Source organism: Vombatus ursinus, unplaced genomic scaffold (assembly GCF_900497805.2).
Source record: "Vombatus ursinus unplaced genomic scaffold, bare-nosed wombat genome assembly UNPS02014839.1, whole genome shotgun sequence".
NCBI classification, from domain to species: domain Eukaryota; kingdom Metazoa; phylum Chordata; class Mammalia; order Diprotodontia; family Vombatidae; genus Vombatus; species Vombatus ursinus.
Genome location: NW_020954617.1, coordinates 5661317 through 5881505, shown reverse-complemented (window position 1 = coordinate 5881505; position 220189 = coordinate 5661317). Strand labels below are relative to the sequence as shown.

At 39.8% G+C, this 220189-nt stretch overlaps 2 protein-coding genes and 1 pseudogene across 5 annotated transcripts; 1 reads left to right on the top strand and 2 right to left on the bottom strand.

Annotated features, from left to right (window-relative positions):
• Nucleotides 1-44472: 44472 nt before the first annotated feature.
• On the top strand, nt 44473-162945 carry TNPO3 (transportin 3). Its single transcript, XM_027840142.1, has 23 exons — nt 44473-44971; nt 69441-69641; nt 90252-90325; nt 91209-91365; nt 104323-104466; nt 117321-117496; nt 118269-118407; nt 121305-121451; nt 125370-125477; nt 127731-127822; nt 130321-130460; nt 133667-133858; nt 138554-138645; nt 139271-139347; nt 141290-141350; nt 142134-142274; nt 143707-143823; nt 146527-146621; nt 148762-148918; nt 152130-152297; nt 154291-154403; nt 160526-160617; nt 161746-162945. The coding sequence occupies exons 1-22, from the start codon at nt 44852-44854 to the stop codon at nt 160584-160586; spliced, it is 2772 nt and encodes a 923-aa protein (XP_027695943.1). The 5' UTR covers nt 44473-44851; the 3' UTR covers nt 160587-160617; nt 161746-162945.
• Nucleotides 110444-111489, bottom strand: LOC114026449 (annotated as a pseudogene).
• Nucleotides 162946-166391: 3446 nt separating the features above from the next.
• Nucleotides 166392-193915, bottom strand: IRF5 (interferon regulatory factor 5). Of its 4 annotated transcripts, none has more exons than XM_027840181.1 (9): nt 193898-193915; nt 174147-174350; nt 172831-173020; nt 171876-171916; nt 169633-169666; nt 169204-169473; nt 168225-168614; nt 167907-168025; nt 166392-167304 (listed from the first exon to the last, which is right to left on the bottom strand). In XM_027840181.1, the coding sequence occupies exons 2-9, from the start codon at nt 174333-174335 to the stop codon at nt 167056-167058; spliced, it is 1482 nt and encodes a 493-aa protein (XP_027695982.1). In that variant the 5' UTR covers nt 174336-174350; nt 193898-193915; the 3' UTR covers nt 166392-167055. The 4 variants fall into 4 exon arrangements, with proteins under 4 accessions (XP_027695982.1, XP_027695980.1, XP_027695981.1 ...); XM_027840179.1 differs by lacking the exon at nt 193898-193915 and adding an exon at nt 189318-189526; XM_027840180.1 differs by lacking the exon at nt 193898-193915 and adding an exon at nt 187489-187592.
• Nucleotides 193916-220189: the final 26274 nt, after the last annotated feature.

Sequence of the window (220189 nt, the reverse complement as noted above, 5' to 3'; positions counted from 1 at the left end):
TTCAGATGAAGAAATTAAAGCTGTCTATAGTCATATGAAAAAATGCTCCAAATCACTATTGATTAGAGAAATGCAAATCAAAACAGCTCTGAGGTACCACATCACATCTATCAGATTGGCTAACATGATAAAACAGGAAAATGATAATTGTGTGGAATGTTTTTGAGTCCCCTCACCATCCTGGTCATGCTCCATATTGCCAATGTCTTTAATAAAACGTGGTGCTCAGAAATGAGGAGTGTTCTCCAGATTTGGTCTAACCAGGGCAGATTACAGCAGGACTATTACTCCCCTCATTTTGGATGCCCTCAGTGAAGTCTAAAATTGTATGACTGTTTAAAATAACAATAGCTGGCCTTTACAGAGGGTTGTATAGTTTTACCAAAAAAGGGCCACTAGGTGGCGCAGTGAATAGAGTGCTGCGCCTGTAGTCAGAAAACTCATCTTCCTGAATTCTAGTCTGGCCTCAGACACTTACCAGCAGTGTGATCCTGGGCAAGTCACTTAACCCTATTTGCCTCAGTTTCCTCACATGTAAAATGAGCTAGAGAAGGAAATGGCAAACCACTCCAGTATTTTTACCAAGAAAACTATTAATGGGGTCAAGAAGAGTTGGACACAACTGAAAAATGACTAAAAAAATAGTTTTCAAAAGACTTAGATGCAAAATTGGAAGACAGTATAGTAGAAATGAAAAGAGTACTGGATTTGGAGTTAGAGAATTTGAGTTCAAATACCAACTCCACCATATTACTTGTGTGACCTTGGGCAAAGGATGTAAGCTCTCTGGGCCTCAGTTTCCTTGTCTGTAAAATAAGGAGTCAGACTAAATAATGTTGAAATTCTCTTCCAGACCTAAATCTGTGATTTCATTTGATCACTACCAAACCAGAGTAAGATAAGTATTGTTGTGCCTTTTTTTTACAAATGATGAAATTGAGCAGTTCAGGGAAGCTAAGTGACTTTCCCCAAGGTCATAGACCTCATAAATTATGGAGCTGGGATTTGAAACCAGGTTTTCTAACTCCAAATCCAGTACCCTTCATACTATGTCACTTAGACCAAATCACATAGGCAATTAAGTTCAGGCTAGAACCCAGATGTCTTGACTTCCACTCTAGTAATCTTTCCAATATCTAAAGCGTCTATGTGTTATTATTACTTGTACCTGTAATTCTTTGAATTTGTATTGACTTTTTACTCAGCTAAAACCTTAAAGTATCCCTCAACCTGTACAATTGGGTTTTTTTTTTTTTAAGTGAGGCAATTGGAGTTAAATGACTTGCCCAGAGTCACATAGCTAGGAAGTATTATACGTCTGAGGTCGGATTTGAACTCAGGTCCTCCTGACTCCAGGGCCGGTGCTGTATCCACTGTGCCACCTAGCTGCCCCTACAGTTGGATTTTTAAGCCTTAATTTCATTTTATTGGATGAAGAGCCATCATTCTACCCTGTCATCCACATGAAGGTCATAATAGGTCATAGAAAGTCATAGATTCAATGACATATAATGTTCATGAGGCAAGTACCCCTATCTCACTCACATCACACATAGACCACTAGAGTTGGAGGAAACTTTCAGAGGTACTAAAAGCACAACCCTCTCACTTTACAAGTGAAGAAATTTGCCCCTTTTCACATAGCTAATTTAGCTAGGTTGGCACCAGAATCCAAGTTTCCATATTCCTGGTACAGGATCCTTTCCAATACATATGTCTCAGTATGTAAATGTTGTATATGTGCTATCATGATTTGCACCTACCCATATTTTGTGTAATATACAGGATTCACATTTTACTCATTCAATTCCTATCACACCCAGGCACAAGCAGACAGAAGAGCACTCATATTCTGTATTTCTCACATAGTGAAGATGAATGAATAATTGTTAAAAGGACTGAACACAGGACTCATAATCAGAAGATCTGACTCCAATCCCCAGCTTTGTACTCACTGTGTAATCTTAGGCAAGTCGTTTATATTTGCCCAACCAGGTCAAAAACGAAGGCACAGGTTTTCAAAGTGACCTGCCTAGTGGGGCCATGAAAGGGCTGAGATCACAACCCAGAGAAAATCAATCAGATCAAGAAAGAAAGATTAAATTGCTTGCTGAGGGCACGGAAAAACTGATTTCCTTTCAGGAGAAGCACCAGGGCAGATAAGGATAATAATAGCTTCCATTTATATAGTGTTTTATGGCCACAAAGTGCTTTCACATACTGAATCATAGAATTTCCAAGTTGGAAAGGACCGCAGAGGCATCTAGTCCAATTTATCTATGCCTAAAAAAGAATACCCTGTAGAACCCACCCAAGAAGTGGTCATCCAGCCTTTACTTGAAGACCTCAAGTGAAGGGTAACCCACTCCTCACTGAGGCAACCCATTCCACTTTGGGAAAGCCGCAATTGTTAGGAAATGTTTCTCTTTGTTATAGGTCAAGAAACTGAGGCCCAGAGAAGTTGAAGGATTTGCTCAAAGTTGTATAGGTAGTAATAATAACTTCTGTTTATTGAATGGCTTAAGATTTTCAAAGCACTTTCCTCTCAACAACCCTATACAAAGATTTGTATCCCCATTTTATGGATGGGAAAACAGGTTTAGAAAGAATCACTCAAAATCCTAGAGCTAGTGTGAGAACCAGTCAGATGAGAACCTAGGCTAAGGTTCATGCCAGTACACTACTCTACTACACTTGGCTGGATGGTTCTTCATAACTCTGAACCCAGGTAGAACTCATTAATACCAATGGGGTTGGGGGAAAACAGGTGGAGGCAGCTGTGAGGATCAGGCTTCTGGGGTTCAAGGACAATAAGGTGGGATTTTTTCACTTATAATATTTACTTTTAACCTTCAGAAATTCATAAAACAGTTGTCCACACTGATTTAGTAGATTGTGACCCCAGGGATAATCCGAGTTTGAACAATGGACTTCTTTTTTGCCTACTTTTCCCAGCAGATTTTTTCCCCACTCCTGTAGCTAGGTATCCTCCTTTTTCATCACTAGGCCTCTTCCCCACAGACTTTTTTGCACTTGCAAACTTCTTAGAATCATGGGAACATCAAAATTAAAAGGGATCATATCTAGTTCACCTCAGTTCAGTTCAACAAGCATGAATTAAACACCTGCTGGGTACAGAACACTTTACTAAGGCTAGGGTGGAGGGAGGGGGAAGGTGGGGAGTGTGTGTGTAGATGTAAGACTTACATAGGACATAGTCCTTGCCCTCAACATGGATCTTGCCAACTAGTAATGGGATATGGCAAATGCACAAATAGCTATAACACAAAATCATCCATGATAAACATATAGGGTAGATTCTTCTGCGAAGTCTAAGCATTTTGGGAAAGGTCAATTAAATAATAAATATTGGTTTAATTGAGTAAAAATTTAATTGAAAAAAACTGAGGAAAATCAAGGAAGACATCAGAGATGATGCGGCACTTTCTTGGCCTTTTAAAGGGGGAGCACTATTTCAGCGGTATGGTAGAAAAGCATTTCAGGCAGAGGAAGCTTGAGCAGAGGCACAGAGCTAAGTTGGCATTAAATGTGGGCAAGGGTTGGTAAGAAAGCCAGTTTCACTAAAGCATATAGAATAATATGTGCAGGGTACTAATATGACACAAAGCTGTAAGGGTAGGGTGGCCCCAAATAATAGAAGGTTTTGATACGTTAGAGGTCGTCCAACCTTCTTAGTCTTAATTCTCTTCTCCTTTTTTTCTTTGCTTCAACAGACTTCTTTGTGGTGTGAGCTTTTTGTTATTTTTAATCTTTGAGTCTACCATTCTTAGACTGACACAGAATCTTATTTCACCCAACCAGTCTTGGCTTAGGGGTTCACTGTTACCAGAAGTCTCAACATCTTCACTGGATTTTTCTTGAATACTCTATGGTAAGTTTTTTTTCTTTTCTTTTCTTTTTTGTATGTTTGGATGAAAAAAATTTTTTTTTCAATACACAAAAATTTCTTTTCTCTCTCTACAGCCTTCCCCCTCCTGAAAGAATACAAAAGAAAAACAAAACCCTTGCATCAAACATGCATGGTCAAGAAACACAAATCCCCACATTGGCTGTGTCCAAAAATGTATGTCTTATGGGTTCATCTTTCTGTCAGGAGGGGAATAGCATTCTTCCTTATCAGAACTCTGGAACTGTGGTTGTTTATTTATTTATTTATTTATTATCAGAATTTTTAAGTCATTCAAAGTTATTTATTTTTAGAATGTTGTTGTTATTCTATAAATTGTTTTCCTGGTTCTGCTCACTACATTCTGTATCAGTTCATGCATCTCCCCCCACATGCCTCTGAAACCATCAGGTTGAGCAGAGCACAGCAGGCTCTCCAGATCTCTAGGCTTTTCAAAGTCCCTGTACTGGGTATCTAATGGATACACAGCATAGTATCCTTATGCTCTGTCCCACACACGTCATTCAGCTCATGAAAATGTGTCACGTGCCAATAAATAGTAAGTCTCAAAGGGTTCAGTATTCTTGCATTAAGCAAAATATTTCCAGGGTTGTTTCTAAAGGCCCTGGATTGTCTTCATTATAGATGGTAGAGGGTCCCTTACACTGGATCCAGTAATGGTTCCTCATTTCTCCCTTACAAGCTCATGGAAGTTGTGGAACACAGGTGCTTTTAAGGTTATTCCATTCTGTAGGGTTTTTTTTTATGAAGCAAAAAGTACTTCCTTGATCTTCCTGTATTTCCCTTCCTAAGTATTTTCTATCTCTAGAGGAAGTTTTAGGACTTCCTCAATTTAGTGACCTTTAGACATGACTGTGGTAAGGCAGAGACAGCGAGAGCTGAGTAGATGTCAAAGTGTTGCTACTCTGTGTTTATTCTCCGGTGCCAAGGGCAGCGTGCTTTGATGGAAGCAAACCTGCAGTCTTCATGACACCTATTTTCAAAAGAATGTTGACCACCAGAGCGGTGAGTCCCACCATGAGGCACATGGAAGTAGTGGTGACCATCCTATGGAGCATCTGTAGGAAAGGTCCTGTGCTCTGTCCCGTTTTGGTGGGACACACTCTCTGTCCTCTTGCTAAGGGCATGCATGGCCAATGGCTCCTGGGCCCTCTTCTCTTTTCCTTCTACACTATTTTACTTGGTGATCTCATCAATTCCCGTGGACTCAATGATCATCTTTATGCTAATAGTTCTCAAATGTCCTTATCCAGTCCTAGGACTCTCCTCTGACCTCCAGTTTTGCATCTCCAACTGTCTATTAGACATCTCAAACTGGATGTCTTGTAGATATTTTAAACTCAACACTTCCAAAACCAAATTAATTATTTTTTCCTCTAAATTTTCCCCTCTTCCTAACTTCCTTATAACTGTTGAGGTTACCACCATCCTGCCAGTCACCCAGGCTCACAATCTAGGTGTCATTCTTGACTTCTCAACTCTCTCTCACACTCCACCCCCCATAGTCAATCTGTTGCCAAGGTCTGTCCATTTTATCTTGGTAGCATCTTATGAAACCCCTTCTCTCCTGTGATATTATCACCACTCTGGTGTAGGCCTTCATCATCTCATACCTGGACTTTTGCAATATCTTGCTGATTGTTCTTCCTACCTGAAGTCTCTCTCCACTGTAGGCCATCTACCATTGGTAGTCAAATTGATTTTGGTAAAGCTCGGTTCTGACAGCATGAGTACCCTACCCAATAAGCTCCAGTGGCTACCTATCATCTCTGGAATCAAATATAAAGTTTTCTGTTTGGTATTCAAAGTCCTCCATAAGCCGCTCTCCCTTCTTCTACCCCTGCTCCCTGCCCCATTCACCCACTGCCAATTGATCCAGTAATGCTGGCCTCCTTGCTGTTCCTCAGACAAGAAACTCCATCTCCCCCCTCCCAACATTTTCACTGGCTGTCTCCCAGGCCTGGAACGCTCTCCTTCCCCAATTCTAACTCTGAGCTCCCCTTCTTCTTTCAAGTCCTAGCTAAAATCCAGCTTTCTACAGGGAGCCTTTCCTGATCTGCCTTAATTCAAGTGCCTTCCCTCTGTTGATTATTTCCAATTTATCCTATATGTAACTTGTTTGTATATGGTTCTTTGCATGATGTCTCCCTCATTAGACTGTGAGCTCCTTGAGGGCAAGGAATATCTTCTGCCTTTCTTTGTATCTCTAGCACTTAATATAGTACCAACCACATATGAAACCCTTAACAAATACTTATTGACTGATTGATGGTTCCTTATAGGTCCCTTTGACTGAGGGGCCCAGTGCTGAAGGACTTGCATTTTGTGATGTGAAGCAAACCATTACTGGTCCCCAGGACTGGGATATGTATAAAAGAGGATTGGCTACTGAGCTAGGACAATCACACTGTACACTTTAAAAGAAGAGGACAGTCTCTCTGTTTCTCTCTTCTTTTGATTGTCTCCCTTTTGATTCTGCCAGTTCTCCCTTGGACTTCCCGTCAGGGAGGGAAGGAGATTTCTGTCTCTACTCCCACCCCTCCCAGCAGCTATCATGGTAGCAGTGAGAACATATGCTTGTTTATGTGACCTTGAGACTGAACTTCAAGTTCCAGACTGCCTCTTCTGGTTTGTGTTTCTTTCCTTTAGTACTGGTGACCAAACAACACTCCTGAGAAGTGGAAACTTCTAGCCTTGATAGAGACGTGCTGTACATATATTTCCCCTCCTTAGAACACGAGTTCTTTGAGGGCAGAAACAGTTTTTACTTTTTCTTCTGATTGTTTGAGGTGGCACTTTGTTCATATATAGCATATTTTGACCACACCAATCTGTGCAAAACTGTTAGGCCATCGGCCTTACTTCACCTTGCACATGACACATTCCTGATGCTTAGCACAGTACCTGACAAGTAATTAGTGCTTAATAAAGGCTTGTGGATTGATTGGTAGAGGACATAAATAGTTCTCCTATACCTGATGTCTACTATTTGATATATTGAGCAACTTTTCTACAAAGGACTCTATTAATCCCTTTTTGGGGGAGCCCCTGGAGACAAGACATACTTCATATTTGTTTAAGAGATTTCCCCTAGAATCCCAAAGTGGTGTGACATAGTGAGCCAGATTCGTGAGAAAAGGCCTGATCTGTATTCTTTGAGTAGTCAGGCTTCCCTAGGACTAAGTCAAGTCTGACTGAGTCAAGAAGGTGACACAGGGTGTCGTACCCCGGTGTGATGACTAGCTAATACACCATGTGAAATGTGAAACAAGACTGACTGCCTAGTGGTTTTACACAGAGTAGTGTGCTCAAAACACGCTCTATTTGGACAACATACCACCATCTCAAACACAACCAGAATGTTGGCTTTGGGTGGAGGAAGATATAAATACTTCCTTCATCCAGGAATACACTGAAATAAAAGATGGTCATATAAATAAAAGATGGACAAATAAAAGAGGACACATGGCCAGCAGCAGAACGCTCTGGTCACGCTGTCCTTTCCCTGGCAGCTTTTCCAGGAAAAAGCAATGAAAGCTGTTTAATTTGATTCTACAGCTCGCTGAAAGAAGGTTGTCCTGAATGTCACTGGGGAGTTAGGCAATGCCTGCTGCCAGTGTAACAATGGCCACTGTCTCTAGGACCCGTTAGTCAAACCTGTACCACAGGGCAGTAAGAAGGCAGCACAGTGTAGATATGAAGAATGAGTAACAAAGAGGTCCAAAGTCAAATGACTGCAATTCCAGTCTTAGCTCCACTGGTACTTTATAAGTGACCTTGGACAAGTCAGTTTATTTCTCTGAACCTCAGTTTCCACCATTTTTTAAATATGATGTATGAACTAGATGACCTGTATCATTCTTGATGCAGGAAGGAATGGAAACTTCTGAAAAAGAGAAATGCTAGAGACGATGGAACACCTCTAATTCACTAGGGCAAACCTCGAGCAACCCACTTAACCTTTCTGAGTCTCATCTTCTGCACCTCTAAAATGGCAATAATACTATCAGCATCACCCACCTCACAGGGTTTACTAGGATGAGGATCAAATAACAAAAGATGTGAAAATACTTTGTAATATAAAGCGCTATAAAAATGTGTTAATTATTACAGCAGACTTCTTTATTCCAAGAGGAGATATGAGTAGGGGAGTGAATTGTAATTGTATTGAGCTCATTAGGAAGAAAATTAATGCTAGGCCCTAGGATTGGGGACAAGGATACTTGAGCAATCCCTAGAGATCAGGAAGCAGGGACTGAGATTTCTTTTCCTTCAAATTAAAAATCTTTTCATGAAGAGGCTACTCCAACCCTTAGACATAAGTGATAATATCTAGCATTTATATAATACCTACTATGTGTCAGGCACTGTGCTAAGCACTTTCTCATTTGATCCTCACAACAACCCTGGAAGGTAGGTATTATTATTATCCCCATTTTATAGTTGAGGAACCAGCACAAACAGAGGTTATGTGATTTGCCCAAGGTCATAGCAAGTAAATGTCTGAGGACCAATCTGGATTCAGGTCTTCCTCATTGTAAGCTCAGAACTCTACCATTTTTCCACTTAGTATAGCTACCTTTGAGCAAGTGGTCAAAGGATAGGAACAGTTTTCAAAAGAAGAATTGCAAACTATAAATGACCATGCAAAAACATGCTTAAAATCACTACTAGTGTAAGAGAAATGGAAACTAAAATAACTCAAGGTCTCATTTCATACCCTGAAAACTGGCAAAGATGATAAAAAGCAAACAAGAAGAGACAGTGTTAGGGAGGTTATGGAACAACTGATTCACTGCTAATAGAACCATGAAGAGATCCAATTGGTCTGGAATTATAATAACAATACCTAGCATTTATATGGTACTTTAAGGTTTGCAGAGCACTTTGTAGATGTGATTTCACTAGAATGAATTATGCAAGAAAAGGAGCTGACTTATCCATATCCTTTGACCCAGTGATCTCACTATTGAGCATATAGGGGTAGGCACTGGAAATGTGACTTCAATGATAGATGGAACTCCTGAGTGTTTAATTTCTGCAGATCAGTACCCTTTTTGCAACTTTATAGTCTTAGAGAATTACCTAGAACATGGAGAGGCAAACTGAGTAATTTGCCCACGGTCACATAGCCAGGATCTGTCAGAGAGCCAGACTTGAACCCAGGGTTTCCTGGCTAGCTGTCTATCTACTATTTTTTGATGCCTCTCACTGGTCATATATCCCAAGGCCGTCAAAGGCGGAAACAAAGGTCTGTTATATACCAATTTCTTCATGATCGATCATTTAATAAACATTCATTAAACACTTTCTGTGTATCAGGAACTGTGCTAAATGCTAAAGATAGAAAGAAAAAGTTAAAATAGTCCCTACTCTTACTCTGAGGAATGACATTCTAATGGGAGAGTCACTGGGTACATAGTGAATTATGTATAAGATATATACAAAGTAGATATGAAGTGATCTTGGAGGTGAAGGCAGTAGCTTCTGGGAAGACTAGGGAAGGCTTCTTGCAGAAAGTGGTATTTGAGCTGAATCTTAAAAGAAACTGGGGAGTCTAAGAGGTAGAAGTGAGAAGGGAGAGTATTCCGGGTATGTGGAAGAAGCTGGTGCAAAGTTAGAGATTAAAGGTGGGGCATCATGTTTTAGGAATGGCAAGTAGATCAGTAAGGCTCTGCCATACCATGTAGAAAAGAGATTAATGTGTAGGAAAAATGAAGAGGTAGGAAGAGATCAGGTTGTCAAGAGCTTTCTGTGCCAAACATTTGATCCTAGAGGTAATTGAGGGCCACTGAAGTTTATTGAATAGAGAGATGCCATGAAAAATCACTTTGGATCTGGCCTCAGACCAAACACTTGACACTTACTAGCTGTGTGACCCTGGGCAAGTCACTTAACCCCAATTGACTTAAAAAAAATCACTTTGGCAATTGAGTAGAGGATAAATTGGAGTGGGGAGAAACTTGAGTCAGCTTGACCAACTAGGAAGCTGTTGTAGTAATCCAGGTGATGAAGGTCTGAACCAAGCCTGTCACTTTGGGAGTACAGAGAAGGGGACATATATGAGAGATGGAAATTGAAATGACAAGATATGGCAAGTGATTGGATATGTGGGTTAAGTAAAAGTGAAGAGTCAAGGACGATGCAGAAATTGCAAACCTGGGGGACTGGGAAGAGATAGTGCCCTTGATAGTAATGGGTGAGTTCAGAGGAAAGTAGTGGGGAGATAATGAGTTCTGTTTTGAACATGTTGAGTTTGAAGTGCTTATGGGATATTCAGTTTGAAAATTCTAATAGTTCATCATATGGGACTGGAACTCAGGAGAGAGACTATAGTTGGATATATAGATCTGGGAATCATCTGCAGAGAGATGATAATTGAACACAGAGGAGCTGATGAAATCACTAACTGAGAGAGTACAGAGAGAAAAGAGATGAAGGTCCAGGGCAGAAGTTTGAGGTACACCTACTGTGATCGGGCAAGATACAGGAAAGGAAACTGAGGAGTGGTCAGACAGGTAGGAAGAGAATGAAGAAAGTAGCACCCTTGTTCATAGAACTTGAAGCAAAGTAGATGTCCATCCATTGGTGAATGCTAGAAAAACCATGATATATGAATGTAATGGAATATTATTGTGCAGAATATTATTGACGCCAAGATCATCCACTGAATTTTCTCTTGCCAGTGGACTTTGATGACTCTGGAAAAGAGAGGCTGATGATTTTGTGCAACTCTGCCTCAAATCCAATTCATGCATAAGTCAAGACTTCACTCTGTGATGTTATTGGTCCTTTTCGAAATGAAGGATAAGCAACATTTCACTGTAAGAAATGGTGAATCTGAGGAATTCAGAGAAACATGGGAAGATTTTTATAAACTGATACTTAGTAAAATAAGAAGAAACAAAAAGAACAATGTAAATAAAAAAAAACTCTAAAAGAAATCTGAGCTCTGAGTAAAGGAAAAATCAATGATGGTCTTAGAGAACAGATAATGAAACATATCTCTTTCCTCAAAACAGAAGGATGGAAGACTACTAGGGCAGAATGTGGTATACATTGTGTTTTTGCTTAATTATTGTTTTTTGTTTGTTACAAGAGAGGATTGTTTGGAGATGGTAAAAGGTGATTTACAGAAATAACTGTGAGGTAAAGACAACAGACATCAGTAAAATGTATTTTTAAATAAAAAGAGGAAGTTTGAGTTTCTATAGATCAGCAGATGCATATACTAGGGAATGGTAGAGGATCACTACTTAGATGCCTCTCAGTTGAAGGCCTGCCATGTGTTCAGAATGATCTAGTACTAGGCATTACGGGAGAAATAAAAGTTGTGTGAGACACAGTTACTATTCACAAGGAGCTCTAGATCTAGTTGGGGACAGAAGAGAAACACACAGGAAACAGTAATACATATGGTTCAAACTATCAGTATTACCTCATATTCATCAGATTAGCTAAACTGACAAAAGGAAAATGACAAATGCTAGAAGGGTTGTGGAAAAACATCTACTTTAATGCACTGTTGGTGGAGCTGTGAACTAGTCCGACTATTCTGTGGAGCAATTTGAAACTATTCCCCAAAAGCTATTAAACTGCATACTCTTTGACCTAATGATGCTACTACTAAATTTATACCCCAAAGAGATCAGAAGAAGAGGAAAAGGACCCACATGTGCAAAAAACCTTTATGGCAATTCTTTTTGTGGTAGCAGAGAATTAGAAAATGAGGGATGTCCATCAAATGGGGAAAGGCTGAATTAATTACGGTATATAAATGTAATGGAATACAATTGTGCTGTAAGAAACGATGAAGGTATGGTTTCAGAAAATCCTGGGAAGACTTGTTTGAACTGACACAAAGTGAAATGAGCACAACCAGGAGAAGACGTTATACAATAACAGCAATATTGTAAGGATAATCAACTTTGAAAAACTTGAGAAATCTTATCAACACAATGAACAACCACAATTCCAAAGGACTTGTGATGAAACATGCTATCCACCTCCCAAAAGAAAACTGATGAACTTAAGAGCAGAGATTGAAGCCTATTTTCTTTCACTTTTTCTTCTCTTCCTCTTTCTCTTCTTTTCTTTCTTCCTTTCTTCCTTCTTCCTTCTTCCTTCCCACTCTCCATTCCTTTCTCTTTCTTTTTTTTTTTTTGAATGTAGCTAATTCAGGGATTTGTTCTTCTTGACTACACATATCTGTAATGAGTTTTTTCTTGTTTTTTTTTTTCCCCTTGTCTTTTCAATAGGGAGGTTTGGGGAAGAAGGGAGGAAGAGAATTCGGAATTGAAAATAAAATAACAATGAATTTTTTAAGCTATCAGTTTAGAAAGACTTAAAGAAGGGAGAACAGGGAGAGCAGGTTGAACTAGAAGAAGTGAAACTTGATCTGGGCCTTGCAGAATGATTAGATAAACAGCAAATGCTATATAGTATATAATATATCATAGAAGTGAGTTTGGAAGCTTAGAAAAGAAATGTAAAGGGGCAGCTAGGTGGCTCAGTGGATAGAGTACGGGTCCTGGATTCAGGAGGACCTGAGTTCAAATCTGGCCTCAGACACATAACACTTACTAGCTGTGTGACCCTGGGCAAGTCACTTAACCCCATTGCCTAGTCAAAAAAAAAAAAAAAAGAAATGTAAAGTGATAAGCTCTTGTCATGAAAGTAAAAAGAAAAAATTAGAGAAGTGTAGTGCCTGAAGTTACGTTCAAGTTCCTAGAACCACTAACCATGAGCATCATTTTCCACTGAATGTCTCACAGAATCACAGAAGTTGAGCCTCAAGTGATCTCAGCAGCCTCCTAGTAAAACCCACACACCAAAGAAATCCCCATTCTAACTTATCCTACCAGTCAGTATCCAGCTTCTACTTGAAAACCTCCAAAGAAGGGGAACCAACCACTTCTTGGGATAACCCACTATACTTTTAGACAGCTTTATTGGTTAGGAAATTTTTTTCTGACATTAAACTTAAATTTGCCTCTTTGAAACTTCTACTCATCACTCCTTGTTCTGCAATCTGGAGCCAAATAGAATAAATCTAATCTCTCGGCCATATGGTAGCCATTCAAAATGTTAATGCAGTTATCATACCTCTCCCAAGTCTTATTTTCTTTAGGTTAAATATACCCAGTTTCTTTGACTGATCTTCATGGACCCAAGGCCCTTCACCATTCTGGGTGTCCTCCTTTGCACACTCTCCAGCTTATCAACCTCCTTCTCAAGCTATGACACCCAGAACTGAAGGGAGTACTTCAGATGAAGTCTGAGCAGGGCAGAGTATAATTGGACTATATATCATTTACCTCTTCCTGGAAGCTGTGTCACTCTTAATGCAGTTCAAGATCACATTATCTTTTTTTGGCTGCCACCTCACACTGATGATTCATATTGAGCTTACATTTCATTAAAAATCCCAGATCTTTATGAGAATGACTGCTATCTATCCAAGTCTTCCCTGTTTTCTACTTGTGAATGTGACTTTTTTGTACCCAAGTACAAGAATTTACATTTATCCCTATTGCATTTCATGTTATTTGATTATACCCAATGCTCTATCCTGTCAAGATCTTTTTGGATCTTGATTCTGTCATCTAGTGTCCATCTCAATTTTGTGCCATCTGCAAATTTTATAGGCATACCACCTATGCCTTTATCCAAATAAGTAATAAAAATGTTAAACAGCTCAGAGCCAAGTACATGTCCCTGGGGCACTCACTCTACTGCCAACCTTTTGCCATGTTGATATTGAATCATTAACAACTTCTCTTTGAATCTAGCCATCCAATTAGATTTCAATCCATCTAATTGTATTAATCTAATCCATATCTCTCTTTCTGTTCCACAAGAATAATATGAGATGTTTCAACAAAAGCTTTGCTAAAATCTAGATAAATTACACCCACAACACTCCCCTTATTTATTAATTTAGTAATCCTGTCAAAAAAGGAAATGAGATCGGTCTGGCATGAATTGTTCCTGATGAAGCTGGTTCTTTGTAAGGAAAGATAAAGAGAGAGTAGGGAGAGAGAAAGACAAAGACAGAGAGTGATGGAGTGTGATGGAGAGAGAGAGAGAAAGAGGGAGAGACAGAGACACAGAGAGAGACAGAGAGACAGAGACAGAGAAACAGAGAGAGATCCACAGATATTTGGATAATTAAAGTCCCTCAACACTATTATATCATGCGTCTGTGGCAGGTTTATAATGTTTCCCAAACTATTGATCTATTTATTTCCCCCCCCAGATGATCTATATTCCAATGACATCACTTCTATTTCTTCCTCCATTAACTTTCACCCAAATACTTCAAACTTTTTTTGACCTAGCCAGAATTAAATATGTCACATCATAGTCAGAAAAAAGACATTTACTTAAATTTACTTAAAATATGAAAGGTAAATAAAAAAGAATTAAAATAAATAGCAGATATTCTCACCATTAGCTCCCCAAAACTGTTTCATCTAACCCTCTAGGTCTGGGAGGATGGGAGTCCTTTGGCCCATCTTTCCATGTTTTCTTATCAACACAGTGCTGCAAACTGGATAATAGACATTGTGAATTGACTGGCCCATTAGATGAACTCTGTAGCCTCAAATATGGAAGGTACCCTGTCTTGGCATGGTAGCACTTCACAAAGCTGTGTTTTGTTCTCTTGGGACCCAGGGGGTTAATGCTGCCACTTCTATGACTGCTAGCACATTCTGATTCATGTATCTTTGATGAGAAATTCCTCCTGCCACTAGTATCAACACTAGCAGGTTGCATCTGAGGGGAAATGCATCATACCACCAGCTCTGGCATGAACTAGGCTCAGTTCCTCATGTTCTTTTCATTCTCCCTGTCTCTGTTATTTTTTTCTCACTTGTTTGCCTGCTGGGCCTCTCTCTGTCTCTCTTTGCCTCTGTCTCCCTCTGTCTCTCTATCTCTCTCTGTCTCTATCTCTGTCTGTCTGTCTGTCTGTCTCTCCCTCTCCCTCCCTCCTTCTTATAAGAATTCCTCCCAAGCACTTCTAAATTTCTCCCACTATGAACACTAGTTTTTTCATGCTGCACTGTATGTGGAATTGTCCCAATTAAATCACAGATTTCCTGTGTATCCAGTGTGATTTTTTCAGGGACCATAATTTTTATTATTATTATTATGGAGGATGTAAAAGAAATATGTCCATGTGCAACATAAGGCATTACTAAAATCTTATAATATATCATGCTGCTTTTTCTATAGAAACAAAACAATCACAACATTTAGGCTTCAATTGGAAATTAGTCAGTACCAATTTAGGGCCCTGAAGAATTTTCTGTTACTGATATCAACTATATTGCCTGGCTAGATGCAAAAACACTTGTCCATGTATGAGGAAACTCATATGGTATGTGTAACTTTGCCTGTTTAGCATAAGCATTAGCACTATGTCTGGACTCCTTTACATTACCTTTTTACATTACCATTACCTTTAAATTAATTCTTTTTTTTGTGTGAGGCAATCAGGGTTAAGTGACTTGCCCAGGGTCACACAGCTAGTGTGCCCCCCTTTACATTAATTCTTGTTAAAGGGGTCCAAGGCCCACTCCCCAGGGAGTAGGCATTTTCTGTTTATTATAGAAAGAAATTGTAGAAAACTATTATGATAGAAAACAGAATTATAGACAATGTAGATCAACTAGAAAAACTAGCTTGGCAAAGAACTAAATTATTGAAAAAATTAGAAAATATGCAACAATTTTAGGATTACTCTTCCAAAAAAAATAGAAAACAAAAGAACTTGAAAACTGTATTCCAGGTAATTGTTTAAGAAAACTTTCCAGAATTAACAAAACAAGCTACAATATACAAGTAGGAAGAGTTCACAGGACTCCGATGAGAAAAGCCATGAGATTTAATTTCTCTAGACACAGTATGGTTAAATTCCAACATTATAAAGACAAAGAAAAAAATTCTGCAAGCTACAACAGCACAGAGAGAAAGGGCCAAGGAATGACAATCAGGATCGCAGTTGACTTCTCAAGGAAGATAAATGATGATCCAAGAAACTGAAATATAACATATGCAAAATTAGGATGAAATCAGCAATGAACCCAGAATTATCTACCCAGCAAAACTTGGTATATCCTATGAAGGGATAGATGGATATTCAAGAAACATTTCGATTCTTAAAAGTTTAAAGACATATATACTTCAAAGAATAACCATCTAGTCTCAAAACAAACAAAACACAAGTACTTAAATCATTTGTACTTCTTGTGTCAAACAAACAAGTTGCTACCAAAATGTGAGAACCTTTATAATGGCTTTAACCACTGAGTGTTTCAGAAGAGTTTCAGAGAAACAGAGAAAATGGGGAGAAAGAAGAGGGAGAAGAGATGGTGAAGGATAATCTCATGTAAAGCTCCCATCTTTGATAAATGAGACATTCAAGTTAAAGAAAGCTATATGACTATCACTTTAAAACAAAAAAATACGTTTAGAGTGATATTGTTAAGTTTGGGTTAGTAACGGAAATACAAATGAGGAAGTTTGCATTTCCTTCTGAAAACTGAACAAAAATATATGTTTTTAAAGAATGGAGTCCGAGTTAAGGTAGTGATATGAAAGGCTACAGAGGAGCCCAGTTCTCCCATATATATTCCAGTAAAGCTTTAAAAGGAGAATCAGGGGGCAGCTAGGTGGTACAGTAGATAGAGCTTCGGCCTTGGAGTCAGGAGGACCTGAGTTCAAATCCAGCCTCAGACACTTGACACTTACTAGCTGCACAAGTCACTTAACCCCAATTGCCTCACCAAAAAAACAAACAAACAAAAAAAGGGGAAATCGGTTCAAATAATCACCAAGAAACCCAAACAGAAATAAGAGTAAGCTCCTTCATTCTGCCTCCCTCCTTAAAGTGGCACAAAGATAAAGCCAGAAACATAAGGGCTCTGGAACAGGGTTTCAGCAGGAAAACTAGCACAAATTTAAGTGAAAAAGCCAGAAGGTAGCCAGCACTTGGACCAGAGATATTCCAGGAGCATCCAGAAGCCTTCAGTGTTCTCTTCTGAGGGGCAGAAATCCTAAATGGTTCTGATAGAGGAGATCAGATATGGGGTCACAATTCTATAGCGCTTTAACCTTAGATATGAGGCCGAGTCCTGACAGCACTCTGAATGAACATGGTCTAAAGAGGCCTGAAGACTACTACACTTTAACCACAGAAGATTCAAGGATATCTGAGGTCTGCCCGTGCTCGGAACACAGAGATACGAGTAAACAGAAGATGCTGAACACTAGGAAAAATACTATGGACAAAGAGGCAGTAAGAGGTAAATTTAAAAAAAGAGAGAGTAACTCTATGATAAGCACAAGCAAAGTCTCAGGGGAAAAATGGATTGGGAGAAGAAAAAATGGAATAAGAGCTCTGGAGGAAAAAAAAGGGAAGGATATTAAAATAGCTTAGAATAGAACGTGAAATATCTTATTCAAGTAGTAGACTCTTTAAAAATCAGAACGGAACAAACAGAACTCAATGCTTCCAGAAGAGAATATGAAATATTAGAACAAAATAAAAAAATTGAAAAAAAATAGAAGAAATGTAAGGTATATACTATCAAAAACCACTGTCTTGGAAATAGGTCAAGAAGAGATTATCTAAAACTCCCTGACAATCCCTACCAAAACCCCCCACTGGATACCTATTTCAAGGAATCATAAAAAAACACTGCTCAAATTTGGAAGTATGCCCAAAGGGCTACAAAACTATGCATACCCTTTTATCCAGCAATACTACTACTAGGTCTGTATCCCAAAGAGATCATAGAAAAGGAAAAAGGACCCACATGTACAAAAAATATTTATAGCAGCTCTTTTTGTGGTGGCAAAAAATTGGAAATTGAGGGAATGCCCATCAATTGGGAATGGCTGAACAAGTTGTGGTATATGAATGTAATGGAATACTGTTGTTCCATAAGATGATGAGCAGGCAGATATCAGAAAAACCTGGAAAGACTTGCATGAACTGATGCTGAGTGAAGTGAGCAGAACCAGGATAACACTGTACACAGTAACTACAACACTGTGTGATGACCAACTTTGAAAGACTTAACTCTTCTCAGCATTGCAATGATCCAAGTCAAGACAATTCCAAAAGACTCATGATGGAAAATGCTATCCATACCCAGAGAAAGAACAATGGAGTCTGAATGTAAATTGAAGCATACTATTTTCTTTTTTGTTTGTTTTTTTTTTTTTCTTTCTCATGGTTTTTCTCTTTTGTTCTGGTTCTTCTATCACAACATGACTAATGTGAAAATATGTTTAAGATGATTGTACATGTCTGGCCTATATGAGGATGCATGGTGTCTTTTGGAAGAGGTGGGGAAGGAAGAAAATTAACAACTCAAAATCTTATAAAAGCAAATGTTGAAAACTAAAAACAAATAAATAAAAAAAAATTTTAAAAAAAGAACATTGCTCAGATCTCTTAGATCCAGAGGGCAAGTAAAAATAGAAAGAATCCACTGATCATCCCCCAAAAAGAAATCACAAAATAAAAAGTGCCAGGAATTTCATAACCAAAATATAGAGCTTCCAGGTCAAAAAAAAAAATACTATAAGTAGCCAGAAAGAAAGAGGTCAAGTAACAAGGAATCACAAGAATTTGACAGAGACTGCTATAAAAGAGAAAAAAATCTTAGAATATTCTATTCCAAAAAACAAGAGATAAAAATTTAGAACCACAGATTATACAACTTGCAAGACTGAGCATAATCCTGCTGGGGGAAAATAGACCTTTAATGCAATAGAAGATTTTTAAACATTCCTAGTAAAAAGACTAGAGCTGAGTAGAAACTTTGAAATGCAGGTCACAGAAACCAAGAGATTGGAAAGGTAAGTACATTTGAGAAATTGGAAAGGGATAAACTATGATTAAATGCTTACATTTAATAGGGGAAGAAGAAATAAGTGTTCTTTCAAAACTAGCGTCTTCAAGGATCACAGAGAGAGTTAAATAGGAAAGAGAGCCTGGGGATGGTTTTGTTCTGTCTTAATGGCTTTAAAGGGGCAGATAAAAGGAAGGGAAAGGGAATACGCTAGGGTAAAATGAGGAAAAAAAGGGAGGTTAGAACTTACTATTTCTCATAATTGGAATATGGGAAAAAAAGAGCATACAAACATGGAAGAAAGGGTGGAGGGAACAGGCAGCACATGAACCTCCCTCTTATCTGAACAAGACAAAGAAGGTTTGAACACACAGAGTTAGGTGTAGAAACATATGAAATACAACAGTGAAATATCAATAAACAGAGAGAGGAGAGGGGGGCATTTATAAGAGAGGGTAAAGTCATGGAGGTAATATTCACCACAAAACAGAGTTCAGCTTAAAAGAATGAACTGTACGGGGGAATTAAAAGGAAAGAAAAAAAGGTTAGAAACCAGTAATTAAGATCTGGTCAAGGGGAAAAAGTGGAAGGACAATAGATTACAAGCAAAGTGCTTTAATTATAGGTCAATATTTGTCATATTTCATGTAGGTCATATTTGTCATACAGGTCAATACAGCTCATATTTCCACTCTTTCATCATCTAGTTGTAAAGAGGTGGGGCAAAAAAGGGAGTAATATAAGAGAATATGATGGAGGGAAATACACAATTAACAATTGTAACCATGAAGGTTAATGGTATGAACTCACCAATAAAAAGGAATAGTGTAGTAGAAGAGAAAACTGAATCCATCACCATGTTATTTACAAGAAACACACTGAAACATATATACACACATATACATATATGTATATATAGTATACACAGTTAAAATGAGAAGCTATAGTCGAATTTATTGTGCTTCGGGTAAACTTAAAAAAAAAGCAGGGATTGCAATCATTATCTCAGACAAGGCAACAGTGAAAACATACATGTTTCAAAGAGGGAAATTGCATTATACATAAAGGCACCATAAATAATCAAACAACATAAATATTGTATACTTACATATTTAGGCATTCAGATGGTACAGTAGATAGAGCACTGGGCTTGGAATCAGGAAGACTCATCTTCATGAATTCAAATCCAGCCTCAGATACTTAGTACCTGTGTGACCCTGAGCAATTAATTCACTTAACCCTATTCTATTCCTCATCTGTAAAATGAACTGGAGAAGGATATGGCAAACCACTCCAGTATCTTTGCCAAATGAGGTCATGAAGAGTCAGACAAGACTGAAATGACTCAACAACAACAACAAAACATATACATATTAATTGGATTCTAGAATGCTATATTAAAAAATAGTTAGATTCAATGTCATTTGGTATATATATATGTATGCTAGAATACAATTATAGTTTCGTTAGCTTTTTCTTCCTATAATTCAATTAAGTTTTTAAAGTAGTTAGGTTCTATGTAATTTTGTATTTATATTTGTACATATACATATATACACATATATACATATGTGTGTATATATAGATATATACACACATTATATGTATGTATATATGCATATTTTATACACATATATGTGTGTATACACACATATTTATATATACCAAATGGTATAGAATCTAGCTACTTTAAAAAATTAATTGAATGACATGGAGAAATACATAACAAAACCATAATTGTTGGGGACTTTAGGGTGGGCCAGTTATTGTTGTTATTGTTTTGCCTTTCATTCTCAAAGAGGACCATGACATCCATCGGGAAGGTGATGACATGACTTGCAAATGAATTGGATTTAAGTAAGGGAGGATGTACAAAGTCACCAGTTTCACTTTCTCCTCCAAAGCCAGTAGCAAAATATAGATCAAGGTGACTGGACATAGTCCCCAGACCATTTAGACCCAGACAAATCTAACAAAACGATAACCAAGAAAGAGGTTGAAGTCCTGAACAAAATTTTAGGAAATTTAGAGATGATAGATATTTGGCAGTTATTGAGTGAGAATAAAAAGGAGAGTAGATATTTCACTGATGCTCATTGAACTTTCACATAAATTTACATATACAGGGGCATAAAAACCTCATAAACAAATTCAGAAAAGCAGACATATTAAACACACCCTTACTAACTATAGCACAATAAAATTATATTCAACAAACATCCATTGAAGAAAGGATTCAAACTTAAAAGACACTAAATAGATTAATCCTAGAAAATTGGTAGGTCAAAGAATAAATCATACAAATAATAGATACCTTTATCAAAGAAAATTACAATATACCAAAACCTTTTGGATGCAGCCAAAGCAATTGTATTTTAAAATGCTTTCATCAATAAAAGAGAGAAACAAGAAATCAGTGAGTTGGATATCTAACAAAAAAACATAAAACAGCAACAAACATTTTTAAACCCCATCCAAATACAAAAATAGAAGTTCCAGAAACCAAAGAAGAGATTAACACAATTTAAAGGAAAAATAATTTGAACTAACAAAATTTGCGGCTGAAATTTTTTCAAAGTCTAATAAAACAGATAAACCACTATCTATTATGATTTTTAAAAGAGAGGAGAATCAAATTACCAATATAAAAATTATTCAGGAGAAATCACAACAAATTAAGGGGAAATCATTAGAAATATTTTGCCCTATTACATGGCTACAAAACTGTTAACATAAATGAAATTGATAAATGTTCACAAAATATAAAATACCTAGATTAGCAGATCAAGAAAAAATAATGAAAATAACTTAATCTTAGAATGATATATTGACCAAGCTATAAATACCCCCTAAAACAACCAACCAACCAAACAAACAAACCCTAGGGCCATATGTATTTACAAGTGAATTGTACCAAACTATCAGATAATAATTCATTTCAATATTACAAAAACTATTTGCAAAAATAAAAATGAAGAGATGCTACCAAATATTTCTACCATTATGAAACAAATATCATCTTGATACCTAATCCAGAAAGAAACAAAACTGAGAAAGGTATGTAGACCAATACCCTTGAATAGTGACAAAAAAATTAAAGAAAAAAATTAGCAAAGAAGCTATAGAAAAAGTTTCAGTGATTACACACTATTATAAAGTTAAATTTATACCAGGAATCTGGAGTCAGCACTATATTAGGAAAACCATAGAGAAAATGTAACATATTAGAAACAAAAATCTTATCAGTAGGTGCTAAAAAAGGTTTTTGACCAAGTACACCCTCCATCTCTTTTTTTTTGTTTGTTTTTTTGTTTTTTAACTAGGCAATGGGGTTAAGTGACTTGCCCAGGGTCACACAGCTAGTAAGTGTTATGTGTCTGAGGCCAGATTTGAACTCAGTTTCTCCTGACTCCAGGGCCGGTGTTCTATCCACTGAGCCACCTAGCTGCCCCTCCATCTCTTTTAAAAACAAAACAAAATATTAAAAATTAGCATAGAAATACATGGACCATTCCTTAATATGGTAAGTAGTATCTATCTAAAATCAAGAGCTCAGAATCATATGTAATTGGGAGAAAATTAAAGTCATTTCCAATAAGATCAAGAGTAAAGCAAAGGTGTCCATTATCACCACTATAATTTGATATAATGCTAGAGATACTAGCTATAGCAATAATATGCACAAAAGAAATTGATGGAATATGCATAGACAAAGAAATTTTAAAAATATCATTTTTGAAATTTTTTGAAATCCAGTTTTATTTTATTTTTAATTCCAATTTTATCCTGTTTCCTTTCCCTCTGCACTCACTGAGAATGGAAGAAAAACAAAACCCATTCCAAATATGTATAGTCATGTAAAACAAATTTCCTCATTAGCCATGGGAAGGAAGGACGGAAAGTAGGAAGAGGAGAAAATATGCTTCAATTTGTACTCTGAGTACTTTAGCTCTCTATGTTGAGTTGTATGGCATGTTTTGTCATGTGTCCTTTCCAATTGTGGTTGCTCAATTTTTTGATTAGAATTAGTCCCAAGTTGATCATCTCTCCAATATTGATGAATCTGTATAAATTGCTCTCCTGATTCTGCTTACTTTAGTTCATCCAAGTCTTCCTAGGATTTTCTGAAACCATCCCCTTTATCATTCTTTATAGCACAACAGAATTAAGAGAAACAATTAAATAACCAATTATTGGGGAGATCCAGGGTTTTTCCCTTCCTATCTCCCTATTTTCTACTAGGTCAAGTCAGCATCAATTATTGTTGATAATGAGATTGGATTAATTTTCTCCTCAATCTTGTTCAGACCCCACCCAAGTGGGGAAGCCCATTGTGCTCTACTCAGGCTTGGGTGGGGGAGGTGGGTGTAGATTCTTTGTCTAGATTGTCTGAGGCTGGGAGTGGTTTGGGAAGCAAGAGTAACCAGTCACTTCCCCAGCCCCTCCTTAGAATAGACTCACCTCTCATTAAAATATTCATTCTTCTCATTAATTCTTAACCAATTAGAGTTGATTACTACTCTCAGGAACAACTACTCTTCCAAGTGAATATAAGCATTGAGTGGGTTCCATGAGGAGTCTTTGGCATTTAAGAGTGCCACTGACCCCTTTAATTAATTATCTGCTAGCAATAATTAACAAAACAATTAATTACTCTGAAACTATGTCTCTTGAATTTTTTATATGTCACAGTATTCCATCACATTCATATACTAAATCTTGTTCAGCCATTCCCCAAATGATGGACATCCCCTCAGTTTCCAATGCTTTGCCACCACAAAAAGAGCTGCTAGAAATATTTTGTACAAATAGGTTCTTTTCCTCTTTCTTTGATCTCTTTGTGGTATATCTAGTAGTGGTATGGCTATATTTATTGTTGTTCAGTCATATCTGACTCTTTGTAACCCCATTTGGGGTTTTCTTGACAAAAATAACTAGAGTGGTTTGCCATTTCCTTCTCCAGCTCATTTGACAGATGAGGAAACTGAGGCAAACAGCGTTAAGTGATTTGCCAAGGGCTACATACCTAGTATATGACTGAGGCTAAAAGTTCTCATTCTGATTGATATGGGCAATCAGTGACCAGGTCTCTGCCAGAAAAGGAAAACTAAGACAGACAGGGTCAGGATCACATGGCCATCAAGTATCTGAGGCTGGATTTGAATTTAAGTCTTCCCAGCTCCAGGCCAATTGTTCAATCCACTGCACCCAGTTGTTGTTAGTATTGTTCAGATGTGTCCAACTCTTGGTGACTCTATTTGGGGTTCTCTTGGCAAAGATACTGGAGTGATTTACCATTTCCTTCTGCTCATTTTACAGTTGATGAATTGAGGCAAATAGGATTAAATGACTTGCCCAGGGTCACACAACTACTAAGTGTCTGAGGTCACATTTGAACTCAGGTCATCATGACTCCAGGGCCATTGTTCTATCTACTGCAGCACGACCTGCCCAAGTCAAATGGTATAAACTTTTAATGACACATTTATATAACCCCAGGATCTGACATACGATAAGTACTTCAGAAATATTTATTGAATTGATTGGCAGGTATGATGGCTCTAAGACAGTTTTGCAAGGCACCTGACCAAGGTTTAGAGATAGAGTATTTTGGGTTTTCTTTTGCCACACAAACCAAATAGGTCTATAGAACTTAGGAAGTAATTTAAACCTCTTGGTAACTTGTCCAAATCTAACCAATAATGGAGAATGTGGTAAGATATGATCTTGAAAACACTTAAGCTTTTGCATAATTTGCTGCTTTTGCAGTTCTTTTGTTCTTTCTCTTGTAGAGTGAGAACAGGAGCAGAGAATTACTTAGGAGGGAGGAAAGAAAAAGGTAAGAGTAGAAAGAGTCAAGATCCTCCTCTAGACTTTATTTTCATTTAAAAAATTTTTTCCTCCCAGGAATCTTAAGAGAAGTAGATCTATTCCCTGAGTGTTTTCTGGAGGAGCAACCCAGACCATAAAATACCTCCTACCACAGTTTTGCTCTTTGCCACAGGAGGGCAGTAAACTCCACACTGAGGACTCAACTGGCAATTACTGGAGCCCATTAGAAGCTGCTGCAGTTTGGAGGGATGCCCGTTTCCCTCAGGACAAACGGAAGACCTGACCCTTGAATTGCTTTGCATTTGCAAACTTCTCCTCCTCCTAACCTTTCTCTGACTGTCAAGCAGCAGCTGGTAAACAAGAAGCAGAGGGGTTTGATTTCTTGGTGGGAGTAGGTAAACCCAGGCAGAGGCAGATGCTTTGTGCCTGACTCACCTTTTGTTTTGTTCTATCTGAGAACTAGGGAGGTTAGAAAGTTTAGGTCAGTTGACAGTTTACAAAATTTATAGCTATGGGGTCTTGCCCATGTAGGTTATGTGTCCACATGGGTCTCTCTAGGTGTGACTTGCAGGGAAGTGTGAAATAGATACCTTGGTGTCTTCTCTGAGGATCCTTCTCCAAGGGAGACTGATTCTTGGTTGCAAGAGAGAAGCAGGTTGGGGCTATGAAGATAGCTGCTCTACTGTCCTCAAAGAGTGGATACTGGATTAGAACTGTCCTGTCCCTTTAAATATTGCTTGTCTAGGGGGGATAATTTTTAGCTTTAAGCTGTGCTCCTGGTTGCTATCCCTTTAATGGGGAAGGAGTGCCCCAAACTATCTATCCAAAGGCTTGACTCCCTTCTCACAAAATGTCAGTTATACAAATATTGTCATACATGGTGAATAGTAAATAAACCCATTTATCTAAGGTGACAGCAAACAGAAATCAGAGAAGTTATACAGTTAGACTATATCAGAAAACAAACCAAGTGAATGACCTCTCCCATTGGGAGAAAGATAGCTCAACCATAAAAGAGTCCCTGCTCTCACCCCAAGGGGAAATTCCAAATCTCTGTTGTGGTAAACTGGGTATAAGGAAATGATCTAGGTGCCAGTTCCCCTAAATGTCGTTATCTCCCTCCAGGGACCTCTCCCTAAAGATAGCCTAGAACGATTGAGCCCTCTTTCAATGCTGGAAGCCAGAAGAACCTAGGATCTGCCCTTTCCCAAGCTTAAACTAACTCCACCCCTTACACAAGCAGAGACCATTTCCAATGAGAGTCTTTTGCAAATATGTTTGACCGTTGGGTTATATAGAGAATAAAGGTGTATTGCATTTGCAAACAGAATGCATTCTAATATCGGGAATCCAAATCAAATATAAAAAGTAGGGCTCCTAGTTATGTCCCTGTTTAAAGGCAGGATGCCAGACATTAACTATTGGCTTTTTAAAGACTCACTTTCTCTCCCTCCATCCAGAGGTAGCTAGATGGCACAATGGATAAAATTCTGGGTCTAGAGTCAAGGAGACCTGAATTCAAATGTGGCCTCATATAGCTGTGTGATCCTGGGCAAGTTACTTAGCTTCTGTCTGCCTCAGTTTCCTCAAGTGTAAAATGGGGATAATAATAGTGCCTATCTCAGAAGGTTGTTATGAGGATCAAATGAAATAATATCTGTACTTAGCACAGTACATAGTTGGGACTTTTATCCCCTTCCCAGTATAAATATCCCCTGGTTCTCCTTTGATGCTCTGATAATCATGTTCTATCACTTGGTCTCCTCAGAGATTCTTCAGTTCTTTTAGACCTTCTTCCCCCCAACCTTGTACTCTATAAAGATTTTACTTCACAGGTCTCAGGGCCATACTTCCCTTGGTCCTCTACAATTCTAATATAGTTTGTGTAACAGTGAATAAAAAGAAAAAAAAAGGATAACATATAGGAGAGACCAGCAGTTAGAGGCTTGCTTAGAGACTTGCTTCTGTGATTCAGAGAAATTACCGCTTATTACTCATTTTTGAAATTGGGCGTAAACCCCAAGAGGCATCTCAGGTAATTGAGCTCATTTTCAATTTAGGGTGATTTTTTGTTTTGTTTTGTTTTGTTTTTGATCCTGATGGGATGTCTGATTTCATCAGGAAAGGGAGCTCACTTCCTTAATTAATACAGATAGGCAAACTATCTGTTACTTAGTTATAGAGAGTTATCTGAATCATTCAGAGGTTAAGAAAGTTTCCCATGGTCACCCAGCCAGGATGTGGCAGCTCAGGTCTTCCTGACTCCAAGGCCGGTCTCCTACCAACTCTACTTGGCTGCTTCAGGGTAATAATAAGTCAAAATACTGACAAAAACTGAGTTTGCTATTTGTAGTAGAAGTGGCCCTCTAACTGCTGGTCTCTCCTAAAAATATAATATGTTTCGTGTCATCCTTATTTTTTCTTTTTATTCACTGTTGCACAAACATACTGGGAAGCCTGGAGGTGGTGATGGTGAATTGTCTTTAAGGGAGAAAAGGATAACGACTCAGGAGCAGGATTATCAAACCAGAGTAACAAATAGATAACTGTACACTTACAATGTTTACAGCATCTGTTAAGTGTAGCCCGGGGGTCCAGTGATGTCCTGGATACTGTATAGAGAATTATTTTTTCTAATACTGTAACAATGGAAATCCCTTGTAGCCTACAATTTGATGATTGATTAGCCCAATGAGAATGTCCTTAAAAAAATTAATGAGTGAAATACAGCAAGATCCTGAAATGTCTTCTGAAATAAATTAAATTATCTTTATTATGGCTTTTAAAAGCCTGGGCTGGCAGAATTCAAGCTCTGGAAATTAGAGAGACTCCACATATGGTCCCAGCAAGAGAGTTATGTCTACTTTCTCTGGACTGATTTTGTTTATTACAGAGAGGCTTATCACTAATATGTTGGCCACTAGTTGATGAATTATTTGGCATGGCAATCCATGAGTTAAAGAAGAATACAAAATGGCCCTCGGTCCAGTGGTAGATAAGGTGCTATCATTATTGAGTAGTTTCAGTCAGTTCTGATTCTTTGTGACCCAATTTGGGGTTTTCTTGGTAAAGATACTGGAGTGGTTTGCTATTTCGCTCTCCAGCTCATTTTACAGATGAGGAAACTGAGACAAACAGGATGAAATGACTTTCCAAAGGTCACACAGCCAGTAAGTATCTGAGGCTGGATTTGAACTCAGGTCCTCCTGACTCCAGGGCCAGTGCTCTATCTACTGTGCCACCTAGCTGCCCTAGATAAGGTGCTAGAGGATGGTAATGATTTTATATTTTTAGGTCACTTATAAATTATAAATATATATAAATATAAGTGTATAGTTCTATTTTTTATTAAATTTAATTTTTTTCAATTATCGAACATTTTTTCCTCTCTCTTTCCCTACCCTCCCCCCCATCCGTGGGGAAAAGAAAAAGAAAACCCTTGTAACAAATATGCATAGTTAAGAAAAAAAACCCTTCCATATTGGTCATGTCCAAAAATGTGTCTCACTCTTCATATTTAGCTCATCATCTCTCTATTAGGAGGTGGGTAACTTTCTTCATCATTAGTCATCAGGAATAATGTCCAATAACTGCATTGATCAGTTCTTCAAGTCTTTCAAAATTGTTAATTTTTATTTTGTTATTATAAGCTAAATTGTTCTGGTTCTGCTCATTTACTATATTAATTCTTACAAATCTTCCACCGTTGGTGCTCTAAATGAGAAATGTTTGTCCAATGGCCAGAGGGTTGCTGTATTATTGGAAGATGTGAACAGCATCAATATAGACATTCTTACTATAAATGAAACCAAGGGTCATAAGGAAGTAGCAGCTACATGGAAAGATAGCTCACAGGCTAAATTGGGAGGGTCAAATAAAAGAGTTGGCAGAGTTAGTTGCAAGTGCCAAAGGTGACAAGAAACATCAGTTCATGGGATACTTGGTGATCTCACCATATAGTGCTCATGAAAACTATAAGCAAAGTTACCATCATGAAGATACTTACAGTTTATGTGTGAACTATGTGCTGCAGAAGATAAAGATGTAGGTAAGGTTTACAAAAAACTTAATAAGACTCCCTCAGCAAATCAAATCAACATATACTTTGATGGAATTTATTAAGTGCCTAATATGTTCCAGGCATTGAGCTAAGTGCTGGAAATACAAAGAGAGGCAAAATATAGTCCCTGTCCTCAAAGAGCTTACAATCTAATGGAGGAGAAATATCTACAAATAAGTTATATATAGGATAAAGAGGAAATAATTAACAAAGGGAAGACACTACAATCAAGAGGGGCTGGGAAAGGCTTCCTGTAGCAGGTGGGATTTTAGTTGGGACTGAGGAATCCAGGCAAGTCAGTAAGCAGAGGCGAGGACGGACAACATTCCAGGCATGGGGGACAGCTAGAGAAAATGCCCAGAGCTGAGAAAAATGGAGTGTTTTGTTCATGAAACAACTGGGAGGCCAGTGTCACTAGAGCACGAGTGGGGAGTAAGGTATAATATGCCTAGAAAGGAAGATCAGGGCTAGGTTATGAAAGGCTTTGAGTGCCAGAGTACATATAATTACAATAGTTCCAACTGGATTATTTCAAACAAGGTATTGATACCAGAGGTAAAGATATCAATCTCAATTATTACAATTTCCTACAAAAGTTTGACTGATATAAAATAAGGAGGACAAAAGAACACAAAACCTTCAAACACTTGACTGCCCTGCCAAGTGGAGAGACTTGGCATTCAAGAATAACAACAATGCATAGTGAAAGAAATTATTACTAATAACCAATGATTTGGGGAGATTCAGAGTTCCCCCTTTTTTCTGAAGTCCTTATTTCAAAAGCTCAGTCTCTGAAGATTGAATTAACTTTACTCTCAGTCATGGTAAGACCCCACCCAACATTACAAGGAATCTTATCTAAGGTGAATGAATTCCTGCCTATTGTGTTCCACTTAAGCAAGTTTGGGTGGAGATAGATCCTTTGTCTAGATTACCCAAGGCTGGGAGTGGTCTGGGTGTAGAGATAGTCTCTCTGTCCAAGAGAGACATGATGTCACTTTCCTAGCTCTTCATTAATGAGCCTACTTCTCATTGTAATATTCATTTTCTCATTAATTATTAACCAATCAGAGTTAATTGCCACCCTCTGGACTATCCATTTTTCTTGTCTTTTCTTTTTTTTCTTTAAGGCAATTGGGGTTAATTGACTTGCCCAGGGTCACACAGCTAGTAAGTGTCAAGTGTTTAGTCTGAGGCCAGATTTGAACTCAGGTCCTCCTGACTTCAGGGCCAGTGCTCTATCTACTGTGCCATGTAGCTGCCCCTGGCATACCCATTTTTACAAGAGCATATAAGTGTGAACCTGCTGCCATGAGTCTTTGGTATTCGAGAGTGACCTCTTTTATTAATAAAATGCTAGCAACTATCAGTAATAAAATGATTAATTACCCAGAAATTATGTCTCTCAAATTTTTTAAACATCATAATAATAAAATCTCATTTGTAAAACGTTATAGAGACTGGCAGAAGATTATGAACATTATAACCTCATAATAAAAGGAAAAAGCAATGGAAAGCAAAAACAAATCTGCTGAAAGTTTGGTCTAAGATACGACTAAGCCAGAGCATTCCAAAACCCTTTATAGATCAAATCAGAAGGAGCACCAAATAAATAAATAAACAAAAAGATGGAAACTGGAATAAATTTGTTAGCATTTCTTAATAATTTATTTTCCTCATTTGTTATAGTGGAATGATTTTAGTTAGATTCTAATACCTCAAACTCATATGGAAATAGGCCTTAAGAAGATGAATTTGAAAAAAGCAGCTGGATCAGATCAATTACACAAAGAAAAAAATTCTGTGCTGGAGATTACACAATTTGAAAGCCTTAAGGTATCATTTTACAAGATATTTCCTTGAGGGAAAGACAACAAGAAGGGGTGAACTGGCCCAGAAAAGAAATAGAAACAGAAACAGAAATAGAGGAAGGACAAGGAGAAGGTGAAGGAGGAGGAGGAGAAGGAGGAAGTGGAGGAGCAGAAGGAGGAAAAAGGAGGAGAAAGAAGAATTGGGATCTGGTGCATTGCAGAGCACCTGGTATGGCATCTCAATGTGGAGAACCTGGGAAACCTGCTTCCAGGAAAATCATGATATGGAAGGGAAATACCTTGGCAAGGTATTAGTAATATGTAGACATTCTATAATTGTCTCCAGTTGTCTAACCATGTATTGAAGAGGAGGCCCTTTGATTGGCTGCAGAAGCATTCCAAAAGGACTGTCAGCTTCAGTTATTGTTTCTTTGCCTCATTCTGTTCTAAGCGATCCGTGTGACTCTTTCATTCATGATGTCCAGTGAAGGGAGGGGGCCATCTCCAGTTATCCTGATCTATAGCTTGTCACTGGACACAGATGGCTCCAGAGAAGAAAATGAGGCTGGTGACTTTGCACATTCCTTTCTCACATGTATCCAATTTACTTGCAAGTCATGGCATCATCTTCCTGGTGCCATGGTACTCTTTGAGAATGAAAGACAAACAACAACTAGTGAAGGTAATAAAGCCTATGACCTTGAGAGTTTCCAAAGGTCAGGAAAACAAGCCACAGGAACCAGGGAGTTACAGTCTAGATCAAGTGTTGCAACCCAAACAGTAATGATACCCAGAGGAACAAAAATGGCTCTTTGGGAGGATCTTTGGGTGTTCCCCTCCTCCCCTCCCCACCCAGCATCTGTCAGAAGTTGAGAAGTCTTCTGGCTGAGATGCTGCCTTTGGACATGAACTTGATAGGACCAATGCTGTGTAGAAACTGGGCTAGGTTGATCCTACTTCCCCTCCACCCTCCTAGAGGCTGAACTGGCTAGGAAAGAGTATGCTCCAGAGATGTTAGGGGAAACGTTGATATATTGATTCTGGCTACGTGTTAAAAGTAAATATCCTTCTGTTAAAGATATTTGATGTTAAGTGGTTGAGATGTTACTAATAAATAGCTCCCTAACAGCGTGAGGGACTATAGGTTGTGGGGACTTGAGTCTATAGCAAAAGTGGAAAAAGCCACCACAAGCCCCTCAGGATACCCTCGAACACTGAGGAGAAACACTATAACAGGCCTGACTCTGGAAAAGTGGGCCAGAGCATACTCACTACAGGAATACCCTGGTAGAGTCTCTTCAGGGATGCTAGGTGACATAGTGGGTAGAGTGCTAGGCCTGGAGTAAGGAAGACCTGAGTCCAAATCTAACCTCAGACACTAACTAGCTGTGTGACCCTGAACAAGTCACTTAACCCTGTTTGCCTCAGTTTCTTCATCTGTAAAATGAGATGAAGAAGGAAATGGCAAATCAATCCAGTATCGCTGCCAAGAAAACCCCAAATGGAGTCATGTCTGGTTCTCTGCTTTACAGGCTCAAGAATATTTTTTCATTAGTCCACCCATAGAATATCAGAATCTGAGGAACTGATTTACACTGAGCCATCTCACAAGCTCACAAGCTCACAAGCTCACAGGAGACTTATTTCATAAACCATATGGTAATTGATCAGTTTATCATGGGAGATTTAGACAAGATGATCTCTAGGGTTTTTTCTAATCCTAGGATCCTATTAATGATTATAAAACCTGACGTTACAGAGATTTGCTTCAGTGCAGGAAGTTTCTACCCTGGGAGCTCCTTAAAATGATGATATCACAGGCCTAGACCAAAAAAAAAAAAAAGGTACATCCAAGGAGAGATTTCTAAAGGAAGAGCAACTGGGTTGGAAAGGGAGTGAACATCAGGCCTAAAGATTAAATGGGGAGTCATCAGTGCTCAGATAAGAATTGAAAATCTGTTAGCAAGTAAGCTCCTTCTATGCTACTTTCTTTCTCTTGTCCCTTTGTTTCTTTGTGTTGGCTCTTTCTTTAAAACAAAACTACTTGTTTTCATGTCTAGAGAAGCCCAACATTTGATATATTATGTCTTTCTCCATCCCCAAATCCATACTAGATCAAATCAGAGCAACTGATCCAGCACTGCTTAGAAAAATCAGCCTTCTTTTGACTGCTGAGTCACTCTCCTAAATTTAATCTTCTTTGGTCTCTTCATTACTGCCTAGATCTATTCAGTCACTCTGTACTAAGCCTCTGCAGCCTAGTGAATCATTATGTCAAGGTCTTTTCTGACTAGATATCACTATCTGGTATAGCACATTTTGTTTCTTTCCAACAGAGCTGGAAAACAAACTTATGCATCATTTCTTGGTCCTCTCCTGACTCAGGGTCAGCAATACCTGTGAATTCCCATTCTTTACTGTGTAACTTATTCCTTCTTCCAGACAGTTCAACTATGTTCTGATTTAGTAGATTTTCCTTCCCTGGCTCAACGGCTACCCATTACTTTCTTTGTAAAAATAAAAATTAAAAATTCTTTCTCAATAAATGAAAGTCCACCTCATCTCCCTCCCATCTCCCTTTCCCTGGAGAAAGTAAGAAAAATAAAAGTCCTGTTACAAGTATGTATGGTCAAGCAAGACAGATTCAGATAAGCCATGTCCAACAAAAAAATAAAAATAAGCCTCAATCTGCACTCTGAGGCCATTACCTCAGGAATTAGATGGCATGTTTCATCATGAGTCCTCTGGAACAATGTTTGATCCTTGAGTTGATCACAGCTCCTAAACCTTTCAAAATTGTTTTTGTTTATGATGTCAATGTCATTATGTAAATTATTCTCCTGGTTCTGCTCATTTCATTCTGCATGAGTCACTCAGTCAATAAATATTTATCAGGTGCCTACTATATGCCAAGCACTGCGCTAATCAATAGGCATTGGTCTATACAAGTGTTCCCAGGTTTCTCTGAAACCATCCATTCTATCATTTCTTACAGCATGTTATCATTCCATCATATACATACACCATAACTTATTTAGCCATTCCCCAATTAATGAGTCCAGTTCTTTGCCACTGTGAAGAGATGCTATACATATTTTTGTAAATATAGATCATTGCCCTCTTTCTTTGATCCTTTTGAGATATCCATTACTTTCATCATGTAGTATCTGCTCATAGATACTCTCCCAAATCCCACTTTTGCTGACTCATCAGGTGCCCAGTGTTTTACTACTTGTTTCTCCAGAGTCTAGGGATAGATCTGAGGGGTTGAGAGTGTTAGTCTTTCTAATGTTAGCTCAGGAAGCCCCAACCAGTGTTCTCTACTTCTCCCCATGAATATTAGTTGATATCAATTATTCAGCCAGACTTAATTAACTTTTAAAAAGGGTATGACCCCGGGCATGTCACTTAACTTTGTTTGCCTCAGTTCCTCATCTGTAAAATGAGATGGAGACAGAAATGGCAAATACTCCAGTATCTCTGCCAAGAAAACCCCAAATGGGGTCACAAAGAGTCAGACATGGCTGAAATGACTCAATAACAAAATTTACTAAGATAATATTGTAAGAACAGTTGATGAAAAATATGTGCCCCAAAAAGTCTTTGGCACACTCTTCTATAAATACATACAGAGTCTAGGGGGAAATAGACTTGAGCTTTAGAGAGTGCATGTGGCAAAGAGCTAACTCACAGCTCCTGACTGTTGGAAGTTCTTTTCTCCCCTTTGTGGGAGTACTAATGTTTTCCTTGGTCATTTTGTTTCTTTATTTCTGGGCTCCAAGGATCCTTAAATCTTCCTTTTGCCATCACATTCCAATCTATTCTTGTCTCTTGATGCACATTGCCATCAGTTTCTCCTGTTCTGGGGATGTTGCTAAGGATGCTGGTGAAAAAGTTCAAATCCTTGGACTCTTCAAAATTCATAAAGTTCTCTTTATAATGGGGTGCTTGAGTGCTTGTGTTTGGTGCTTGTGCTTGTACCCCAATTTCTCCCTAGTCTCAGAAACACTGTCTCTGACAATTTCTCCCCAGCCCAAGGACATTGTGCCTAGCAACTACTCATGAGTGCGCCCCAGCAAGACCCTTATCTCTCTCCCTGGTGCAGCTACACAAAGCTGGGTGAGAGAGTGCTGGGCTGCTCAGGCCCCAGCCCTAAGATCATGTCTCTGGAAGCCTCCCAATTCCTTAGTAAGCTTCTGTCTTGTGAGAAAACTTTCCCTTGTTGCAGAGCATTCTCTAATCAGGACAGAGAGAGAGGGGTATCTTGTCTGGCCCAAGGAGTTTTGTCCCTGGCTGGCTAAGGGACTCTTCCTCCTGCCAGATTCCTAAGATACATGCCTCTGACATCTCCCTCCCTGTCTGGTATACTCCCTACACTTTCCCATCCATAACTCCCAAAGACACCTGGACCTTTAGATTACCTACTCAGTATCCCTGGCATTCCTTTCCCATGCCCTTTTCCATACAAACCCTAGCTCCATCCTCAGTCTCTCGAAGGTTCCTTAAGAATCCTTGCCTGCTGAAAAGCATAACAATAAACTTTTTGTCAACTTGACTTAAAGAATGCTTGAGTTTGTGAATTCATTCTAGGTGACCCTGTCCTGTACTGCAGTCTTTGAGGGGTTTCAACCTCTCAGACCGCAACACTTAGATCAAAGGAGAAGAAATCATGGCTCAGGGTGAAATGTTCTTCTCATCTCAATAGCTCTTTTTCAGGAATTTGGCTGGAACTCCTCTCTCCTGGATCACCACTTGCTCAAATATTTTAGGTTCTGAACTAGCTCTTGGCTTTAGATAAGCCATCTAGTATGTGTCTAAGTCTCTCAACCATTTGGAGTAGACCCTCATCAGTTTCACTCTACAATGGTTTGTAAGGTTTTTTCATTCAAATATTCAAATATTTCAGGTGATTCTGTGAACTTGGATGGGGGGAAACCCATCTTTATTGCAATATAATTAGTTTCTTTTATAATCTTATGTATTTTATTTTATTTATTTTAAAAAATTGTCTAAAGACTCTAGAGGTTTCATTAGACTGCCAATGGGGTCCATACCAGAACCCTTGGTATAAAATCTTTGATTCATTAATTAAATGTGTCAGGCTTTTGTTCACACCTCTGATTGAGTCAATCCAGATGTATCCTCATCTAATAAAAGTATCAGGGTTGCAGCATCTTATTATTTACTTTAGGTGGGATAGATTATTTGACTGACTCCTTACTCCCACTCTAACATTTGTTTACTCCCACCTCCAGCTTCTTATCCTCTAATCCAAATACAACATTGTGGTCTTGATCCCATAAATTTGATTTTGTTTTTTAGGGAAATTTTAAAAGAAGCTAGGCAAAGAAAAGGCAAAGGGAGATTTGTCCCTAGGCATTGGTTTGATTGATTGGTTGATTCAGGGCCCACTGTATTAAGATTAGGACTCTTACATCTTCTCTTCAGGGTTCTCAAGTACCTTGAGGTTATCTCTTTTCTCTATTATTGGGCTGAACCCTCTGTAGCTATATTCCCCTCAGTTTTTAGGGGGACAGTTAAAGCTTTCCAGTTCCATTTGTCCGTTTACCATTGGGTCGTTTTTATAAAAGGATATTTGCTTCAAAAATACAGTTATAACTAGGTACAAATATTTTCTCCAACATCTTGGAGACGTAATTCCCTCTACACTACCTTTTTTTGGGGGGGAGAGTGGGAAGTATTAGGCTCACAACTTAGCTTAGTGCCTGCATAACATTGGCCCCACCAAGTTCCCTTCCAAAGCTAGCATCACTGCTAGTTTCTGCTGGGCTGGAGTTCTAGACCTATGCTACTCAGGCATTGATGTTGATCTGGCTGTAACACCCTGGATTCTGGATTTCTTAGATCCCTGTGGTTCATGTTCCAGACCCAAATGGGAGACTCCATTCCCTGGATATACAGTGGAAAAGAATGAAGGAAAAAGCTAGCAAGCAAGGCCCTTTTCTCAAGGGTCATATGGCCTCTGGAATCATCTCAATCCTGCAGATGACTGCAGAAACCAAGGCCAGTGCCAACTCAAGCTCTTAAAAGCACTGGTGGGAAAAAAAATTCATTTGGGGCAGCTAGGTAGCACAGTGGATAGAGCACTGGTCCTGGAAACAGGAGGACCTGAGTTCAAATCCAGTCTCAGACACATAACACTCACTAGCTGTGTGACTCTGGGCAAGTCATTTAACACCAATTGCCTCGACAAAAAAAAAAAACCCAAAAAACAAAAACAAAAAGAAGCACTGGTGTGTCCAACCATCATCAAGTGAGAGGTCAGTTGGAATCAGTTCCAGAATGTGCCCTAATCTTCTTGATTCTCATGTAAGTAGTTCCTTCATGTCCTCCACATAGTTGAGGTCATTTTAGGAACCTAATGGGGTCTGCTCATTTACCAGACCCCTCTTACATTCATGAACACCAAATGTGGTTTCAATGGGTGTTGGGCTTGGGTTTGTCTGCTCATTTACCAGACCCCTCTTACATTCATGAACACCAAATGTGGTTTCAATGGGTTTTTGGGCTTTGGGTTTTAGAAGAAGGGTTTTGTAGCTATAAAATGTCTTTCAGAGAATGAAACTCCAAATACATAGGGATAAACAACAAAGTCTTTCAAGGTTGTATGAGTAGGCAGAAGTGTGGCAGACAAGTCTCAATGTGGTCAAGGGGGAAGTAATCTAACAATTTTAGAATAATGGCTTTGATGAGTTGTGACACAGAAACAGTCACTGTGAACTGTTTCCTTGGACCATCATTTAAGAGCCACAATATTGAAAGAACTTAGGATCATAGCGCTAGAACAGTTCTTTACATTTTTCGTGGGCCACCTGAAATCGCAGGTTTTTCAGGCCTGGGTTAGAAGAATATCCAGGGACCATCTACCAACCCCTTCTCTTTATAGGTGAATAATCCAAGGCTCAAAGAGAAGTTGCTTACTTGTCCAAGGTCACACGGGAGAGCTTAGATTTGAATAAAGGTCTCAGACTCCAAAACTATGGTACATACAGCTCTTGTTGCTTCACTTCAAGCAATACTCAAACTGGAGAAGGTATCCTAGAGAAACTGATGAAGAAGCTTCTGTATGAAGACAGTTTAAAAAATTATGAGTCTACTGTTGTCTTTATCTGGAAAGACAAAGGCTGAGAAGGGTTTCAATTTAAGTTTATAAGCACCAGACATAGAGACTCAACAGATTTATTCATCAAATCCTAGAATCCTAGAACTAAGAAGTAAATATCAATTTGCTCTGAACAAGCAAAAGAAAGTTAACATATTGCTACAAGTAAAATATGATGTTAAAGAGAGATGGGAGGAAAAAGATAAACTGGAAAGAAAGGCTGAGACCAGGCCTGGTGGCAACATACTGGTAAGATTATCTCAAGATAAAGTTCTGGTCCACAGCTTTCCAGGCTCAGGAACATGTTATTCATTATTCTACAGAAAATCAGGCTTCAAGAAACCAATTTATACTAACCAAACTCACAGGAGAATGATTTACAAACCATTTGATAATATATTAATTTACTTCGAAAGATTTAGACTAGATGGTTGCTAAGGTACCTTCTTCTTCTAAGATTCTACGCATGTAACTGAATATAGAGAAATTTATGATTTACTCAACTGCATTTAATGAATGACTGAATGAACATTCATTAAGCACTTGTTATGTGAGGCACTGTATGAGGCACAGTGTTTTTACGTCCACGAAAATACTACAGTGACAAAAGGATGATTTTCTTTTTATAAGAGTTTAGAAAAAGAAGAGACTAAGAGTGAGAATTTGTCTATGTATTTACAATACTCTGTGTTTGAAGAAAGTTCTCTAATCCTAGTGACAAGCATTGGATTATTTAAGCAGAACTACCAGCTCCCTTTGCTCCTTCACATAGCTGCCAAAGTGGTATTGTCAATACACAGATCTGACCAAGTCACTCCCATTCTCAAAAAACTGCCATGGCTCTTTATTACTTCTAGGAACAATTATAAACTCCTCTGCTTGACCTATTAAGGTCTGTTACAACCTGGCTCCAATATATTTTTATCAGGGTTATTATGTTATTATATTATATTTCCCTTCATGCACTCTACAATCCAAACTGGTTGATTGCCATCCAGGCCAACCAAATCTGAAAGTTGGCCTAAGTATCTTTTAAGGAAAAACTAGACTAACTTGCATGAAGGGAGGAGTTAGGATATTGTTCCTACTACAGAGGACATTGAGAAAGTTGACATTTGAGCTGAGTCTTGAGGGAAGCCATGGATTCTAAGAGCCAGAGGTAAGAAGGGACAACCAGTTTGAAGGCACAGAGATGGGAGATGGAGAATGTATGTGAAACAGCAAGCAGGACAGTATGGCTAGACCACAGAGTGTGTGGAAGGAAGCAATGTGTGAGAAGACTGGAAAGGTAGGAAGGGGTCAGGTTGTGAAGAAATTTAACTCCCAAAAGAGGCATTTATATTTGATCCCAGAGATACCAGGAAGCCACTGGAGTTTATTTATTTTTTTTGGTAATGAATATGGTGACTTTATTGATGGTATTCAATATAGGACTCTATGCTTTCCCCCTCTACTAGAGGGGTGCTTTGAGCCAACAATGTGACTGGGGCACATGATCCCCAATACAGGGAGAGGGGTTCAGTATGTAGACTCCCCAGTGGAGCAACTCCTTTTTAGGACTGGGGATGAAGATCCATGGATTTCCACTCTGGTCACCAGGTACCCATTATCTGTTGACTCCAACCTTCACTGTCTTGTCTCTGGGATGCAGCTATAGCAGTGGATCCTGGCACTGAGCTTGGGAGAAGAGCTGAGAGCCACTGGAATTTATTTAGTAGAGGGGTGACATGGTCAGACCTGAACTTAAGGAAAATCACTTTGGCAGCTATGTAGATAGAGGATGAATTGGATTAGGGAGATATTTGAGTCAGGGAGAACAATTAGGAGACTATTGTAATACTCCAGGTGAGAGATAACAAGTGCCTTAAACTAGGATGGTGGCTGTGTGAATTGGGAGTAGATAGATACAGAAATGTTTGGGAGCCAAAAACGACAAAATTTTTAGGTTGAGTAAGAGGATGACATTGGGGTTGTGAACCTGGGTGGTAGGAAGGATAGTGGTAGTCTTGACAGTAATATGAAAGTGCAGAAGAAGGGTGGTTTGGGGGGAACTACAGTAAATTCTGTTTTTCTGATATACTGAATTTGTCATGAGACATTCCATTTAAAATGTCCAGTAGATAGTTGGTGAAGCAGGACTAAAGCTTATGAGAAAGACTAAGGCTAGTTATATAGATCTGGAAGTCATATACAGATTTTCTTGCACTGCTCATATTTTTTTCCCCTAAATTTTCCTTGATCTCTCTTATTTGATTTTTAAAGACCTTTTTAAGTTCTTCCAAGAACTCTTTTTGGGCTTGTGATCATTTGATATTTTTCATTGAAAAGGGAGTGGCTTTATTTTTAAGCTCCACTATCTTCCTCTGAATAGGAATCCAGATCTTCTCTATCCCCGTAGTAGCTACCTATGGTTTGGTTCTTTCTCCTTTGCTTGCTCATTTTTATTTTATTTTTATCAGTTATTATTATAATCAAGTTCTAGTCCCCAGGTGTGGGGAATGATGCCTCAGGTCCTCCTTGCTGTTATTTTCTTAGTTCTGTCCCAGGGCCCACCTTGGGCACTCCTCTCCACCCCTAGGCCATGGCCAGGGCCCCCCAGCCATGCTGTCTGACAAACACTCTTGCTCCCTGTGGTCCCTCTGGTGGCTGTGAACTTTAACTGTCCTCTCTGCCCTGGAACTGAAACCAGGGATGATGCTCTCCTGCAAGTGCCCACAGACAACAGGGTCCCCACACCTCTGCTACTGTACTCACTAGGTGTGTGCTAGCTCCTTCTCCCTGACAGTTGCAACCCAGGACCATATCTGGTCAGCACAGCTGTGCTTGGCATCCCTTGACAGTGGAAGGTCCTTCAATCTTTTCCTACTCAGCCTTCTGACCCCCACATTGTCCGTGAAGCTGACAATGTGGGACTTGTTGATTCTGGAGTTGACCTGGAAGTGTTTGCACTTCACTCAGGCCAAATCTCCACCCGTGGAGGTCGGTTTCTCCTGGGGTCTTCTCAAGTTGTCTTAGGAGGACAACTGCTTTACTTTTACTTTTGTTTATTTCTGTTTATAGGTTTTTTTTTTTGTGGAGGAAATTTGGAGAGTCAAAAGTTTTCTGTCCTACTCTGCCATCTTCCCAGAATCCTCTCCCTCACATGCACAGATATAATCATTGAACTCATGTGAATTGATGAGATCAAGTGAGAGAGTAGAGTAAAAAATGGGAGTAGGATAGTCTTGGAAGACATTCACAGCTAGTGAGTGTGATATGAATGAAGAGCCAATAAAGGACTCAGAGGAGTGGTCAGAGAGGCAGAGAGAGAACCAAGAGAAGGTTTTGACCAAAAAACCCAAAACAAACCCTAACAGAAGAGAGTATCCAGGTTGCCTTTATGTGTGTGTGTGTGTGGGGGGGGGCAACACTAACCAATGCTACGGTGAGGTCAAGAGGGATAAAGACTGAGAAAAGGCAATTTAGTTGACCAGTTATGAGGTTGTTGGTAACTTTAGAGAAAGTAATTTCAGTTGAATGATGAATTTGGAAGCTAGATTAGAGGAAAGGAAGTGGAGGCACTAAGGATAGACAGCCTTTTTAAGTTTAGCTCAGAAGAGGAGAGATACAGGATGATAACTAGCAAAGATATTAAGACCTAGTGCAGGTTTTTGAAGGATGGGAAAGACTTCGGAATGTTTGTAGGTAGCATAGAAGGGACTATTAGAAACAGATACATATCTAAATGCCTTCTGGCCATCTTTACTTGAAGATACAACAAATATAAATACAAAACACTTTTACTAAACTTTTACTTCATGTAGAGCACTATGCTAGGTGTTGCAGGTGATAAAAATTTTAGATAAGCCATGGTCCCTCCATTTAAAGAGGTATAAAAAGTAAGGGTATAAAATACCAATACAAAGTTAAAATGTAAAATATTAGAGAATTATTGAACCAAGCATAATGTGAGGTCAGAGGGAGAAAGTCATTACCAACAGGAGGGCTCAGCAAAAGATTGCCTAGAGAATTCTTAACAAAACTTTAAACTCAATAGACTCTCCCTCCTGACCTTATTTCTATGTGATGACTAGGACAGAGAACCTAGTCACCTAGACTCAAAATTTGTCATAACTCTTTGCTTTCTCAAAACCAATTAATCAGAATTCCATTGGTTCTTCTACAATATTTCCTATACCTGTTTTTTACTGCACTACCTTTGGACTTCTCTGACTGACTTCTCTACTATACCCTAGGAAGCTCATACTTGGGCTAACCTCATCATCTTGTAAGATGTCATTAGCCTTGACATTCCCCTTCATCACTGTCCTCTGCCTCTCTGACTGGAGGGTGGGGCCATGAATTCCAAACCTCCTTTTAAGGAGAGACCTTAGCCCAGATAGCTCATTTCTCACCTGGCTGCAGTAGCTTGAGATTTCCCTGATTGACTTCTCTACCACACCTCCACATTGGATAGCTCCCCCGAAACCCGGATAGCTCCCTCCACCCCATTCAGCTTCCTTTTGTGTGTCATCTTCCTCATTAGATTTTAAGCTTCCTGAAGGTAGAGACTTTACTTTTCCACATTTGTTTCCCCAGCTCTTAGCACAGTGCCTGGCTTAATGTGTATTGACTATTGACTTTACTTTCCATCCCCACTAACATTCTAGTTTTTCCTCATCTTAGCCTGCATTATTGTATCGCCTCATAACGAACCTTCATTCTTCTAATCTTTCCCCTGCTCCAATCCATCCTTTACATTACCACTAGATTTATCTTCCTGGAGAACTTCACCATTTTTAATAGAGTTCTTCTATCTGAAATAACTTCTAGCATTTATAGGGCACTTCAAGGTTTGCAAAGCGCTTTCCGTCTTATCTCATTTGACCTTCACAACAACCTGTGAGGTGAATGCTATTATCTTCATTTTACAGGGGAAGCTGAGGCTGATGAAGTTGAAGTGACTTGCCCAGGGGCACAGAGCTAGTATCTGAGGCAGGGTTTGAATTAAGGTCTTCTAGACTCCAAGCCCATTGTTCTATCCACAACACCACCTTTATGTGGGCCATTCTCCAGCAGACTTAGGAGTATCTTTGGCAAGTCACTTGTCTTCTTGTTCTATACTTTGATACTGATACTTAAAGGATTGTTGAAAAGTTATTTCTGAGGTTGCATTTATCGTAGTCTTGTATAATAATAGAGAATTCTCTCTGGAATCACTTTTTAAAAAATAAATAATTGGCATCCATGACAAAATCTTACATTGTCTATTACTTCTGTCAGCTGTGATTGAAGATGGAGGTCTGGTGTAGAAAATATGCAAAAAGCTGCTGTTCCCTTTTCATGTTTTTTATTCCTAGTAGCCTTATTGTGTGTCCATGTACCAAAGAAGGTAGAAATTCTCTTTATGCATTGTTGAGACCCTAAGCAGAACACTGCCATGTATTAAGGGGAAGATTACAAATTAATTGTTGTAGAACACACAAGCCTTGAATTTGTGGAATTTACATTCTGGTTGAAGGAAATCACAGATACACAGAACGATTATGAAGTGTTTTATCAGCCTTTACCAACTGTTAAAGTATAGGAGTGTGTAAAGAAGTCATCATAGACAGAATAGTCCTTAGAAGTTTTCCAGTCCAAATCCCTCATTTTACAGATTAGAAAACTGAGGCCTAAAGAGATTAACATTTCAGGGGTAGGAAATGGCAGTCAGATTTTGAATCCAAGTCCTGACTCCAAATCCAGGATTCTTTCCACTGAACCATACTAATGGGAATGGTACAGACTGGCTGGGTGTGTGTGTGTGTGTTTGATTTTGGAACAAGGAATGCATATTGAATGTTTCTGTGTTGAATAACAATAATAACAGCCAGCAATTACATTGCATTATCAAGGCTTGCAAGGAGCACTTTCTGTGTATTGTCTCTTTTGATCCTCACCACGATCCTGTGAGGTAGGTGCTATTATTATCTCTATTACAGAGACAGAAGACAGAAGTGAAGCTGACAGAAATGAGCTGATTTGCCCAGGATGATACAACTAGTTAAGTGTCTGAGGCCAGAACTCTGGTCTTTCTCGACTGTAAGTCCAACACTATCCTCTGCACTATCTAACTGCCCTTTCAATAGATGGAACGTCCGTCAGCTGCAGAAGATAAATAACCTAGGCAGAAATTGTGAAACGGAATGCACAGCTCCACAAAGGGCTTTGAAATGGCTGATGCATGGTGGACTCAGAGAATCCAAGCTGGAGGGAACCTGATTTGACAGGATGATGGCATTTTGAAATGGAAGGAGTCTTAGAAATCATCTAGTTCAGGGTTTTTAACCTTTTTTGTGTCACAGGGTTCCTTTGGCACTATGGTGAAGCTTATATATAGACCTTTTCTCAGAATCGTGTTTTTAGATTCATAAAATACAGAGGATTACAAAAGAAACCAAAGGTTAGTGAAAATAAAGACGTAACCATCGTGGGGGGGGAGGGGGAGAGAGTCGAGGGCTGTTCAGGCAGTAGAGGAAGTTGACCCTCGGCTCGTAAGAGAATCGATCCCGGCTCAGAGATGTAGCCCCAGGGACCACGTGGAAGCGGCGCTGCAGGGACCTCAGGGTGTAGCCAGGCTGCATCTCGCGATGTCAGGAGGAGGAAAGCCCTCCATCCAGTAGCAAAAAGAACTGGCTTCTCGGGCCCGGGCCCCGGGAATTCCCGGGGTTCCACGGGAATTCAATAGCAGAACGCAAAGCTTCCTTTCGCGCTTCTCCGGTTTCTAGCCGGGGAGGGTCACTTCCGGTACACGGGGTCCCCAAAAGGCGGGGAGCACCGTTTGCTGCGGCCCCGGCGGAAGTGCGCTAAGGCACCAGTGTCGCTGCTTCCGGTCCGGGTTGAGTGGTACTCCTGCTGCAAGGCTCTGTGGTTTGCGGGAGCCGGCTGAGGCTGGAGGATCCCAGAGCTAGAGGGGAGGAAGAGGGCGAGGTGGAGGGAACAGGCGGACTCTCAAGCTGATGCGGCGATAGCCCGATGGTGACACCGGCAACCGATCGCAGCCACAGAAGAAAGAGGGAACCCAAACGTGAGCAGGCTACTGTTTCCAGGGGGGCAGCCTGCACGGGACACCCCCCGCCCCGGTAACGGCCGAGGAGGAGGAGGAGATGGCGCCGGCCAGGGAGCGGCCGTGGCCGAGGCAGTGAGGAGGAGCGAAGCCCAAGGAGCTGGAGCCGGAGCCCCCGCGTGTGAAGAGCAGGAGCCGGCGCCATGGAAGGGACGAAGCCGAGTTTGCAACTGGTGTACCAGGCTGTGCAAGCGCTCTATCACGACCCGGACCCCAGCGGCAAGGAGCGCGCCTCGTTTTGGCTTGGGGAGCTGCAGCGATCGGTGAGCGGGGCCGACTCCCGGCCAGGGCCCGCCGCGGTGGGCGGGCGGCGGTGGCGCTGGAGAGGCCTCGGGCCAGGCCCGGACCCGGCTCGGCGGCCGAGTCCAGGTGCGGCCGCGGGGCCTCGTGCAGCCCGAGAGGAGGAGCTGCGGCTGCGGGGCGGGGCGCGGCGGCCGAGCCGCGGCTGGTGGAAGTTTCTAAAGAGAAGGGGCAGCCAGAGGCTCTGGGTCCTTTCTCGTTCAGGGTCCGATCCATTCTCTCGAGCCATCTCCTTGGCCTTGAGCCCCCTGGGAATTCAGGCCTTTACGGGTTCCCGTTCTTTAACTGCCTCTAAGGGACTCCCAGCCATGTCTCCTGGTCTCCGAATTTGAGTCCCTGTCCCACCTCCCTTCCCTGTCCAGCACGCCCACTCCACGGTGCCTTGTCCTTTCTTTCCACAACGTTTTAATTTTGCTACCTGTGACTCTTTCCCATTTAGTTTTACCCGCGCCCCGCGTCCTCATTTTCATCCATTAATATCTCTAAACATCTCTTAGCTCTTTTGGGTCTTTCCATCTGTCAATTTTGCCCTCTTTTAGTATTCCTTTGCCACCTCCTTATCACTTAACTCTGTGTTGAGACTTACTCTTTCTTCTCCACTCCCCCTCAACTTTTGCTGCACAATATCTTTTTTCTGAAATGTGGGAAAAACTTCTTAATCCTACTGACTTGAATTATAGAACTGTGAATTTTTTTTAAAACAAACGTGAAAATGCTTTGAAAATTAAAGGAAGTTTGCATTTTATTTGCTTGCCTTCTCTCAAACACAAATCCTTTTCTCACTTCTATTTACAACCCTTCTCCCCCCCCCAAAAATTATTTCTTTGCTAGAGTTTTGGTGCTCTGCCCTTTAAAGTTAACTTCTTTGAGATCTTAGTGTGTATTAGTTACATATATACTGGGCAGTCTGCAACTTTGCATTTGAAATAAGGTGGGTGATGGGTCAAGTCTTGGCTTGCCTGATTTCAAGTAATGAAAATTTTTTATAAGGTAGCTATCATTACTTGATAATCACAACACACAACCAGCTTATGTGGTCTGGAGAGTGAAAGCCTTTTTGTGGTGCTTTGTTTTACAGTTTACTAGCAGTAGTTATTTTTGTAAGATTAAAATTACCTTCATTTTTGTAGGAGGGAAATACTTGGTTTGAACAGGAAAAGTGATTTGTTAATTCAAAGAGGCTTTCTCAAGGTGTTTCCCAAGTTGTTTCAGTGGTATGTAATGAACTTCAAGTTTGCTCCTAGCACAGTTATGTTTTTATTCTCTTTGGAGGACAGAGCTTGTTTAAATCTCAGCTCTGCCACAAGACCGGTTTCAAGAAAAAACTCTTTTTCTTATTTTTTTGTAGCACGTAATTTTTCTTCTCCTCACAATCTCAGTCACCATACAGTTGTAATTCCAAGGATCTGTGCCAATTGGTCTTCTTGACACGCTCAATATGAGGCAATGGTTAGTTAATCATCTATAAGAAGTACAACTTAGATACATTTGAACACATTCTGGAATAGGATGCATTCCTTGTGTTGCATGTATCAACCATCTTTTCCTCCCCCTCCTCTGATTCTTAGAAACAGCCTGCTGCAGAGATTATTTTTCATATGACAGGCAGTTAGAATTGATATCTTGGAAATTTTCTAAAGAAAGAAAAAATTATATTTCTCTGTTTTTGGAGGCTGACTTTTATAGCAATCCCACCTAGCAGGAGCCTGTTATGTGGCCAGACTTAGTTAAACATGGTGGGAGGAAGATGTCCTAATTTAACTCAGCCAACTCAAACTCTAGGGCGAAGCATTGAATGAAAAGTCATCCCCCTTCATTGGATATATGGAATTACCTACTAAGTTGTTGAAGACAGTAATTTAAATCAAGAGGGAGGGAAGTGTATGTTATAGACAGGAAAACTATGATAGTTTTGACTGGAATAAGAGCAAATCTGGTTGCGGTACTATGCACCATCGCAGCAGATGAGCCAGGATAACCTTGGGACAATGATAATTGATTTGGCCTAGATTCTTGGGAAATTTTTTCCCCATAATAAATGAGACAGGCTGTGGCATATGTATCCTAGTACTTTTCCTCTTTGGAATTCCTGTTTCCCTGAAGTTCTTCTGAAACATCAGGGTTTTCTTTTCCTCTGCCATTTCAGTCATTGGTTTGATCTGGTGATTTATCATGAATACTAGGCATCTCTTTGGTGGTTTTAAGCTGTCAACCAACAAGCACTTATTGAGCTCCTACTATGTGACAGACGTTGTTCTTAAGGATGAAGATGTGGAGCCCATAAAAAAAGGGTCCAGTTTGCCTTCAAGGAATTTGCAGTTTTTTTGGAGAAGACAACATGTGTGCTCATAAGTTAATACAAAATACTCATGAAATAAACACAAGGCAGTGGGAACAGTATGTGTGAAGGTGAAGGCACTGGCAGCTTAAAAGGCTTCGTGTTGGAAATAGCACTTGGGCTTAGCTAAGAAATAAGCTAGAGCTGATCAGAGGCTAGGTGGAGGTGAGGAGGCATGGACAGTATGTGAAAAGGCATAGGAGTATGTGAAAAGTGATAGGAGGTGGAGTGTCATGTGTGAGAGAACAGCAAAGTGGGCTGGTTTGGGTATACTCAAGTGTGAGAAAGAAAGGAATGGAAACAGTCCAGAAAGGTAGGGTAGAACCTCCTAGCAAAGGGCTTCTAATACTCAACTTTGATTTTGGAGGTAATAATGAGCCACTGGAACTTTTTGAGCAAGAGAATGACATGATCAGACTTGTGTTTATGATTTTGGCAGCTTTAAGGAATATGGATTACAAAATGGAGAGACTTGAAGATGGGAGATAGATTAGGAGACCATTGCAATAGAACAAATGAAAGTGACAAGAGTCTGAACTAGAGTAGGGGTTTTACACATGACCAAACAAGACAGACTTGAAAATGCAAGATTTATTTAAGAGGAGGAGGAAATTTCTGCTAGTGTGCTCTCTCTTTATTGATACAAGTTTAAGAAGGTCTGAAAAAAAGCTTTGCACATATGAATGAGTCACTGCATTTCTAGTTGAATTTTTTTTTTTTTTTTTTTAGGCAATTGGGGTTAAGTGACTTGCCCAGGGTCACACAGCTAGTATGTGTCAAGTGTTTGGTCTGAGGCCAGTTTGGACTCAGGTCCTCCTGACTTCAGGGCCGGTGCTCTATCCATTGCACCACCTAGCTGCCCCCAAATTATCACTCTTCTTTTTTTATTTTTAGGCAGTTAGGGTTAAGTGACTTGCCCAGGGTCACACAGCTAGTAAGTGTTATGTGTCTGAGGCCGGATTGAACTCAAGTCCTCCTGACTTCAGGGCTGGTGCTCTATCCACTGCACCACCTAGCTGCCCCTGAATTCTTTGTAAGAACTCTAATATTTGTATTGTGCCTTTAAGGTTTGCAAAGAGCTTTATATATATTATTCTTATTTGACCCTCACAACAGTTATTCAAAATAAGTGCTGTTATTCTTCTCATTTTATAAATGAGGCAACTGACAGGTGAAGTGCCTTGTCCAAGGTCACATACCTAGTGAAGTGTCTAAGGCAGGATTTGAACCCCAGTCTTTGTGGCTCCAGGCCTTACACTCTGCACCTTACACTAAGCCTCCTAGTTGCCCCTTTGTTAAGTCCTGGCAGTGCAAACCATTGTTCTACACTCAGGCTACAAAGATATAGCAACTGGTGGCCCAGTGGATAGAGCACTGGGCCTAGAATCAGGAAAACCTGAGTTCCGGCCTCAGACATTTACTAGCTGTGTGCCCCTGGAGGAATCACTTAACCTTTTTGCCTCAGTTTCCTTATTTGTAAAATGGGGATAATATTAGCACCTATCTCCTAGGGTTGTTATGAGGATCAAATGAGATAATATTTGTAAAACTCATTTAGCACAGTGCTTGGCACATGATAGATGCTATGTAAATGCTTATTCCTATCTCCCCCTTGCAAATGTAAGCCCTTGCTTTCAAGAAATTTACAATCTGATACAGGAGGAATATATTTCTTATTGAATTGTAGCAATTTAGGCTAGTTTAAGACAGATTTAGAGCTAGATATCTGGAATTCTTTATAATAACTAATTTTTATCTATGTTATCAAGACTAGCTTCATTTTACAGGTGAGGAAAATGAGTGAAATTTAGGTAAATATTCTTTTTCATAGCTGAGGCTCTGGACACGGGGCAATGTTTTTATTGATTACTGATAAACTGCTATAGATTCCATGAATATTTTTGTATTTCTAGTCAAGAATGGATGGACATTGCTGTTCTAGACCTTCAAGTCCATCAGTCTTCCTGTCTTAAATGAAGATTATTGTTATAGCTAGTATGCCCTGTATTTGTCATTTGCATTTATTGGAAAGTAGAAAAATGAGAAGCAACTTTTGTTGTATAGTCAGTTATTGAGCTATGTAAGAGTTTAAAAAAATAACTTACACACTGTTTTGGTGATTGTGTTTCCTTGGGTTGTACTCAATACTAAGCTGTAACCAGAGGGTTACATTGACTCTACAATTGAAGAGTGACTAGTATAGTAGTCCTGTTCTTTGCTTGTTGGAGCTTTACAGCGATGTTGAAGATTTATAGACCAGTGTAGTGGAAAAATTTCTGGCTTTCAGAATCAGAATTTTTCTGCTGGATTTCAAATCAGAAGACTTGGGTTCAATTTATGACACTGCTATTTACAACCTTTGTGAGCTTGGGCAAGTCACTTGAACTCTCTAGGTACCATCTACAAAATGAGGGATGTTATCAAACTCAAATAGAAGCGAGGTCATAAACTGTATGTGAGAATTTCTGTGGGTGCTGTTGACTGAGAAAACTACATGTTAACATCCATGTTTTATTGTATTTTTATTTATTTTGTTAAATATTGCCCAATTAACATAATGAGTCAGGCTAGATGATTTCTAAGGCCCTTTCTTGCTCTAAATCTATGATCCTCTGTTCCTAATGATATAGAGTACTATTATGATTCCTTTTACTCATTTATTTAGTTTTGCTTTTTGGTGAGGCCATTGGGGTTAAGTGATTTGCCGAGGGTCACATAGCTAGTAACTGTTAAGTGTCTGAGGCTGGATTTGAACTCAGGTCCTTCTGACTCCAAGGCCAGAGTTCTGTCCACTGCGCCACCTAGCTGCCTCTCATGATTCCTCTTTCTAGGAGACATATAGTTTCTGGTTTGCATTAGTTTTAAAGCACAACCAGTAGCCTTTCTTAACCTATTTCACAAGATTTTTGAGAGGAAAGGCATTTGTAAACTGTAAAGTTTGTAATATAAAAGTTAACTATTGTTATCTGCCTTACTTTATGATTATTACACTCATTTGATCATTTTGATTACACAGGGTCTTTTATCTGAATTTTGTGTTTGAAAATTTTTAGGTTGATATGGTTTATTGCAGAGCTTTGCTCCAGTTGTTTCGATCTTTCCCTATACATCCTGTGTTTTGCTCTTTGCTTGTGGTATCAATCCTCCAAAGTATATGTGAAACCTTGGTTTTGAATGTGAATATGTAGCTTAGTGTATTAAATTATAATTCCATGATGGCCTTGCAAATTTGAAAAACTTTTGCTTGAAGTATCTTATCCTCCAGGAACCCAGCTTATTAATGAAGTCCACGTTCATAGAGTTACAGAATCATAGAATTTTAGAACAGGAAGAGATCTTAGAGATATTCTTCTGGTTTACTTGTCCAAAAATGGTTCAGTTAAATGAGGATAAGGGCTAGTGGTTAAGAAACAGACTTATATTATTCTAATTTTCTAGAAGTCCCAAAATCGGCACTCAGTTTACATAATATGGAATGAATTCAAGAAGCTATGCATTGCATATTTTAAAGCAGGATTGCTCACAGTAATTTCATGGTTTTTTTGAGTGGGTTTCGGGATATGGGTTTGGTCCAAGGCCCTTGTATTTGCCTTGAAGTGAACCCTTGAACTGCATCTCCTTGTGTGGGACACACATCTTTGGGACTGAGCCAGAACTGGATTGACATTCCCTTCCCTACTGGTTAGGGCTAATTAAGACCACAAAGTCAAGTCAACAAGTATTTATTAAGCACTTAACTGTGTGCCAGGCACTACGTGTTTTAAACCCCGTGAATACAAATAGAATTTGAAAGTCTATGTCCTCTAAGAATTTACATTCTAATGGGGGAAGACAGCACATAAAAGGGAGCTAAAAAGCTGTAGGTACCCTGGGCTGGAACTTTTGTAGAGAAAGTCTAGGAGACTCAGGAGTGCAACCTGGAGAACAAAGGAATTTTACCCAAAGGAATGTGTAGTTTTGTTGAACACTGGGGAGAGCAGTCAATCCCCTTCCTCATTCTCAGTGACTTGTTACTTTGAAATAAAGAATGGAATATGGTGGGGCTTTTATAGTTTTTTTTGAATATTATTTGGGCTTCTTTCTTTCATTTTTTTGGGGGGGAGGGGTAAGCAGTTGGTGCCAAGTGATTTGTCCAGTCACACAGCTAGTCAGTGTCAAGTGTCTGAGGTCAAATTTGAACTCGGTGCTCCTGATCCCAGGGCCAGTGCTCTATCCTCTGCACCACCTAGCTGCTCCTTTGCTTATTTCTACTTGGTTTTTATTGTCTGGCCTTTTAAGGGCTTAAACTGTTTAGAAAAACATGCTTAAGAAATCTCTTGTTTATTATTTGTGTTATTTAAAATTATGAGATTAGAATTAGACAAGATACTTTTCTTTTCAATATATTTTATACCCAGAGCAAGTAATTCTGTCTCTCTCCGTCCCATCCCTTTCTAGTTGTTATAGAAAATGCTGCCAAGATGAAAGTTGTCTGTTGTGCTTAAATGAATGAACCATTTTACTTCCAGAAAAGTTTAGTTTTCTCTACTGGGGTATATGTATTATCTGGATTTGAATCTTGCTTCTTGGGGGTCTGTTATTTTTTTTCTCTAAATTCTTTGCTTTTTCATCTTTCCTGTGATTCACTCAGTGGTGTGTATATTGTCCCTCTTCAATTTTATTGTGGTTGCTGGGTTTAAGGCTTTCTTACAATATAGATTACATTGGAACAAATACTTTTAGTCCCTCAAATTGATGTGATTAAAAAAAAATCTCCATTCACTGTCAAAAACCTTCCCCACCACCCAAAATACTGTCACTAAAAACAGTCTGTTGTGGCAGGACTGACAATTTCCTCATGAAATTACTATTGTCATGGTGGTACAGAAGTAAGGGCTAGCAAGGAAATCAACCAACTTTAAAGGATTCCCTTTTTACTTTCAGGTAAATTAAACTTGTTCTTCCTTTGCTTGTCTCTTGGGAATTGTTTTTCCTGATTTGGGAAATTTCAATTTTCCTGGCTTGAGATCGTGTTGTTACACTTAATTGAATTGAATGGGAGATATCTGGAAAATTGTCCTCTCTGAAAGTCAGTTTGTTGTTTTTCATCATCCTTTCAGTCTTTAGTAGGAATTACTAGTTCTGTAGGAGAATAGCAAGGCATACATTGTTTTATTTCACTTTGTTTTATTGTGCTTTGCTTTATGCGCTTCGAAGATAATTATGGTGGTTTTTTTTTGTTTTTGTTTTTTTTACAAATTGAAGGTTTGTGGCAACTCTGCTTCGTGCAAGTCTATTGGGGCCATTTTTCCAACAGCATGTGCTCACATCTTGTCTCTTTGTCACATTTTGGTAATTCTCACAATATTTTAAACTTTTTCATTATTATTACATCTATTATGGTGACCTGTGATAAGTGATAATTGATGTAATTGTTTGGAGGCATCGCATACTGTGCCCATATAAGACAGCAAACTTAATTAAGATAAATGTTATGTTTGTTCTGCCCCCTCCGCTCACTGGCTATTCCCGTCTATTTCCCTTTCCTTGGGCCTGAGACACAATATTGAAATTAGGCCAATTAGTAATCCTATGATGGCTTCTAAGTGTTCAGGTGAAAGGAATAGTGGCTCGATGGAACAGACCTAATTGTTGTCTTTTAAGACATTGCCGCAGCCACCCCAGCCTTCAGCAACCACTACCCTGATCAGTCAGCAGCAATCAGTATTGAGGCAAGACCCTCCTAGGGTTATGACTAGTTGAAGGCTCAGATGATGATTAGCATTTTAAAATTAGCAATAAAATATATTTTTAATTAGGATATGTACATTTTTAAAAGATATGATACTATTGCACACTTAATAGACTACAGTAGAGTCTAAATATGACTTTTATATGCACTGGGAAACAAAACTTCCTGTGAATAGCTTTATTGTGAGATTTACTTTATTTCAGTAGTCTGGAACCGAATCCACAATATCTGCCTCTATATTGATGCACATTCTTCATTCAGCAAATGAATCAGTAGTTGGAAAGTTTTTAAACTATTTAACACCTGAAACTAAAACAATTTGACAGTGTTTTATTGGATTTATTTACTTAGGAAATTTCATGTTTCCTGAGGGGTGTTTATTCCCACTCTCCCTTCTTGAATTCTCATGTGCGCATTTATCTGTTATAACTTGTGTCATCAGTTCACCCCCCATTCCCCCTCCAAGAGAATGTAAGTGAGGTTAGGGATTGTTTTTTGTTTTGTCTTATTATTGGCAGTACCTAGTACAGTGTTTTGCACATAGTAGGTACTTAATAAATACCTTTTTGGTTGGTGTTACTATACCCAGTGAAGTGTTTTAACTAATTAGGGTATGTGTGTAGGATAAAGGAGCAATATTAATCTCATTTTTGGATAGGTAATAAATCCTTGGGCTACTGTTGGATGTGTGCTTGTATTTTTGAGGGAATGATTGTGATTTCACTGGTTAGCAGTTTTAAGAGTTATTGACAGTTTCAAAGTTGTGATGAGTCATGTAACAACAGTACACTTTTTTAAAGGGGGGGAAACAATTTTTTGTATCTGTTGTGACCAATAGTAAAGGAACTTAGACTAAGACTGTTAGTGGTAGAGCTCTAGATAGCCTGCCACGTATTCTTGGGAGTAGACCACGTAAAGGCCCCTTCTCTGTTTTTGTGAAATTGAGTGATTAAATGGAAAATGTTCTCGTGTTGCAGCCCCTTTGAAATGTGAGAGCTGCAGCTTCCTCCTTTTGACTGTAAGCCCTAGGCTTCACTTGGGATGGTCCCTTCTGAAATGTGGTTTTCTCTCTCTCCCTCCCTCTCTCTCTCTCTCTCTCTCTCCCTCTCCCTCTCCCTCTCCCTGCCTTGGCGATGGAGGTTACGTGACTTGCCCAGGGTCCCACAGCTAGTCAGTGTCAAGTGTTTGGTCTGATGCCAGATTTGAACTCAGGTCCTCCTGACTTCAGGGCTGTTCCTGTATCGCCTGCGCCACCTAGCTGCCCCTTGCCACTCTCTCTTAATACTTAACCCCTTTGGCCTTCATTTTCCTCATTGTAAAAATGAACAGATAGGACTACCTGACCCAAGGTCCTTTCTAGCCCCTAATCTGTGTTTCTGTGACTAAATTTGTCCAGAAATTGGAAGTATAGTGAGGGATAGCAATCTACCATTACAACCTTACAATCCCTGGGTTAGGGCTGTTTTTGAAAACCTGTGTGGTGACTAGAAAAAAACAAATCTGTAACCTAATATATCACTCACCTGCAATATGCCTCACCCTTTAAAATTGTGAAAACAATTATCAGAGATCATGTCTTACTGGGTTTTTGTTGCCCTGTGATTTTATCAGTATAATGAACTCCCAGTGAATAAATTCCTTCTACTAGCGCATATTGGCTACTTTTTGGCAATTTATATTCCTAGTCTCAACCTGAGAGGTTGTTAAATCTGTAAGTGTAGTGAAAGGAGTTGAATCCAGGCTTTACCAATTCTGAGGGTTGTGGTCTAGTCACTATACAGTTAAATTGCCCCTGGTTTGACTGGTTGTTTACTTGGGTAACCTGTATCTTCTGCATTATCCCTGATTCCTTTGGAGGATATAATGTTTTCTTTTTCCTACTCCAAAATGATAATCCCAAAGAGAACTACTTTGGAGTATCAGGCCAAGCGGGCCACCTGAGAGATGCATAAAGTTTGGAGTCATAATCGATCCTATTCTTTCTTTGACCTCATTTTGTATCTGTCAGTCATGGAATCAAATTCTCAAAAAAGTATAGCATTGATAGCAACAGCTTTGGAGTTCATAAGGCTACAGTCCATATTTGCGTGTGTGTGTGTGTGTGTGTGTGTGTGTGTGTGTGTTTAAATTTATAACCAGAACATAGTGAATTTTAGATGATGTGAGTTTCTCAATTCTTGACTTCTTGAAAGCAATTTTGGAATTAGGCTGTAAAAAAAGAAGAAAAAAGGCTAAAATATCTGTACACTATGACTCAGATTTCACTGCTAGGAGATTTTTGACCCTAAGGAGGTCAAAGACAGAAAATAAAGTTCCATATTCACCTAATGGGGCTTTTCGTGGTAGCAAAGAACTCGAAACAAGTCGAAACCCTTAATTTGGGGAATAGCCAAGCAAATTATGGCCTGGGGATGTAATGGAATATGGAATATTACCTATCAAAGAATGAGGAATATGAAGAATTTAGGGACCATAAAAAGACTCATGTGCACGTATGGGAATTAACTGAAAACAGGAGAACAATATATACAATGATTATAACCATGTGGGTGGAGGAAAAAGATTTGGAGAGGAGACGGGATGGCAGGGAACATACTACTAAAATATCAGATCAAGCAAAGTCTTACAAGTTTACTTACCCTAGAAAATGACTTTTCATCGTTTGTTGTTGCAGAGTAGGAACTAGATGATCTCCTTCAACCTTAAATTCTAAGTTTCCTTTTATAATGTAAGCCCTTTGAGGGCAGGGCCTGTTTTTGACTTTCTGTGTAGCTCCAGTGTCTAACATGGTGCTTGGCATATAGTAAGCACATAATAAATGCTTATTGTCTTGCTGACATTCTGCATCTTTTGTTTGACTCATTGTGGTTTGTGGTTTTCAGTTTTCCAGGAGACAAAAGGCCAAGGGAAAGGATTGGGACTTGTAGGGGTAGGCTACAGTTTTTCTAGGCAGTATAAGGTGTAGACCCAAGACATAATGAAGTATCATTTTACTTAGTGGTATCAGCAACTTGTTACTTACCTGTTTGAAACTTAAAAAATTAAAATTGTCAGTGAGTGAGTGCTTGTTCTGTTTTCAGTCCTGTGCTAGGGTCTATAAATGGTGGTAGACTTCAGAGAAGAGGACATTTCACTTGTATAAAACAGTTCAAGTAAGTTCAAGTAGGATAATTGGATTCAGAACCAGTTTGTCTCGCTTGGTGATCTTTCTTGGTGACTTAATAAATAAATGCTTAGCTTTGCACAGTATAGGTGCTCAGAAAAGGTTAAATAAGCATGCATCCTTATCTTTGAATAAATCTAATGTTTTTATATTCCATTCTTCTCTGGGTTGGTCAGATGATGTTCTACCTTAACAGTTTTTATCACTCAGATATCTGAAAGATATTTGGGGCTCTTGCTATATTAACCATTGATTAAGTCTGTGAGATAGTATGCTTGTTGGGAGAAAACTTTGGCTTTTCCAAAGCTTAGAAAAACTCGCATATCCACATTGGCATGAAGTCCTATGCATATCATGTTTTATGGCTGTATTACAAGTTTTCCCTAAGTTTCCTCTAAAAGTAGATCTCAGCATTATTTCCCCAGTGATGATCATGACTATAGAATAGATTAAAGTAGACAGATTATGGAGACATTTTTTCCCTGTGGAATTAAGTTTATTTGTTGTAATATGCTTGGCTTAAGGTCTTATTCTCTCTGAACTCATCCGTATTTCCACTTTTGCTTTGAATTCAAATACAGTCAGTTCTGCTATAACTCAGCAAATGGATTCCCAAAAAGCACTGCTATATGCAAAATCTTGAAATAAAAGAGCTTGTGGGGTAAATGGGGTTAGGGATACAAGGCTCAAAAACTTAATATGTCAGTGACATATTAAAAACAGATAGGAATCTAATTTAAAAAGGTAGCATAGTTAGAGATATGTTAAATGATTAAGAAATAAATGCTATAATAAATAGTTGTGGGTGAGTGGTCTTGAACCTTACAAGTAAGTTAAGTGGCCTGGGCAGAGGACCCCTGAGTGGTTGAGACCAGTTCTTCTCAGTCCAGTGCTCCTACTTCACCAGAAGCTAAACAATAAATATAGCACTTTACCTTCACAAAAGTCCTGAAGTTTGTATAAGTGGGCATCAAAATTAGGGTTGCAGTTTGTGGTTTATTGTCAAGTGCTACAGTTTCCTGAGTTCTCTCACTGTTTTTTATAGAAGAAATCTTGTGCAGCAAACAAATGTGTTAGGCTCAAAATGTTTTATTATGTATCAATAGTGTCGAAACAAATATGTGTTCTTAAAATACTTGTTACAGCAAAACTGCATTCCAGGGTGAAGATACTTGTCTGCTGTACTTCTGGAGTAGGTGGCTTATCTGAAATGTTAAAATAATTTCTGGTAACTTATGCTTTTAAAAAAAAATGACTTATCTTTTATAGTTTACAGATATTTTATTCTCCCCCCCATTATTTACAATTTTGTTAACACATTTGAAATTATTTTAAGTCTCTTGAAAAAGACACAAAACAAGGATATTGACTTTTTAAACGTGCAAGGTATTTTTGGAAAATATATCCTTATAGTCAGAACAGTGATTCTTTTTTTTCATACTTATTCTGTATCAAGTTATGATCTGTAACATGTAGAATCACAGTTATGCAACAGTGGAATTTCTTGAATGGAATTTGCTTTGAAGCCATTCCTAAATTGACTTAAGAATTAATGATTGTTTTTCTTTTTTTCTGAGTGTCAGGCACTTCATGCGTTTGACAAATATTTATTGAGTAGCTACTATATGTGAGGCCCTGTGTTAGATGCAATTGTGGATACAAAGTTAAGGCACACAGGGGCAAAAGACTTAGATCCTGTCGTTCAACAAATTGAATTATTTTTAACCATTTTTGTTAAACTTTGTTAAGCTTTTTTATTTCACAGGTACAGAAATTTTGTAGTGAAAATAATATCTTATGTACTCTTCTGAATCAGAGAAATATTTTGTGATTTAACAATTTTGTAAAAGAACATTAAAAGCTCTCTTGCACCCTGCAATCAGTCTTGTTGACTCTCCCTGCGCAACTTGTCTACCACCTGTCCTTTCTCTCTACATTCTATTCAGGACTTATTCACATATTGCCTAGATTATTATAGTAGTCTTTTATTGGTCTTCCTGCTTCCATTCTATTCTTTCTTTAATCCTTCACACATCTGCAAGGCACAGGTCTGACCATGTGGTTCCCCAGTTCAAAAGCCTGAAGTGATAGCCTGTTTTTCTAGGGTAAAATACAAACTCCTCAGACTCTTTGGAGGTCTTCAAGTAGAGACTGGATGTTGCATTGAATCGGTGACTGAGGTCCTTTCCAACCCTCAGATTCTGTTGTAGTGATTGTTTAAACCCTCTATGACAGAGTTCTTCACCTGATTTGTTTCAGACCTTTTAGCAGTCCCACAAAGGCTGTGGGGCCCCTTCTCAGAATAAAGTTTTTAAATGCTTAATAGCAATTATTAGATTCTAATTATTTGTCTTCCCATTCTACTTCCCCTCTTCAGGATCAGAAAATTGTTTTGTTTTCAACTCTCCTCCCTGGTCTTAAACCCAACTAACACAGCCTCCCCTATCCTCTGTTTCCCTGTTAATATATTTCTTGCATCAAACTGTGTGTGCGTAGTGTGTGTATTCAACTCCTCTTCATCCATATTTAGAATACAAAGGAAACCAATTACATTGATATAGAGATCAAAATTTTTTTTTAGTTAAATTTTTTTTAAGTTCACAGGTTAACAGCCCCTCCTCTCTAATCTGCCTGCAACCTTTTTTTTTTTTTTTTTTGCTTTTTAGTGAGGCAGTCGGAGTTAGGTGACTTGCCCAGGGTCACACAATCTAGTAAGTGTCAAGTGTCTGAGGCTGGATTTGAACTCAGGTCCTCCTAACTCCAAGGCCAGAGTTCTGTCCACTGCGCCTCCTAGCTGCCCCCTGCAACCTATTTTTCCGGTCTTATTTGACATCCTTCCCTTTCATACATTTATTCCAGTGAAACTAGGTTTGATAGCGGTTCCTTGAACTTGGCCTTCTATTTCTAGGCCTTGTACACTCCATGGCTTGGCTTGATAGTTATTCTTTTTCAGCATTGGTTCAGTTGCCACTGCCTTTGTGAAGTATTTCCTAATCTCTGTTGTTGTTAGATGTGCCTCACTTCTCAGATTACCTTGTGTTCTGCTTACTTAGTTTTGCATAAAGTGTAAGTGTAATATTGCTGAGGGCAAAGACTTTTTCTTTTTCTTTCTTTTTTTTGGGGGGGGGGCTTTGTATTCCCATTGCCTGGCATAATGCTTTGCACATACCAAATTCTTATTAAATGTTTGGTAAATTGGAATGAATAGTGACTTCTGTCATAATAATTCTGACACAGTTCTATTAGATGTGTATTGAAGTAGAAAAGATTAAGAATGGTAATATTAATTTCATGAATTTATTAAATGCTCAGAATATGTCAAAGTTTGTACTTATCAAAGATGATTTTTGTTCCCAGGTGAATTTAGTTATTTAGATTAACATAGAGAAGGAAAAAAACCCCTCAATTTCCCTCTTATTAAAAAAAAAAACTAAATCTAAAGAGTACAAACTCCATGCTAAGTTTTTTAAAAAGTTATACTTGCCATTGCGTCAGATATTTGAAATTCTGTCTTTATTTTTGAAATATATTATTTACTTATTTTGTTAAATATATACCAATTACGTGTAAAAAATTTTAACAATCATTTTTTAAAATTTTGAGTTCAAAATTCTCTTCTTCCCTTTCTCCGCTTCCCATACCTTGAGAAGGTAAGCAATTTGATATCAATTATATATGTGGAGTCACTTTACTTAGTTTCTTTTTTTTAATTAATTTATTTTGATTTATCAACAGTCACTTCCATAAGCTTTTGAGTTTAAAATCCACTCCCCCCTCCCAAGATGGCACACAATCTGATATAGGCTCTACGTATATGTTCCTATTTAACATATTTTCACATTAGTCACGTTGTAAGGAAGAATTAGAACCAATAGGAGGAACCACAAGAAAGAGAAAACAAACAGAAGAAAAAAATGGCAAATGGTATGCTTCGATCTGCATTCAAACTCCGTAGTTCTTTCTCTGGATGTGGATAGTATTTTCTATCATGAGACTTTTGGAGATGTCTTAGATCCTTGCATTGCTGAGAAGGGCTAAGTCTATCAAAGTCAGTCATTGCACAATGTGGCTGTTATTGTGTGCATCATTCTCCTGGTTCTGCTCACTTCACTCAGCATCAGTCCATACAAGTTTTTCCAGGTTTTTCTGAAATTTGCCTACTCATCATTTCTTATAGCACAGTAGTATTCCGTTACATTCATGTACTGCAACTTGTTTAGCCATTCCCCAATTGATGGGCCTCCCCTCAATTTCCAATTATATTATAGCTGCTATAAATATTTTTGTACATGTGAGTCCTTTTCCCATTTTTATGATCTCTTCGGGACACAGCCCTAGAAGTGTTATTGCTGGGTCAAAGGTACTTAGTTTCTTGATGGAGAAATGTTTTTCTTCACCCTTACCTTTTTAGCCATTTTTACAGATCAAAGGTTCTCAGATTTTTTTTTCATTATTCCATATAGTTTAATGAGTTCTTTCTAAGTATTTAAAAGCACTAGCTTGTGAGCATAAATTCCATTGGGGAGAGAGAATACTAAATACAGGTACCCACAGAGCTGAGGAATCTTTTTGATTTTTGGCAGGACCTAAAAGTCCATTAATTTTTTTCTTTGTTTTTAAAATCAGCCTTGTTAACTGCTCTGTAATCTCATATTTTTGTTTTTCTGGGTCAAAAATCTTTTTGGTGCCTAGGTCTACATAGCTGCTTCTTATTGAAGTAAGCATCAGTAAGATGATTTAGAATGTTTACATCTGAAAGGCTAACCTTGGTAGAGATAGCAATGACAATATCTGATGGTTCCTTCTCAGAGTAACAGGATTGATGGTCAATGGTCCAGTCACAAGTAGCAGGCCATAGTCTGTTGTTTCAGGAAAACTACTCTGTAGCAGCCAATCAGTATCATTACGGCTTTGCCAGAAATGATACTGGTGCTCAGTCTCATAGGTTGGCCGAGAGACTTTTCTACATGACTTAATAGCTTGGGAGGTACATTTTCTTTTGAGTAATTCCTAGGCATTTTGCAAAGTTTTACCATTTGGAGTACCTCAATTCTTATCACTAATTGGTATCACCATCAACTGGCTTTGAGATAGTAGGAAGGACCTTCTCTTTCTTTTCAATCCAAGATTCTCCTGTGGTATATTGCAGATCAGGAATATCTGCCAGTCTTTCTAGGCCAAATGGGCTTCCAACTGCAGTGCTTCTTGACCACATTTTCAGCCATATTTTCTTTATTTCTTTTTTGTTTGTCTTATTTACCTGCTATCTTGTTGGAAAGAAAATATTCCCATATATGCATATATACATACATACATACATATATATATTTTATTGCTAGGGATGCTTCTGGCACATGACTGAATAAATTATACCTCTAGGTCAGAGGTTTTTTAATATGGGAGGAGGGTGAACTTAGATGGGAAAAAAAATTACATCTTTGTTTTCATTAACCTTCTACTGAAATATAGCAATTTTTTCAGTTATTTTAAAATACTACTCTTGGAAGGGAAATATAAGCTTCATCAGACTGCTAGAAGGGTCCTTGAGAGAAAAAAGGTTAAGAACTGCTGCTTTAGGTTTTTATACTTGTTCTCTTTCTTGCCTAAGACAACACAATGACATTTTTTTTGAAAAAAAGTTTTTATTCTGAACTTAAACACTAAATATCCATTTCCATATACTGCAGAAAGCATAAGATTCTGTGTGAGACCTGACCCTCCATTTTGTACTGCTTGCTTTAAAAAAAAAAGAAAGAAAGAAATCTACATGTTAATTTCAAAACTGTCCTTCTTGTCTGTATTTCCTTTTGAATTTCATTCTGTTCCTTTACAATTTTTTCCATCAGACCTCTTGTTTTTGGCATCATCTATTTTTAAACCAATACCAGATGGTTTTGATCTCTGCTGCATTATAAGATGGTTTGAGGTCTGGAAGTGCTATTCCCTCTTCCTGTCTGCTTTGTGGGGACAAACCCTACTTCATACATTTACTGTGTGATTCTGGTGGCCACATCACTTGACTGCTGTGTCTCAATTTCCTTATCTGTAGAATGGGATAATAACAGCATCCACCACACAAGGCTGTTGTGAAGATCAAATGAGATAACATATATAAAGTGCTTTCCAAACCTTAAAACATTTATAAATGCTAGATTAAAAAAAAAACCAAATAATTTCATAGAATTCTGTAAAATATCCTTTTGGTAATATCATTAAAATTGTAAATTAACTTTGGTTGTATTGTCATTTTTATTATATTGGCACAATCCAAGCAGTGACTATTATTGAAGTTATTTTGTTAATTTTGTTAATTATTTTGATCATTTAATCTATACAAGTACTTTCCATCTTTTGGATTGATTCTCAAATATTTTATGCATTGTGTAGTTTTTTGGGGTGTGATTTTCCTTTCTGTTATTTCCTCTTGGATTTTGTTATGTAGGAATGCCATTGATTTTTTTTTTTTTGGTGAGGCAGTTGGGGTTAAGTGGCTTGCCTAGGGTCATGCAGCTAAGTAAGTGTTGTGTCTGAGGCTGAATTTGAACTCAGGTCCTCCTGACTCCAAGGCTGGAGCTCTATCCACTGCACCACTTAGCTGCCCCCTATGCCATTGATTTTTGAGGGCTAATTATGTAGCCTGTGACTTTGCTAGAGCTGTTTTCTCAGTATCTTTGCAGATTCTTTAGGATGAAATCACTGTAGTTTCTCATTGTACTTCTTAACTATTATTCATTCTGCTTTGTGTATGTTAAATTGTATGTGTTTAACTAGAGATTTGCTGAAGTAGGAATGTGGCAGCTAGGAGGTCTGCTTCCTTTTGTTGCCTTGGCAAGAAGTCTGCAGAATGTTACACCTTTAAAGATTAACTAGTATTTTCTTCTTTGTTTCTTCTGACTTTTTCTTTCTTAACCCTTCTTCCCTAGCAACTTCCTTATAGTATCTTCTGACTTGCATATACTTGAAAAGTGCAAGAAGTGCCTACAGCTACTTAAGAAAATCCTAGTCTATTGGTCTTTCATACTTCTATGTACTAGTTTCACCCTAATGTTGTTTTATTTTTTGTTTATCTAACAGCTATTCTGTGTTTCGTTTTTTCCCAGGTTTAGGATAAAAGGCTTACATGTATTGTACTAGCATAATACTTTTAAGTATGTAACTCTACTTAGTCAGTGTATGTGACTCTATAAGCATATACACTCTTCTGTTATACTTACATTATTAAATTCTAATGCTAGTGGAGCCATGCAGAGCACAGAAGAGAACTCTTTTTGTCCTAGGAAATCAGACTGAAATATGATGAAGCTTTTTCTAAAAGGTGTTATTTTCTTGAATGGAAGCTACTTAGTACTACAACCAATTTTAGCAAACTTATATCATAAATGTACTCATGAAAATTGTGTATAAATTGAAATTTTTTAAGAGAATCTTATTTCCCAAAGGGGATGCATATTAGGATACTTCAGTTTGAATTGGCAGCAGTTTCTAACATTTGAATTTTCTCATCCCTAACCCCTAGCCTTTTTCTCAAGTAGTTAATATTCCTTAAACACTGATTCTTTTCTGCAGCTCTCCTAGCAGTAATACAGTCTCGTTCATCTCATTTTACAGATGTAGAAATTAAGGCCTAAAAGAGGTTGGGAGTAACCAGGATTAATACCCTAGTCTCTTGGCATCTTGCCCTATGTTATTTCTGCTGTACCATGTTGAAGTTTATAGAACTTGCCGTAAGAGAAGAAGCCTTTTATAATTTGAATGATCAACTACTAATTTTTCTGTTGGACTTTTTCTTACATGCCTCCAGAAATAGAGGTATTAGATTAGGCAGCCTCTAGAATAAGTTTCCCTCTCAGAAGGCTTGTAGCTTGAACAAAGAAATTACATATGATGGAGCAAAGAGCGTGTATATGCACTGGGAGTGGTTCATACAGAGGAGAAAGAGTCTTGCTGTAGCGAAATGGTTCAAGTAGAGTGAAATGGCCAGGAGAAGTATCATGGAGGAAGTGGGACAAACTGAGTATCTTGAAAGGATTGATTTAGATTTTGGGGTGGGGGAGAGAAGGGAATAAGAGGAAAATAATCCTGATGCTGAGAGCTAGCACTTCTTATAGTGCTTTAAGGTTTGCACAGTGCTTTGCATTATGTTAATTCATTTGATCCTCACAATCCTGTGAAGTAGGTGCTGTTGTTATTCCTACTTTACAGATAGGGAAACTGAGGTTTAAGAGATTGTACTTACCTAGGGTCACACAGCTAGTAAGTACTTTAAGGTCACATTTGAACTCTGGTCTTTCTGGCTCTGGGCAGTTAGATGGCAAGTGGATAGAGTACTGGGCCTAGAGTCAGGAAGAATCTTCTTCCTGATTTCAGTTCTCACCTCAGACACTTACTAGCTGTGTGACTCTGGGCAGATCACTTAAATTTTTTTAAAAAATAATTTATTTATTTTGAGTTTTCAGTGTTCACTTCCATAAGATTTTGAGTTTTAAATTTTATTCCACGTTCCCCTCCCCCCTCCCGACAGTGTACAATCTGGTATATAGGTTCTACAAATACATTCATGTTAGGCATATTTTCCCATTAGTCGTGATGTAAAGAACAATTAGAACTAATGGGAGGAACCATGAAAATGAAGCAATAAAACAAAACAACCAAGGAAAAGGAGAGCAAATAGTATGCTTCCATCTTCATTCAGGCTCCATATTTCTGTCTCTGGGTGTGGATAGCAATTTCCATCTTGAGTCTTTTGGAGTTATCTTAGATTCTTGCATTGCTGTGAAAAGCCAAGTCTATCAAAGTCAGTCATCCCATAATGTGGCTGTTAACTGTGTATAATGTTCTCCTGGTTCTGCTCATTTCACTCTGCATCAGTTCATGTAAGTCTTTCCAGGTTTTTTGAAGTCTGCCTGCTCATCGTATCGTATAGCACAACAGTATTTCATTACATTTATATACTACAACTTGTTCAGCCATTCTCCAATTGATGGGCATCTCCTCAATTTCCAAATTTTGGCCACCACAAAAAGAGCTGCTATAAATATTTTTGTACATGTGGGTCCTTTTCTCTTTTTTATGATCTCTTTGGGTTACAGAGCCAGAAGTGGCATTGCTGGGTCAAAGGGCACTTAATCCTTTTTGCCTCATTTTCCTTATCTGTAAAATGAACTGGAGAAGGAACTGGCAAACCACTCTAGTGTCTTTGCTAAGAAATTGCCAAAAGGACTTATGAACAGTTGGACACAACTGAAACGACTCAACATCAACAAACAACAACTTCCTGGCTCTGAATCCTACTTTGTCTTTTGTGCCACGACAAAGATATAGAAACAGCTGTAGTTTTTTTAGGTGACGGGAAGTAAACCTTTTTGGTGGAACAAAAGGTTTATGTGGGGCATAGTGAGAGATAAGGTTAGACAGGTAAGCAAAGTACCTTGGGCTATATTATAGAGAGCCTTTAGACTTTATCCTGTAGGTAATGGATTTCAAGTGGAATAATGTTCTGGTAGTGGCAGAGAGTTAATTTGATAATAATGATCTTAGGATAGATTTGTTTGAGACAGACTGAAAGAGGAAGCTGCTGTAATAATCAAGTAGTGATGAAGACCTGGATCAGGGTAGTGGCTTTGGGAATAGAATGGAAGAGAGAGATTAAAAGGATGTCATGAAGGAAATAAAAATCAATAGAAGGACTTAGTTAATTAATTAGATATAGGAGACAAGGAGTCAGTGACTACAAAGCTTTAAATTGCAGTTACTAGGAGAATATAGGTCACTTAATATTGAGATCAAGACAGAGTAGGTGTATTTTGCTTAGTTTGGGCTTAGATATTTTGATTTTGAGATGACAGTTGGTTGTCCAAGTAGAAATGTCTAGTAGACAGAGGCAGAGGACTAGAGATTAAGAATTGGGAATCATCCTCATATTTAAGTGACATTGGTAGATCGTGGATGTAGAAAGTAGTTATTAGCAAATAGAAACTTATATTAAAGTGAATATAATGCAAACTTGAACAATGTCCCAGTTGGAAAAAAAATAAAATAAAACCTGTTTAACAAACAGATATAGATACTCAAAAGGTATCTTTTTCTGCTTCTTGAGTCTTAGATAGTCTTTTTGCCTGGAGACACCTATGCAAATTAAGGTTAAAAAAGACCAAAATTTTATTTGTTGTTTATTTGTTAACTAATATAGTGAATGTGTTTTAAGTCCTTAATAATTGTTTGGGTGATGGGAGAGTCAGTGAGTGCTTAGTCTGTTTTCAGCATTGTGCTAGGGGTTCTGTAAATGGAGATAGACTTTTTCAGAGAAAGGGACATTTCAGTTGTATAGAACAGCTCAGGTGAGAGATGCTTGGATAACATGGGTTCAGAACCAGTTTGTCTTGCACAGAAGTGGAGGTAGTGCTTGGTGATCTTTCCCAGTGCTTTAATAAATGTCTTAACTTTGCACAAAATTAGATGCTCATAAATGTTGAATAAGCATGAATTCTAGTCTTTGAACCAAGGTCAAATATTGTGACTGGCTTGGGACACTGACCTTGTCTGTATTCTATCAGGCTCTCTCATAACCATCAAAAATAAGAAAGCAAGGCCAGTTCATGGTCTGTAGTGTGCTGGCTAATCAGTTGTTATGTGGTTTTTGAGTGTCGATGACATTATAGTGACCTTACATAAGTTCTTCTGAAAGATAAGTGATTTCATGAGTTCCTACATCCAAAAAACCCTCATCATATAGTAGGCAGCTGTCATAGGAATAACTTTATCCTACTCAGGCTAAATTGGTTTTGTCTTAAAAGGTATTAAAATTGGCCCTCAACACTTAATTGGTTCAGGAGACTAGGTACAAAAGCCAGCCTATGAGGAGTCAGGAGCTCCTTCCTTAGGCTTCTCACATGTTTGTGACCTGAGGACCAGCATGACCAAAGCAGAGGCAGGATGACTATGCCCAGATGATTTAATGCTGTGTCTTTGCAGAATAGCCTTTTTGTCCTATGCTAAGTAAATATCCTTTTGTTAGCTGTTAGATGATCTGTGAGTATCTTATTTCTTACTCTGCACTGCCAAATTGACCCAAGTGAAGCCTAGCCCACCATATTTTGGTGACAGTACTTTAGGATTAGATTCACATGACCTCACTGAAGTGGGAGAAGGTCAGTGGGGAAAAATGGGAGGCCGGAGTGATCAGAATTTCTGAAATAGAAGCCCATACGACCTGTGGCCCCATTGGATCTGGTGAGATTAGAAAGCAGATTGTGGTGTGCCCTGAATGGGCCTGAAAGATTATAAAAACCAAATCTGTATTCCAGGAATCTGAATTTGCTATTCGTAAGAGCAGATTCCTTAGCATATTTATAAATCTCTTTACTTTCCAGAAAAAAAGAAAAAGAAAGTAAATTATACTTGAAAGTAAATTTAACAATTAGTGACAGATATGAATATGTTCTTTCTCTTAAAAACCTGTACCCTGAAGATGATAAATGTTGTCAACTGTCATTTGTTGAATATGTACAACCTTTCAATTTGGGGGGTGAGGCAGTCCTGGACTTTCCCTAGAGCAGCAGTCCAAGGACTTTTGGGATCCCCTGATGGTCTGAGAACCCATTCAGGGGATCTATGAGGTCAAAACGATTTTTAATAATAATACTAAGATATCATTTGCCTATTAAAATACTCCTCCCTTTTCCTGCTACCTCTCTGGATGAGAGTCAGGAGCTTCTGGCTTCACATCCCCATTTAAGGAGATCTGCCAGATCTACCACATCTACCAGATCATTGTGGCCAAAACAGAGGCAGGGAGGGTGAGAAAGATTGAATCAGTTCTGTATCCTTGCTGAATAGCCTTTCCATACTATAGCTAAGTAAAATTCATTTTTATTTTTATTTTTATTTTTATTTTCTTGGTGAGGCAATCGGGGTTAAGTGACTTGCCCAAGGTCACACAGCTAGTATATGTCAAGTGTTTGGTCTGAGGCCGGATTTGAACTTCAGGGCCGGTGCTCTATCCACTGTGCCACCTAGCTGCCCCAGTAAAATTCATTTTTAAAAAATTGTTAGTTGGTCTTCATGTTTCTCATTTTGTACCAATACTGAACCTAACCACTGGCCTGAGTCTCAAGCCTGACCCTTACCACCTGGTAATGAGCTGTAATATGGCCTAAATATTAATGAAAATGTACGTAGTCAAATCACAAACCAAAGTGGTCCTCAATTCACACATAGGTGAATTTAGGTTTGACTGTATCATAGTTAAGAAGTTCGTTTGTGCTACTTGGCAGAGTCACCATATTCTTAGGTGTTGTCAGTTTATTGATTTTTGTGAGGTAGAACATTGTTACAGTGTTACTCTCAAAGTCCACAGCCTGAGCCTGCTATACATGGCACAGTATTATGATAAGGTTCTTTTGGTATTTCAATTAGTAAGTCCCTTGGTATTTCAGTAACTGAGTCCCAAGATGGGCCTGGCAAAGCAGATTTCCCTTTATAGCAAATAATGTTAGACCAAACTTCTGTTGTATGACTAAAACTAACTGGATTAGTCATCTTTAATAATTCTTTGTTTCTAAATTCCTTTTTTTAAAAATAGAAAATGACACAAATGAAATACTAAATCTATATAGAATTTTTTTTTATAAATAAACTTTCACAAATCTATAACTTTTAAAAGCTGGATAACCTGGGGACAATTTTTTTTTTTAATATCAAAGGACTTGAATGTTGGCAAATGATTAAATTTCTAAATGGGTTAGGTATTTCTTTCTGAATCTTGAATATGAAAAAATGAAATATTCAGTAATGGTACCATCATATTTTCCTAGAGTTAGTATATATTGATGGTTAGGTGGTATTTGTTAAGGCAGCTTAGTGTAATAAACATTGGACTTAGAGTGTTTTGCACTATATAATGCTAGCTGTTATTAAATAGAAATCTGAGACTGACAAGACTAGTGGTTGCTCTTATTGTATTTTCATGGCATGTGTATTGTTCTTTTGGTTGTGCTTTCTTTATATAATTTTATATTTTAATTCTTCATATTATTTTAATAACATTTTTATTCAGTTACATTTATGTATCATCATTTTGGAGATAGGCACTTTTCAGTTGATGGACAGCTACTCTATTTCCAGCTTATTGTTTTGCTATTTCAGGTAGTGCTAAGCTGTCTTTAAAAGATCTTGAGGATCTCTCTTTTTGTCTCTTCTTAGGTTCATGCATGGGAGATCTCTGATCAGTTGTTACAGATCCGGCAGGATGTGGAATCGTGCTATTTTGCAGCACAGACGATGAAAATGAAGATTCAGACGTCATTCTATGAACTCCCAACAGACTCTCATGCTTCTTTACGGGACTCATTGTTGTCACATATCCAGAACTTGAAAGACCTATCTCCTGTTATTGTAACTCAGGTAAATCTTTGTGCTTCCGTTCAGGGGAACATTTGTACAAGATGGTTTGTCAAGTTTTCATTAACCTGATGAATATTGAAAATGTTATAATCAATGTTGGTAGCAAATTAGGGGTAGCATTGATTATTGTTCTGGTCTTACTGCTCTAATATGGTATAGCAAGAATTTTTTCAGTTATTTGAACCAATAGACACTTGGGGTGGGGCAGTTATCTGATTTGTTGTTGTTATTCAGTTATTTCAGTCATGTCCTACTGTTTGTGACCCCATTTAGGCTTTCCTTGGCAAAGATACTGGAGTGATTTGCTATTTCCTTCTCCAGCTCATTTTACAGATAAGGAACTGAGGCAAACAGGGTTAAATGACTGGCCCTGAGTCCCACAGCTAGTAAGTGTCTGAAGCCAGATTTGAACTCAGGAAGATAAGTCTTCCTGACTCAAGGCCTGGCACTGTATCCACTGTGCCAGCTAGTTGCCAGTTATTTGATACTGAGCCTTAATTTTAATAAGCATCTGACTGGTTGTGCTTACATTTACAAAGTGGAGATTTATAAGAGGGAGTGCTCAGAACAGGGTACCTGTCATTTGGGGAATGACTGAACAAATTATGATTTGAATATAATGAAATATTATTGCAGCATAAGAAATGATGACTGTGATGGATTCATAGAAATTGTGAAGATGTTTATGAACTGATACAGAGTGAAGTAAGCAGGGCCAGGGAAACAATTTATGCAATGACCACAATGTTATAAAGGAAAATGATTCTGAAAGACTTCAGAGCTCTGATCAATGTGTTGACCAGACATAACAAAAGAAGGCTAATATGAAGTATGCTCATGGAGAAAAGTGATGGACTAGAGGTACCTAGTAAGGCATGTTTACAAACAGCCAATGTATTTATTTATTTTTTCTTAATTTTACTTATTGGTTACAAGGGAGGGCTTGGTGGGAGAGATTCAACAGGGAGTGATAGTGATATAAAAAAAGAAAAGAGCATCAATGAAACATTAAAAATAAACACATGGAAGAGAGTAGAAGGAACTTTAGAAAGGGTCACAGAGAAGCTGAGCATTTTTTCTGGATCATGTTAAATATAATATATACTTTTAAAAAGCTACATAATAAGTTCACAGTTTCATGTACAATCTTTTTTATTCTTTGCATATAAAAATATTCATATGTATTGATGTTTAAAGTCATAGTAAAGAGATTTAAAAAAAGACAGAGAGTATTTAGAAGGAAGAGTCAAGGTGATTGAATGTCTTTATAATGTGGAGACTTCAAACTGTTAAGTCTTTTCTCTAGTAACTTCTTTACCTCTGCTTTTAAAGGTACTGTATGAGAGAAAGAAGTACATAGGAATGGGTTGTTTTTGTGGATGTGTATTTAAACTTTTTTGTTATGAGTATGATAAGCTATTTTAACTTAGTGTAGCAGAAAGAAAACTGGCTCTGGAGTCAGGAGGCCTGGGCTCAAATTTATGTCCTTAGGCAAGTCACATAACCTCCTTATGTAGATTGATAGATGAAGCATTAATGAAGCACTTCGTATGTTCCAGAATGTTAAGCTCTGAGAATACAAGCACATGCAGCTAAAACAGCCCCTTTTGCCAAGGATCTTACATTCTAATGGGGGAATACAACACTTAAAGGAGAGCTCGAAGCAGAGTGGGTGCTGGTGGTGGTGGTGAGGATGTGTTCGCTAAGACATAGTGCGGAGATGACCAGGGAGTATTGTAGAGGCCTCTTTCTGGGCACGATAAAGCAAAAGCTCATTTATCAGAGCCTGGGAATCCAGGGGTAAAGTCTTAAGTTTGTGGGGGGAAAAGGGAGATGAGGATGATGGGCCTTAGTCTTCTCATTTGTAAAAGGTGAGGGTTGGACTAAATAGTCTCTGAGGTCCCTTTGAATCCTAATGACCTTTAGAAGGAATTCCATGGAAGATGGCAAAGTATGGACTGGGACTGTGAACATTCTCATCCACGTAACTTCAGAATACTGCCTCACATCGAACTTGTGAGCAGCAAAACCAACAGAAGGTCAGTGGAAGACAATTTTCCGGCTTAAGATAGTTTGGTAGTTTAGGAGGTCCACAGGAGAGATCTGTAACATGGAAGGAGCACCAGCGTTGGGCCTTAGAGGTGGCTACAGCAGCAGTAGCTTTGAGAGCGCTTTAAACATCAATAAATATGAACATTTCTATATGCAAAGAATAAAAAAGATTATATATGAAACTGAGAACTTGTTATGTAGCTTTTTTAAAGTGTATATTATGTTTAGCGTGATATGGAAGAAATGCTCAGCTTCTTTGTGACCCTTTCTAAACAACTTCTTTGAGAGCCTAGAGCCAGTAAAGGGGTCAGACAACTGGTCAAAAAGAGATTACAGGGGACCCTTTACTAGCCCTGGGTGCAGCTGGCACTGATGGGCAACTCTTTTGCCCATAAATAGTTCTGGATTGCAGTTCCAGGGCAGAGAGTAGCACTTGTGATCGGTTGCATGGGAGCAGAGGCCCTGGTTGCAGTTCTCGGTCCAAGAGGAGCACTAGTTACTTGCAGCTGCAGGGGTGCAGGGGCCCTTTCTGTGTAAAGAAACACTGAAAACTTGGAAACCTGTAGTACTGGCTGTAACTTGCTGACCTTTAGAACTAGTTCTAAAAACAGCAGTGTGAAAAAGGCTTGAAGCTGGGGGCAGTGCCTCCTTACCCCTAGGTGAGCAGAGCCCAATTTTAACATAAAATTCAAAGTCAAGAAATAGACTAGAAAAATGAGCAAACAAAAAAAGATATTGACCATAAAAAGCAGGGAAGACTAAGACATTAATTCAACAGATACATACAATACCTCAGAGATAAATGCTAATCGGACTCAAGACCAGCAGTAATTCCTGGAAGACTCAAAGAAAGACAGAACTCTTTAAAAAGCAGAATTGGTCAGATGGAAAAAGAGGTACAAAAGCTCACTGAAGAAAATAATTCCTTGGAGAAGATGTGGGAAAATTGGAACACTAATCCATTGAACTGAGCCACCCATTCTGGAGAGCAGTTTGGAACTATGTACAAAGGGCAATTGAGACTGTGTATACCCTTTGATCCAGCAATACCATTACTAAGTCTGTATCCCAAAGGAGTCATAAAAAAGGAAAAGGGACCCACATGTACAAAAATATTTATAGCAGTTCTTTTTTGTGGTGGCAAAGAATTGAGAATTGAGGGGATGCCTATCAGTTGAGGAATGACTGAACAAGTTGTGGTATATGAATGTAATGGAATACTATTGTGGTATAAGAACTGATGAGCAGGCAGACTTCAAAAAAACCTGGAAAGACATATATGAACTGATGCTGAGTGAAGTGAGAAGAACCAGGAGAATATTGAACACAGTAACAGCAACATTGTGTGATGGTCAACTATGATAGACTGAGCTCTTCCCAACAATACAATGATCCAAGACAATTCTGAAAGATTCATGCTGGAAAATGCCATCCACATCCAGAGAAAGAACTATGGAGTCTGCAGAATGAAGCATACTATTTTGACTTTTGTTTTTGTTTTTGTTTTTCTTTCTTGTGGTTTTTTTCCTTTTGTTCTGATTCTTCTTTCACCACATGACTAATATGGAAATATATTTAACATGATTGTGCATGTATAACCTGTATCAGATTGCTTGCTGTCTTGGGGAGAGGAGGGGGAAGGGAGGAAGAAAAATTTGGAACTCAGAATCTTACAAAAATGAATGTTGGAAACTCTTTACATGTCATTGGAAAAAAATAAAATACTATTAAGTGCAAAAAAAGAAAATAATTCCTTAAAAATTAGAATTGAGCAAGTGGAAGCATTCCATGAGATATCCTTTCATCAAGAATGCTTGAAAGTCCTCTATTTCACTGAATGACCATTTTTTTCCCCTGAAGAATTATACTCAGTTTTGCTGGGTAGGTGATTCTTGGTTGTAAATTCAATCTCCTTTGCCCTCTGGAATATTATATTCCATGCCCTGCGGTCCCTTAATGTAGAAGCAGCTAAATCTTGTGTTATCCTGATTGTGTTTCCACAATACTTGAATTGTTTCTTTCTGACTGCTTGTAATATTTTCTCCTTGACCTGGGAAGTCTGGAATTTGGCTACAATATTCCTAGGAGTTTTCCTTTGGGGATCTCTTTCATGAGGAGATCGATGGATCTTTCAATTTCTATTTTGCCCTCTGGTTCTAAAATATCAGGGCAGTTTTCCTGGATAATTTCTTTCTTTCTTTTTTTTTTTTTTGGTAAGGCAGTTGGGGTTAAGTGACTTGCCCAAGGTCACACAGCTGGTACATGTCAAGTGTTTGGTCTGAGGCTGGATTTGAACTCAGGTCCTCATGACTTCAGGGTCGGTGTTCTATTCACTGTGCCACCTCGCTGCCCCTGGATAATTTCTTGAAAGATGAAGTCTAGGCTCTTTTTTTGATCATGGCTTTCAGATAGTCCAATAATTTTTACATTCTCTCTCCTGGATCTATTTTCCAGGTCAGTTGTTTTTCCAATGAGATATTTCACATTGTTTTCTAATTTTTCATTCTTTTGGATTTGTTTTACAGTGCCTTTATTTCTCATAAAGTCACTAGCTTCCAATGGTCCATTCTAATTTTTAAGGAAGTTTTTCTTCAGTAATCTTTTGGACTTCCTTTTCCCTTTGGTCAATTTTGCTTTTTAGGGCATTCTTCTCCTCATTGGCTTTTTGGACCTCTTTTGCCATTTGGGTTAGGATATTTTTTAAGGTGTTATTTTCTTCAGTATTTTTTTGGGTCTCCTTTAGCAAGCTGTTGAGTTGTTTTTCATGATTTTCTTGCATCACTCTCAGTTTTTCCTCTACTTCTCTTACTTGCTTCTCAAAATCCCTTTTGAGCTCTTCCAAGGCCTGGGACTGATTCATATTTTTCTTGGAGGCTTTGGATGTAGGAGCTTTGGCTTTGTTGTTGTCTTCTGGTTGTATATTTTGATCTTCTTTGTCACCAAAGTAAGATAATATAGTCTGATTCTTTTTGCGCTGCTTACTCATGATCCCAGCCAATTACTTGAGTTTTAAACTCTTTGTTAAGGTAAGAGTCTGCTTCCAACGTGGAGAATGTACTGTTCCATGCTTCAGGGGTTTATACAGCTGTTTTCAGAGATACTTCTTAGGGACCTGTAAATTTTCAGTTCTTCCAAGGTGCTATGATAAGGGGCAAGGTGTTTCCTCTCCACCACCACAACAAGCTCCACCATACCAGTACTCCTCCTTGCCCCAGGACTGCCCCTCAGAACTGTGACCCAGATCCAAGCACGGGCAAAGCAAGAGATTCCTGCCTCAGCACTAGCAAAGAGATCCCTGCAATCCCCCTCTGATCAGCTACTTGGTTATCCCTCAGTCTGTGGGCCGGAAGCTCAGGAAACAGCCGTGGCCCTGGAGGCGGCTGAGACCCAGCTCCTTCTCTCACCGCAGTCACAGACTTTTCCCACTGACCTTCTAAGTTGTCTTTGGCGTTCGTGGGTTGAGAAGTCTGGAAACAGCCACAGATGCCCACGGTTCAGCCCTCTGAGGCCTGCTCCAGGTTTTCTGCGGCCTGCGTGGCCACACCTAACTGCGCTCCGCTCCCTGCCCAGCATGATATACCTTTCTGATCAATCATCCAGGCTGTCTTTGGCTGGAAATTTGTTTCACTCTGTCTTTTTGTGGATTTCTGCTGCTTTAGAATTTGTTTAGAGCCATTTTTTATAGGTATTTGGAGGGGTTTGGGGGAGAGCTCCAGAAAGTCACTGCTTTCCCTCCACCGTCTTGGCTCCGCCCCTCTCCATATGTCAAGAAGCAATAAAACAAAATCAAAAGAATATTAAAAAAAGAAGAAAATGTGATGAAATCTTTCATGGAATAAACAACTGACCTGGAATATAGATCAAAGAGAGATAATTTAAGAATTATTGGACTTCCTGAAAGCCATGATCAACAAAAGAACGTAGACTTCATATTTCAAGAAATTATGAAGGAAAACTGCCCTGATATCCTAGATCCAGAGAGTAAAATAGAAATTGAAAGAGTCCACCAATCATCTCCTGAGATCCCAAAATGAAAACTCCAAGGAGTCTGCTTCCAGTGTGGAGAATGTACTGTCCCAAGCTTCAGGGGGTTTTGTGCAGCTGTTTTCAGAGATAATTCTAGGGACCTATCAATTTTCAATTCTTCCAAGGTGGTGTGATCAAGGGTGAGGTGTTTATTCCTTTCCTGGCCTGTGCTCTGGTCTATGAGTGACCACAAGCACTGTTTTCTGCCTTGGAACTGTGAGGAGGATTCTCTGTCCACCACCACTATGAGCTCTACCATGTCAGCACTCCTCCTTGCCCCATGATTGCCACTCAGAACTGTGACCTAGATCCAAGCATGGGCAAAGCAAGAGATTCCTGCCTCAGCACCAGCAAAGAGATCCCTGCAGTCCCCCTCTGATCAGTCACTTGATTCCCCCTTGTCTGTGGCCGAGAGCTCTTGAAACAGCTGCCGTCCCAGGGCTGCGCTGGGGCTGGGGCCGAGCTTCTTTCTCACTGTGGTCTCAGACCTTTCCTACCGACCTTCTAAATTGTCTTTGGTGTTTGTGGGTTGAGAAGTTTGGAAGCTGCCACAGCTGCCTGTGATTCAGTCCTCTGAGGTCTGTTCCAGGTTCGCTGAGACCTGGTCTTTGCCTGTGTGCCCACACTGAACTGTGCTCCTCTCCCAGCCCGGCGCAATATAGCTTTCCAATCAACCATCCAGGTTGTTTTGGGCTGGAAATTTCTTACACTCTGTGGGTTCTGCTGCTCTAGAATTTGTTCAGAGCCACTTTTTACAGTATTTGGAGGGGTTTGGGGGAGAGCTCAAGCGAGTCACTGCTTTTACTCCACCATCTTTACTCTGCCCCAGAAGGAGTCTATATAGGAGGAGGGCATGGGTGTGAGTCAATTACATTGTGATGATCTTTCCCTCCTCTCCTCCCAAATGTGGGAATGAGAAAGTGGGATGCACTGGGAGAAGGGGAGAAAGGGAAAGGTAGAGAGGGGAATTTTTTTTTTAAACAGGTTGTAGTTGTTGGCATTTTTATTCATATGATAACAGTTCATCTGGTACTAAAAAAAGTCTCTAAAAATAAAAATTGTAGGAGGGAGAAAAATACGTAGTTTGTACTCCAGTTTCACAAATCAGACTTGGATGATATCAACTCTGGCTCATACTCTTTTTAATCTCTTCTTCCTTCTTTGCATTTATTAGTGGTTTTTTTTTCCCAATAAGTTAGAATTAGTTAGGCTAAATATTCTAGCTCACCTGCAAAACTTGATACCTGGTTGTTATTTCATCCTGGGCATTTTGTTAGTCATTTAGGTAAGCTCCTATCAGATTAATTATGTCTGAACTGTTGTCTGAGCACCAACATTTGCTTAAAATCCAGCACTTGACTGAATGGAAGAATGTTTAACATACCTTTACGTTAAATAGGTCCATAAAAACAGGACTCAGTAATTTTAGGAAGTCTCAGAATTGTGTGTGTGTGTGTGTGTGTGTGTCTATACACACACACACACACACATATGAGAGAATTTTTTTTCCAATTACATGTAAAGACAATTTTTAACATTCATTTAAAAATTTTTTTTGAGTTCTAGTTTGTCTCCCTCTCTCATCACCCCATTCCTAAGATGGTTAGTAATTTAATATAGATTATGCTTGTGCAAATCATGTAAAACATATTTCCATATTCACATTGTGAAAGAAGAAACAGGCCAAAAGAAAAGAACCATGAAAAAATAAAAAAAGGGAAAATAGTATGTTTCAATCTGCATTCACACTTCATCTGTTCTTTCTCTGGATACAGATAGCATTCTCAATCATGATTCTTTTGGAATTATCCTGGATCACTGAGAAGAGTTAAGTAGTTCATAGGTGATCATAGCACAATGTTGCTGTTATCGTATACAATATTTTCCTGTTTCTGCTCACTTCATTTGGCATCAGTTCATGTAAATCTTTCCAGGTTTTTCTGAAAACATCCTGCTCATCATTTCTTATGGAACAATAGCATTCCATTACATTCACCTACCACAGCTTGTTCAGCCATTCCCTAATTGATGGGGATCCCCTCAATTTCTAATTCTTTGCCACCACTCAAAGCTGCTATAAATATTTTTGTGCATATACATCCTTTCCTCCTTTTTGTGATCTCTTTGGAATACAGACCTATTGGTGGTATTGTTGAATCAAAGGGCATGCACAGTTTGATTGCTCTTAGTTCCAAATTGCTCTGCAGAATAGTTGGCTCAGTTCACAACTCCACCAACAGCGCATTAGTGTTGAATGGAGAAAATTTTCTCACCTAAAAAGAGACATGAAAGGAAGAGTATTTATAGTGGATGGGAAGATGGAGGGTGGTGGGCAATACTTAAGACTCACTCAAGAGAATTGGTTCAAAGAGGAAGAATACATATATACAGACTCAGTTGGGTATAGAAATCTATCTTACCCAATAACAAAAGAGGAGGAGAAGGAGATAAGAGATATGGGGGGGGCAGACTAAAGGAGGCAGAAATCAGAAACAAAATAGACTTTTGAGGAGGGACTGGATAAAAAGAAAGAGAGAGAGAAGGATACACAGAAGAAAATAGTGTGGAGGGAAGCACATAGTTAATAATCTTAACTGTGAATGTGAATGGGATGAGCTTACCCATAAAAAATGGAAATGGATAGCAGAATGAATTAGAAACCAGAATCCAACAATATGTAGTATAAAAGAGACACACTTGAAACAGAAAGATACAGAATTAAAATAAAGGCTAAAGCAAAATCTATTATGCTTCAACTGAAGTAAAAAAGGCAAGGGTAGCAATAATAATTTCATAGGAAAAGCAAAATTAGAACTAATTAAGAGAGATAATCAGTGAAACTACATTGTGCTAAAAGGTACCATAGACAATTAAGTAACGTTAAAAAAAATTTACGGCAAGTTTCTCTGATAAAGGCCTTATTTCTCAAATATATAGGGAACTGAGTCAAATTTACAAAAATTAGGGCCATTCTCCAATTGATAAGTAGTCCAAGGATATGAACAATTAGTTTTCGAAAGAAGAAATCAAAACTATGTATAGTCATGTGAAGAAATGCTCCAAATCACTACTGATTAGAGAAAGGCAAATCAAAACGACTAGGATACTACATCATACCTATCAGAAATGATAAATGCTAGAGGAGATGAGAGAATCAAGAGGAATACTGATGGATTGTTGATGGAGTAATGAACTGATCTAACCATTCTGGAGAACGATTTGGAATTATGCCCAAAGGGCTATAAAACTGTGTACGCCCTTTGACCCAGCAGTATCATTACTGGATATGTACACTAAAGAGCTCAAAGAAAAAGGACCTGTACGTACAAAAATATTTAATTTTTTTGTGGTGACCAAAAATTGGATATTGAGGGGATGCTTATAAGTTGTGTAATGGCTGAACAAGTTGTGGTATATGATTGAGAACAAGTACTATTGTGCTATAAGAAATGATGAGGGTGGTGGTTGCTTTTTTTTTTCTTTTTATTGTGCTTTCCAGTTTTTTTATTAATTAATTTATTTTTGAATTATCAACCATCACTTCCATAAGCTTTTGAGTTTTAAATTTTTCTCCCAGTCCCTCCCCATGACGGCGCACAATCTGATATAGGCTATACGCATACATTCCTATTAAACATATTTTCACATTAGTGATGTTGTAAGTAAGAATTAGAACCAATAGGAGGAACCACCAGAAAGAAGAAACAAAACACAACAGAAGAAAAAAAAATAGCAAATAGTATGCTTCGATCTGCATTCGAGCTCCATAGTTCTTTCTTTGGATGTGGATAGCATTTTCCATCACAAGGCCTTTGGAGGTGTCTTAGATCCTTGTATTTCTTGGAAGGGTTAAGTCTATCAATATTAGTCATCGCACAACATGGCTGTTATTGTGTATAACATTCTTTTGGTTCTGCTAATTTCACTCAGCATCAGACCATACAAGTCTTTCCAGGTTTTTCTGAAGTCAGTCTGTTCATCATTTCTTATAGCACAATAATATTCCATTACATTCATGTACCACAACTTGTTCAGCCATTCCCCAATTGATGGGCATCCTCTCAATTTCCAGTTCTTTGCCACCACAAAAAGAACTGCTATAAGTATTTTTGTACATGTGGGTCCTTTTCCCATTTGTATGAGCTCTCTGGGATATAGTCCTAGAAGTACTATTGCTGGGTCAAAGGGTATATGCGCATTTTTACAGCCTTTTGTGTGTAGTTCCAAATTGCTCTCCAAAATGGTTGGACCATTTCACAACTCAACCAACAATGCATTAGTGTTCCAGTTTTCCCACATCTTCTCCAACATTTATCATTTTCATGTTTTGTCATCTTGGCCAATCTGATAGGTATGATGTGGTACCTCAGAGTTGTTTGATTTGCATTTCTCTAATCAATAGTGATTTAGAGCATTTTTTCATATGACTATAGATGGCTTTAATTTCTTCATCTGAGAACTGCCTGTTCATATACTTTGACCATTTATCAATTGGGGAATGACTTGTATTCTTACAGATTTGACTTAATTCTCTATATATTTTAGAAATGAGGCCCTTATCAGAGAGACTGGTTGTGAAAATTCTTTTCCAATTTTCTACTTTCCTTCTAATCTTGGTTGCATTGGCTTTGTTTGTGCAAAAAGTTTTCAATTTAATGTAATCAAAGTTATTTATTTTGCTTTTTGTAATGTTCTCTATCTCCTGTTTAGTCATGAGTTCTTTTGTTCTCCACAAATCTGATAGGTAAACTATTCCTTGCCCTCCCAGTTTGCTTATAGTATCAGCCTTTATATCTAAATCATGAACCCATTTTGATTTTATTTTGGTATATCGTGTTAGATTTTGATCTATGCCTAGTTTCTGCCATACTCTTTTCCAGTTTTCCCAGTAGTTTTTTTCAAAGAGTAAGTTCTTATCCCAGAAGCTGGGGTCTTTGGGTTTATCAAGTAATAGATTACTATAGTCATTGACTACTGTGTCTTGCGTACTTAACCTTTGATCCCCCACTCTATTTCTTAGCCAGTACCAAGCAGTTTTGATGATTGCTGCTTTATAATACAATTTAAGATCTGGAAAGGCTAGGCCACCTTCCCCTGCATTTCTTTTCATTAGTTCCCTTGATATTCTGTTCTTCCAAATGAATCTTATTTTTTCTAACTCTATAAAAATAATTTTTTGGTAGTTTGATTGGTATGGCACTGAATAAGTAAATTTAGCTTAGGTGGAATTGTCATTTTCATTATATTAGCTTGACCTACCCATGAGCAACTGATGTTTTCCACTTATTTACATCTGACTTTATTTGTGGTGTTTTGTAATTGTGTTCATATAGTTCCTGGATTTGTTTTGGTAGGTAGACTCCTAAATATTTTATTATGTCTACAGTAACTTTAAATGGAATTTCCCTTTCTATCTCTTGCTGTTGGGCTTTGAGGGTAATGTATAGAAATGCCAATGATTTATGCTGGCCCTTTATCTCTTCAGTGAAGTATATAAGAAGTTATCACTGGTAATGGAGAGTGTTAAAAATACACTGGGATATTGTAGAGATTTACTTTATTTACTTAACATTTCATACATGTATTTCCATAGCTCAATAGCATAGTTATTTTAAATATTCTACAGTAATATTTTTCACATTACATTAGAATAATTTAAACCTTTTTTTTTGTTCTGAATTTAAGCACCGATATATACATAAACATTTCCATTATTTGATGTGGTATGATTTTTAGGGTTTTTTTTTGCTGGAGATTTGGAGGAACTAAGTTGCCTGTCTTTATAATTCAGGTAGCATTCCTCCCCAAGTCCCTAATATTATAGTATATTAACAACAGTGATGGTTTGGGGTAATTAACTTAGTGAGTAATCCAGGTTGTAAGTGAGGGAGAAATAATTAATACTGTCTTATAGTAGCTAAAGCAAAGTTATAATGGGAGGGAATGAATATACGGTAGGCTGCCTCTGCATAGTTCTGGGACTTTTCTCCAATACCACTTATTATCATTTTGAGAAGACAGGAAATGAATGACTGTAATGAACCAGGGCTTGTGAGGTAGGTAGCCTTTTAGGAATTGTCATATGCTGATGAATTAACTGATTGGGCTTCCTGTCCAACTTCATGTTGTAATCTGAGCATCTAGGTGGTGCAGTGGATAGAGCTCCAAGCCCAGAGTCAGGAAGACCTGAGTTCAAATGTGGCCTCAGATACTTGCTGGCTGTGTGACTCTGAGTAAGCCAGTTAACCCTGTTTGCCTAGGTTTTCTCATCTGTAAAATGGGAACAATAATAGCACCTAACTCCTAGGGTTGTTGTGAGGATCAAATGAAATGATAATTGTAAAGTGCTTAGCACAGTGCCTGTCACATGGTAAATGCTATACAAATATTAGCTGTTATTATTAGTTATTTTTATTTTTATTGACACTATTACATAGACTTCGATTCTGGCTGTTGTCATTTTTCAGTTTTTTTAAGCATATAGATATTTCCATGTGATTTAACCATTCAAACTTAGTTTTCAGTGGAAAGAGTTTTAAGATAGTTCATCTAATGGCATGATAGGTAGATTTCCCTAGTTCTGGCACTGATTCACATTGTGGTCATGATTTCCTTTTTACTGCCTCTTCTGACCGTGATGTATTATACATGTTTAAAAAGATATCCTAGTCAGTTATAGTTGATTTTCTGGGATTTCAATGCTTTTACAGAAGTGTATTAGTCAGTAAATACTAATAACAACAGGCCTTAAATCAAGCTTTACCCAAACAAAGGCTGGAGATTATGATGGTTCTGAAAGTTGGGGCAAAGGATATATTTGCAACTCAACAAGTGAAAGGGTGAGCTTTAGGCCACAATAGAAAAGGAAGGGATTGATGAGTCATTGAGTCAGTCCTTCCAAAAGCGCCCAGGTTTTATCAGGCTCTGGTCATTGCCCGTTTTGGTGTGTGAACACCTGGATTGTTCCATACAAAAGGGTACTTTTCTTCTGGTTGCTTTCCTACCTCTGTTGACATAGGCAAAGGCCTGCCAGTTAGTGAGGTTGATGTGAACGTGGAAGTGTTCCAGGTATATACAGTTACAAAAAAGAGAAGCGATGCAGACAGGAAGACAAGGCGTGATTGGAGCAGGCACAGCCTATTGCAAGAAAGGTAAAGCCCAAAACACCAGAGAGTTTATTCTCCTTTCTGTCTAGGTGCTTGCTTCCATTAGAAAATAGGCCCTTTTGATGACTTGAGGAAATGGGAATAAAGTGAGTCTGAAATCTTTTCAAATTTAGGTCATAGATTTAGATGAGGATGGGAATTTCGAAGTCAGTCCAGCTCTCTCATATTACAGATGACAAAACTGAGGACCAGAGGAATGAAATGACTTGCCCAAAGTCATCCAGGTACTTTGGATGGCAGAGTCAGGATTCAAACCAAGGTGCTCCAGCTTTTAGATCCAGTGCTTTTTCCATTTACCATACTACCTCCAAAGCATGGGGAGATGAGAGGAAATAGGGACTGGACCTGTCAGTTCCTTCTATTTTTAAAATTTGTTTCACAAACATTTCCATAATGTAATAGAATAAAAAAAGATGATTACCCATGAAACTGCAAATCTATTATGTACAACTTGCTATTCTTTTTAAATATATAATAAAGTTATCATGTAAGTTTCTTTTTTTTTCTTCCCCTTTCTCCCCCCGCCATGGTTGCCATTAGACACATATGTGTGTGTCTGTGTCTGTGTCTGTGTATATATGTATATATATGTGTATATATATGTAAAATCATTCTATATATACCTCTGTTTATCAGTTCTTTCTCTGGGATACAGAGCATCTTCTTCATAGATCCTTTGTAGTTAATTTGAGTTTTTATAATAGTGCAAATGACTTAGTTGCTCAAGTTGTTTTTAAAACAGTATTGCAGTTACTGTATACAGCATTCTCTTGGTTCTGCTCATTTTGCTCTTCATTATTTCATGCTAGTCTATCGATGTTTTTCTAAGATCATCGAGCTCATCATTTTTTATAGCACAGTAGTATTCCATTACTATCATATACCACCGCTTGTTCAACCATTCCCCAATTGATGGGCATTCCCTCAATTTCCGGTTCTTCACCACCACAAAGAGAGAGGCTATAAATATTTTAGAAGACAGAAGTTCTTTTGCTTTTTCTCTAATCATCTTTGGAAGTAGACCTAGTAGTGGTATTGCTGGGTCAAAGGGTACAGCAGTTTAATAACTCATTGGGCATAATTCCAGATTGCTCCTGGTTGGGTCAGTTCACAGTTCCACCAACAGTGAATTAGCGTACCAATTTTTCCACGTTCTCTCCAACATTTGTTGCTTTCCCCTTCAGTAATTTTAGCCAGTCTGGTAGGTGTAAAATGGTATCTCAAGCTTATTTTAATTTGCATTTCTCTAATCAATAATGATTTAGAACATTTTTTCACATGACTATAAATTGTTTTGATGTCTTCATTGGAAAACTGTCTGTTCATATCCTTTGACCATTTATCAATTGGGGAATGACTTGTATTCTTATAGATTTGCCAAAGTTTTTTGTATATTTGAGATATGAGACCTTTTTCTTAGAAACTGTCTATAAAATTTTTTTTCCCAATTAAACTATATTATAAGGCAGTAATTATCAAAATTATCTGGTACTGGCTAAGAAATAGAAAGGCAGATCAATGGAACAGAGTAGACATACAATTTATAGCTGCAAATGAATATGATAACATTGTATTTGACAAGTGTAAAGACAAGTTTTGGGAATAAGAATTCATTATTTGGTAAAAATTGTTGGGAAAATTGGAAAGCAGTTTGGCAGAAATTGGGCATAGAACAATTTTATATATATATTATATATATACCATATACCAAAATAAGGTCAAAATAGATACATAACCTAGATATAGAGATATTACAAGAGAATTTGAAGAACATGGAACATATTACCTATCAGATTTATGGATAGGCTAGCAATTTATGAATAAACAGGAGAGAGAGAGCAGTGTGAGGTGTAAAATGAATAATTTTGATCACATTAAAAAGTTTTGTAGAAATAAAACAAATGTAGTCAAGATCAGAAGGAAAGTAGAAAATTGGACTTGTCATTTCGTGGGTATAGGCAACTCCCAGGGGGAGAGACACTCTGAACCTTCTCTTCAGCTTATCATAGTAGAACTTAGAGCACTGAGTAAGTCACTTTCCCAGGATAACACAATCCATATGTGTCAGAGGTGGTTTTTAAATCCCAAGTTTTCCTCACTTCCTCACAGCTCTCTATCCACTATACTTAATTATACTAAGTAATTGAATTGGGGTACAAATCAGAAGTTTTGGATGCTTTATTTTTTTGGCAATTGGGGTTAAGTGACTTGCCTAGAGTCACACAGTTTGTGTCAGGTGTCTGATCTGAGGTCAGATTTGAATTTAGGTCCTCTTGACTCCAGGGCTGGTGCTGTATCCACTGGGCCACCGAGGTGCCCCAGATGTTTTATTTCTTTTCCATTCTTTGTACTATTATTGTGTAGTGACAGGCTGAGTTTTGTACTAGTATGTATGAAATAATTAAAAAGAATTAGAGCAGGGTCCCTAGTGCATTTGGGTATTTTCTATGGAGGTCTTAAAGATAGTCTTGGATAAGTTATAATCTGTACCCACACTGATGAAATTATGCATCAGTAGAAGTATTATTTTATTTTTCTGAGAACAGATAAGGGAGAAAAGTGGAGGGTTATATTTGAAGAGTAAAGATTCTGGTATGTTTCATTATGAACTTTCATCCAGTGAGGGCAGTTCTCACCTGAGGTAAATAGATTATGATTTAGAAGTAAAGAGGGGTTTAGGTAATTTTAGGGCAGTTCAGAATTTTCTTGGCAGTATAGGAGGAACATGAAGGATAGCAGAAAAAAGATGCATCAGGTGTATAGAGGGAGGTAATAATTTCTATAGGATATTTCTATAGGATAGAAAAATAGAACATTGTTAGAAAAATAAGATCCAAAGTTTTGAGCCGTCTCTGTCAAATCCCACTCATCAGGTGACCACGACAACCAGCAGTTTCTGGATGCTTTGTATTTTCAATGCTATCTTATCCCAAATTATAGACTACTTTATTATTGTACATATGATAACATTTAATATGAATAGAAATCATTTAATGCCATTTAGTGTGAGCAGCAGGGGAGATTCCACCTATCAATTCTTTAGTCTTTTTAGCCACCATTACAGTTGTTCCATCATGAGCCTTTTTTTTTTTTTTTTAAATTCTCTTCCCTTGAGGAGGATCTCAATCCTGGTCACAGGAGTTTGTCCCATGTGTGACCCAGGAAGTACCCCAACCACATGTATTTAGCTTCATAACCTCCTTTGAGACCCTTTTTTTCCCATGATCCTAATTTCCATCTTGACTTGAGGCAGTGAACTAATCTATATCAGTATTCTTCCCCTCACCTTTTCTTTCCTTGAAAGCTAGAAAGGGGGAAGGGAGGGAGAATTACATAGGTCTTAAATTTGGATGGCTGGAGCCTAGATCCAAAGCAAATTTCTTGAGTTCCTTCTCTAAAGCATAATTAGAGACGTAAAACTTAAAAACTTAGAGAAGTTTGTTTTGGTGTTGGGTTTTTTTTTTGTGGAGGGGTTGGGGAGGCATTAACAGTTAGAATGTGAGTGCAGACAACATGACTGTAAAAGGAAGAAGAAATCAAGAAATCACAATCTCATAGTTGGTAAGGACCTCAGACAGATCATTTGCTCCAAGGTCCCCTTCTACTCTGCAAGTGGTTGTTATTCTTTTGTTTGAAAGCTTTCAATAAAGGAGAACATAAGAGTTCCTAAAGCAGTTCGTTTGTTTCATTAGAAAGTTTTTCCCTAAACTAAGTCTAAATCTTCCTCTCTTCAATTTTCTCCCATTGTTCCCAGTTCTGCCCTCTAGGACCAAGCAGAACAAATCTAATCACCCTTCTCTTGTCTTTTCTATTGGACATAAAAACTGTCCAGTCCTTGAAGATGTTCCCTCCTAAGTCTTCAGGCTAAACCCTCTCAATGCCTTCACTTAATCCTTCCGGATCACATTCTCTAGCCTACTCTCCATCTAAGCTGGGAGTTCTGTCCTGATTTGTTAATATCTTTCTCAAAATGTGGTACCCAGAATATAATGCAGTATTCTGGAATGGTTTGATCTGTTCATAATATTTCTTTTATAACCACCTCATTCTGGTCATGATGCTTCTCAGTGTAGCCTCAGATAACCTTTTTTTTTTCTCCCGTACCATAGCACATTGTTGAATCATACTGTGCTTACAATACACTAAAATTTTCAGGGAAGAATTGTCACCTAGACATGTATCTCCCATTTGTTACTAGGGAAGTTGATCATTTTGAACTCACTATAACACTCTACATTTGTCCCTGTTAAACTTCCATTCCATCCATTGTTCAACGTTATCAAGATCTTTTGGGGTCCTCTGTCATCCAGTATGTTAGCTATCCTCTCTGCATCATGTCATCTGCAAATATGACAAGATGCCTTCTGTGCTTGGTATACTCCACATTTTTCATGCATTCATCAGTGATTACTTTTTGGTTTGGCCATTTATTCAATCAGTTCCAAATTGTCAGTGAACCCACACTTCTCCATTTTATCCACAAAGATAGCATTAGAGATTTTGTCAGGGAAGTAAGGGATTAGCTAGCTAAGACTCATGCCCAGAAATATTGTTATGCTATTTTTGAGTGAATGGTTATTCTTTCAATTAATATACTGTTCTTACCTTAAGGGCAGTTATGTCTTCTATTTGGAGGGTCCTAGAATGGAAGAAGGGTCTGAATAGCCTCAGGTTTGCGTTTCTTCTCATGTAGTCACAATGGAATATGTGTTTCAGTCCCACTTTTTAAACAAGACCTTTTCCTTCACAGTTTGCTTCTTGTTTTTAAACTATATCCAGTAATATTGCCCTATCCTTCTTTTTAGTGTATTTAAGATTGAATAAGATTTGAGATGATAGGAGCTTTGTATTTAGGAGGAGAGAAGAAACCTCCCAACACTACTAACATTTCTATGTTTAGTCAAATCTTCGTTTCTTCACTATTACTTTCAAATTGTATTTTTTAAAAAAATTTGTTGATACATTGTATTTTGACATAACCTACTCTTCATAACAAACATGCAAATAGTTCCCTTCAACAAAGTACTTTCTCTGAAAAGTCTGTTGATTAAAGCATAGGAAGATTTGGTCTAATATGATTCTAACATTGTCTGAGAGCCAGTACCTCAAAATCCCACAGACATATTCTTATGTTAGTTTTTTTTTCCCCACTAAGGTCTTCATTTTAATCTCCTTTCTTTTCCACCACAGTTCACATCTTTTCTATCTTCCCAAATGAAACATATGACAAGCAACTTTTAGCAAACAGTTTAACAGTGTTGCTCTTTTCTTTCCATTATCATAGCTAAACAGTATTTTTCAAAGGCTTCACCTTTGCTTCTCTCATCCCTCCTAAATTCTTAGTGGGTATGAGGGGACGCCTCTTCTCCTACTTGTCTTAGAGCAAGCTTAGGATTGCTTATTTATCCATCTATATATACCTATTCTGTTTTAGGCCCAGGATTTAATTCTATATAGACCACTTAGCCATCAATTAGATCTAAAATCTAACTATAGAGCCTTTTAAGTCACTTATTTCAGGTTAGACCTATGTGATATATTTCATCTTTAAATGGCCTTGTTTCAACCAAATCACTAGTTAGAAATGCCCAGTGGAAACCCAAGTAGTTGACAGTATGGTCTTATGCAATCTTTTTCTTGGGAACAAGTAGTGAATTTGATGTATTTGTAGACAGCAAATATGATATTTGTGCATGTGTCTATTTTTATGAATATACAAAGGTACTTGTTCCTTTTAGCCATTGGTTGGGGAGGGGATATCACATATTTTGGGTGTACAAATCTTGCTTCCTAATCAAAATTAATATAATAACTGATGTTTACGTGATATTTTCCAGTGTACAAAGTGCTTGAACAGTCAATCAGTCAACAAAAATTAAATGCTTACTATGTGGCAGGCATTGTGCTAAGCGCTGGAAATACAAATATAAGCAAAAAGAAAGTCCCTGCTTTCAAGGAGCTTACGTTCTAACAGAGACGATAACAAATAAAAGGAAGTTGAGGAGAGGAAGAAGGTGCCTGGCTCTGGGGCATGATGGAAAAGTCCAGAGGAGTTCAGGCTGGAGGGAAATGAAGAGGTGGCTGTCTAGGCATTCTAGGAGAAGCGGGTACTCCAGAGGTGTGAGTTTATGAGTTTCAGGGCTGAAGTGAACTTCCAGGATCACTTTGTATGCATTATCTCATTTGAACTTGGAATCAGGGCTGTAAACATTGCATTTTGCATGTATTTTTGCCTAACATTGAGGGGCCATCTTAGTAACACAAAAGATCATGGACTCAAAGCTGAAGAGTATTACTCTTAGAAATCATTCAGTTCATCCCCCTAGTTTTATAGATGAGGAAATTGAAGCCCATATTGGGGAAATGATTTGCCCAAGGTTATTATGGTAGTAAGTGGCAGAGCTAGCAGTTGAACGTAGGATGTCTGGCTCCAAATCCAGCATTCTTTTCATTGCCGCACTGTCTGTTCATTTCTGTTCTACTGCCAGAAATGTGCCTGTCACATGAAGAGACCATCTCAGGGAAAGTAAATTGTCTTTGCCTCTGAGCATTTCATGTTTTTTTCCTTTTTTAAAATTATTTTCATTATCAGTGAGATAAATATTCCTTAGTCACCAGAAGGAAAGGTAATGAGGCTGAATAAGGGCCGATTTGTTTTTTATGTGTGGAAATTAGGTAGTACAAAAATGCTTTGTTAATTGGAAAAAGATTTTGTCTTAAACACTAGATGAATGCTTTCTAGGCTGCTTTGACACAAATGAGAACTTGCAAGTCTCATCAAGCAGCTTGTTCCCCTCAGGCAGAAGCACACCTCAGAGGTAAAAATTTCTAACCTTTCAGGGAATGGGTATCACATATATCTTTTGACTCACCCAGAAATTGCTTTGACTCTTTGTAGAAGTTTTTTGTAGTAGAGTGCAAGATGACAGAAGAAAAAAGGCAATTGACAATTTTCAGTAAAGGGCAGATAAAAGTTCTGACTCTGATTATTGAGCTCTGGTCTCATTGTTGTCTATTTAACCATACAGAAAGCTTCAAGATCTTTTAAATTTTTAAAAATTAATGTTTTTTATTTTTTAAAGAAACTACTTCTTATCTTCTGGTGCCCCAACCCCGAGGGCTCCCCCCCACCCCCCACATTGTGTGGGGAGGACAGGTGCTCAGGACAGGTAGCTAACCTTTTTAATTTCTCAATTTAGAAGTCTAATATGTTCTTAACTTTTGCCCCTGAGCTTATCTGAACTTCTGTCAGATTTCTTAAAAGGAATTAAGGTCTTTGGTTTTTTGATTAGCAGTGATAGTAACCTGACATATCATGTTCAGTATCTGTGTATTTGTTTACCAAGATTCTTTTACTTTTGTTCAGCTTGCTTTAGCAATAGCAGACCTGGCATTGCAGATGCCTTCCTGGAAAGGCTGTGTGCAGACCCTGGTAGAAAAGTAAGTAACTTTTATTTAAAAATTTTATTTATATTTATTTATAATGTAAATTGATTAAGTTCACAGTGAACTGATGTTGGGGGGAAACACAGGTAATCTAAATGGAGATGTTTATTAGTAACTTCTAGAGATTCTGTTTTTTGATATTCCAGTGAAAAAGAGCAGCAGTTAATTTTGTAGACATTTCCTTGACAAAGGTAAAAGGAGGCTGATGTACTTTTTTCTATTAAACTATGATGTTTGCCCTTTTTTGAGCTTAGGGGCATCTGTTTTGTTGTTTATTTCTTTATCCATTGTCCAAAGGCCTCAGATTTCTGGCAGAGGAGGATTAATTAAGGCTTCCTTAAACTTTGTTTTTCCTTATTTCTGTCAGGGCTAGGTGGTATTCCTTGTTTGTTGCCAGAATTTTCCATGTTACTTTTTAGATTACTCCCACTAAATGGCACATAAGCAGTTCTATAAATTGTTACCAACCTATTGCAACTATGTTATTGGGAAAGTTATAGCAGTTTTGGTTTTCAATTGAGATTATTATTTTGTGGTTGAATGACTGCTATTCATAAGACATGCTCTTTTTTAGGGGGAAATTTGCTTTATATATTGCAGATGGATAGAGTCTGCTATTTTGAAGAACTTTAAGTGATAATAAAACATTAAGCATCTAATCCTGAATAATCTGAGATTTGTTTCCTTAATATTTGGCCAACTTTTTTTTTCCTGAAAACTAGAGCATGTCCTTTTTAATTTCCTCTTATTGTGGATATTAAAGCCTTTGTTGCTAGAGGTATTTTGATAGCTTTTTAAATTTCATTTATTTTCTTGTTTGTTTTCTGGCACCTTCTTTTTTTTTTTCCTGGCTTATTTTCTTCTTTTTCTCTCCAAGATATAGCAATGATGTAACTTCTTTGCCTTTTCTGCTGGAGATCCTTACGGTATTACCGGAGGAGGTACATAGTCGGTCGTTGCGCATTGGAGCTAATCGTCGCACAGAGATTATAGAAGACTTGGCTTACTACTCAAGCACAGTAGTTTCTCTGCTGGTAAGTAGGTTTGAGATGCTTACCTGCTTTCTAAGATGTTGACTTTCTTCCCCTCTGGTACCCTGGGAAACCCCCCCTCATTCCCCCCTTCCCATATAGTATTTTATATTTACAGGTTCTTTTACGTACTTTATCTCATTTGGTCTTTTGAAAAAAAATGTTTTGCTCCTATATTTTTTTTATCCCACAGTTACTTCCTCTTAAATCTCAAATATCCACCTCCACTAATAGTGCCTGCCCTATAACAGAAACAACAAAAATTAAGCAAAATTGGTACAATGACCTCATTCCCCTAACAGTATTCATCCTTCAGCATCTGTGGTCCACCTCTGCTTAGAGGAGGGAAGTATGTTTCTATATCAGCCCTCTGGAACCAGCACTGGTCATTACATTTGATCTGAATTAGGTCTTGTAATGGGGTTTTTGTTTGTTATTGCCATTGTGCACATTGTCTTCTGGGTTCCTTTTGCTTTGCTTTGTATCATTTCATCAAAGTCTTCTCATGTTTATTCAGCAGCACTTATTACGTGTCTGTTGTGGGTCAAGCTCTGGAGAGAACAGGCAAAAATAAGGCAGGCCCTGTTCTCAAGGAACTTGTATTCTTTTGGGGGAGACGACAAGTATACAGAAAAGTAAATACAACATACAGAAGTAGATTCAAAGTAATTTTCAGGGGGGAGGCTCTAGCAGTTGTAGAGGGAATTAGGATAGGCTTTTAAATAAGCCTTAGAACTGGGGAACAACCCCAATTTCTGGCTTTAAGGTTGCTATACCCTAAATCTTTGGAGTACCAGGATTCCTGGGATCTTTGGGTTGTGGTTTTACTATACTAGCAAAGCTAAACCCACAAAATAACCACATCGTTTCTGTATATAGCAGGGGTTCTGTACCTATTTTTTTGGTGTCATGGACCCTTTTGGCACTGTGGTGAAGCTTATGGACCTCTTCTAAGAATAATATTTTTAAATCCTTAAATACATAGGATTAGAAAGGAAATCAATAACATTGAAATGAAAAAAAATGTTGAATACAGACCCCATGTTAAAACCATCTGTGCTAGGAAGAGGGGTATTTTATGAGGACCATCAAAACATAGGCTGTAAGAATGTTCTTAGCCCTGGATTGAACATTTTAATGTAGAATAAATTGAAATATCTAGTCAATAGTTAGTAAACATTTATGTTTTTGTATGTGTATAAATGTATGAGACATTTATGTTTAATATTTATGCCTACTATGTGCTAGGTACTGTGCTAAGTGTTGGGCATATAGTTAATGCAAAGAAAGACAGTCCCTGCCCTCAAGGAGCATACAATCTAATGTGGCAAGATAGCACAAAAGGAAGCTTGAAAGCTTGGGCCAGGTGGAGTGGGTAGGGGAAGATATTTGAGGAGAAAGAGCATGGTGAAGTCCCAAAATAGTACACCCAGATGAGAAATGAGAAAATGTCTGAGTTGAGCTCTCTCCTTAAATGGAGGTTTGGAGATGCCAGAGCAGCTAGATTGCTCGGTGGATAGGGCACTGGAGCCTGGAGTCAGGAAGATCTGAGTTCAGATACAGTCTTAGACACTCACTAGCTGTGAATGTAAGTTCCTTGAAAGCGGGGACTTTTTTTTTTTTTAATATTTGTATTCCCAGCAATATTTTTAAAGCCTCAGACACTGGCCATGTGACACTGGGTGCGTCACTTAACCCTGTTTGCCCCAGTTTCCTCATCTGTAAAATGAGTTGGAGAAGGAAACGGCAAACCATTCCAATATCTTTGCCAAGATAACCCCATATGGGGTCACGAAGAGTCAGACACGACAGAACAACAAGGCCTGTTGACCTATGGGTTCCATTCTAGTTTTATTAAGCAAGTCATTCCTGTGGAACTTTTTACTTTAGAGTGTATTACATTGGTTTTTGCAGGGACATTTCTTTTATGGGTCCTTTTTGCTAAGTTCGTGCTTCTCTGTTTATGATTTAGTTTTGTTTCTTTAGGGATTTATATTACTGTTTCTTCAGAGCAGTGATAATTCGAATGATTTCAGTGACAGCATTAAGAAGTTATTCAGTAAAAGAAGGGGCCTTTGAATGCTTTTCTCTTCTATCTCTAATATCCTTGAGTCATTATTGTGGGGGAAGCTGGGGCATGGAGGGGGGTTGATAGAATTGGCATCAGAAGTCTATTCTAAATCAAAGTACTGTTTTGGAAAGGCACTGCATCTTGATGTGTTTAAGATGGCTGTTTTAAAAATTAAATTTAATAAAACATTTAAACTAAATACTGAGGAGTAACTACATTGATACTGGAGTCTATACAATAAAGATAGTTTATATTTTAGGACTGATTTTCATTAAGTTTTTCTTTATTTTTTTCTACTCTGTGTTGCTTTTATAGACATACCATGTAGAAAAAAATATTATATTTCCAGTGGTGCGTAACTGAGCTGTGGTTCCATCAGTAGTTTGTTTATTTTGTAGAACCTGGAAGTAAATGCCAACACAAAGCTATATTTGGTTCTAATATCTGGTCAGAAAAACATTATTAAGCGGCAGCTAGGTGGCGCAGTAGGTAGAGCACCAGCCCTGGAGTCAAGAGGACCTGAGTTCAAATCCTGCCTCAGACACTTGACACTTACTAGCTGTGTGACCCTGGGCAAGTCACTTAATCCCGATTGCCTCACCAAAAAAGAAAAAAAAGAAAAACATTTTTAAACTTGCTTTCTTTAGTGGCCTCATCTCTTTTTTATAAAATTCATAATTTCTTCTTGATCACTTTGTTTCTCTTCATCAACCGATTTCGATTGCCAAGGTTTTGCCATAATTTTCAAATCTTCAGACCAAAGAAGTTAAAACTTAAAAAAGACCTACAGGTTCTAACTCTGTACAATATCATGTTGATTGGTTCAGTCAGTGGTACTCTTATGGCCCTCTTTGAAGTCCTGTTTCATGATTAATTAGGCTTCATTGTAAAAAAATTTTCTTTAAAATTTCTAACCATATTTGAAAAAAGAAACTTACTATTTCATTGTTTTTATATATGTGTGTATGTATATATGTATATGTATAAAAAATATATCTGTAATGCATCCAAGAATTTTCACTCCTATCTTTTTGAGTGTTTATACATTACAATCCTGTTGCTTTTCAGGATAGTTTATGATCCTTTCCTCTCACAACTTTTCAGATTCTTAAATTACGTTTCATATTTTAGGATATGTCTTTGACTCTTCTCTTGCTTTTACTTTTATATTTAGTTGTTTTTCTGTTGATTCCTTCTGAAATATTTCTTGTATCCATACTTTTTCATATCTCCTGACACTGCCCTTGTAAAGAGCCCCATTGCCATCCACTGTGGCTATTGCAGTAATTTCCTGGGAGGCCTGTTCACTGCTACTTTTGGCTGCCTCTTTTATACTGCTGCCAAAAGATTCTTTCTTAATTCATAGATATGATTGTGTCACTCTTAAGCTCAGACATTTTCAGTAGTTCCTTATTGCCTGTCTAGTGCAAGCCCCTTTTGTTCTGGCTTGTAAATCCTTCCCACATCCAGTGCCAGCCTTATCTCATTACTCCCCTCCAAATGGACTATTCCACCCAAACTTACTATTTGCTCTTCTCCCCTGAAACATATTCTTTGCTATTTTTCCTCCTGCCTTTCCTTGTGCTTTTCAGTTCAGTTCAACAAATATTTATTTAGTATTCAGTGTCTGTGTACAAGGGAATATATAAATGGTGCGGAGGATACAAAGACAAAATTGAAATAGTCCTTGATTCCAAGGAGCTTCTGTTTTAGGAGGAATGGGGAACTAACCACTGGAGGAGTCAGAAAAAGCTACCTGCAGATGACACCATACCTGAGCTAAGCCTCAGAGGATAGTAACGATTCTAAGAGGTAGAGGGATGGGGGTTGGGGACAGGTTGTCTAAAGGCATCTTTGAGGTGGAAGGCTAAGTTTAGGAGTGGGTATAGGCCAATTTTGCTGGAACATAGAGTGCACAAAGGCACGTAATACAAAATGTCTGGAAAGGTAGGTGAGGGTCACAATGTGGAAAGGTTTAAATAATGGCAGACTGAGAAGTTTACGTTTTATTCTATGTGCAATAGAGAGTCACTAAAGGTCTTTGAAAAGGGGACTTACCTGTCAGACCTTTCTTTTGGGAATATTGATTTGGATGCTTGTAGAAGAGGTGATTTAGAGAGGGGAAAGACTTGAAGTAAGGAAACCACTTAGGCTTTTTCCATAGTAGGTGTGAGGTAATGAAGATTTGAATTAGGGTAGTGTCCCTGTGAGAAGAGAGAGATGGACAATCAGCAACACTTGGCAACTTAATGAATATGGGCAGAATTGAGGGAAAGTGAAAAGTGTAGGATAACTCTGAGGTTGTGAACTGGAAGGACATGCTCATTAGACAAAAAGAGAAAAGTTTGGAGCAAGATGGGACGGGGAGAACATAATAAATTATGTTTTGAATCTGTTGCATTTGAGATTCTGATAAAATATCCAGGTAAAGATGTTCAGTGTGTAGTTGTCAAACTGGCTTTCTGGAGTGGGGCAGATTTGTTTTTTTTCCTACTAGATTCTTTTTTTAGTTTAATATTTTATTTTTTTCCAATTACATGTAAAAACAATTTTTAAAATTCATCTTAAAAATTTTTGAGTTCGAAATTCTTTCCCTCCTTCCCTTTCCTCCTCTCTAATTGAGACAGCAAGCAGTTTGGAAAACATAGACCAAAAAAAACAATGCAAGAAAAATAAAGTTTAAAAAAAGTATGCTTCAATCTGTATTTAGACTCCATTGCTTTGTTCTCTGGAGGTGGATAGCATTTTTCATCATTAAGTCCTTCAGATCATTGTATTGTTGAGAAGTTCATGTGAAACATTTTCACATTAATAATGTTGTGAAAGAAAACATAGACCAAAAAAAATCCATGCAAGAAAAATAAATTTTAAATAAAGTATGCTTCAATCTGCATTTAGACTCCATTGCTTTGTTCTCTGGAGGTGGATAGCATTTTTCATCATTAAGTCCTTGAGAGGTTAAGTCATTCACAGTTAATCATTGTGTACAGTATTGCAGTTACTGTGTACAATGATTTCCTGGCTCTGCTCAGTTCACTTTGCCTCAGTTCATGTAAGTCTTTCCAGGTTTCTCTGAAACCTTCCTGTTTATCATTTCTTATAGCACAATAATATTCCATCACAATCATATACCTCAATTTGTTCAACCATTCCCCAGTTTATGGACAAACCCTGAATTTCTAATTCTTTGCCACCACAAAAAGAGCTGCTACAAATATTTTTGTACATATAGGCCCTTTTCCTTTTTCTTTGATCTCTTTGGGGTACAGACCTAGTAGTGGTATTGCTGGATTAAAGGGTGTGCATAGTTTGGTTGCCTTTCGTGTATAGTTCCAAATTGTTCTCCAGAATGGTTGGATCAATTCATAATTCCACCCAACAGTGCATTAGTGTTCTAATTTTCCCACATCCCTTCCAATATTTGTCATTTTCCTTTTCTGTCATATCAACCAATCTGTTAGGTGTGAGGTGGTACCCCAGAGTTGTTTTAATTTGCATTTCTCTAATCAATAGTGATTTAGAGCATTTTTTCATATGACTATAATAGATAGCTTTGATTTCTTCATCTGAAAACTGCCTGTTCATGTCTTTTGACCATTTATCAACTGGACAGTAATTTATATTCTTATAAATTTGATTCAGTTCCCTGTATATTTGAGAAATGAGGCCTTTATCAGAGAAACTTGCTTTAAAAATTTCCCCAGTTTTCTGCTTTCCTTCTAATCTTGGCTGCATTGGTTTTGTTTGTGCAAAATATTTTGAATTTAATGTGATCAAAATTATCCGTTTTACGTCCCATAATATTCTATCTCTTGTTTGGTCATAAATTCTTCCCTTATCCACAGATCTGACAGGTAAATACTGATTTGCTTATGGTATTACCCTTTATGTCTAAATCATGTAATCTTCTCTGCCGTCTGCTTCCATTTTATGGGTAAATTCATCCCATTCACATTCATAGTTATGATTACTGTGTATGTCGCTCTATCCTACTCCCCCCCACCGTTTATTCTTCTCTTTCCTTTCATTCTGTTTTTCCTCAAATGTGTTTTGCTTCTGACCACTGCCTCTCCCAATCTGCCCTCCTTTCTATCAACTCCTCCCCCCTCTTTTATTCCCCTCCCCTCCTACTTCCCTGTAGGGTAAGATAGATTTCTATACCCAAGTAAGTATGTATGTATCCCCTCCATTATATAAAGTCTTCCTTGCATTGACTCATCAGTACTTTCCTGGGCTGGAAAAGTGACTCACTGTGACTTTTTCTTGGCTTTCCTGTATAGAATTCAGTTTGTTGTGGAAGAGGTGGACTGGGGAGCTAAGGCAAAACTGCTGCTTCTCCTTCTGCCATTTTGATTCTACCTCTCATATTAATGTTTTTAAATAATTGAATGAAATGCTAAATTTCAGTTAGATGTTAGTGAAAGTAAAGGTAAAAAAATTTTCCGCCATCTCTGTTCATGGATCTCTTGAAACCTGTCCATTGATCTCAGGCTCAGATCCTTTGCTTTACATTGTAACCAGATGGAATCTCATAGTTTTTTTACCTTTTTTTTTTTTTGGGAGGGGGGGTTTGATATAAAAGTGCTAAGATTTAGTTAATATCTTTTTAATACTATTCCACATTTCAGTAGTGACCAAAGACCCAACTGAAATCTGTCTTACTGATAATTTTTCACTCTTAAAGTTTTTCTCCAGCAGTCCTTTAAGCCTTATTTTAAAAATAAAGTTCTGGGTAATGAAATTTTGTTGATAAAATTTTTCAGAGAGAAACTGAAAGTTGCCATATACTTTAGGAATTTAAGAGTGTTGCTGATTTATTTAATAAGATTTAGTCTATTTAAAAGTCCTGCCTTTAGATGGGGAAAATAAGAACCCTGTCCATTAATGCCCAACAGTTGGTATATATGTTAGCATTCCACTTGAAGACTTGATGCCTTGATAAAATTGAAGTGTCATAATTTATTACGTGATCCTTTCCTTCCTATTGCTTAAAAAAAAATGTACTTTGTCAGTTTTGTAGCTCATTGTGAGTGAAGTGTAAGAACAGAAGTGTAAAAACATATGGGTACTCATAAAAATAATATTTAAGCCAAGACCCCAAAAAGCTACAAAAATATGTATGCTAAAAAAGAATTTTCAGTTGCTTCTCATAGTGTAGAAAGAGCTACACTCTATAATTTTTTATCTTCTGATAATAACATGTACCTTTTATCAAAACTTTACTCAAATGTATATATCACTTTACTCAAACACATTAATCATGTAGTCAGTTCCTTTTAAAAATTGCTTTGAATTTAAGTATTTGTAGGTTGCTGATTTCAGCCAGCTTTGACTCAGAATAATGGGACAAGCACTAAAGAAGTAGGAAATTGTTTTAATTCAACTTGGCAAATTTTATTAAGCACCTGATATGTTTAAGGCACCTTAGGTTTTGGAGATATGGAAACAAACATGAAACAGTATCTACCTAAGAGACCTTACATTCTTTTGAGAAGATATACAGATAAATATAAGGTAATTTGAGAAAGGGAAAGATTACTGGGGTGATCTGTGAAGTGTTTGTGGAAGTTGGCATCTGAACTGAACCTTCAATGGATCTGTAATCAAGCATTTAAGATGCAAAGACAAAAATAGTTCCTAAACTCAAGGAGCTTACATTTTATCCGTGGAAGGAATATAAGTAAATGTGAAATACATACAAATACGAGGTAATTTTGGTGGTGAGGCATGCAGTAACAAATTAGAGATTAGGCAGGGCCTTTTGTATATGTTGAGGCTTGAACTGAGCTTTGAGGGAAGATAAAGGTTCTGAGAGACAGTGCATTTCAGGCAGTGGTTTGCACATACACACAGATAGGAAAGATGTGGAGTATCAGCTATGGGAAATAGCTAGAAGTCCAGTTTGTCTGAAACATAGAGTATTTGAAAAGGAATAATGAAAGGTAGGTGGGAACCAGTTTATGTGGGACCTTAAATACCTTGAAGATTTTGTATTTTATCCTAGACACAGTAGAGAATCCCTGAAGGCTTTTGAGCAGAGGAATTATTTGACCATAGTTATGCTATAGGAAGATTGATTTACTATGTGGAGGATAGATTGAAGATGGAAACAGTAAGAACATTTAGGAGGCTGTTGTCTTTGTCTAGGCAAGTGATGATAAGGGCCTGGACTATGGATATTTGAGTGGAGAGAAGAGCATAGATGCAAGAGGTCTATGTAGAGATGTGGAGGTAGACTAGGCAAGACTTGGCAGCTAATTGAATTTGAAAGGTAAGGCAGAAGGAAAAGTCAGGTATGACTGAAATTGCAAACCTAGGTGAATGAGAGGATGGTAGTACATCTTCAACAGAATTATCAGATTAGTTTTTGAGGGAATGTTGATGTGTTTTATTTGAGTTTCACATGCTGATAAATGCGTCTAACAGCGATTGTTGATGTGAGACTGGTAAGGGGGATGAGGTCTGGCTATATAGATCTGGCAGTCAGCTGCATTGTTATTGTTTAGTTGTGTCCAACTCTTTGTTACCCCATTTGGGGTTTTTCTTGGCAAAGATACGAGAGTGGTTTGCCGTTTCATTCTTCAGCTCATTTGACAAATGAGGAAACTGAGGCAAACAGGGTTAAGTGACTTGCCTAGGGCCACACAGCTAGTAAGCATATGAGGCTGGATTTGATCTCAGGTCCTCTTGATTCCAAGCCTGGCACTCTATCCATTGTGCCACCTACCCATGCAGTCAGCTGCATAGAAATGATCATTCAACCCATGGGCACTGGTGAAATCATTAAGAGAAGAGCCCTTTAAGGATAATCATAGGAAGTGTAGAGGAGATAAATAGGAGAACAAAGAGAAAGCTGTCTCACAGAAGCCAAGGGAGAGAAGAATAGAATTCAGGAGGAAGAAAGGTAGTCAACAGTGTCAAGAACTATAGAGATGACAAAGATGAGGACTTTAAAAAGGCCACTGGATTTAGCAGGTCCAGTCATTGGAGAGAACAGTTTCAGTAGAGTGGAGCTTTTTGAAGCTTGATTTTGATGAAGTAAAAGCAGATTTCAAAATTTCAGTAAGGTTCAGGCAGCTACAATATTAAAGAGGATAATGGGGTCTGAAGGGAGTTTAGTGTCTTTCTGAGTTTAGCAGATCTTTTATTTATACAGATGTGTAATTTTCTGAGGTGTTATGCCATTGGGGATCCTAGCTGATGATTCATAAGAATAGCATGTTTGTCTTGATATAATCCCTTTTCCTGATACCTTCTTCATATATACAAACTTTTCTGGTTAAATCCTCTTATCAATAAGTGATCATTTACTTCCCTTAGAAATTTTAAGAATACATGAGTTCTTATCTCAGCAAATCAAGAAATATAGTTACAGAATTTATCCAGTAGTGGGGGAGAGAAGATAAACAAAATGGAATAAGGTAAAAGGAAGCAGGCAGTCAGATATCTTCTGCCTTCTGTTTGAGGAAGAGGTTATTGAGAATTTAGCTGGAAAGGCTTTGGACCAGATCCACCTGAATTTGCAGGTGTGAGAAGGAGAAATTATGTATACAGTCTTCCAGATTAGTCTTGATATCTTAACTAGTCCACTAGAGAATTAAATGGCCTATTGTCATACACAGTAGAATACATTTCTGCACCCCATAGGGTTCAGTCAGATTATCATCATCTTCTTCATACTCAGCTCCATGGATCAGGAAAATTTCTTGTACCATGTTACAGGCATTCATATCCATTGCATAAAAGAATCTCTTTTAAAAGTGTAATGGTCAGAAATGTAGTTGGCTCTTTTCAGGTTTTACCTTTCAGACTGTCTTAAAGATATACTCAGTAAATATGGGATTGGAATGGCAAATGAATCACATATAAAGAGGGGAGCATAGGTTTCCTGAAATAAGGTCAGGATTCAGAGCTACATTTTAGTCATAACCTAGAGGATCTTTTCTTTACAGACTGCTGTGTAAATATTCAGGTACTTTATATGTGTTAAGTCTTTATTGTCGTAACTATTTTATGTATGTAGGTGATGGTTTTATTACTCACCAGAATTTGTTTTTATGTGTTTTTTGGGGGAAATGTTTTTGTTGATAGCTTTTGTTTTTGCATTAAATTTGTTTCTTAATATATCCTTCTCTCTTCCCCTATCCAGCCATTTTTTGTATTGATTTGAAATGAAATAGAAAAAAGCAGTTCCACAAAATCAGTACATTGAGTCTGAAGACATATGGAATAATTCTACTTATAATCCATCACCTTGGCAATGAAGGGAGACAGGTGCTTTTTCTTGAGGCCAAACTTGATCATTATCATTACCTAACATTTCATTCATGGGCTTTTTTTTTTTTAAATTTATTTTGATTTATCAATAATCACTTCCATATGCTTTTGAGTTTAAAATTTTTCTCCCCCTTCCTCCCCCCCACCCTTCCTAAGACGGTGCATAATCTGATATAGGCTATACATTTACATTCATATTAAACATATTTTCACATTAGTAATGTTGTAAGTAGAAATTAAAACCAATAGGAGGAACCATCAGAAAGAGGAAACAAAACTCAACAGAAGTGAAAAAAATTAGCAATTTGGCTTTCATAGTTCTTTCTTTGCGTATGGATAGCAATTTCCATCACAAGGCCTCTGGAAATGTCTTAGATCCTTGTATTGCCAGGAAGGGTTAAGTTTATCAATATTAGTCATCATGCAACATGGCTGTTATTGTGTACAACATTCTCTTGGTTCTTCTCACTTCACTCAGCATCAGACCATACAAGTCTTTCCAGGTTTTTCTGAAGTCAGCCTGTTCATCATTTCTTATAGCACAATAGTATTCCATCACATTCATATACCACAACTTGCTCAGCTATTCCCCAATTGATGGGTATCCTCTCAATTTCCAATTCTTTGCCACCACAAAAAGAGCTGCTATGAATATTTTTGTACATGTAGGTCCTTTTCCCATTTGTGTGATCTCTTTGGGATATAGCCCTAGAAGTACTATTGCTGGGTGAAAGGGTATGCACATTTTTATAGCCCTTTGGGCATGGTTCCAAATTGCTCTCCAAAATGGTTGGATCATTTCACAACTCCAACAATGCATTAGTGTTCCAATTTTCCCACATCTTCTCCAACATTTATCATTTTCCTGTTTTGTCATGTTGGCCATTCTGATAGTGTGATGTGGTACCTCAGAGTTGTTTTGATTCGCATTTCTCTAATCAATAGTGATTTAGAGCATTTTTTCATATGACTGTAGATGACTTTCATTTCTTCATCTGAGAACTGTCTGTTCATATCCTTTGACCATTTATCAATAGGGGAATGGCTTGTATTCTTATAAATTTGACTTAATTCTCTATATATTTTAGAAATGAGGCCTTTATCAGAGAGACTGATTGTAAAAATTCTTTCCCAGTTTTCTACCTTCCTTCTAATCTTAGTTGCATTGACTTTGTTTGTGCAAAAACTTTTCAATTTAATGTTATCAAAATTATCTATTTTGCTTTTCATAATGTTCTCTATCTCCTGTTTGGTCATAAATTCTTCTGTTCTCCATAGATCTGACAGGTAAACTATTCCTTGCTCTCCCAGTTTGCTTATAGTATCAGCCTTTATATCTAAATCATGAACCCATTTTGATTTTATTTTGGTATATGGTGTGAGATTTTGGTCTATGCCTAGTTTCTGCCATACTCTTTTCCAGTTTTCCCAGCAGTTTTTTTCAGAGAGTGGGTTCTTATCCCAGAAGCCAGGGTCTTTGAGTATCGAATAATAGATTACTATAGTCATTGACTACTGTGTCTTGCATATTTAACCTATTCCATTGATCCCCCACTCTATTTCTTAGCCAGTACCAAGCAGTTTTGATGATTGCTGCTTTATAATACAATTTAAGATCTAGAATAGCTAGGCCACCTTCCCCATTCAGGGGCTTTTTTAAAATTGTTCTTTTGCATTATGGAAGTTATTGTCTGTATTTTATCAGTTTATAAATTCTATCTCCTCATTTCTCCAAATTTTTCATATTCATCATTTCTTAGTTTAGTAATACATTTTTAAATTCATGTTCCACAATTCCTTTAGCCATTCTACAGTTAAAAGGTTTCTAGTTTTTGCTACCACAAAAAAATCCTCCTGTGAAGATATATATGGGACCTTTCTTTCTGTCCTTGACTTTCTTTGGGGTATGCCTAGCAGTAGGATCTTTGGGTGAAAGATGATGGATATTTTAGGCATTCTTCACATAGTTCAAAATTACTTTCTAGAATGGTTGAACCAATTCACAGCTCCCCTGATAGTGTATTAGTGTGCCATTCTTTATGTAATAATGTGTATGGACAGTGACTAATGATGAACTAAGTGATCTTTTCTTTCTCATCTGCTTTTATATTTATATATTTCCAGTGTTGTATTACAAAACTTCATCTGTAATAATGTATATTTTGGCGAATTGTTGATTTTTAAAGGTAAAATCTAACTTTTCTATATGAAAATTTAGAGCGTTATAATTATCAGTAACTTGAAATGTGATGAGCATTCATTTTTATTTACCTTTCTACATATATAAGATACCTAATTATGTAAAATCTAGGTGTTTAGACAAACATCACCTTAAACCAAAACTTTACTAATATTGTGAATGTGCTAACATATGAATGAAGAAGAAATATTAACCTTAATACTACTACTGGTAGTAGTTCATGACTTTTTAAGATTTGCAAAGCGCTTTTCTCACAACTGCCCTTTGTAGCAATGAAATTTATGTATTATTTGACTGGAAGATAAATATCTGCCACTTGCCTCTAACACTTGAGGTAATTCTAATTGTGGGATCAAATACAAGGCTTGGCATTATTTGATGTTTTTGTCTTCTTTCTTCATCTTTCTTTCAGATGACTTGTGTAGAAAAGGCAGGAACAGATGAGAAGATGCTCATGAAGGCCTTTCGCTGCTTAGGTAGTTGGTTTAACCTTGGTGTCCTGGACAGTAACTTCATGGCTAACAATAAATTGCTAGCTCTTCTTTTTGAAGTTTTGGTGAGTGCTGAATTTTGCTATTTGCCAAAGTTTGGTTGTATTACACTTTCACAACTTTAGTAACTGACTTATGGAGAAATAACAAAGCTTTCTGAATTCTACTTAGCATGTACTGAGAAAGCAGAAGTGGTACTTCCTTTGGTTTGCTAATGTCCCAGGGCCAGAGTTACGAACTTCTTCTCTTTCTTTATGACATCTTTAACATCCAAAGCAGGCTTTAGTTTTCAGTTAAATTGACCAAAGAAAATTGGCTTTGCAGTTAAGTGTGTAAATAAGTAATTTGCCAGTGCCGCTGAGCATTAGACATGCTGTGTAGTTACTTGTGTAGATTCATCCAGCAAGTTTAGTGAGATGATTTAGTGAGAAATTGAAGTAATGTTTTTAATGAAAGGATTTGAAGACTTTGAGGTCAGTGGGATAAGAGGTAATTTGTTTAAACATGCTTAGTCATATTTTCTTTTGGGATCAAAATAAATCTCTTTCCTTATATTCTTTTTCTGTGAACTATTGATTAGAATGGTACTTTAACTTTTAGAATTAAAAATTGAATAATCCCAAAAAAGAGAGATTGAAAGTGCCTTTGGTATTGTTTTGTTTTTCTGTCAAGGTCTTACCCATTTGAAGACATGTTGATATTTAAACTCTTTCTAGACATAATATGTCTATATCTGTATATCTATGGGTGTGGTCATACAGGAGAAGGAATATTAAACATCAATATCTTGAGTGCCAATGAAGTTAAATGGATAGGAATGGGTGAATTTAATACAGGTGATCATTACATATACTATTGTCGGCAAGGATCCTTTAGAAGAAATGGGGTAGCCCTCATAGTCAGTAAAAGGGTGAGAAAAGCAGGACTGGGGTATAATTTTAAAAATGACAGAATGATATCTGTTCATATCCAAGGTAAACCATTCAGTATCACAGTAATGCAAGTCTGTGCTTCAACCACTGATGTTGAAGAGGCCAAAATTGATCAGTTCTATGAAGACCTACAATATCTTCTATAAATAACACAACTAAAAAAATCTCATTCATCATAGGGGATTGGAATGCTAAAGTGGGAAGTCAAAAGATAATTGAGATGACAGGCAAGTTTGACCTTGGAGTACAAAATGAAGTAAGGCAATAGAATCTTTTCAAGCTAACTTTCTGGTCTTAGCAAACACTTTTTCAGCAACCCAAAAGGCAATTCTACACGTGATAGTCAATATTGAAATCAGATTGATTATATACTTTGCAGCCAAAGGTGGAGACTTCTGTATGTAGTCAGTTAAGACAAGACCTGGAACTGACTTGTGGCTCAGATCATAAGCTTCTTATTGCAAAATTTAGACTTCAAGACAATAGGGAAAACCATCAGACAGGTATAATCTAAATAACATCCCTTGTGAATATGAAATTGAAGTGAAGAATAGATTTAGATCTGGTAGATAAAGTACCTGAAGAACTATGGAGAGAGGTTTGCAGTATTGTGCAGGAGGAACAGAAAACATCCCAAAGAAAAAGAAGGCAAGAAAGCAAAATGGCCGTCTGATCAGGCTTTATACAAATAGCTGAGGAAAGAAGGAATGCAAAAAGTATAGGAGAAAATGAAAGATGTACCCAACTGAATGCAGAATTCCACAGAATAGCAAGGAGAGATAAGAAGGTTTTCTTAAATGAGCAATGCAAAGAAATAGGAGAAAACAATAGAATGAGAATGGCAAAATCTCAAGAAAATTAGAGATATCAAGCGAACATTGGATGTAAAAATAGACATGATAAAAGAAAAAAAATGGTAAGGACTTAATAGAAGCAGAAGAGATTAAGAGGAGGTGCCAAGAAATACACAAAAGAACTATCAAAGACAGATGTTAACGTTACTGATAACTACAGTAATGTGGTTAGTGATCTAGAACCAGACATCCCAGAGAATAAAGTCAAATGGGCCTTAGGAATCATTGCTGAAACTAAGGCTCGTGGAAGTGATGGAATTCCAGCTAAGCTATTTGAAATCCTAAAAGATGATGCTGTTAAAGTGCTACGCCCAATATGCCAGCAAATTTGGAAAGCTCAATGGTTACCACTGGATTGGAAAAGATCCGTTTATGTCCCAGTTCTAAAGAAGGGCAGTGCCAAGGAATGTTCAAATTACCAAACAGTTTATTTCACATGGCGGCAAGGTTTTGCTTGCGATTGTGTAAGCCAGACTTCAGCAGTATGTGAACTGAGGATCACCAGAAGAGCAAGCTGATTTTTGAAGAGGCAGAAGAACTAGTGAATAAATTACCAACATTCAGTGGATTATGAAGAAAGCAAAGGGAGTTCCAGAATCATATCTACCTCTGCTTCATTGACTACACTGAAGCCTTTGACTATGTGGATCCCAACCAAATGTGGCAGATCCTCAGAGAGATGGGTGCACCAAATCATCTTACTTGTCTCCTGAGGAACCTGTTTGTGGATCAAGAAGCAACAGAACTGAACATGGAACAAAAAGGAGTTCAACAAGGTTGTACTTTGTCACTTTATTTATTTTACTTATGTGCAGAGTACATCATGTGAAATGCCAGGCTGGACAAATCATAAACTGGAATTAAGGTTGTTGTGAAAAATATCAATAATCTCAGATATTCAGATGATACCACTCTGATGGCAGAAAGTGAAGAGGAATTAAGAAGCCTCTTGATGAAGGTGAAAGAGGAGAAGGTAAAAGCTGGCATGAAGCTTAATGTAAAAAAAAAAACAACAAAAACCTAAGATCTCAGCAACTGGTCCCCACTACTTCCTGGCTAATAGAAGGAGAGGAAATGGTAGCAGTGTCAGATTTTTATTTTCTTGGGCCCAAAGATTACTGTAGGTGACAACTGGAGCTATGAAATTAAAAGACCCTGATGTTGGGAAAGATTGAATACAAAGGGAAACAGTGGCAGAGGATGAAATGGCTAAATAATGTCATGGAAACAATGAATATGGACTTGGACAGACCTCAAGAGATAGTGGAGGTTAGAAGGACCTGGCATGTATGATCTATGCAGTCATTAAGAGTCAGACACTATTGGATGACTGAACAAGAAGAGGAAGACATGATATGTGACATAATTTATTGTGGTGGTCAAAAAAAAGGAAATACAGATGGGCAACTTCATGGTGTTTTGAAGAATGGCTTTTTAAAGATAAAAGAATACACACACATTTGTAAAAAACAAAGACTTATGTTTTGGCTTTTGTTTGTATGCTGCTTTTTATTGGTGTTGAGGGTCTAGAGAAGAAATGTGATTTAAATCAGGCAGTAGACGGACTTAGGCTTTATTTACTATATGGCTATGCATGATGCCAGTGATCATGGGAAAATTTCTGATTTCATTGTTGCTCTGCCTTACACACATCAAAATATTCACAGCAATTCTTTTTGTAGTAGCAAAGAACTAGAAACAAAGTAGATGCTCATTGATTGTGGAACAGCCAAGTAAATCGTAGTACACACATCTCATGAAGTATTACTGTGCCATCAGAAATGATGAATATAAAAACTTACATACAAACTGATAGAAAGTGAAGTAAGCAGAACTAAGAAAATAATATGTACTATGGCCCCAGTAGTGAAAATGGGAAGAAATGTAACAACACAAAGGAACTGAATGCTAAATAATGGTAAGGATCAACCTTGGCCACAGAGACTAGAGAACAAAATGCATAAGCCTCACTTTTTTGGAGAGGTGAGGGATTATTGGTGTTGAACATTGTATACATATACTATCAAACTACATCCATGTGTTTGTTAGTTGTCCTAAATGGCTTTTTTTTAACCTCTTCATATTTTATTTTTTCTTTTAGGAGGTGGATATCTGGTTGAGTAGGAGAGAAAGATTTATTTTGAACTGAAAAGGATATAAAAACAGAAGATACCAACACAGATTTTGTTAAAGTCCACCCTTCCCAAAAAAATAGTTTGAGCCAAATTATGGAAAGCTTTGAATCCTAGGCTATAATGGCATAGTAGTACATTGTGACCTTACCATTTTTTCCTTCAAGGACCTTATAATCTAATAGGGTGATAAGGTGTATATACAAATAACTAATGCAAACTAAAATATGATAAAAAGAAGATCAGTAGAGAGGGCTGTAAGAGATTTAGGGTGGATAAAGATCACTTCTAGTTGGAGAGATAGATTAAAACTTCGTGGAGGGCAGAGCCAAGATGGCAGAGTAGTTGGAAGCAATGTAGCCTAGTTCCCCTTCATAAAATTCCAAACAGATCTAGAAAATGTACCAGATTAAATCTTGATGAGGAAATCCAGGAAAAGTCACAGTGAGTCATTTGTTCATCCCAGGTCAGCGTAGGGAGGCAGACAGGTCTTCAGATACAGAGGATAGTTCAGGTGAGGAGCTTCGACTGACAGTTGGGTCAGAAATTTGCAGAGCTGAGACCAGGAAGGCAATGATCAGACTTTACCCTGGATCAGACCACTTTGGGAGCACTGAAAGCTTTCAGGTCCTTGGCCTGTGGTGTCCCTGAGATTTAGGATAACGGATCACCTAATACCACAAAAAAGCAGCAATAGGACCAGTTCAGACCTTCCCTTCAGCTCTAACACCAAATCCAAAGTTTTTAGGGAGCCTGGAAGAATGAGCAAACAAACAAACAAAAAAAGAATCCTACCATAAAGAGCTGTTGTAGTAGAAGGGGTACTGAAGACACAAATCCAGAAGGGAATGACTCTAAAACCTGTACAAGCTATGCCTCTGAGGAAAACATACTTTGGGCACAAACTCAACTGGAATTCTTGGAAGAGAAGCAGCAAGATTTTATTGTTAAAAGAGTCAGCAATGTTTTTATAATGCTTGAGGAAAAAATTTGGAAATGCTGGTCACACTGTACTGTGTCTTGGTCAGACCACATCTTTAGAATTAAGTTCAATTATAGGGACCACATTTTAGAGAGAACATTGAAAATCTGGAAAGTATCTGGAAGAGAACAACCAGAATGGGGAAGAGCCTTGAATCAGTGGCATATGAGGATATGTTGAGGGAACTTGGTGTGTATAGTCTGAAGAAGAGAAGGCTCAGGGGGTATGTGATAGCTGTCTTCAAATGTTCGAAAGGTTATAATGGCCAGGAGAAATTCAATTTGTTCTGTTGTAGGAGCATTAAATGGACAACAGTTTGCAAAATAATACAAGTTAACAGCCATCAAAGATAGTGGAATCACCAGGGTTGGAACCTAATGTCACAATCCTCAAAGGGCTTATGAGGAAGTAGAAATGACAGTAAATAACACAAAGGTGGGAAAAACAGCTGGAGTGGATCAAGTTTATGTAGAAGAGATCCATGCTGGAGGATATACAGTTGTTAGGACATTCAGGGACTGATTCATAAGGGAAGGGAAGAGACTAAAGGTACAGGAAAAGCCTTGGCCTTACTGATTTCTTTTTTTAAAAAATATATTTATATATATTTTATGTATATATTATATACTTTTTTCATGTTTCCAATACCAGCTTTACCTAAGGGTCAGGGGAAGGTGGTGGTGATATGGATGATGGAGGAACAGGCATCATCACATCTAGGGACTTAATGGGCAGTGGAGAGAGGAGAAGAAGCATTCAAACCAGGAGCATGATGGGTAATAGACAAAAGAATCAGAATTGTTGGGGGGAGGGAATTGTGGGTAATGGAGAGAAAAAATTTCAGTCAAGGGGCTCATGGGCAATGGTGGGTTAGTATTGGAACCAAAGGGTTTATGAGTAAGGAGCAGAAAAGCATCAGGATGGGGCTAGGGAGGGGTGGCAATTGCCAGTAAGGGAAAGGGGGGGTTGTGAATAACTCAGGAGTGGAGGGGCGGGGGCTTCAGAATCAGGGAGGGTGGGAAAAGGATCCACCCTAGGAGGTCATGTGTTTAACTGGGAGGGTACGGAGTGGGTAGCAGGGGTCCTGGAGAAGAGGCCAAGTGCTGAGTTCCAAGTCACTGATCTGCTAGGACCCGGCCAAGGAGTCAGGGACACCCCTCCCCCCCAAGTCTATCCTCTTTTTGAGAGGGGTTTGTTGAGCTCAGTCAGCTTAGGGGGCCCTGCCCTCCACTGTTGACAGAGCTAGCAGGGCTTGGACAGCGTAATAGTGACCATGAAGATCAGACAACCTGGAGGCAGGGGCCAAACGAAGGTGTCCCAGGCTAGGATGGCATCTGAGATGCTGGAGGACAGGCCACCAAAATCCGCAGGTCTCCCTCTGACCGGCACCCACCACAGCATCAGACCCAGGATAACTGCATAGACAACCGAAGACAGACTCAGGCTGGAAGGGACTTGAAGCTGCAGGAGCCCAGAATAGGGGCTGAAGACAGCTACCACAGACTCCAGGAGGGCCAGGTGGATTGGGAGCCGGCCCAGGGCCCTGAGATAGAAGAGACGAGCCAGGGTAAAGGCCACCATGACAAAGAGGAACCGTTCGGGTCTGATGAGGAAAATGTCCCCCAGGGCAGAGCAGAGAAGACCTACCCAGATAAATCATCCATAGAGCCCTGATGGGGCAGTGGTATGGACAAAGAGAGCCAGACAGAGGATGGGAAGGTATTTGGCCAGGGCTCTGGTCCAGCTGAGCTTATCTGAGGGCAGCCAGAAGAGGAAGTAGAGGGCACAGGAGGCAAAGAAAGGCACTAGCCTCAGGGCCAGGAGCAGAGGATCTGCTTCCCTTCCACGAGCCTCCATGTTTGTCCAGACACCACTAGAATTCTGTGACCTCAGAATCAGAGCTAGGTTGTAATCCTTACGACTTCGGGTTTGGACTGTTGGAACCATATTGGAGTATGTGTGTGTACCTTTTGACCCAAAGATTCTATTGCTAGGCATGTATCCTAAGGAGGTAAAAAATGGCAGGGGGCAGGGATTTCCCATGTAACAAATATATTTGTAATAGTACTTTTTATGTAGGCAAAAAACAAGATGAAAAACCATCTGTTTGGGCCTGGCTAAACAAATTGTGGTGGACTATTGTAATGGGATATTATAGTAGGGTAATTGACGAATGTGAAGAATTCTTTTTTTGGTGGGGGTAAGGCACTTGGGGTTAAGTGACTTTCCCAGAGTCACACAGCTAGTGAGTGTATGTGTCTGAGGCCAAATTTGAACTCAGGTCCTCCTGACTCCAGGGCCAGTGCTCTATCCACTGCGCCACCTAGCTGCCCCACTCTTATTATTTTCTTTTCTTTCTTTCTTTTTTTTTTTTTTAATGTGGGGAATTCAAAGAATTTGAAGAAATATATGAACTGATGCATAATGAAGTAAGCAGACTCAGAAAAATAGTATATACAATGACTATAACAGTATAAATGGAAAGAAAAAGAAAGATTCAATACAGTGTGATTACAATAACCAAGGATAAGAGTTGAGGAAGTGCCCACACACACTCTTTCTTTGTAGAGGTGAAGGATGGTGGGTGTGGAATATTGTAAAGACAGTGAAAAACAACTGACATGTTGATTAGTCTTACATAATTTTTTTATTTCTTGCGTACTCTTTTTTTTTATTCTTTGTTGCGTTGGATGGTTTTCTCAGTGTCATCTTCAACTCCTTACTCTTACTCATTCCACATATCCAATCTGTTGCCAGATCTTATTGATGAGGTTCACTACACTCCAAAATGATGGGATGCAAGGTTTTACCGAAAGAATTCTCTCAGGCAGTCTCCAAATCAACTAAAGGTGTTTATTCAGGGTAACATACACAAAGCAGACTCCTTTACCCCTCAAGGTAGACCCAGGCTCAAGGCAACCCCCAAAGGTAGAATGGACATACTCTCCCCTTTTGATTAAGGAAGACACCCACTAAGGGGACACCCTTCACTTAAGGAGGACACCTGGACCTTATTGATTTCAAAACAAAAAAAGACACTACCACCACAGAATTGATTAAGAAAACATCACCAGCTACCAACCTGCATGCCTACTCTTTTCCCTCCTTATGAGAATTATCTATGCACAAACTGAAGGCCATCTATGGTGAGGGCTTTCACAGATGATATTCAACAATGGACCATATCTTTATCATTTCATGATTGACTAATAATAAGTGTAGGGAGTGTAATTCCCATTTTACCTCTTTGTTGATTATGAAAAAGGATTCAACTTCATAGAACGAAATGCCAGCTTTTACAATAAGATGCGTCTTGGATGAGAGACATTTCCTTTCAAATGGATGAGAAATGTCTGTTGCTCATATTTCAACATCCATCTAAATGTGACATCCTATAGAGCTTGTCCAACAATATTTATATCTGAGGCAGACAATACATATGGAAAATGAGCTGTACCCAAAGTTAAAAAGGAGGAGAGAGGACTGGATTGTTTTTGGGATTGCAAAGTACTTTTACTGACCCAAGCTTCCCATAACAGCAAAGGCCCATCTTTTCAGTACAAGCATTTCTCTGGGGTGGCTGTCTATCAGCATTGCTTCTTCTAAAGAATTAAAGATAAGCATCACACAGAGGTCAGTAAAAAGATACATGGTGGGTATGAACAAAGTACAGCATATAAGTAGCCAGGCACTTCAAAGAAGAACAGTGGTAAAGGATATGAAAGAAAAAGGGGCTGACGGATCATCTGACTAGAGTGAGGGGAGACAGGTGGATGGCCAGAGTGCTTAATAGTGACCTTGTGATGTTAGGAGAGATTCAAGAAGCCCTCCATCATGTTGTATGGACCCTATGGAGCTGACTCTCAGGAAGACCTAGATGAGGGCCACACATGATAAACAGGCCTGGGTGACTTGTGATCACGATTGTTAGAGGTACTTCCCTGAATCAGTGAGATCACATCCATTTGAGTCAGGAAAAATTTCCTAATTATTAGAGCAATCCCAGACTCAAATAGGCTGCCTTGGGGAGTGGAGTGATACTTTTGGGGTATGTTGTCAGGGGGGGGATTCTTTTTTGGGTATAGGTTATATTAAAGCCACTTAAGAGTCCTTTCCACCTCAGAAATTACGTGAGGACAAAAAAAATGGGATATTATGCAGAGGGGGCAGCAGTGTTAAGTGAAAGGTTCAAGAAAGTGAAGAACTTCAAGTTGCAAGGCAAATTGGGGAATGAAGTAATGCAAATGGAGAGGTTAAACATGCTGAAAAGAAAGGATAAATGTAAGGGCAAATTTCCTCATGGAGTGGTTTGAAACCAATTTAGATGTAGAAATTTAAAACTAAAATTTAATTCTCTGCTGCTGTGGTTACATGACCAAAAAAATAAGGACTAGATATATTTTTCCAATCTATAGCAACTCAGAATTCCCCAACATAAGAATTATGTGCAAGAAATAAATTGCAACTGTCTCCATAGATTAAAGACACCAAAAAGTTTAATGAGATAACAGCCTGATAAATTAACAGCAGAGAAGTCTAATGCCTAATCCTCAATTCACCAAACCCCTTCCCCACCATCCTTCATGCTATGGCAGAGCAACACAATGGGACCCATGAGCTTGTGCTCTGGGATCTACTCAGCAATTTCCTTGCCACCCTTTTAGTCTTTGCCAGCATGCCTTTCCCCTATCTTCACTTTATCATTCTTTGGCAACTAGTTGCAGAACTCCCCCTCCCCCCCCCTTGGAGGAAGTGGAGGTGTTGTACTCTTCCTGAGGCAATACTCCTAAACAACTAAATAGCAGAAGTAACTGAGTCAGGGCACCAGAATGTGGTGAGAGACCTCAGAACTCCAGAGGAAGACAACACAGTTAAAAATCTTTAGTACAAGCAGATAAACCAACAGGTAAGACACTAAAGCAGGAAGAGAATTAATCTTAATTAATTCAAATACTTCTGAATAACTATTGCAAGATGAAGGAAAATGAATCAGCACCTGATTAGGCACAAGACCCTGTGGTTTCCCAGGAGAGCATGGAAACACAGCAGGATGGTCCTAAGTGGTTCATTAGAGAAATTAGAATTGTGAAAGCAGAAATAATTGGCAGAACAGAAAAACCATGGTAGCATGTCTTTTCAGAGATGTGAGAGAATGGCCAATTGGGAAGAAAGCAGAAAGCAATAATGTAAAAGAATACATAATTGCTAAACAAGCAAAATACTTGAAGACAGGATGTGCAGAGAAAACTTAAAGGATCATAAATCTCTCAGAAGAACATGAGAAGTCAGTAAACCTGAATATGACAATATAAGAAACAGTACAAGAAAACTGCCCAGAACTTCTGAACATAGAAAACAAAGTGCCAATCAGAATAATCTACAGAACTCCGAAGTGTCTGTGTTCGGGGGTGGGGCTGGGGGTCGGACCTTTATATGGCAAATTCTAGGACACGTGTTCCAATGACAAATAATAAATTCTCCAAGCGACCTGAAGAAAGATCCTCAAATATAAAGGAAAGGAAATGAAAATACTGCAAGACTATCCTGCATCCACCAGAAACTGCAGAAGGAAATGGAATAATGGAAGAAAATATAAACCTAACTCAATTTTAAATATGATTGGATTAAACAATAAAATGAAAGTGACAGATGTGGTTTTTTTTTAAAAATTTGATACTTTCAAGAAATACACTTATAAATGCAAAGACACATACAGAATAAAAATAAGAAGATAGAACAAAATTTACTATGTCCCCCATAAATCCAGAAGTAAAAACAGAAGTTGCTATGATCCTATTGGAGAAAGCAAAAAAAAAAAAAATTTTGGTTCAAAACAAACTACATTATGCTGAAAAGAGCTATAGACAGCAAACCATATCAGTATTAAATTTATATGTTCCAAATGCCTTAGCATCTGTACCCATCAAGGAAAAAAATAAGTGAATTACAAAAAGACATAGACAGCTAATGCAAGAAAGATAAACATAAGGGAAAATATAGAATTGAACAAGTTGCTGGATGAAATAGAACTTAAAAGATTTATGGTCCCTTTCTAACAGGGAAATCCCAGATAATGGTTTAAAGAACAGATCATAAAAATAATGATGATGTGAAAAGTGATAACAGTGAAGCAACATAGCAAAATTTCTGTGATGTATCTAAAGCTGGCCTCAGGAGAGGAATTATATCCCAAAAAACATTAACAGAATTGGTTAGGAGAGGATTAGTGAGCTGACTATGCATTTTTAAAAATTAGAAACCAACGAATACAAAATTAAGCACAAAAGAGGAGATAGTGAAATAAAAGGAGAAATAGATAACTTTAATTCCAATTTGTTTCTCCTAATTTTTTATGCAAGATATATAAACATTTGGTAGTGGGATGTTTGTGTGTGTGTTTTCTTTAATAGATAAGTGGTCAAAAGGTACAAAAGAATAATTCTCAAAAGAATCAAAAATTATTAATACCATATCAAAGAATGGTCCTAACCATTGAATGAACAGTAACAAGGGAAACTCAAATCAAAATAAGCCTGTGGTTTCACCTTACACCCTGCAAATTGGCAAAGATAACAAAGATGATAATGGGAAGATAAGCTCACTGGTGTGCTGTTGATGGAGCTGTGAATCAGTGCAACCATTTTGGAAAGCAGTTTGGAATTCAGCAAATAAAGTAGCTAAAATATCTGGACCCTTTGGCAGAGATTTCAGTACTAGGGATATACCTAAGAAAGTATAAGAAGAAAACCTACTCTCTTTTCCCTTCTCCCTCTGACTTCTCCACCCCCTTCCCTCCTCCCTGCCATTCACATTCACCAAAATTTTAACAGCACCTTTTGTAGTAGGAATGAACTGGAAACCAAATAACTGTCCATCAGTTGGGAAATGGCAAAACAAATTGTCTTACATGGATGTAATGAATATTACTGTGCTGTAAGAGATGAGAAATATGATTGACAAAAGGAAACATTGAAAGATTTACAGCATCTGTTACAGAATTAAGTAAACAGCTAAGAAAAAAATTTGTATAATGACTGCAGCAGTGTAAATGGAAAGGACATCAACTACAAAACAATCTAACATGATTGTTACAAAATTAAAAGCAAGCTTGGCCCCAAAGAAGAGATATGAGAAGACTCCTATTTCACTCCTTTGCAGAAGTGGGAAGTATAAGGGTGTCCAGCTTTTATACATTTTTAATATGTTTATTGGTTTTGCTGGGTTTTGGTCTTTTTTTAAATTATCTGGAGTAAGGTGGAGAGACAATGGAGAAATTTTGCTGATTTAAAAACAAAAGATCTATAAAAGTTTATAAATTATGGTTCATTATATTCTTTACTACCATTTGATTTAATGGGTAGTAGTGAATAAGCTGTTTTATTTCTGTGTCCCAGTTTGATGATGAGTCAGGTAGTTAGAACACTACCTTCAGTGTAGTAACACTGAGTATTTGGAGATGTTGAGGGATGTATAACTGAATGGTGTTCTATTTCATTCAATAATCAGATGTTTCAGTTCATTAGTTTTGTAAGGACATAATTATATACATGTTTGTGTTCTCTTCAAATCTATTGAATTTTTCATATTAACTAAAGTTTGTAATTTGTAAAGGGAAATTTGTACAAATTAACAATATTAAAGTCTTTATTACTTACTTAGGCATGCCTTCCACCCATTTTGAAAAAAAAACAATCTTTTTTATTTTGTAACATAGTGTCAATAAATTTCAGTTCAGAAATAAGTAAAGTCTGTGTCTTTCTAAACAAATCCACAATTAATTTTTTTTTTCTTAGATTTCTGTTATTTTTCTTTGTAGCAATAGTGCCATCGTGGTCATGGATATATTTGTAGAGAAGGTAATGAACCAGTTCCAAGAAATTGGTAGTTTTTTAACCTATATTTGTTTGCACAAGTTGGTAGCTCTTTGAGGGAGAAACTAAGAGTATATGCATGTTACAAAAATACATACATTTTGAGTAAAGTATTTCTCCCTTTCCCTTTTCTAATACTGTCTCCCAGCAACAGGACAAGACATCATCTAACCTGCATGAGGCAGCATCAGATTGTGTGTGCTCAGCCCTCTATGCCATTGAGAATGTAGAGACCAGTTTACCTTTGGCCCTACAACTCTTTCAAGGGGTCTTGACTTTGGAAGCAGCCTATCATATGGCTGTGGCCCGTGAAGACTTAGACAAGTGAGTTGATTGCATATGAGAAGATGGATGGAAAGTTGGTTTTACTCATACCTCTGGGTTTGTTTTATTATCCACATTTGACTCTTAGTCTATGCATTATCTATTTGAATTGTGCATATATGGACCACTGAAGACACTGTAGTGTGCCTCATTGAATCCTAAGCCTTCTAGGGCCAAGTTTCCTTATCTGTAAAATGAGAAGATTGGACTAGATAACCTTTAAGGTCCCTTATAGCTCTAGAACAGAGCTCTTTAGTTGGAAGGAAGGGCTCTGAGACGAAACTCCAGAGGACTGGGATTCATCAACCCCGGCAATACTAAGTCTTTGGAAGCTATGAAGATGGTCCATAAAATTAGAAAATAAACATGATGGTGAAATGAGACCTAGCCAGAAGAGAGGGAGAAAATACATGCTGAGAATATTATTTGTGAGAATTTTTTAAAGTCTGTGATTTTGACTGCTGTCACAAGTTGATAGTGTGGTCTGTGTGTAAAATATATGCAGAGGTGACTGGTTGAGGATATGGTATAGTAGAACATGTAGTTAATAGTTTGACTTCAGTCTGAGGGGTCTCATTTCTATTTCCTTTACATTGTTGAAGCCTGTTTCTCTTTGGTGGTGAAATATTTTTGTTCAACATCAACATAAGGAAATCTGTAACCTCAAAGTTTTTGAGTAGAAAACTTTCATTTTCAATATTTTTGTGAATTGCGTATATAAGTATCCATGTTCTGCTTTGTGACTTCGTACTTATATCCTTTTCTCCTACAGGGTTCTGAATTATTGCAGAGTTTTCACAGAACTATGTGAAACATTTCTTGAAAAAATTGTTTGTACTCCAGGCCAGGGGCTGGGTGATCTGCGAACACTGGAACTGCTCCTCATCTGTGCTGGCCATCCCCAGTATGAGGTAGGAGAATCTCAGAGCTATCAACTTTTGAGCAGCTGGCAAAGTCATCCTTTCCAAACTTCGTAGCTCCTCTAGCTGACTTTTATTAAAGTTGTGCTCAATTGCATTTATGTGTTAAAGACATTCCTTTGGTACCTCTGCCATGGTGTTCACTCAGCTTCAGAATGAGAACTGAAACAGTTCTCTAAGATACCTAAGGATACTATAGGTGTCTCCTGTGGTTGAATATTCCAGTCACCCCTTGACTGGAACTGTTTTCTTCAAGCTTAAAAGCAACTCTTTAATTGCTAAATCTCTATACAGAAAACTTCAGAATTAATATGTGCAGCCTTAATCTCTCTTCTGAATCCCAGTTCTGCTTCAGTCTAGTTGCTTAGATATCTACTAGACATCTCTACCTGCATATACTGTAGACTTCACAAACTCAGTCTGTTTGAAACAGATATTGTTATGTTTTCCCTATTGCCCCATATAGACTTCCTTATTTCTGTTGAAGGCATCACTATCATTTTACTTACCTAGGTTTTCAACCATAGAGTCATCCTTGATGTTTCCCTCTTCCTTATCCTCTGTATCCAATTATTTGCCAAATCTTATTGATTCTACCTCTACAATATCCTTCTAATATCTATACCCTTCTCCAGTCACATGGGTGCTATTCTCTTTCAAGCCACATCACCTCTTGTTTGGATTGTTATAATAGCCTCCAAATTAATATGGTGTCCTTGCTACTAAAGACTAAAACTGCACTAAGACTTTTGGGACATCCAGTATAAAATCCTAAAGGCAAAAAGGAGCCACTGAAGGTTTTGGGGGCAGAGAAGTAATATGTCACACTATGTTTTGGGAATATTACTATGATAAATTTATGGAAAGAGGAGACTGTCTGAAGCAGGGGGGCTATTACAACAGTGCAAGCAAGCAGGAGCATGACAGTTGAAATAGGATGGTAGTTGTGCAACTGGAGAGAAGGGTACGGGTATTAGAAAGATGTTGTAGAGGTAGAAACATTAAGGATAACTCTAGGGTTGAAGACATGAGTGAATGGAAGGTTAGTGAAGTTTTCAACAGAATACAATAGTTTAGGGGAGGAATAGGGAAAACAGAAGGTCTGTTTCAGATGTATGTCCAGGTAGGGATATCTAGTGGATACCTAGACTAAAGCAGGAGTGAAGTAGGATGCCCTGTATAAACTCCTCAGACTTGTCATTTAAAGCCTTTACAATTTAGTTTTTTCCTTCGTTTCTTAACTTATTTTATGTTACTCTTATTGTACTTTCACTTCCTAAGTAGAACTAGCTTGCCATCTCTTTCCCAAATTTGACATTATATTTCCTGTCTTCCTGCCTAGACCATAGTCTCTCCTGAACTCCACCTCTTTGAATCCCTGACTTCTTTAAAGCTCAGCTCCAGTGCCACTTCCTCAGGGAAGCTTTCCCTACTTGCTAGTGATTCCTCCCTCTGCAAATTATCTTGTACTTACTTATCTTTATACGTGTATCCCCTTCCTGTTTTGTTTTTACTCCTGTATGATCAGTGCTGAACACAGGGCCTTTTGTACGATAGGCCCTTAATAAATGTTTGTTGAATTGAATCTGATAAAGGAAATGATGTTAGGGAGCTCCTATGTAGAGTCTGTAGGTTTTTCCCATTCCATGATATTTTGCCTAACTTTAGAATCCCAGATCTTCTTAGAAAGCCATCTTCAGTGCTTTGTGAATAAACTACTACAATGACTTGTTTTGTTTTAACATGTGCATTCACTCTCTATATAGTGAGGATCCCAACTGGAATTTTAGGCCCAAAGTGACCTTATCTGCTGCTTTTGAGGGTGGGTGATAGATATTGCTGGAGAGTGGCTTACTTTCTAAAAAATGTATTGATAGCTTTCATTTTTTATATTTCTCATATTTTCCAATGTATTCCTGCCCTTGTATCTCCCAGAGAATAAAAAAGATTAAAAAAAAAAACCCAAATAAATTTTAGCAAGTTAATCTACACTTTGAAAAAGCCTGACATTACATTCAGTGTTCCACACTCATAGTTACACACCTCTGCACAGAAGGAAAGTGTCCTCTAATATCTCTTCTTTGGGGCTAAGCTTGGCTGTTATAATTTTACAGCATTCAGTTCCAAGTGTTTCGTTATTGTTCTTTCCATTTACGGTATTGTAGTGTTAAATTTTTTTTTCTTGGTTTTGCATCAGTTCATGTAAACCTTCCTGTGTATTCATCTTGAAATCCCAGAAGTTGTTTAATCATTACCCAATTGATGGACATCAACTTTATTAACAGTTATTTGCTACTGTAGAAAGTACTGATATGTTAGTAATGAAATCTCTAAGTCGAAAGGTGTGGACATTCTAGTCACATTTTTTTATATGATCCAATTTGCTGGGTGTGAGGTGAAACCTCAGAGTTGTTTTGATTCACATTTCTCTTATTAGTGAATTAGAGGATTCTTTCATATAGATGGTAGCTTTGAATTCTTCTTTTGAGAATTGTTTATTCTTATCCTTTGACCACTTGTCTGTTGAGAATGACTCTTGTTCTTTTTGTTCTTATATATTATGTTATATAAGTGTTATATGAATCGAGTGGATTCTTTTCTTCTGTCACTTATTTCTCTCACAACTCCTCCTTTCTCTGTGCATTCCTAATAAAATGGAGCTTTCCCACGTGAGATTTTGGAGTGTAATTGCCTTTAATAAGTTTTGTATTTATTTTAAATCTAAATGAAATTTAAAGTGGACTTATGTCATATATTGCTACTTAGAAGCCAATCACATCTTATTCTCCAAATCCCCAAGAAATGCCATGGCATCTCTCATTCTACTTATTTTCTCAAATCTACAGTATCCTAGTAACCTGCTTTCTCATTCTCTTTTTATTCAATAGGTGGTGGAGATATCGTTTAACTTTTGGTACCGACTAGGGGAGCATTTGTACAAAACAGATGATGCCGTTATTCTTAGCATTTTCAAAGCTTATATCCAGCGTTTGCTCCATGCCTTGGCTAGACACTGTCAACTGGAACCAGACCATGTAAGGCTTACCTCCTTCTATTTCCAACTCCCATTCTCTTATTTCTTTTCTTTTATGAAGTTGTGAGAGGGGCCTAGAGGGTGGAGAGCAAAGGTGATGTTATTCCTAGATGTCCTGTTACTCTACTCTTAATAAAGAGCCTGAAGAAGGTATAATAAAGGCTACTTAGCCTAGAAAAAAAGTTACTGGGCATACAAATGGATTCTAAGAATTGTTTCTTGGGGATTTTTTCAAAAACTGATACGCCAACCTCTTTGGTTGCTTGCTCTTATTTCCCTCTTGGAAATTTTTTTTCCCCTGAGACTCCTCACAATTTTCTGAAGTTAATTGTGGTTCTGCAGGGACATCTGGCTCTCATTGTAGGATCTTCAGTGCCTTGAGTATGTTATGTTTCTTTTCCTGAGTCTTAGTGGTCAGAATGGTAAATGCATGCTGTTTAAGAAATGGCTGAATCAAATCTGAGCAAATTGGACTTGAAATCTAACATTGAAACTACCTGTTCTGTTCCTTTACTTGCCCATACCTTACTTAAATTTTTTAAATGGCAGCTGAAAACCGTAGGATTTTAAAGCCAAGATAGGAACCCTAGAGTTCATCTTGTCTAATGCTTTCAGGTCAAAAACTATACAGTAAATAACTTCTTTCTAAGTTACCTAGCCAGTTAGTGTAAACTGTAACCTAGTATCCAGATCTGATTCTCAGTCTGGTTTTCCTTCTGCAACTCTATTCTCCTTTACTTAAAAGTAACTTGAGCTACCCTTTGTTCTGCCAAAGTTGTTACTCTAGATACCTCGTGAGGGCAGCATATATTAGGGCAAAAAAGGAATTATAGGTAGGAGATTATTGATTTTTCCTGTTGTTGGTTTTTTTTTGTTTGTTTTTTTGTTTTGCTTTTTTTTTTTCCCCTTGGTAACAGTTGCCTCTATGAAGGAAGAGTAAGTAGGGTTGGAAGACCTTGATCCAAGAAAGTAGGGTTTTGAGAAGGAATTTGAAAGGCTGGAGGTAGGTGACTTCAGAAACCGTAATAAAAGACAGTGTCTTACCTCTTTCAAGAGTCAGCTTAGTATAGTGGAAAGGGAGCCGGAATAGGAGTGGGCAAGTCCTAGTTTTGTCATTAACTAGTTAAGGGACAATTAAGTCACTTCATTTCTTTGGCCTGTTTTGTAAACTATTTGCAATGTTAGGGAAAGAAGTTATTCTTTTATTCTTTCTATGATACAAATATGGGATTGGATACATAAACCACGATGAGATAAAGCAGAGAAAGAAAATTATAGGTCAGTATCCCTAGTGAACATTGGCATAATTATAAATAAAATGTTAGTAAATAAGCTACAGCATCACATTAGAAAAGTTACACCAGATCCAACATAAAGAATATAAATATTATTAATCATGTTAATAATATAACTAATAAAAAATCATGTTTATTTCAATAGTGAAAAGACTTTTGACAAAATCCAACACCTGTTCTTGCTTTAAAAAAAATTAGAAAGCATAGGAATAACTAGACCTTTCCTTAATATTGTAAATATATCTGGCTAAAACCAAGAGCAAACATACATAATGGAGAAAGTTTAGGGAATAAACAGACAAAATTACTGCTTTTTAAGATGATACAGTGATTTGCTTAGAAAACACTAAAGAATCAACCAAAAATTAATTGAAATAGTAAATTTTGCAGAGTTGCTGGATATAAAACAAACACATAAATCACCAGAATTCCTGTATATTACTAGCAAAACCCAGTGGGATAAGCTAGAAGGAATGCTTCCATTCAAAATAGCTATAGAAGTTTTAAGATGTTTAGGAGTTTACTTACCAAAATACATCTAGGAACTATATGAATCCAGCTACAAAACACTCTCGGCAGAAATAATTGAAGAAATATCCAATTGCTCATGGATAGGCCAAGCCAATATAAGAAAAGTGACATTACTGCCTAAAATAATTATTCAGTATCATGCCAGTCAGACTACTAACGAATTATTTCTTAGAGTGAGAAAAATTTATATGAAGGAACAAAAGGTCAATAATCTTAAGGGTAATAATGGAGGAAAAAGTGGCAATGAAGGAGCTCTCAATAGCAGATTTCAAAGTGTACTACAGAGCAGTAATTATTAAAAAAATTTGGTATTGGGTAAACAATAGATTGATCAGTGAAATAGATTAGGTACACAATATACAGAAACAAGCAAATACAGGAATATGGTATTCCGTTAAACCCAAAGATACCAGTCACTGGGATATGGTCTCGTTGTTTAGGAGGAAAGCTGCTAAGAAAACTGTAAAACAGTTTAGCAGAATTTAGCAGACCAATATCTCACACTGTATTCCAAGATAATAGAGACATGGCTTAAGACATAAAAGGTGACATAATAAGCAGATTAGAAGAGCAAGGGAAAGATTACTTTAAAGATACATGGATAGGGGAGGATCACAGAAAATAAATAAGACAATTTTAGATTTTATAAAATTGAAAAGTTTTTGCACAAACAAAACCAAATTAAATTTAGCAGAGAAAAATAAATTTATGCAGCAATTTTCCTCAACAAAGATTTCATTTCAAAGGTGTGTGGGTATGAGTGTAACTGATTAAAACTGATAAATTTTTTTTTTTGTAACGGATTAAAATTTTTAAGAACAAGAACCATTCTCCATTTGATAAAATGTCAAAGAATACAAACAGGTAGTTTTCAAAGGAAGAACTGCAGGCTATCAATAACCATATTAAAAATGCTCTAAATCGGTAATAATTAGAGAAATACAAATTAAAACAGTGTATCCATCAGATTGGCAAAGATGACAGAAGAGGAAAATGACAAATGTTGGAGGAGAGCTTGGAAAAAAGGCACTTTATGAATTGGTATGGCCATTCTGGAAAACAATTTGGAAACATGCCCCAAAATAAACTAAACTATGGGTATACATCAACCTAATTATGCTACTACTGGGCCTATACCCTAAAGAGATTAAAGAAAAAAGATCCATTTGTAAAAATGTTTATAACAGCTCTTTCTGTAGTAGCCCCAAACTGGAAAGTAAGGAGGTGCCCACCTATTAGGGAATGGCTAAACAAATTGTGGTATATGAAATGAAATAGAATGTTATTGTGCCATAAGATATGATGAAATAGAGAGTATCAGTGGAAACTTAGAAGACTACTGTGAACTGATGTAGAATGAAGTGAGTAGAACTAGGAGAGCAATTTACACAATGACTTTACATAGAAATACAATTTTGAAATTTTTAAGTATTCTGATTAATGATAAACTATTAGTACAGAGGACTGAAGATGAATCAAACTACCCACTGCCTGCCAGAAAAACAATAGATTTAAAATCCAAATTGAAACGTGTGTTTGTACTTGGCTAATGTGAGAATTTGTTTTGCGGGACAATGTATATTTATTGTGTGGGGGCTTAAGAAATTATTTTAGAAGGGAGGGATGGTAGGAGGAAAAGGTAATAAACGATTTGAAGAAATAAAATGTATAGGTTGGAACAACTGACCCCCCTTAAGGTCTCTTTCAGCTCTAAAACTTGTGTCAGGTTATGAAGACTGATTGTTTTACAATTTGGGGTGTATCTTCAGGTTTCAAAGAACTTGTTAGTCTTACATCCTTGTCCTCTGTGTCTTGGAGGTCCTTTCCCCAAGGTTATCTCTTTCCCTATCCCTGATTCTTCATTCTCTTATCTGAAAGTTATAAACTGAAATTAGTATAGTATAGAGCTAATAGCTGTTAAGTTAGGAGGATGGGTTGTTGTGACTCTTGTTTGCCTAAAAATCTTGAAAGAACACCGACATTGGTGAGTATCTTTATATTCCAAGCTTTTACGTTATTTATAGCTTTGCTTTGATTCTTGATTTCAGAGAAATAAGAGGAAACCTCAAATTCTTCCTCTTTTGAACTTTTAGGAGGGAGTCCCTGAAGAGACTGATGATTTTGGGGAGTTTCGAATGAGGGTGTCTGACTTGGTGAAGGACTTGATCTTCCTGGTTGGATCTATGGAATGCTTCTCTCAGGTGAGTCCATTTGGATGATTTTGTTAACCTTACTGAGCTTTGGATTATGTTTGGTTGTGTCTTATGCATTTGCCTGGTCTCAATTCTTTTATCTTCAGTATTTCTTATAAACCACTTGGGGGGCTGGGTGATTTAATTTAATATTAAAGTGGAGCAGTTTCATTTGCCCAGCTGGAAAAGATATTCCTTAACTAAAAGCCAAACGTCATCTCTGATTACTGAAAGCCCTTGGAACCTCCAGGAGACTTGGCATCTAACAAATAAAAGGGGCTTACTTTCCTAATTATTTGTCTCCTTTCACTGTACCTTTGAAATTTAACTTGTGTTTTCTTCTTTTCACACTCTTCACTACTATTGATATTAGATAGTTAGCAAGTGGTCATATTGTATCCTAGACATGGTTCTTCTGAACTGGAAGATGAGTAGTAGTATTACAAGTCTCTGACAGTTGACATTTTTGCTTATGAGAAATGAATGATATACTTTTGCTCAGAGTTGTCACCTGTAACACTTATTATAAAGAATAAAGTCTTTGGATTATTGAATCAGGCTGGAATATAATTAGTTGCATAGAATTTTGCTCCAAAATTTCTTTGCATAAATATTCTAGTTTTTCTTTCTTACTGTGATAGACTATTACACTTCTTTGAGCTCAGTTTTTAATGGTTTTAATAAACACTTAGGAATCCTCTAATGCTAAATTCAGTAAAATATACCCCTTTTTAAAAAAATCACTTTCATTGAAATACATTAAATTGCTTCCAATGTACCTTTTTTTTTCTTTTTTTTTTTGGCTAGGCAGTGGGGTTAAGTGACTTGCCCAGGATCACACAGCTCGTGAGTGTTTTATGTCTGAAGTCACATTTGAACTCAGGTCTTCCTGAGTCTAGAGCCAGTGCTCTATCCACTGCGCCACCTAGTTGCCCCAATGTACTCTTAAAGAGCAATATGGTATTAAAAAATTGAAATGAGAGTTGTGAATCCTGGATTTCATTCCCTCTTCTGTTATGTTCATGATCCTGGGAAGTATTTGTTAGGCTTAAGTTTTTCCAGCTCTAGATCCTAATTCAGCATTTATCTAGTATCTCCTATGTACCAGACATTGCCCAGAGCTGGAAATAGGAATACCTTAAGGAGTCCTAGTTGAATCTAATCTGTAAAATGGGAGGGTTGGACTATCTTATCTCTTAGAGTCCCCTACAGCTCTTTAACTCCATGATACTGCTTGGATATGGTCCTTTGGTAAGTGCTTTATATAGCGTTACAGGTAGATATGATCCCTCGCCTCCAAGAATTTACATTCTAAGACAATACTGATATAGATAAACTTAACAGAATAGGATATTGAGCAAGTACATAAATAGATTTTGAGCATTTACTTTGTATGCATTTTATGTGAGTGCTTTTTATTAACCCCACCTTATGCCGTCTTGGTTTTGTCAGAATTACTTGCTGAAGAAGATGCTAATATGAGATACTGATTTTCCCATGGTATTAGAAATGTTATATTAAATAATGATTATTAATCAAATGTCTGGCGAATGATTAGATGTTATTCATCAAGTTCTGAAAAGGAGCCGTGAATAGGGTGCAGCCAGATGGCAAAGTGGATTGAGTGATGGATCTGAAGTCAGGAACTCTCATCGTCCCGAGTTCAGATCTGGTCTCATGTTTCCTAGCTGTGTGACTCCTAGTCAAGTCACTTAACCCTGTTTGCCTCAGTCCCTCATCTATAAAATGAGATGGAGAAGGAAGTGGCAAACCGCTCTAGTATCTTTGCCAAGAAAACCCCAAATGGAAAACAACAACAACAGAAAGCTATGTATAAGGGCCTGTGTTTCTACAGATATCTGTACTCTTATTATGCACCACAGTCCTTGGAAGAGATGACTAAATAGGAATAGAAGACCCCTTTGACATACTTTTCTTTCAAGTATTTCAAGACACCCATACTTTACCTTATTTATCATAACAATGTCACCATAGAGACTTAGTGGATAGGGGTATATTCATGTGTTTTATATCATATCCCAGAGTAGTAGTTTAAACATCCTAGTGAGTGAAGATGAGAAATTAAGAATAATGTTCTTATTATTAGAAGAACATTCTGATACCCACCCCCCCAAAATAGATCTGTTTGGATTCATGAACAAGAGAATTACATATATTAGGCATATTTTCATTGAGTTAATATTTTGAAAAAAGCTTTTATTTCTTTAAATGGATCTCTAATTCATCTCTCCTCTCCTTTAGTTATATTCTACTCTGAAAGAAGGCAACCCACCCTGGGAAGTGACAGAAGCGGTTCTCTTTATCATGGCCTCTATAGCCAAGAGTGTTGATCCGTGAGTATCTTTAAGCCTTTTGCAGGAACCTCTGAATGTAGGAGAAGGATAGAAATCTCATGATTTTCCTTTTACATCTGTATGTCTTCAGAAAACTCCAAAATGTCTGCATGTGTACAGCAACTCGCCATTTTCTTCTCTGCCTCTCTACCTTATATATCAGTGACTTCATCCTGAGTATCCATTCCCCCAGTAAAATTGAGCCTAATAGGCCATTCTCACCTTGCTTAGTTAAATAAAGATTATTTCCCTGCTTGTTTACTATAAATGTTGCTTTGCTTCCAAGGGTAAAATAGTAGAAAGAGAAACTATTGATTGTGTGGTAAATTGTTGAGTCTTACCTAAAAAATAGATCTAATGAGAAAGTCATAACGCTTGGTTATTGTCCTAACTCACTCACTGACTTGCTTTTATTAGTCATCCTTTCAGATTCTTAGCAATCCATCTATAAAATGAGTATAAATACCCTGTTCACTGACTCTCTGTGGTGACATTGTTAGGATGGATGAAATATAGTGTGCATGTCTTGAACTACTTTACTTGAAAGAATAATATGTCAAAGCTGCCTTATATTGAGATCAGCTATCTCTATTTGATCATCTCTTCCTAGGACTGTAGTGCATAGTGAAAGAGTACAGATATCTGTAGAAACATGGGCCCTAGGTCAGCTAGGTGGCACAGTGGATAGGGTACCGGCCTTGGAGTTAGGAGGACCTGAGTTCACATCCAGCATCAGACATATAACACTCATTAACTCTGTGACCCTGGGCAAGTCACTTAACCCCAATTGCCTCACCTAAAAGAAAAAAAGAAAGAAAAAAGAAAAGAAACATGAGCCCTTATTCATGACTACTTTTCAGAATTTGATTAATAACACCTGCAGTTTGCTGTCCATGTGGCATAATTACATATCACTTATAAAACTGGACATAAAAGTGAATGTTGTCATTTAGGAGGACTTTAAGTAGTAGGAACTTTTTTTGGTTGGTTTTTTTTTTTTTTTTTTTTTTTGGTTTTTGGGGTGGCGGTTCAAAAAGACTGACTTACGTATTTTGATCCATTTTGAAGTCTCTGTTGATAATTTTGTAGGTGAGATTTTAGTAGGATCAGTAGAGGTCATTGTTGCTGTACTTTCTCTTACTACCTGCTAAATGTTGATTTTTTGGGGGCGGGGAATAGGTGGGCGGAGCATCAAGAACTATAAGGTACTGTGGCATAGTAGGAGAAGTGCTGAATTATAGAGTTAATAGACCTGGTTTCAAATTGCTGGCTTTGGCACGTACTCATTGTTTGACTATGGGCAAGTGATTTAACTTCTTAGAGCCTCACATGGTTCATCTGTAAAATGAGGAAAACAGTACTTGTATGGCCTAATCCATAGGGTTCTTTTGGAGAAAGTGCTTTGTAAACTTCAGAGCACCATATAAATGTGAGTAGTTATGATACTAAGCTTTGTTCCCTAGGAGAGCTAGGAAGGAGAGCATTGAAAATATGGGTTTTGAATTAAATTTTTCTTACAGCTGCATCCTGATCACCTTTTGCTTCCAACTCTTACCTCTTTTTCTGCATAAAAGAATGAATTCTACAGTATTATCAGCAGGAAATGAACCTGTTCTAATTAACAGAATTGAAAAATGATAGTTTTGTGATTAAATAAACTTACTCTTTTTCAAAATTGTATTTTATTTTTTCCCAATTACATGTAAAGACAATTTTTAACATCCATTAAAAAAAAATTTTGAGTTCCAAATTTTCTCTCTTCTTCTCCCCCCCCCTTTTGTTTTCCCTCTGCCTAAGACGGTGAGCAATTTGATATGTTATATATGTACAGTCAAAAACATTTCTATATTAGTCAGATTAAATAAACTTTCTAAAAGTTTCTTTTACTTTTGGGTCTAATGTCTTCTTGTCCTCATCTTCTTGATCCAGAGAACTTTGTAATAATCAGCATACTTGAAGAGCTGGAATCATGAACTTGGCAGCAGACTGCATGGGGTACCATTATCAGAGCATTTCCATTGAATCTCCTTTCTCTTTTCTTTCCTCTTATCTGAGTCAGGAAGCAAAGGGGGACTTCTCAACCTTCTTAGCACTTAAAATTCACAGTACCAAATAGTAGGAACTCTCCCAGAGAATCTCTACTAACGAAATATTTCTGAGATAAGTTTAAAAGGGTCTTTTATCACGGATAAAACCTACATCTTCGATTTGAAGGGCCTCAATTTAGTTTTTGTGGTGGTGACTTTTTCAGTTGCTCTATTAAGAGCAAATGGAGTGAACAAGAAGAATGCTGCTCCAAGAGCAAAAACATTTTTCATTTCAGTTCTTTCTTTAGGAAGATTTAGGAAACCCTAATGTCCAGTGACAAATACTTTAGTCTAGTTGTCTCTCGATTTTGAGCAGCTCATTAGAGTTAATGGATGTTATTACTTCCTGTTGTTTGACCAGGATACCACCTCTCAACGCACTAACGGTGAACATTTCCCTTTTGTTCTCAGGGAAAATAACCCAACACTTGTGGAGGTCCTAGAAGGAGTTGTCCGTCTCCCAGAGACAGTACACACAGCTGTCCGATACACCAGCATTGAGCTAGTGGGAGAGATGAGTGAAGTGGTTGATCGAAATCCCCAATTCCTTGGTGAGTCTGAGGTCATGGGAGGCTTTCTGCTGTGTTTCTGCCTTTTGATTTTTTAAGGTGGCAGGTTCTTAGAAGGGAAAAATTGTGGTTGCCAGTGAAGTAAGTACAGTCAGTCTTCTAACCAGTTAAATGTTTACAGACTTGAAAGAGAAGATCTTTCCTGATTCTGCTCCTAAAACTACTTGAATACAAGAATTGATATTATTTTATGTTAGTGTAGAAACTGTGTTAAAATAGGCCTAGTTCAATAGCAGCTCATTTATTAAAACTAAGGAGGAGACTTATCAGTGCTAAAGAAATCCCCCATTTAAAGTATTATGTCAGGCTCTAAATAAACAAGAGTTTATTCAGAAAAAACTGATGAGTTTTGTGAGTTCTGCATTTGTTTCTCATATATTTAGACCTGATTGGGTTTTAAAGTTAAATCCAAACAATATAGAATTTTAGACTTGAAAGTGGCTTTAGAGATCATCTGGTCCCGTCCGTGTTTCATTTAAGGAAATTGAGGCCCAGAGATTTTAAGTGATTTGTCCAGGGTCATTCAGATCTTTTGCTAGTTAGTAGCAGAGCTGGGGCTAAGAACCCCAGGTTTTCAGATTCCTTTTATGTTCATAACATCAGCTCTACCCCCCTTTTTTTAATCGAATGAATATTAAACTAGAAAATGGAGTTGTTTCATCATCTCTAAGGTAATAGAGACTTTCTGTTACCTCAGTTTCTTTCTATTCTTTTAGAATTTGTTTTGGGCTTACTGAAAGTATTTATTGATGCAGTCATTAATAACCAGATATAGTGGTCCAAGCGTCTTTTGTGGACATGATCATAGAATTTGACTTTGACCCATGTGACTTTGAATATATGTTTTTCACATTTGTTTGGGATATAGAATTTCGAACTTGTGAAATCAACTGAAAACTGTTTAATTTTACAGAACCTGAAACATTGAACTTCAGTACACCGTATGTTAGATGGTAATACTAATGACAAAGTAAGATATCACAGCTCAGAGCTATTAGACATCCTAAATATCCAAACAGAAGGAGGAGGGAAGCAAAGTTCTGAGGGCCCAGTGTGTGGAGTCAAGGGACCCAGCTATACTAGCAATTACTGTGATTCAGGTGGAGTTTGGAGGCTATGGTGGAAGGGAGAGCCATAAAGTGTGGAGAAGGGAATTGTAAACTTTATAGAGATTTGGTATGCCAAGAATTCCCCAGGAGGAATAGAAAAGTATCTTCAGATTAGAAGGGACAAATAGTCTTGCTCTTGAAGAGCTTTTAGTTAGTTGACCCAAAACTTGAAACAAGGTAGAGAATAAAGATACAGAGAGGTATCAGGGCAAATGGAGAGAACATTGGCCCTGGAGTCAGAAGACTTGGGTTTGAGTTCTGACTCTATTTTTTTTTTTTTAACTAGGCAGTGGGGTTAAGTGACTTGCCCAGGGTCACACAACTAGTGTTATGTGTCTGAGGCTGGATTTGAACTCAGGTCCTCCTGAATCCAGGGCCAGTGCTGTATCCACTGCGCCACCTAGCTGCCCTGAGTTCTGGCTCTTTTGCTATATGACTATCGGCAAGTCACTTAGCCTTCCTTATTCCTCAGTGTCATCATCTATAAAATGGGAGTACTGACGCTACCTGTTTCATAGGATTGTTGAATGGAGGGTTTTTTAAACCTGAAAAAACTAAAAATGTGAGCAGCTGTTGTTATATAATCAGGTTCTATACTGTGTGGTAGAGACTGTAAATGTAGGAATTTAGAGAAAGCAAAGCTTGTTGAAGTATAGGATTCATCAGAAAACTTTCTAGGGAATCAGTAGGTTTTTAACTGCTTTGTAAAAAATGGGTAGACAGACATTGACTTGCCAGTGAAACCCGAAAAGGGCATTCTGGGCCAAGGACCATTGGCTTGAGGCATGGATGTGGGACAGAACATAGACTTAGGGGCTGGGCTGAGGAGACGACTCTGACTGTAGTAGAGATCATCCTCTTGGGGTAGAATAGTAGATGTTTTTGAATAGGTAAAGTTAGAAACAGTGGAATTTTCTTAAGTGTGGTCTGAGGAGTTTGGGTTTAATTGGAATTTGAAGGGAATTCCAGGTTATCCAGCAGAGTAGCGACATGATTTAATATGAAATTTTGGAAATATTCAAAATATAGAACATTGTGGTAGGGAGAGACCGGAGATTCTCATAGTCATCTAAGCCTATCGTGATTAAGGTCTGGGCTAGGTTGGTGGCAGTTGGAGTGCAAGAGACATTGGATCTGAGCTATCAGAACACTGTAGAACTTGACTTGGCACTCAAGCAGATTACAGGTCTGGTTGCCATCATAACTTTTCCTCATGAATTTGTCAGCCCAGGCTCAGGGGCTTTGTCTGTTAAATATACCTGGCTTTGTAAAGATGGGAAGGGGAAAATGAGATTTTTACAGAAATTCATTTTATCCGTTCTGCAAAGATACCCATACTGATCTCCCTCCCAGTAAGAAGTAAAGGGTGGTGTGGGCTTTTACAGCTTCAAGTATGGGATCATGGAAGGAGCACTACGTTGGGGGTCTTGAGATCTGGGGTCAGAACTGACCTCTGATCCTTGCACCTTTGTGGCTTTGGATGACTTGCCCTCCCTGTGTTTTAATTTTTTTTCTATAAAGTGACAGAATTAGATTAGATAACTTAAAGGTTCTTTAAGCGTTTGGTTGCTGTTGTTAGTCCTTTGCTTCTTTCCCTTCATGCTAGATGCTATGCAGGGTACTTCTCTAGGCACTATGACAAAGATGTGTTCTTTACCCTTTTAGAGTTACCATAGTGCGAACCTGTTTGGCTGTTTTTGTTTCTTCCGTGTAACTCAGTAGCCTGAAAAATGTGATTATGTGGTCTGTTATATTTATATGCTTCTTAGACAATTGCAATCTTATTATTTGAGATATTACTCAGTATAATAGTAACAATACTCAGTATAATAGTAACAGTAATTCATATTTGTACAGGGCTTTAAGGTTTACAAAGAGTTTTCCGAACAATACAACCCTGTGGAGTGGATAGTACAGTATATTACTATCTTCATTTTGCAGGTGAAAAGACTAAGACCTAAAGACGTTGTCAGAATTATAATCTCAGAGGCTGGAACAAGTAGTTATAAGTTTACTGCAAACATTCTCGTGAAGTCTGTGTCTTTTCTTAGTATTCAAGTTTCTGTCTTCTGTTATCAGACCCTGTGTTGGGTTACTTGATGAAAGTCCTGTGTGAAAAACCTCTGGCCTCTGCTGCTGCCAAAGCCATTCACAACATTTGCTCTGTCTGCCGAGACCACATGGCTCAGCACTTTAATGGACTACTGGAAATTGCCCGCTCCCTTGATTCCTTCATGCTGTCTCCAGAAGCTGCTGTAGGCTTGCTGAAAGGTATTTATCAATGCATTATTAGTAATGGAGTTTTTTTCTGAGCCATCCCTCTGGGATGGATCTCGTAACTCTTACACCACTCCTAGTATTGTAGTTGTAATGGTGGTAAAGATGGCGTATTAGCTCAAAGTGGTATATGCTATGCCTGCACATAATGTGCTTTTTGTTGCATCTATTTGTTCAGTCTTTTGTTGAATGGTTACTGTGAACCCAACGCTGATTTAAGCTATTTCAGTATAGGTAGGAGGGGAAAGGGAGTTAATGTAACACTATGAAGACAGTAACTATTCAGTTGGATTGGGAACAATAGTGAATCCACGTGGAAGAATATCGGCAATTCATAATGACATTAAAAAGGATACAGAATTGGGAAGTATATAGTAAATTGTGAGCATATCCTTCACAGTGGTCCTGTTTGTGCTTTCCTCTGAATCGCCTTCTATTTTAATGCATTTTTGAAGATGTTACAAAAGCCTTCTTTTGATTGGGGGGAGCCATTACTATTACTGCCTCCTCCCAGTCCTAATCTCCTGATGCCTCCACTCCCATTAAAAATAAAGAGAAAGAATGAGGGCAAAAAACACCCTCAAAACAAATAAGCACAGTCAAGCAGAATGAAGCCACACAGTATCCATGGCCAGAAATATATGTCTCTGTACTTTGTGTCCTTCACCTCTCTGACAGGAGGCAGTTAGGCACGCCTCATCATTGGTCCTCCGGAGATGTAGTTGGTCATTGCATTGCTTAGATCTCTCAAGTCTTCAAAGTTGTTTTTTTGTTACAATGTTGCCGCCCTTGTATCAGTTCTGGTTCTACTCACCTCGCTCTGCAACAGTTCTTACAACCCAGGATTCTCTGGCATTGTCTCTTGAATCATTTCTTGTGCCTCAATAATATTCAATTTTATTAATATACCATAATTTGTTCAGCCATTTCCCATTTGTCTAAGAAGCGATCTAAGGCAGCCCCTTAGATTTTAAGTTTTCTCCCTTTTTTAGTGCCCCTTTCAAGATGAAGTTAATTTTTCTTGTGATTATCTCCTCCCTGAATTATCCTTCCTCTTAGCTCAGCACCATCCCTATTTTTTCCTTGGTGAATCTGATGGATTTCTACACTAAAATTTTTTGTGTTTATGCATTTAACTTTCCATTGTCCCTTTCAGATAACAGTGAAGTTCCTTTGATGCCCATTACCCCTAACCCTTCCTCTACCTTTTTATGCTCTTCATGCATCCCCTTCTTTCTCCTTTCTACACTAGTGTATTCCTCTTTTTGCCCTCCTTTCTTCTCTTTCTCCTCTTCAAACCCATAGAACAAAACCAATCCACCAGGACCTCTTATTTTTCTTATTTAGTTCCCTCAGAACACTTGTTTCTTCTATTAGATTATTAACACTAAATCATCATTAGCTCCTTTCAATTGTTCAATTAAATTTTGCTTTCTAGGTTTCTCTTCACTCTTGTGTTTGTATTTCAGAGTTCCTTCTCAGCTCTGGTCTTTTCATCAGAAATGCTTGGCAATCTTCTTTTCCATTAAAGGTTCATTTCCCCCCTCCATTACATTATTATATTCAGCTTCTTAGGGTAAGTTTTTCTGGGTTGTAAGCCTGTCTCTTGCCTTTTTAGAATATTGTATTCAGAGTTCTTCTGATAAACTGCCAGCCACAGCTTATGTGATCTTGACTATAGTTATTTGGTACTTCAACCATTTGTTTCTGGATGCTTGCAAAATTCTTTTTTTCTTAGTGGAAGTTTTGGGTTTTGACCATGACATTTCTTATAAGGACTTTCCTTATTTGTGTTTCTTTCAGGCAGTGATTGGTAGAGTCTGTCTATCTTTACTTTCTGGTTTTGAGAGCTCTAGGTTGTTTTGGTATATGATTTCTTGAAATATAATGTCCAGACTTTTTAAAAAAAAAAAAAGGTGTTCAAGGAGTTTAATGATTCTTCCAATTTGTCTCTTTGATCTGTTTTCTGTGTCAATTTTTTTATATCAGATACCTTGCATTTTCCTCCATTTTTTTCAGTGTTTTGATTTTGTTCAGATTTTTCTTGCTTGTCTTGTAGAGTCATTAATTGCCGTTTGTTCCACTCTTGTTTTCAGAGATTCCATTTCTTGGGTCATGATTGCCATTCTTTCTTTAAAGCTTTTTTTCCCTCCGATTCCAGAGCTTTTATTTAACTTTTTACTCGTTTTATTTTTTTTTTCTAGGTATTTATTTACTAGAAAACCCATTTTTCCTTTTGAATAGGTACTTGCTGTACTTAATTCTTTTTTCGTAACTTTAGATTTCCAATAATTTTTGATACTGGTTGGTATTTGACTTACTCCTCTCTCCAGCTTTAGTTCTAGAACTGGGTGACTTTGTGACAGGACCAGGGCCAGGTTTCTGCCTCTCTGTTGCATGGTGGATATGGTGGTCAGCCCTGTTGGTCTCCCCCAGGGTCATCTGGATTTTTGCATGGACCACCTCCTGTATTAACACAACATCCCCCTCATTCCCCAAGAGCACTAGATCTTCTGGGCCCTTTCATGACAGAGTATTCAGGAGCTCAGAGGCCCTGGATCTGAGCTATTCCAGTCTTTGGTTCCGTTGATGCTTGCTTTGCGGGGACAAGACCCCTTTCTTATTGCCTGAAGGCTTCTGGATGACGTTTTGTGCACTTCTCGGGTTAGAAGAAGTCCTTGGGAGTTTCTCATTGAATGTCCTCATCATTTTTCAGGCTCGTGAGAACTCCATGGTTTTGCTGGATTAGGTATGTGAAAGCTGGGTGGTCTGCCTCCCCTTCTGTCAGCCATCTTCCCTCTAAATTTCACTAGTTCTCCTCTTGCTTCTGGTTGCTGAGTTGCCAACCACCCAGCTTGGGAGGGTTCAGAGCCCTACTCCCCAAGTTTTCCTCATACAGTGTTAGATTGTCAGGTATGTGGAAAGATAGTGTGTCTTGCTTCTTCATGAAATACACCTGTCTGAGCTTGCTTGAAAACTCAGCCAGCAAGTGTGTGTGAACAATGCTCTGAAGGGCTGCAAGGACTAGATTGGTTCTGATTGAAGTAGGATACCATTCAGTTACTTTCTGATCAAGCCAGGTCAAAGTATAGCATGCTTCAATACAGGCCACTGTTGACGACTATTAGAAGATTCCACAGATAATAGGGTTATTCCAGATGCCCTTGGTGTTGTCATAGAAATAATCAGCCATGACATTGGCATCATGAAGTAGGGAAACATCTTTCATAATCTGAGGTAGATTCTGTGCAGCTTAAATGAATCTTAACAGAAGAGTAGGGCATGAGTGGGAAGAGTGCTCTTACCCAAAAGGTCACAGAGCCACATATGTTCTTTCTGTTTAATGATGCCCTGCTGCAGATCTGCCACACCAGGGCAGCTGGGGATCTGTGGACCACCAGAACAAGATTGTGGGGAGCATTCCTCCTTTTTCTTTTCTTTTTAAACTCTCTTTTCTAGAATAGATAAACCTTTGTTCACCCCACTCCTTATACAGGAATGCTCCTTCCCCTTTCTTTTAGTCTTTTTGCCTTTTAAAATCTTCCCTGTCCTTCAAGGCCTAGCAAAAAGGTACTAAATCCTCCCCTTTTAAAAACTCAAAGGGGAGCAGTTAGGTGGCACAGTGGATAGAGCACCGGCCCTGGATTTAGGAGGACCTGAGCTCAAATTTGTCTCAGATACATAACACTTACTAGCTGTGTGACCCTGGGCAAGTCACTTAACCCCATTGCCTAGCCAAAAAACAAACAAACAAAAAAACAAAAAACAAAAAAACAAAAAAACCCCTCAAAGGCATTATCTTTAATGAAGCCTTTGTCTTTTCCTTTCCATAGTCAGAAATGATCTTTCCTTCTTGCAGTTTCTCTAAGCACTTGTACTATTCTTATGCTCTGAGGTGTGATTTTTGTATTAGAATTATATACGTACTGTATGGTATTACACAGAAGGGCAGCATGTCATCTCAAAGTGAAGGGGGCCTGAGTTCAAGTCCCACCTCTCAGACATACTGGCTGTGTGACTGTGGACTCTGGACATTTAACCTCTCAGTGTTTCCAGCAGCTCTTTCAGGATATAAATTGCTGAGAAAGTGCCAGCTTTTGTTGGTAGAGGAGATTTCTTCCCTGGGAGTTCACGGTGCCAGTCCTGTAGTGTTCCATATATTCATCAGTTATCCCCTCTACCAGGTTGTTAAACTCTTTGAGGAGTGAGACCATGTCTTTGTTATTTTTCTATCTCTTTTGGAGTCTGGTGCAGTGCTTGTATGTAGTAGTCACCTGATAAATGATTGAAAGTTCATTGAAAATTAATGACTGATGAACAAAGTAGCATTGGGAGTGGGCGTTTTACAGGAACTACCTGTTCAAGAGATCTTTTGAAGGAGGGAAGAAAGATACTTTCTGGAGAAGGGAGAAATATGCTGGTGGTCTTTCACTGGGTTGTTCAGAATCATAAATTTAATATTGGTAGTTGTCAATGTAAAGTCAATGGTACGTATGTTCTCCTGAGCCACGTAAAGGAAAACAAAACAGAAGGAACAAAATAATTTTCTCCATTTAGGGTAAGGACATGGACAGTTTCAACAGCTAATAGCTAGCTGTACCTCTGTTCAGCCCAGGAACTCTGGGACTTGAGTATGGTGGATGGTTTGTTTGCTTCTTCAATTTCTGTTTTTCTTTCTTTGCTCTCAAGGGACAGCCTTGGTCCTAGCCAGACTACCCTTAGAAAAAATTGCTGAATGCCTCAGTGAGCTGTGTGCAGTTCAGGTCATGGCATTGAAGAAGGTGAGTCTTTTCAGACATTGGAACATTATACATCTTCCTATTTCTGTTGTTGATACTAAAGGATCACAAGGAGACAGCTCAGGTGAAGTGGAAAGTTCCCTGAATTTAGAGTTCATGTTCTAGGCCTGCTACTTACTAGCTCTAAAACCATGGGCAAGTCATTTAACATGGGTGAGTCTTAGTTTGCTTATCTGTAAAATGGGGGTGTTATTTGTATCTCTCTTGGGGTTATGGTGATAATTAAGTGAGGCAATGTATAGGAAATGTTTTGTATTCATAAATTTTACCCAGTATTATTGTCATCATCATCATCTCAGAATAAAAAAGATGAGAGCCAAGACCACTTGCTCTTCTGCTTCAGTCACTGATCCGTAATGATGTAGCCAATTAAAACCACAGGTTGCTCAAATCATATAATGCTTTTCTCCTGTTTTCTTACTCCCTTTCCAGGTGGTGACATGCAAGTGATGGGGGCCTGTTAGCACTGATTTAAATTTGCTATACTAGATACTGTAGGAAGATTAAAAAAAGAAAGCCTTGACAGAATGTGTTTAAGGTAGTCTATTTATGATTTAGAAAGTGGGCTTGGGTATTAGCTTAAAGTTTTAACTTGTTCTCTCCTTAGCTGCTATCTCAAGAGCCCAGCAATGGCATTTCCTCAGACCCCATCGTGTTCTTAGATCGCCTGGCAGTAATATTTAGGTAAGAAGTGGGGAGGAATGTGGATGGGACACTAGACTGGCACCTGTGACTTTAGGCAAGTGTTCTTTCTCATCCTTCTGTGGCTGTATTTGACTTTGCTTGTCCATTGTTTACCCTCTCTACCTGGAAAAGGAGAAGAATTAAGCTTGCAGCCTAAAAGTGAAGCATTTTATAAAGTGTTCCTCAAAATGAAAGGTAAATCCTAAAAATCATTGCTAGCTTATCCCTTTGTCTATAGATTCTTGTAAAATTATAAGTGATTGCTTGGACACTATGGTGGACAGCATCAGAAAATCCAGATCACTTCAAGTGAAGCTTTTGGAATTGGAGGTCATTTGATCCCATGAACAAGAGAGGTAGCCTGAACAAGACAATTGAGGGAGAGTGGTGACAGTCTGTGAGGGATTTGTACAATTTTTAAGTATTCCGTGAGACCTGCATATCTTACGAAAATTATTTCATGCACCAAATAGAGTAAGTTTAGCAACTACTTGAAAGTAAATGAGGAAAAATAAAATTAAAAAAAAAATTAAATGAGGAGCTGGGCATGGTGACTTGAGTATAGTCCTTGCTTCTGGGGAGGCTAAGGCCGGTAGACCACTTGAGTTTGAGAGTTTTGAGCTGAAGTAGAGCCAGAGTTAAGCTCCTACAGGTGGAGGGCCACCAGACTGCCAGAGGAAGGGGCAAACCAGCCCAGCTTAGGAAATGAAGCAGGTCCTAGCTTCTTCAGGCCATCAGTATTGGGGTCGTCCCTATGAATGGTTGATATGCTTTTTAGCCTGGGCAAGATAGAACCTCCCAGTCTCCCCCCCAGCAGTAAAAGAATAGCTAAAGTGGAAGAATTACCCCTTTTTACTGATTTTTACCACAAAATTATTTTAGTGAATTATTAGCATTTTGATTTTATTCATTAGTTAGGAGGAACCTTAATCAGTGTTATTCTCTGAGGACCTGTTAAGCTGCAACCTTGTGTTAAGCCAGTTTAAGGAAAATCATTAATAGGTGGACATTTCTAACTTAAAGGTAAAGAAACTGAGTCTTAGTCTTTGCTTTTTTTTGTTGTTGCTTTAAAGTAAAAGGTTGTTTTCTTATAGGGTTGAAACCTTGATATACAAAGTTCATTTACTACTTTGCCTCTTTTCAGATTATTGCAGAATGGGATTTGAAAGAATAATTGAATGTGTTTTTCTTTAGGTTTACTCCTGGCTTGATATCATTTGATTTCTCTAGAATAGTGAGAAAGAGCCACACTTGACTAAAGGTCTTGATGTCTTCAAATCTTTTGATGATGGAAATGAAATAGCATTTATTTTCTTAGAGTGGGCTCAATCATCATGTTAATGTTTCTGATTACTAATCTGAGTTTAAGGGAAAGAAATTAAAAATGTTTGCAGCAGATTGCTTCCCAAAAACCAGAGGAGTCTTCTCCACAGCTAGACTGGTCACGAAGACTTGCTGCTTTTGGGAGAGGTGTGGGGAGAGGGTTAAAATCAGTGGTATGCTGGAGCCAGCTTGAACCTATGAGTCATTTATTAAATTTCAGTGTGAGCATTTACACTCCAGAAATCTGCAAACCCTACAAATCAAGTCTTAAATTATTGCTTTGTTGATTGTCTGGATTTAAGAAGGTGATGAAGAAAATGTTAATAATACAGGTTTAATTTTAAAATGTGTCTTGTACATTCCTTCCTGTCCACCTGCCCCCCAACCAGTTGTTAAACATTTACCAGCACATCCCTGGTTGGAATGGCTATTTCATTATCGGTAGGATAGTTATAGTTAATTTGGAAGGGGGGTTAAGGGAGGCATAATAAATGAAATTAATGTCTCAGCTTTCTTGTTGGTGGTAGACATCACTGAATATATGCACAAAGAGGTTTGGGGCTGTTCTCTCAGAGAAGCTGCTCCTTCTTCATTACTTTGGGTCATTGTCTCTTCCCAGACACACCAATCCTATTGTAGAAAATGGACAGACTCATCCGTGCCAAAAAGTCATACAAGAAGTAAGTGCTGCTGTGGGCCTAAGTATCTAGGTCTCCTTCACCTTCCTTTACTGAGATTCAGGTAGCTGAAATGTGACCTTGGTAGACCTGTTCCATCAAAATGGGTTGAATATTAATAAAAAAGGAGAATGAATCACCAAAGTATATACAGCATACATTTCTTAGAACAAAGGCTGAAGGGAGCTGATCCAAAAACTCAAAAGAAAAGTTGAAGTAGATTAATTTGTGCGGTCCTCAGGGCAAGCAGTCCCTCAGGAACCCCGGCTTCTCTTAGCAGTGTTTATTGATAGCTGAATGCTTTTGAGAAAGCCGCTTAATCTCCCTGTCTCAGTGGACCTGTAGATCAACAGGCATTATGTATATACTAAATATTTTTTACTATACTTTACTGTGTTTAGATAATCAGTGTGGATTCTTTTTTCCTTAAAACAATCCGTTAGTCCAAGTTCTTTCACTTTCTTGGCATTATCTTTTCCTTGGGAAGTGTGTTGATTTTTTTAATTCAGGGAGTCCAGAGGATGGGACAGTGTATGATCAGTTACAATCATCTCAGTCATACAGCATTTCTATTTAGCTGATGACTTGCTGCTCTATTTCATTTAGAAGATGGTTACATCTTAATGGGACTGATCTAATCTCTAACATGAATGTTTTTTATATCTAAAAAGCCTAGTCAGAGTCCTTTTATAAAGTAAATCAGTGAGTGTCGTATTTGGTGGGCCTCTTTAGTTCCTTGCTGCTGGCTCTTTATCTCACTCTTTCTCTTCTTCCTTTTTGGCTCAGATTTGGCCGGTTTTGTCAGAGACCCTGAACAAACACCGAGCTGATAACCGGATTGTGGAGCGATGTTGTAGATGCCTGCGTTTTGCTGTTCGATGTGTAGGTAAAGGGTCCGCAGCCCTCCTTCAGCCCCTGGTTACACAGGTGAGTTCTCAGGAAACCATTGTGAGATTATGGGAAAATGTGGGACTAACATACTAGGGGCTTGATACCTGGGTTGTCCTGGTATGAGTTAGCTTCTCTGCTTGGGCTTTAATTATCTGTAGTGTATGTTTGGTAGTGAAGACAGAAGGGGTAAATAAAGTGATATCTAACATCCCTGCTGTCAACACTGTGACAAAAATTAGAAAGCTTTATGCTGTGTGAATTTTAGGCACAGTAAATTTTTTGATGACCTAAAAGGATTGTGCTTAGTAAATGTTTTTTGACTGATTGACAAAATAGAAAGCTACTTTCACTTGACTGTTACCAACAGATGAAAAGATGCTTTATATTTTTCCTGATAATTTGAAAAGATAAATATTGATTTTTTTTGTTGTCATTAACATCTTTTGCTTCTGAATACATCTGTTCTACCTCAAAGCCATACCTTGTGAAAAAGATTATAAAAAGAAAGTAAAAGTAGTTCGGCAAAATCAATGAACACATCCACTATGTCTGATAGTATATTCAGTATTCTGTATTGTTTGTGTCATTGTGTATACTGTTTCCGTGGTTTTGCTAATTTCACTTTGCACTATTTCATATAAACCTTCCCATGTGTTTCTGAATTATTCACATTATCATTTTTTAATGGCACAGTACTATTCCATTATATTCATGTATCATCATTTATCTTTTATCCAAATTTATGGGTACTCACTTTGTTTTTCAGTTCTTTCCTATCACATAAAATATTCCCATGAATATTTTGGTGTAGATAGACCTTTAGATAGATAGACAGACAGACAGACCGACCTTTCTTCCTGTCTCTGAAGTCTGTGACTACCAGTGAATCAAAGGCTATGGACATTTTCCTCTTTTTTCAGTTTCCCAAATTGCTTTCTGGACTGGATGGACCAATTCACAGTTCCATCGACAGTGTATCAAACAGTGTACCTGTCTTGACACTTTTGATCACTTACCCATTGGGAAATGGCCCCTGGTCTTTTATATTTGTGTTACTTCCTTGTGTATCTTGGACATCAATTCTTTATTAAAAATATTTGATGCAAAATTGTTGGGGTTTTTTACCCCAGTCAGCAACTTCTTTTATCCTTTCTGCATTGATTTTTATCAAACATTTGGTTGTTGAATTTGATTCTGATTCTTTCTTATCTAGAGTGTTCAACCTATATGCTTTTCTATTTTTTAACCAGTACCAAATAGTTATAATGATTATTGTTTTTTCTATGTCTCACAATCTGATTGAAAATTTTGAGAATTTGAGATTATAAAAGCCCAGCTTTTTGAAGAAACTTATCTGCCAGCTTGGCTCCCACAAGGCTTGTGAATAAATAGACCAGGCTATCTGGGGTAGTTGTGCAGAGCCCAAGAACTTGTTGACTCTAGCTGACTACTGCTTTTCCTTGAACAGATGGTGAATGTGTACCAGGTCCATCAACACTCCTGTCTCCTGTACCTTGGTAGTATCCTGGTGGATGAGTATGGGATGGAAGAGGGTTGTCGCCAGGGCCTGCTAGACATGTTACAGGTAGGTTTATTTTTAGGAGCAGTGCTGCCTTCTGAGCCTGGGAAGCCTTGAGAAACTGACCTCGAATGTGATAATATGATACTTATGCTCTTTATCGGTTTCCCAATTCCACCACTTTTTATATGTTCCTAGGCATGTTGATTTCCAAATACAATTGAGCTAATTTTTTAAAGTCAGTAGAAATTTCCTATCTTTTCTGTGGAAGGCCATGTATAGGAGGGTATGTCTTTTTAATTAGTATGACAGGTGCTGCATTCTGATTCAGGCTCTCCAAAGATACTGTATTTGGGCATGCTGCATTTGGATGAAAGCTCCAAGTTCAAGACTGACCTTGTTTTGAATTCCCTGTTTGAGATAACCAGCTTAGTTTGCTTGGTAGCTGGAAACACTAGTTAAGATGCAGAAGAGGGACTGAGATCTGCAGCAAGTAATGGAAAAAGAAAAAAGCATCTGAGATGTTCTTTGGTTTATTCTTTGCAGTGACAGGACTTATCAACAAGTAATTCAGAGGGGCTTAACAGTATCATTCCCAGTTTTCCTGAGATAGCTTTTAATTTGAAATTGAGATTACTTCATTATTGTGATCATATAAGTTTTATTCATATGTAATAAGCATTTTTAGCAGTTTAGATTATCCATAATGTAATTTATGTCTTAGGGCATTCAGCTGACTTAGAGCTTAAAATGTTATGAGGTGTTTTTTGTTTGTTTGTTTGTTTTTGTTTTTTGGTATCTTCATCATTTCACTCAACTAAAATCAGTTTTGTCCTCCTTTCTAATTGAAAACTGTATTGTAATTTTCTGGTTGCCTGTGTCAGCTTAAGAGTTCTTTCCCTTTTCCTCTGCTTCTATTTTTTCCTTTACCTTCTTTCTCCCTTTACTTACCCTTTTTAACTTCTTTTGCCACTTTTCTTTTACTTTTCATTTCTCAGCCATACACCTCATGTCTTTCACCCTCTGGACCTGTTTCTGCCACTTTGACCAGAGATTTAGGAAGACTTAATAGTTACCAAATGGCCACATCCTGTGACCTGTTCTCAGTGCTCATCTTTCTTGGCCTTACTGAAGCATTTGAGACCATTGACCAGACTTCTCTCTTGGATACTCCCTTCTCTGTGGACTTTCCTGATACACCTCTCTAGGATTTCCTTCCAATTGGCTGACTTCTCCTTTATTAGATCATTTGTTCTGGGTCATGCTTTCTTCCTACATCTGTTTTCTCGATGATCTCATCAGCTCCCATAGGTTCAGTTGTTATCTCTATGCCGGCAACTTCCATATTTATAAATCTTGAGCTCTCATTCTGCATCACTAACTACCTATTGGTCATTTCCAACTGGATGTCCCATTGGCATCTCAAACTCAACATGTCCCCAACAGAACTTGTGAATTTACCCTTAAGCCTACCCATCTTTCCAACTCCTGCAAATGTCAGGGACACTGTTTAGGTATGCCTCCTCGGTGTCATCTTTAACTTTTCACTTGATCTCGTCAAAATGTTCTGTCAGTTGCCAAGTTTTGTCACTTCTACTTCAACAAGGTCTCTCGTATCTGTCTCCTCTTCTCCAGTCATATGCCTGCTATCCTAGTTCAGCCTTCATAACTTTTTGCCTATACGTACTATTGTAATAGCCTCCTAAGTGGTCTTCCTGCCTCCAGTCACTTTGTGCTCTGCTACTTCCTTTTCAGAGCTGCCAGAATGAAATTCCTAAAGCGTTGACCTCACTTGTGTTATTCCTCCTATTCAGGAAACTCCAGTGGTTCCCTTTTGACCCTCAAATAAAATGTCAGCTCCTTCAGCATATAACATTTTTCATGATGTGGTTCTGATTGCCTTCCCAGAATTATTGCATGTTCTGGACCCCATCACACACTGTTCCTGCCAAACTGATTTACTTGGTACTTCCTCCATGCTTAGAGCATTCCCTGTCCTCCTTTCTTTTTCCTAGAATCCTTAGTTACTTTAAAAAATTATCTGCAATGCCATCTCCTGTGGTCCTGATCTGAGCTGCTAGTGCTTCCGCAAAAGTTAACTTGTTTTTATTTTGTATATATTTTGTATTTACTTATCTGTGTACATGTTGTATATCTCCTTTTTTTTTTTTTTTTGGTGAGGCAGTTGGGGTTAAGTGACTTTCCCAGAGTCACACAGCTAGTGTGTGTTATGTGTCTGAGGCTGGATTTGAACTCAGGTCCTCCCAACTTCAGGGCCGGTGCTCTATCCACTGTGCCACCTAGGTGCCCCGTATATCTCCTCTTCTCCCCCTCTTTCCCAGATTGTAAGCTCCTTGAGGGCATGGTCTGTTTCATTTTTGTCTTTGTATCCTCAGCCTCTAACACAGTGCCTGTCACAAAGTGGGCACTTAATAAATGCTTGTTAATGAATTGACCTTTATTTATAGTTGTTTTTTTCTTTGGTATGCGGGAAAGGTGTAGGTTGTGGCTTAGACCTGTAGTTTCATTGGTGTAAGGGAACTCCTTGTCATGAAGCTCCTGCTTCCAATGCACATCAACAATTATTGTAAAACTTTTAGTCTTAGAGAATTTCCTAGGATCCTTGACCAGGATCACACAAGACAGTATGTACTAAAGAGTCGGATTTGTACCCTTGTCTTTTCAACTCTGAGACTCTCATTCTAACCATTACTTCATGCTGCTTATTTACAGATAGCCACTGCTAAAAGGATCTACCTTTCTCTTTAGGCACTATGCGTCCCTACTTTCCAGCTCCTAGAACAGCAAAATGGCCTTCAGAATCACCCTGACACTGTGGATGATCTGTTCAGACTAGCTACCAGGTAACTCTGACAAAAAAATGTTTCTCTTGTTGCTATGCATTAGCCATTGTGTGGTTTTGTTATTCAGCTCATTTCCTTACCCTTTTTACTTGGCGTTTGGAATTTTGCAAGAACAACAGCCATTAGGATAGGTAGGAGAAAATTATATGAGATTGCTTTCTTCAGCCGTAATTTACACTGAGATTGAATATTGAACATTTTACCTTTCTGTTTTCTCAAAACAGGTTATTAGAATACTGTTTATCCAGGCAATCTGTGGGATTTATCATATGGGTGTTCTGGGCTTTCTAAGATTTTGATTTTAAACTGGAAGAGATTGTCTTTTAAAGTCTTTTCTGACTGATTTTACTTAAGCTTTTCTGCTTTTGTTTATTGAGCAATATCACCTTAATTGGAGATTGACTTTGTGTTGTAGGCTGCAGTAGCCTTGTAGGAAAGAATTTTGTAATAGTATTAAGGCAAAAGAATCAGGAGTAATTGGTCTTTTGAGATTTTCTTCTCATCATCCAAAATCAATTTTGGTTTAAAAATAGAGGTTAAAACTCAGGACATGAACTTTACTCTAAAAATGTATACAACTGGGTGAGGAATATGGAATATTAAATTTATAATCATGGGATTTAATCTTAGTATCTTCATTAAAAAACATTTATCTTTTAGATTACCAGTTGCCTGTTGGACATTTCAAACTTGGATGTCCCGGGGCATCTCAGACTCAACATGTCCAAAGCATTCCTTCAAAACCTATCCCTCTTCCAAACTTTGCTATTTCTATTATTTAATTAACATTAAAGTAGAATTAATAAATTAATATTTCTATTAAAAGGCATCCCTTTTCTTTAGTCTCCCAGGCTTATAATATGAGCATTATCCTTTCCTCCTCATTCCTCACCCCACATATCCATTCAGTTGCCAAATCTTACACCCACAATATCTTACAACTGTCTCCTCCTCTCTACTCACACAGCTGCCACCTCATCATCTCCCATCTTGGTTATTGCTATGGCTTTCTAATTGTTCTTCTCTAATTGTCCTCAGGTCTTTCCCTCCACAGTGCTGTTGAAGTGATTTTTCTTAAGTGTAAATCTGATTGTGTCACTTTCCAACTCATTAAACTCCATTGTCTCCCTGTTACCTCTAGGATAAAATATAAACGGCTATTTACCTTTTACAGCTCTTCACCTGGCCCCATCCTATCTTTCTGGTCTTGTTGTATATCCTCCTCCCTGTTCCCACATTCGGCAATGCAGACAAATTAGCCTTCTTCCTGTTCCTTGCTAATGGTATGCCATTGCACTGGGCTGTTCCCTATACGTCTTTACCTCTTTATCTTTTCCCTCCTCTCAAACCATCTTGAATTTAGCTTCTCTGAATTTATTAATATTTGTTCTATAGAAACTTAGAGATGAATTCTCTTCTCCATTAGAATGTAAGCACTTTATAAGTTCAGATTATCTCATTATTTATGTTTGTATCCTTATTGCCTAGCACAGTGCATGACACACTTGTTGATTAATTGATATTAACTAGGAGAAGGGAAGAGAACAAGCATTTATATAGCACCTTCTATGTGCCGGGCACTGTGCAAAGTGCTTTACAGATACCTCATTTGATCCTCATGACAACCCTCTGGGTTAGGTGCTTTTATTATTCCAATTTTCCAGTTGAGGAAACTGAGGCAAATAGAGGGTAAATTATTTTGCCCAGGGTCACACAGCTAGGAAGTGTCTGAGGCCAGATTTGAACTCATGTCTTCCTGACTCCTGTGGTAACTTACACCACTAGCTGCCTAGGTCAAACCGTTTGAACAATTTAATGATTTTTCTTGTCATGGTTCGCCTATTCCACCAACTATATATTAGTATTGTGTGCATCAAATTTACAGGTGACACAAAACTCAAAGGGATAGCTAGCTTGTTGAATGAAAGAATCAGGATCCCAAAAATGTCAGCAAGCTGGAATACTAGTAAGTGTCTGGGGCAGGATTTGAACTCAGGTCTTCCTGACTCTAGGCCCACTGTATCACCTAATTCTGTGATAAGTCTATGCTTTTTCATTAGAGTTGGCAACAGTCTGAAGTATGAATTCGTTCTGTATATAGAATTTTTGTTCTGCATCTCACTTTTCTTTCCATCCATAGGTTTATCCAACGTAGTCCTGTCACCTTGTTGAGGAGCCAAGTGGTTATTCCTATCTTACAGTGGGCCATTGCCTCAACCACCCTTGACCACCGGGATGCCAACTGCAGTGTCATGAAGTTCCTACGAGACCTCATCCACACAGGGGTAGCCAATGATGTGAGTACCAGAAGTGTGGTCGTCTTTGCAGGGCTTGTCAGCCCCCTTTTTAAGCTGCTTGCAGGAGTGCCACAGTCTCTTGCCTGATTCTTTGCCCTTGGAGCACCATTGCACTCAGTTAATCTGGAATGGTAGATATAATATTAAATTAATCACCAAGTAATTTATCAAGGATCAGTTTTTAGCAAGGTGCTATGTTAGGCACTGTCATATTTCAAGAAATATAAGATGCTTCCTGCCTTCAAGTAGTTTGCAGTCTAGCTGAATGGAATGAATATAGAGAAGGATCCTTATAATTACATGGCATGTTAAATATCAATATATAATATGTTCTATATAACAAATGAGTTGTGTACCCAATAAGAGCTTCATTTGAATAAGAAGGAGAAAATACTTGAGTTGGGAATGGCTTCCTGGAGATAAGGTATAGATAGATAGATTCATCTGTGCTATAAATAATGGGTACCATATGGAAGGGTAGAGAAGAGAGGGGAAAGACACTCTAGTTAGGAAAAGAGGGTGAACAAAGGTTCTTATTCACAAAATAAGGGGAAGAAAAGGAGGAAGGGGAAAAAAAATGAAGTAGGCCAATTTGACTAGAGTAGAAAGATCATATAGGAGAATAGTAGACACTGGAGGGTTTTCTGAGGGTGGGGAAGATATGGACATGTTAGTAGGCAGTAGGAAAGCAAGTAGTAGACAGAAAAAGACTGAAGATAAATGAGGTATATACGATATAGGTAGGATAGAGAGATAAGATATAGAGCTAAAAAGGTAAGATTATGGTACACCTCTTATGTACAGACAAGGAAACTGAGGGCAATAGGTTTAGGTAATATGCTCCCTCGTAGTACAAATCCTATTACCTTCCCATTCTGCCACATTGCTCTTGGTCACTCCTAAGTCTATAAGGAGGGTGTAATAATTGAAAGGAAATATCTGGTCAGTAGTTGGAGATGTACCATTGGCACCTGCGTGAAAAGGTAAGGCTAATGACTTAAATTTGGAAGTTATTTTCATAGTGATGATGGATAAAATTGAAAATGAATGAGCTCTCTGAACAATCTAGAGAGGAAAAAGGACATCAGGCTGAACTTTGGATAATTCACACAGTCAGGAATTGGGAGGAAGAAAAGGAGACAGAGGAGCAGTAGTTTGAGAGGATTACTGGTATAGTATATGGCAATATTGCCGAGGGCAGAGATAATTTCAGAGAGGAAAAGGGTAGTGTCAAATGCTACAGAGAGGCTAAAGGAAAAAAAGGCTGAATAGCTCCCTTAGGATTTGATGAATAAGAGGTGTTTAGTGACTTTTATTTTTTGTGAGAGGAATTTCAGTGGAGTGGTGGGGACAGAAACCAGGTTGCAAGTGATTTAGAAATGGAAAGTGAATTAGGGGCAGTGAGAGTAGACTACTTCTTCAAGAAGTTTGAAAGGGAGAAGAGAAGTAGAAGTAAGAGCTGGAGGAACTGAAGTGGCTTTTCCCAGTTAAAGAGAGGGCAGATCCATGGGATTTGTAGCTAGAGGGAAAAAAGCCAATAGCTGTGAAGTAGGTACTATAAGCATTGTTATTCCAACTTGGCAGAGAGCATAGGTGACTTGTCCATGATCACACCTTTAATAAGTATCAGGCATGTTATTTGAATCTAAGCAATCCAGGTCTGATACCTAGTTTAGCATTTTTTCCACCATACCTAAAGTATTAAGGAGAGTGGTCATTGGTATTACATGTTGGAGAAAGGGAAAGGAAAATGAGGGTTGAGTAAAGGACTTTGGATTTATTGGTGAAGAGTCACTTAGAACTCTTGAGAATGCAGGTAAGAAAAGGCATGAAAGACAGCAGTTGGTGCATCGTGGAAAGAGCACTAGGGCATCACGTATCTCTGATATCCAAGATATATAAGGAATTATCAGAAATGTAAAAGACCAGAGGCAAAGAATCACAAACATGAAGTGTCAAAGGATATGAATCAATAATCTTTAGAATGACTGCAAATTCTTAACAACCATATGATCGATTGCAAAAATTATTAATAATTAGAAGTACAAATCAAAACAACTCTGAGGTTTCACACACTCAGCAAACTGGCAAAGGTGACAAAAGATGGAAATCGTCAATGTTAGAGGCTCTTCAGAATGATAGGCATGCTGATAGATGGAGCTGTGTATTGGTCCATCCCGTCTGGAAAGCAATTTGAAATTATGAGAAAAATGTCCATACCCTTTGATTCACTGGTAGGCATAGAACCCAAGAATATCAGAGACAGGAACAAAGGTCAGTCTGTCTGTCTGTTTCTATCTATCTACCTCTATGCCAGAATATTCATAGGAGCGCTTTATGTGGTAGCAAAGAACTGGAAACAAAGTAGGTACCTGTAAATTTGGAAAGGGGCTAGAGATAAAATGGTGATACATGAATATAATGGAATATTACTGTGCCATTAACAAAAAACAGAATATGAATAATTCAAAGACACATGGGAAGGTTTATATGAACTGGTGAAAAGTGAAGTTAACAGAACCATGAAAACAGTGTACACAGTGACCACAAACAACTTAAATGGAGAGAACGAAAAATGGCACAGGATCCTGTGTAATTGTAATGGTCAGGCATGGCCTCAGAGAAAAGTTGAGAATATGTATTTCCTTCCCTTCATTGCAGCGGGGAAGGAGTGTGATGGACTGTGTGTGGGTGTGGAATATTGCATATATGGTCAAGTATAGTGGATGTGTGGAATTTCTTCTCTCTCTTCCTCTTGCACACCCCCCCAACACACACACACAGACACACACACTCACACTCTTTCAAGGTATGATTTGTAACAAAATCAACCAAGTAGGGAGGAATGTATTTGGAAACGAAAGTGACATAAAAACAAAGGGTACCAAAAAAGATTTTACAAAACTAGAGTACTGGAATTAGAATCGCATAACCTTGATTTTCTTTCCCTTTTCTGTGAAGTGAGGGGTTTGTACTGTATTCCCTTCCAGCTTTTAATCTATCATCCTAAATCCTGTGGAGCAAGCTCCTAATAGAGATAGGAGGAGATAGAACCAAATGTATGCCTAGCGTTGGCCAGAAAGAACGTGCCTATTCTTTGGAGAAAACAGTGAAGGGAAGAAAGGATCAGTAAAGATTTTTTGAGGGAAGCGTGGAATGAGTGTTTAGTCTTTGGAGAGACTGGTTTACTGGCTCACTTGTTTTCCTCCAGCATGAAGAAGACTATGAAGTTCGGAAAGAGTTGATTGGACAGGTGATGAACCAGCTGGGACAGCAACTTGTGAGCCAATTACTACATACGTGTTGTTTCTGCCTTCCCCCGTATACCCTTCCAGATGTAGCTGAAGTACTCTGGGAGATCATGCAAGTCGACAGACCGGTAAGGAAATTCTGCAAGGGTTAAATTTTATAACTTGTTTTCAGGAGTCAAAAATTCCTAGTACTTTTTGACTCCTAGAGACCATTTTAGCTTGAAAATCAACCCTGTTTGATAGGATTTGTAAGGATGTTGCTGGGTTTAATGTTGTTAAAATTCTGGGCTCTTTAAATCATTTAAATAATTCTGACTGTGCGTATGGTACAGCCAAATGATGCTATATACTTTATGTTAATATGCTGTTAACAAATAAGAGGTTCTTCCAAACGTTGTATTTAGTTCTGCTGCTAAAATGAGTTCATTTATTGGTTGAAAATGCCTGTTTAATACCATTAATAAATGGTTACTAGTTACTGAAGAAATGCTAACTACTTAAATTAACACAGGTAATATTACTAATACAGACCCACCCAAGGAACATGTGTGCATATGTCTTCAAAAAGACAGCAAGGTCTTATACTCCATTAAAATTTTTAGTGTGTGATTTAGTGTGATTTCCAACCTTTTAAAATTAGCTTCAAGAATAGGAATAAGATTACTTGAGTTATAAGTTATGGTCGATCTATATAGTCTCAGATTAATTTTGTAGTAATGAGCTTGCTGAAATAGAGTATGGCGGAACTATTAACATATCTTGAGGTTGGCTTCAGTCAAGGGACCCTACATTTTATTGAATAAAAAAATTGGACTGCAATATAACTTGTTTGTTTTAATTTTCTCTGTGGCTGATTGTACCTTAGCACAGTGCCTGGCACATAGTAGGTACTTAATATGTGTTGATTGATACCTTAGTTCAGTCCTTGAAAAGTGGTAGTCTTTTGCCAAATGGTAGATTTCTCTAATTGTGCCCCAGTTCTTTCTCCTGAATGTATGCAGTGCTCTCTGTCTTTCCTAGGTGGCAGCATTTGGAGGAATAAACACTTAGTTTTATTCAAGTTTAGTAAGAATTTAAGCCAGATGAAAGAATATGTTAGTAGGAGAAAACATTTAAGAACAGAAAAATAGTCTTCCAGCCGGAATACTGATGTGGAGCCCTGGCTAGAATATTTTCTTTAGGATGGTAAAGCCAATCCAGAGAAAAATAATGAAAACAAGGAAACAGGTGAAGAATGAGAACTCAGAAAAAAATCTTAAGAATGATAATCTCAGGGGGCAGCTAGCTGGCCTTAGAGTCAGGAGAATCTGAGTTCAAATATGGCCTCAGAACACTTGATACTTACTAGCTGTGTGACCCTGGGCAAGTCACTTAACCCCGATTGCCTTACCAGAAAAAAAAAAAAAAGAATGATAAGGATAGCAAAGGGTGAGGGTAATTTGAACAATTTTGAGCATGTGAAAGGTGACAACCAGGTGAGTGTTCCTCTTTTCCACTGAGGATAGTACAGAAGGACATAAGCATAAATAGCAGCAAAAGTGAAATTTAGGTCAAATAAAGCAGAATTTTCAATCCCAAAGAGTAGGCAGATCCTGTAATATTATTAAGGACCACTGAGTTGTTCTAATTCTACTGTGAGGGATATCCCCTGAAGTTTTTGGGTTTCAGCCATTAGTAGGCTGTCAGAAGTTTAATTTCTGGCAGGCCCATCTGGTTTGGGCTTTTTGTTTCTCCGTCTCTCTGAATTACTTTGGATTCTTAATCTTGAGAGGTAGTTTGCTACTGATGAAAAGGTTCATCTAGTTTTTGAAAATACGAGTTGGCAGCCGCCAGCAGAAACAGAACAAACCCAGCAATGAAGACTGGTTTATAATTTGAAAGAACTCTGTTGTAAGTGTTATCTGCTACTGCTATGATGGGAAGTCTCTAGCATGCTCCTTTTAGATTGCTTCAGTTACCTGTGAAGGGTTAACATCAGGATTTGTGGACTTAAGGGATAGCTTAGGTTTCCTTTCTTTGGCTCCAGGTCTAGGTTAATAAATCCTGCTGAAGGAATCCAGTTGCTTTGGCAACCAACCACTCTTCAGTCACCTTATTTTCTTACCTCTTTTCTCAATACAGACTTTTTGTCGTTGGCTAGAGAATTCTCTGAAGGGTTTACCAAAGGAAACAACTGTTGGAGCTGTCACAGTGACGCATAAACAACTTACAGACTTCCATAAGCAGGTTACTAGGTGAGTAGAGTATTGGGGAGGTTCTAAGGAATGTGGGAGGGGGGGTATGGGCAGCACAGAACAAATATCTCTGACCCTTGTTTCATCCCTAGGAGCTAGTGGGTGTGCTCTCTGTCCTTGTGAATTCATACCATTGTATCTATTCTGGATTGACTTTTATCTGCTACATTTCGTATGCATAGAATAGAAAAGGATTACATAGTGTAATGCTTGACCTGGAAGTTCCCTTTTAAAGCTAGATCTAATAAGCATCAATAACACTTTATTATATGTTCTTCTATATTAAATAGTGGCATGGGTGAGGTAGGTGAAGTGAGCCATGTATGAATGCTTTTCTTTACATGCATGTATGGTACTAACACACCAGTAGCAGAGTTCAACAAGTGAGCTTTCTCCCATAGGTGACACACATAAATCAGGAATTCTAGGTTCATTTATAATAGATTTTCCTTGTGTCTGCCTCGTTCTATGTAATATGTTAAAGCTAAGCAGCAGAGCTTTGAAAATGGGATTTGGTATTGAATTGGCACCCTTTAGGATGTAGCACTTAAAACCCTATATTCATGTCCTGGCTGTATCATTGAACAGTCATGTTATATCACCCAAGGTATTTTCTGAGCCTTAGTCTGTATACGTGAAAAAGAATATTTTATTTATATATATATATATATATGGTTTTTTTTTTTTTACTATCTACCTTTCAGGGCTAGTGTAAGATAGTGATCTATGTAAAGCAGTTTGTAAGTGTGAAGTGTGATAAAAGCATAAGCTGTTAATATTTGTTATTATTACCTTCCTGGACAGATGATAGAATAAAAGTTAAATACCCTCTGGAGATTTGGTTTATTTTATATCACTTTTCAAAATAACTCAACCTTAGTATCTCCCCAAGTGCCCCAACAGTTTGTTTACATAATTTCTCAGTATTGTTGAGGAGGATTGCTCCATAGTCATTAAATCTCACTGCTCTAGAAATAGGTGTTGTTTCAGTTCTAGGCAAAATGATTCATGTATGCATGGCTGAGTAATAACATGTGACAGCCTTGTGTCACATTTTTCTGGAAATGGGGATTTCCCTTTCATGAGGTATTTTTGTATAGTTCTTGAAGTGGTCTTACAAAATGACTTTAATTTCCTTTTAACTATGAATTTGTCCAGTAGAACTATTACACCCATAATGTTTGTGCCTAGAGACAACAAGGGAGGGAGGGAGTAGTAGCTGGTACTTTGGCGCCTGGTTCTCTTTTGGATTTGGTCAAGTAGAAGGCAGAGTCGTGTTAGTTTATTGATGAGTTTCCTCTTTTCTCATCAAAGTAAAACTTTAGGGAAAATGTGAACTAGTGTAGTAGAAAGAATTATTTTGACCTCCATACTTTTTTCATATAGTGAAGGACCTTTTCTCTCCTTATTGCCTGTACAGTAATATCAGGCAAAAGAACCTAGATTTAGGAGATGTCAAGAATAGAAAATAATAAGTTGTCTGTGTTTTATTGAATTACACTCAGTGCTTTCTTTCATATGCAAGAATGACAAAATTGCTCACCAGGGAACGTTTCAGGTTTCCAATGTCTTTCCAGCCATAGAGACAGGGTATGAACAATGACAGTATGGAAGTCCAAGAATAAATTGATTTTAAAAATGTAGCAAACTAAATAAATCATGGTGGTAAAAGAGATGGAAATAGTGATGGGAGTCTTATTTGTTTAGATGAAAACCCTTTCAAAGTAGTAGTGTTTGAAGATTTCAGTCTAAAAGAAAGCCTCATCGAAGATGTCCAGTGCATCTTGTGGTGTGCTCATCCCCTGCCAACTCCGGAAAACCACCCCCCACAGGACAAATAAGTTGTCTTCCTTGTTAGTGCTTGTGTATGTTGATGAGATAGCAGGGTATCTCTGAAAATATTCTCTCATTGGGTCAACACAGGGCCCCTGGTTTTTACCTCCATGCTTGAAAAGTTAATTTAAAACTTGCAAAAACCCCCAGTTAATAAAATTCTTTTCTTAGTTAAAAGCAGAGATGCTTAGCCTCACTGCATTCACAGTTACACTGGCCTCTTTGCCTTTACTCACACAAGACCCTTATCTCCCAACTCAGTATATTTTATCTGGCTGTCCCTTATACCTGGAATTCCTTCCTTCCTCATCTCCATCTCCCAGCTTTTCTGGCTTGCTTCAAGTCCCAGCTAACGACTCACCTTCTACAAGAAGCCTTTCCCAAGTCCTTATAAAATCAATGCCTTCTCTCTGTTGATTTTCTTGAATTTATCCCATCTGTATCTTGTTTGGATGTAGTTGTTGAATGTTAACTCCCCCGTTAGACTGGGAGCTCCTGGAGAACAGGGACTGACTGTTTATTTAGTGGTGGTGTTGAGTGGCAGGATGTTGGCTTCTCTTTATTTCCCCAGCACTTAGCCCAGTGTGGGTACACAGTAGGTGTCTAAAAAGTGCTTGTTGACTTGATTTCACTTATGAGATCAAAAAGCAAGCTGTGCCAGGTTGCAGCTTGGACTTCCCTGGATGTTTCATTGCTAAACGAGTTTGGCAGCTCCTCCTAGAACAGCCTGTGACATGATGGTAAAGAGTGAGCAGACTGCAGAAAAAGACAGTGCTGGTGGAGTTCCGAAAGGGGACCTGGGATTATTCCTCACCTTTCACAGTTAATTGGCTTCTTTAGATTGCCTGCTGCCTTTCAGCTGCTGGCTTCATGACTCAGTTTGCCTCCTGGCTGTAGAACCAGCACCAACACGTTATAGATTTGCCATCCTACCAGAGAGAGGGTGAACCGGTTCAGTTTCATTTCAGCAAGCCCCAGCATGCTTCTGCAAGAGCACTGGCAGATCCTGGCTTTCAGAGTCAGTCAGAGCCTGCAGTGAACTCTCATCTAAAAGATCAGTTCTTCTTTCCAAAGCCCCTAAATAATCTCTCTCGGTTGACATTGACTGCTAATAACTAGAATGCTTTTCAGTGCCATTTCACATTTCTCTGTTCTCTGCTTTATTCTGTGGGCCCTCTGGCAAATTGCACAAGGATACTCAGGGCAAAGAGATGCTGTTGAATATAGGTACTGCTGACTAGGGCATACGTCTACAGGTTCTGACCCAGTTTGTAATGGGGCATATGTCCCTGTTGCCAATGCTGCATCTGCTTCCTGTCCACAAATATCATTATAGGTCAATCAGTATTGGATCCTTTCCTTGCTTAAGTTGGTCACCACCTGCTTGCTCACAAGAGCTAAGACATAGAATGCCATTCAGTAAATCTTCTCCCAGCATGCCAAGTGGAAGACAGTACTCTGACACCCCCTTTTTTAGGAGGTTATTGAAACACCGTAAAGACAAACAGATTTAGAAGACTTAAAAAATCTCATCAGCACAGTGATCCACCATGATCCACCAGGGGACTTTTGATAGTCAGTACTTCCTGATGGAATGGGGGTGTATTCAAGATGCAGAATGTGGCATACATTTGTAACTTAGACAATGTGGGGTTTTTTTTTTTTTGCTTGCTCATGCGTAATTGTTACAAGGGGGTGCTTTTTAAAAAAATTTTCTTTTGAATTGGGAGGAGTAGGAGGGACAGAAAATAAATACTTGTTAATTGAAAGAAAGTTAAATGAATAAAAGAATTAAAAGGTTGTTGACCTGGAAGTTGTGGAATGGAGACTAATAAAGATATTTGGATAGTAAGATAAGAGAATAGAATGGGATCTAAGTTTTAGAATGTCAGAAAGAGGAAACAGTATGAAAAAATTTTGTTAATTCAAATTATTTATTTATTTTTAGTTTTCAATATTCAGTTCCATAAGATTTTGAGTTTTTAAATTTTCTCCCCTCCCCAAGATGGCATGCAATCTGATAGGCTTTACTTATACATTCATATTAAGCATATTTTCACATTAGTCATGATATGTAGAAGAATTAGAACTAACGGGAGGAACCACAAGAAAGAAGAAATAAAACAACAAAAGAAAAGGAGAGCATATAGTATGCTTCCATCTGCATTCAGGCTCCATGGTTTTTTTTCTGGATGTGGATAGCATTTTTCATCATGAGTCTTTTGGAGTTGTCTTAGATCTTTGCATTGCTGAGAAGAGCTAAGTCTATCAAAGTCAGTCATCGCACAGTGTTGCTGTTATTGTGCACAATGTTCTCCTGGTTCTGCTCATTTCACTCAGCATCAGTTCATATAAGTCTTTCTAGGTTTTATGAAAAAATCTTTAGTATCAAGTTGCCAGAAGAGGTGCCAGATAGAAAAACAGCTGAGATACCTCTAGTTTCTGCTATCTCACTAACTTCTGACAACAATCATGGCAGGTATTGGGGTTTGATGGTTTTGAAATGGTCACAGACTTTATAGAAAAGTTAGCTCCCAGCAAAGAAGATTGGTGGCAGAATTGAGAGTAGAAGCAAAGAGCTAGGACTCTGGGGCTTATTCTCTATGTCTATCTGTTATTCTACACAGTTTCTCAGCAGTTTTCCTTTACTAGCATTTTGATTTCAATTTTTTCATTTTTATTTTTAAAATTTTGATTCTCTTAAAAAAAATTATCTGATGAAAGCATTACACATATAAAAAAACCTGGAGAGGCAATGATCCGCCCCCTCTCTAAAAAAGAGAGAAAAGTTGAGATTTCAGACCTTACTAAAAGTGGTAGATTGTCTCTTGCTCAGAAGTTTTAAGACCAACATAGTTTATTTGGTTTTTACTAGAGTTCATCTAATCCTAAAATTGAACTGAGAGAGAAAGAGAAGCAGAAGCAGAGAGTGTGAATACAGGGGTAGGAAGAAGCCCAGCTCTTCTGAGATTTTCCAGGGAGTCAGTTGATGACTTTTATGAAATCTAAGTTACTGTTTATTGCTGGCCTTGAACCTGGGGTGACCTAGTCCTGTGTTCTGTCACTAACCCTGATTGCCGCTTCTGGGATTGCTGAGCTCTCCCTCCTACCTGACTTGGTGGCATGTTTGAATCTGGCCTTGTTCACTCTAGTTGCTGCATAAATCCTCATTAAAATTTGTTACATCTAGAAAGGAAAGAATTTCTTGTTGAATTTCTGGGGTGGAGGAGTGGGAGGTCATTACAAGATTCTGCTATTTATTCAAATCGGAGCTTTATCATTCAAGGCTTCACATGGAGTGGGAAAATTGGAATGTAGATGCCTGAAGTATTGACTTTTTTTCTCTCTTCTATACTATTCTGTCATTCCTTATACTTTTTCCCCTTGATGGTACTTGCTCCAAGCTAGAAGGAAAACTTCTGAACATAAGACCTATGCCTGGGAGGTGTTGGCCACCTGAACTCAGTTCCAAGCATGAGGATATTCAGATTCCAAGACTTTCTTTTCTCCCTAACCTGTACTAGGTTAATTCCACCAGATTATTGAGGTTGGGCCCAGAATTGTACCCATTTTGTTCATGAACTAGGTTCATGATCTGGTGTCTCAGTCATATTTTTTTATGGCAGACATAAAAGACAGAATTTTATGGCAAACATTAAAAGACAGAATTAAGTTAATGCCTTCCCAGTCAGCTCAGTGTTGATATGCGGGCGCCCCCCACCCCCACCCCCGTGAAGCTCCGATGTCTGCTTGAGGACCATCTCCAACTTCCTCCTGCTCCTCTTGCTGCTGCTCTACATGCCCCAACTCCTCTCTCCTCCTCCCTTAGAGAGAAATCCCGAGTGGCCTGTTTAACTAGAAAATCAATGACTGATGTAGACTTTGTTTCCCGTCTGAACTTTTCTAGCCTAAATTATGCTTCTGTGAGTAGAGAATTTAGTGTAACATTAACTTAGCATAGAAAACAAGACAGAACCTCAAAAGAGTATCCTGGCTTTTTGCTTCAACAGGGGCTTTTTGCTACTTTGTACTGAGATCTTCAGCCAAAATAGAGCATCCCATAAGACATTTTTTACCTTCATCTCAACCCTTCTGGAAAACACATTCCTTATAAAACTCTCATTTAGAGGATAAACGTGAGATATGATCAGGGAGCCTTGAGGCAGAATCTCTGCCTAAGTTGGAACACTTCTCAGTCTGCACAATTTTAGCTGCTCTGTTTTCCATCTTTATTCTCCTTCTCTCTTGTCACCACTAAAACCTAAAGAACTGGCCTTTTTTCTTTCCAGTGCTGAGGAATGTAAACAAGTTTGCTGGGCCTTGAGGGACTTCACCAGGTTGTTTCGATAACTTGAGCTCCTATACTGTGCCTGTCTCCCAGGTGAGTTAAGTGTTATCCCCAGCTCTGCAGGAACCATCAGGTTGTTAGTAACCACTCAGTGGTGATAACTGGATTCCAATAAAGGCAGACACCCTCCACCACCACCCTCGGGGCTAGAGAGTGAGGGTCTGAAGAGTTTAATATATTTAGTGATCATGTAGAGCATTCTTATGACTATATGGCATTAATTGACATATACTGAAGGAAGTGTTTGTCACTTTCTTATTCTGGATTACATTCCTTCTTTGTGGGAATTGAGCCAAGCTTGGGCAACACTGAGTCCTGGACTTTCCCAGGCAAACTCTTTCTCTCTCATTCCCTTTATTAAACACACATTCAGACAAAATTATTCTTAGGAAGCTTTGTATAAAAGGTGACAAGCAGTTAAGTCTCTTTTAATCATGTATGTGTCTTATGTAGTGGATGACTGTTTTGGGCATGAAGAACTTTGGTGGGCTGGGCAGAAGTACTGCCCTAAGAATGATTTCTATTCACTCTATCAGTCTGAGTTTTGACGGTTAGCAAAATTTCCACCATAACAATTGCAAAGCAACACCCTTTGCAGCCTGCCTGCTACTGGGTTCTCCCATTCAGCTAGAGAATTCTTTGACTGGTGAATTTTCAAGCAAAGAAGGTTCAGCAGTGCAGGAGTACAGTGGTAAGGCCCCATCCAAGGCAATTTTTGTCCGTGGTACCATTTAACTTCATGTTGTTCTCTTAGCTGAAAAGAAAAAAATTGCAGTTCTTTTGTAGAGCTATAGCTTGTCTTCCTAAGGGGATGTTCTGAATGGGTAGGCAGGATTCCATGGCCTGGGAGTGACCATCCCCTGAAAGGGACATTCAGCAATTCCTCATGGATAAGGATGGTTTGTTTGTTTTTCAATTTATGTTCTTAAATGGCTTGGGCACCTCAGGTGGCATCCATTGTTAAGCACAGAATGGACATTTATTGTTTTTAAGTGATGAAGACCCTCCTGCTTCACACAGATTTAGTGATTAAACTCAGAATGGAAGCCTGAGCCAGACAGCCTAGTACAGAGAAGTTCAGGGCTGCTCTGCCTAGTGGCTGAGTTCTTTAAAAAGTTGGCTCTGCACTACTAATCAGCTATCCTCTTTGTCTTTTCCCAGGAATGTCTTTTTATTAGAAGACAGGAAAATCGAAAGCAAGAATGTGTCTCACAATCAGAACCCTTCCTTGTGGCAGAGGGACTTTCACACCCTTTCACCAGAGCTGTCACAGCAAACGGGGAGAGACTTCTGGCCTCCCAGGGCAGTCCTGTGGGGAGTTCCTGTTTATGAGTGAGAGGGCAAATCAGAGTGATTTTTTTTTTAAAGGATGGCTGCAGCGTGTCCAGCATGGTGGGAGGGAAGCTGGTTTCCTGATGGACTCATTTTTAGAAAGGGAAAAAATATTTAATAAAAAAAAAAAAAAGGAAAAGCTAAATGGAAACCTGAAGAGAAACATTTGCCTGGCAACAAAAAAACCCAGAAACACCACACTAAAAGTAGTAAACTTTCTGTGAAATGAAACAAAAACCACACAATGGAATTACTTATGGAAATGTGGGGGTTGAAATGAATTAACCAAATTGCTGCACTAGGGAAGCAGGGAAAAAAAACCCAACATCTTGGAGGCGTTTTGGTGGGGGGGAGGGATGGGGGGGTATTTTGTTTCATTTTGTTGGGGGCAGGGATCCGAGTGGAGTAAGAATTTCTCCCACCCTCCAGTTCTTCCCCCTTTAAACTTGATGTTTAGACAAGGAACAATGAGCAAAAGAGCTAGAGCTAGTCCTGACCTGTACACGTGGTTCACCAGTAAGTCAGGGGAGCATGGGAGCGTCAAAATTCAAGCCCACCCCAACTCTGGCCCCATTCAGACCCTAAGTCTATTTGCATCTGGCTCATCCAGTCGTTGTCAGCCTCGTGGAAAAGAGTCCAAAACTGGGGGAGTCATATATATATATATATTATATATATATGTATAGAAATTTTCTCTTTTTTAGGTGTTTTTTTAAAAAAATTTTTTGAGGTATTTTTTTTTCTTTTTTTTTTCCCAGATATGGGAAAGAGGAAAAGGGGGTTGAAATTTAAAGAGGTGTGTTTTACGGGGCTGACCAATAACTATTTTATTCAAAGATTTGAAAATTATTTGATGGGGGGGAGCCAAAAGCAGATCTTAACATTTCAGAGCAGTGTAGCCCTGCACAGGTGTTGGACTTGAGCGCATTGTTCCGTCTGGTGTTGTAGCCATCTCGAGAACAAACCAACAATGACAAAAAATAAACTGAAAAAAAAACAACAAAAAATAAAATAAAAATGTTCATTTGCGTTTCTCTGTCTTAACTACTACTACTATTTGATCATTTTCTTCCCCTAATTTGTTCACTCTCTGCCACCCCCCCCCCCCAAATTAGCTTTGAAAAGGTCTAGATTAATACTTTGGTCTTTTTACAGATGGAGGACAAGCTTGTGCCTAGGGTGTTGCTGCAGACTTATGATAGTTCTCTTATCTTTCTTAAGAACGTGGTCCCAATGCCCTTCAACTTTCTCCTTAAAGTCTAAAATCCTTATGTTGCATTTCTTATTTTCTTAGAGGTCTTTATGGAGGGAGGGGTACCTACAGCAACTGATAAAACACAAGTAGTTTAATGTGTAATGGCCAACATATCTGTAGTTAGGAGTGCCTGTGATTCTTAGGATCACCTTCATTTTGGAGATGGCAAGAAAGTGATGTAGTGTCAGGCAAGATAAGGTGAAAGCATCCCTGATCCGAGCCCAGGGTCACTGGAAGGAGGTGCAAGCTGGAGCACAGGCAGCACAACTTGGAGATGGCTGAGCCGTGGATGTTGCTTGCCTCTGTTTATATCCCCATCACTCAGCACGGTGCTTGGTACACTAAGCACTTAATAAATGCTTTTTCATCTTTTTTAGTAATCAGTTTCTTAATTTCCCCCTCTCAGTCTGCTAGCATTTATTATGCTCCTACTGTATACCAGGCATTTTTCAAGGATGAGGGTTGGTCTTTGGAGAAAGGCTTATGTAATCCCTTTGCATTTCTCTTATCACCTGTCATCTGACCTGTACGTCTAGTCAGTGACTACCTTCAAAGTCCGTGAGCACTGCTGTTGATGCTGGGTTATGGGGAAAACACCCCTACCCTAACCTATTTGCTAGTCTGGCATTTCTTGTGAGATGAAAATCTCTGCTTGACTCCCCAGTTTCAGCTGATAAGTATTTGGAATTATTCAAAGACATCCTGACTGAATTTCCCAGAGCTGCAGTGGCAACAACACTATCTAAAGAGCTCAATACTAACAGGCAACATGAAGGAAATTAACTGGTGAAGTGGGTCTGTCTACACTGGCCATTGTGACCCCTTTGGGAGAAATTGATGAGTGTGTCACAGCTAGGTCAGCTAACGTGCCACTGTGTTCTGCACTGTGCCCCAAGTATATGACTAGGCAACAGTGCTGATAATTGTGTGTCACTAGCAGGGACTTCATTTATGGGAACAGCACTTCTTTCTTTAATAGGCAGGAGGCTAAGTGCTGAACTTTTCTGTAGAGAAAGTTCTCTTCACTTTTTTTGTTCTTCGAAAGAAATCGCTTTAAAAAATAGACCCATCTCTGTTCTCTGACAGAGTCTTAACCCATTTTGGGGGAGTACACCCTAATTGTGCTTTAGTCTTGGACAATAGCAAGTACCTCTTGCCCAGGTGGAAGCTAGCTTTGGCATCCCAGAGGGAAAAAGATCTCCAACTTAAGATGTACCAGTGGCTTTTATGACCTTTGTTTTAGAAAGGGAAAATTTGTTTTAGAAAGGGAAAATACTAAACCAGACAAAATAGGTTCCAATTAAAATGTAAGAAAGGTTGTTTGGTTAATTTTCCAGTGAGAGGTGGGGCTGAACTATACCAGTCCAACTCTTTCTGTTGCAGTGAAGCTGAGGAGTCTTTATCTTTACGACTATGGCATATATCTACGAGCATTTGTTATGTGTGCTGGGCACAAGGGATACAAATAGAAAATTGATATGCACCCTGTTCTTAGGAAGTTTGCATTCTACTAAGGGGAGACAACATGTTCCCAGGTCAATAAATACAGAGTGTATCTAGTGTGGGTGATGGGGCATTTACAACAGGCAGGAAAGGCTGAAGGGGAAAATCATTTTGAAAAATGCGTATTAGTAATCAGAGGACCCCATTGCCCTTCCCACCACTTGTTCTCATAAATGTTAAGAAGCAAAACCCCATAACAGACATCAATGCAAGGACTAGGTGGAAATGATTGAGGAGCCATGGAAGTCTATATAGAAAGTACATAGTATAAAAAAGTCTCAGCTGCTTAATTTGCACTGTGAGCTTCTACAAATCATTCCATGTCTCTGAACATTAATATTTATAGTTTTGAAAGTAATTGTTAATACAACAGCAATGCAGTGCACACTGAGAAGATAGAAGACTAACCGAAATTAATGGGTAGTTAGGTGGCACAGTAGATAGGGTACTAGCCCTGGAATCAAGAGGATCTGAGTTCAAATCTGGCTCCAGACACTTAATAGCTGTGTGACCCTGGGCAAGTCACTTAACCCTGTTTGCCTCAGTTTCCTCATCTGTAAAATGAGATGGAGAAGGAAATGGCAAACCATTCTAGTATGTTTGCCAAGAAAACCCCAAATGGGGTCAGGGAGAGTCGGACACATCTGAAACGAGCTACAACAGAACTGAAAATAGGGTGAACTGTACATTCTTATCTATGAGAATGACAGGATATTAGAACCATTTGTGGTGAGGATTCTTTTACTAATGAAATAGGCACAATAGAATAAATATGAGCTCCCCTGCTTTCCCCACATTAGTGCTCTCTTCAGATTACCTTCAATCTAGCAATCCACCAACGAACGAGAGAAAGACAGAGTAAGGGTGCTTGCCTGGTGGATAGGAATCAGAAGAGGCCTCTTGAGGGAGACAACCCTTGAGCTGGGCCTACAAAGGACGTCCAAGTGCAAAAGTGAGAAGGGAGAGCATCTCTGGCATGGAGGATACCCCGTGCATGAGTGCAGAGTCCAGATGGAATTTGTATGAGCAACAACAGCAAATGGGCTAGCCTGGCTGGAATTTAATGTGCAGACTAGCCTAGAAAGAAAGGTTGGAGCCAGGTTGTAAAAAGATGTAAATGTCAAACAAGTATATGTTTTATCCCAAGGATAATAAGGGAGCCGTGGAAACTTTTAGACAAAGACCCGATCAGCTCATCCTCTAGCTGCATTCAGTAGCACTCAAGCAAGAGCAGAAAAGGCATAGGATTATAGCTGTGAAACAGATGAATGTCAGAAGAACAAGGAGACAAGGGATTCCAAAGAGTGGATTTGCAAGAGAGGAAAGTGAATCTAAAGCAGGGTTACAGCCTGGGAAATCGAGGAAGGCGTGCAGTGGCTCGAAGTTACAAAGGATAGAAAACAGGGTTAGGAAGGGTGGAGGTACAGGGAGAAGTAGAAAAGAGTGGAGGTGACGTCCAGAGTTGTGGAGATGGAACATCTGAGGGTGGTGAAAAGATCAACGTTGTGACCATCCCTGTGAGTGTGACTGATATGATATTACTGGGGTGGTAATTAGGTAAGGAACCCTAAGTAGTCTTTCACCAACGTTTGGTTGGAAAGCAGGACTGCTTTCAAGATCAGCCAACTGAAGCAAAACATCCTGTCCCTGGTTAACATCAGATGGGGGTGGGGTAGGATGATACTAGAAACAGGTAAGAGCAATTCAGACAAGCCGATAAATTTGTTATCTTTTAATGTCGATATGGCTTATCAGCCATAATTCACCCTCACAGCAATTTAAAATTACATTACAAAATCCCATTTCCTACTCTAGCTGTTTGCTATGCCCTCAAAAGTGGGAGTAGCTACCACCTTAAACTGTGGCTTCTTTGGGAAACAAGTGTCTTTATACGCCTGTTCTTTAGGAATAAGGAAAACAGCTGTAGATGTCGATGAGCCATCTGCTGAGATAGATCTTCCAGCCCCTGTGAGCTGCTATTGTCCTCTATTAAGGGCTGCCTGGCTGCAGCACTTTTTTTCCTTCCACTGAAAGGAAGAATTAAAAAGCATTCTTCCTATTTGGAAAGCACTGCCTTTTCCTCAAGGTCCCAGAAATCCCCTGCTCCAAGCCTTCCATATCAGGTGTTAGCTGAGTTCCTCCTAATGCAGCTTGATAAAGCTCTGGCAGCCCAAAGCAGGGCATCATCTTCTCTACAAGCTCCTGCTGGTAAGGAGAACCCAGGGACCCGCCATCCTAACCCTTCTCCCCCTGAGCACAAAGCCATCTTCAGCAGATGAGGCCTGGGCCATGCTGGCTCTAAAAGTAGCCACTGGGTCTTTGGCACACTGAGGTCAGTTCTCGTATAAAAGCTGGTGAGGGATGGGTGATGAGCAGCCGCTTCACTGATGCATGCCAACTTGGTGAATGGGCCAGGGCCCTGTGCCAGCAGGAAGGCCCTGTCCAGGAGGCACAGAGGGGACAGGCGGCAGGCGCTGCTGTAGCTGCCAAATGTGATGTAGCTCCTTAAACTGCTCTACCATTCTGTCCTTCAGGTCTGGGTTTGAGATTTGCAGCCGGATGCTGTCAGCTGACCAGGAAAGCTCCCCTGAGAACATCTCTAGTAGAAGCCGAGCTGCTACTGGCACGACCTGGAGGAGAGGGATAGGGAAGGAGATAGGAATACTTTGACTGGCTACCATCACCAACACCCACACCCCCGATGATCTTTGAAGCAAAAGTTGAGGCAGGGGAGAGAACACAGGATTCTGTGCTGCAAGAGATCTCAAGAGTGATCCAATTTGTTTATTTTACTGATGAGGAAACTGCAGCCCTATCAATCAAGAAGCATTTAGTAAGCCCTCATGTGCTAGGCCCTGTGCTAAGTACTGGGGATACAAAAAAAAAGCAAAAACATTCCCTTCCGTAGGCTACATTCTAATAAGAGAGAACACACATAAACCTGCACACCAATCAGGAGAAGATGGAGTAGATGGAGGGGAGCCTTAGACAGAAGGCACCAGCAGCTGTGGAGATTAGAAAAGGCCTCCTGGAGGAGGTGATACTTGAGCTGAGTCTTAAAGGTAGCTGGGGATCCATGAGAGGATGAGAAGGAGAACATTTTAGATATGGAAGGCATAGAGAGATGGGAGATGGAGCTTCGTGGGATTAGGCTAGTATGCCTGGAATAGAGGGAAGTAATGAGGAAGGGGTCAGGCTATGAAGTCATTGGACCTATTTGTTCAATACATACCTGCACAGTAATGAGTTTCTTCTCCTTAGGTTTTCTGTCTGGCCACTCCTCCCCAAAGCAAAAGAAAATCTCAAAGGCTGGTGGAGTTGTGGTCTGGCCCTTTTGAAATAGGATCAGCTCTGGGGTAGAGAATGGAACCAAGAGACCACAGTTAGTAAGATCCAGTCTTAAGCCTGGCACCCATCCTGCAACCCCCAGAATGGTCAGTAGGGGAGCAAACACTTGTGATGAAAGTCAGAGGACGGCACCAGATTTTAGGAGCAGATGGGGGGTTGAAAGAAACTCTAGAGAAAAGCAAAGCCAGAGAGCTGGCCTCACCATTGAGGAACTGCTCAAGACTGAAAAGCTTTGTCTTCTTCTCTCTTTGGATGGGTCGTGGCGTGGCAGAGGGTGTGGCACAAGGTCCGCTCCAGAACACTTTGCACTGGCAAAGACGAATGGCATAGAGATCCTGGCCCTGGAGTTGCAGGATGAGTCCTCGGTCCAGCACATCTAGTAACTGGTGGGTATAGAAGCGCTGCTTCTCGCTAGGGATACCCTCTGGACCAGGAAAACGCACCTGCTCCAGGCTCACCGGGCCAAAGAGTTCCACTTGCTCCTGGGTAGCCTCCAGCTGGCTGTAGAAGAGGCGGCAACCCTGGGGGTTGCTGATGGTGAGGGAATAGGGTGGCTGGCCTCGGTACTGGAACTTGATCTCCAGGTCGGTCACTGTGGAAGGGGACAACCCGACCAACCCAACACCCAAGTCCCATATGAGCTCCCACTGTGCCTTGATCCCAGCTCCCTCCACAGGTAAGATCACCTCAAGTGTGTCTTAGGCACACCCCCTCCCTCTCAACTTAGTTTTTCCTTTCCCTAATAATCTCCTTGGACCAACACTCCCAACCTCGGTCCCACACTGTGCCCCTTGATCCTTCTTAATACACAAGTGCTTAGTTCCCCCTGAGATGATTTCCAACTTAAGCAGCTTATATTCTGTAGTACATGGTTGTTTGCATGCTATCTCCTCCATTAGACTGTGAGCTCCCTGAGAGCAGGGACCATCTTCAGCTAGTGCTTAGCACAGTGCCTGTCACCGAGTAGGCATTTCACAAATGCTTACTGACCTGACTTGTTGGAGAGGATGCTCTGGCCCTCTGTTTCCAAGGACCTTGCTCACACTGATACCTAAGAGTCACATAATCTCTCAAGGGAAGAAGCCCTCATTTAGTCTAGCCACCTCGAGCTGTCTTCTATTCCTTCCTCATTTCCAGCTGCTTCTCTCAACCCTCCCCATCCCCGGCTAAGAGGTCCTTACATGGCAGCATGTGGGGATTTATGAGCAGATCGGGAGGCAGCTGTTCTGGAGGGGGAGCCAAGCTGGCAGCTAGAGGCCCAGGGTCCAAGGCTGGAAGGACTTCAGGGATCAGTTCCCCAAAAGTAGCAGAGGGGCAGGGTGCAGGGGCCAGGATGGTGGGCTCAGGAGGGGAGGGTCCCAGCCCAAGAGGTGGCTGAAGACTGGGGGCTGGCCACTTCTGTTCTTCCTTCGGCAAAGTATAGGGGACCATGGAAGGGGCAGGTTGTGGTTCTGTAGCCCCCCAAAAATAAGCAGTCATTAACTCCTCTCCCCAGGAGCCCTCCCAAGAAAACCCCAGACCCCAGTGTCTGCCACCCGCTCCAGAACTCAGACCTCCTCCCAGCCCCCCTCCCCAACCTGCCCACAGCACACCAAGCCCCCATCGCCCACCTGTGATGCTCAGAGTTGGCAACATCCTTTGTAGCTAGTGGAGAGAGAGAAGGAAAAATTAATCATTGTTATTGTGATAATAGGATACAAATGCTGAGATAATACATATGGAACACAAAGTAACCAACCCTGCCTTCAGCCTTAGGCCTGCACTAGCAGTCAGGAGACCTAGATTTGGATGCCAGATCTGTCAAGTGATCATGGGCAAATCACTCAACCTCATTTATCTAATGAGTATAATTTTATCCCACGAGATTGTTGTACACAGGAAGCCCCTTTGGAAAGGAAAAAGACCACACAAACCAGAAGCATCAGTAGGAAGAATCCTTGGAGTTAGAACAGCCCCCAAGATGGGGAATGCATCCCTCTATGAAGGAAAACCTTTAATGGCTCTACATCACCTACGAAATGAAGTGCAGACCTCTGCTAGCATTCCAAGTACTACACCACCTGGCACCAGACTCCTGTCCTAGCTTTATCTTTCATGCCTTCATGGACTCCAGCCATAGCTCAGTACTCTCCTGGGGCTGTTCTCATTCTAGCTTTGCAAATGCCTTCATAGCTTCCATGTTGCAAGCACAGAGTGTGCACAGAATTGCGCCAGGTTCTGAAGGTGATTAATTTTATTTAAGACATGGTCCCTACCTTTATGGATCGTGAGAGAGAGGGGAGGAGGGAGGTCATGGAAAATATACAGGTAATTATAATATACAGTGGCACTTTCTCTTCCCCTTCCCCTCCATTTCTCCTAATGTATGTCATGTGAGCTTTCAGGGAAAAAGAAAGGGTCATTTTCCCCCTGGGTGGGCTTTCAGAGAAAGCTTTTGGACAAGATGGCACTTGAGTTAGAATATAAACCATGAAGTTAGTGTTTCCAGCACTTAGCACAGGGCACAGCATACAGTAAGCACTTGATACACTGATGTACTGTTTGAAGGGGGCGTTTAAAGGATGAGTAGGAATTTATCAAAAGAAAAGGCATTCCAGGTATAGGGAACAGCAGAAGCAAAGGCGCTGAGGGAAGAAAGTACAGGAGACGGGGATCGGTTAAGTTTGATTGGACCACAAGATATATGGAGGGACCTACTGTGAGAAAAAGGCTGGAAAACTAAGGTGGCAGAAGAATGTGGAGGGCCTTGAATGCTAGACAAACAGCTTAAACTTTATTTACCTGGCAGGCAATTAGGAGCCACTGAAGATATTTCACAGAACAGAGGAATGAAGTCAGATTTATACGTAAGGATAGATTGGGGTCAGGATAGGGATGGACAGGCTATAAAAATGAGAAGACCTGTTAGTAGATTATTGAAACCATGGAAGCACTGGGATGTTAGTATGTAGTAGGAATGAGGAATGTAGTAGGAACGAGATGGATATAAGAGACAGAAACATAGAATCAATAGGACTCTGTAACCAGTTGGTTTTATTGTGAGACGAGGAAAAGGAAAATGCAACATCACTAAGGTTTTGGACATGAGAGACAGAAAGAACAGCAGTACCCCTGAAATAGTGAAGACAAAAAAAAAAAAGAACTGGCTCATGGAGAAAGTAATGAGACTGGCTGGGGACAAGTTAAGCCTGAGACATCAGTGGGACATCCAAGTGGAGACTGAGGTCTGTGGCTCAGAAGAGAAGTCAGGGCTGGAGATGAAACTCCTGGAGTAATCTGTATGGATAGGGGGCATGGATGGTATCTTTCCCTTCCATCAGATTTCTCACAACACTTTGCCAAGGCAATTGTCACGTTCTCCTTTATATTATAGTTATTCAGTAGCTGGGTGGCAGAGTGGAGAGAACAATGCACTTGGAGTCAGGAAAACCCGAGTTCAGGTTCCACCTTAGACACTGATTAGCTGTATGGTGCTGCACAAGTCACATAAGCTCTCTTAGAATCAATCTGCAAAATGGGGATGACAATAGCACCTACCTCATAGGGTCATTGTGTGGAACAAATGAGGTAACATGTAAAGTGCTTTGCAAATTCTGAAGCAATATAAATGCTAGCAGTTATTACTGTGGACTTGTCTTTTCTTCCTTATAGATTGTAAGTACCTTGAAAACAGGGTCTTATCCCTAATGTCCATCATGACATTTGGAAATGCCTCATGCTTAATATTTGTTGAATGTGGAATCTTGGAGAAAAGGGTGAGAGACAACTTCCTAAGAAGCACTCACATCTGCAGATGACAGAGTTTAGAGGCACCCCACTCCCCACCTCAACCTGGTTCTATTTCAGAACTCACCTCCTCATCCTCCTCATCTTCTTCTTCACCAGGCAGGGACTCTGAAGGAAAGAAAAAAGGAAAGGAGAGGGAACCTGGGCAGCATGGGAGGAAGTGATGTCCAGGAGCTCAGAAGTTCCATTGGGATGACAACCAAGCAAACTGAGACCACAGAGGAGACTGACACTACCTGACACTGCCCTAACACTGAAAACCCCAAAGAGACTGCCTCACACTAAGAGCAGACAGATGCATGCGTATCATTCAGAGTAAATCATCATGGAAGCCTGCTCCTTTTCTCTTCTCCCCAGGGAGGGTCCTGAACTTACTGCCGCATTCACAAACCACATGGCCAACCCCAGGTCAAGCAGGGTCGCCTTAGCAAGGAGCTGCATAGGAGTCAGTTCCTGGTCTGCTAGACTCCCTCATGGAGGAGGAGAATATTGTCTCTGAAGACCCCAGGAATAATCTGTCCCCTAACTGGTCTCTTGCTGTCCCAGCCTCTTCCCCCAGGAGCATCCTGTAGGTCCAATCTGAATCAAGAGATCACACCAAAACAGCCTGTAGCTGGAATGGACCCCGGAGCCAAATGTGATTCTTCTTGTACCTACCTGATGGGTCAGAGGGTCAATCATAAGTCTAGAGCTGTAACTCCCAGGTCATCCTGTCCAACCCACTCATTTTACAGATGAAGAAACTGAGGCTCAATGAGGTTAAGGGATTTGCCCATGGTCACACCGAGGCAGGATCTGAAACCCTATACTCCCTTGTACCACTTTTCATCCTCCCACACTATCTACCCGAGGAGAAAGGCAACCAGAGGCAGGCAATCAGGAACCAGGGCTGCTTCCAACCCAAAGAGGCAGATGGCAATGGATGAGGCCCGAGCTGCATCACTTGGACCATCCTCCAGAGTCCACCCCCAGATTTCATCCCTAAGGGTCTCACAGGCCCACGTGGGACAAGGGGGAAGTACCTGCAGGAGTAGGGCATGAGGCGCAGACCTCGTAGATCTTGTATGGCTGGGGTGGCATATCTCGGGGCCCATCATAAAGGAGGCGGAACTCCCGGCTCTTGTTGAGGGCACAGCGAAGGTTGGCCTTCCACTTGGCAGGATCTGCCTCATCCACGCCTTCCGTGTACTTCCCTGTCTCCTTGGCCCAGGCCTGTAGGGGTGAGGAGAATGGATGGGAAGAGTCCAGAGGTCACCTTGAGGCTAGTGCACCAACCCCCCACCCCAGACCCCAAGGGTAAGACTGAAGCCAAGACAGATCCCACCCTACTCTTAAGTTTCTGAATGAGTACTTGAAGCTTTAGAGAGAACAGGGGTGTCAGGAGAGATAGGTAAGAAGGCACCAGGCAGACATGCCAACAGGTAGGTGCCCAGAACCTGAAAGAAGAAAGGCTGGGCTGGTAGGAATTTTAGAAAGCTTTACCATCTCTCCTTCCCCAATTCTGCCTTAACCCTTCACTCCTTTCCCCAAGCAGAAACTGACTGAAATCTCTTCTTCTGTCTCTGCTGCAGATTCAGAAACACACCTTTTCCTCCCTTTTCTTTTTTCTTTTTTCTTTTTTTCCCTCCCTTTTCTTTTTTCTTTTTTCTTTTTTTCCCTCCCTTTTCTTAACTACAATCATTTTTGCTTCTAGTCTCTGCTCTGCCACTAACAGATTAATTAGGTAAGTCTTACCTTCTCTATTCCTCAGTTTCCTCATCTATAAAAATAGGAAGAGCAATGTCCATCCTTCCCTACCACATGGTTATTGGGGATCAAATGAAAAGCAATGCAGTAGAATAGAGAGAGCAATTGGACTTAGAATGAGAAGACCTGGGTTCAAATCTTCCCTCTGGCACATACTAACTATGTGACTATGGAGAAGTCATTTAACATCTCTAAGCCTCAGAATCACACAGTTTAGTAAGTGTCACAGGCAGAATTTGAACCCAGGGCTCTCCTTCTTCCAAATCTAACACTTTCCACTAAGTGGAAACTATTTCTGTCAAATGGAATCATAGGGGTCATAGGTAGGTGGAGCCAAAATACAAGTATGAGGGATTACTGTCACTAACAATGTGTCTGTCCCCTTATCCTCTAAGTGTAAAAGGGAAAACTGGGTAAAAGCCCAAGTCTTAATCCATGATAAAGAGTAGGAGCCAACTGTTGGGTTGGCAATGAAGCCTAGCCTGCAGAGATTACATCAGTTTTTCTTCAAGGCAAGGATATCGTGTGAGGGTCCAAGGTCTAAAACTCTTGCTATCAATCTTCTCCACTGTCTCTTGAGGTCCCTGCATACCTTGAAGATTGTGTTGTCATCCTCGTCCTGGGCAGGGCCATGCCTGGTAGCATGGCGCCAGGGGATATAAAAGAGCTTGCGCTCCTCATTGACCCACTGAAGGCCTGGGTACTGGCAGCTGTTCACTTGGGCAACCAGCCAGGGCTTGAGCCGCACCCGTCGTGGTGGAGGTGGCACAGGTAGGGTCATGGCAGGCTGGTGGACCTGTGGAAGAAGTCAGGGAAAGAGGTGAGAAAGCTGGTCCTTGATGAAGAGGTTGAAGGAGCATCAGAGCTTGGGGCCAACCACCACCGGCACTGGTCCGACTGCACTTTCTCCTCTGGACCCAAAAGTTTCTGACATGTGGCTCTCCTCTCACAGGAACTTGCAGGCTAGTCCTGGGGAGGGGATTCCCGCTCCCACCTTCATTTTTCATTGCCTTTAGAGTTATTAAACAGAGAGAAACCCTAGAATAAATCCTAAGCTACATCCATCAGCATCTACCACATTCTCCCCAGACAAGAATCCTGAAAATTTAGTCCCACCCTCCCCTCTCTGTGACCTTCAATTGCCTAATTTAATTTTACATTTGAAAGTGGACAGAGAAAGAAGAAAGGAAATGGGAGAGGGGAACAAAAAGCAACAGAGGTCAGGGGAAGAAGGAATTTGAGCCCTGTGGCAGCATGTTTTAAAGAAAGAGCAGGGGATTCGGAGTTGGAAGACCTGTGTTCAAATCCCAGCTCTGCTAAAATATGGATGGCCTTGATCAAATTACTTAACCTTGCTGAACCTCAGTTTCCTCATCCATAAAACAAGAGGGATTGATTAGATGATTTCTAAGATCTTTTCCAACAACTTTAAATTTTAAGATGGGAGCCGAGGTGGGGAGGGATGCAAAGGATGCTTTATTTTCTCCATATACCAAGGAAAACCTGGAGTCTGACAAAGACACCTTACTCAGATCTGCAACGAAAAGTGACTAAACACGGGTATGTTGGCTCCAAGCCCAGCTGACTCCTGTGATCTTGTATCTGCCTGGTCATGTTTTCAGAAAAAGGTAGAAAAGCAATTATGCCCACTCCTCCAAACATTTCTCTTGGTTTGTTCAAAGGGGCTAAATAGAGATGTGGAAAGACTGTATAACTGAGCCCTGTCCTCAGGCTGACTGACCAATAAGCTTAACGACTGGGTCCGTGTGTCTGCTTGGGCAACTTGGACTTCATTTCCTTGGAAATTCACCTTCCCACCCTACAGAAGAACAGAGAAGGGAGCTTTGAAGTATTTAACCCTAGTTATCATGTGATAACCCTGAGACTAGTAGTCTTGGCCCTGATCACCATCATCCCCCTTGGATTTCCCTTCTGGAAGTGAACTTGGAGGTCATCTAGTCCAACCCCACCTCACTTTACAGTAAAGGAACTGAGGTCCAAAATGGTGAGCTGGGGACAACAAGGTGCCAAAGTGGACAGGACACCAGCCCTGGAGTCAGGAGGACCTGAGTTCAAATGCAGCCTTAGACACTTATTAGCTGTGTGACTCAGGGCAAGTCACTTAACCCCAACTGCCTCCAAAATGGTGAACTGACTTGTTAGTGGAAGACTCTGAATCACAGAATCTTAAATTCTTCAATTAATCTTCATCTTAAATCTTAAATTAAAGGGACCTCAGAGGTCACCTGTCTACTCCAGTCTCCACTAAATGAAGAAGCCCCTCTACAGCAGAGCTGACAGCCAACCCAGCTGTTCCTAGGTCTTTTCCTGCCTGTATCCAGTGAGAAGGGAAGTCTCTGGCCAAGCTCTCGTTGTCAGGGACTTTTTCTTTAGCCTAAATGAGCTTCTTTACAATTTCTACCCACTGCTCCTAGTTCTACCTTTTGTGAACAATAATAACATAATAACAAGAATAATAATAGAACATGGTTTCATATGCAGCCCTCTTTTTCCATCCTTTTTCATAGGGGAAACTATCTGTTGACGTTTATCAAGTTCATAATAGTAAAACGATTTTTTAATTTAAAATTTTAAGGAAATAAGAGAAGTTTTTAAAAAAGAGGGAATACATTGCTTGCCTTCTCAATGAGGGGGGAGGTAAGGAGAGAATTTGAAACTCAAAATTTTAAAAAACAAATGTTAAGAATTGTTTTTACATGTAATTGAGAAAAAAATAAAATACTAAATTTTTGAAAATAAAAAGGATGTGACAGCCTATCAATTACTTGCACATAGCCCTCATGGTCCCTTCTAAGTCTTCTCAACTTGAACCTGGTTGGGTCTCCTGATTCCCAATCCAATGTTCTTTCTACCTACACTATATACCACCTCTTCCTCAAAGGAAACTATTCGGATCTTCCTTCCCACACCTAGCATAGACACTAACTGTCTCCACCTACAACAGAAAAGTCTAGTTTGTGACTACTATGTCAAATTATACTTGATCTACTTCTTTGCAAGTATCTGAGGTCTGTGTATGTGTGTGCTCACATACGTGTGGAAAGATGCATTTAGAACACATTTGTTTGTGCGTTTCCTGAGCTGGATGATAAATTTCTGAAGATTAGACAGTGTCTTCCATTTCCTTGGCATCTCTGTCCCCATAAGAGAATGGGATTATCGGGCAAAAAGTGTGTGAGTACTCAACAGAGGCATATCCAGGGAAAGAGTTGGGGTTTGGGGTTTAGAAGGTCACTCAAGTGCATCTCCCCAATTAGAAAGACAAAGGGAAAGAATGATATAAAGACTGGGGTGGGGCATGTGATCAAAGACGGAAATCTCATTGCCTTGCACAAAGCAAAAAATGTCAAGGGCAATGCTAGGAAGGGAGAACATGATGAAACATAGTTGCTCATTCATCAAGTGTTTTTGATGGTTGTAAAGCACTTTCATGTCATTATTTGATTGTATTCTCAACAACCTTGTGAAGTAGATAGGACAGGTATTTTTATTCCTGTTTTACAAATGAGGAAACTCAGGCTCAGAGGTTGTCATTTCCCCAAGATTAGAGCAAATAAGTGACTGAGTAGGAACTCAGCCCAAGTCCAAATCCAGAGCTTTTTCCACTAGAAATGTTTTTCTGTCCCAGTACTGCAAAGTATCATAGGCTCAAAGATTGTGGGTATCTCTTCCACAGACACAGTTCATGGCCTTTCTGTGTTACAAAGAAGGTGGTCCTTATGAGTTTCTGGAGCACTCCCCCCAAAAAATTACATTCTGGCCAACTTTCTGATGAAGAATCTCCTTAAGCTTAGCTGGTCCCTGGATGACCAACAGAAAGCCCATCACTGGGTCCATAATCAAAGAACTGGATAATACTTCCAAGAGCCTGCGAGGCCAGGCTAACTCCTATGTCATTATGCTGATGTAGGATTTTACTATAGGCCTACAAATATTAGTCCCATTTTATACATTAGCAAACTGAGGCATAAAAAATGGTTAAATAACTTGCCCCTATTCACACTGCAAGGAATTGTCAGTCAGGATTAAAGTTTAGCTCTCTTGACTCCCAAGTCCCAGGTGAACTCAAAGAGAAGTCACCGGCTATCTTAAATTTTTGAGTGAAACACAGCAATTCTCACATGTGTGTCAGGCACCCCACAATCTCTTAGATTGGGGTAGTTCACATTTTCAACATTGGACCACATTATGCTTTTATTTACTTGTACTTTGGCTACATAAGTAACTTTTTTTTAACATTCTTGTTTGCAACTATCATATCTTTGCAGAGCTGGAGTCTTGGCAGTTGCTATGATAAAATTTAAATACTGCATGAAAATCAATGTGGAACAGGGAATGAGGTGGCATCCTATCTGAATCCAAGGTTTGAGAAGTTGTGCCGTGCCCAACAGGCAGGTACACGTACACACACACACACACACACACACACACACACACACACACACACACACACACACACAGCCTATTCATAATAGCTATGACAGCTAGATTGGCCCAATGGATAGAATGCTGGGCCTGGAATCAGGAAGATCTGAGTTCAAATACAGCTTCAGACACTTACTAGCCATGTGACCTTGGGCAAGTCACTTAACCTCTGTTTGCTGAAGTTTCTTCATCTGTAAAATGAGCTGGAGAAGCAAATGGCAAACCACTCCAGTATCGCTGCCAAGAAAACCCCAGATGAAGTCATGAAGAGTAGAAAACACTGAAAAATGACTGAACAACAACAGTAGTAGTAGTAGTAGTAGTAGTAGTAGTAGTAGTAGTAGTAGTAGTAGTAGCAACAGCCAACAATGGCAGCCATTTTTATGGTATTTTTTAGTATTTATATACAACACTTAAAGGTCTGCAGTGTTCTACAAGTATTATTTCATTTGATCCTCACAACAGCCTTGAGAGATAGGGACTATTATTACTCCTTTTTTCAGATGAGGAAAATAGAGGTTAAGTGACTTCTAGAATCACACAGCTAGTAAGTGGTTGAGTCAGAATTTGAATTCAGGTCTTCCTGACTCCAAGTTCAGCACTCTACTACACCACCTAGCTACCACAAGTAACTGTGGTTATTTAAGAATGCAATAAAAATATCATTTTTTTCTTTAAATTTATGTTTTTTTTTCCAAACAGTTACTAAGTTAAAAGGACACAAATACTAATTAAGTTGTTTGGACCTAAATATATAATAAACAGAACTATTAGGTATTTCTTTTGGCCTGGGGGTACCATAAAAAAATTACTGAGACATTGACAGTGCCAAGAACCAAGAAAGTTTGGCAAATTCTCTGATCTGGACCATATGTACCCATATATCTCCCATAAAGTTAAATGCCTACTATGTTCTAGGTGTAGGGGATACAAAGAAGTGAAACATAGTCCCTGACTACAACTTAAAATCTAATTGTTTATAAGACATTATAAGACACTAAGAAATAATAAAACTAGAAAGAATAGAAGAGAATCTCAAATACCTCATTAGAAAAACAACTGATGTGCAGAGACAATGTAAGAACTGACAGACTACCAGAAAGTTATGATTAAAAAAAAAGAATCTGGATACAATATTATAAGAAATTATTGAGGAAAAAAGCCCTGCCTGAAGTTCTAGAGCAAGAAAGTAAAGTAGAAATAGAAAAAATCTACTATTCATCAACTGAAAGAGATTTACAGAAGGGAAACTTAGAAGAATGTCATAGCCAAGTTTCAAAACTCCCAAATTAAACAGAAAATATTGTAAGCAACAAGTAAAAAACAAAACAAAACAAATTTAAATACAGTTGAAATACAGTCAGGATTTCACAAGACCTAGCAGCTTCTACTCTAAAAGACCATAGGTCTTGGAACATCATATTTGTAAGAGCAAAAGAGCTGGGATTGTGTCCAAGAATAACTTACCCAGCAAAATTGAGTATAATCCTAAATAAAAAAAAAAGGTCATTTGATAAACTGAAAGACTTTCAGTTATTAGTAACAGAAAGACCAGAACTCATTGGAAAATTCGATATAAAAACTCATTGGAAATATTCGATATAAAAGATCCGGAAGAAATATAAGGAAACGTTAAAGACTAATTATAAGGTACTCATTAAGGTTAAACTGTTCATATGTACATATATATATATATATATATATGAAAATGTTATCAGTTTTCTTTAAACTGTCATCATTACTAAAGTAGTTGGAAAGAAATGTGAAGAAAGCTTTCACAGACCTGTGCTGAGGCTCTGTGAGGACAAGAACACCCAATGATATCTGTAAGCCTGCAAATATCACTACTAGAGTGCTCCTCGGGCAAGATGAGCCTCTTATCCATGTCTTTGCAAAGAACCTAGTGACGTTAGTGTCTCAAGAAGCAGGAAACAGGCCTATTCCCCTGGCTTTGGCCTTGAAGGGAAAAAGTGTGGAAGGGGTGAGAGTCCTGAGGGAAGTGATACGGAGCTGCCAGGTGTGGTGAGACAAGGCCCTGCCTGCCAGCTAGATATTCCAGGGAAAAGCTCTTGAATCAAGAAATCTTAACCCTCCCTCCAAAGGAACCTTTTGTTTTCTCATGCTTATAGCCCATGCAGCTGAGAGAGAACTGTTTTCACATCTCAGAACAAATTCAGTTTGGCTTTGATACTAATATTGGGGGGTGGAGAGGGGCCTATTTCTTTGGAAATTAGTGAAAGGTTTTCTATTGAGGTCTACAAAGTTGCACGCATTTGAGAACTGTAACAGTGAATCATCCTGCGGGATGGAATCCCCTGTGTTCTGTGTATAGCATCAGTTGCAGGAGGAATTTGCAAAGAGAAAAAAAAGCCAAGTAGTAGTCAATGCTCATTTTACCTACTTTATCACTTTTTTTCTAATATAGTAAAAATATCAATTGTACAAGCCCCTACATACCAAAACTATGAATGAAATTAAAAGTACCCTAGATGTATGAAAACTTGTTTGATAAGGAATAATAGGTAGGTGACTCACATTGTTCAAATACATGCTAGGAATTAATCTTAGCATCACACAAAAATTATAATTTTTAGGTTCAAAAAAAGAAGAAATGTTGGGGGTGAGTTGTGTATGATAGGGTGATTCTAAAAAGCAAGACAAAGGTAGGAAAAGATGAAAGGGAGCGATTATGTTGTAAAAATGGGGGGTGAAGGGGCAGCTAGGTGGCACAGTGGATAGAGCACTGGCCCTGAAGTCAGGAGGACATGAGTTCAAATTCGGTCTCAGACCAAACACTTGATATATACTAGCTGTGTGACCCTGGGCAAGTCACTTAACCCCAGTTGCCTAAAAAACAAACCAAAACAAAAATGGAGGGTGAAAGGAAGAGCTAATACCAAGGAAGCAAGTAGGGGTGCAGGGTTAATAATGTTGGGACCTTATTCTCCTCAGGGCTGAAGAAGAAAAAACACGTACATTTGTTTTGTTTTTGTTTTTAGGCAATCGGGGTTAAGTGACTTGCCCAGGGTCACACAGCTAGTACGTGTCAAGTGTTTGGTCTGAGGCCGGATTTGAACTCGGTCCTGCTGACTTCAGGGCTGGCCCTCTATCCACCGCACCACCTAGCTGCCTCAAAACATGTATATTTGAAAAGGTGTAGAAGTCTTCCAAACATGTAGAAAGGTGAGAAAACTGGGGGACAGGGGAGGTGAAGGACTTTTGGGGGAGTGTGGATTGGGATTTAAGAGGGTGGGAGGAGAAGATGGTGGGGCTTTTGGAGGGGTGTGTGGATTGAGATTGTGGCATCAGGGGGAGAAGATAAGGTAACAGGGATAGGGTAAAAAGAGAGGCTGAGAAAGAAAATAGTAAAAAATAAGATGGAGTGAAATTCACAAATAGTAATTATAACTTTGAATGTGAATGGGATGTTTATAGCAACTCTTTTTGAGGAGGCAAAAAACTGGAAATTGCAAGGATCCCCATCAATTGGAGAATGGCTGAATGGGTTGTGGTGTACGGTTGTGATGGAATACTACTGTGATGAAGAAATGATCTTAGAAATGATGAAGTCAATGATCTTAGAACAGCATGGAAAAACTTGCATGAAATGCTGAAGAGCAAAGTGAGCAGACCAAAAGAACATTGTATACGATAATAGCAATATTCTTTTAAAAATGACTTTGAGCGACTAAGTCATTTTGACTCTTATAAATACACAAATTAAAAATAAAGGACATATAAAGAGAGAGGGCATCTGGATCCAGAGAAAGAACTGACAAATAGAAGTACATACAGAATAATTTTACATATCTCTATATCTATCTATCTATCTATCTATCTATCTATCTATCTATCTATCTCTGTCTAATGGTAGCCATCTCTAGGGTGGGGGGCAGAGGAGAAAGAAAGAAAAAAAAGAAAAAAAAAGAAATTTACATGATAACTGTTGTATATTTGGAGTGAACAGAAAGTTGTACATGATAGATTTGCAGTTTTGTGTGCAATAATCTTTTTTATTGTATGGTGTTATGGAAGTGCCATTTTGTTTCCTGAATTGAAAATAAAATAATTTTTTAAAAATCTGTTTGTTTTTACAAAAAAATTAAGGGAAACAAATAATTGGAGAGATATCTACTCTATGGTTGGGTCATGTCCACAAATGGAGACTAGTGCACACATAGAGTAAGCTCCTTGAGGGCAGGGGCTGTCTTTTACCTCTTTGTGTACCCTCAGAGCTTAGCACAGTGCCTGGCCCATAGTAAGCGCTTAGTAAAGGTTTACTGAATGAATGAATGGAGTTCATCAGTATATTGAGCTGATACAAAATCCTCCACATGGAGAAGCTGGAGAGCCTGCTTCCAGAAGAGTTGTGATGACAAGGAATGGAATGCCTTGGAGAGACTTGGAAGAATGTGCAGCTATTCTGCAAGTAGTTTCAGTCTGCTACCCACATGGCAAGGGAAAGGAATAAGCATTTATATACCATGCCTACTATATACTAGGTACTGTGCTAAGCACTTAAAAAAACCTAAAAAACAAATATTATGTCATCTGATTCTCCAACAACCCTGGAAAGTACTGGATAGAGTACCAGGTCTGGAATCAGAAGACCCGAATTAAAATCTGACCTCAGATTAGCTGTGTGACCCTGGACAAGTCACTTAACCTCTGTTTGCCTCAATTTCCTCATCTGTAAAATGAGAATATTAACAGCTTTATAGGGTTGTCGTGAGGATCAATCGCTCAAAAGCGCTTAGCACAGTGCCTGGCACATAGAATGCACTATATAAATATTAGCTATCATTATTATTTGGTGTAAATTGCCAAGGAGATACTTTTTTAGAACTAAAAAAATTTAAGAACAATTAATTCAGAAGAACTAGAATCACAAAGGAAATCATGAGGAAAAGTAAAAATGAAAGGGGTACAACATGATCTTCAAACCACTTCAAACCATGTTATGAAGCAGTGGACATCCAAACTGTTAGATACCGGTTAAGCAGAAAAGCAGATCAATGGAACAAACTTGCTAAGCAAAAAATGTGTTCTTGTTCAGTTATGTCAGATTCTTCGTGACCCCCTTTTGGGGTTTTCTCAGTAGAGATACTGGTGTGGTTTGCCATTTCCTTCTCCAGCTCATTTTACAGATAAGGAATTGAGGCCAACAGGGTTAAGTGACTTGCCCAGGGTTACACAGCTAGGAAGTGTCTGAGGCTGGATTTGAGCTCATGAAGATGAGTCTTCCTGATTCCAAGCCCAGCACCCTTAAGTATCCACTATCTATCCACTATCTATCCACCATACCTATCCACTATCCACTGGTAGCCTAGTATTTGATAAATCCTAAAACATCAATTACTGGAGGTGAGACTCCTTTTTTGAAAAGAACTGTTCATTTTGTGACTTCACATGTATAATTGATATCCTATTGCTTGCCTTCTCAATGGATGGGGGAGGGGCAGGAGGGAGGGAGAAAATTTGGAACTCAAAAATTTAAAAATATGAATGTTAAGAAATTTCAAAAAATTTTTAAAAAGAAAACTTGCAAAAACTGGAAAGCAGTTTGGTAGAAATTAGACTGCAATGAACAGCTTATACTGTTAACTACAATAAACTAAAAATGGATATGTAAACTGAATATAAAAGATCACATCACAAAAAAAAAATTAAAAGAGAACAAGATTAAGTATTTTCCAGCGCTATCACTAGGGGGAGAATTCTTAGATAAGACAAGGGTTAGATGAAACTGAAAAAGATTATAGGGTCATAGATATATCTAGTCCAATCTCATATCACTTTATACATAAGGAAACTGAGGCCCCCCAGAGAAATTAAGTGACTGACTTTCACAAGGTCACGTAAGGAATAAGTAACAGATCCAGGATTTGACTTTAGGGATTCCAAATCCAACATTCAAACAAACAATTCTGACTACCTAAAATTAAAAAAAAACTTTTGGGGAAGCTAAGTGCCACAGTAAATAGAGCACAGGCCTGGAGTCAAGAGGACCTGAGTTCAAATCCAGACCTCGGAAACTAGGTGACCTTAGGCAAGTTATTTAGCCCTGATTGCCTCAAAAAACAAAACTTTTTCATGAATAATACCAACAAAGACAAAATTGGAAGAAAAATGGCAGAGTGGAAAAATATTCACTTGAACTATTCCTGATAAAATCTTATATCTAAAATATGTAACAAATACATAACAGTTTTCAAAGCAAGACTTATAAACAGTAAATCACCACACGAAAATATGTCCCAAATTAAACCAACTCTGAGATTTCACTTCTATGCACAAGTGATAGAATGAGCAGAGGAATGGGACCTGGAAAGGGAAGGATGACATTGAGTAACAGTGGGTACTCCGGTTTGGCTGGAGAACAGAGCATAGGAAACTACACGCAATCACTAGCAGAATGTATCACTTACCGTGCAATGCTCCCCAACCCCTGACCCCAAAGATTTTTATGGGCAGCCTTATGAAGAACCAATAGTCCTTAAAGGGAAGCCTGAGGGGTGCCTGTTGAAAGGGGAGGGGCAGCCTTGCTGGTTATGATGATGATAATAATAGTATTTATACAACACAGAGGCACCATGGTCCAGTGGATAGATACGACCTGGGAATGAGGAAGACCTTGGTCTTCTGGCCTCTGAAAAATAACTGGTTGTGATCCCAGAGGTAGTCACTCAGAACCCCAGGACACGCCAAGGTATGTGCTTCACCAGCGTCTTTCTCTACCCATGGAGCCAGATGGGGGCCCATCACACCCCCAGAACTCCTGGTTCCCCTCCCCTCCCCCATCACAATGGGATTCAGGCAAACCCTGTTTCCCTAGAGGAGAAGACCCTTCCAAGACCTCACCATTCTAGGCTGCAGAGGAATTTCACATCTGTACTGGTAAAGGGAGTTTACTCACCAGGAGTTCCCTACCTCAATGTAATCACAGGTCTGGATTCCTGCAAAAATGTACACATATAGCACCTTGAGCCTCTTCACATACATGATCTCATTTCATCCTCACAAGAACCCAGGGAGGTAGTGTCAAGCATAATCTCCATTTTACAGATGAGAACACTGAGCCTCAAAAAAGATTTAAGTTGTTTACCCAAGGTTCATATAGCTTCTCATACAGGAGGTGCTTAATAAATGTTTGCTAAATGAATGAATGAATAGCAAAAGAACCCAGTAGCTATCAAAGTTAAGTGATAGTCCAAGATCATACAAACTCCTAATTAGTAAGGCTGGGCCAGAAAGCCAGGCCTCCATCTCCTTCCTGTGCTAATGTTATTTCCACTCTGCAGAGAGAATGGTGGGGGAACTCTGTCAGCAGAATGGGTATAAATGAGCATAGGCATTTTCTGTACCTCCTTTTGCCTGCTCTCTTCCTCAGGTCACAGACCAGTGACTTCCCCCTACCCTAACTTAAGCCTTAGAGCACATCAGTTCTCTGCAGACCCCGAGTAATATATCATCTCTCGACACAGGACATGGGTGCCAGTTCTGAGGATAGAGAGGGCTGGGAGGAGGGAGGTTCCCAACCCCTGCCTCCCATGTGCCCAACCCCTGCCTCCCATGTTCCCGTCTCCTCCCCAAGGCCGATTGCTCAGTTCCCATTTTTTTTACCCTCCCCCATCCAACCCAGGGGGAAACGAAAGTACCAGAGGCTGGCCAGTGCCTGGGTGACTCTGAACCCTGACTCATTGTGGGGAGTAGGAACTGTTGATGGGGGTGGAAGGAGGGGTTCAACCCTAGGTTCAAGAGAAAATTCTTACTAATAGCATTAGACAAAATTGTAAATGGCCACACTAACACTTTTCTCAGGCATCTCCTTGGACTGTGAACTCCTAAGCTGAAACTGTCTTTTGCCTTTCTTGATATCCTGGTGCTTAGCATATTGCCCCACACATAGCAGGCACTGAATAAATGCTAGGTGACAGACTAACTGAGAACTCTTGCATGAGTCATTCACACCTTAGTATAAATTTAGATTAATTTGTTGCCTCCTCACACTTTAAGTTCTCTAAATGTAGATTTTTAGGGCAGCTGGGGGTACAGTGGATAGAGCTCTGGGCCTGGAGTCAGTAAGGCTCTTCTTCCTGAGTTCAAATCCAGCCTCTGACACTTGCTAGCTGTGTGACCCTAGGCAAGTTACTTCACCCTATTTGCCTCAGTTTCCTCATCTGTAAAATGAGCTGGAGAAGGGAATGGCACACTACTCCAGTATCTTTGCCAAGAAAACCCTAAATGGGGTCACAACACAACTGAACGACAACAAAAATGTAAGTTTTAAAAGGTTTTGTCAGCAATGGGAATTTGGGCATCTGCTGGTAGGCAGTGACATTTTGGTGGGGACAGAGTCCTTTCTACCTGCCCAGGACAAGAAAAGAGGGAGTTAACATAGGGGAAGTGTCCCGAGATAGAATAAATTAATGGAGGTGGTCTGATTCTCTGCACTCTATCTCCCCACTCTTCTCAACACCAACCCCTGAGCTAGGGGACAGGAGTAGGTGATAGTGGAAAGTCCTAGGTCTTAGCCTGGGAAAGGGGAAGTAGGAAAAACTGAGTCATCATGTATATACCCTCTCCCAAACCAGAAGCACAGTGAGAAAGAGGAATACCCTGTGGTTACAGATCTGGGCTCTAACACTCCACCTGGGGTTCTTAACCTGGGGGATGAGATACATATATATGCATACATATATACATATATACATACATACATATACATATACATACATATTTTATATAGCTATACATGTACATAAATATATATTTAGAACTATATTTCAATAATTTGTTTCCTTTGTAATCCTGTATGATTTATTTTATACATTTAAAAACATTCTGAAAAGGGATCCCTAGGCTTCACCAGACCACCAAAGCAGTCCATGACAGAAATAACGGATATGAACCCCTGATCTAATTGAATACCTTCATTTTGCTGATGAGGAAAGTACATCCCAGACAGGGGAAGTGATTTGCCCAAAGTCACAGAGCTGAGTAGAAGAGGTGGGATTCAAACCTGGCTCCTCCGACTGCAAATTCAGCACCAAGGTTTGCAAACGGAAGCCTTTGTCCTGAAATCTTTGCCTCAGACAGAACTTGGAAAGGGAATAGAAGGAGAGCAGTAGCTCTCATTTTCCCAAATGAGGAAGCAAATGCAAAGTGAGACAGTTCATTCCAGGACAGGGTCATGGGAAATACCGCCTCTCCTCTCTACCCCCAGGTAGTAGCTCATCAGTGAGTAACCATCTCCCCTCCCACCCCCAGGGCAGAGAGTTCAAGTCTGCACTTGCTGTGCCCTCTGCTTAGCCCTTAGTCCCCAAAACATAAAACTTGACCTTAAAGCCAGTCTCCAGGAAGTGTTTTCTTTTAAACTGGGGAATCTTCCCTCCAGTGGGGAGTGGCAGCCTGAGGGCCAGGACTCCTGGGTTCCCATTCTGACTCCAGCCCACCCCCACCCACACCCCCACAACTTGCTCTGCTACCTGATGGTGGCCATCCTCCTCTGGGCTCTCAGTTTCATTTCCAATCTGATATACTCAGGGTCATTTCTCCCGCAAAGGCCAATGCAGTCCCAGGGGCTTCTCTAGGAAATGGAGGAGTACCTTGCCCCACCCACGCTCACCCCAAGTTTCCCTTCCTCTTTTTCTTAGTGGATATGGTTTGGGGTTTTTTTTTTTTTTGTTGTTGCTGCTGTTTTAATCTGAGGAGAGAAACTGTCGGTCAAAGTCAGTGAAATACCTCCTCCGTAGGGGAGGATCCCACCAAGAGTTTGGACGGATCTCTCTTCTTCCCTTCAAGAGGCTGACATGGTGCTAATGATGCCAAGGTCCAGAGTTTAGTCCCCATAAAAAGGAGAAGCCTAGGCCAAAGCAATAGTCTCTTGTCTGACTCTCAAGAATTGCCTTTTATTTTTATTTATTATAGATTTATATGTGCATATGTAAGTATTATATATTTATTATATATAATAGTACATTTATTAAACAAGCATTTATGAAACCCCTACTGTGTGTCAGGTATTGTGCTAAGTGCTGAGGATTTAGAGAAAGGCAAAAGACCAGTAACTCACAATCACAAGGGGGAGACAACATGCAAACAAATACTTGAAAAGAAGCTATGGACTGGATAAAAAGGAAGTAATCAATGACGCATGGCACTGGAAGAGGGGTCAGGAAAGGCTTCTACAAACGTGGGGTGGGGGGCTCAGCAGAACCCATCCTCAACTACATAAAGCACACATCAGACCCAGTGCTAGTCAGGCTACAAGAAGGGGACCAGGTCCCCCTATCTTTTTCTATCAGCCAGGATTCCCTGGGACCTCAGTCATTCTGAGAAACCAGGGTCACGTGGATTCCAGTGAAGATTCTTCAGGGAACGGTTGCTCAGGAAGAGCAAACAGCCCTGGGTCAGTCAAAAGTCCTAGGACCCGGGATGCCCCAGGCTTTACAGACCCAGCCTTACCCTAGGCCACCAACCCTACTGCCACCGACTTCTCTCACAGATTCTAATTAAGAAGCCCAAGGGTCTATCTCCTTCCCACCCTCCAGCAAGATAAATTCTCTCATTCCAGCACCCACCTCCGCACCCCAGGGAGATGGATTTAGGGTTTCCAGATTAGGGATGAAACAGCCAATTCTTCTCCACCTAAGGAGGTCCCTCGAGGGAGAGCCCAAAATAATTGAACATTTTTTTTTTCCACAGAAGGGTAATCTGAGGCAAGCAAAGGGACCCAGGCAATCAAGCTGGGGTTCCCTACCCCTGCCTACAGGTGCTGAGAAAAGTCATTGCCAGGAGATCTGCAAGTCCCTCAACCTCTCAGGACACATTTCCTCACCTATAAAATGGGGATAAATATATCCTCACCTACCTACCCCATTGGGTTGCAGGAGACAAAAGTGCTATGTAAACATTATTATTATTCTTACTACACTCCCTTGGGTGGGGAGTTTCAAAGGCAGAATCTTCCTCCAAAGAAAAGGAACAGTCTTGGAGGGCCTCCCTAGATCCACACCCTAAGGGGCAGCAGGAACCACCCAAAGGGGCCATAGCAACTTCATGGAGGATGGGGGGGCCCAGACTCAGTCATTCTCAGAGCCCCGGAGGCACAGCCATGGACAGTCAAGCAGCATGTGGGCACTGGGCAACTCTACCTTACTGAAACTCCCCTTTGAGAGCCTCTACCCTGGCCACGGGTTCTCTTGGGTCCTGTCTCCCCAGCTGTGTGTGGGGGGGGGAACGGACCCCAGATTAACCTCTTCTATCTGACACAACCCCTCCCACCCCTTTTCCTCCAAAGGCACATAGAACTTACCCAGTCCTGCTCTGGTTGCCCCTTGCCAGACTGTGGTCTCTAGAGCACTGAAACACCCTTGCCTGCTGCAGTCCTGGTCAATCAGGTGTAGCTTCTGACTCAGGGGCCCTATGTCTCCTGTGGTTGCCACCCGTAATGTGAGGCTAGAATAGGCCTTTTCTGGGTCCTTCTGTGTTGCTGCCCAAAGGGTGGTGTAAGAGCTTGTCTCTCCTGCAGGCTCCTCCCTCCTTAGCCAGCCCCCTCCTGATTCCTCCCGGCTCTCTAAAGCTCCCCCTCCATTGAAGGTTTGCTCAGTTGGGGTAGGCTTCTCAGTGACCTCTTGTAGTGATCAGGCTGCTCTGCCCATTGTTCTAAATTCTTCCTATCCAGAATTCCAAGAAAGACACCCAGGATCATTGCCTGGCTCTCGGTTCACTTAGAAATGAGGAGACATCCTTCACTAATCCCTCCTTGGATTAAAAAGTCTGGGTCCCCTACCCTGTTTGCTGTTTTGAGGTGGGAAGGAATTCAGAGTGGAGGGCCCTGGAAGGAAATGGACAAGAGCCAGGCAGAGGCTGAATGCAAAGCTTTCTGAGTTCATTTGCAGAAAGGAACTTAAACTAGAGGCTTTGATTTTACTCTTGGGCACATGGATATAGAAATCTATCCCAGGTCTTTCCCTCTCTGACATAGCTCCCATCCATAGTCCAGAGGCCATCCAGCCCAACCCCCTTATTTTACAGATGAAGAAACTGAGGCTTTGGAGTGATTTACCCAAATTATTAGAGGCCCCTTTGCCCCTCCCTTCCCACCCCATATCCCAACTCCACATTCCCATCCTTTTCCATTGCATTTGCATTGATGAGGTCAATGGTATATTAGAAAGATTATGAGTACCTAGCATAACGCCTGGCACCTAGGAGGAGCAAATAAGAGCTTGACTGGTTGAGGATATATGAAAGAAAAGGGGGCATTCATAATTTTCATAGCTATGTGCTCTCTTCCCCTCCCCTTCCTTCCCAAAGGCTCTCAATACCCCACAGGGAAAAGGGAGCCTGGATGGCTTTTGCCTTAGTTTGAATCCTCAGCGCTTAGCAGCGCTGCATCAATCATGGTAGGTGCTTAATTAATGCTTGTTGACTGATTGTTTCTGGAGCTTTGGGGCCAGGTAGTGGCATCCAGGGGCTATAAAAAAGCTGACACTGATTATAGGTGGCTGCTCTGCCATCCAGGTTGCTCCCTGGAAATGAGAATGGGAGGTGAGAACAGAGAGGAAGGGGAGAGGGAGAGAGGTTTTAAGACTCAGTACAGTTGGCAGGCATCAACAGAGACAGCAGGAGTACAGAGACAGACAGACACACACACACACACACATATACACACACACACCACTATTCCCACCAAGAAAGCCCATGGGGGTAGGCAGACAGAAAGGGGGTGAGGGCCAAGACCCTCAGCTCCATGTCTTGTAAGCCCTAAGCATCCCATGTTACTCCCCACGTTGGACCCTTGGACAGAGACAAGGCTGTCTCTCCTCTCCAAGTCTAGATATTCCTTGCATAGACTCCAGATTTTCAGAACCCCAGGGGTGAGCAAAATTTCTACTGTCTATCTAGATCATGGAGGAAAGACAGGCTAGAGCTGAGGAGTGAGGAGAGTGGCCAAAACACAGGCTAGCTGGGACTAGACCTCCAAAACCCTAGGCATGATGTTGGATGGGTGGAGGAGATATATGAGGTGCTAAGCTTTCAGTGGCTCTGGTTTCCTGAGTTCCAAGGCTTGTTCCTAGGTGAGCTCCAGGGACATTCCCAGCTCCACGTGGTTCCCCAGTGTTCCCTCTAGCTCCTTCTTCTTTTCACAGGGGAAAACATCTGAGAAATACTCTGGTAGGGTGAGATGCATAGCCTGTCAACACCTTTTTTAACCCCCTCCTCCCATTCCTTTGGTGTTTTCTCAGCTCCACCTCACTGGGTCTCCTTTCCTGGCCTTTGACCACAATCTCCAAACATATATTTGTGGAGGGGAACTGGTGGCCAAAGTGTGAGATTCTTCCTCCCTAGGAGATTTGGGCAAAGTGGGAACAGGACTTTCTTAAGAGAAGCAGGTGGGTATGACAGAGTACACTGGTTCAAGAGTCAGTCGGATGGCCTGGGTTCATGTCCCTCCTCTGACTCTCCTTGGGCAGTTTTAGGGGGAGGAGATAATTGGGGTTTGAGTGACTTGCCCAGGGTCACACAGTAAGTGTGTGAGCCCAGATTTGAGCTCCATGCCTCCTGACTTCAGGGCCCATGCTCTATCTGCTGGGCCACCTAGCTGTCTCACTTGGCAAATTTTTTTAACCTCCTTGAGTCTCAGTTTCCTCATCTGCAAAACAAGGAGATTGGACTAGAAGGTTTCTGAGTCCGATCTCTAGGTCTAGGATGTTAATTAGACCAAGTCCTGGACTGCAGAGTCTATAGGAGGTGATAAGTTAGAAATCAGAGGAATTGGTTGCCACTTAACAGCTGTGTGACCTTAGCAAGTCACTTAATCTTTCTGGGTCTCAGTTTCTCTCCACTGTAAAGTGAAGGGGTAGACTAGATGATTTCAAATTTTCATCCACATGCATTCTAACTCCCTCTCTCCCCCCCCCACCTCATGCTATGGGATAGGTCCTAAATCCTGAGTTTGGATTTGGGATAAGGGGATTTTGGAAGACAATTTCAATTCAACACTAAATGCCTATTATGCACCAGGCTTTGTCCTAGGCTCCGGGCATCCAAAAACAAAAAATATCAAATTCTTAGAGCACCTAAGTGGCACTGTGGCTATATCCAGCACGAAGCCTGGAATCCAGATGACTGAGCTTCATGAGTTCAAATCCATCCTCAGCCATTTATTAGCTCTGTGACCCTGGGCAAATTACTTAACCTCGTTTGCCTCAGCTTCCTCATTTTGTAAAATGAGCTGGAAAAACAAATGGCAAACCACTCCAGTATCCGCCAAGAAAACTCCAAAAAAGGTCACAAAGAGTTGAACATGACTCAACAACAAAAATCAAATTGTTTCCCTCAAGGAGCTTATACTCTATAAGAATACATAGAATATAGAGGTAAGTAAATACAAAGCAATCTCACCAAGAACTTTGGAGGTTAGGATGCTTCACATGTTTTTCAAAATAGTGACTGAATAGATGGAATACAACAGTTTCCAAAAAATAAAAATAAAAATTAGGCAGCTAAGTGCAGCAGTTTATACAGTATAGGGCTCAGAGTCAAGAAGATGGAATTCAAATTCTGCCTCAGATACTAGTTCTGTCACCCTGCCTCAGTTTCCTTATCTGTAAAATTGGAGATAATAATAACTCCTGGAGTTATCAACAGATTCAAATGAGTTAACATACATAAAGCATTTTGCATAAACCTTAAAGAGCTAGCTATGTAAGTGCCAGAAAGGAGAAAATAAATTTAAAACAATAAATGAGTAGTGCAGAGGCCCATGGGGAGTGTGAGCTGGCTGAAATTATGAAAACCAAAAGAGATGATAATTGTAAAAGGCTTAGAACTGTGCCTGGCACATAGTAAGTGCTATATAAATGTGAGCTATTATTATTAATATGAGGAACTTTGAAGAGGAGGAATCAAAACGTCATCAAAGAAATGTGTAATAGGCAGAGAATGAGTATGTGCTGATGCCGTGGTGTGAGCAAGGAATGACATGTGGACAGCCAGAGTGTCAGCTGGTATCCTGTGATGTCAGGAAAAATAGGGGAAGGCCTCCAGCACGGAGTACGAACACCATGCCCCCCTTCCCCTCCCAAACTGCAGAACTTAAGAGAAGACTGGACAGACGGGGATCTGCATCCTAGAAGGGTGGATATTCACAGGTCCTTGAGATCACAGATCTCTTTGAAAGTTGGGTGAGCGATCCTTTTCGGATAGAATAGGGCTCAGTGTTTCAAGTGCGGGAAGGAAGAGGGTAATTTTAAGAGGAACTGAAGCTCTTTATCCAAACGAAATAAGAGAATTGAGAAATCAGTCCTCGCAAACCTTAAAGCGCTATATAAATGTTAGCTAGCCTTTTCCGACCTCTCCACCCCCACCCCAATGAGCTGGAGAAGGAAATGGCAAATCCACTATCTTTGCCAAGAAAACCCCCCAAAAACCAAGAAAACCCCCCAAAAACCAAGAAAACCCAAGAAAAAAGGCTTTAAATTGAAAGTCCAACAGGAAAGCCGTCATTTCCTTCTTTAGTCCCCAACAGGGCAGCCCAGTTACAGAAAACAGACATGGTCTGTAGCCCAAGCGGCGGGGCGGGGAGCCCAGCCCAGCCCCAGAGCCCCCACCTACGGCCACAGGGTCAGCGAGGCCCCGCCCCTCTCGGCCCCGGGGGCCGGGAGCGCATTGCGGGGGGCGGAGTTATTGGGGTTGCTCTCCGGCCACGTTCCGAGCCCGAGAGGCCACGACACCTGTTGCAGGAGCTGGAGCTTGGGGGGGCCGGGGACTGCTCGGGTGGAGGGGGGCGCGGTACTCCCCTCCCCGCTTACGGAGCCGGCCCCAGCTCGGCCCTCCGCCCCGCGTCCGGTACTCAGAGCCCGCCCCCTCTTCCGGCCCGGCACTTACCTGGGCAGGTGAGCGGGCAGGCGGGCGCGCGCGCGCCGCCGACCCTGAGCCCAGAGTCTCTGCGCTCCTGGACCTCGGACCGGGATTAGCTTCCCCAGGAGCGGCTTCCTCCGCCTTCCTCCCCCGCCCGCCGGCCCACCGGCCAGCCCTCCCTCCCTCCCGCCACTTCCGCGTGGCGCCGCCCCCGCCTCCGCCTTCCCCTTGGGGCACCCACCGGGCAGCCGAGCCCACTCCCCGGGAGAGGGGAGCGGCGGGAGCCCGAACCCGCCTGGGCCAACGAAGCCCTGGCGTTCGTGCCTTCCCTGCCCGGTGAGCCCCGGACCCAGGGCAGAAAGTGCCCAGGCTTGGGCACCTCGACTCGGATTTTCAGCTCCCTCCTTGCCCGATGCGTGATCTTGGGCAAGTCATTTAATCTCTCTGGGTCTCAGTTTCCTTATCTGTAAAGTGAGAGATTGGATTTGTTGACTTCTAAAGCCCCTTTCAGTTCTCAATCTTGTGACTGGCAATTTCCAAGGGAGCCCACCTTCAGGAGTCTGGGGCACCGAGGGAAGTTGGCAACCCCTGAGCTTTGGGTTCCAGTTAGACCTTAGGACTGGTCTTTGCCTCACTCCTCCCAGCCCTCCCCAATCCAATACAATGGAACAGACTTTTATTGAGCTGGTATGTGCAAGGCACTGTGCTGGGGGTGGCAGTCTAAGATTAATAATAATAAGAATAAACTAACATTTATATAGCACTTACTATGTGCCAAGCATTATGCTAAGTTCTTCACAATTATTTCATTTGATCTTAACTCTCAGAGGTAGATGCTATTATTGTCCCCATTTTACAGATAAGGAAACTGAGGCAAACAGGTTACATGACTTGCCCAACGTCACACATCAAGGACATGTCTGAGACAGGATTTGAACTCAGGTTTTCCTGATTCTAGGGCAGGGGTGGGGAATTTGTAACCCTTCACAGTTCTATGAAGATTGGATTCAGTCAAAAGGCTGAACTTGAGGACCTAGAGGGTCACATGTGGCCTCAAGGCTGCAGTTTCCCCACCCCTGCTTAGGCCCAGTGCTCTATCCATGAAGAAGCAAGACTCACTCCTACTTTACTCACAGTAAGGATATAGGGTAGCATGGGTCCATTTTCCACTTCCCTCCCTGTTTCCCCACTGAAGTGGTCATAAGCACAGGCCCTCCCACCCATTCCAAAGATCCTTCACACTCAATCAATCAACAAGTATTTATTATAGGTTTACCACGTTCCAGACAAAGTATTCTGTTTGCCCTGAGATATAAAGATAGAAATAACCTCAGGGTCAGGAAAAGTTAGACATGACCGAAAAACAACTGCACCACATTCTCAAGGAGCATATATTCTATGGAAGAGACATGTGCCTATATAAGAATATAAAGAATAAATTTAAAATAAAACTGAGGTAGTTAGAAAGGGCACTAACAGTTGGGGGGGGTCAGGAAAAACTTCATGTAAAAGGTGGTTCTTAAAGGAAGTTAGAGACTGCTTCTGTGGGCAGTAGTGAGGAAGGCATGCACTCCAGACATGGGATTCTGCCAGTGCAGAGGCATCCATGCAGGACTGGAGAATTCAGCTTGGCAGACTATAGAGTCTGCAAAAGTAATAATAATGAAAGAATGCTTGTCTCAGAATCCGCCGACTGGGACAAAACTAATCGGCTATGCTGGTTAGTAGCTGTATGATCTTTATAAGTCACTGAAAAGAATCTCGATTTCCTCATTTGTAAAATGGTGACAATACCTGCTTGGCCTCCCTCAAAGGTTAAAGTAATATAAACGGAAAGTACTTTGAACCATAGGGCAGCTAGGTGGCACAATGGAGTCAGGAAGACCCGAGTTCAAATGTGGCCTCAGCTAACTAGCTATGTGACCATTGGGCAAGTCACTTAACCTTGTTTGCCTCAACTTCCTCATCAGTAAAATGAACTGGAGAAGGAAATGGCAAACCACTCCAGTATCTTTGCCAAGAAAACCCAAAAAAGGGGATCACAAAGCCACATCTTTCCTACCAGCAAATCTGCACCTGAAAACTCTTGGGAGAGCAGTCTCTCCTATCCCATTGGCCTGGTGCCTGTGGGTGGGGGTAAAGGAGGAGGCAGGAAAAGAGGAAATGAAGCCTTCAGTCTTGGCAACAATCCCCAGATCCCCCATTCTCTTTGTTGGGGCTGGGTCTGGAGGTGGAGGGTTCAGGACTCCATAACCCCCAAGGCACCCTCAGCCGAGCTCAATTCCCTCCCAAATTCCCCAAACAGTGCCTGCTTCTCACTTCCCTTAGTTTAGGAAGCTCTGAGTATGAGTCAGGGTCGGAAAGAAGAGACTGCACCCCAGTAGTTGTGCTCCCCTGCCCCAGGGGGAATCTGATGGGGAAAGAAAGTACTCTGAGGGGAACTGAAAGGGACAGCAGAAGGAAAGCAAAGTAGCTTGAGGGGTAAGCGGCAGAAGCAATATTCCGGAGCTATCAAGGACCACGTGCAAGATTCATTGAACAGGATGGTGGCCAGGGTGCCCCTAGAGGACAGCTGCCATCATTGCTCATTTTAAGAATAGCCACCCTTTAAGGTTTGCAAAACACCTTACATGTGTTAACTCATTGGATCCTCACAACAACTTTATGAAGTAGGTGCTGTTATTATCCCTGATTTACAGATGTGGAAACTGAGGCACAGAGGTTAAGTGACTTATCCAGGATCACACAGTTACTAAGTGTCTGGGGCAGGATTCAAACTCAGGTTTTCCTGACTTCAAATTCCGGGCTACCTAGCTGCTGCCTATAGAATAGGGAAAATACCTTGGATTTGGAATGAAAAGACTCTGCTTTGCCACTTAGCCTGTGAGATTTTGAACCAACCACAGAATTACATAATGTTTGGAATTGAAAGGGATCTCAGAAGCCAACTCATACAGGAAAAAAAAATATTCTTCTACCACACACTTAAGAAGTAGTCATGGGGCAGCTAGTTGGGCAGTAGATAAGCACTGGCCCTAGAGTCAGGAGGACCTGAGTTCAAATCTAATCTCAGACACTTACTAGCTGTGTGACCCTGAGTAAGTCATTTAACCCCACTTGCTGAAAAAAAAAAAAAAAGAACAAGTGGTCACGAGACCTTTGCTTCATGTTCTCTAGCAAGGGTGAGCCCCCTTCCTCCTGAGGCAGTCCATTCCCCTTTGGGGTAGTTTTTGTTAGAAAAAATATTTTTCTTACATTTAGCTGAAAACTGTCTCTGTCACTTCCACCTATTTGTCCTCATTCTCCCTGCACCTTCTCTTCTCTAAATTAAACATCCCCAGTTCCTGGTTCTCCCCCTAGGGTCAAGTAGAAATCTAGCCCCACTTCCATTTGGAGAGGTCTCCAAATATTTTAAGATGGCTGTGAGGTTTCCCTTAAATCTCTTCTCCAAGATAAACATCCCTGGTGCCTTCAAATGATCCTTGTATGGCACATTTTCTAGTTCCCGTGACATCCTGGTCACCCTCCTCTGGATGCACCACAGTTTTCTAATATGTATGGTACCCAAGATTGGACACAAAAGTCCAGATGGCTCATAATCCATGCTAGGTATGGTCGGAGCTGCAACTAGGATGAGACAAGTAGAGCTTTGCACCAGGGTGCTGACATAAGGTGGTCTTTCATCTTGGGGAGAAAAACTCAGATTCCAGTTGAGGTCAGTCCAGGGAGATGGAACAGGCAAGAACATAGTCAACCTGGAGAGATATCACTCCTTTTGACTAAGTGCAGCCTAGGTAGAGGGGCAGTACAGACCCTGGAGGTGAATGGCACACAAGGATAGGGCCCCCTAGATTTGTTTCTGCTGGGGAAAGGGGCCCACTGAGAATCAAAATTAAAGGCAGTCCATTTTATTATTTTATAGATAAGGAATGAGGCCTGGAGAGATTACAAGACCATACACAGAAATTAAGTAGCAAAGCAAGCCATTTGACTCCAAATCCAGCATTCTTTCCACTGGAGTAGCCTTGTCCGTCTCCAAATGGTATGTACATCTTTGAACCTCATTCTTCCTTGGAAGGGACAGAATTCCTGGGACCTCTTGGCACATTCTGCCTGGGAAGAGGAGCTCACACAGCTCTTGGGCAGTCCCCGGACAAGTAGTGGGCTGGAAATTGCTTCTTCCAACCATGATCACTTTCTCATCTCCTCCTTACTTCCTCCCCACACCACCCCTCCGTCCCCCGAGCCAACTGAATTTGTCTGAGGCACTAGAATCCCAGTTATAGCTCTGGATACAGTGGAAACACCACCTCTCTCGGGACTCTCTGTTTCTATTAACGCAATCTAAGACTGAATTAGTTACCTCAGCTGTCTTCTCAGCTCTTGAACTGTTCCTTAATTCATCATTTCTTTTTCCACTCAACGGTGGCATGGCCACATCCTGCACTTGTAGAGTTTGTTTATTTTAAATTCAAATGGCTGACACAGTTTACAGAATATATGTTCCCATCATATATTCCTAGTTCCTATCCTGCCAGCTACTCTTGAGAACTGGTTGACTTCTTCACCTGTGGTTCAAGGTTACCATATGGATGGTAGGCAGCAAGACAGCTGAGTGGACAGAGCGTTGGACCTGGACTGCAGGCTAGAAGACCTGATTTCGAACGTGGCTTCAGACAATTACTAGCCATGTGACCTTGACCAAATCACTTAACCTCATTTTCCTCATCTGTAAAATGGGGATAATCATAGTACCTATTTCCTTGGGTCATTCTGAGGTTCAAATACATCATATTTGTAAAGCACTTAGCAAATCTTAAAACTCTATATAAATACTCGCTGTTATTGTTATGTTTTTTCTATGGCTTCAACTGTAGATGTCATCAGTTAGATCTACCAGCTCTAAATCCCATGAAGTCTGGAGCCTGTCCACATCATTCCAGCTCTTTCCAATACCTAAATCAGAATGACGGTTGGTTTCTAGGTTGAGAATTTATTCTGCCTATTGAGTTTACCATTCAATTCCCATTTCCTCTTCCTGTAGCTCTCACTTTTCCACCTCCTCTATAATGACTTATTCAGATTATCCTAGGCACTGAAGGACTTTTCACAAGTCCCAAGTCTTTAGGTTTACAAAAAGAAAAAATATGTTGTTTCTTCCAGAGAAGTGACTTAGTCCAAGTGACTCTGAGCAAAGATAGATTGTCCCTCAAAGGAATTTCTTTGTCAGAATTTCTTGTGTTAGAGTTTCTTGCTCTCTGGACCTCATAGACAGACACCTTCCAATCTTACATTGTGAGTATCTTATCCAGAGGCTCTCTCTTCTATCTGCAGTACCTGGGGCACCCCTACCCTCACACATAGTGGCCCCAGAATCAGCAGGTTTAAGACATTCTGTGGTTTCCCATCCAAACAAAACCATAGTTAATAAGCCCCCAGTGATGTGTTTACTTTTTCTTTAATCAGCTTTAATCTTTAATCAGAAGAGCTATCAGCTGGCTGTTGGAATAACTTCTAGTGTGGCTTGAACCAGATGAAAATGTAATTGGAAAATGTTTAACCAAAAAAAAAAGTACAATACAACGATAGATAATGTCAAATTGTGGTTTTCTAAGTCAATATACAGCCCAGGGATCAATTGAGTTTGACACCACTGAGCCAGAGAACATAATTAGAGGGGGCAGAGCCAAGATGGCGGAGGGAAAGCAGTGACTGTCTTGAGCTCTCCCCCAAACCCCTCCAAATACCTAAAAAAATGGCTCTAAACAAATTCTAAAGCAGCAGAACCCACAAAAATATAGAGTGAAACAAATTTCCAGTAAAAGACAGCCTGGATGGTTGATCGGAAAGGTATATCCACTGGGCTGGGAGAGGAGCGCAGTGGGGCGTGGGCGCGCAGGCCGCAGGGACCCTGGAGCAGGCCTCAGAGGGCTGAATCACAGGCAGCTGTGGTGGTTTCCAGACTTCTCAACCCACGAATGCCAAAGACAACTTGGAAGGTCAGTGGGAAAAGTCTGTGACTGCAGCTAGTTCTCAGCCACAAGTCCTTAGCGTGCCCCCAGGGCAGCGACTGTTTCCTGAGCTTCCAGCCCACAGACTGAGGGGGAATTGAGTGGCTGATCAGAGGGGGATTACAAGGATCTCTTTGCCAGGGCTGAGGCAGGAATCTCTTGCTCTACCGGTGCTTGGATCTGGGTCACAGTTCTGAGGGGCGGTCCTGGGGCTAGGAGGAACACTGGTGTGGTGGAGCTTGTTGTGGTGGTGGAGAGAAAACACCTTGCCCCTTATCATAGCACCTTGGAAGAACTGAAAATTTTCAGGTCCCTAGAAGTACCTCTGAAAACAGCTGGACAAACCCCCGAAGCTTGGGACAGTACATTCTCCACATTGGAAGCAGACTTTTACCTTAAGAAAGAGTTTAAAACTCAAGTAATTGGCTGGGATCATGAGTAAGCAGCACAAAAAGAGTCAGACTATATTATCTTACTTTGGTGACAAAGAAGATCAAAACATACAACCAGAAGAAGACAACAAAGCCAAAGGTCCTACATCCAAAGCCTCCAAGAAAAATATGAATCAATCCCAGGCCTTGGAAGAGCTCAAAAGGGATTTTGAGAAGCAAGTAAGAGAAGTAGAGGAAAAACTGAGAGTGATGCAAGAAAATCATGAAAAACAACTCAACAGCTTGCTAAAGGAGATCCAAAAAAATACTGAAGAAAATAACACCTTAAAAAATATCCTAACCCAAATGGCAAAAGAGGTCCAAAAAAGCCAATGAGGAGAAGAATGCCCTAAAAAGCAAAATTGACCAAATGGAAAAGGAAGTTTAAAAGATTACTGAAGAAAATGCTTCCTTAAAAATTAGAATAGAGCAATTGGAAGCTAGTGACTTTATGAGAAATCAAGACATTGTAAAACAAATCCAAAAGAATGAAAAATTAGAAAACAATGTGAAATATCTCACTGGAAAAACAACTGACCTGGAAAATAGATCCAGGAGAGAGGATTTAAAAATTACTGGACTATCTGAAAGCCATGATCAAAAAAAGAGCCTAGACATCATCTTTCAAGAAATCATCAAGGAAAACTGCCCTGATATTTTAGAACCAGAGGGCAAAATAGAAATGGAAAGAATCCACTGATCTCCTCCTGAAAGACATCCCCAAGGGAAAACTCCTAGGAATATTGTAGTCAAATTCCAGAGTTCCCAGGTCAAGGAGAAAATATTACAAGCAGCCAGAAAGAAACAATTCAAGTATTGTGGAAACACAATCAGGATAACACAAGATTTAGCTGCTTCTACATTAAGGGACCGCAGTGCATGGAATATAATATTCCGGAGAGCAAAGGAGATAGGATTACAACCAAGAATCACCTACCCAGCAAAACTGAGTGTAATCCTGCAGGGGAAAAAAGGGCCATTCAGTGAAATAGAGGACTTTCAAACATTCTTAATGAAAAGACCAGAGTTGAATAGAAAATTTGATTTTCAAATACAGGACTCGAGTGGAACATGAAGAGGTAAACAGGAAAGAGAAAATCATAAGAGACTTATTAAGGTTGAACTGTTTACATTCCCGCGTGGAAAGATGATATTTGTAACTCATGAGACCTTTGTCAGTATTAGGGTAGTTGGAGGGGAAAAAATTATATGTACATATAGATATAGATAGATAGAGGGCACAAGGTGAGTTGAAAATGAAGGGGTCATATCTGGAGAATAAAATTAAGGGGTGAGAGAGGAATATACTAGGAGAGGTAGAATGGGATAAATTATCCTACAAAAAAAAAAACCAGAAAAGAAAAGGCTCTTACAATGGAGGGGAAAAGGGGGAAGGTAAGAGGGAATGAGTGAATCTTATTCTCATAGGATTTGACTTAAGGAGGGAATAACATACACACTCAATTGGGTGTGGAAATCTGTCTTACCCTACAGGAAAATGGGGGGGAAGGGGACAAGAGAGTAGGAGAATGATAGAGAGGAGGGCAGATTGGGAAAGGGAGTAATCAGAAGCAAATACTTCTGAGGAGGGACAGGGTCAAAAGAAAGAATAGAATAAATGGGGGGGGCAGGATAGGATTAAGGGAAATAGAGTTAGTTTTTCATGGCCTGTCTACTATGGAAGTGTTTTGCATAACTGCACATGTATAACTTATATTGAGTTGCTTGCCTTTTCAATGAGGGTGGGTGGGGAGGGAGGAAGGGAGAAAATTTGGAACCCAAAGTTTTAAAAACATGTTTAAAAAAATGTTTTCACATGCAACTGGGAAATAAGAAATACAGGAAATGGGGTACAGAAATCCATCCTGCCCTACAGGAAAATTGAAGGGGAAGGGGATAAGAGAAGGGGGGGAGAGATAGAAGGGAAGGCAGACTAGGGGAAGGGGTATTTAGAATGCATGCCATCTTGGGGTGGGGGGGGTGAGATGGGGTGAAAATTTGGAACTCAAAATCTTGTGGAAGTAAATGTTGAAAACAAAAAAATAAATAAAAAATTACCATAAAAAAAGAACATAATTAGTTCAAAGCAAAGGCATTTAATGAAATAACATAGGAAGAAATTTAGCAATAGAACATTACCCCCATAAACCTAGGGCACACTCTCCCACAAACAAAAACATCATCCATGGGACGATTGGGTGTCCATGGAGATAATAATAATAGTAACAACAACAGCTAGTATTTATATAGTGCCTGTTATGTTCCAGGTACCACGCTAAGTGCTTACAAAAATTATCTCATTTAATCCTTACAACAACCCTGTGATGTAGGTGCTTTTATTATTCCCATTTTACATTTGAAGAAACTGAGACAGTCAGAGGTTAAGTGACTTGCCCAAGGTCACAAGGCTAGTAAGCATCTGAGGCTGGATTTGAACTCAGGTCTTCCTTTTGCCCAGTTCTCTATCCACCGTACCACCCAGTTGCCTTATCACAAATCACAAATAAGAGGCACACAAATAGGTTAAGATATGTGACCACGGTGGGACAACTCATGCCTTCCTCCACGCTGCAGGGCTTGCTGCTCTCACTAAACCTGTTCCACTAAACAAGTGGTTATGGCATCTCCCCTAAGCACATTACTTTATTAGTTCCACCCCCACCCTTACCCCTAGCCCTACCTTCCCTTCTCCCCGCAACTTGGAGTGGCTACTGAATTCCCGTGTTCTCTTGGTGGGTGCCCACCAGACATGGTAGATTTTCCTAGGCATTACATCCTGCTACACCTTCTGAGCTCATCTCTCCAAGGCCTCCGTCTGGCCAGCTCAGCTCCAGTCTCCTAGGGTAGAGTAGTCAGAACCTCCACCTTATAAGGGCAGCAGACATCTCTTTAGTCGTAACTCCCACAACCAACTACCAAAAGCCAGGCAGAGAATGTCTCCTCTTTTTTCTTTTTTTCACCTCTCAGTCCAGATCAAAGCCATCTTTTACACATAACAATATAATTTAGGGTTATATATTCCCAAGATCTTCTCTGGCTTAGCATACAACTGATTTTTAGCCTCAACACAAGGTTAAGTTAAAGAAACAAGGTCACTGTTCTGCATTCACCTAGCATGCATGCCTGTCCTTATTATGCACTATCTGTCAACAGCAAAGGCCTTTGCTTTGGTTCTGTATTTTGGCTTTAAAAAACAAACAAACAAACAAACCTCCCTTTATCCCTATACATCTTTAAAACACACTTCAGACCTTCCATTCTCCAAAAGCCTATCCTAAAGGATAAGGGACAAGGGGAGGAGGGGAGGGAAAGTGATAGAGAGCCTTCCAGTAACAGCTCTGGTTCTCTTTTCTTCTGTTTCCCCAAATCCACATCATTACCCATTTTACCACTGGTCACCCCCTACCCTCTCCTTGGAATCTGATCTCCATCCAGCCTTCGCCTTGCTTTGACTTCACACCAGTGATGTTGCCTGTGGACAAATCAAATTGCTTTGCCCTTGACCTGTATAGTTCTTGGCACAGTACTGTCTGTCATGGGCACCTCTTAATGGCTAGGGACTAAAATCCACCTGCCCTCCAGACCTTGTCTCTCCCTTCTATAAATCAATCCAGGAAACATTTATTAAGTACCCTGTGCTAACTGCTCCTTGGGTTTTGATCTAAATATAGTGTGAAGATCATGCCATAAAAAATTATAAGAGAAGCAGATCCAGTTATTGCTAGGGTGTGAATTCTTAACCAAATAAAGAGGCAATTTAAGAAGATAAACTAGATTATTTTAATGGCACGAAATTGAAAAGTTCTCGCACAAATATAGTTAATACGTCTAGGGTAAGAAGGTAAGTGGTTGCCTGGGAAAACAATTCTCTGTATCTGATAAGGTTAATGAAACCATTCTGGAAAGCAATTTGATAAGGGTTTGATATCCAAAATATATAGGAAGCTAACAGAAACATGTAAGACCAAAAGATTTTCCCCAACAGACAAATTATAAACTATTAACACTCATATGAAGGAATGTTTCAAATCATTAATAAGAGAAATGCAAATAAAAAATAACCCTGAGGTTTCACCTTATGACTGTAAAACGACAGAAGATGAATGTTACAGAAAATATAAACAGCTAGCTTGGTCCCTAAAAAAAGATGTAAGAAGATACCCCTCCCTACTATTTTGCAACAGTTAGAGGGCTGCGGATACGGAACATTGCATGTAACATTGATTTTTTTTTCAATGTGTTGATTGGTTTTGCTGAAAAATTTTCTTCTTTTAAAAAAATACTCTTTTGTTATAAGGGATGGCTGTCTAGGAGGGTGAAGGGGGAGAAATCCAGGCGAAATATAGACAATGAAGAAACAAAAGATATCAATAAAAAAAATCTACTTTTTAATTTAATTTTTTATTTCTTTAAAGAAGCTGTTGCAATAGTCTGGATAAGTGGCGATGAGACTGAATCTGGGTTGGTGGTTGAAGGGGTGGAAACGAAGGGACAGATGTGAAAAGTGCTATGGAAGTAAAATAAATAACAGCAAATGATTGATCAGGATTGGGGAAAAGATGTTTAAAGGGAGGAGTTGCTTTGCTAATACACAGATCTTTATTTAATATTTTATTTTTCCCCCAGTTATATGTAAAAACAATTTTAACATTTGTTGTTTTTTTTTATTTTGAGTTCCAAATTCTCTCCCCCCCTTTATTGAGAAGGCAAACAATTTGATATAAGCTATACATGATACACAGATCTTTCATAGCCTTCTTTAGATAAATATGGTGAAGGCAGAGCTTCTCATTTTTCACAAGAACCCAGCTTCCTAATTTCTCAACTTTGTCAACTGTACTGATTTCCTTCTCCATCCCACTTCAGCCACACACTAGCACAGTTACACATTGTTGTTCAGTTGTTCACTCCATACATTCACACATCTGATATTATTTTTGGGTGGTGACACCAACTCCATGATCTGGAATTTAAAGTTCTACCCTCCATTCATGAATGACCTTTTACCCTTCTACTTTCCCTGCTCTCTTATTCACACTAAGCCTCACAAGAATTATAGTCCTTGTTCTTTCAGTAAGCATTCATGCTTTGGGTTCAGGCATCCTGGAAAGTTTAGTCCTCTTTCTTGGTAGAAATGAAATAATGAAAGAAAAAAAAACCCAACAAATCAACAAGCCATACTACCTATAGAAAGGTGTGAATGCATGGAAAGGACTTGGTCCGCTCATGTCTGTGCAGTGTGTGTGATTCCTGTGACATGTCACCTTATATTGTTAGCTTCTTAAAACAAGGTCCCTAAAACAGGTATATCTGGACAGTTTGTAACACATGGCTGGGGCTCATTTGGGGAAACATTCCATAGCTATAATTTGTTCCTCGTTATGCCCATGGTGGAAGAAAAAGTTGAAGGAGGATCCAAGGTCATCAGTTTTATTTATTTAACAGGCATTTATTAAGTGTCTACTATGTGCAGAGCACTGTGCTAAAAACTGGGGAAGATATAAAGTTTAAACAAAATACAGACAGTCCCCATCCTCATGAAATTTATAGTCTAGTAGAGGAAAAAGACACAGATTACTATAGTACACAGTACTATAGTACATTGCTATAGTAACTGCATTACACAGGGCTTTTAGAGGGGGAAAATAAGAAAAAAAACAAACAAACCACTTTCTTGTCTCCCTCACCCAGGTAAAAAGTCTTTCCTCTGATCTGCCTTCTTCAGACCCACTGAAAAAAAGGTACTAGGCTAGAAAACCTAAACATTCTCTTACTCAATCTGACTGGAGGCTTGGGTCCTGGCTCTGTTCTGAAAACAGGTAGACCCTTGCCTACCAGCCATACCCACTTTACACCAGGAGAATCCAAACTGTGAGCTGTGAGAGCCTGATAGAATAGAACATTAAAGGGCAAATTAGCGGTGTGATGAAAGCATTGTTGAAAATCATGTCACCACCTTATATTTGAAATATATGTAATATTATAAAACTTCAAGATATCTGTTTGACTGACCACTTCCCGGTGGTGCAAATAAGTGATTAACCTGAGAACTCAGGAGAACAGGTAGAGCCAGTAGCTGGGCCCTGAAAGGTGTGGACTGATTAGAACCAGAAAGTGTCAGTCATAAAAGTGGGCCCAGAGTGAAGAGGAATGTGAAGATTTCCTTGGACAGAATTTTGAGGTTGGTCTATTTGGTGGGGATTGAGAAAAGGAAGCCAGTATCTGACCCACTCAGAAGAGGCCTCAGTCGAACCCTAGGGGCTTAAAGGAATTCAACCACTAGAGGTCCCATGGACCAGTCTTAGGTGCCAAGTGGAAGTGAGAGTACTAAGGCTCACCTGAGGGACTTAAGTGTCACTAAGAGACAGGTTGGCCATGTCTAGAAGCTAAGAAACAAGGTAGGATTGTAGGATTATCATGGTACTGGAACACTTCAGAGCTGGAAGAGACCTTGGGTTATCTAATGCAATTCCCTCATTCTACAGATAGAGAAACTGAGTCTTTAAGAGATAAAGTGTAATGTGTGACACAAGGTTAGATAAGTAGCAAACCAGCATTTGAACTCTGGGCCTCTGACTCCAAATCCAGTGCTGTTTCCACTGTATGATGGGATAATGAGCCCAAATTTTCAGATGAAGGGTAAGAATAGAACTTTCCCGATCGAATGAAATATTTATAAAGAGCTTAGCACAGTGCTTGGCATGTAGTAGGAATTTAATAAATGCTTAATTCCCTTCTTCCCCTTCCCAAGAAAGGCTAACAGGTCTGGATGCTCTTACAGATGTAACAATCTTATTTTGTTTACTTTTTCCTATAATAACTCTAGTAAGGATTTTGTTATTTCATATTTTTGTTCCAAATATATCTTGATTGAATTAAGGGAAGGAGAGTTTCCATCTATATCTGTATTTTCTAGGAGAAAGAGTGTTCCCTAGGCCAGGCTAGACCTAGCAATGGCGGCAGAGTGAGAACTGAAGACTTCTGGAAATGGTCGTTGAGGTTTAGGGTCAGATGCTGTCTCCAGCCTCCCCAAAGTCTTGTTTTATGATGGATGATTGAGGGTACAGGCTTAAGCTTTTGAGGATGATATGATGAAGCGCAACCACCAAGTTGGTCTCTTCAGGTGTTTGAAGAGCTGACATACAGAAGAATCAGACTTGGCCCCAGAAGCCAGAACTAGGCTCAAGTGAGTTGCAGAGACATAAATATAATGCGTCATGAAAAAAAAAGAGTGTTGAGATATCAGTAAAAGCTTCCTAACAATTGAAACTGTTGTCAAGTGGAAAAGGCTGTCTTAGGAAATAGGGAGTTACCTATTGCTGGCAGTCTTCATATGAAGGCTGGGTGGCCACTTAGAGATGCTGTTCCACTGAGGTATGCATCACATTAGATAACTACTGAGCTCCTTCCCAACTCTGAGATTCTGTAACTCCTCCTATAAACCCTCACACTGGTCTAAATCAGGGCTTCTTAAAACTTTTTTTCACTCCTGACCTCTTTTTTTGGGGGGGAGGGGGTGCATTGTGTGGCCTGAGAGCATGTACAGTGCAAAGTGTGCATGTTATGTGTTCAGAACCAAGGCTGCGGTGAAGTTGCAGGTGATGCAACACAGACAAGTGCTGGCAGAAACACCTTGGATTCATTATGCGTTTGATTTTTAATTAATTTTTGGTGGTTGTGCATTCAGAAACCTTTTACTATTGCCAAATTTTTCACGACCCCATATGGGGTTGAGACCCACAGTTTAAGAAGTGCTGGACTCTAAATGGATCATGGGTCTGGTTCCCTGGAGCCTCCCCCTTCTGTGTGTCCACCCTTGCAGAAGGAAGGTAGGAAGAAGAGATGGCAAGTGACAAATCCTCCACTGGAGGCTTCCCTGGACTGAATGGAGGCTTTTCTGTGCAACCCAGGGAGATTGGGATCAGGTGGTCCTCTCCAAGTGGCAAGACTGTCCTCATGGAAGCTTTTCTACTGGGTAGAAAGCAAAGGGGTTATCCCCTGATCCACAGCAACTGAATGGCAGCTAACTAAGGAAAGTTGGTTTCTTCTGTGGGTGTGTGGTTGGACACAGGAGCAGCATCCCTGGGCCCTTCTCTGGGGCTCTGGGGCCTTCTGTTTCCTCCCATCTGTGTCTCTCCTTCAGGCTTCTCAGGATGGTCCTCCCCTGTCCTATACCCCTGATATGGCATGACCTCACTTCCAGTCATGGTGTCTACATTCTCTGCGGATGTCTGGGATGGCTCTCTGGGCCACACAGCCCCCAAAGCCATGACAGGCTCTGAAATCCTGCCATTAGGAAGAGTCTTCTCCTGGGATCCAGGCCCTTCATCCCCACTAGTGGGAAGCAGGGCACCCTTGGCTCCAGTATTTTGAGCTATTTTTCTTCTGGGCCCTTTGCCTGTTGGGGCCTCAGGTTCATTGAAGCCTTTGTTTTGGAGGTAGAGGCTCCCTGGGTTTGAACCCAACTTTCCATCTTTGACCTGTGGAAGACAACAGGCAGGAGTGTGGCAGTGCCAGCCAGTCCCACTCTGTTTTAGGTACCTGTTATTAGTGGGTTAAGGGTTGGTTTTCTTTTCTAGGAGAACTGGTATCTACATTTCTACTCTTCCCTTTGGGCCTCCTTTGGCCCTACCAACCCTCACTTCAGAAGAAAGCTATGAGTCCCAACTTCTCCTATTGACTCTGTCAGTTTGCAGTATGGCCAAAGGGAAGAGTAACCCTAGAACCAGAATCTCAGCCTCCCTTCTCACCCTTGGTGGGGTCTGCAGGCCCCAGAGGCAGCAACTGAGGCACAAAGATGTCTCAAGCTTGTTGTATGGGGCAGGAACCTATGCACCTCTCTGTATGCTGCTTTTAGCCCCTACGTAGAGGGATGGGGAACCTGTGGCCTCAAGACCACGAATAGCCCTCTAGGTCCTCAAGTGCAGCTCTTTGACTGAATCCAAACTTCACAAAACAAATCCCCTTAATAAAAGGATTTGTTCAGTAAAACTCAAGTAAAACTTTGGACTCAGTCCAAAGGCCACACCCAGGGACCTAGAAGGCTACATGTGGCCTCAAGGTCATAGGATCCCCACCCCTGCAAGACCTAACCAGGAGGAACTAGCAGGTGACTGTATCAAATGTCTCCCTTCCTGGGATCCCAGAGGTCTGAAGCTCTTCTTGGGGTTGGTTGATTCCACCCCCCCCGCCCCGCCAATCCTGCCTCCTGATATCTTTTCCTAAAACTCAAAAAGATTTTTCTTTAGATCAAATGTAATCATGGGCATGGGCCTACCAAAAGTTTTCCTGGAAAGTAAGACCCACCCCCTTCAATTTTAGCTTAAATCAATTGATAAGCATCTTCAAAACTCAACTCAAGGGCCCATTCTACATGGAGCCTTTCCTGAGCCTCCCCACTGCCAGTGCCCCACCCCCCAATATGTTATATTTATTTTGTATATATTTTGTGCATATTTATGTACATACCTTCCTCCCTAAAGGGTGAGGTGCTTCAGGGCAGGAGTCTTCTGTATTGTTCCACAATGTCCTCCATGCCTGGACCACTCTCCCTCCTCATCTCCACCTACTGGCTTCCCAGGCTTCCTTTAAATCCCAACTAAAACCCCATCTTCTACCAGAAGCCTTTTCCAACCCCTCTTAATCCTACTGCCTTCTGTCTCTTAATTTTTCCTGTTTATACTGTACGTGGCTTGTTTGTTGTCTTCCCTGTTAGATTGTGAGCTCCCTGAGGGCAGAGACTGTCTTTTGCCTCTTTTTGTATCCCTAGCACTTAGCACAGTGTCTAACACATGGTAGGTACGTAAGAAATGTTTGATCGGGGTGGTGGGGGCTTGGGAGAGCAATGTCTCTCAGTCTTGAAAGAAGCAGACTTAGGAAATTAATCTGAAACTTTCTCAGGGAAGGATGTTTTGGATATGTGTTGGGAGCAACTAAAGCATGGGAGTAGTAGAGCAGGTAGAAGTAGAAAACAAACATGGTGGGATGTTTTCCAGTGGAGTTTATCTGACAGTCTTCTCCCCTTCTCTGTGTTCCAGTCATTTTCCCTCTGGGAATATGGGATGAGTCCCTGGTGCCTTTTCTTGCCTGAATGACTGGGGAGGGGATTGAGAAATGAGATCCTTAGGGTGCCAGGGGGTGGAATCCTGGAGGCCAGTATTCTTAGAGAGCTAAAGAGGCATTAGGATTAGGTTAGGACAAGATAATGGATGGCCTGGCTCCTTGACCAATCAATCCAGTGTTGCCTCTACCAAGCTGAAAGGGACAGTTAGTTTTGGGGAGCTCAAGGCCTGAGTTGTCCTAGAGTCCAGGGAAGAGAAGGTCCACTGAGTCACTCACCTGGTCCTGCAGTCTCTGAGACACCAGTAGCTAAAAGAGAGAAGGGGTAAGGACTTGGTCACTGATTCATCACACCCAGGATACCATCATTCCTATCAATGGTCTTTAGGTCCCTTCTGGAAGGGTCATTTCTCTTCTTGTGGGATGCCATAAGAGGACAGTGGCCATCAGGTTTGACAAACCTTGGGAAGGCTCTTGGCAGGCTTTTGCTATTCTTAGATGCTTCAGGAGGGACCAATTTCATGTCTTCCCCATTCAGATGGAGAGACAATAGGCATTTCTACAGTCTCTCCATATTGTGATTGGGGTCTCCAGGGCTACTGGACATATGGACTAGAGGGGTGCCCATCTGGCTTTCCTTGTAGCTCTTCATTCTATTTATCTGCACATTCATAACATCTAGGGCTGGAAGACTCCTTAGAGATCCTCCAGTCCAACCCATTGACTTTACAGATGAGGAAACTGGGGCCCAGAGAGGTTTGATTTGCCCCAGTGGTCACAGGGAATAAGTAGCAGAGAAATGATTCCGTCTTGAATTGTGTGACTCCAAGTTAAGCACACTTTCCATTTGTCTGTCTCGAATAATGACTGATCCAAGTCTCTTTGAAAGAGAAGAAGTGTGGTACAACAGACAGGGCTTCGGAGTTTGAGTTTTGGAGTCAGGGGACCTATGTTCACATTCTGGCCCTGCGTCTTATTAGCTTTGTGACTGATCTTGGGCAAATTACCTCATTTCTCTAGGTTCCAGTTTCCCTCCTTTGTAAAATAAAAGGACTGGATGAGACCTCGAAGTCCCTTCCAGCTCTGCATTCTATACCCTTGCAGTCTTGAGTTGAGAGGTTCAGTAGAAGCGTCAGAGGTCAGGGAAAGTCAAAGCTCAGCCTCCTTTCTTAGAGTGGGAGGGCTGGGGGGACTTGCTCACTCACCACATTGGGATGCTTCTCATCAGCCAGTGCTGTCTGCCTGGAGGACTCCTGATGCTGCTGCCATCTTCTCAGTGCCCAAATGCCCAGACCAAATCCGGCCGCTAGAAAAAGCACTGCCAGGGACAAGCTGCCCACCACTACCATCCTGTCAGCCACACTTGGGGGTGAGGACAACTCTGAAGGATTTGGAGGAACTGTGAGGGAGAAGATGGAACGAGGGAGAACCCAGCTCAGCAACCCTTCCAGGGATCCCCCATCTTATTTGAACAGGACTTGAGATCAATGTCTCTTATCCTCCTACCATTTCCCATGGCCCATCCACACTCCCCCTCACTAGGACATTGCTATTACCTGCCTGGCCGAAGGGCAGCACCTCCACGCCCACAGTGGTGTTGGCCACCTCCCCAGATTCCCCATCCTGAGCAATCACCTAGAGCCAGACCAGGGAGATCAGGGAGGGAAAAACAGATTAGGAAGCATCTGGTTCAGTCATGTAGGAGTTCGCTAGGGATGTTTCAACCAACTGTTAATTCTCCCCCATCCACCCCACCTCTACACACACTCAGTACAAAGAAGTCACATTTTCCAGTTATGGAACCATAGGAGTTACTCAGGATTGCCCAACTAGGTCAATTTGAGAAGTGAATCCAGTCATCCTGGGTCCCAGCCTCTCCTCATGACAAGGGAGTCATGCTTAGCTGTAACTATAAGTCAGAAGATGTTAAGGAAGGAAGTTCCAAGCTGGGGCGGGGGGGCGGTGTTTAAGAACAGAGAATTAGTCTCTAAGACCAGAGAAGACTTGGGCTGGGGGGAGGGTCTTTTACCTGCAGGAAGTATGTCTCCCATGCCTGGAGCTGGTTTGGCCTAGCTAGGAGCAGTCCTTCCCTTGTGACTGAGAAGATCTGGGAATGGTTACCTTCCGGCACTAGCTTGTACCAAACGTTTGGGTTAACTCCCTGTTGGGGATAGGCAATAGATATATCCAGGAGGAAGCAGTTGATGTGTGTGTGTGTGTGTGTGTGTGTGTGTGTGTGTGTGTATCTCCCATAATTCCATACCCAAATGGAGTCTTACCCAAGGGTCTCTCCTCATTCCCCATTGGAGGTACCTGTTTCACTATCCCAGTACACTAGGCTTTTGCCAGCATCCCTCGCCTAAAATCGATGCTCTCCTTTTTCACCTGCCTCTCTTAGAATTCCTGGCTTCCTTCACAACTTAGCTCAAATGATTTCTTCTGCAAGAGGCCTTTCCTTGTCCCTGACAGCTGCTAGTGCCTTCTCTTCTGAGGTTATCTTTTCATCTATTCTGTATGTGTCTTGTACTGAATATAACTAATTATTAACATGTCTCTGCCATTGGAATGTAAACTCTTTGAAGACAAAAACCATTACTGCCTTTCTTTGTATCTTTCCAGCACTTAGAACAGTGCTCAGCACATAGTAAGAGTCAGTCAGTCAATAAATATTTATTAGGTACCCACTATGCTGGAGTTATAAAGAAAGGCAAAAGATAGTTTTTCTTTCAAGGAGCTTATAGTGTAAGATGGGGACAATATGCTACAACTATATAAAAAGAAAATATATACAGGATAGATAAGAAATAATCAATAGGAAGAAAACATTAGCATTAAGAGGGATCAGGAAAGGCTTCTCTTAGAAGGTGGGATTTTTGTGGGGCAGCTAGGTGGCACAGTAGATAGAGCTCTGGCCTTGGAGTCAGGAGGACCTGAGTTCAAATCCAACCTCAAACACTTGACACTTACTAGCTGTGTGACCCTGGGCAAGTCACTTAACCCCAACTGCCTCACAATAAAACAACAACAACAAAAAAAAGATGGGATTTTAGCTGAGACTTGAAAGAAGCCAAGGATGCCAGCAGGTAGAGATGAAGAGGGAGAGAATCTCAGGCATGAGAGATAGCCAGAGATTATGCCCAGAGTCAAGAGATGAGGTGTCTTGTTCCTAGAACAGTGAAGAGCTTAATGAAGATTTGTCACTTGATTTATGCCATCTCTCCATCTACCCCCTCTTTGGTTGGCCATGGTCTGGGTAAGTATATCCCCTCTATAGAGTTCTTCAAGGGCTGTAAAGAGAAATATCCCACATACCCTCAGAAAGCCCCAAATTCTGGGAAAGGGGTTATAACTCACATTAGGGAAGTCGGGGTCCACTGCATGGAGAGAAAGGACCTGCCCACCATAGGTGACCAGAAGGGTGGCAGTGTCTGGACCCTGAGACACAAAGGCAGGATGGTGGGGCAGGGAGAAGCGGGGTGGGTGGTGGTTGGCAGCCAGTACCCTCACCAGCACCTCTGACACGGCATACTTTCTGGGGTCATTCACTTGGGCTGCCTGTAGGGGCATGAGAAAGGGAAAGAATACCAGTTTCAGAGGTATAAATTCATCAGGGCCCAGAGAGATTACTATTCCTCTTCCCACTGTCATCATTAGGCTCCTTTCCCAGGGTGGAGATGAATGATCTGGTTTCACTGGGAAAGAAGAGGAAGAGGAAGAAGAAAAAGAAGACAGGAGGAAGAAGAAGAAGAGAAAGAGGAGAAGGGGAAGAAGAAGAGGAAGAAGAAGAGAAAGAAGAAGAAAAAATAATAGTTCAGAAGTACAATGAGAAACTACAGTGATTTCATCCTAAAGAATCTGCAAAGATACTGAGAAAATAGCTTCAGCAAAGTCACAGGCTACATAATTAGCCCTCAAAAATCAATGGCATAGGGGGTAGCTAGGTGGCGCAGTGGATGGAGCTCCAGCCTTGGAGTCAGGAGGACCTGAGTTCAAATCCAAACTCAGACATTACTAGCTGTGTGACCCTGGGCAAGTCACTTAACCCTGATTGTCTTAAATAAATAAATAAAGTGAATCTCATACCCGGTTATTAAGCATCTCACTCATTATTCTCTCTGCCAGTCAGGAATCACATCTCTCTCCCTATCTTCCTTCCCATAAGCAGCAACACAGGGCTGCCCCTCCACAAAACTGTCGAGGCTTGGGTGGAAGAAGTGTCAGAACTGAAAGCTCTACATAAATAGTTATCATTACCATTCCCTCCCTCCTCTGTACAGTCCTGAAGGTGACACTTCTCTTGCCCAGTTGTTCATGCTTTCTGGAGGGGTACAGAGTCTCAGGGACCCTCTGTTCCCTGGGATTGGAGTAGCCCAGAGCTGTGTAGGAGTTTCCTCAAGCTAACAGAAAGGCCCCAGACTGCCATCTTTGTTTCCCTTTATCGGGCCGTACCATCACAGTGAGGTGGAAGGCAGACGTGAGCTGGCTGCTGGGGGCCTCTTTTTGCATGGTTAGGGCCCCTGTGGTGTTATCCATATGAAAACGGTCACCATCTGCCCCTGCAAATTAAAAGTGCAGATCAGGAAAGTGAGAGGCCTTAATCTCACTTCTTACCCAGCCCCCTACCTCCTTCTCTCTTCACTCCTTTAGCTTCCCTGAGGACTGGGCCTAGGAAGCTTCCTCTGAGAGGGGAAACAAGCAAGGGATTATCCCAGGGTTTTCCTTCAGAGGGCAGTACCTACCAGGCCCGGCCCCTGTCCATTGGGACCCCTCACCCTCTCTATCCTTCCTATTCTTCTCCTGTCTGGTGCCGCAGTGATGCATTTCAAAATTAGTCTGGCAGCTCCCTCTCCATTATGTATGAGACACTGAATGTTTAAAGGGACTTTAGTGATCCTCTCTAAGGGTTCTTAACCTTTTCTTTTTCATAGAACCCTTTGGGAGTCTGGTTAAGCCTCTGGACCCCTTCTTAAAATAAATACAAAAAAAATAATACATAAGATTTCAAAGGAAACCAATGCAATTGAAATACAGTGAGCAAAATATTTTTTTAAAACAAAAACAAAATCCACAGTCTTTAGGTTAAAGACCATTGATCTAGTTCAACCATCTCATTTTTTAAGATGAGGACACTGAGGCCCAGAAAGGGTTAGATGGACTTGTTTGATCACAGGTCATCTGATTCCCAACCCAGTACCCCTTCCACTATTATCACCTTCTGAAAGTAACTTTGATGATTTCTGATCTAGAACCTCATTAGAAGACAGGAAGGAGGGTGGCTTGTATGGCTGGAGGCTGAGATTCAAAGACTACAGCCTGACTTTTCATAGGACACCCAGACCATCCTGGGGCCCTGGCAAGCCCATACCTGTAAGGATGGAATAGGAGATAGACACCTTAAGGTCACAGTCTCCATCCTCCGCATAGATAGCCCCAGGTTGAAAGTGTAAAGGCCTTTCCTGGAGAGGGGAGAAGACCCAAGGCTCATTAAAGGTGACCTCCTAAGATTCACCTCACACTCCAGGCTGAGATAGGAAGGAATGGGGGTTGGAATAGGGGGGTGTCAGCAGGAACTTAGAGAAAGGTAAGAACCAAGAGTTTTATCTGAAGGGTTGAGGTGGGATGGGAGCCCTGAGATGCCCCATTGAACCACTATGAGGATCAAACGAGATAATGAACATAGAGTGCTTGGCAAGTCTTAAAACTCCATGTAAATGTTATCTATCTTATTATTACTCTGATATTCCAGAGTTTCCTCACTTTTTGTGGTTCACACTACACTACCCAACTTTAGCCTTTTTGGAGAATCCTGAGAAGACTGAGCTCAGGAACCTCTCTATGCCTTCCTTAATCACTCCTAACAAGAAGTGACCACTTCTGTCCTCAAGTTTTCTTATTACACTTTGCCCAGTGCCCTCCTTTGACCTTCTCCCATTCTATCTTGTATCATGTTTATCTGTATACACATGATGATCTCCCTATTAGATTGTATACTCTCAGAGAGCAGGGACTATGTTATTTAAAAACATCTTTGTATCCCCAACATGCTTAATACGCATTTCTTGGATTGAGGAACAGAGGACCTAATTAATTAGAGGAGGGCCTTATGGGAACAGGGATTTTGATATTTGCCCAGTGACCTGGACTCTTTTGAGAAAAGAAGCAGTAAATGGTGCCTCTATCTCCCCTCCACCCTGTCCTCTTATTTCCTCCCCTCTGCCCTTTCCTCCTGGAAACTGGTGTCCTGGAGTTTACTGATATTGCTTGGTATAGGTTGCTTCAATCTTCCTGGACTCCCAGAGCCCTATGCCAACAGCTGTTCCAGAAGTCAGGAAACTCACCGGAGTCTCTCCCTCTGTGATGTTGGCTGTGTAAATGGGGCTTAGGCAGACATGGGAGCTCTGAGGACCCAGGGGGCGGCAGGGCAGGAATCTTGGGTACTGGTCATCCCCATCTAGGACGTTGATCTGGACAGTGATGGTACATTTGTATCGTTCCCTGGTACTCATCTCCTGTTAGGAGAAACCAAGGTCAACTCACCCAAGACATAAAACATGTTACCCCAACCTGAAAAGAACATCCTCATTGCCAACAAAGCCTACTGGACCTGGAGTCAGGAAGATGTGAATTCAAATCCTGTCCCAGTCACTTATCAGCTGGGTGATCCTTTTCAAATTACTTAACCTCTCAGTTTCCTCATCTGTAAAGTGGGGATAAAAATAGCATCTACCTCATAGGGTTGTTGGGAACATAAAATGAGAAAACATACATATAGTTCTTTGCGAAGCTTAAAATGCCACATGAATGTAGCTATTATCATGATTATTATGATGCTTATTCTATTCTAAGGTGAGGGTAGGGAAGCAGGCCCCACCTCTTGGAAACACAGAATCCTCCATGGTACCCAGGAAACAGCCAAGAGAGCCCTGAGCATTCCTCCCCTTGTGATCAATGTTTGGGGACAAGCCTACACACCACTGCAACACACGTCCAGAGTGATAATCAAATGACCTCCCTTGCCTCCTGCAAATCCTTCAATTGGATCAGGGACTTGGGGGGGGGTGTGGGGGGGTATTTGTTCTGGGACCACCAGCCCTGATCCTATGAAGGGGAACAGAGACCAGCTGTGACCTGAACCACTTAGAGAAATTAGAAAAGGGGATTGGGGGCAGCATCCCTAGGAGATGGACACCAGGGTGTGGCTGGGAGTGAGGGCATTAGGACTCTGAGTGGAATGCCTGCAGTCTGTCCTCTTTTCTCTGGCTCTCTCAACTCTTTCCTTGGAAAGAAGGGTGGGTCTATGCTGGCTAGAACATAGCTTTATGGGTTCCTAGATCACAGATCCATGTCCTGTGACTTCATACCATGGCATGAATCACCACTTCAAGTTGGCGTTTGGCTTCAAAGTCCAGCGGTTGTGCCAGGACCACCCTCCCACTGTTGGGCAGGTCAATTCGGAAGTGCATAGCATCAGGCTGAAATGGTAAGAGTCAGAAAGTTAAAGTCAGTGGTTTGGGGGCTTTTCTCTTATGGCGGCCACAGCTCAGTTCTGAAGTAGTGCACTCTTGTGTAAAGAGAGCACCATCTCTGGAGTCAGGGGATCAGGGTTCAAATGCTACCTCTGATGTTTATTATCTGTGTGACCTTGGGCAAGTCACAACCTCCCTAAGCCCTCAATTTCCTCATGTGTAAAATGAGAGGTTGCATTAGATGACCTCTAAAAACCTCTCAATTTGGACGGAGCCAAGATGGCGCAGTGAAAGCAGTGATTTGTTTGAGCTCTCCCCCAAATCCCTCCAAATAGCTGTGAAAAAATGGCTGTAAACAAATTCTAAAGCAGCAGAACCCACAAAAAGACAGAGTGAAACAAATTTCCAGCCCAAGACAACCTGGATGGTCGGTCGGAAAGTGGTATTGTGCCGGCTGGGGAGAGGAGCTTGGTTTGGCGTGGGTACGCAGGCCACAGCGAACCTGGAGCAGGCCTCAGAGGACTGAATCACAGGCAGCTGTGGTGGTTTCCAGACTTCTCAACCCACGAATGCCAAAGACAACTTGGAAGGTCAGTGGGAAAAGTCTGTGACTGTGGTGAAAGAGAAGCTTGGTCTCAGCCACAAGTCCCAAGCCTGCCCCCGGGGCAGCAACTGCATCCTGAACTTCCGGCCCACAGACTGAGGGGAACTCGAGTGGCTGATCAGAGGGGGATTGCAGGGATCTCTTTGCCAGGGCTGAGGCAGGAATCTCTTGCTTTGCCCGTGCTTGGATCTGGGTCACAGTTCTGAGGGGTGGTCCTGAGGCAAGGAAGAGTGCTGGCGTGGTGGAGCTTGTTGTTGTAGTGGAGAGGAAACACCTTGCCCCTTATCATACCACCTTGGAAGAACTGAAAATTTTCAGGTCCCTAGAAGTACCTCTGAAAACAGCTGGACAAACCCCCAAAGCATGGGACAGTACATTCTCCACATTGGAAGCAGACTCTTACCTTAACAAAGAGTTTAAAACTCAAGTAATTGGCTGGGATCATGAGTAAGCAGCACAAAAAGAGTCAGACTATATTATCTTACTTTGGTGACAAAGAAGATCAAAACATACAACCAGAAGAAGACAACAAAACAAAGCTCTTATATCTAAAGCCTCCAAGAAAAATATGAATCAGTCCCAGGCCTTGGAAGAGCTTAAAAGGGATTTTGAGAAGCAAGTAAGAGAAGTAGAGGAAAAACTGGAAAGGGAAATGAGAGCAATGCAAGTAAATCAGGAAAACAAGTCAACAGCTTGCTAAAAGAGACCCCCCAAAATTGAAGAAAATAACACCTTAAAAAAATATCCTAACCCAAATGGCAAAAGAGGTCCAAAAAGCCAATGAGGAGAAGAATGCCCTAAAAAGCAAAATTGACCAAATGGAAAAGGAAGTTCAAAAGATTACTGAAGAAAATACTTCTTTAAGAATTAGAATAGAGCAATTGGAAGCTAGTGACTTTATGAGAAATCAAGACATTGTAAAACAAATCCAAAAGAATGAAAAATTAGAAAACAATGTGAAATATCTCATTGGAAAAACAACTGACCTGGAAAATAGATCCAGGGGAGAGAATTAAAAAATTATTTGAGTATCTGAAAGCCATGATCAAAAAAAGAGCCTAGACGTCATCTTTCAAGAAATTATCAAGGAAAACTGCCCTGATATTTTAGAACCAGAGGGCAAAATAGAAATGGAAAGAATCCGCCGATCTCCTCCTGAAAGAAATCCCCAAAGGAAAACTCCTAGGAATATTGTAGCCAAATTCCAGAGTTCCCAGGTCAAGGAGAAAATATTGAAAGCAGCCAGAAAGAAACAATTCAAGTGAAATAGGGGACTTTCCAGCATTCATGATGAAAAGACCAGAGCTGAATAGAAAATTTGACTTTCAAATACAAGACTCAAGTGGAACATGAAGAGGTAAACAGGAAAGAGAAATCATAAGAGACTTATTAAGGTTGAACTGTTTACATTCCTACATGGAAAGATGATATTTGTAACTCATGAGACCTTTGTCAGTATTAGGGTAGTTGGAGGGGAAAATTATATATATGTATATATAGATAAATAGATAGATAGATAGATAGATAGATAGATAGATAGATAGATAGATAGATAGATAGATAGATAGATGGATGGATAGACAGCACAGGGTGAGTTGAAGATGAAGGGGTCATATCTGGGAGAATAAAATTAAGGGTGAGAGAGGATTATACTAGGAGAAGGAAAAAGGGAGAGGTAGAATGAGGCAAATTATCTCACAAAAAAAAACAGAAAAGGCTCTTACAGTGGAGGGGAAACAGGGAAAGGT

Excerpts from the sequence above, each read along its gene's own strand:
- TNPO3 (XM_027840142.1), top strand. The coding sequence starts at position 44,852 with ATGGAAGGGACGAAGCCGAGTTTGCAACTGGTGTACCAGGCTGTGCAA. Across the intron at positions 118,408-121,304 it reads CTGGCCATCCCCAGTATGAG|GTGGTGGAGATATCGTTTAA; the intron begins GTAGGAGAATCT and ends TTTATTCAATAG. Across the intron at positions 139,348-141,289 it reads CGCCTGGCAGTAATATTTAG|ACACACCAATCCTATTGTAG; the intron begins GTAAGAAGTGGG and ends GTCTCTTCCCAG.
- IRF5 (XM_027840181.1), bottom strand. The coding sequence starts at position 174,335 with ATGACCCTACCTGTGCCACCTCCACCACGACGGGTGCGGCTCAAGCCC. Across the intron at positions 169,474-169,632 it reads GCCAACTCTGAGCATCACAG|AACCACAACCTGCCCCTTCC; the intron begins GTGGGCGATGGG and ends GGGGGGCTACAG. Across the intron at positions 167,305-167,906 it reads AGAAACTCATTACTGTGCAG|GTCGTGCCAGTAGCAGCTCG; the intron begins GTATGTATTGAA and ends CCTCTCCTCCAG.